The 230,213-nt window shown below is 49.3% G+C and overlaps 3 protein-coding genes and 1 non-coding gene across 10 annotated transcripts; 3 read left to right on the plus strand and 1 right to left on the minus strand.

The window, feature by feature from the left end:
• Nucleotides 1–77,181: 77,181 nt before the first annotated feature.
• Nucleotides 77,182–160,195, minus strand: PTPRU (protein tyrosine phosphatase receptor type U). 5 transcript variants are annotated; one of them, XM_061184599.1, is made up of 30 exons: nucleotides 160,037–160,195; nucleotides 144,361–144,492; nucleotides 141,101–141,372; nucleotides 140,490–140,571; nucleotides 140,270–140,385; nucleotides 139,683–139,857; nucleotides 138,790–139,083; nucleotides 125,865–126,173; nucleotides 121,771–121,880; nucleotides 121,222–121,423; nucleotides 120,766–120,868; nucleotides 117,997–118,270; nucleotides 117,203–117,239; nucleotides 116,280–116,418; nucleotides 108,944–109,101; nucleotides 98,363–98,553; nucleotides 97,585–97,660; nucleotides 97,022–97,098; nucleotides 91,466–91,502; nucleotides 90,753–90,850; nucleotides 90,555–90,671; nucleotides 89,602–89,756; nucleotides 88,004–88,139; nucleotides 87,339–87,488; nucleotides 85,573–85,746; nucleotides 82,838–82,978; nucleotides 80,561–80,686; nucleotides 80,270–80,427; nucleotides 78,640–78,775; nucleotides 77,182–78,395 (listed from the first exon to the last, which is right to left on the minus strand). In XM_061184599.1, the coding sequence occupies exons 1-30, from the start codon at nucleotides 160,107–160,109 to the stop codon at nucleotides 78,333–78,335; spliced, it is 4,311 nt and encodes a 1,436-aa protein (XP_061040582.1). In that variant the 5' UTR covers nucleotides 160,110–160,195; the 3' UTR covers nucleotides 77,182–78,332. The 5 variants fall into 5 exon arrangements, with proteins under 5 accessions (XP_061040582.1, XP_061040581.1, XP_061040580.1 ...); XM_061184598.1 differs by lacking the exon at nucleotides 160,037–160,195 and adding exons at nucleotides 148,295–148,373; nucleotides 158,636–158,776 and having other exon boundaries at nucleotides 90,555–90,850; XM_061184597.1 differs by lacking the exon at nucleotides 160,037–160,195 and adding exons at nucleotides 148,295–148,373; nucleotides 158,630–158,776 and having other exon boundaries at nucleotides 90,555–90,850.
• Nucleotides 160,196–166,020: 5,825 nt separating this feature from the next.
• MECR (mitochondrial trans-2-enoyl-CoA reductase) lies at nucleotides 166,021–195,112 on the plus strand. 2 transcript variants are annotated; one of them, XM_061184602.1, is made up of 11 exons: nucleotides 166,159–166,235; nucleotides 175,154–175,240; nucleotides 178,698–178,795; nucleotides 179,260–179,391; nucleotides 185,671–185,814; nucleotides 188,465–188,567; nucleotides 189,610–189,712; nucleotides 190,692–190,765; nucleotides 192,854–192,914; nucleotides 193,079–193,151; nucleotides 194,560–195,112. In XM_061184602.1, the coding sequence occupies exons 3-11, from the start codon at nucleotides 178,750–178,752 to the stop codon at nucleotides 194,715–194,717; spliced, it is 894 nt and encodes a 297-aa protein (XP_061040585.1). In that variant the 5' UTR covers nucleotides 166,159–166,235; nucleotides 175,154–175,240; nucleotides 178,698–178,749; the 3' UTR covers nucleotides 194,718–195,112. The 2 variants fall into 2 exon arrangements, with proteins under 2 accessions (XP_061040584.1, XP_061040585.1); XM_061184601.1 differs by lacking the exon at nucleotides 175,154–175,240 and having other exon boundaries at nucleotides 166,021–166,235.
• LOC133089213 (U6 spliceosomal RNA) lies at nucleotides 167,783–167,886 on the plus strand. Its single transcript, XR_009700598.1, has one exon. It is a non-coding gene; the product is annotated as a U6 spliceosomal RNA (small nuclear RNA).
• Nucleotides 195,113–201,570: 6,458 nt separating the features above from the next.
• Nucleotides 201,571–227,387, plus strand: SRSF4 (serine and arginine rich splicing factor 4). Of its 2 annotated transcripts, XM_061184604.1 has the most exons (9): nucleotides 201,726–201,808; nucleotides 212,230–212,413; nucleotides 213,084–213,258; nucleotides 217,526–217,668; nucleotides 217,992–218,140; nucleotides 218,561–218,673; nucleotides 221,562–221,776; nucleotides 225,572–225,661; nucleotides 225,922–227,387. In XM_061184604.1, exons 5-9 carry the CDS (start codon nucleotides 218,050–218,052, stop codon nucleotides 226,739–226,741), a joined length of 1,329 nt encoding a protein of 442 aa, XP_061040587.1. In that variant the 5' UTR covers nucleotides 201,726–201,808; nucleotides 212,230–212,413; nucleotides 213,084–213,258; nucleotides 217,526–217,668; nucleotides 217,992–218,049; the 3' UTR covers nucleotides 226,742–227,387. The 2 variants fall into 2 exon arrangements, with proteins under 2 accessions (XP_061040588.1, XP_061040587.1); XM_061184605.1 differs by lacking the exons at nucleotides 212,230–212,413; nucleotides 213,084–213,258; nucleotides 217,992–218,140 and having other exon boundaries at nucleotides 201,571–201,808; nucleotides 225,922–227,386.
• The last annotated feature ends 2,826 nt before the right edge of the window (nucleotides 227,388–230,213 follow it).

Here is a 230,213-nt window from a genome sequence, read left to right on the forward strand (position 1 = left end):
TGGTCTGGGCTTGAGGGTCAGCCAAGGACAGTGGGTGCATCACCTACCTTCAGACTCCCAGACTAGCCTTTGGGAAACCCTTGTCTACCCACCCCATCACACACCCACGGGGAAACTGAGGCCCAGAAAGGGTGAGAAGTACACTAGGTTGTTATACTCACTTTCCCCTTTCCTGCCTCTCAAGAGTGGACAGGCCCTGGACGGGAGGCCAGGAGACCTAGACACTCTTCCTGCCATCTGTCCCCTGTCACCTGTGCCACTGGGTGGGTTCACTCAGGAGACTCTGGAGGGAAGACTCGCAAGAGGATGGGGAGTGCTTCTGGACTTTCTTTTTTTTTTTTTTTTCATTACCTACTCAATCCATTTGGTGTATTTCAAAAGGTGCAATACTTTTCTTCATTTATCAGTGAAAGAAGTTAGAGATTAACTTCCAAAAAAAAATCAGCAAATGGCAAACAAATTTCCTTGAGAGTCACAGTCACATTATGCTGCCCAATGGCAGCAGGGTAAATCATTATGCTGCCTCAATTTCCCCATCTGTAAATTGAGCCCAAGAGGCAATGTCTTCCTTCCTTTGAGCCTGCACAAAGCTGAACACTCCAACTTCTGATCACCCTGGACAATAATACATCCCTTGAACTGAACGGAAGTAACCTCCCGTTTCTCCTTTGCTGGAGGGGAGGGGAACTCAGAGCTACTGAGCAGCTCCTACACACCAGGCTCATTCATGTATGTTCTCTTACCTAGTGCTCACCACAGTCCTGGGAAGATTTTCCATTTTACAGATAGAGAAACTGAGGCTCAGAGATACGACACAACTTACCCAGTTACCCAAATCCAGTGGGTGGTAAAATGGGGATTTGAACCCAGCTCTGTGTAAGGCCAAGCCCACTGTCCTCTCTGCCCCCATAGCCTCTGACCTCCTGTCCCCACCTCCATCCCTGCCCTGGGGAGACAGGCTGCCTCCTTTCCTACGTGCCGCCCTAACAAAAGTGGAGGAGTTTAGCTTCTCCCTCTCAGGCTCCCCCTGGCTGAGTCAGCCCCTCACTGTGGTGAGCATTCCCTTCCTCCGATTGGGCCCCCAAGGCTTGCAGCGTCTTTACAAGTGAAACTTAGAAATCTGCTTGCTTTAACTCCACCTCTTCGTCTGAACAACACTGTCCAGGAGCGCCATGTAGGAGACACCAGGGCAGGTCAGGGGTTTCTGGGCCAGCTCTCAGGCCGGGCTCCTGCCAGCTCAGGATGCTTCACTCTGCCCTGCCAGCCAGCATCCCCCTAATGTGATGAGTGGCCCTGATTTAGAGATGGAGGGAGAGGGAGCCCCAGCTTGAGAGTTTAGACCCTGGCTCCAGCAGGACATTTGCTGAGATAGCATAGGCTGCATGCTAAAAGCACGACCCCGATCACTAGGGAAACACGGCAGATCTGTCTTGATCTTCCCGCCTCTGACAGTCACTCCCCTGGCCTCTGCTCTAGCTTGTGGCTGCTGCCCCCAGACTGGAAAGTTCTGGAACCAGGAGAGAGGGGGGCTTGGGCTTGAGGTGTTGTGTGATGCAGTGGTTACATGCTTGGGCTTGGAGCCAGCTGGACCTGCATTCAAGTCACAGCTGTGCCTCCCACTAGCTGGGTACTCTCAGATGAAGTATTTATTTTATGCAGTATTTATTTTATATGATACAGTAAACTTTACTTTCTGGCATCCAGTTCTATGAATTTTAGCACATGGGTAAATTTGTGTGACTTCCCCCACAGTCAAGATACAAAACAATCCCATAACCCCAATAACATCCTTCACACTAATGCCTCATAGTCACACCCTCTCCCCAACCCAAAATTCTAGCAACTACTGATCTGTTCTCCATCACTATTGGTTTGTCTGTTCAAGAATGTCATATACAGGAAAGCATACACTAATGTTTTGAAACTGGCTTTTTCACTCAGCATAATGCCTTTGAGATTCATCCAAGTTGTTACATATATAAATAGTGCATTCCTTTTTATTGCTGAGTAGTATGCCATTGTGTGGATGGACCAATACTTGTTTATCCAGTCAAACAAACATTTGAATTGAAGGACATTTGATTGTTCTTCTTTTTGATGATTATGAACAGAGCTGCTGGAAGCATTCATGTACAAGAGTGGAATTGCTGGACCCTATGATAAGTACATAATTAATGTTTAAGAAACTACCAAAGTGTTTTCCACTACACTATTTTGCATTCCCATTGACAAATGTGTGAGAGTTTTTCATACATCCTTCCCAGTTGTTCCACATCCTTGTCAACACTTGTTATTGTCAGTATTTTTATTTTAGCCATTCTAATATGTATGTAATTGTATGTCTTTGTGGCTTTAATTCTCATTTCCTCAATAGTTAATGGTATAGAACAGCTTCCCACCTGTACATTCTCTTTGAGGTCTATTCAAGTCTTTTGTCCATTTTCTAGTTGTGTATTCTTACTGCTGAGTTTTGTGAGCTTTTTACATATTCTAGATACAAATCTTTTGTTGGCTATGTGATTTCAGATATTTTCTTCTAGTCTGTGGCCTGTCTTTTCATTCTCTTAAGAGTGCTTTTTGCATAGCAATTTTTTTCATTTTGATGAACTATCATTTATCAACTTTTTATTTTGTGGATCATGTTTTGGTGCTGCATGTAAAAACAATTTGCCTAAATCCAAGGCATGAATATTTTCTCCTATGTTTTCTTTTAAGAGTTTCATTGTTCTTTTTACATTTGGATCTATGATCCGTCTTGAGTTGATTTTGTATAAAGTGTGACATTTAGATGGAGGTTTACTTTTTGCATATGAATGTCCGCTCATTCCAGCATCATCTGTTGAAAAGACTCAGCAAAGTCTTTAACCTCTCTGAGCCTCAGTCTTCTCCTCTGCAGGATGGGGTTGGTAACAATAGCACTTGCTTCACAGGGTTCTTATGTCATAATCATCCCCTGTTCCCTCCTGATTAGTAAAGAAACCAGGTTCTGGACATGTTAGGATTTTTATGTTTTCCACCAACTGTTTACTTCACAGTAAGTCTGTGATGAATAAAAGATGATGTTTATTTACAAGTTCCTGGTATGCAGTAGGTGTGCAGTATATAGGAAATGGCTGCAGCCAGACAGCCTGGGTTCAAATCCCAGCTCTGCTACTCCCTGGCTGTGTGGCCTTCAGGAAGTTATTTAATCTCTCTGGGCCTCAGTTTGCTCACCTGTAGAATAGGGATGAGGATAGTAGCACCTATAAAGTGTCTGGGACAGGACCTGGCACACAGTGCAGATGACATGCTGACCCTCCCGCCTGTGGCCAGTCCCTTGGATGCCAAACTCATTTCCTGACACCTTGAGTAATGTAGGTAAACACATATGAAAAAAAGTGAAAGGAAAAAGGATTTGAAGCTGTATGTGCAGGATGACACCAGTTAAACACACACAGACAGGTATGGGCACATATATGGGGATGGGCACGTACCCGCATGCACACACCCTGGCAGCAGCCAGCTGCCTGGGCATTGCTCAGGAGAATAACCAGCTGTGGCTAGATAAATGTCTCCCTGCTGCTACTCATCCAAGTGGGACTGCCTGGGCAAGACGCAGCTAAACAGAAATCAGTGCACCTATATATACAATGGAATATTACTCAGCCATAAAAAGAAACAAAATGGAGTTATTTGTAGTGAGGTGGATGGACCTAGAGTCTGTCATACAGAGTGAAGTAAGTCAGAAAGAGAAAAACAAATACAGTATGGTAACACATATACATGGAATCTAAAAAAAAAAAAAAATGGTCTGAGGAACCTAGGGGCAGGACAGGAATAAAGATGCAGACATAGAGAATGGACTTGAGGACACGTGGAGGGGGAAGGGTAAGCTGGGACGAAGTGAGAGAGTGGCATGGACATATATACACTACCAAATGTAAAATAGCTAGCAGGAAGCAGCTGCATAGCACAGGGAGATCAGCTCGGTGCTTTGTGACCACCTAGGGGGTGGGATAGGGAGGGTGGGAGGGAGAAGCAAGAGGGAGGGGATATGGGAACATATGTATATGTATAACTGATTCACTTTGTTATACAGCAGAAACTCACACACCATTGTAAAGCAATTATACTCCAATAAAGATGTAAAAAAGAAAGAAAGAAATCAGTGCACCTGCCCCTGTGACTCACACCCCGGGGGGTGGGAGGGAGGATGGCAGAGGAGAGGGCGTGTGTGAAGCGTCCGCTGCATATTGATGCTTGCGGCAGACCCGCCCAAGTGCAGCCCCACAGGCCTCTCTGGTCTCTGGTTTAACCGCTTGGTGGCCGTTAACTTCTTTGCGGTTCCCCAGTGCATTTTTTTTTAACTGAATTAAGGATTTTTTTTTAACATCTTTATTGGAGTGTAATTACTTTACAATGGTGTGTTAGTTTCTACTTTATAACAAAGTGAATCAGTTATACATATACATATGTTCCCATATCTCTTCCCTCTTGCATCTCCCTCCCTCCCACCCTCCCTATCCCACCCCTCTAGGTGGTCACAAAGCACCGAGCTGATCTCCCTGTGCTATGTGGCTGCTTCCCACTAGCTATCTATTTTACGTTTGGTAGTGTATATATGTCCATGCCACTCTCTCACTTTGTCACAGCTTACCCTTCCCCCTCCCCATATCCTCAAGTCCATTCTCTAGTAGGTCTGTGTCTTTATTCCCTTCTTGCCACTAGGTTCTTCATGACCTTTTTTTTTTTTCCCTTAGATTCCATATATATGTGTTAGCATACTGTATTTGTTTTTTTCTTTCTGACTTACTTCACTCTGTATGACAGACTCTAACTCCATCCACCTCACTACAAATAACTCCATTTCGTTTCTTTTTATGGCTGAGTAATATTCCATTGTATATATGTGCCACATCTTCTTTATCCATTCATCCGATGATGGACATTTAGGTTGCTTCCATGTCCTGGCTATTGTAAATAGAGCTGCAATGAACATTTTGGTACATGACTCTTTTTGAATTATGGTTTTCTCAGGGTATATGCCCAGTAGTGGGATTGCTGGGTCATATGGTAGTTCTATTTTTAGTTTTTTAAGGAAGCTCCATACTGTTCTCCATAGTGGCTGTATCAATTTACATTCCCACCAACAGTGAAAGAGTGTTCCCTTTTCTCCACACCCTCTCCAGCATTTATTGTTTCTAGATTTTTTGATGATGGCCATTCTGACCGGTGTGAGATGATATCTCATTGTAGTTTTGATTTGCATTTCTCTAATGATTAATGATGTTGAGCATTCTTTCATGTGTTTGTTGGCAATCTGTATATCTTCTTTGGAGAAATGTCTATTTAGGTCTTCTGCCCATTTTTGGATTGGGTTGTTTGTTTTTTTGTTATTGAGCTGCATGAGCTGCTTGTTAATTTTGGAGATTAATCCTTTGTCAGTTGCTTCATTTGCAAATATTTTCTCCCATTCTGATGGTTGTCTTTTGGTCTTGTTTATGGTTTCCTTTGCTGTGCAAAAGCTTTTAAGATTCATTAGGTCCCATTTGTTTATTTTTGTTTTTATTTCCATTTCTCTAGGAGCTGGGGCAAAAAGGATCTTGCTGTGATTTATGTCATAGAGTGTTCTGCCTATAAACTCAAAATGGATTAAAGACCTAAATGTAAGGCCAGACACTATCAAACTCTTAGAGGAAAACATAGGCAGAACACCCCAGTGCATCTTGAGGTGACCTCATTACTTTCAAGTCAGACCATCCAAACGAAGCCTCCATATTTGGTGAAAAACTTCAGAGCCATTTTCATCCACAGGGATAACAGACAGACAGAAATTTAATTTGATTTATAGTCATATACATAAAAGGAAACTTGAAACATGCCATAGTATGAACAGTGGTCACCTCTGAGGAGTGGGATTATGGGTACCTGCTACTTTCTTCCTTACATCTTTTTGGTGTTTTCCTCAAGAGACGTGTGTTACTGTCAGAATCATCTCAAAGCAAACATTAGTTAAGAGCCTGTCCTGCACTTGGTGTTTTCCTCCACCGACCCAGACCCAGACCTGGGGGAGTCACGTGCTCCTGCCCACGAGGTAATCAGAAACAGGTGTGGTGGACAATCGATCATTCCGGGGAGGTCAGGGCTGGGTCTGTATAAAGATTGGTACCCAGGTCAGAACTTTCCAGAAAGGCAGGTGTTACCTGCATCTTTGCAGACTTGCTGCCGGCCTCTTTCCTGCCCAGAGGGCGCTGGGTGGGCCCTGGGGGCAGCTGCAGCCAAGGCCGTGATGGCTGTGACTGGCCACCGTCGGGTGACCACCACAGGCCTGGCCCTACAACAAGTCTGTGAAGTGGACATTGCTGGCCCCATTTGGCAGATGAGAAAGTTAAGGATCAGAGAGGTGAAGTGACAGGGCTGAGGTTACACAGCTAGGATCTGGTAGAGTCAGGATGCCAATGCAGTGGCCACCAAGGCCTGATTTAAGGCTTAGAACACCTGGATAATCTCCATCATCCCCCCACAAGCTTCCTCAAATAAAAGTATTGCCTAGGGTAAATGCAGCTTTAAGGCAAGAGCTCTGCCCAACCCCCCAGAGCCCCACTCCATGTCAGAATCCTGGAGCAGGGGTGCCATCTCAGGGGTGCCCTGTTCCAAAGCCCAGGTGCTCCCTCCTCTCCAGAAGGTTTCTCAGACTCAACCTTCACAGGCAGAGCCCCAGAACCTGGCCATCCAGGGCTCACTCCTGCTTAGGTGAGGCTGGGGAGAGCGGAGGGGGCAGCTGGCTGGTCGGTAAGCCTACAGTGTGTCTCCAGCCATGGCCTCTCTGAGCTGTTCCCTCTTTGTGCTTCCAAAGACCATCTTGGGGGAAAGAAGGCAGCCCACCTCAGTCACCTCTCTTGTTTCCATCCTGGAGAGCAGAGCTGGGGTCCTGGCACTTGCAGTGAACTCTATCTCCACCCCTTCTCCACGGCCTGTGATCAGGGAACATGGGAGCACAGACCACCAGGCTCCCGGTCTTCGGGGCTGGGGTCAGGCTGAGGTGAGGTGTGGAGCAGAAGAGATGGGTTTTCGCCTTCACTTCACTATGGGACACAGGTTGAAAATGAGACCGAGTGCAGCTCACTCAGGTGCTGGGCCACCGTGATAAATCACAGGTGCTGTTTCTGTTCAGCTGTGGCTTCTGCCCTGCCTGCACCTGGACGGGTCTTCAGCTCCCCACCCTGCTCTGACTTGGGAGAAAAAAGAGATAAGATCCCATCTTGACTCAATCGAAGCCTCTGCAAAAACTCTAGAGTGAGAGTCGCCTGTGGGTTTTGGCTATCCCTGGAGATTTTAGAAACTAGAGCACATAAAATGCATAATAATTTCTGTGTATGGAGGGACGGGGGATTTATCTTACCTGCGCTCTTGTACCTGCTGTCTCATTAAACCTCATCATAACCAGGGTGGAGAAGGGATTATTATCTCACTATCTCCCTTTTAAGGATGAGGAACGGAGGCTCAGAAGGGACAGAACCGTGTCAGGTCACATCAACAGCAGCAGAGCCGGCATTAGACCAGGGTCAGAGTGACTCTAGTGCCTGCCTTGTTACCAAAGGCCATCTGCAGTCACTGTCACCTTCATGCTCTCACGTGTTGCGAGAGGTGGGCAGTGTGGGGACCAGGATCCCCACTATACAGACAGGAAAACTGAGATAAGACAGCATGGGTGACCTGTCCAGGGTCCTGCAGTTTGTTTGCTGCTGGGCTTATTCCAGGGCCCAGAACTGCAGCTCTTCAGCTGAAGATGCTTGCAATGAAGATGGAATCGACTGTATTTCACTCTTCGTCCCTGGCTCTCAGTCTTTAGATTGCTGAAGAACCACCCAGGGGTGGGTGTGTCTGTTAAAATGCACGATCCCAGGCCTGACCCAAAGACTCTAACTTAGTAGAGATGGGGATGGAGCCAGGGAATCTGTATTTTATACACAGCATACCCCCTCACCCAGGTGCTTCTAGCAGGTCAAGTGCATGCAGACCACCCTTGGAGAAACACTGGTGTAGGGTGTTCCAGGCTCCATACTTAGTTCTATATGGACATTTTATAGCCTAGTGTTTAAGATCTAAGATTCTAGATTCATCCAATTTGGACTCAAAGACCAGCTCTTCCACTCACCAGCTTGAACCCAGGGAAAGTTATCTAACTGCTCTATGTCCAGTGTCCCCACCTGAAAGTGGGGATAATAATAGTACCTCCCTCATAAGGTCCTTGCAAAGAATGTTGAGCACTTAGAACAGTGCCTGGAAGAGCGAAGCTTGATGATGGTAATCCTCAAAAGGCCCTGCAGTGTAGATATCCTAGGCCCACTCTACAGATGAGGAGATGTGGGCACAGAGATGACGTAAGTTGTATAAGGACACACAGCCAGTGAGTGACAGAGCTGGGACTCAAGGAACACAGTGCTCCTAAATGCTATGTGACCCTGCCCTGGTAGCACAAATTCCCTGGCCCTGCCCTTTGCACCCGCACCCACAGGGCACTCATACACAAGAGGGAGTCAGGAGAGGCCCCCCGGTGCTAGGCAGAGATTTGCTACAAAGAGCTAGTGATCTGCACTGTGATTCTTTAATTGGTGCTGCCCAGAGGCTCCAAATTGCATCCCTTTTTGCCACAGATACTTTAAATATTATTGGATCTGTTGTATCATAAGGCCAAAGGGATAGAGCAACATGCACTGTAGCCTAGAATTACTGCAGAGACTTCTCTTCCTAGGTTCCCACTCAAAAGTGGCAGCTTTATAGATGATCTTGCTGTTAGATGGAAGTAAATCCGTGTGATGCTTTGTGGAATGTCAAGACAACCAAGACTACATTATGAACCACAGTAGACTTGCCATACCCCTTAGGCAATATTCTGACAGTATACTGTTGGCCCAGCCAGGTCAAAGAAAACTGCTTCTGGTGGACCTTGCAAAACTGGTATAGAGAAAAAGCCATCAGCAAAGCCAATAGTTGTAATTGCCAGGGGCCATGTCGATTTGCTCTAGCAAAAATAATACATCTGGGAAAACAGCTGCAATTGGAAAAACTACCTGACTATGTTTACAATAATCCACAGTCATTTTCCAAGATCCATCTAACTTCTGAACAAGTTGATCAGATTAGTTAACACACCTATTTAGAAGCACCCCTGTTTCTTTCAAGTTTTTTTAACCTCTTGTGCGTAGAGTTTTGGGGGGTTTTTTGTTTGTTTGTTTGCTTGTTTATTTTTTATTTTTTATACAATTTTGAAAAGTTACTTTCCGTTTAGTTATTACAAAATATTGGCTATATTCCCCGTGTTGCACAATACATCCTTGAGCCTATCTTGCACCCAATAGTTTGTACCTCCCACTCCCCAACCCCTATATTGCCCCTCCCCCCACTGGTAACCACTAGTTTGTTCTCTTTATCTGTGAGCCTGCTTCTTTCTTTGTTATGTTCACTAGTTTGTTGTATTTTTTGATTCCACATATAAGTGATATGATACAGTATTTGTCTTTCTCTGTCTGACTTATTTCACTTAGCATAATGCCCTCCAAGTCCATCCATGTTGCTGCAAATGGCAAAACTTCATTCTCTTTTGAAGCTGAATAGTATTCCATTGTATATATAATATATACTGTACCTTCTTTATCCAGTCATCTGTTGATAGATACTTAGGTTGTTTACATATCTTGGCAATTGTAAATAATGCTTCTATGAACATTGGGGTTCATGTGTCTTTCTGAATTAGTGTTTTGTTTTTGATGGTGGCATTAATCTGCAATCTGCACCACCACTGCCTCCTACAAGAAACATTATCACTTTGGGTTTACTACCTTTTTAGGGAGGGAAAGTTCCAGAACTTCTTCTTAACCCTTCCTGGGCCAGAGAACCAAAGTGGGAATTCTACCAGTTGCTATGTATGTCTATTCCAATTATACTTTCGGAAACTAGGGAAATAACAGACTTTCCCCACTGTGAGACGAGCTTGAAATAAGACCCCATCTATCACCTGGTGGTTGTAAATCCCCACTTTGACTAGTGGAGCACAGTGGCATGTTGGGTCCCCAGGATTTAGCATCAATTCATACCCAGTATCCGAAATTCCTAAAAGGTCTGAGTCTTTCCTTTTCTCCAGTAGACAGTCACTCTAGTACAGGGATTGGCAAGCCATGTCCCGGGTGCCACGTCTGGCCCATGGCCTATCTTTGTATGGCCCATGAGCTAAAAATAGTTTTACATTTGTAAAGGGTTGTTTAAAAAAATAGCATCTTTGCTGGTCCATATCCTGAGACCTGTTCCAGTACCGATTCTATATCAGTCAGGACCTAAACAGAAAATAGGATCACAGAATTTTATCAGGAAAATTTAATGTAAAGAATGATTGGCTAGTAATGGGATGAACTGCTAAGAAGTGAAGAGAACTCTAACAGAAATAGCTGATCTACGGAGTTGAGGCAGGGTACTCAAGGAGTAAACTAATTTGAAAGAACCACTCCTGCTGCCCCCCAGTGCTGTGATTCAGACCTCATTGGAGAGGGTGTGGCTGGAGCCACTGAAGTTTGGTGAAGAGTTTGCTGAGGCCCCACAGGCTGAGGTTGGCAGAAAACAGCCCACAGCAGGACCAAACCAAGTCGCCAGGCATCTGCTCCCTGTGGTGCCACGGAACCTCGCTGGGAAACCCACCCCCTCTGCAACATGGAGAAAACGATGGTGCCGACACCGTTGTTGTGAGGATTCAGCAATTCAAAACATGTGAAAGGCTTAGAACGAATGGTGTTTCTCTAAGTGTGGGTAAGCCTCCGTAAATGTTTGCTATCACTATTTTTGTCATCACCTTTATTACCACTCTCCCCAGGGGGAGGAAACTTAGCCTGCTGAAGGCCATGGCAGGACACAGCAACACTGGACTCCAAGCCCCAGCCCAGCTGGTGTCAAAGACCATGTTCTTTTCACTTGCACCAAGCAAGAAGCTCCTGGTCCAGTCTCAGTATTATATAGATAAACGGGGAATCTGAGGTCCAGAGAGTGGAAGGCACATGCCTGGAGTCACACAGCGAGAGGGGCCCGAATCAGGCCCAGGCCCCCCTCTCAGCCGTCTCTGGGTGGAATCCTGGAGACAACAGTAATCCCAGTCACCTGTGCGAATGTGACCCCACTCTGCTAACTTTCCCCTCCCCCTCCTTGTCTAATATTGATTTAACCTGTGGTTTTATGGTTAATCATCTCGTAGTAAATCTCTGCTTTAACCTCCCACTGGGCCACCCAGGCTGTCTTTTTATTAGGAAATAAATAGTACAGGCACTTTGTGCCACACCGTGGCCAATACGGGGAGCTTGCTGGTGGGAGGTGAGGCTGTGGAGCCTGGAGGAGCCTTGAGGCCCTTTAGACAAAGATAGGTGTGAGAATAATTCCAAGACGATGGGTGTGTGGGCATGGTTTATGCAAAACACAAAAGCTGAGATAAAATTGGCTTCTGCTCCAAAGCTCTAGGTAAGATTTTAAATGAAAGGATCAGCTGAGGGATAAGTCTCCGCACTGCTGCTTCCATGCTGTGTCTTCTGAGGCCAGCCTGACCCTCTCTGGGCCTCCGGGAACCTGAGGAGGGGGTTTGGGAACTGTCACTCAGGGGTTATCCACCCACTCAGCGTGGTGAGAGTGAGCGGACAAGGGCCAGCTCAGAAGGAAGCTCCCCCCACAGACCTCTGAGGAGCCCTGGGGTCAGCCCTGCCCCACCCAGCTTCCTGTCTCTCTGACTCTCTGAACAGAAAGAGCCCTAGACAGGAAGTCAGAAGCCTGAGGCCTGGCAACCAAAAAAAGGCAGGAGGCTGCAAATAAGAAAAGAGCTTAGTACTTCCCTGGTGGTGCAGTGGTTAAGAATCTGTCTGCCAAGGCAGGCGACACAGGTTGGAGCCCTGGTCTGGGAAGATCCCACATGCCGCGGGGCAACTAAGCCCGTGTGCCACAACTACTGAGCCTGTGCTCTAGAGCCTGCGAGCCACAGCTACTGAAGCCCGTGCGCCACAACTACTGAAGCCCACGTGCCTAGAGCCCGCGCTCCACAACAAAAGAAGCCACCGCAATGAGAAGCCCGCACACCGCAACGAAGAGTAGCCCCTGCTCGTTGTAACTAGAGAAAACCTGCGTGCAGCAACTGAGACCCAATGCAGCCAATAATTAATTAATTAATTAATTTTAAAAAATATATATTACCCATCTAAAAAAAAGAAAAGAAAAGAAAAGAGTTTATTTAGGGTCTTAAGAACTGCAATTTGGGAGACAGAGATTGAGTTAAAACCGAAAGAATGTTCTGGGGAAGAGAAAGAGTCAAGGGCTTATTAAGGAAAATGCCGCAAGGCTGTACTCTGACACAAGAAAAGAAATATTTGTCCTTAAGTGAGGGCTGTCACGAGTTGTTTTAGGGTAAGGGTCCCCTAATTTTCTTGAGTTTCTGGCAGATGTTCTGGATGCCTTCAGTAGGAGGATAAGTGGTCAAAAGGTCAAATTCCCTCCAGACTGAGCTGTGCATGGGTCACACTTCCTCAATGGTCTCCTGCCTTCATTTTAGAGAATTGTCTTAGCAATACTAACTCCATTTTTATTTTTCTTTCACAGGCCTCAACCCAGCCTGTATGACGATTTGCTGCGTAACCTTGGACAAGGGTCTTCCTCTTTGGAGCCTGAGATAACTGTGATTTATAAGAAATATATATTTAGTCCTCATGCACTGTTTCTGGCACAGAGCTCCTACAACTCTTGGAATTTCCTAAGCTTTGAGAGCAATAAAGGTGCCTTTTGTTGTATGAAGGAGGTGACTTTTGGAAAGCACCTAGGTTAACCTCAGAATGGGGACTGGTTGCCAGGGGAAACAACCAGGCGATTGGAGGGTTAGAATTTTCAGTCCCTCCCCTCCCCCAGCCCCCACCAACCTCTAGGGAGGGGAAAGGGGCTAGACTTTCACTTCAATCACCAATGGCCAATGATGTAATCCACCATTCCTATGTAATGAAGTCTCTTCCCACGCACCTTGCCCTATGTACCTCTTCTATCTGGCCATTCCTGAGTTACATCTGTTTACAATAAATGGGTAATCTAGTGAATAAAATGTTTCTCTGGGTCCTGTGAGCCGCTCTAACAAATTAATTAAATCTGAGGAGGGGGTCTTGGCTCCCATCTATAGGCGGTTGGTCAGAAGCACAGGTGACAACCTGGACTTGCAATTGGCATCTGAAGTGAGGTGGGCAGGGAGTCGTAGGCACGAACCCTTACACCTGTGGGATCTGACGCTATTTCCAGGGAGATAGTGTCGGAACTGAGTTAATTGCTTGGTGGTGTGGAAAAAAGCACTCACATCGGATGTCTCGTCTGTAAAATGAGGGACATGCTGGACCCCAGTGTTCTTTCCAGTGACCCAGGTTGTGGGAGCCGCTGCAGGCTGGTCCACTCGATGGGAGGAAGGGGTGTGGACTGGACGGGGCCCCTCTGCCCAGCTACCTGCCGCCTCTTCTCTGTGCCCCTCCGCCTCCCTCCCTCATCCCTGGGGGCCCCATCTGGCACCATCCTCATCCCTGCTCCCCAGATGCAATGGAAACATTTCAGCACGGCTCAGTAGGATGCAGAGAACTGAGTCTGTCCCTCCAGATGGTGATGTCCTCGCCTGCTCCAAGCCCTAAACTTAGACGTGTTAGAGATGAAAACCAGAAGCTCTAGCTGCTCCTTCCTGTGGCTGTCATCCCACAACCTGTGCTGCAGAAAGCAGTGCCATAGAAGAATTGGAAGCAGGGTCTGGAAGAGCTCTCTGCACTCCCACGGCAGCATTACACACAACAGCCAAAGCGCAGCCCGACTGGCCATTGGCCGGAGAATGCAGGAGCAAAATGTGGTCTATCCCTACAGTGGAATATCATTCAGCCTGAAAAAGGAAGGAAAACCTGACACCTGCTGCAACACGGATGAACCTGGAGGACATTATGCTAAGAAAGATAAGCCAGTCACAGAAAGACAAACACTGTATGACTCCACTTAGATAAGATACTTCAAGTAGTCAAATCATAGAGACGCAAAGTAGAACGGGGTCACCAGCGGCTGCAGGGAGGGAGGAATGGGGAGATGTCGTTTAATGGGGATGGAGTTTCAGTTTTACAAGATCGAGTTGTGGGGATGGATGGTGGTAAGGGGTGCACAATATTAAGAATGCATTTAATACCGCTGAACTATACACTTAAAATGATTAATATGGTAAATTTTACATTATGTGTATTTTACAACAATAAAAAAATTCAAAGATAAAAAAACAGTGCCAAATAATAATAACAGCAACTGTTGATTAGTGGGCATTTACCACCTAAGTACTGGGCACTGCTTTAAGTAATTCACAAGCAGGAATTTATATACTGCTCCCAACAGCCTGTGAAAAAGAAACCATTACCCCCATTTTACAGATGAGGAAACTGAGGCAGAAAGAAGCTAGGTAACTTGTCCAAGGTCATAGGGCTAGTAATGGCCAAGCCAGAACTGGACCAGACACTCTGGCTCTTGAATCCTCATGGTGACACATGTGATAGCCTTTATTAGCCCTGATCTGGGTTTTTTTGTGCATTTGCCCGGTGAGACCCTAGAAGGAGGCTCAGGGGAAGCTGGGGGGAATCAGCTGTGGATTGCACAGGAGGACGAGGACTGTCCCCCATCAGCCACTTCCCCACAGTCCCCAGAGCTACCCAGAGCATCCCTATTGAGAGTGAACCACACTCAGCCCGGCCTCTGGAGCCCCCAGTCCTGCGGCGTGTGGAGCAGCCAGCACCTGGCACTGGGGAGTCTGATGACTGCTGGCTCATCCATGGGTGGGGAAGCAGGTTCTGCATCAAGCGCTGCTCTACCAGGAGCAGCTTGAAGACTCCATAAGCCCTGAGAAGGAAAGTCACTGAGAGATTCAGAGATTTCCTGCTCTTAGTAAAGGGAGTGGCCAGGGCTTTCTGGGTAAGAGAAAGTTCCAGAGTTTGATCACCTTCCAGGAGGCTGGAGGCAGCTCTGGCTGAGCCCAGGGAAGTCAGATGTCAATGCTTCATCTTGCCTCTTGTCCTCAGGAAGGTTATCAGCCCCGGAGCTGGTCACCACTGCCTTCAGGAAGTAACCACAGCAGGGACTGGTTTCCTTCCATGTGCTGGCCAGTACCTCCCTGCCTCCCACCCAGACCTTCCCAACGCACTTTGCAGATTATCACTGTCTTAAAAAATCAAAAAGACAGAGTTTATTTCAGAGCTGTCACGGGACAGAAGGGAAAGAGGAGGGCCTGGGGTCAGGCAAGTCTAGGTCACTTTCTAGTGGAATGAACCTGTGGCCTCAAACAATTCACATCCTACCTCTGAGCCTTCGTTTCTTTGGCTGCAAATGGGAACAAGGACCCGACCTCACTGGCCACGCGAGGATGAAACGCAATCACAGCCAGTGAGGGTTGATACACTCTTCCATCACCTCTTTGCTCTTGACGGAATGTCTTTTCGTGACCCAGGAAGGGAGGAGGTACCGGCCAGCGAAAAGGAACAAGAAAACATTTAAAAGTAAAACATTCAGCATTCCTAATCTTTGAAAACCAAACCTTTCCGCCAGGTTCAGGCGGGGACCCTCCTGCTGGGTCCTGGCTCTCTGCCCCCTTCTCCCCACACTCAGGGGTTCCTGCTTTGCTTCTGTGCCTGGACCGGAGCCAGACAGACACTGGAGCACTACCAGCCACTGAGCCGCTGCCCAGAGAAGGGCCAGGCGCCCAGGCAGCGGGAAGGAGCCGGGAGAGAGGCCAGAAGCCAGCGGGGAAGATGGTGTGTGTGGGAGTGTGTGTGTGCCCGTGTGTGTGCATGAGACAGAGACAGAAAGATGAAAGAGAGAGTGAGAGAGAAGACAGCACACACAGACAGAGACAAAATGAGAAAGAGAGACAAAGAAGGAAAATTAACTGTGAATCCCTGTCTTTGCCTGGCGCCCTCCCTCCTCCCTGACCCCTTTTCTGCCCCATCTTCACTCCACCACCACCCCAACCGCCCCCCAGCTCTGGTAACTCAGCCCCCCTTCTGTAAGTAGGGGTGATCACAGCACCGCCCCTGGGGTCCCGTGAACCATCGCACAATAAGTGTTCAGTAAACGTGGCTCTTACGATGCCCCTCGTTCAGGGAAAGATTTATTGGGTAGAATCTGGGCTGTGCTTCCCGAGGGAAGCATCCAGAGGAATCAGGACCTTTCTGATGCAGCCATCACCTCATCCAGAGAACCAGGACTGCTTTCAGTTGTTTATTTCTTATAAACGTTTTGATGTTTCATTCATGAAATATGGTTTTCCTGAGGCCTCTTGGAATACAGAGACTGGAGTGAAGAATTTAATGAGAACTCAGGCCTGTGCTCTCTGAACAGCACTAAGGACACCACTCCCAGGAAGCTGTGTCTGCTCTCAGAGCACAAGTCCTCATCCTAATTTTGCAGATTTAGTGGGGGGAAGGGTGGGGGACAACCTTCAGCTACAGGACGGAGCGGGGGTCACGGACCCATTGCACAGGGAGGCAAAGTGGAGTCACCTCAGCATACATAAACACACACCGTAGCTGGAATGGGGATGATAGTTCAGACTTTTCAAAGCACATAGGAGGTGCACAATGAAGATTGACAGAATGAATGAAGGACATCCCATTCACAGGTTTGACTTGGGTCCCAGAATGCCCCTGAGGATGGGGGAGGGCAACTGCCATTATCTCATCTTTCTTGACAAAGAAGCAGAGGGTCAGAAAGGTCAAGCTACCTGCCCGAGGGCACACAGCAGCAGCTGGTCCTCTTGGCTCCTGGGGAGGACTGAATCCAACTCTCCTTTGACAGACAGGGGAGCTCAGGCTGAAAGAGTGACAGTGGTGAGTGCAAGGGCAGCAGCAAGGGTAGTGCCAGGGCTGGTCAGGACTCACACCCAGGGTTTCTCTGACCCAGCACAGGCTGGGTCCCTGGATCCAGGCCTTCTCCTTCTCTTAGGCCCCTCTGCACTCCCACCTCCCTGTTCCCCTCCCACTCAGAGGCTGTGACGGCCCTCGGCCCCGCCCCTCCCCGACCTCAACCTTGGGAGCCAAATGTCTGGCGCTCACCAGGCCACTGGAGCTATGCACCCCCTTCAGCTCTCTACAGCCTCCAGGGAGATGTTCCCCTGTGTCCTCCCCACCAGAAGGTCAGGGGAACGGGGATCTCCCCACAGATGTTCTGCATCATCCCAGGAAGTGGGCTGTGGTTGCCAAGTCCAGTACTGAAATACCTCTCAGGGCACTGCCACCAGGCCTCATGACCAGGCCTCGCTTACACACCTCCTGTGACGGGATACTCACTCCCCTAAGTCACCCACCACAGGGAGGCAGCCCTGACTGTTAGAAAGCCTTTCCCTAGACTAACCTGAAAGCTGTCCCTGTGGCCTTACTCTTCCATCCCAGGCACAACTGCTGGGCCACCCAGCCTGAATCCCCTTTTCCCATGGCAGCGCTCTAAATATTTGAAGGAATGATCATGGCAGTTCCTTCATTCATGAAATATTTACTGGAAGATAGCCATGGTGGCTTTTTTCATCCACCCATTCATTCATTCATCCTACCCTGGGCTGGCTTCCGAGGATGCAGCTGTGACACAGCCGCGGTCTCTGTCCCCAGCATGGTGGGCAAGGCAGGGGAATGGACCAGCAGCGACACAAGATGTCTAAGTGCTGTGATGGGGGTGGCGAGGCAAATGGCTGTGGAGCCCAGAGAACGGGCCTTTGGGAAGGGAGGCGGAGGTGAAGGGAGCAAGTTTCAAGCGGAGGGAGCAGGAAGTTCCGAAGTGGAGAGAGACTCCACAGCACCCTGGGGACTGAAAAACAGAAGGGAGAAGGCCGGGGGGGCGAGGGAGGGGCGGGGTGATGAGGGGGATGGGTGGGCACAGCCCCGAAGCCGTGCTACCCACAGCACCCTGCACCCCTCCACCCTACCTCAGTTACCCCCATGTCCTGGATGGTCCAAGAGGCCAGAGTCCACCTCACCTTGGTGTTCAGGTACATGTGAAACTCAAGAACACAGGAGCAAAGTAGAGAAAAGGCCACGAGGGTCTCCCTAGTCTGGGCCCAGGGTAGGGACCCAGGCCAAGCAAGAGGACAGAGTGACCCACTTTGCTACCCCAGAATAAGTGCCAGGCCCTGGCCAGGCTCCCCACGTGCGGCGTGGGATCTGGACCTCACTACAGTCCAGCAGGACGGACTCACTAATCCACCTGCCGAGGAGTTCGGTGAGGCACGTTCATTCACATCCCACAATCCCGTGGGGAGGGGCTTACTGGCCCTGCATGGGGGCTCCGTGACTTCTCCAGGCTCACACAGGTCTCTGGCCCCAGTGCTCAGCCTGTGCCCAGCCCCCTCTGGGGCGGTAAACAGGAGGCCAAGATGGGAGTGACAAGACAGCCCTGTCCAGGTAAAGGTCCTGTGGTCAGACAGGAGCCAGCCTTGGCTCTGCCCTGGTCTCAGGCTCAGGCCCAGGCCCTGGTCAGGCCTGCCCAAGGCTTGATCTCTGGGGTCTGGGGTCACTGGGGTTAAGGTCTCTGCCCAGGGTCAGACCCAGGTTAGAGTTCTGTCCCAGGGACTCAGTGGCTGATCCTCTACTGCCTGTGGTCTCCAGGGTGCTGGGAGTTTGGGGGGGCGGGGGGTGGTGCTTGCTGTGGGATGGTTGCTCCCTGGAGGCCTAGAGAGGTAGACGGGCTCTGGAGTCAGATGCACCAGTTCACATCTTGGCTCTGACCCTGAGCAGCCATGTCCTGGGCAAGCCACGTAACCTCTTGAGCCTCAATGTCCTCATCTGTAAAATGGGGAGATAACGGTACCCCTCATAGGCTGGTTGTGAGGGGTCAGTTAGCCACGGGACGGGCATTCAGCAGAGTCAGAGCCCCATCAATGTCAGATGTGATTCCCTGGCAGCCCTGAGGATGTCATCGACAGAGAAAGCCCTGGGGTGACAAATCTGGGAGCGAAGCTCTGACATTCACTCCCCTCCACACTCTGTGATCCTCCCCAAGGCTTTGACCCTTTATATGTAAAAGGAAGATGGTGACGCCCATTTCATAGGGCTGTGGTGGGGATGAAATGGCAGTGTGAGAGCCCTCTCCCCCACCCCAATGCCTGGCACCAAGGAGGGCCCAGGGAATGAGGTTGCCCCCCCTGCCCATGGAACTTGCCCCAGGCATTGCTGCTTGAGGGGCCTGGAGCTAGGCCAGTTTGGAAGGTATCTGGTGGGTTGGCTGGCTGGTAATCCTATAAGCTGACACCCGGCTCACTACCTGTGCCAGGTAGAGAGCAAAGTGCTTCGCACAGCTATTATCCCCCTGAACCCTCCCAATACAACTGCTGATGCCCCCATTTTACAGATGAGCAGGTCAGAAGTGAGCAGTGACTTGCCCAAGGCCCCAGAGGTGGCAAATTGTGGAGCCCAGTTAGAACCCAGCCAGCCTCCCCGAAGAGCCTGCTCTCTCAGCCACCCACCCTCCCCGCCAGCAGTAGCAGAGATGAACAACCAGAAGGTGACAGTCCTGTCTGTGATGATGGTGCCTGAGGGGACAGAACCCTCTGCTTCCCCTGCAGGGGACCCCATGACGCAGCAGGAGGGGGCTCGCCATCTGGCCCCGCACACGGATTCACTTTCTAGGGCAGATCTGCCCGGGACACCATCTCCCACTGTTTTATTTTATCTATTGAGCTGAGCAGGCCTGGAGGACAGAAGGTGGGCACAGCACTGCTAGCATCCCTACGAGACGGGGATGGAGGAGGGACGGAGGAGGGATGCTGCTCCGCAGTCAGCACTGGATGTTGAGGACGCCCACCTGGTGTCAACTGAAGAAAACGTACAACGTGAGAGCTGTTAGTTTCAGTTTTATTCAGGGATCTTACTGGGGACTACAGCCTGGGAGACGGCCTCTCAGAGAGCTCTGAGGAACCACCCCGAAGAGGCGGGGGGAGAGGCCAGTATATATGTGATTTTAGCTAAGGAGTATGTGCAATCCAGCACACATCTCGGTAGAAGGTCACTGCTAGTCACGAGGAACAGATATCTCAGTTAAGGATTTTAGTGCTTTTCTCAGTATGGGAAGATGCAGGAATCTGGGTTCATAAAAAATTCTTCTGGAAATATATCTATCTAAGGGCCTGTTTTGCCTATTTTTCCAAAGCACAGAGTACCTCATCCTGTTCTTTGTCTTGAATTCCTTTCAGGGTGTCCTGTAGGTCAGCGACTGCAGTGGCTAATGACTTGATCCTTGTAGAACTGGGTGGTGGGTAATTTTGTTTTACACCAGGCCCCCTCCTTTGGTGACTTCCCCAACCCCTTGGCAACTCAGTGACCTTGTTCCTTCTCCCCCTCATACTCTGCACCCAGGAACAGATCCACTCTCAGTGTGAATGTAGACAGAGGGGAGATGACCATTATTAGGGCTTACAGAGGGTTCTCCCACTTCATGGAAAGGGGTTTGTGGTGACAAAGAGACAAGCTTTGGGGTGTATTGGTCTCAAGTCACTTAACCATTTGGGATCAGTTTTCTTGTCTATAAAATGGGATTATATGTATTGATAATTCTTGAAGCTAATTGAGGGATTCATGGGGATTTATTACACTACTCCTTCCACCTTGTGTATGTTTGAAATTTTCCATAATAAAAAAGTTTTTTAAAAATGGGATGATAAATCACACCTTTGTAGGAGGAAGTAGGATAATACCACATGTAGAGAGCTCAGTGCTGGGCAAGCCTACAGCAAATGCTCAGTGAGTACCAGCTGTTACTGTTATTATTAAAACAAAAACCATCCAGTCCAAGCCCCTGTAACTGTATGGAGAGAGAAACTGAGGCCCCGAGAAAGCAAGAGATGGGTTCCAGATTCCAAAGTTGTGAACAGGGGGGGCCAGAAGGAAGGACCAGGTCCTCAAGGCCTGCATCCCTCACCCTGATAGGTCTCAGCCCTGCTGGGGATCTTCTGGGTGTCCTCAGAGAAGCCAGCAAATCTCCGGTTTCAAAGGGTAATTTTCAAAGAGAGGAAACACTCCCTGTCTCTGATATTAAACATAGAACCATGTCAGTGCCCTAAAGGGGCCCCTGGATTGGGAAGGGGCTTTTGGGGAGGGAGCTCAGACACCCATTGAGCACCTACTGCATGCCAGACATGGTGCCAGGCACTTAAGGCAGACAAGGCCGTGCTCAGATCCCAGCTCTGCTGCTGATTTGCTATGGCCTTGAGCAATTCCTTTACCACTCTGAGCCTCAGTTTTCTCATCTGTGATATGGGAAAATAAGAGCCACTTTCTGGGAGGGTGAGAGGAATAAATGTAATAATTTACATGGGGTGCCTGGCACACAGTGGGAGCTCACACACTCTAGTTCTCTTCCCCTCAGCACTGACTAGACTGGTGACCTGGTTGACCCCTGCCCCCCTGGCTCCATCCCCTCCTCTGCTGGAAACAGCCTCAGAGCTTTACACTCCTCCCCTGCACAGCAGCCCAGGGTCCAGAACACCACATTTTTTCTGTCTGCTCCTTACAGATCAACAAAGGCTCATCCTGAGGGCCAGGCTGGGGGCACAGTGGGTGCAGAGGCAGGAAGGGGGAGGGGGGGTTGCTCTTTGAGAAACAGTCAGAGGAGGGGCCAGTAAGCATGACGGGGAACAAAGAAAATCTACCCTTCACTGATTCAAGACTGGATGATGGTGGTAAGGAGGATGATGGTGATGATGGTGAGGATGATGATGGTGAGGATGCTGATGGCGGTGGTGAGGATGCTGATGGTGATGGTAGTGGTGATGGTGGTTGTGGTGAGGGTGATGGTGAGGATGATGGTAGTGGTGGTGGTGGTGGTGAGGTGATGATGGTGATTCTTATGGTGCAGATAATAGTGAGGATGACTATATCAGGCAGTTACATGGCACCACTATGTGCCAGGCAGTGTTTTAAGTATTTTACATATATTAATGCATTTACTCTTTCCAACAACTCTAAAAAGTTGATATCAATATTATCCCCATTTTGTAGGTGAGAAAACTGAGGCATAGAGAGGTTAAGTAACTTGCCCAAGGTCATGTAGTTGGTAAGTGACAGTATTGGGATTCAAACCAATCTGGCTTCAGAGTCTACATTTTTAACCACAGTGCTATGATAATAATGACAGTAAAACAATGGACACAAATAAAAAGAGCAGCCAAACATTATTAAATGTTGATGACGTGCCAGGAGCTGTTCCGAGCACTTTATATTATCTCATTTAATTTTCACTATATTCCTTTGAAGAAGGTAATATTTCCCCTCATTTTACAGATGAGAAACTGAGACTCAGAGAGGCAGAGTAATTGGTCCAATGGCTCTGTGATGAAGCTGGGATTTGAACTTGGCTCTGTCAGACTCCAGAGCCTGTTCTCTTCACAGCTTTAGATGGTAGAGGATGCAGTCTGGAGTCTTTCTCTGGAGTCTGGAGACTCAGGATCAGGCTTGGCTCGGTTCCTCATTCACTGTGTGACCTTCGGCAAGCTGCTCACCCTCTCTGGTCCCTTCTAGTCCTCAGAGTGCATTCCACCCCATCCAATGTGGCTCCTCCACTTCACAGTTGCATTCAGGATCCTCTCCCCTTCCCCGCCCCCATATCTCATACGTCCCTTGAACCCAGCCATCCAAAGCCAACTCCCCAGACACTTACCCCCAGCCGAACCCAAGGAAACTGCCCATCTGAGGTCATTGCTCACAGATCCTCAGGTCTTGTGAAGCGTCCGGCCCCCCTTCCAATAACTGGAGTAGAAACCATGTTATCATCTCCAGGTCTGCCTTTTTCTCTCTTGTCCTCCCCACTTCCACCCTCTATATACACAACAATTGAGCCAATTTTCCCCTAATAAGGCGGAAAACAGAAGCATAGGTTCTGGAAAGTCGCAGACCCAGTCTTGGGAATCTCAGCTGTGACACTTTCTGTGTGACCTTGGACAAGTTTTTCACCTCTCTGAGCCTCAGTACTATGCTGGCAAATTGCGGTTAACAATAACTCCTACTTCATGGAGTGGCTGTAAGGATCAAACATGATAATGTAGTATCAAGTGCCTGGGTGGTAGAAATTCTCAATTAATGGCAGCTGTTAGCATTTTTAATTCTCTGCCCCTCCTCCACATTCACACATTCACCCTGGTTCGGGCTCCATCTCTCCTCTGTCCTTGCCTAATGAGATGGCCTCCTCCCCAGGTCCCCTGCCTGAGGTGTCCCCCCACCCCGCCTCTCCTCGTCCATCTTGCTCACTGCTGCTGACCTTCCTCTCCCTCAATACCTTCAGGGGCCCCCACTGCGGGGTCGTAACCTGGCGCTCAAGGCTCTGCCTCTTGGTCCCATCGGCCACCACCTGTGTTGCAGCCTCGGCTCCCACCACTTCCCTTCTGGTGACCAGTGCACCAGGCCAACCAAGCTCGTCCTCAGGATCCCTGACCGAGGTGCCCCACTGCCAGCCCTTTGCTCGGACCATTCCCTGGGCTGAGCCCACCCTTGTGCTTATCTCCACATCCCTCCCAAACATCAGGACCCAGCTTGAATCTGCTCTGATTTCTTACTTTACTCCTGAACCCTGAGTAAGAATTCTCCCTCTGTGTCCCCTCCCAACTTCCAGAACAGTTCCCTGGTCTTTCCTCATTTACAGTACATATCACCAGTCTGTTTAAATGTTCAACTTATACACACACTATATTCGCTGCACTATGTCCCCTCCCCTCCAGTGTGGGCTGGCTTGTCCCCTGTTTGACCAATTGCATTTGGCGGAGGTGATGTTATGCCAGCCCTGAGCCTAGCCTTTAAGGGGTCTGGCAGCTTCTGCCATGGTCTCTTGGAGGCCTGAGCCTCCGTGTAAGAACTTCATCTCTCAGGATGCTGTCACCCTGTGAGGAAGCCCAAGGCGTATGGAGAGGGTCCGGAGGAGGAGACATCCCAGAGAGAGAAGAGCCCAGAGCACCGGGAGGCCAAGCTTGAAGTGAAGGACTTAAGCGGGCATCTCGGGAGGGATCCTCTGGAGCCAGCCCCTAGCTGAGCCCTTCCCCAATTTCTGACCCACAAAATGGTGAGCAAAATAAAATGGTTGTTTTAAGCCGCCAAGTGTTGTGGTAGATTGATGTGCAGCAATAAATAGCTAGAGCAGAATTGCCTTCCCCAGCCGAGCAGAGCTCAGTTCCTTCTCATCCTGCATGTTCTCAGCTCCAACATCACCTCCTCAAGGAAGCCCACCTTGACCTCCACATGGGGTCAGACGCAGGGCTCTGTGTGCTCATCACCCCCTGTGCTCCTCCATCACGGTGTGCAGTCGCCCATGTGTCCTGCGGGTGTTGAATCTCTCCATCTCCCCTCCAGACCGAGCCCCCCTGCTGTATCACCAGCCCCACATATCAGGGCTCGGGAAACACCTGGGAAGCGAGTGAGCACGTCTCTCTGAGAGGTGGTGCCGTCTGTCCCAGCCCCACGTGCAGGGCAGGGGCAGGATGGCGACCCCAGCCCTGCTTCCCTGCACCAGGCCCGATTCCTTCCTTTTTTTTTTTTTTTTAAAATAAATATTTATTTAGTTATTTTATTTTTGGCTGCGTCAGGTCTTAGTTGGCACACGGGATCTTTTGTTACGGCGCGCGGGCTTCTCTAGTTGTGGTGCGCGGGCTTAGTTGCCCTGCGGCATGTGGGACCTTAGTTTCCCAGCCAGGGATCGAACCCACGTCCCCTGCATTGGAAGGTGGCTTCTCAACCACTGGACCACCAAGGAAGTCCCTCCGATTCCCTCCTGATGACAGGTTGGATTCAAAGGGCTTGGTCACTGTGCCAGCCCTGAGGCCTAGTCCCGGGCTCTCCACCTCCGTGTGGCCCCTGGGGGTGGCCTTCCCTGGGGAGGGGACTGGGAGTACTGGGGGGTGGGGGAGAGAGATGCCTGAGCCAGGCCAGGAGGACACCAGCATCAACCTCCTGCTGCCCTCCCCCGACAGCACCTGCTACCTGTGCCCCGCAGCCTGTCTCGGCACCACCTCCAGGAAGCCTCCACGGCTCCTTCATAACCACCAGCGGCTCCTCCATCCAGCATGCACCTGTGGGCCTTAGGCCACGCCCGGGCGGCCTTTGAGTCCTGACTTCTCCTCTATTTGTTGTGCCCCTCAGGCTATGTACTGGCCTCCATTTGTACAACAGCCCCATTTTACTAATGAGGGAACCGAGGATCAGAGAGGCTGAGCGACTTGCCCAAGGTCACACAGGAAGTGGAAGAGGCAGGACTAGAGCTCTGATTCTCTGGCCCTGAGTCCAGTGCGTTTTCCACCGCATCCGGACAAGGTGACTCAGGAGCCCCCTGGGATTTGCAACATGTTCCTTCCCTGAGGATCAGCCGAGAGCTGCCTGCTGCCGAAAACTGATTTCTCCTTCCTCAGAACTTGAGGCCCTCGGGTCCCCGTGTTAATATTAGCAGCAAATATGAGGTGGAAGGAGTGAGCAAGTCAGACAGAGAGAGAGAAATTAAGGGGCTCATTGAGAAACAGAGACAGAAATATCGAGCAGCCTTTATGAAACGCAGACACCAGGTTCACAAACACATAAACACACACACATTCACACATAATCACACACACAAGGTGAGAGATGGGATGTGTGGAAATGAGAAATATAAAGAAAATATAAAGAGAAAATATAAAGAGAAATATAAAGAGAAAGGAGAAGGAGGGAAAGAAAGAGGAAAAAGCAGACTCAGACAAGGAAGGAAAAACAAAGAATAAGAAACAGCCACAGGAAGATCAAGATAGAAATATACAGAAACGGGTTGAAAGGTACAAAAGCCCACAACACATTTACAAAGACACAGTTACAGACACCCTCACATGAAGAGAGAATGTGAAACTCAGAAAGAAACAGAGGCTGGGCGAGAGAGAGACTTAGAGATGCACAGCCAGGAAGAGATGGACAGTCAGACAGCCAGCCATATGGAGAGACAGAGGCGAGTTACAATAGACACAGGCAGAGGGAAAGAGGACCAGGTCAGGGAGATAGAAAAGGCCATAGTGAGTGAGAAAGAAGAGAGAATGAGAAGAGGATAATAAACAGAGAGAGAGAGTGATGGGGAGAGGTCATGAGAGAAGCTGGAGGGGAGGGGGCTGGAGGGAGGCAGGAGCCAGCAGCGCCCAGAGCATCAGATGCTCGGAGCTCACGCCTCTCCTCCACTGCCCGCAGCCCTCTTTCCTCCACCACCTCCTGACTCAGCTCACAGGAGCCTGAACTGTCAGCGGAGTGGAGACAGTCACCCTCCCAGATCCAGCCTCCCAGACACGCTCAGCCTCCACCCAGGTGTTGTGGGCGCATCAGCATTGAGCAGGGCTTTCTCCTCCTGTTCTCACCTTTTTTTTTTTTTTTGACTGCGCCACACGGCATGTGAAATCTTAGTTCCCCGATCAGGGATCAAACCAGTGCCCCTGCAATGGAAGCTCAGAGTCTTAACCACTTGACCGCCAAGGAAGTCCCTCCTGTCTTCACCTTGAACCAGACTCCCTGATAGAAGGACAGAGACCTGCCCAGCATTTGCACCCCAAGCCCTGGCCTCAGAGCTGCTTGGTTCTACCTGCTGGTTTCTGAGTCACAAGGACTAGGGGTGGGTACAACCCGCATCCCCTCAGCAAACCTCTGCGGGCACCCACCATGCGCAAGACACAGCCCCTGCCCCAGGGACCCCCACGTGGGAGGCAGGCAGCCCTCCTCACTGCTGCGTGACTATGGTGCCACCTGACCTCTCAAAGCCTCAACGTCCACCTCTGTGAAATGGGGATAATGGGGCTTCCCTCTCAGGTTGATGAAAAACTCAGAAGTGGATGCTGATGAAGCGCCTGACACATAATCTGGCATAGAGCAGGTGTTCACTAAGCACTAATTTTCTCTCATTAAGAAAGTCTGAAAAATACAGCAATAAAGGCAGAAAGTGAAACATAGCCAATAAGAGTGAGGGGGTCCTGGGAAGGGAGAGGCAGGTCATTCTAATTGGGTCAGGGGAGACGTTGGTGGCATTTGAACCAGACCTTGGAGTATTTAAAAGTGAGAGACAGAGATGGAGGGGGTGGTGAGCATTCACCTTCTCAGGAGGGTAGATGCTGATAAACTTCACTGTCCTGGCCACTTGGATAAGTTTGGACCTACATAGGTGGGGTAGGAGCAGAGAGCTGGATGGCTCTGCATGAGTAAGAGAGAAGAGCTTGGAGCTCCCAAAGGCCATCAATTAAGGGGGATGGGGAAAAGGACCAGTGAAAGGAGGGGAATGCCACCATTGTCACAAGTCAGGTCACAGAGTATGAAATTGTCAGGGACTTGAGCCAATTATTCCTAGAGCTGAAGAAGACAAAGGGACCCCAAGAAGCTAGCTTAGATTTTATGACTATATATAAATGCATATTTTCCTAGAGAAAAGATCCATAGTTTTTGTCAGGTCCTCAAAGGGGTCTGTGTTAGTCAGGACAGGCCAGAATTATGCTTAGTAACAAACAGCCCCAAAGCTCCCTGACTAGGAGTTTATCTCTTTGTCTGTCATGAACTACACTGTGGGGCAGGTGACTCTCCAGGGTCCCACATGGGTTGACTCAGCGATCCAGGCTGCTCCGAGCTTATACCTCAACTATCTCAACATGCTGCCTCCATGATCTCCAACAAAGAAGAAAGAGCTGGCACACCTTCCAGGGGCCTCTTCCTGCTGCAGCCCACATGACACACATCACTTCCACTCACTATTCCTTAGTCACATGGTGCACCTCACTGCAAGGGAAGCTGGGAAGACTTCCATGTGCCCAGGAAGGGGAGGAGAGCTCGATATTGATGAGCACCAGTTATGTCAGGGACCCCCCCCCCCGCAAAAGTTAGGAGCATTAACGTTAGAGCAGTGAGTCCCAAACTCTGATTTATAGACCACCTGACTCAGATAGTATCCTGAAAGCTTTGGGGAAATGCAGATCCCAGGTTATGATCTTAGAGAGTTATGTGCTAAGGTCCAGGAATCTGTATTTTTAACAAGTTCACAGGCAAATGTACAGAACCAGTTTGGCAACCCCTGGAGCGGAAGGTCCTTTGATCACAGCTAGGAGTTGCCTCAGAGGTCATCCCAGGTTACAATCTTAAACTGCCTCCAACTGGCTTGCTCTCCACTCTCTATATCTTCATGCTGCTGGGGTGAAATTACAAAGCCCTCTGTCAAGGTTGATGCCTGCCATCACTCAGAATTCCAGAACCCAGGCCTGTGCTTCTCCTGACAACACTAAGATAGGGCCCATTTTGCTGATGTGATACTCCATCCCCAGTAGATATGGTTCTCTGATATTTTCCAGGGCAAGTGGGCCTTTAAGACACAGGGTGCTCAAAAGTGCTCAAACACCTGCATTATGGTCAGTTCTCTCTTGGCCTCTGTTGTTTAATTCCTCCCAGAGAACAAAATTGGAAAGACAGCGCTAATTTAATTTGTCAGAATGCATAAAGATAAGATAGTAACCGAGGGTGATAAAGGGTGATAAAGTGCTGGGAGCACATAATTCACATCCACAAAACCTGGGCTCCTCCCATCCCGACAGCCTTCCCCACATTGGAGCTGATTAAGCTAAAATGATGGCAGTTAATTATCTTCCTCTGTTGCTAAGGAAGGCCGGCTTCCCCCAGCCAGGCCGTGGGCGTGAGAGGGTTTATAAAAGGGCAAATGAGATCAAGGGGAGGAAGGAAGGAGCAGAGGCTTGTGGACCCCTCTGGGGTCAGCATTATGTGGGCGAGGAGGGCACTTGGAGAACGTGTTCATTAGTTAGCGGTTCACCAATCAGCCCCCAGGGCTTGGAGTCCGGTGCTCCTGGAAGCTGTTTACGGGGCTACCTGAAAGCGGGTTCATCACTGAACCCAACGACCTGCTGGATCCAGAACACGGGCAGCGACATCCATTGTGTTCACAGAGGGCATCACTAGTGCTCACGGGACATTCACCTCCCTGTGCACAAGGAGGCTTTCCATCGGTGCACACAGGGATGTTGCCCATCAGCGAAGCAACAAGTGTTTTCCTGGTACACGTTGGGGTGTGCATTGGTGTAAGGGCATGTGGGGATTCCAGGGGGCTGGTTCAGCACTGCCCACATGGTGTGATGTAGAAGCACCAATATTCAGACAGCCCTGGGGATAATTCCCTGCGCAACTGCTGACTAGTTGCATGACCTTGGCAAAGATTTTTCTCTAAGCCTCAGTGTCTTCATCTGAGGAATGGGGACAGTCGTAGCACCCACTTTATAGAGTTCCAGGGAGGACCAAGAGATGGTGCCTGGAAAAAACCCAGCTCAGCCTCCAGCCCACAGGAAGGGCTCCATGATCACGAGTTACCATCAGTGTCATTACTGTGAGGATCACACGGCTCCTTTCCGGGTGAACATGCGGCACATGTTTATCTGTGAACATGGGGGGAGGGGGCCTGATGTGCTGATTCATGGACCTCGTGAGCAGAGACATTTATGGCCACAGGGAGAGACCTTTCTGTCACCTCCAAGGTGCCATGCCACCTTCTTCTGTGGCTCAGACAGTGAGGACTTGGTGCCCGGCTGGAAGAGAGGGAAAGCAGGTGGAAAGCCATCCCTCCAGGGCCCGAGAGCTTGGACTTTATGCAAAGCCTGAGACCTACTTTGCTGGAACTGGAAACAATTTGCGGCAACACAAAAGGAGACATTAGAGAGAGAGGCAGGCGCCGCAAAGAAAGGGAAGAACTGATTGTGGGAGAGCAATTTAACTGCAGCCACAGCCTGGAATGAAGCGTCTGCATGCAGGTGCCCTGGCCCTGATGGGGGGAGGGGAGGAGCAAACCCCACACCGTTGCAGAGGTTCCGTGGCTAAGCTTTAGTCGCCTTTTGTGTGGAGCCTAAAATGAAGACAGCTGATCTTGGGGCCTGGGATGGGGAGACCCTTGGACCTGGGTCAGATAAGGCTGGAATTTTGGGGGGTGTGAGGGAGAGGGCAGAGTCACAGTGAAAGATGAAAGGGATTTGGAGCTGAGAAGGCTGTACCAGGCACGGGTTCAAGGAGTGACCCTGGCTGTGAGGTGGGGTTTCAGGGAGGGGGAGCAGGTGGGACTGAGCGGAGCTGGGAGGCTCAGAGTGAAAGGCTCAGATAAGACTGTGAACAGGGGGACGGCAGGTGGTGGTGCCAGGTGTGTGGGGAGCCCAAGGGCTTAGAGGAACAGCAGCCTGGCTCTTAGACCCGCACCCGAGCCCCAGCTCACGACTGGGCTCTGCGACCCCTTGGGAGATTGGGCGGCCCTGGATTGAGGAAATGTAACAAACCCCACTCTTGTGGGGTGTCAACCAAGAAGACGCAGAAGGCTACAAATAAGAAAAAGCTTATCTGGGGGTCTTAGGAACCTCAATTCGGGAGACACACATTCAGGTAAAACCTGAAGTGTTCCCGGGGAAGAGAAAGAGTCAGGGGCTTACAAAGGCAGTGCCACAAGGTTAAGTTGTCTGGAAAGAATTATGATCGACCCTGACACAAGAAAGGAAATACTTGTCCTCAAGGGATCGGCTGTCATGAGTTATTTTAGGGTAAGTGTCCGATAAGTATCTTGAGTTTCTGGAACCTTGGGCGGATGTTCTGGGTGCCTTCGATAAGACAATAAGTGGTCAAAAGGTCAGATTCCATCCGAACTGGGAAGTCCATAAGTCTCACTCCCTCCATGGCCTCCCGGCTCTATTTAGAGAGCTCTCTTAGCAATGCCAGCTCCATTTTGATTTTCCTTTCACAGAGAGTTGGGGATAGAAAAGCTTGTGGACATAACCCAACTCCATAACTAGACAGAAGGGATTCCCAGGTCTAGGGGTGGGGAGTGATTGTTCAAAGTCTCTGCAGCCGTTTGGATCCTTTTCAGCAAATATTCACGGCCTTCTGCCCTACTGATGCAGAGCTTGACCCTGTGACCTGTTTGGGCCAAGAGAGTGTCAGTGGATGTGACAGGTGGCAATTCTGAGCCAAGTCCTTAAGGAGCATCCCGTGTTTCTGCTCAGCCTCTTGTGCTTGTGCCATTTTCGATGAGCAGAACATGCCTTCAGGAGCCACTGATCCACAGGGGTTTGTCCCGGGGCCCAGCAGGAAGGGCACGTGACAATCACCGGACTGGAGATATACGACACAGTAGCCAATATTCTATTCATGAATCACTCGGTTTATTGCACACGTCAGCACGCAACATGGGTTAATCAAAGTAGGGATAAAAGGGGTAACAAACCACTTCCAAGAGGAGTCCGGGATGGAGGTATTTCAGCACGAGCAGTGGTCTCCAGTCCAGCAATGGGTCTCGCCACAAGTGTGAGTGGGAAGCCTCCTTCTGCGCCGACAGGGCCTCTGGCAGCATCTCTCAGCAGCGTGGAGACAGGTCCTCCCACGAAGAGCCTTCAAGTCACTCGTCTTAGTGGTCTCTTTTTAAGGAGGGATGGTCACCCCAGGAGAGGTCTTGATTCTATCAGCTTCTCCTTCTGTTTGAGTGATGTACGTGATCCATCAAACTTCTTTTTTTTTTATTATTATTATTATTTTTTTTATTTATGGCTGTGTTGGGTCTTCGTTTCTGTGCGAGGGCTTTCTCTAGTTGTGGCAAGCGGGGGCCACTCTTCATCGCGGTGCACGGGCCTTTCACTATTGCGGCCTTTCTTGTTGGGGAGCACAGGCTCCAGACACGCAGGCTCAGTAGTTGTGGCTCACGGGCCCAGTTGCTCCACAGCATGTGGGATCTTCCCAGACCAGGGCTCAAACCCGTGTCCCCTGCATTGGCAGGCAGATTCTCAACCACTGCGCCACCAGGGAAGCCCCTCAAACTTCTTATCTAAAGCAATACTCTTAGTTCATTACTCGAAGACACTCGCAGTCCCACAGTGAGCATTTCCAAACATCCAATATGGAGTTCACGTTGGCCACTGTGACTCCATTTTGAACTACTTATCGTAGCTTAAGTCCTATAAGTTTCACGCAAGATGAGTAGGAGTCAAAACAACAGAGGACGAGAGGCTCGTGGAGCAAGCCAAAACCCAGCCCGAGGTCTGCGGCCAAGTGCATCCAACTCAGAACCCGGGACAGGCTGCCCAGCCAGCCCACAGACCCACGAACAAGAAGAGCAAGTGCCACTGCTGGAAGCTACACCCTTCAGGGGGTGTTTCACACAGCATTATGATGACAACGTCTGTGTGATATTGTGATTTATAATGAGAAATATATGTTTGGGCTTCATCCCCATTCCTGGCACAGAGCTCCTAAAATCTTTGGAATTTCGTAAGTGATGAGAGTAATAAGGATGTCTTTATTATGCTAATGAGGCAACTTTTGGACCCCACCTAAGTATGGGGGCCGGTTGCCAGGAGAACCAACCATGTAATTAGAGGGTGAGAGTCCCATCCAACCTCCCTGGAGGGGAGAAGGGCTGGAAATTGAATCAATCATCAGTGGTCAATGATCTAATCAATCATGCCTACATAATGAGGTCTCCATAAAAACCCAAAAGGACAGGGTTCAGAGAGTTTCCAGGTTGGTGAACACGTGGAGGTGCAGGGAGGGTGGTGTGCCTGGAGAGGGCACGGAAGCTCTGTGCCCCTTCCTACCTACCTTATCCTATGCATCTCGTCCGTCTGGCTGTTCCTGAGTTATATCCCTTTACAATAAACGAGTAATCTAGTGAGTAAACTGGTTTCTGAGTTCTGTGAACTGCTTTAGCAAATTAATCAAACCCAAGGAGGATGCTGTGGAAACCTCTGATTTATAGCCAGTAGGTCAGAAGCACAGGAGACAGCCTAGACTTTCCACTGAAGTCTGAAGTGTGTGGGGAGTGGCCGGCAACGGGGACCCAGCCTTGTGGGACTGAGCCTTTACTCTGTAGGATCTGAGACTATCTCTAGGTAGATAGTGTCAGAACTGAGTTGAATTGTAGGACACTGAGCTGGTGCTGGGAAATTGCTTGATGTGGGAAAAACTACACCCACGTAGGAATCGGGAGCAGAAATACAGGCTGACAGAGCGCCACACAGCAAGTCAGGGGCTGAGCTGGACCAAATCCCACAGAGAATAAAGGACTCTTTCTCTACCACCTCCGTCCCCACCAGGTCATTACGCCTCTGACAACATGCTAGCTAAGGTCTCACTCTTAAGAGGCTGTGTTTGGATGCTCCCCCTGGGAATGCCGTTTCCCGGGAGACCCCTGTGAAAGGCTCAGGCTGCCTGGAAGGGATGTGCCAGCCGCTCTCCCTCTCCCCACAGCAGGGTCCCTCTCAGACCAGGCAGCGACACTGCAGCGACGTGGCGGGGTCAGCAGGCGGCTGTGAGGCAGAGCAAGCCCGGGAGGAGGGCTGGGCAGCAGCAGAGGAGGTGGTACCCGGTGCTGGGGGCGTCACAGGAGGGAGGAGGTGCAGGGCGCCGGGTGGGCGCTGCACCCGGGGGACCACTCTCCCGCCGGGATGAGCTCCTGGGTGCAGGATGAGCAGACTGCAGACAGGAACGGCGCCCTGCTCCACACGCGCTTCTCTGTGACCCTGGGCCAGTGGCCTCGCTGCTCTGAGCAGGGCAATGGGGATAATAACACCCCCCCAGGACTGCGGCTCGGAGTAATAGACCCTGAAATATGCAACAGGCCCAGCCCAGAGCCTGGCAGGTGGACGGTCCCTGCCAGAGCGGGCTCCCTCTCCGCCCAAACCTAGCCAGGACGCCCCAGCCAGGGACATGGCTCCATAGTCACGCTTCTGGGACTTGTGTCCTGCTCCCCTGCCTCCTGGCTGTGAGACCCTGGGCAAGCCCCGCCCCTTCCCTGAGTCTCAGTTTCCTCATCTGCAAAATGGAGATAATGATAGCATCTCCCTGCAAGTCGAGCTGAGGACTCAGTGAGACAATTCTCGTAAAGTGCTGGCACAGGGTCTGCACAGAAGGCACCCTCCATCAAAGGCAGCCGGCGTCACCCCGAACTGGGGGTTCTGCAGGGGCCTCTTAGTGAAGCCCTGGACCCAGAGGAGGGTTGTTCCCAAAGTTATCATTCACTCCCGGTGTCCTTTCCAGAATCCCACGTGGGAGGTTTGTGGCTGTCCCTCTCCTGCCCCTGACACCTCCTCTCTCCCTCCCCATCCAGCTTTGACAGAGTGGGTCTGGCTCTATGTGGAGAAGGATTCCCGGTTAACATGAAAATTTCACGGAAAACAACAGTATCTTCTGCCCGATCAATGACAAGAGCAAAAACATACCAGCATCCTTGCATTTTGCCTTTATGAACAAACAAGCTGTCCCCATGTGTGAGGGACTCAGTAAAAACTATTCAGGGACACATGGCTCCTCCTTTTAAGCCACAGTATGTTAAAAGCAGTTTCCTCTCCACTACATGTTACCTTTTCTCCTTTTTCTTTTCTTTTATATGCGGGCAACCCTTGTTCATTACTATGGACTTAATTAACTCCTGTCCAAAATTCGTATGTTGATGCCCTGACCCCCAGTGTGCTGGTATTAGGAGATGGGGCCTTTGGGAGGTGATTAGGGTCAGATGAGGTCATGAAGGTGGGGCGCCCAGGATGGGATTAGTGTCCCTTTAAGAAGAGACCTCAGATTGCTTGCTCACACTCTCTCTTTCCCCACATCCTGTGAGGACACAGCAGGAAGGCAGGTTTCTACAAGTCCCCTCACCAGAACCCAACCGCGCTGGCACCCCCATCTCAGACCTCCAGCCTCCAGAACTGTGAGAAATAAGTTACTGCTGTTTAAGCCCCCTTTTGTTATAGCAGCTGAGCTAAGACGTTCATTCTTATGAATGATCTGTTAAGGGAGATGAATCTAGGAAATTCATGTACTGTTGGAAAGATATAGCTCTTTAAAAAAGAATTCATTTATGGTGTAAAATACAGCTGAGTGAGAGTGTGTAAACCCAGGCAAGGTCGATGGGCCATTACGGTGCAGGTTGAATAGCTTTGCTATAGAGCTATCTGTAATTACCTGCTCCTAACTGGTGCTCAGGGCTTCTGTTTCCGTTCATGACCTGCAGGGAAATAGTAGAGGTCTGGCGGGGTCTGTCACCGCCTTAAAGCCCCAGCTGCACCCTCAAACCTGTACAGCTCCATAGAGCCCAGGTCCTTTCTCTGGTTGACTCCATCCTTGGGGCTCCAGGCCCAAATGGTCCTGTCTCTGGACCTTTGTCCGTGGCCTTGGCATGGAGTCTATGAGTCTCCCTCTCCCTAATGACTTGGTCCAGCCTCTTGGTTCCTTCCCACTGTCGAACCAGGCAGACAGTCTGGCAGGTGAAGCAGGGCTGGATTTCATACCATCTTCAGACCTGGGGCAAGACAGGCCCCTACCCTGGACCCCAGACATTAAAGGACCCTGCTCTGTCCCTCCTCTAGCCATGCCTCTCCTCACAGGATGACGCACATGTGTAGCCAGAAGGATGTGCTCATTGGAGACTAGCCCCTGATTTAGACAACAGTTTGGATACCTAGGACCCCAGAAATCCCCATCCAAGTGGCCTGAAGCCCACTTCCTGACCCAGGTGGGCCTCTTCCCTGGGCCTGTGCTGCTGAGGGTGGACGCGTTGGGTTGGGGGGTGAGCACCCCAGGCCTGAAGGGTGCCAAGGGGCAGCTGTTCGTGGGGGTCGTGAAAGGAGTTTGAACACGTGCGCTGGGGCATCCACGCCTTTGTGCTGTGGGGCGGACCTAGGGAGAGGAAGAGAAGGGGATGGGCCCGGGGGGGCCAAGGCGGGTTCTCCCTGCACCTCCACATCTGGGCTGGAACCCCAAGAACTTCAAGTCAAACCTGGTCTCCCAGGTTGTTATCAAGTTGTCTTTGTCAAGGTAGCAAATAGAATATATACTACTTCCACTTCACTGGTTTGATTTATCATTTTAAATATTTAGGAACGAGGGCCTCCATTAGGTGTGGTCTCCGTCCCCCAAATATCAGGGGCAACCTGGAGCACCTACAGCGCACAAACAATATGCTGGGCCCTGGGGTCCGCGGGGAAGAAGCCCACCTCCAGCAGGTAATGCCGGCCACCTCGCCCTTGAGTGCAGGAGTCTGATCTGACTGAGGGGCAGGCGGAGTCCTCACCGGGCCGCGTGCTCCCGCTGTGGGCCCTGCGTGCGGCTCAGCCGTCCATGGGGATGGTTTTATCGCGCTGTGTGAGGGGTCACGCTCTGCTTCAGGGCGCCTTCAATGCTGTTCCAGAGAATAGCAGGGCCCTGTAACAGGAGGAGAGGCTGGACAAGGTGGCAGAGGCCCCGTAGCTGGGCTTATGGCCCCATCCTCTCCCCGCTCTGTCTAATTACTCCTCACAACCAGCCCGCAAGGGGGTACGATCACCTTCCCATCTGCAGGTGAAGTCACCTGCCCCCGGTGGTGTGCTCAGCGTCAGCACCCCCATCCTCTGACTGTCAGACCAGGGCCCCTTCAGGGGTCAGCTGGGTGTCAAGAGCGAGTGCCCAGAGCAGGGCCAGGGCTGGAGTGGGCGGAAGCTGGGAGCAGCTGAGAGAGGCCCCAGTCACTCCTGTTTCACCCCCAGGACCCTTAGTGCCCAGCCCAGTCGTGGCACAGAGAGAGCATCCCCTGAGACACGTGGCTGGTGAAGGGACGACAGCTGTGGGACCCGGGCGGGAAGGCTCCCCCAGACGCTCTCAGCCGGGTCTCTCCTGTTTCCCCAGCCTCCTTCTATGTCTGGCTTCCCCACTCTGTTCCCTCTGCCCTCCAGCATTTAGGGCCTCCTCTCAGTTTCCCAGAAGACACCAGCTCCCGCCCACCACAGGGCCTTTACAGGTGCCCTTCTCTCTGCCTAGATCACCCTCCTGGTCCCGGTGGCTCTTCCTCCCCTTCCCTGAGCAGCTCAAGTCCATATTATCACGTCTCTTTCAGAGCATCAAAGCCCTCTGCTGCCTGGCAGTTGCCCCGGGTGTGATGAATTAACGATGTGGGCAGTGATCCATTCAGCGCAACTCTCCTCCACTGGCTGCAAACTCCACGAGAGCGGCCACTGGGTCCTGGTCACCTGTCTCTCCAGCATCATAGTTCATGCACAAGAAATACGGAATGGATGTTTGAATGGACGAACAAATGGAGGGAATGAGATCTGAGCTGAGCCTGTGACTGCAGCCTGGAACCTCCCCCAGCCCCACCCATCAACCTCTCCCATCCCCAGACTCAACCTGAGGTCCTCCTCTGGGTTCCCGTCCCAAGTTCACGCCTCTGGAGTCCTTATCATTCTAGGTGGCCTGTGTAGATGGTCTGTGTCTCCGCCTGCCTCCCCATCCAGACCGGAGACTGTGAAGGTGGGATTCCCTCTAGGTCCCCAGTGTCCACCCCAGGGCAGGACCAGGGCGGGACAGTGAGCTTGTGTTGAATGAATAAAGGAGGGGCTTTTTTTTTTTTTTTTTTTAAATGGGAATTATTTATTTATTTATTTTTGGCTGTGTTGGGTCTTCGTTTCTGTGCTAGGGCTTTCTCCAGTTGCGGCAAGTGGGGGCCACTCTTCATCGCGGTGCACGGGCCTCTCACTATCGCGGCCTCTCTTGTTGCGGAACACAGGCTCCAGACGCGCAGGCTCAGTAATTGTGGCTCACGGGCCTAGTTGCTCCGCGACATGTGGGATCTTCCCAGACCAGGGTTCGAACCCGTGTCCCCTGCACTGGCAGGCAGATTCTCAACCACTGCGCCACCAGGGAAGCCCAAGGAGGGGCTTTTGAGAGAAGGGAGGCACCTGGCTCTACTCAGAGGCAATGGCTCTGGCCCTTTGCTCTGCAGGCTGAGCTGTGGTGCCTATTCTCCCCAACACACACACACACACACACACACACACACACACACACACACACGTCTATGGCACAGATTTGGCTGCAGCCTTCAGAGGTCCTGGGGGAAGATACAGGAAACAAGGTGGCACCTGGGAGCGAGGGGCTGGGAGTAGGGCTGTCAGGGTAAGAGCATCAGTGGACAGGGTCCTCCTCTCTCCTCTGAGAAGAAGCAGGCAGTGGCATACCTGAGACTGCTATCTGGTGGTCTGGCTTCTATCGTGGCTGTGGAGTTGGTAGTATCTTAGAGGCACTGGTGGAGTGATGGCTTCTAACTCATCCCCACCCCCTTGAGGTCTGACATCTTAAAATTCATGGAACCACAGCACCTCGGGGAGGCAGGGACTCTCCTAGGCACTTACTGATAACCTGCCATGGCAGGAATAGGATTTATTATCGTGTGCATACTTATTTGCAACCATTTACACACATACACACAAACACACACACATGAGAATTTTATCTTTACCCACCCAGCTTCCCCTCTTCCCTGCCCTCTAAACGAGAATGTTATCTTTGCAAGATGGTTTCCGATGTGTATGTGAGCCCGCTTACAAAGCAGAGCCAGGAGGATTGACAACAGGGAGAAAACCAAAGGTGAAACCAAGACTGAGGTGATGGTTCTACATGATGCAAGCGGGGAAGGGGAGGAAAGAGGACAGAACAGATCTGCAAGCTGCGGGCTGGAGAGATCTGCAAGCTTCAGCTTGTGAGAGGCTCTGCAATTCCCCGAAAGTGAGGAATGGGGCCTTGAGAAATTGTTGTGGGAGCACAAACCGCCTCCCCTGAGTCTTCTTCAGGAAATGGGAGTAAAATAGGAATTCCTTTTTAAATGACTGTTGGTCACTGGACTGTTTCTTTGGGTACAACACTTTGGGTACAACAATTGAGACTGGGTCCCACGGAACTCCAGTTACGATCAGGTCACGGCGTCATGAAGGATGCAGATGTTTCTCAAGGGCAGAGGTGGGGCTCTGGGTGTCATCCCCGGGGCCCAGGACCTGGCCTGTGCAGGGGAGACACTTCATAAATAAATGCTGAACCAAAGAAGAGTCTTTACTTGTAGGAGTTCATTTTATCATCAGAGAGATTGCAGAACAAAAGTAATGAACAAAATACTATCTTTTTTTTTTTTAAGGTTTTCACATTTTTTTAAAATTTTTATTGGAGTATAGTTGCTTTACAACGTTGTGTGTGTTTCTACTGTACAACAAAGTGAATCAGCTATACGTATACATATATCCCCTCTTTTTTGGATTTCCTTCCCATATAGGTCACCACAGAGCACTGAGTAGAGTTCCCTGTTCTATATAGTAGGTTCTCAGCAGTTATCTATTTTATACATAGTATCAGTAGTGTATATACATCAATCCCAATCTCCCAATTCATCCCACTCTGCCCTTTCCCCCTTGGTATCCATACATTTGTTCTCTACGTCTGTGTCTCTATTTCTGCTTTGTAAGTAAGATCATCTGTACCAATTTTTTCAGATTCCACACATATGCATTAATATACAATATTTGTTTTTCTCTTTCTGACTTACTTCACTCTGTATGACAGTCTCTAGGTCCATCCACGTCTCTACAAATGACCCAATTTCGTTCCATTTTGTGGCTGAGTAATATTCCATTGTATATATGCACCACATCTTCTTTATCCATTCCTCTGTTGCTGGACATTTAGGTTGTTTCCATGTCCTGGCTATTGTAAATAGTGCTGCAATGAACATTGTGGTGCATGGAGAGATATACCATGTTCTTGGATTGGAAGAATTAATATTGTGAAAATGACTATACTACCCAAAGCAATCTACAGATTCAATGCAATCCCTATCAAATTACCAATGACATTTTTCACAGAACTAGAACAAAAAATTTTACAATTTGTATGGAAACACAAAAGATCTCGAATAGCAAAAGAAATCTTGAGGAAAAAAAAAAAGAAAAAACGGAGCTGGAGGAATCAGGCTCCCAGACTTCAGACTATACTACAAAGCTACAGTAATCAAGACAGTATGGCGCTGGCACAAAAACAGAAATATAGATCAACGGAACAGGATAGAAAGCCCAGAGATAAACCCACCCACCTATGGTCACCTAGTCTATGACAAAGGAAGCCAGAATATACAATGGAGCAAAGACAGCCTCTTCAATAAGTGGTGCTGGGAAAACTGGACAGCTACATGTCAAAGAATGAAATTAGAACACTCCCTAACACCATACACAAAAACAAACTCAAAATGGATTAAAGACCTAAATGTAAAGCCAGACACTATAAAACTCTTAGAGGGAAAACATAGGCAGAACACTCTTTGACATAAATTGCAGCAAGATCTTTTTTGACCCACCTCCTAGAGTAATGAGAATAAAAACAAAAATAAACAAATGGGAACTAATGAAACTTAAACTTTCCTTGCACAGCAAAGGAAACCATAAACAAGACGAAAAGACAACCCTTAGAATGGGAGAAAATATTTGCAAATGAAGCAACTGACAAAGGATTAATCTCCAGAATATACAAACCGCTCATGCAGCTCAATATCAAAAAAACGAACAACCCAATCAAAAAATGGGTGGAAGACCTAAATAGACATTTCTCCAAAGAAGACATACAGATGGCCAACAAAAACATGAAAAAATGCTCAACATCACTAATTATTAGAGAAATACAAATCAAAACTACAATGAGATATCACCTCACACTGGTCAGATTGGCCATCATCAAAAAATCTACAAACAACAAATGCTGGAGAGGGTGTGGAGAAAAGGGAACCCTCTTGCACTGTTGGTGGGAATGTAAATTGATACAGCCACTATGGAAAACAGTATGGAACTAAAAATAGAATTACCATATGACCCAGCAATCCCACTCCTGGACATTTATCCAGAGAAAACCATAATTCAAAAAGACTATCTTAAGGAAAGTGACCAAGTTAGCATTTATCGGGTGCCTCACCAAGAGTCAGGCAACAGTCTGGTCAGTGGGCGTCACCTCCCCCATCCCACAGAGGAGGAAATAGACTCAGAGAGGGGAAGAGACTCACCCAAGGTCACACAGCTGGGCAGTGAGGAGCTGGGTGCAAACCCCACCTGCCTGGCTCCCCCTCCATGCTCTTTCCACTCACCCCCCTGAGCAGAGGAGAGGGAGGCAATGTGTGGCTATGGGGGACCTGGGCAGGAGTCGGGGCGGGGCGGGGGGGAGGTCACATGTGAGCTGGAGTTTGAAGGAGGCTAAGCATTCTGACGGACAGAGGGGATAGGACACTGGTGTACGCGAGGGAGGGACATTCCAGGTGGAAGAAGCAGCATGAGGAACAACCAGGAAGTGGGGAAGCCCAGAGCATCTTTGGAGCATAGAGAAAAGTGGGGTTTGGTAGGATCAGCAAAGGGAGATATAACAGGAAGGGCAGGGTGGTCCTTGGCCAGAAAGTCCCTCCAAGGTCACAGCTTTGCACAAATCTTCCAGCCCCCTGGAGTCAACTGTGTGAACTCAGTTTGGATGTGAATGCTTAGGCCTGTTTTTTCAGCCCTTCTGACTGGGGTTATTTCCCTGCCCTATCAATAGCCATCTGCCAGCCCTCCCTTGGGGCCCTGACCTCTCCCATAGGCCCAGCTCTGCGCATCCAGGTTCAGCAGGCCCTGCAGACTCCATCTGCCCGCGCTGAGCCCATCACCCAGCCTCCTCAGGCTCCGCCTTATGGACGGCTCTGAGCCGCGTCACGGCTGGGGTCAGTGATGAGAGTGGCTATTTGAGGTACCCACCCTTCCTGCCTATTGTCCAGATTAAAGCCACATCTTCCTAAAGCACCGGCAGAACAAGTCACTCCCCTGCTACAGTCCACCAATGGCTTGTCATCCCAACGTCCATGGCCTTTAAAGCCACACATGCTCCCCCGCCTCCCAACGTTGCCACTTCAACCCTGTTATTCTCACCGTGGGAGGAAATCGTTTTTCGGGCTGTGCAGCTGTTGGTTTAGCACTCACTCCTAAGCCACCCACCAGCCATCGGGCATGGGCCAAGGCTGAAACACTGCTTCCACCTGACCACTCCCCTGGGCTTTCCATCATCTACTCTCCCCCAGACACATCCCCAATGTCCCTGTGTTTGTCTGTGGCCTGGGCTCTCTCCTAGGAGTCAGGCCTTGTGCATTCCTTTAGAGCATCTGCCGGGCCTAGCCATCTCTCTCTCTCTGGGAACCCAGCCCAGGGCCCTCCGTCTCTGTCTGCCAATTGGGGAGAGTGTCACCGTCAGCTCAGGGGCCACACTCAGCGTCTCTGGGAGGGGGAGGGTTTCTGGCTGGCCGGTAGCCACCACCTGCCGGACGCCTGGGTCTCTACCATGAGCGTGGGGAGCCATGGGGGAAGCATTGCTGCTGCCAGAGAAGCCCTTCTGAAATGCAGATTCCCCGTGAAAGGAAGCACATCACACTCTCAGCGTTCCCCGGCCTCCCTCCCAATCACCTGGATGCTGAGCCCTGGAGTCAGGACTTGTCACTGGGGTCAGGTGCTCATGTCACCGACAGCACAGGCTCCGGATTCAGCCGGGCCTGAGCTCGAGTCCTGTCTCTACCTCTTGCGCCCTGGGTGACCTGGAACATGTCCCTTGATGGCTCTGGACCTCAGCCTCCCATCTGTTCTTGGGGCAAAAGATGCGAAGGAAAAGATGGGGTGAAAAATGGCCACCTTGGAGGGTGGAGGAGAGGATTGGATGAGATGAGTCTTGTAAGTGCTTGGCCCCGTGCCTGTGTGTAGGAGATCTCGGCACGTATCAGCTGTCGTCGCTGTCACTGTCATAGAAGCAGCAGGGCAGGGTGGTGACAGGCTCGGTGCCAGGAGTCAGCCTGGCTGGGTGTGAATCTGGGCTCTACCCCTCCCCGGTGTGTGACTGGGAAAGCTTCTTAACTGTGCTGGGCCTCAGTTTCTGCATCTGTAAGATGGGGAGGATGGTGGTGCCTTCCTCGCAGGGTTGTTGTGAGGATTCAGTGAGCTCCTGTGGGTAAAGCACTTGCTCACAGTGCCTCCATGTGAGCCCTTCCCACCGTGTTCACAGTGGCTGTTTCTGGGTCTGTCAGCTTCACCCCACCCCAAGCTCACCAAGGGCAGGGCCAGTGTCTCCATTCGGGTGACCAGCTCATCCCGTTTTACCTGGGACTGTCCCAATTTCAGCACTGAAAGTCCTGCATCCCAGGAAGCCCTCAGGACCCAGTAAACCAGGACAGCTGGTCACCCTAGTCTCCATTTGTGCATCCCCTGACCCCCAGCTTTGTCCATCTGATTCCAGCTCACCTGTCACCTCCTCAGAGAGGCTGGGCCTGACCTAAGACATATGTCCCCCACCTGGTCCTTCTGTCACTTGTCACATTAATGTCTCCATGTTTTTCCCATCCTCCCCCCAACCTCCGGAAGGGAAGTTCTCTGGAACCAGGGGTCCTGCTCCCCCTCCTCCACAGGATCCCCAGCACCCAGTTAAGGTCTGGCATGTAACTGGTACTCAATACATAAATAAATGTCATTCATTTATTAAGTACCTGCTATATGCCAGGCCCTGTCCTAGGCACTGGGGACACTCCTCTGAGCAGGACAGATTCAACGCCCTGGGAAGGGGGCACGGGCAGTGGGCAGAGCAGGGCAGACAGTCCAGAGTGGGTGCATCAGGGGCCCTCCCAGAGAAAGTGGTGTCAGCTGGGGTCAGGAGGACGAGCAGGGGTACGCAGGCCACAGGAGGGGAAGAGGCTCCTGGCAGAGCCACTGGCGGAGCAAAGGCTGGGAGGACAGAGGAGGTAAAAGGATCCAGCAGTCAGTGTCCCTGAAAATTCCAGAAATAGAGCCGCCCAAAGGCTGTGCACGGCCAGAGCCATTTCACCCAGGAGGGAGCCAGGCCTGGAGAGGTTAACGGGCCTGCCCGGGTCAGCCGGGGGTCAGTGATAGGATGGCTGGGCTGGGAGCCCACTGCCCCGGACCCCTGGCCGGCCTCCTCGGCCTCGGGTCTTTCTCTGCCTCCCGGTCCACCCAGCCGCTGTCAGGCTGATCTTTTTTCCTCTTCTCCAGCAATTCCCCTTTCACCTTCCACCTTGGTGGCTGAGACAATTTCTCAATGTCCAGCCAAAGGGGTAATACTTATTGGATTTGATTTAAGTAATAAAACACTTGCTGGCCGAGCCATTTGGATGGGAGAGCTGGGAACAGCGGGGCCCGGCTGCAGACACACGCATCAGTCTTGCTGCTTTCCCAACATGAGACCCCAGAGGTGCTGACTGGGGGCTTGGGGCCAGCGGCCCTGGGGGTGGACCCTCTATTTCCAGGCTGCGCGAGCCTGGGGATGTCTCTTCACCCCTGGGAGCCTCAGCTTGCTTCCGTGTAAAGTAGGGCACCACCATGTACCCTGCAGGTGTTGTCATGAGGACTGGAGATGCTGAGAAGTCTGAGGATGGTGTGCGAATTGTCATCTTCCCAGAGCCCCTGGGGTTCCAAGGCCTGACAGGCAGGGGCACTGTGACCGCAGCTGTCTTGGTCCTGCCCCCTTCACAGATAGGGCACTCACCACCTCCCGAGCCAAACAGCACACCTCAGGGTGGCTCTGTGTGGAAAGAAACGGATCAACACACCCGTCCATGTTCTCCAGGCCCCAGGACAGGTCCTGCCCATCCTCTGAGCCCCTGCCCTGCACATCGGGCACTGGGCGGAGACCCAGGTTCGAAGTCCTGGCCCTGCATCCCCGTCCCACCCCCCAGAGCTGCTTCCCCCTCAGGTCTCACCCTCCTCGTTGTACAATGGGGTCATTGCCCCTGCATCTCGGGCTTGTTGGGGGACTCAGACATAAAGGATGCCCGCTGTGCTGCCCCGTGTTCTGTGATTGCCGTCATCCTTGTTAGCTTTTTCCCCCACCTTCTCCTCTGCAGGTTCTCTCGGAGCCGGGAGCTCATCCTTAGGGAGCAGGTCCCTGTTCTTATGATCTTCCCGTCTGGACTCTGAGGCCCCTCAACAGGGTTTAATCCCCGTTTCCAGCCTGAGGTTCACTCTTGTCTATTTGTTTTTCAATCTAGAGCAACACTACCGTAGAGATCGTCTGGTCCAATTCCATCGTTGTCAGGTGGGGAAACAGAGTCCCAGCAGGTCACTCGGAGACTCTGAGCTGAGATTAGAGCCGGGGAAACCCAGTGTCGAGCCGAGGGCTGTCCACCTCTCCAGGCGACCCCCTTTTGATGCGCCCTCCTCTGAGACCCACCACTGGGGACTCCACACGCAGCCTCTCCCAGATCAGGAGAGGGCAGGTCCACTCTGCAGCCTCCGGGTTTCCCCATCTGTGAATCAGTCACAATAATCCCTGCCTCTCAGAGGTGCTGGGCGGAGAGCCTTGCTTGGAATTGTCCCAGTCAAGGAACACTGCCTGGCTAGATACGGAAAATTCAGGAATGGGTTGAGGGTCAGGCATGGTGTCTTCGAGGGAGCTAATGAATAAATCACAAGTCATTCAGAGGTGTCTGAAGCTCATCCACCTTCACTGGACTGACCTTCCTCTGTCATGCTCTCCATCCCTCCAGCAGAGTGCAGGTGAGGAATAAATAAACAGCAGCTTCCCCACTACCCTGACACACATATCAGCTTCCGTGCAGACATCACTCACTGGGCTGGCAGGGCCAGAAGCGGGAACCCCAGCCAGCCTCCCCTCTGGGACCAACCACAATCCTAATACCAACACCTACTGCTTATTGAGCACCTACTATGTTCCATGCATCATCTTGTTTCTGTCTCACAAGAAGAAGTGAGTTAAGCACTATAATTAGCCTCAACTTACAGAATTGTAAGAGGGTCAGACAGTGGCACAGAGGAGAAAAGACAGGCTCTGAGTCAAACTGGCATGAGTTTGCATTCCAGCTCTAGCCCTTGACCGTTGTGAGGCCTTGAGCAAGTTATTTTAGCCTCAGTTTCCCCGTCTCTAAAACGGGGAGTAACAATCTCGCTGGGCTCTTTTGAGGATCCCATGAACAAGTGGGTCAGGGTCTGGCATGTAGTAATTATTCAGCACATGGTGGCCTTGTTTATTCATATTATCGTTGTTGCATTACTCCTATGTTATTTCTTTCCCCTGTGCCACCCTGGCTGCCTGTGCTGGGAGAACTGGGGAGCTGAAACCAACCAGAAAAAGAGCATGAACTTCAAGTGGCTACAGAGAGTTAAGACTTCCCTGCTGGGGGTCAACACACACAAACACACGCGCGCACGCGTGCACACCTGCGCTTTTCCTCCAGCAGGAAGAGGTAGGTGAGGACTCCTTCCTGGTGGCAGCTCCTGGGCACTCTGCAGTTCCCGATGGTTGCAGGCTCCTGGTGTGTTGCCCTGTCTGGGCGGGGTCCCTATTTGCTGGCACTAAGCAGAAGGTAGATGAAGCCTGGGCAGGCAGGAGGCTTGAGTGAGGCTCTTCCTCTTGAGATCCTGATTCCACTCCTGCTTTAAGAATCTATTCTCGACCTGCAGAATTGTCTCAGCACCCAGCACAGAGCCTGGCACAAAGGGGACATTCAGAAAATACTTATTAAATAAGTAAACAAATTCCAAGATTCTATAGTTCTAGGTACCTGAGACTCTGATTCTAATATTCTGTGCTTCTGTGGTTCAAGAATCTTAAACTGTTAGTACTTTTAACCAAGGATCCCAGGCTCAAATGCCAAGAAGAGGCAGGCAGAGAATGTGTGTGAGTGAAACGGGCCAGATATGAGTACCAACACACACACTGTGTGAGGGGCAGGCTGGGAGGGTCTGGGGAACCCAGTCCCATCATAGCTATGACCAGTATGAGCCCAGTGTGGCCAGATCTTCCGATTTTTCAGGGCAAGGCAGACAGCTGGATTTTTTTGTCTTTTCTCTTTCTACCTTTTTGTTGTTGTTGTTGAATAGCCTCATTTTTTTTAACTGCCATGTTTTTTAAAATAATAATAGGAGAAACTGTGTGTGGGGTTTATGGGAACTCTCTGGACCATCTTTGCAACTTTTCTGCAAATCTAAATCTATTCTAAAAGAAAATATTTTATTAAAGAGAACAAAAACACCATGAGGGCCAAAAGAAATAGATCTGTGAGCTGAATCAGCCCCCCAGGCAACTGTTTGCAAACTCTGTGCTCAATAGCAGTGAAACTAGGCACTAAGCTTGAAGTCAAGGCCCAGGGTCTGAACAGCTTACACACTTCCACCTCCTGGCCAGGCCAGGGAGGCAAGGCCCACACCTAGAGACAGAGGCTGGAGACGTGAGGGGAGAGGCAGAGAGGAGCAGGTGAGGGGCAGCGTGGGGCTGGAGCAGGGGATTCTGGGTAGATACATTAAGTTGAGAGGCCTAGAGGATGTGGAGAAAAGGGGACCCTGTGCACTGTTACTGGGAATGTCAACTGGTACAGCCATTATAGAAAACAGTATGGAGCTTCCTCAGAAAATTGAAAATAGAGCTACCGTATGATCCAGCAATCCTACTTCTGGGCATGGATCCAGGTCCAAATCCTGACTCTGTTCCCTACTAGCTGAGTGACCTCAGGAGAGTCACTTCCCCTCTTTAGGCCTCAGCTTCCTGATCTGTAACATGGAGATAATGATTGCTTGGCCTCAGCTCATGGCCCCAGAAGCTACCTGGTCCACCATGTCAGGGCAGAAGGCACAGTTCTTCAGGACCAGTGCAGCAGGGCTCCCACAGGCAGGCCTGGCCGGCGCCCCAGCCTGGCACGGCCGAGCCTCTGCGTCCAGCCCTGCTGACAGCTGGCCACTCTCACTGGTGACACGGCCCATCGTTCCTGGCATCTCAGCTCTGAGGCGCCTCTCCTTCTCTGTTCTGGGCCTTGCTTCCCTTTCAGAGTCGGGTTCTGCTCCTTGATTGCAGCTTGTTTTAGGCAGAACCTTTTGTTGCAAGGGGCAGAGCACGAAGAGTTAAAGCAAAAGGTATAGGACTTGTTGGCCCACAGAACTGGAACATACAGTGCGTGGAACTGGTTTCACAGGGGCAACTGGAGGCAAAAGCTCTACCTGCTTCCTCCCTTCTCTTCGCTCTGCTTCCCTCTGTGTCGACGTCCTTCTCAGACAGGCCTTCTCCCCACTGAGGGGAAGATGGCCACCAGCGATTCCAGGCTTAGATGGTCCTTACAGCTTGTGACCCCAGAGGAAGAGGGCTCATCTCCCTCCCAGTGTCCATATCAGAGGATCCTGTTAATAAGAGAGAAAGGAAGGTCTGGACAAACCCCTCAGAGCTCCTCGCAATGAGCTGATGCACCCTTCACTTCACAGGACCTGGGGAGAATGAGGGTCTGTCTCCCTGATAGGACTGCAGCCCCCATGCCCCAGCCCAAGAAGGTGAACTGTGAGGTCCATGGGGTCAGCAGAGGCAGGGGTGGGCTGGATCAAAGGGCTCAGAAGACAGCGGAAAGTCTGGAAAGGCAGAATCTGCTCCCAGGCTCTCTGATCAGAAACAGGAAGCAAAGGCATGAGTGGAGGGAATGGAGGACTCGACCTCCCACCACAGTCCTCAGGGCCCTGGAAGAGGTGATGTCCCCGGCCTTCTCCTGGGCTCTGGGCCTGGCCAAGCTGCCTCCTGCATCTGGGGGTGAATGAGTAAACAACAGGAAGGCGGATGCCTTAGAATAACCCAGGATTTGGGGAAGAAAATATCAGCAAGCAAATCACAAGAGGAACCAATCAGCAGGGACCTCCAGTCAGCTGGACCAATGAACTCACCCAGTCAGATGAATTCATTTGTTCGGCCAATCACGTGTTGAGTTCTGCCATGAGCTACTATTAAGACACAGTGGGGCTGGCATTGGTGCTGCCTCCAGATTCCCAATGACCTTGGGCCTCTAGGAGTCTCCCCACCTCCCCCACCAGGGGGCACGTCCTTCCCAACACGCAAAGGACAAAATGGCCTTGCATTGGATGGGAGCCTTTCAAGGCATGCAGGGAGCCAGGGACCAAGCCTGACATGTGAGTGGTGCATTGAGACACTCGTGTCTCCAGGCCCCTGATGATGCCAAAATGTTATGATTTCCCTGGAAGAAATGATGAGTGGAACTGAGTGGAATTAAATATCGACCTGACTGGAGAGGCTGCTGCTGAGTGTGTAGCCATGGTGACAGCATCCCTGCTGACTCCCCACTCACCAAAGGGGACACGGGCAGCTGGGAGAGAAGGAGCCTGTCGGACCCTCCTGGGGACATCCCTGAATTTCTGTCTCATTCAGGTTACTGAGGACCCAACTTTGTTCATTCGTTCCCTCACTCATTCCATATATTTCCCCAGCATCTATTTTGTTCTGAACACCACGACGTCTTCCCTGTCCTCAGAGATCCTATCGTCTAGCTGAGGAAGGAGATGTAAAGAGATAAACAAATGAATATAATCAGAAACTGGGATGCTTATTGTGAAGTGAGAGAATAAAACAACATGAGGGAGAAGAAGATGGTGGCTTAATCTAGGGGGTCCAGGGAGGGCCTCCCTGAGGGAATATTTGAACTGAGACCAGAAGGGTCAGGAGTCAGACAAAAAGGGAAGAGGAAGAGCTTTCCTGGTGGCAGGAACTGCCAAGTGAAGGCCCTGAGGCAGGAAGGAGCTTGGGGCTTCCCAGGAACAGAGGCCGCTAGTGTGGTTAGAATGAGGCTGGAAACAGACAAGGACCAGGTCAGGAGGGGCTACGTGTTCTAGTAGTGGCTTATCCCAGGGCAGTAGGGGCCGTGGGAGAGCTTTAAGCTGGATTGTGATGCCACCAGGCCGGTGTTTTTACAGCTCTTTTGTCTGCTCTGTGGAGCGTGGACTAGGGGAGGAGAGGGAAGGGAGAAGAGCGTTCCCGGAAGAGGGAGCAGCTCGCAGGCAGGTCAGGCCTGAAGGAGCAGGACGTGTTCCAGGAACTGCCGGGAGCGGGTGGGAGCATGGAGGGAGGGGGACGTGCTCGAGATGAGGGTGGGGTTGTGTGGGGCCCTGCCACAGAGAGCTTCACAGGTGCCTGTTCAGAGTATGGCTTTTAAACGGGGGGAAGTGACATGATTCAATTTTTTTAAGTTTCCCTTAAGCTCAGCCTTACTATGTCCAACAGCCACTGCTGACCAAGGTTTTAGGAGGCTCAGCTCCTATTGGCTGGGAAGGGGGCGTGGCGGGAATCCTCAGACAGAGAGGGGCGTTAGGGCCCTGGCTCTGTCCTTCTCAGCTGTGTGACCTTGGGTGAGCTCCTGAACCTCTCTGAGCCTCATCTCCCTCCTCAGGAAGCAGGGTTGAGACCCCTCACTCCACAGGGCTTCCCTGAGGGCCTGACGAGCTCCTGTGTGTGGCTCAGTCCTCGGTGCTGTCACCCGTGGCGTCATGAATCCACCTCCCCCCTGGGGAAGGGGCATCACAATATCCCTGGGAGGCAGAAGGGCCAGGGGTGTCTCTTCCATTTTCCAGATGAGAAAAACGAGGTCCAGGGATGGGAAATGACTTGCCCAAGGGTGGCGAGCGGCAGGCAGCGCCCAGGAGACAGAGGCTGAGGGTGGTGGGCAGTTAGAGTCGGCGCTCTCTGGAGGCCCATGGGCGTGGGTTCAAATCCCATCTCCTAGTCACCAGCTCAGTGCCTTGATCAGGTAGCCCAACCCCTCTGGGTCTCAGTCACGTCATTCCCAGCCTGTCAGAGGCTCAGAGTGACTGAGGTCACACCATGTGTGGAGCCCGGCACAGGGAAGACCCTGCTTAAACTGACAAAAAGGAAGAGCATCAGGGCGAGATGGAGACACTGCCTGGGAGAATCACTCTCCCCTCCTAGGGAGCAGCTGCCCCAAATCCCCCCACTTCTCTTCTCCCACTTGGCTCTTGGCAGGATCCACTGTCATTTCTACACAGAAGTGCCAGTAACAATAATTATACTAATCCCAGTTCGCAGACCCTTCCTCCCAGCGGTGCTTTGCCAGCACCGGTTGCACTCCACCCACCTCCCCAGAAAGAAGGGCACTAAAAGCAGTCTTAGGGCAGGACATCCAACACCAACATGCCATGTGACTCTGAGCAGGGCCTTTCTCATCCTGAGCCTCAGTTTCCCCATCTGCACAAAGCAGGTATGGAAATAGATACTTATAGAGGTAAGAAGTGTCAGTCACACTGGGCCACTAACTTCTGAGGCTGTTCAGAGGATGTGTGTGTGTGTTGGCCCCTCTGACCTTATCCCTCTCCCCTCTCCCCAGATCACAAAGCAACAGCCTCCATGACCTCCTGCCATTCCTCAAAGAGGCTGTGCCTTTTCCAGCCTCAGGGCCTTTGCACTTGCTGTTTCTTCCGCTTCTGCTTCCCTCAGGTGTCACCAGGTTTGTCCCTTCATTTCGTTCAGGTCTCAACTCAGACATCCCTTAGAGTATCACCCACCCCAGCCTATCACTCCTTGACCCCCTGAATTTGTCCCCCACAAACTTCATGTGTTCAAACCCTAACCCCCAGTACCATAGAATGTGACTGTACTTAGAGATAGCACCTCTAAAGAGGTGATTCAGTTAAAATGAAGCCATTAGGAGGGGCCCTAATCCGATCTGACTGGTGTCCTTATAAGAAGAGATTAGGACACACAGAGAGACACCAGGGATGTGTGTACACAGAGGAAGACACAGCAAGAAGGTGGCTGTCTGCAAGCCAAGGAGAGAGGCCTCAAAGAAACTAAATCTGCCAACACCCTGATTTTGGACTTCTAGCCTCTATAACTGTGAGAAAACAGATTTCTGTTGCTTGAGCCACCCAGTCTGTGGTATTTTGTTAAGGCAGCCCAAGCAAACTAATACAGCCCTCAACCCTATTTTATTTTTCTGTGTAGCACTCATCAGGTCTGACATTATTTATATATACATATTTCTTTATTGTTTGTCCCCTCCTCACCCCATACAATAGGAACTCCACGAGGTCAGACACTTGGCTGGTTCTGATTCCGGGAATCGTAGGCACATAGTAGGTCCTCAGTAAATGAAGAAGTTGGAGCCGGACACCCCTGAGTTCAAGTTCTAGCCCCGTCATTCCCTTACACTGTAACCTTGGACTGGATCCTTGACCTCTCTGGATCCTTGACCTCTCCTCCTTTACAGAGGAGCCCAAAGTGTCTCCTCTGTAAAATGGACCTAATAATCACGCCAGACTCAGAAGGGGTGTGATACTATGGAGGATTAATGCAGGCAAATTGCCTAGTGCAGTGCCTGGTGCGTAATATATGCTCCAGAAATAAGAGATAAGTTGTTGCTGTTCTCTTAACAGTAGTAAGTCCGTTCATTCATTCATTCATTCTATAAACACATACTGACACTTTTTCTGCTGCCAGATGCTGGGGACATGGAAAATCAGGCTTGGCTTCTGACTTAGAGGTGCTCCCAGGTTAGTGGGGGAGACAGACCAGGGGATCGGTAATGAGGGTCCATGAGCAGAGACAGAAATAGGCTCCTCAGGGAAGGTTCACAGAGAAGAGGGTGTTGGGATTGGGTCTTGAGGAGTGAGTAAGAGCTCGCCAGGCCAATAGGGAGGGGAAGGGCATCCAGGCAGAGGAAAGGGCAAGTGCAAAAGCAGGGGCAGGTCCTAGCCTGGTGTGTACCTGGCTAATGTCTGTGCCTCTGCGTGGCTGGTGCAGGACCAAGGAGTTTGGAACGTGATCCAAGGACACCATGGAGCCTGGGAAGGATTTATAGCAGGAGGGAACCAGTCAATTTTGTGCTGTGGAGGGTCACTCCAGGGCAGAGTAGAGGGCTGGAGTGGAGGTACTTGAGGGCAGAGAGGCTGTCAGTGCATAGAGCTGGAGCATGGCGGGGGGGAGGGGGGAGTGGGCAGTCAGCCAGAAGACCAGAGAGGAGCCCAGTGGTGAAGATGGGCCCCAGGTCAGCTCTGGAGAAGCATCCAGGCCAAGGGGCTTGATGTGGAAGTGCCTGAGCTACAGGATGGGTCTCCCGGCTAGGCAGAGCTGGACTGACAGGTAGGGCTCCATGGCTGTGGGGTCAGAAAGCTGAGGTGGGTCAATCAAGGTGTCATCTTCATAGTTCACAGGGAGTCAGGAAGGAACATTCTGTCAACCAGAACCAGAGCAGGAAACTTGACAGGACTAGAGAAGTTTCCTTCCACAAGAAAGCCAAAGGGAAATACATTTGTTTCCATGACACACGTGTTTTCAGGAGACCATGTGATTGTTTTTGCACTGGAAAACCATGAATGGAAAATTCCACCTGCTGAGACAGACACTTCCTCCTCCAGGCACTAAACAATGGAGGAAGCTTCTGTCCTGAGTTTACTGGTGCCTGAAACCCTACCATTTGAGCTTCATTCCTAAGGCTTGAGGCTTTGTCCTTTGTTAAAACGCAAACAACTTCACAGAAGTCGTGTCTTCAACACAGACTTATTTTCATTAATTCAACAAATATTTATTGACTTCTTGCTCTAAACCAGGCAGTACCTAGAGGCTGGGAACAAAGAGATTAGTTAAGACTTGTCCAGGTCCATACCTTTGTTTTTAAATGATTGAAGAAGACAATGTAGGTGATACAAACAAACTTTAACACTTCATGAAGCAGGAAGTCTTCGTTCCCAAGGGTCCAGAGAACTGCAAAATTGGGCAGAAGGCAGGAGGCATTTATAAGATAAAGAATAAGGAACAAGGAAGAGAAAACCAGAAAATGAATATAAACAAGGACGAGAAAAGGAGAAAATAAATAAGGAACAAGGAAAAAGCATAAAGCCCAAAGCTGGCTTGGCCTTTGAGGATTGGCTTACTAGGTATACTGTGCTTCTGGTCAAGTGGAGCATTTACAGGGACACAAAAGTTATCTGGGTTTCGTCATGCTGATGTGGCACCTTGGGCAGGAGCGGCTCCATCTTGAGCCTAGAGATTTATCTCAACACCTTCAAGGAACTGGTAAGCTCTGTGCGTAGGGGGTGGGCCGGGGACAATAGAAAACTTGATCATAATCATAATGGTGCAGCAAATGGTGGTGGGAGCACCCAGCAGAGGTGACTCATTTCGTAGTTGCAAAAGGTGAAGCTTGAGCTGCAATCTAAATGGTGAAGGGGGGTGGAGTGGGGATGGAGAATCCCAGCTGGGGGCACAGCCAGGGAGATGGATGGAGTCATGAGCCACGATGGTGGGAGATGGGGGACTCCATGCCTCTCAGCAGCCTTGGACATGAGGCAGGACATTGGAGATGGGGCTGGAGCGGCAAGGAAGACTTCTCATTGATTGGATGTTATTACCCATCTCAGGTGGTGGCATCTGTCACAACCTTTGCTGCCCCCCACCCCCAGCTTCCATCTCACCTCTTTCCAACAAGCCCACCTCACTCTCCTTGAGGGAGCTGCCTCTTCCCACTCACCGTCATGTGGTATGACTGACTCGCCCTCAGCTCCCGAGGTGGGGCCTGATTGGCTTAAGCCATCAGCCTACCCCATCCTGCTGGTACGTGATTGGTTCAGGGCAGGGCACATGACCCAGCTCAGGCCAATGAGAGGCGAGATGTTTGCTGGAGTTTCTGGGGAAAGGATCGCCCTCTCTCCTCTGGCGGAACTCCGAGAAGGGACCCGCGCTTTTCTTCTGGCTCCAGGGAGTGAGGGGCACGAGGGGCCAGGGGTGAAGGCAACACTGGAGGAGAGAATGTCAGAGAGGTGGAGCCTGGCTGGACCTACCTTTGCTCGTTCGCTGAGCCAGCAAATTCCCACATTTGTTTAACCCGTTTATTGTTACCTTCAAGTGAAAAGTTCCTAACTGGAGCAGGGCATTTCTGGAGGACAGAATTGGATAGAGCTGGAAAAGAAGCAGGCAGGGGTGCTCCGACCAGGGGTGGGGTGGGAGTGGTCTAATCCCCTTTCTTTTTTATTCCATCTCCATGTACAGTACTTATGAGTCAAGATCTTTCCCCAGAAAATATTCCCCGACCCCTATCACTGCCCTGGCTCCTGGTTGGAAAGCCCAAGTGTCAGGAGTCCTAGGTTCTATCCTAACCCAGCCAGTTGCCTGACTGTGGGGCTCGGGGTGAATCATACCCCCTCTCTGGTCCTCCATTTGTGATTCGCCCACCAGCCCCCAGACTGAGCTCTAGGGCAATGTCCAAGCAGCCCCAGAGCCCAGGGCAGGCCTGGCACAGAGCAGATGTCAATTGGGTTGTTGACCAATCATTGTGGGAGCTGTACCTTCCTGCTCTAACCTCCTATGTCAGGGACCAGCTGCTGTTCCTCTGTTCACCCAGAATGCCTCCTGGAGACCCCAGCCCCATGTTAGAGCAGCAGAAAGAGATTTCACTGGAAGAGATTTAGCATGCAACCTACATGGTTCAGCTCACACAGAACCTCTAGTGCTGTTAAAGGCTCACTGAACCACAATTGGAGGGAAAAAAATTCACCAAAAGCTCAACCCTTTACTTTCCAGTTGCAGCTGACCTGGGCAGTCAAGCTCTAAGACTCTCTCCTCAGTCTGCTCATTGCAGGCAATGATGAAGAGCCCATGCCTGGCGACAAGATTCAAAGAGTGAAATAAATCAATGGGGGTCAGCCTAGGTTTATTCCTTTAAAACAGCAGAGCCACAGCTCTGCCCTGCTGGGTGGCATGGATTGCATCTCAGATTGCAGGACATGTGTCTGTATTCACAGGCAGAATCAGAGAAGGAAGGAGTGGAGGGACCCACCTTCTTCCATGAGAAAGGATACAACCCCAAGAGCACTGAAGGGTGAGTCAGGGGTTCAATGGGATCCTATATATGTGTGACATGTGTGTGTGTGGTATGTAGCTCTTGTGTGAGATGTGAGGGTGCAGCATCAGTGAAACTGGTAGAGGAAAAGGAGGAAGTAGCAGATGATGATGTGAATTCCAAGGTAAGTATCTTGAACTTCATCCTGTGAGCACTGTACCCCACCACACACACACACACACACACACACACACACACGTACATACACACGCCAGAGGAATTTTTAAGGTGTGCCCAGCAGTACAAGAAGACATTACATAGGCATAGGACATCCTCCCTCTGTTTCAGTTTTACTCTAATACACAGAAATATCCACTGCTTTGTATTTTATATTAAAACAATCATGGGTATAATATAGAAAGCAAAATGTGCATATTTTTGAAATATTAAATTGGAGAGTTCAAAGAACCTGTGAGCTTGTGGTTTGGAGTCTAGATGAAGCACTGTCTACATTCAGACCTTTTGGTAATCTGGGTGTTCCCATATCATGACGCCATTAGCAAGAAACCCCCAGTTTCTCCTCCGGGGTCGGGGGGCGGGGGGAGGGTGGGGCGCGGCGGCGGGTGGTGGGGGGCCCTCTGTCCGTGGTGCTGAAGCAGGATTAAATCATTCCAACAGGTGAGTTCAGACCTTAAAGCTTCTGGTCTATTTCTATCTCTTGGAAAGGGATGAAGGGGGAAGGCTCAGAGAAGACTTTCAAGAAGTTGAGCAACCCTGAAGGCTAGGGAGTGAATATTCCTTACTACTGACCCTTCAGTTCAGGGGACAGAATCCTCAGAGCAAGGTAGAGATGGAGGTTAATGAGGAAAGCTGGAGGAACAAGATTAGGGCAATTGTGTGTGGCATTCACAGACTTCAGCGAAAATATTTTCTTGAGTTTGGAGACATTTTTTCACTTCCTAAGAACGATCCAGTGTTCTTGAAGAAGGAAAACTCCCCAATGACCTTCTCTTTGTATGTGTGTGTGTGTACACATGGGTGTGTATCTGACTGACTGCATGTAATAGAGTCTCTGTGTGATGATACATCTCTCATATTAAACAATTGGCATCTCATAATTCAGTTACTCAAGAGGGAGAATCTAGGACAAATCTTTAGCTTGCATTTTATCCCAGTTCAAAAATGTGTGCATTCCATGATCATTTTGAAATGTATAGAAATATCGAATCACTATGCTTATAACAGGAACTAATATAGTGTTGTAGGTCAATTATACTTCAGAAACAAACAAACAAACTCATAGCAAAAGAGATCAGATTTGTGTTACCAGAGGCAGGGGGTGGGGTGAGGGGAAACTGGATGAAGGCAGTCAAAAGGTACAAACTTCCAGTTATAAGATGAATAAGTACTAGGGATGTAATGTACAACATGATAAATATAATTAACACTGCTGTATGTTATATACAAAAGTTACTAAGAGTAAATCCTAAGTTCTCATCACAAGGAAACATTTATTTCTATATCTTTAATTCTATTTATTTAATATGAGATGATCAATGTTCACTAAACTTATTGTGATAATCATTTCATGATGTATATAAGTCAAGTCATTATGCTGTACACCTTAAACTTATACAGTGCTGTATGTCAATTGTATCTCAATAAAATTGGAAGAAAAAAATTTAATAAAAAATAAAAATTAATTAATTTTTAAATGTGTGCCTCCTAAGTTTTTTCAACTCCACCCATAGCTTTGTGGTCATAGCAACCATGTAGATCTGCTAAGAAGAGAAAGCTCTGGCATCCCTGAGGGAAGAGTTCTCCTCTTGGTGGGTGCTGAAGGGAAAGCCTAAAAGGATTTCATAATCCCAGGGAGCTGGAAAGCCCACAGCTCAGTGCATCCATCCTTCTGGCAGACAGGGTCCCTGGTTATACTTCATGACCAGCCCATCAGGACTGTAGGGAAGGTCCCCTCACCCCAGCCCCTCAGTCCTCAACTGCTCTGTCCCCCAATCTTGCTGGGCCTGCGAGGCCTGGGAAACTCCAGCGTGAAGATGATGTGGTGCTGGCCAACTTTGATGGGTGGTCAGCGCCTCGGCTTCAGACACCTGGGTTGGAGTCTGGGCTCCACTCACCCATGGTGGGATTTGGGGAGTGTTGTTTCATTTCATGTCGTTGCTGATCCCGGTGAGTGCCCCATCACCCCCTCTACCATCTCTCTAACATCATAGCTATTGTTTATACATGTGACAGTCATTTGATCATGGTTGACATTGGCATTTCTTCCTGATGGATGTAATGACTTTAAATTTGCCTTCTTGTTATTTTAATCAGTTTAGCCACCATTAGCACATGTATTGTTGTCCTCACTAATATAATTGCTGTTAGCCAAATAAGAATAATTCCTGCTATAGTCAACACAATAAAAATGTGTTAACTATATTTCTTTGCATGTGTTATCTGGGTTTCTGTGCTTCTTCAGGCTTCTGTCAACTTGGACAAACCCACCTGCTCCTCTACTTGAACAAGCCCTCTTGTTTTCCTGTAGCCACAGTCACTGGGATGGATCCTACATCCCCTCCTGCAGAACACACTAATTGGTAGATTTACAGCTACTTACTCTGTTTATGTGGCCACTCTAGTTACTGTGTATTGAGAACTTACTCTGGGCCAGGCACGGTGCTAAGCACTTTGCCAAGATTATCCCTAAGACAGAGGCACCATTCTTATCCCCATTTTACTGATGTGGAAACAGGTTTACAATGGTTGAATGATTAGCCCAAAGGCCCCCATATGATGAGTAGATGAGCTGGCCTTTGATCTCGGGTCTTTCTGATTCTAGAGCCCACACTTCCTGCTTGCATTTTGCACCATTGAACAGAGATAGTCATCCCCCTCCAGATGTTCCTTCTCCTCCTCTTTGCCCTCCTCTTCCCCTCACCCCCTTTTCTTCCTCCCCACCCCCTTGTAAATCACCACTTTCTCCCTTTCCCTTCTTTCCGCTCTTGCCCACAGCCCAGCACTGCCAAGATCCCTTTGGGCAGGCACCCTGAGATTTGACATTCCATGTCACTTGCTGGGATGGCAAGAGGGAAATAGCTTCAGAGACAACCTCACCTTATGGGGAGAAGATCCAGATTTAAACTTACCCTGAAACCCCTTCGCTGCTCCAGGGCCTCTTGGCTAGGAGATGATACATTGGTTTCCCTTCACTCCTTCTAGCAGCTCAGACGTGAAACTAGCTCTACCCTCAGCATCACCTTGCTGCAGATGTGTGCATGATGATAACACTGTCCCTGAGGTTACTTTCACACAATTGTGTCAAGGAACTTCTTCTGGACATCGCGTGATTCTCACATCATCCTAGGAAGTAGAGCATTATACCCCTTAAATGGGGAAACTGAGGCTCGAAGTGATTTTTGGAAGCTGAAGAATTCTAGAGGTCATTAATCTTCTGTTTCACAGAAAAAGAAACCGAAACCCAGAGAGCGGTCTCCAGCAAGAGAGAGGCAGAACAAGCATCTGATCCCAGGGTCTCTAATTTTCAGGCCAGTGTCTGTAACAAAATGGCAGGCACAACCTGTGAGTCAGTCCAGGGTGTTGGTTGTTTCTTTGTTTTGGTTTGGTTTTAGTTTCAGCATGACTCCCATTTTGCCTGGTCTTCTGAGAAGTTGGGGACTGTTGGGGGCAGATCTGTTTGGATTTAGACTTGAGTCCCAGGTTTGCCACTGACTCACTGCGCGTGACCTTGGGCAGCCTTTCCTTTGCCTCTGCACACCTCGGTTTTCTTATGTGTACAGCGATCTTTCACAGGAACAGGTGGCTGAGTTTGAGTTCCCCAGCATTCTGGATATACTCAGAGTGTCCCATTCCCCCAAGGGTTTCGAAACTGGGCGTGGTCTCCGTGGCCTCTCGGCTTGGGAGCAGCTGCGTCGCTTCCCCAGCAATGACTTCATCTCCTCCTGCTGGAGACTCGGCTCCACGTGCTAGGGCTGAATAAGCTGATGTGTAGAAATGATCATTTCCTGAAGCGCGCACGTCAGAAGCAACAAGTGGTCGTTCTGAGTGCTTCTAAACGAGCCCCGGAGTCCAGATGGGACAAATCCCTCACTCCAAAGCAACATCTGCTGGCTGGTGGCATTGAATCATGTCACACTATAATAGCATCTCCCCGGGCTCCTGTAGCCTTTACTTAACTGAAGTTGGAATCTCCCACCGAGAGACCCACTTCCCTGTCTGGGAACTTTTCCTGGCAGGAGGCGTCCTGGGAGCCAACTGCGACGGTGTTATAGAGGACAGAACAGGTATCGACGGCAGAGGGAGGTGCCTCAGGACCTGGCAGGGGGGTCAGGAATAGGCCCCCCGATAGGAGAGGAGGAGGCAGGGGTTCAGAGGGCCACACCGATGGGATAATTCAGTTCACAGGGTCTGTCAGCCAGCGTAGGTGCCCTGGAGATTCATGTCATCATTTACCCATTTACTTTCTCACTCCCTCACTCAGTAAACACTTCTTGGCCAGTGATGGGCCGGGTAATGTGCCAGGTGAAGGGGACACAGGGGTGATGAAGAGCTTGCCTTTACCCTCGAGGGGCTCACAGTCTGGAACAAGAGACAGAGGCTGTGCCTCAAGAAGTGCAAGAAGAGACACCAGGAGCAGGGGGAGGGAGCACGGAACTCCCTCAGGGGCGGGTGGGGTGGGCATGGGTCTTAGGGTGGGGCCCCCAAAGCGGACCCTGAGACAAGGGCTCTGGTGCGGGTAGTTCATCTGGGGGGTGAGCCCAGGGAGCACGCGGGAGGACATGGAGAGACTGAGCAGGGCAGGGAGGAGAGCCAGCGAAGCCTGGGTTCATGAGTGGGTTACAGCGGTGGGCACCGGGGCTCAGTTCTGCTGGGGACCCTCTGAGGAAAGAATAAAATAAATGCAGGCACTTGAGGTGGGAAGATGTCAGCACGCCCAGAACTTTCTGTAGCTGCAGGAGAACTCAGAAAGTCGAGGGGGGGTGAGGTGGGGGATCAACAGCATCTGCTATGGCGTCTTAGAGAAGCTGACATTTGAGCTGGGTTTGAAGCGTGACTAGGAGTTTTGCAGCTGGAGCAGGCGTGGGGAGCAGCTAATCCAGGCAGCGTGAAGAGTATATGGATGGGAGGGGAAGAAATAAAAGTGGCTCCAAGGGCCAGAGGAGTTCAAGAAAATAACTTATTTTAAAATTAATTATGGGGGAGATTTGAGCAGCCTTTATGCAGGGAAGCCTTAGGTAGTGGAGTTGGGGGAGTTGACAAATGAGAGAGAGAGACAGAGACAGACAGACAGAGACAGGGAGAGAATACTCAGTAGGGACAACCTTTGGCAAAGGTAGAAAGGAATGGATCCAGAGGACAGAAGAGATGTCTTCCACCAGAAGAGAAAATTTTCTGTTCCTGAGCTGGCTGAGAATAGGTTTAGCCGTAGGAAAGAAGGGAGTACTCAGGAAAGTCAGTTACCTGTTGGGAGTGAAGGAGTTGATGACTGGGATGGGAGAGTGCTTGTGAAGGCAGAGGACTTGAATAGTCCTTGAAGGTAGGTAGGGGAGTGGAGCAAATTACAGGAAGGCCAGAAGGATGGACGATGCTGGAGCCAGCTTACGTTGGCACTGACTCCCTGGCAGTGTATTCATTGAGTACAGTTTTCTTGATGGCTTCCTGGCAGCTCAGAACAGGAGTTGAGAAAGCAGATGGTTGCATTGGAAAATGGCTGGGGTTTGGCAGGGCAGGGTGGCAAGAGGAGAATGCCAGCCCCCTGCAGGCACAGGATTCGTGAGGGCAGGCCTTACTGGCTTCCCATCTCCTTTGCTATCCTTGCCCCAGGAAGAAGAATGGGTGATAGTGAGGCCCTGGACTGTCATTCAAGTTCTGCTGCCCACTTTCTGTGTGACCCTAGGCAAGTCATTTCCCCTCTCTGGACCTCCATTTCTATATGTTAACTCAGGACTTCTCAGCCTCAGCACCATTGGCATTTGGGGCCAGATAATTCCTTATTGTGGAGAGCTGTCCTGTGCATTATAGGATGTTTAGCAGCATCCCGGGCCTCTGTCCACTAGATGCCAGTAGCACAAACACACACCCTTGTTACAACCAAATGTCTTCTAAGAAGCAAAACTGCCCCAATTGAGAACCACTGTACTAATTGGAATAAGAAGAGGAAGACCTATCCAGCCCAACCATGTGAAAATGGTTCTCATGAGGAACACATAAAATAATGGGAACTGAGGCTGGGAGAAAATCTTCGACAGCTGATTAGAGAAGTATGAGTAGTTATTTGTCACAACTTCTGCTCCATTTCCCACCTGTAAAATACATGGTTCAGAGGCTGAGCTGGGTCTAAAATCCAGGCACCCTGTTTCCAAGCTCCAGGCTCTTTCCATACTACCAGTTTTGTGAAATTCCACCTTTTTGCAAGGCACCCTTGGAGGATGTCACATCCTTGTCTTTGCACCGTGACAAGAGGGACCTGAAATAGGCAGAGGTGAGGAGAAAGGCAAAGATGATAAGAACAAAAGAGAGCCCAAATCTTCCAAGGGTTGACATGGAGATAGCAAAGGAAACCAGGGTGGAGAGTATTTGAGTCAGGGTCTGTTCAGGAGGCAGAGAGCACATCAGTGATCTGAACATGGAAAATTTACTGTAAACAAGTGTTAATTAGGAAAAGGGGGTTAAGGACTAAAAGGAGTAAAAAGGATACTAAAGAAGAGAGGAATGGCAAACGTAGGGAAATTTTACTACCCCTAGGAATGACAGAGGACGTGGCTGGAGCTGGTCCCTCCAGTGCCCTCTATTGACAGATATTAACATTGCACCAGCTGGCCGAGAAGAAATGTTCACAGGGTCCAGCTCCAGTATCACAAAGCAGGGCAAAGAAGGGTAGACTTGGAGCTGAGAGAAAATAAAGTGACAACAGCCACAGTCCTTACCTTGGGCTAATCAGCTTCCACATACACTTTCCATGCACGTTGGAACTTCATTCACAACACAGCAACTCTGTTTCCACCTAACAGGGCACAGCCATCTTTTGTACAAATAAAGAAGTTCTCACACTTGCCTCAAAATAAGGAGATACATAGTTGCAACGTCATTATATCCATTGCTGGCTGTATGAATGACTCCTCAAATTCAGTACAGTCACACTGAATATTCTGTTTCCTAAAGACTAAATTCTAAAGTTAACTTCCAAGAACTTATATAGATATAATAATGGGAAGAAGGAGAGAGGAGAAGAAAATGGTTAACATACAGATATAAGTTTATAAACATAACAAGCAAAGCTACTACAGTCCTCATTTCTGTAATTGGTCAAAGCCATGATTTATATTTATTGCTTCCTTCTTCCACTACCTGTTTCACATTTCCCCCATCCTCAACCAGAACCTCAGCTAGTTGGGATTTTTTACCAGGAAGAGTGAACCAAAACTTCATTCCTGAATGGTATGAATCCTCAATTATTCTGCTTTTTTGGGGTTGCTGAAGCTTTTCAGTAATATTTACAACTGGACATGGAAGTATTAAGAGGTGCCCCAGAGAATACCCTGAGTTCCATACATAGTCCTCTGTACTCTCATTGTGTAGCAGCAACCCAATTTCCCCTTATTAATCAGGATCAATCCTTCTATGCAGTAGAGTAACGCTTCTTTTGGCTTCAGTGTTTGTTCAGTGACGTAAGGATCTCAAATGGCTACATGGCAGTCTCATCCTTCTTTCTGCTCACTGGAACCACTGTTGAATCCTCTGGTATGCCCCCTCCGGAACAGAGATCTCCAAGCCAGTAGAGCTCAAATTTGCTACGACAAGAAGCAACAATTCTGCAAGTGGGTGATTAAGAATGATAGTGAGAAGTACTAGTTGTCATGTATTGCTTCTGGGCTCCAAATCCACCCTTCAAGACCTGCCTGTGGTACTAGAACATTTTTCCTTACAAGCATGATGTTAATCTTTGTCAATAGGTGGCACCGGCAGGACACAGGACACTCTACCTGATGCCAGTCTACTCTGCTGCTTCTTGCTCCTGCAGCACCTGGTCGCGTGCAGGACACTCAGCGGAGGACGCCCCTCATGGCATCAGTGGCAACCCCACAGCTGGCTTCCGAAAGGCAAGGCTGATGGGAGCCCCAGCTCACTTCCAAGAATATTCCCAGTCTTCCCTATACCCTAACCCTAACCCCAACCCCAACTCTGTGAGAAACTTCTTAGCAGCCAGTTCCCTAGCTGGCTTCTCAGTATGTTCAACAGCAAACCCCACAGACAATTTCTGAATGGCATCAGCACCTCAGCAGGCCATTCTCTGACCACTAAACTTGGCCCACCATTAGACTACCTCTGGCCTGGACAACCCAGTGACATCTTCTGCCATCCAGTAGGCTGCAGCCATGCTCTGTCCAATGGTCTGAATTCCACCCATGGGGAGGATCCTCCCTCCCTCCCAAGTTTTATTCCTTGCATACTCTCCTTCCATCTTAGTGGTATTCTTTAGAGTTCTTTTTGTTCCCCTTTAGTTCACTTAATGTAGTTTCTGTCTCCTTGTTGGACCTTGGCTGACACAGAACACTCCCATTTCCACACCTTGATTAATGGACCCATGTATTCTAATGATGAGGGAGGCAGCCTCATACAATTGTGTCTGATTCAAAGCATATACTGCATCATTTCAGGATTTGTCTACCAACTGGTGCCGTACCTGAGCCTTCAGGATGCCATTCCACCTTTCAATTAGGCCATCCACTTCCGGGTGATGAGTTATATTGTAAAACTAATGAATCCCATGGGGATGAGCCTACTGCTGCACTTCCTTTGTTATGAAATGAATTCCTTGAGAAGAGACATTCTGGGTAGAATACCATGATGGTGGCATTCTGTAAGTACGAACATGGTGGTGTGGATAAAGGCATTACAGGCAGAGACAGCAAATTTATATCCAGAAAAAAAATTCTATTCTAGTAAGGAAGTATCTCTGCCCCATACGTGATGGAAGAGATACAATGAAATCAACCTGCCACCAGGTAAGCGGCTGGTCTCTCCAGGGAATGGCGCCATATCATGGGTGCATGTTGGTCTTTTCTGTTGAAAGACTGAGCACCCAGCAGTGGCAGTATCCAAAGCTGTCCTTGGTAAGGGGAAATTCATGTTTTTGAGCCCATGCATATCCTCCATCCCTGCCACTATGGACACTTTATTCACAGTACCATTGGACAAGAACAGGGACCACTGGATAAACAAGGTAACTGATACCACAAAGCATGACATGTTGTTCATCTGATAATTGAAAGCCTCCAGGGCAGCAGATTCCCATTAGCAAGCATTCACATGGGACCCAAATCTTCACAGTCTATGCCCATCCTGAAGAGTCCATCTTCATACCTCTTCCCCAGAATTCCTTGTCACCAATCTTCCAATCCCATTCTTTCCAAGTCCCTTACCATCCAGCCAAACCATACCATTAACAACTGCTCATGGGGACTTCCCTGGTGGTCCAGTGGTTAAGAATCCGTCTTGCAATGCAAGGGATGCCGGTTCGATCCCTGCTCAGGGTATCAGGACCCCACATGCCATGGGGCAACTAAGCCCCCGTGCCACAGCTAGAGAGAAGCCCACGCACTGCAACTAAGAGCCTGCGTGCCGCAACGAAATATCCCGCGTGCCGCAACTAAGACCCAACGCAACCAAAAAATAAATAAATAAATTTTTTTTTAAAAAACTGCTCATAAATCAGTGTAGATTCGTACTTCATATCCAATTCCAAAATGGACAACCAAATACACTGCTTTAAGTTCTACCCACTGAAAAGATTTTCCTTCACCGCTGTCCTTCAGGGTCACCCCCTGATGATGTTATAATGCTGCAGTCTTCTACTCTGGGGTGGTACTCACATATCATGTAGCAGCAGCATCTGTAAACCAGGCTTGAGTTTGTATTCCTCAGCTAACTGGCCATAAGGAACTCCCCACAAAGCCATTGGCGTGATATGAGGAAGAAGAGGCAATGAAGCGGGAGTCTGAATCATTGAATCATACAACTTACTCATATCTTCCAGACTTGCCCAAGCGTGGTCTCTTTTATACCGCTTCCATCTGATTGTAGATTGCTGCTACACAAAGTTAAATTTATGGCTAGCTGTGTTAGAGGAATCCTAAATGGGGGTCTCAGGCAGCATGGTCACCTGCTGTAGTCTCTTACCACAGACCAGTAGAAAGCTAGAAGCTGTTTCTCAGAAGAAGAAGTGTTATCTGCATAAGAGGGAAAGATTTACTCTAGAATCCTGGAAGTCGGCACTGTGATCCTCCTTTGGGGCCTTGCCTGAGACTATACGGCATTCCTATTTGCTATAAAATCTTTGTTTGTTTTTTAATTTTTTATTAATTAATTAATTTATTTATTTTTTGACTGTGTTGGGTCTTCGATTCTGTGTGAGGGCTTTCTCCAGTTGCGGCAAGCGGGGGCCACTCTTCATTGCGGTGCACGGGCCTCTCACTATCGCGGCCTCTCGTTGCGGAGCACAGGCTCCAGACGCGCAGGCTCAGCAGTTGTGGCTCACGGGCCCAGTTGCTCCGCGGCATGTGGGATCCTCCCAGACCAGGGCTCGAACCCGTGTCCCTTGCATCGGCAGGCAGACTCTCAACCACTGCGCCACCAGGGAAGCCCTATAAAATCTTTGATAATCATCAGATCTAATGGATTATAAGAGCCAAGTGGTAGAAGGACGTGTACTAAAGCCTTAACTTGCTCTTTTTCTTTGGTGCCCACTCAAAACTGTCAGTTTTGCAGGGATTTTGTCAATGGGTCAAAGAAACACACACAGATGTGATATATGCTTCCTCCAAAATCCAAAAAAGCCTACCAAGTGCCGTGCCTCTTCTTTTGAGGTAAGTAGTATAAAGTGCAGCAGCTTGACTTTCACCTCAGAGAGGATATCTCAATGTGTTCCATACTATTGAAGCCTCAGAAACTTTACTGAAATGTTGTGGTATTTATTTCCCACCCTTTCATTCACGTATGTCGTTCTTGCTACCTCCTGTTCATCAAAAGCAATAAGCTTGTCATCAGTGTAGTGCACCAGTGTGATGCTTTGTGGAACGTCAAGATGATCACATTATCTGTGGACTATATAATGGCAGAAAGCAAGAGAACTGACTTGGCTCTGAAGCAAGACTGTGAAGGTGTATTTTTGGCCTTTCCAGGTAAAGAAAAACTGGTTTGGTGGTGCTCACAAGTTGGTTTGGAGAAAAAGGCAGTATCTAGGTCAATGGCTACATACTAAGTACTATAGTGAGTTGCTCCCGTAAACATACTGTATCTGGGACAGCAGCTGCAGTTGGAGTCACCACCCGATGAAATAGATGAATAATCTAGTCATTCTCCAAAACTCATCAAATGTCTGCATTTGATTTTATAGCAAATAGGAATGCCGTATAGGCCAAACAGGAAAGTTAAATAGGAATGGGATGGGAATCACCACCTCCGTGTATTTCAGCCTTCACCAGTCTCTGAACTTTCCCCAGGGATAGAGAATTGCTTCCAATTTACTATCATGGTAAAAGGGAAGTTCCAGGAACTTCCAGTGAGCCCTTCCTTCCACAAGTGCCCTCCCTTCATGAGTCAGAGACCCAAAGTGGGGATTCTTCCAGTTGCCAAGCATGTCTACTTCAATTATACAATTCAGGAAATGGGGAAGTGACCCACCGGACACACCTGAGCTGAGTATCTATCACCTGACTACCTAAGTTTTCACTTTGAACGGTAGCCTCAGTGGCATTTTGCATTCCCAGGAATTATCATAAATTCAGATCAGTGTTTAGTAATCTCCAAAGATCTGAGTACCTTCCTTTCCCAAGTGTAGTCATCCAGTAAACGGCCAAAGCTCCCTCTAGTGAAGGCTTGGAGGAAGATTTATGGTACATACTCATAGCACTGCTGCAGGAATCTTCTTCAAGGGGCCTGGCCTCCTCTTCAATAAAGGGGCTCTAACCTGTCTCAAAACGAAGAGAGGCCACCACTCACCAATGTGGTGAGTCAGCTCAGGTTTTGGCTGGTTGGTTGGTTGATTTTTTTTCTGTTATGTAAATCAAGCAATACTCTAGTAGGCTGTCCACCTAGTTCCTTCCTCGGGATGCACTGATCCATTAGTCACTACCAAAGATCTCTGTTGGCCAAGGCATTCTGATTACTGGTACATCCCTGCTGCCATTTATGGTAAATGCACTCGCCTTGTCTTTGGCTATTAAGTACTGCCACTTAGCCTCTACCGCTCCAGGATCCTACCATCCCCATGAAATCAGGGAGCCTGTCTGAATGACAGCATTATAATATCTGGTCTGCAAAGGTGAACATCCACAGAGTATCTTAAGGATGTAGGTTCTCAACTCACTAATATGTTTTTCAAAGCCTTGTTTGTGAAAGTGTCTTCTTGGAATTTTATGGAACATAGTTTAGGGGTGACTGTGCAGGTCACACATGATAAATCCAGTCCAAAATCCTCTATCCTTAAGCCTTTGGATCAGAGGAAAACATAGGCAGAACACCCTTTGACATAAATCGCAGCAATATCTTTTTCAATCAGTAATGGAAATAAAAACAAAAATAAACAAATGGGACCTAATTAAACTCAAAAGCTTTTAGACAGCAAAGGAAACCAAAAACAAAACGAAAAGACAACCCACAGAATGGCAGAAAATATTCACAAACGATGCAAGCAACAAGGGATTAGTCTCCAAAATTTACAAACAGCTCATGTGGCTCAATATTCAAAAAATAAACAACCCAATCAAAAAGTGAGTGGAAAACCTAAATAGACATGTCTCCAAAGAAGACATACAGATGGGCAAGAGGCACATGAAAGGATGCTCAACATCACTAATTATTAGAGAAATGCAAATCAAAACTACAGTGAGATATCACCTCACACCAGCCAGAATGGCCATCATCAAAAAATCCACAAACAATAAATACTGGAGAGGGTGTGGAGAAAAGGGAACCCTCCTACACTGTTGGTGAGAATGTAAATTGGTACAGCCACTATGGATAACAGTATGGAGCTTCCTTAAAAGACTAAAAATAGAGCTACCATATGATCTAGCAATCCCACTCCTGGGTATATATCCAGAGAAAAACATGGTTCAAAAGGATACTTGCACCCCAGTGTTCATTGCAGCACTGTTTACAATAGCCAAGACATGGAAGCAACCTAAATGGCCATCGCCTGATGAATGGATAAAGAAGATGTGGCACATATATACAATGGAATATTACTCAGCCATAAAAAAGAACAAAATAATGCCATTTGCAGTGACATGGATGGACCTAGAGATTGCCGTACTGAGTGAAGTAAGTCAGACAGAGAAAGACCAATATCATATGATATCGCTTATATGCAGAATCTTTTTTAAGAAATGATACAAATGAACTTATTTACAAAACAAAAACAGACTCACAGACTTAGAGAATAAACTTATGGTTACCAGGGGGAAAGGCAGGGCGTGGATAGATTGGGAGTTTGAGATTGACATATACACACTGCTATATTTAAAACAGATAACCAACAAGGACCTACTGTAAAAATAAAAAATAAAAATAAAATAAATAAAATAGATTATCCTTCAAAAAAAGACGACTTTGGAATCCTTCTTCCACATTATTCCATGGAAACTCTAGCATCTCCACTCATTGAATGTAAGTCATTTTCAAGTCCAAGTTTCAGTCAACCAACTAAAATGTTAGAGCCACCTTCAGCTGCACAAGCTGACACTTTAAATCCCAACTCTACATCCATGAATTCAGAATGATTTAGTATTCTCTTCCACCCTTAGAATCAAGTCCATATATATTCCCCAGGATTATGTCAAAGCTTGCCATTCTTCTACTGTATAAACTATCTCCTCCTGGATCACAGTAAATACCTGACCCCTTGGAGCATGTTGAGATTTGACCTTCATTACGGATCTAATGGCAACAAAGGATGCTTGTGTTATGTCTTGAGGAGAATGGTCATCTCTTTTCAAGGTATATGCCCCATATCACAGGGTTTTCAAACAAAGGAAAACTAGTCTCTTTAGATACAAGAGGGAGAGTTCTTTCTTTCTTTCTTTCTTTCTTATTTATTTATTTTTGGCTGCGTTGGGTCTTCGTTGCTGCGCGCAGGCTTCCTCTAGTTGCGGAGAGCGGGAGCTACTCTTCGTTGCAGTGCGCAGGCTTCTCATTGCAGTGGCTTCTCTTGTTGCAGAGTACGGGCTCTAGGTGCGTGGGCTTCAGTAGTTGTGGCTCGCAGGCTCTAGAGTGCAGGTTCAGTAGCTGTGGTGCATGGGCTTAGTTGCTCCGCGGCATGTGGGATCTTCCCAGACCAGGGCTCGAACCCGTGTCCCCTGCATTGGCAGGCGGATTCTTAACCACTGCACCACCAGGAAAGCCAGGGAGAGTTCTTTCCATTGGTAAAGTGAGCCTCAGAGTGGCTCTCCATTTCATCTGAGTCCAACCAGATGTCTCTACCAGACGTTTCAGGATCCCATTCTTTCCTAACTTATGCCCAAACTCTCATGTGAGAAACTTGGAAATGCTGTAAATTTAACTGACGTTTAAATTCTGTGACCCACACCATTAAATTTTATATTTTCTTTTCAGCAATATCAGCCCTGTGGCTACATGAAATAAGTTTCTTTTAAAGATGCCATGGAAGCTCTGTGGTTCTCAAATCATGGTTTGAGCTGAGAATTAAATGACCTGAACTTATCATTTTCTTTCGAGTAAGTGCTCCAGTACATTCAAGAATCCATGTCACTGGAAGCAACCTAAGTGTCCACTGACAGATGAATGGATAAAGAAGATGTGGCACATACATACAATGGAATGTTACTCAGCCATAAAAAGAAACGAAATTGAGTTATTTGTAGTGAGGTGGATGGACCTAGAGTCTGTCATACAGAGTGAAGTAAGTCAGAAAGAGAAAAACAAATACCGTATGCTAACATATATATATGGAATCTAAAAAAAAAAAAAAAAAAAAAATGGTTCTGAAGAACCTAGGGGCAGGACGGGAATAAAGATGCAGACGTGGAGAATGGACTTGAGGACACGGGGAGGGGGAAGGGTAAGCTGGGACAAAGTGAGAGAGTAGCACTGACATATATACACTACCAAATGTAAAATAGATAGCTAGTGAGAAGCAGACACATAGCACAGGGAGATCAGCTCCGTGCTTTGTGACCACCTAGAGAGGTGGGATAGGGAGGGTGGGAGGGAGACGCAAGAGGGAGGGGATATGGGGATATATGTATATGTATAGCTGATTCACTTTGTTATGCAGCAGAAACTAACACACCATTGTAAAGCAATTATATTCCAATAAAGATGTTAAAAAAAAAAATCCATGTCACACCACAGTCTTTGCAGTCATAATTACTGACACGATGGTCAAGTGCACTAGTCACTTGGGCTCCCCAGACACTTGCTTCAATTAGTATTGCATCAAAATCCATCACAGGTGATAGCATGATTACGATGCCACTATGCTGTTGATTAGTAGCATCCCATGTCCCATTGGCAGGGAGCACAGCACTGTGCTCAAGCCCAAGGGCACAACGAAACCAATCAAAATCCCACCTTTGAAGGTCTGTTCCTGGGTCCACCCCTGCTCCCAATTCTATATCGATTAGAATCCAGTCAAGAGACAGAGTTAAGAACTCATAAACTGAGCATGGATATTTTTAATATAAAGAATGGTTAACTAGCAAAGGTAGTTAGTTACTAACAGGGGGTGAAAGAGGATTCTAAGGAACCTGGAAGCAGCAAGAAAGAAACACCCAGGAGAAAAAGTGGTCTGCAAAAAAAAACAGCTAATATGTCTAGGCTGAGGGAGAGCGAATAATGATGGAACTAAAAGACTGAGGAGAAAGTCTTCCCCCAAGACTGAGATTAAGACCTCTTCAGGGAGGGTGTGAGGACCACAATGAACATGCAGCCTCCAGTGGCTAAGAAACATGCCAGGGAATATGGGCTAGCACTTGTCTGCAGAAAAGGCCCTCTGGAGAGTGAAGCTTGAGGATACATCCAGAGCTGGTCCACAAGGGCCACTGAGGTCATGGCTCCTGTACTGAGAAAAAAAAAAAAAAAAGATGTGTGGAGGATCAGAAGCTGGAATGGCAGTGCACTCCTGCTATCACCTACAGTGTCCCTCTAGTGCCCCCTATTGACAAAGCCTAACATTGCTCCAGCTGGCAAAAGATAAGTGTTTACAGGGTCCAGCTCCAGTATCTCAAAGCAGGGCAAAGAAGGGTGTATTTGAAGCTCAGAGACAAAAAAATAGATAACTGGTATTGTGGGAGAGACAGACATGGAAGGGAGCACGAGTCTGTCAGGGAAGGAGGCTAGAGGGGCAAGGGTTTCTCTGCCTTTAGCAGAGGGAGGGGCAGGCAGGGGCTGTAGCCCTGGGGAGTGAACTCTGCCCCCCAGTGCTCTTCAGAAAGAGAATGCAGTCCCATAATAAACACAGCTCAAGAAAGCCACATTGTTCAGCTTTCAAATGAACAGAAAATAAAATTCCTGGACAGGTTCCCTCTCCCCACCCCTGGGAGTAAGTAGGAAGTGAGTTGAGATGCATTTCATTTCTTTTGAAGAGGCTTTCTCAGCTCCTTGGCTCCTGCTGACTCAGGCCAGCCCCACCATCTGCAGATTCAACAGACATTCAAATGTTCATCCAACAGCATTATCAGCAGGCCTACTAGGTGACAAGCACTGAGTCTGGGAGGCTGTTTGACTGTGGGCCTCAGCTAAGCCTGTCTACAGCGGTCTGTGGCTGAGCCTGGCTTGAGCAAGTGTTGAGAGGGAAGATTGATCCATGGACAAGAGAAATTGCAAGTAGTTAATGTGGTTCAGGTTCAGATTCTCCAGAATTCTGTGAGGATTACAAGAGCAAGGACTTTGGAGTCAAGTGAAATGGGTTCTAATTCTGACTTTGTTCTTTAGTGGCTGTGTGACCTTAAGCAATTCGCCTCACCTCTCTGAGCCTGTTTCCTCATATATCAAATGGTTTTGGCTGTATCTACCTCAGGGTTGCTGGGAAGATTAGAGATAATGTCTGTATTAAATGTAATCCAAGGACCTGCTAGGGTAGGTGCCCAGACCCATCAGACCAAAGCCCAAACCACACCCAAGGTTTCACCAGACTCAGAGAGCAGATGCTCAGGCCAGTGGCCTGGCACCACCACCAAACAATGCCAGCCCCATTGTCACTAATATTGAACCATCGGTGCCCTACCTGATTCCACCTCTTCACTGGACAGATCAGAGCCCCAGAGAGGGCAGGTGATTACCCAAGGCAACACAGCATGGTGGTGGCCAAGCCAGCACTGGAACAAGGCCTCAAATGGCATCAAGCCATTTGACCATCTGGAAGACTAAAAATAATGTGTTTCAGAGTATGGGTTCTGGAGCAAGGCAGGCCTGAGTTCGTGTCCTCCCTCTGCAACTTTCATTTATTCAGCAAATATTCATTGAGCGTCTGACACATGGCAGGCACCTGTGCTCAGTGTTGGGGACCACAGGGGGACCGGATTCACATGGCCCCCACCCTCTCACAGTCTGGAGGGCGAGACAGTGAACAAATAACCAATGAATAAATAAGCTCATCACCCACTGTGGGAGAGCAAGGAGGGACATACAAGGGGTGAGGCCCTGAGACAGACAGGACAATGGGGCAGGGGGTCCCCTCAGGGCAGTCAGGGAGGGCCTCTCTAGGGGGCATCTGAGCTGGGACCTGGACACCAAGAAGGACCAGCCACACAGAGACTGCTGCAGGGCGTCCAGGCTGAGAGCTCAGGGCAGTGAGAAGTGATGCCCGAGTGAGCAAAGGAGCAGGTGGGACACGCAGGGAGAGGGCAGAGCCCCGTCAGGCAGGGCCTCGGAGGTCACGGCCAGGAACTCAGCTTCGCCACCAAGCAGTGGGAGGTCACTGAGGGTCTGAGCGGCTGGTGATGGGACCTGGCATATTTTTTCAAGCGATCACTCTGGCTGCTGCTATTTGTCAGTCACTCAATGGCTCTGTGACCTTGGACAGGTCTCTTAAGCTCGTGGAGCCCCGATCTCCTCACCTATAAAGTGGGGGTGACAACGGTACCTGCCTCACCAGCCTCCTAGGAGGATGACAGGGCAATCCACAAGGAGCACTTGGCAATGCGCCCTGTGCCTTCTAAGTGTTGAATAGAGCTTCTTTTGCTTTTTTTTTTTTTAATAGATCTTTATTGGCGTATAATTGCTTCACAATACTGTGTTAATTTCTGTTGTACAACAAAGTGAATTAGCCATATGCATACATATACCCCCATATCCCCTCCCTCTTGAGCCTCCCTCCCACCCTCCCTATCCCACCCCTCTAGGTCATCACAAAGCACGGAGCTCATCTCCCTGTGCTATGCGGCTGCTTCCCACTAGCGAACTATTCTACATTTGGTAGTGTATAAATGTCGATGCTACTCTCACTTCACCACAGCTTCCCCCTCCCCCCAATCATGTCCTCAAGTCCATTCTCTATGTCTACGTCTTTATTCTTGCCCTGCCACTACGTTCATTAGTACCATTTTTTTTTTGATTCCATATATATGTGTTAGCATATGGTATTTGTTTTTCCCTTTCTGACTTACTTCACTCTGTATGACAGACTCTAGGTCCATCCACCTCACTACAAATAACTCAGTTTCGTTTCTTTTTATGGCTGAGTAATATTCCATTGTATATATGTGCCACATCTTCTTTATCCATTCATCTGTCGACGGACATTTAGGTTGTTCATTGCAGCACTATTTACAATAGCCAGGACGTGGAGCTTTGCTTTTTCACATCACCAAGTCCAGGGCTCTCGTCCTTCACCAGCAGGACGTCGCTTGGCCTGAACTTGTTGAAACCATAGGTCCCTCCAATTCCATCAACACCACCCAGCCTCCCACTGCCCTGGGAGCACCACAGCCTCTGGTTCTTTCTTCTCCCATTTCTTGGATGAGACCCCCGAGGCTCACTGAAAGTCAGGACCGGTCTCAGTGCCCCTGAGAGTAGGAGGCCCGTGGATCAAGAGCCTTGGACGCCATCATCCCTGCTCATGTCACCACATCACAAGGTAGGTTCTGCCCACATAAAGACACCGTTATTTCTGCCCTGGGGGTGTCTATTAAGCCCCTGTCCAGCAGAGGTCGCTGGGAGCCCAGTGACAGGGAGCAGCCAGGCCCCGCTCTCAATTAGGGCTTTGCAAATGGCCTTAGCGTCTGTCAAAGTCACGGCTCCATCTCCTGGGTGCCCGGGATATATAACATGTCCCAATCAGCGCCCGGCGGAGAGGCTGTGAGAAGTAATAATTGCCTTGGCAGATTTATTATGACATGAAGAAAAAAATTTAGCTCCTGGCAGTCAATAGGCAGCTGGCCCCTCTGTACTTGTAGAAATCCTATTTACTGGAGTGGGGCGGGCGGGGGCTTCTACCCCACATCTGCTCTGCCCGTGGCCCTGGGCAGAGCCAGGCTGGACCATTCGTCTTCTTGTGCTCCAGGCAGCCTTGTCTGAGAGGCCACTGCCTCTGACACATTTCACAGCATTTGAAAATCAGCGCCCAGGCCACAGATCACCCATTTGGTGTTGCATCAAGGGATCGTCTGGCTTTCAACGCCACCCAGACGGGCCCAGAGCAGAGCAGTTAAAGGCCCGGGCTTTGGAGTCAGCCCGGCGTGTGTTCAAGTTCAAGTCCGGGCTCTGCCGTGCAATGGCTGTGACTTTAGGTGAGGAAATGCCTCCCTCAGCCTCCGTCTCCTCACCTCTAAAATGAAGGGGTAGAGGCCCCTACTTTGAAGAGCTGTCATGTGGATTAAGTAAGAGAAAAGCCTGCAGGTGCTCAGCGACAGGCAATGGTGATCACGTTTACTATCCAGAGACTTCAGTATTATGGTAAGAGATGGCATTTACTGAGGGACAATGATGTCACCAGGGACGCTGCTAGTTGTTTTTAAACAATTTTATCTCCAGACTTCACAACCAATCCTGCAAGTAGGTAATGCTATGTCCATTCTCTAGATTAAGAAACTGAACCTGGGGTGGTTCGGGGACTTGAGCAAGGTCACCAGCTGGGGGGATGTGGGAGCTTGGCTTGTTGATTCTGGAGCTCGTGCTTCTCCTAACACACAGCCCACCCTCCCAGCTCCTCTGAAAGGTCAAGTAAGGCCAGACAGACAGGCAGAACCACACCTCCCTCCCTCCCTCCCTCACGCCAACATTTCCTGAGCATCAGCTCCAAGTCCAGCGCTTTGCTGAGAAGTGGATACACTCAGATGGACACAGAAACACTTCCTGCCCTTAAGGAACTCAGCACCTGATGGAGGGAGAAGCAGGGCTGCTGACCCACTGCACAGAACACATATGTATCAGTTAGCTTTTGCTGCATAACAAACAATCCCCAAACTTACTGGCTTAAAAGAAAGAACAGTTATCTCTTCCAGTTCTGGGAGTTGGTTGGGCAGTTTCTGCTACATTTAATCATATAAGTACACTCACCTGACAGGTCAGCCAGGCTGGAGGGCCCACGATGGCCTCATTCACCACATGTTGGTTCTTCTCCACATGCCCTCAAATCTCCCAGTAGGCAAGACAGGTTTCATTGCATGGCAGAGTGCCAAGAGGGCAAAATCAAAAGCTGCAATGCCCCTTGAGGTCTAGAAGCCAGAGCTCACTTGATGTCAATTCTGCCACATTCTGTTGGTCAAAGCAAGTTATACTCTATTGCTTGGCCAGTATCTATGACATACATTTGTGGCCCATCAGGTAAGGCTTAGTGGTCCGTTCAGAATGAGTGTGAGGGGGTCAGTTTGTGCCTTAGCTAAATGGGATCACAACTGTCTAAAAATTGTTTGATTCAGATTAAAGGATGTTGAATTGCGAGGTCGTTAGAATGGGTCACATCCTTTAACCAATGGAGAAACTGAGGCAGAGTCAGCCAGCGTGTGAACAGAATCAGTACATCACAGAGCCAGTCTTCATATGAAGAAACTGAGACCCAGAAACAGGAAGTGTCTTCACCAAGTCCTACAGCAAGTTTGTGACAGAGCCAGGAGTGACTCAGGTCCCTGCCAGCCAGTGCACTCCTCCTCCCACTCCACCCCCTGAGGAAGCCAGAGACTGGGAATGGGCTGGACTCAGGCAGCTGGACAATCATCCCCACGAGATATGTGTCTGCTCTGTCCTACCTCTGTTGTGTTTTAAATGGAGCTCTTTCTGCACACCTGGCACCAATAGGCACTTAACCACTACCTCATCTCATCATGGTAGAATTGTCCCCATTTTACAGATGAGAAACCAAGGCCAGGAGAGGCAGCTGATTTGCCCAGGGTCTCACAGATGGTGGGGACCATCTGCCTGACACTGAAGCCTGAACTTCCCATGCTGGACGTGAAGGAACTCAACCTAGATCCAGGCCCCCAAGGGTTGAGAGGCAGCTCTGTGGCCCTCGGAGGTCTCAGGATAAAGCCCCCTGTCTGAGTAAGTGCTTTAGAGGCTTGGGTGGAGACAGCAACAGCCAAGGTCCCTTGGAACCAGCTCTGCAAGTGGAAGGCCCCTGAACGATGCTCTGGTCCACGCCCCTCCCCACATTTTATGGATGGTAAATTCGAAGCCAGACCAGGGCCCTCCCGCTGCACTGGGAGGCTGGGGGCAGGTGAGCAGGCCCCAGTCAGGCCGGCCAGACACACATAAGGCTGCTCTGTGGCATTCAGAGAGTACGTTTATTTACAAAGCGCTTTACAAACATCAGCTTATGCCTCCCCACAGCCCCCTGTGAGGTAGGTCAGTAGTCATATCTACAGTTTACAGATGGGGAAATTGAGGCACGGAATGGGGGTGTGGCTTGCCCCATTTTAAAGAGACCTTCCCATACCCCCATCAAAAAATAAAATAAACAAAACAAGCATAGATCCTCCATCCCAAAATATACCTTCTTTCTCCAAACTCTAGGCGTGCTGAGCACCCCTGATTTAATAGCGTCCCAGTGGCCAGCCTCACCAGAAGCCACAGGGACCTCAACCCCAGGGGCTGTCATTCAGCCTTGCAGATTGTCACTGACCCAGGCTGAGCAGGACCCAGCCAGTGAGGCCTGAAAGTTATAGGCAGTGGGGGCTGAGGTGACTTCATTCTGCAGACATTGGGTCAAGCAGGGAAGGGACCCCACACGGGACAGGGTAGGGATGGGCAGATCCTGGTTCGGGGAAGCTCAGAGCACATTCAGGGAAGCAGAAATGGAGGGGGGGGGTGGGGATCATGAGTAAAATATCCCCGGGGCTGCAGGGAGGCAGTGGGTGGAGGAGGGAGCTGAAGTTCCCCCTGGGAGGACGAGTCTGAAGTGCCCACTGGCAAATCAGGGCAGAGTCCAGTCTCCCCAGGACCCTCAGGGGCTGGGCCAGATGGGATGCTAGATGCCAAGCCCCAGTGCACTCTCTACCCATGTCCAGCCAAGCTGGGTGGAAACCCTGGCCTGGCACTTGCTCTACAGGGCCCCACTCATCTCTGCCAAGGGCTGGGATGCAATCCAGGGGCTTGGGCCTGGGTCTCCCAGAGCCAGCAGTTCTGAGCCCGTCACTCTGCCGGGCAGCACCAGGCCTCTCAGCAGGCCTGCAGGACCCCGCGGAGGTGGGCTGGGCTGCAGTCTTGCTAAGCTCCTCCTTGGCCTGCAGCCTGCCCATGGAGGTGCTGACAGGCCCTGCCCGCAGTGGAAGGGGGCACCAGGATGGCCCAGCGCCCACTCTGGTGATTTCCCTGTGAGGGCTGCAGCTGAGCAGAGCTGGGGGCGCGGGTCTTCCTCGTCAGTCCGGGATGGTGGGCCTGGCCCTGAGTGCGCAGTGGGTGCCCCAGGCCAGGGGCCCCTGCTATCTTGACTCCAGTCCCTCCAGGTACTCCAGGGCCACGTCATAGCAGAAGTGGTACTGATCCTGGGAGAGGGAGAGAAGGAATCACCAGCCTGGTCCCTCTCTAGTACTGGGGCGAAGGGGCAAGCATGAGCCCTGCCCCATCGATGGGGAGAAGGGGAGAAATGGGGGTAACATTTTGGCACCAGAGGACTAGAACCCAAGGCCCACCTGTGGGGGCCAGATAAGGGAGGGGGTGCTGAGGGGCCTGGCCGGGCGTGGACCGGGAAGTTGGAAGTGGCTGGGCAAGGGGTACATGGCGCCTCACCAGGGTCTCCACCATATTGGGTTTGTAGTTTCTAAGCATTTTGGCAGCAAAGAAAACGTCTACCAGGTTGTGGCAGCGGATCATCTCCAGGACCGTGGCGCAGGCGCAGAAGGTGCCGCTGCGGCCGCCCCCATTGCTAAAGGAGAGACACGAAAGATTTGGGGTTGGGCTTGGTGGGTAGGGCGAACTCAAGGGTGAAGGGCAGGGCAGGGCCAGGGAATCCAGAAGGGAGGGGCGGGGCAGGGAACCCAGATGGGAGGAGTCAGGGAGGCCAGAAGGGAGGAGTCAGGGAGCCCAGAAGGGAGGGGCGGGGCAGGGAACCCAGATGGGAGGAGTCAGGGAGGCCAGAAGGGAGGAGTCAGGGAGCCCAGAAGGGAGGGGCGGGGCAGGGAACCCAGATGGGAGGAGTCAGGGAGCCCAGAAGGGAGGGGCGGGGCAGGGAACCCAGATGGGAGGAGTCAGGGAGGCCAGAAGGGAGGAGTCAGGGAGCCCAGAAGGGAGGGGCGGGGCAGGGAACCCAGATGGGAGGAGTCAGGGAGCCCAGAAGGGAGGGGTGGGGCAGGGAACCCAGATGGGAGGAGTCAGGGAGCCCAGAAGGGAGGAGTCAGGGAGCCCAGAAGGGAGGGGTGGGGCAGGGAACCCAGATGGGAGGCGTCAGGGAGCCCAGAGGCGAGCAGCAGGAAGAGAAGGTTAAAGGGGAGGAGTCAGAGGATAAAAGACTAGCATCCAAAATGGAAGGTATCTGGGAAGACAGAGCTTCCAAGAGAAACAGAGCAGATTCGAGAGAAAGGAGGCCAGACACACTCCAGGAGAAAGACACTGAGACAAAGCCAGCGACAGAAGAGGGCTGCAGAGCAGCAAGCGAAAAACCAGAGAGCAGAATGGAAAACAAACACTGGGAAAACCAGCCACCCCTAGTAACACAGATACACTCCCAGTCAAACCCATGGCCTCTAACATGGAGACCCTCCCATTCCCCCAGTCCCCAGCCCTCTCCCTCCACTGTTCCCTGTGACCTGGGGTGTGGGGTTCCTCTTGGAAGATGGGGGACGGACTAGGCCCTCTGTCCTCTTCTCAAGGGGTCTCTCCCACTAGAACCAAAAGCCCTCGAGGGCCAGGCTCCCTGCCCCTGCCCCCCATATGCCCAGCCTGATACAGGGAAGGGTAAGTGCTGAAAGCATGAAAAAGTGGGAGGCAAAGAAGTGACTGCACCCAGACGTGAGTGAATAAATGAATCTGTGAATGAGGCATGCGAAGGAATGAATGAAAAAAGCTACATGCATGCAGGCATGAACAAAGACCAGAATTCCGTTGGTTTGAAAAGTATATTACCGTATCATGGGCTAAACTAACTATTCTGACAAGACTCTCTCTAATTAAATTGGCAAAGTCAAACATCACACAGAGGGTACTGGGCGGGTGTTCAGGATTGAGTCCACACCCTGGAAAGTGACTGGGCTCCTCCGTGGAAGGCAGGGCCAGCCTCGCCTGGCTGGGCAGAGTCCAGGCCGCGCTGTCTGGGAGCTCAGGGTTTGGGTGGCAGCCCCGAGGCCCTCTCTCACACTGGCCTCTGCCCCGGTCCCGTGGGGCCCTGACCCCGCCCCGCAGCCGAGGGAGGGCCGGCACTCACAGGCAGTGCACGACGGTGCGCCCGTCCCCGCTCTCTGCCTGCCACTTGTCCACCTCGGCCAACAGGTGCAGGAAGGCCTTCTTGGAGTCCGGCGTGTCCCGGTACGCAGACCAGCGCAGGAACTGGAAGTGTCGCACCAGCAGGTGCCCCTCCTGCAGCTGGGGGTGCAGGCGATCAGCCAGGGGACATGAGTGCCAAGGGTTGCACGGCCCCCTGGGGACCTCAAGAGGGTCATTCAAAGCCACTCAGCCCCCACCCAGGTTCTCAGCCTGGAGCTCCCAGATCACTCACCCGAGAGATGTTCTGCACCCGGAAAACGCGGGTCACCAAGTCCTCATCCGCTGTGCCTGACATGAACTCCACCTCCATGAGGCCGTACTGCTGCCGGCCTGGCTCGGGCCAGTACTGCAGACATGGCTGGGAGCGCGGGCAGAGGGAGCGGAGCGGAGCTGAGCAGAGCCGGCTGGGCAGCTGCCGCTCACACCCACCCCCAGACTTCCACGCTTGCCCAGGGCCCACCCTTCACTCCAGACTCACCTTCAGTTCCCCCCACGTCCCCCCGCTCACCCATCAGACCGCAGTGCACGCCCGCCCCAGTGCATTGGTACTGACACACTCAGGTCAGCCGAGGCAAACCCTTTACAGTGGTACACGGACACTCACTGCCGTGCCACTAGACAGCTCCACCCAACACACTCACCAGCACACACACCTACACGAAGTTGCCTCCTTCCAGGGACAGGCCTCAGATCACCCCCACCCACACCAGCACCCCTGCCCCACGGCCCTCTCTCTTGCTGCCTCGGCCCTCCAGCATCAGCTCACAGACGTGAGGTGTCCCTGTGCTGCAACACAGCTCAGCACCCCGACTCCTGCCCCAAGATCCCTCCGTGCAGTCAGGGTCCTAAATGTACCCCCTCCAGGCCACAGACTCAAGACAGTGGAGGGACACAGGAAAAGCAGCCCACACACACATACATACACGGGTCCTCTGGGCAGCTGGTCCGAGGCCCCAGCTTCTAGCAGCCTTCTAGCAAGGCTCTTCCTTTCTCTGGGCCCCAGTTTCTCCACCTGTGAAATGGTCCCTAGGCTCCTCCCAGACAACACCATGCTCCATCTGCCTCCCTCTCTGACCACGAAGAGAGAACACTACCTTCCTCTTTTGCCTGGAGGCCTGGCAACTCCTTGCATTCAGGCCTTTACACATGCTGCTCCCTCTCCATGGATCACTCATCTCCCACGTCTTCACCTAGTTAACTCTACCCTTCCTACACATCTCAGCTCAGATATTACCTCCTCCAGGAAGCCCTCCCTGATCCATCATCCCCCCAGGCTCCTGTGTGTCCCTGTGCCAGCTCCATGATAGCCCTCTCCCTCTGCTGTCATGATCAGTTTTTGTACCTGCTTACCCCTGGACCGTGAGATCTGGGAGGGGCCGTGTGTTCTTCTGTCTCCCCACCAGGCTGACAGGGAGTGGCCCGTGAGGAAAGGTGGTTGAATGAATATGCAAATGGGTGACCAGTGAAAGACATCTGTGTGAGACTCCCTATGGGTCCCTCGCCTCCATCTTAGCAAGGGCAGGTCCTTGCCACATGGGATTCCCTGCCCAGGTGCTGGAGCCCATTACCCTGCAGTTCTAGGTCATTTATACCAAGCGCCTGACTTGCAAAGAACCCAGTTAACAATCTTCCCCAGGCAGCCATTAAGAGGCTGTCATGCCCATTTTACAGCAAATCTTCCTGGGCCTCCTGGGATGGGGACCTGGGGAGAGCAGGGGCCCAGAGATCTAGAGAAGATGGTCATGCAGGGTGGAAGGCTGGGCGTCTGTACCTCCCAGGAGTTCCAGCTTTGGGAGCCCTGAAAGGAAATGAGGGTAGCTGCCCCTATGCTGAAATCACTGACCAGTGTCTGGACCAACCTCAGAAGCGACTGTCACCCTCATCATCATCCCTGCCATGTACTGAGCACCTGCTATGTGCCAGGCATGACACAGTGCTAAGCATACCTCTCACATGGTCCTGACAATAACCCCTGAGAGAACAGGTGCTGTGATAGTCTCCATTTCACAGAGAAGGAAGCTGAGGCTCAGAGAGGTAGATTAACTTACCCTAGATCAAACAGTCAGAAGGTAAGGAGGCTGGAATTTTACTCTGCCTCAAAGGCCCCCATGATGAGCAGTTCGTTGAGTGACTGAAAAAGCAGAGGCTCTGGGAGGAGGCAGCCCAGGGTAGGGGGCACAGCTCTGCCACTGCCCAGCTATGTGACCTTGGAGAAGTCACTTCACCTCTCTGGGTCTTAATTTTCTCACCTGAAGCCCATAAGTACAAAGCAGAGTCCCTGGCATACATCAGATGCTCCATAAAGAACAGCTCTTTTTCTCTAGTCTGAGCCTCGTTTTACAGACAAGGAAACTGAGGCTCTGGGAGGAAGTAGGACACATCTAAGGTCCCTACTCAGCAAGTAGGTGGCAGAGCTGGGTCCCAACCACTGACTTTTGAGATGTGTCCTTGAACACACTGAGGTCCTAGGCTGCAGGTAGCCAGCCTGCCCGGCCAGCGGGGCCCTCACCCAGGCGGAGTTGGACTGGTGCAGTTGGTTGAGCATGACGATGGAGGTGCACCCGTAGTCGTAGACCAGCCGCCAGAAGTCGGGCGTGGTGCTCTGCAACGGATGCAGGGTCACAATGAAGGCTGCGCTCCGCGTGTAGCTCTGCAGGGAAACCAGGACTCAGTGCCCCGACATTGCCAAGCCTCTGCAACAGACTGTCCTCCTGCCCTGCCCACCACAGCTCTGCCCCCAAAGGACCAGGCTGCCTCCAGGGGCCCAATTTGGAGGCTGGCCAGCACACTGAGGCCTGAGTTGACGGGGTGAGCCCCCAGGCCTCTAATGCCCAAGCCCATGGCCCCCAGGAGCTAAACAGCAAAAGGTTCCCAATGGGTGGCAATGGGAGCTTGGGCATGGTAGGCAGAGGCTGGCCAAGCTTGCTCCCTGCCTCAGGGCCTTTGCACCTGCTATTCCTATTGCCAGGAACAAATTTCCCAAGTGTATACATGGCTCTCTCCCTCACTTCTTTCTGGTCTTTGCTTAACTTCACCTCTTCAAAGTGGCCCTCCTTACGAACTCATTAAAAATTGCCACACACATACCCCAAGACCCACATTAAATACTTCTTCTGCCTGGTTGTTTTTTGTAGAAATTACCAGCGACTGACATTCCATTGCATATTTGTTTGTTGACTGTCTCAACCCATTCCCCAAATACAAGGTTCAGGAAGGCAGAGATTTCAGGGTGTGGCCTGTGTCCAGAACTTTGTAGGGGTTCAATAAATATTTTTGAATAAATAAATAGCTAGGTCCCTTCCAACTCCATGGATAAAAGGTCTGAGACCCCAACCCAGGACCCCAGACCAGTGACCGGTACTGACTCTGTTCCCTGCTCCCAACCTTGCCCCTCCAGGTGGGCTGGCACCAGCCTTCCCCCCTTTCAGTGCTCCAGCCCCAAGTCTCCTCCTGGTGCCCTGCCTTGACCCACCTGTGCCATGTCCCCCTCCCTCTCCTGATGTGCTTCTCTCCCGACCCCCTCCCCAGGACTCACTGAAGGCTCCCTGATTGCCAGCTCCTGAAGGCCAGGCCCAGCCAGACTCCAAAACTCAGGCCTGGGCACCCAGTGGAGCTCCCTGCAGACTTAACCACCCACAACAGACCCCAGCTGGCCCCGAGATTAGCTCACTACAACCCAAGCATCAGGGCCTCCTGGCTCCTGGGACCCATGGTTCATGAGCCAATAGGCTTTGCATGGCTGGGATCAAGTGTGTGAGATATCATGGCCCCAGGGAAGCTTCGCCACTTTACTCGCCCATTCCCATCCAAGGCCAGGGAGCCAATGTGACCCTCTCCAGCTCAGAGACTCTCAGGACCTCAGAGAGCCTCCTTTCCATCCCCCCATGTGCAGATGGGCACACTGAGGCCAGAGAGCTAGCTGAGAGGGAGGCCACAGATTCCTACGTCCCCACCCAAAGCTCGCCAGCACCCTCTGACACCTCCCCAGGGCCCCGGCCCCCTCTCCCTTCACTCCCTTCAGCGGCTGCGGCCGCTCCCCCACTTGCCTTCAGCTCGCTCCAGGAAGCCCCTGGGAAGCAAGTGTGGGAGCTTTCCCTCCTTAGAGAAACCCCACTGTCCCCTGCACCTGTGTGCCAAGGGGCCCTGGCCAGGAACTGGGCCAAGAAAGGCCCATCTCCCTCGTCCCTGCTGTAGGGGAACCTCCCTCCCCACAGCTCTCATTTCCACGTGGAGGGACGTCCAGTGGTGGCACACCTGGCCTCGGCCCACCTTCATGCACTCCTCCCATGGGCGAGTTTGGGATGAGGACCGAGCGCGCTGAGCTCGGCGCCTCCCCTCCTTTCCCCAGGCCAGCCCGTCCTCAGAAGGTGTGCATTCAATTGCCGCTGCTCCCTGCCGCAGTAAAGGCCCAGCCCTGATGCAGGGGGCATGCGTGGGGCTGTGGCCGGACAGCTGTGTCCGGGAGGACGGGTCTGCCTGCCTGAGGGGTGGAGGAGCAGCCAGTCCACTGAGCCACATCGCTGAAGTCACACTCTCCAGTGTCACTGGTTTTCTTAAAACGGTAACATTTTACCTCCACCTGTCTGGCCCCTACACTTCTCTCTCAACTGGGTCCAGTTTGGGAAGGAGTGAGGGGACACTCACAGACTCATCCCCCTCAGGTAGCAGCACCTGGGAGTTATTCACTGGACCCTAAAGCCCCTGCTCTGCTTGCAATGCCCAATAAAGGCGGTGGAGCCCCCTGAGCCGGGAGCAAGGGAAGGGGCTTCTAAACAGCTCCTGAGACCTCAGACCATGGCCAGGCTGGGCCCAGGGAACAAGTCACTACTCCAGGCCAGGTCCTGGGCAGGCTCTAGCTCGACCACCCCAAGACAAGCTCCCCTGGCTCCAGATATCAAATCTCAAGTCCCAACCCCAAACCCTCCCAGCCTCCCCAGTCAAAGCCCTCGAATCACTCATCCTACCCCAGGCTCTGCCGGGCCTGACCCTGGAGACAGCCCTGTCTGAACTCCACCAGCCAGACTTCTATTCAGGCCAAGGGTAATACCTGAGGGGGAGCACTGGCTTAAGTGCCCTGAATGGAAGATCCTTGGGGGAAGGAGGACCACACAATGGGCCTGGTCCCAAGAAAGGCAGAGGGTCCCCCTAATCAGAGCCCTCAGCTCTGTCCCCCTGGCTCCTGGACCTTCCCAGATGCTGCTGGGTGGGAGAGTCCCAGAGCCCACCCCACCCCCGTGCCCTCACGTCCGTCAGGGCTGCATTGATGTAGTTGTTGGGGTCCCCGTCGGTGGAGATGAGGAAGGGCAGGCAGCGGTCAGGCGGCAGGACATCCATGCTGCGGTTCTTGTCCCGGTTCCGGGGCAGCAGGGCGATGCTGCACTCCTCCACATCCAGCGGCGGCGTGACCGAGTTCAGCGTCTACAAGGAGTGGGGAGAGGAAAGGCAGGTGACTCCTGTGTTTGTGGGGCCTCCTCCCAGCCCCATGAAGGAGATGGGGCTGGGTTATTAGGCCCATTTAATGGATGGAGAAACTGAGGTCCAGAGGGAAGGGAGAGAGGGAGGGATCCAGGCTCCCTGTCTCCAGGATGCACAGGGCCTGGACAGAGCTCTGGAGACTGGAGTCTGCCTCCTCACCACCTGTGTAACTTTAGACAAGCTACTGTATCTCTCAGCCTTGTTTTCCCTCAACTGTAAAATGGGATAATAATATGCCTACCTCAAGGGGCTGTTGGGAGGATAAGTGAGATAATATTAAGCCTGGCACATGCACAGCCTTCAACACACAGATGGCACCATGAGGATCATTACCAGGTGCTTGCCAGGAGCTAAGCCCTGAAACCCCACATCTTCCACAAAGCAGACTCCAGGGACCTGACACAGGTGGTCACCTTCCTCCATCATGGCCCTGTCAAGGGACACCTGGCACAATAGCAAGCCAGGGACTCTGGGTCACCTCCCCTACCCTCCTGCCTTCATGCCTCATGCATGCATCCTGATTCGCGGGGTCTCCATTTCTTCTCTTGTTCTTGGGGCTCCCTATCAGGGAACCCAGTCTCTCATGGTCCTCAGGGCTCAACATCCTTCTCCAGGAATCACAGAGAACATTTCCTGTGACATCACTCTATGCTGGTCCTAGAGCGCCAGGCACCCAGCATGTACCACCGAACCCTCATGGGAACCTTGGAGTAGAAAGGACATCTGGGGTCTCTCTGTACCCAGTGACCATGCTCAAACTTCTCTGGAGAACCAGCCTTCTCCCATCGCAGTCATGTGACATGGTGAGACTGGCCCTGCCCACAGAGCCAGGCCTAGGCCGATCAGTGTGCTCCATCTCTCTGGTCCCAGTGATCAGCTCAGAAATGGGCACATGAGAGTTTGGTTGGGACTTTTATTGGGGCTGTTGGGAGCACGAAGTGCCCTCTTCCAGAGTCTTCTGACAGCAAAGATAACGTAAGCCTGGCACTGTGAGGGGCCAGAGTGTGGGTCTGAGAATGAAGCCAAAAACAGAAGAAAGCAGAACCAAAACTGGACAGAGACTAAATCTTGGCATCATCATTTGAACCCCTGGATCCAGCCATAACTAAAGCTGCACCATCCTCAGACTTTTCAGTTACAAGAGCCACTGAGCTGGATTTTTATCACTTGCAACCAAAAGAATCCTAATGACTACAAAGACTGCAAGGACAATATTAACTATTTCTTTTCTGGGTAAGAAAACTGTGGTTTAGAGAGGTAAAGTGATTTGTTCAAGGTTATTCACAGCTCTTAACTAGGTAAGCCAGGATTTGAACCCAGGTTTATCTGACTTCAAAGCCTGGGCTCTTAACTTCTTGGATGCACCACTTCCTCCACTGTCTCTAAGTCCTTCCTAGTAACCCAGCTCTGTGCATCCTGCTTGGCCCTCGGTGACTCCTACAGCACTGAGGACCTCCCAATACTACACACACACACACACACACACACTCACATACTCACAAACCACACCTATACACATACACTCAATGCCCCACCTGGAACTCCTCCCGCAGCTGGGAGGAATTACTCTGAGGGTCAATGCGGATCATCTCCTTGTAGGCGGCCTTGAATTCGCTGACAGGGATGGTGGTCTCCCCACACAGGCAGGCCTCCAGGATTGCATCATGGATAAAGATGTACTGTTCCTGGAGCAGGAGACGAGAATATGAGGAACCAGGAGGGGAGCAGAAGTTAGAGATTTTAGGGTTGAGGGGGGAGGCAAGCTCATGTTTGAGGCCGGGTTGCTCTGAGGTGGAGTCCAAGCACCTGTTACTACAGGTTGGACGCACTGTACCTGAAACAACCTTCAGGGATGTTTGCTCACTTATCTCATATTTCATCCCCATAACAACCCTACGAGAAGCTCTGAAGGTGAGGGGACAGCCCAGGGTCACACGTCTAGTGAGGAGACAAACCCAGTAAGCATTATGTCTTGACTGTAGAACCTATGACCTTGGCCCAGTGCTGTTTGACCTCACCCAACTGAACACAGTGGAGCTGAGTTTGGGAAGACCCTAAGAGGCTGGCCGGCCAAGTTCAGGGATGGGAAAGAACAAGGGGACATCCTAGGGCACCCTTCTGACACACTCCACCAGCTTCGAGCTCCTGCACGAGGGACACTCCTGCTGGAGGGGAAGTGGGGAGAGGGCTACATCCCCACCTCAGTCTGGATCATGTTGACACGCCGGGAGCAGAGGGTCTTCACGCAGTTGTAAATGTCCACGACGCCCTCACACTCCGCCATGTCCAGCATCACATCCAGAACGATGTAGCAACCTGTGCGGCCAGTGCCCGCGCTGGGGAGAGAGCGGCCCAGGCCAGGTCAGGGCCTTGGGGAGGAAGCCTGGGACCACGCAGAAGAAGAGAAGAGGGTGCCTGGGGCCCCTGGCCATATCTACACCACACAGGGGATGGGGGATACAGGAGGAGCCAGGGACAAGGCTGCTTGGAAGAGTTCCGGTGAAATGTGATTGAGGACAGAGTGGGGGCTGGGCCTTGGGGAAGGAGAGGAAAGAAAGGGTAGGGAGAATGCAGATGTGAAACCAGCCCAACTTAGCAGCTGTGACTGGGGGAGAGGAACAAAGGTGCTGCTCAGAGAACATTAATCCAAGAATGTTCTGGTCTCCTGGATGTCCCAAAATCTCCTGCACATCTTTCAAAGCCCTACGCACTCAAACCCACTCACATACTCAGTGGATCCTCCAGCAGATGTCATGCTTTTGAGCTCCCAGAGCAATTTGGGTGCACTTTTATCAAAACCTTCCTTCCTGCTCCGTGGTCATTGTTTATGTGGCTGTCTCCCTCACCAACTGGGAGCTCCTTGAGAGCTGGGCTGGGTCGGACCCAACTCTGGGATCCTCACATTCAGCACCAGGTTGAGCAGAGTTGAGAGGAGGGGGGAGGACAAAGATGACACCAAGATCTCAAGCTTGAAAATGGCAGTAGCAAAGTGTCGGCCAAGACACACAGCCACCGGGTCTCCTGTACACCGCTGCTGGCGGCTTGAATTAGTGCAACGACTTTGGAAAACTGTTTGTAGTACCTAGTAAGGCTGAACATTCACACAGAGCAATTCCACTCCTACGTACATACCTCCCTGGAAGGTGTGTGTGTGTCAGCCAAAAGACATGTAATAGAATGTCCTTAGTAGCACTATTCATAATAGCTCAAAGCAGGAAATGCCTATCCATAGCAGAGTGGATAAACACATTGTGGTTTATTCACCCAGTGGAATAGGATACAATATGGATGAACCTTATAAACATAAGGTTAAGGGAAAGTCAGATTCCAAAGTGAACCTGATGTATGAGTCCATTTATACAAAGTTCAAAAGCATCTACAGTTTAGATGAATGAATGAATTTTGCAACCGGCCTCAAAATGAATCTACAGTTTAGAAGTCAGGATAGTGATTGCTCTGGAAGGGAGGAGGGGGGTACAGACCAGAAGGGGGCTCCAGGGGCACACTTGCTCAAAGGAAGCAAATGGAACTCAGTCCTGCCTGGTGCCTCGCCAACCCCTCACCCCTTCCATGTCTCCAGCGCCTCCTCGGTATCTGAGAAAAGGGCCACCCCAGGTCTTGGGGAGCACTCGAGGGTGCCAACCCCAGAGCCAAAGCTCAAAGGGCAAAGGGCCCCTGGTGGTCATTCTCCCCTGTCCTCTGTCTCTGAGCAGGACGGACCCAAGCCCAGTCTCGTTTAGGGACCTCCAACAGCCCCATTCCCCGCCCCTCTTCTCCTCGGGCTTCCCGGCACCCCACCTGCAGTGGATGACAATGGGCCCAGCATCAGGGGGCGTGGAGGCCTTCACGCGCCGGATGAAGGCCAGCAGCCCCGTGGCGTGGTAGGGGACGCCGTGCTCCGGCCACGCCGTGAAGTGGAACTGGCGGACCTCGTGGCGGGCAGAGTAGCCTCTCTGGGGAGACAAGAGTAGTAACAATCCCTGCTGGCGTCAATCAGACGCTTGCTGTGTGCCAGGCACCGGGGTGAGCATCTCACCGCAAGAACTCAGTTCACCCCAATGAGACTCACGAGGTGGGTATTAATGACTCATTGTACAGGCAAGAAAACTAAGGCTCGAAAGAGGAGAAACCACTTGCCCGAGGTCAGACGAGACAGATATTATGCAGGAGTTGGGCTGGGATCTTCCTGATACCCAACCTGCGTTATTAGTCACCCACCTCAACCGCCTGGGTTACACAGCAGCCCTAGGAGATCATTTTGACTCTCCGGGTCTTAGTTCGAAGGGGGAAAACTATCTTTCTTCTGAGGATTTTACAGACGATCAAATGGGACCATGATTAGGAAGATCTGGTCATCCCTGACCCTGTGGCCTTTCATGAGTGACGTAACCACTCTGAGCCTCACTTTCCTTATCTGTAAAATGGGGCTAAGGGCAAAGGCCTAATCCCACAGAGCTTTCCAGGGCTGAAACAATATGTGCAACGGGCTTAGCACAGCGCCCAGCACAGAACAGGACCGGCACCTGGGCTGCGATCCTCATCATCCTCATCGTCTCGACTTCCTCTTGGAGTCGCCAGCAAAGACGGTTACCTTTCCACCCGTCCATGGTGCTCCCAGCAGTTACCGAGTAGCTGCCTTGCTGGGCAGGCAGCGGTGCCCTTCCCACCCTCCACTCCTGGGCTGGGGGAGGTGGGCTCTGCCCCACCTTTCAGGCAGCCTGGAAAGGGCCCCGTGACGACAGGAGACTCACCCGCTCCAGGGCAAAGCTGCGCACGACATACTCCGCTAGGATCTCCGTCTTCACCAGCGTGATCTTGATGTCCCCGTACATGTCCGAGTCCTCTGGCCAGTACCGCGAGCATTTCACCTGGAGTCCCCGCGGGACAGGCTCAGCAGGCTCTTCACTGCCCCCTGGCCCACCACACCCGTCCCCCACGGCCCCACTTACCCTGCCCACCTCCACCAGCTTGGTGATCATGACAATGCTGGAACAGTGCTCCTGCCACACCATGCGCCAGAAGTCGTAGACCATCTCGGGCTTCGGCCCTGGGGGCACAGAGGGTGCTTGTCCCTGAGGCCAGGTCTCCACCCAGGCCCAGCACACGGCTGCCCCGCACCACCACCCCAGGCCAGGAGACTCCTGAGCCCCAAATGGAGGCTTCGTGCTCACCCCACACACACCCCACCAACTGCCAACTCATGCCTGTTGGGCCCTGGGGGTGGGCATTATCAGGGAGGGCCTGCCTGGAGACCCCCCTCATCCCGAGCGCAACCCAAGAAGCAGAGCTAGAGAGCCACGGCACAAGTCTCCAGGCGGGATGGACAGATGGACAGCTGGGCGGGAAGACGCAGCCAGAGGGACCCAGGCGGCCCCCAGACCAAGAAGCACAATCCACACCCGTGAGGACCGAGTCTGGCTGGCCCTTTTGCATGCAGACAGACAGCTGGACCAGGAGCTACAAGTGGATGGTGCACATCAGGGAAACAAAAACACAAAGAGGGGGCGGAGACGGATGGCCAGATTCCAGACACCCAGTCAGAGAGTGGGGCTCAGACAGACAGAGAGACAGATGGGAGGCAGGCAGATAAGCAGGGAAGGCAGGAAGGCAGGCAGAGGGCACTCAGCACACTGAGGGGCACATGGGCGGAGGTGCCAGGTACCTTGAGTGGCTATGAAGTGGTTTGACCTGTGGTAACCCTGGAACAGGAGAAGAGGGTGTGTTAAGACCCCAGGGAGCAGCCCCTCACTTGCTCAGGCCCCCTCTGCCCTCCTCTCCCAGAAGCTGCACACCCCCCCCAGGGAACTGCCCCACCCTCCTGACCAGGGTGACCCTGTCCTCCCAGTCCTCAAGTAAGGAAGGAAGTACAGCTTAGACACCAGTGTCTTAGGTTTAAACCCATGTTTGCTATGTGACCCTAGGGAGGACACAACTCCTTTATGGGCCTAGAGGGTCTCCCCATTCATAAATTGGGGATAAATATCCGCAATCTGCTTACAACCCGGCTGCTGTTTGAAGACAAATAAATTGCAGGGTGACCCTGCCCTGTTCCTAAAGCCCCAGAGACCCTAAGCAACCCCAGATCCTAGGCTGGGTCTTGTCAGCTATCCCAGCCCCCCTCAGGGCAACCAGAATGGGCAATGCCCCTCCCGACTACCCCAGTCACCCAGAGCTTGAGTGGCCAGATGAAGGCTTCAGGTTAGGAGCAAATGAGCACAGGAGTTGCTCATGGCCCTTAGATAAAATGTGTTTTAAAATCTTTGAAATCAATAATAAAAACAATAACAAATAATTAAAATAATTATTTATTAAAATAATAATACATTTTTGAGGCCCTATTATGGTCACATACTGTGCTAAGCACTTTACCTACATTATCTCCCACAAAAGAGAGGCCAAGAGCTACTTCGTCCTCCATTCCCAGAGCCCTCAGGCTGAGAAGTGGAACCAGCCAGACTCCATTCCCACCCTGGGGCCTTAGCCACCCATGAGGTCCTGCCCACACGAGACACCCAGGGAATCAATGCAGGCAACACGGGATAGGTAAGAAGTACTGCAGGGCCGGTGCAAAAGAAACAAACAAGCTCAGCCACTTGCCTCAAGTTCACACCCTCAATACAGCTCCCAGCAAATCCCCTGGCCCCATGGGCTTCCCAGGCCCAAGGGGCCCTGGAGTCAGACTGCCAGAGTTCAAATCCCTGCTCTGAATAGCTCTTGCTAAGTATGTGCCCTTGGGCAAATCCCTTTACTTCTCTATGCCTGTATTTTCACATCTATAAAATGGGAATATTTATAGCATTTACTTCCTTGGACTGTTGTGAGGAGTAAATAAAGTTACATAAGCCAAGGGCTTGGCACCATGGCAAGCACTAAGCCAGTACTTAATCAGTAACAGCCATTCCTATTACTACTACTTTAAAGGTCAACGAGTACCCCTGAAGATCTAAATGGTGCGAATGTCAAGAATTCCTGGAGATCTAAATGGTGTGAATGTCAAGAATTCCTGGGCAGACAGTGGTTTACAACAGGGGTTAAGAATCTGAGTCTTGGGTCAAGTTGACCTGGGTCTCTGTTGCAACTCTACCAAGGAGCAGCTGTGTGATTCCAGGCACTAAGCGGGCTCTTCTCAGCCTTTACTGTGCACGCGAATCTCCTGGAGATCTTGTTAAAAGGCAGATTCAGATTCAGAAGGTCTGGGGCAGGGCCCAGGATTGTGCATTTCCAACCAGATCCCAGGTGGTGCCAAGGCTGGGCTTCAAAACACACTCTGAGTAGCCAGGCTCTCTAAGCCTCTGTTCTCCTCCAGAATATGAGGATAATAGCAAGACATGCACATGTTGTATACCTACACGTTCCCATGAAAATGACCAAAACATAGTCAACGTTACCGATAACAAAAAGCCTCCCAGAGTCATTCAGCCCTCACTACTAGAACCTCTCTGGGTCTAGCCTAATTCCCTTCTGCCATCTCCCCAGCCACTGCCTCTGCTTCAAGACCTCAGGGGAGCTGCTGGGCATCTGGGGTCAGAGGGGCGCCCAGCAGAGGTGCTGCCAGGGCTGCCCTCCACCCCCAGCCTTAGTCAAGCTGGGGACAGTCTACTCCACCTAAAACCGGTTTGCCTGAGAATCTCACGCGAGAGAGCCAGGGTCTCTTCTGATTCATCCATCTCTGTCCCGCCAGTGCCCAGCACACTGCCAGCACCCAATTGCTAGTCAGTATACAGCAAACAGCTGAACAAGGTTTTAGACAGATGGCCTTCAATATCTGCATATTAACTTTTTAATTGCATACATGTATTACACAATTATATCACACAGAGGACAGTGAAATGGAAAGTTTTAAATGATCAGATATTAAAGGAAGATAAGGAGACACCTTGAGCACACCCACTTTAGAGACCAGGATTAGAGAGCAGAGGTCCTCACACTCCGGGCCATCAGCATGTCCTAGGGGCCTGCTCCCACCCCTCCCTGGCGCCTCTGAGTGGCAGACACCCACCCTTCCCTGGTGTCTCTGAGTGGGTGGAGCTGGGAGACTGACGACTTGCACGGTGGGCAAGACCCCAGGGCATCCCGATGCCCCCGAAGGGAGAGATCCAGGGTCTCGTGTAAGGGTGGAGGGCTCAGGCTGGGTTTGAGCTAATCCAGAGCCATGGGGCCATGAGTAAGCCACTCAACATTTCTAAGCCTCAATTTTCTCGTCTGCCAAATGCAGGTCCCAACCTTGCAGAGTGTGATAAGGATGGCATGATGTGCCTGAGGTGCCTGGCACAGAGCAGGTGCTCAGCCAATGACACTCTTGTTAATGGACATTTGAAGATGAATTAAGTCAAGTCTCCTCGGGGCATTTCGTAAGAGTCTGACAATAACTAAATGAGTAGTGTGTTTTGTGGAGACTGAGACGTAAAGTATTGATACAACGACCTATATTCACCACCTCCTAAGGGCGGCGCTAGGGCTGAGTACATCCACTGCCTTCTGTGGGCCTAATATTCCACTTAAGTTTAGCAACTTTACAAATGAACTGTTTAAACAAACTCAAAACAAGGCAGAGGGGGTCTAGAAGCACATCTGGGACAACTGTCATCTCCAGCAGATGCGACAGCCGGGACCTTACACTTTATATATTAGGTATCTCCATGCTGTCTGAAAGTCTAATGATGAATCGTATTTTTGCAATCATAAAAAAAGCAAGAAATATATTTGTAAAAGAAAAAAGGAGATAAAACAAAGTACCCAAAAAAGAAAACAATCCCATCGGGCATCAACTATTACAAAAATAATATGTATTAAAAGACAAATCAGAGGATTGCTAGATGAATTGGGGTTTTTTTAATTCTTAAAAGGCCCAAACACAGCACAATTTTTGAAAATAAAATACCCATACTGCTCCCCCGAAATAAAACATTCAAATTAGGGCTACATTGAGGGCAAAGTAGCGAGGGTTGAGTTTCAAGCAAACTGATCACAAAGGGATTTGAACACCAGGGAAACTAGTATTAAGGGGACTGCCCGGGGCCATCCTTGTTTCCTGGAAGGCCCTGACCCCCAAGCAGCACGCGGCACCCAGGGCAGCTCCTCCCATCCCACCCCTCCCAGGCCTGCAAAAGGTGTGGCTAGTGAGGATTCATCAGGCATGGGGAGCCCAGGACAAGGGTGACAGAGGTGACAGCCAGTGAAGAACAGAGCCTGGGGAGGCACCTGGAGGCACCCCAACACTGCCGGCCCGTCTCAGGGCAGAGGAGATGGAGGGAATGGTTTAAACAGGGATCGTGTCGAATCTTCAGCCCTGGGCGGCCCCTGGCCAGGCTGCTGAAGTGGACGGTTGGTGTTGGGCGCACGAGTGGAGGGGAAGGAGGACAGAGACAGAGAGAGAGACAGCCAGAGACTGTGAGAGAGTCTGAGACATAGCCGGTCAGACAGACAGGACGAGGAGGAGGAGGAGACGGGGAGAGAGATACTTACTTCACGGTTTATCCGAATCTTAATGATTCCAGTGAGGGAACAGTACAAAGCAAAAGAGACAGATATTAGGCCAGAGGCAGATGGAGGTGGACGGAGCACAGGAGTGGCCAGAATGGGTGATGCCAGCAGGGGCGGCAGAGCAGAGATGGGAGGGCTGGGCAAGAGAGGGGGAGGGGCACGTCCCTGCCGGGGCCCAAGGAGAAGCCGTTGAGGACCTTGAGGAGACCGAGGCGAGGCCCCTGTCACCAAAACTGCCCAAGTCTGAGAGGCGAGGCCAGGCCCGGCCCCGTAGCCCAGCCAGGGGAGAGGATGGGAGGTGGGGGAAAAGGCAAGGAATTCTGGGAAATACGGGGTAGCGCATCTGGCCACCAGGAGGGAATGAAGACAAAGGAAAGGAAAGGTGACCTCCAGAGTCCCTGACTACCCGCCTCCCAGATACATGCCTCCTCCACCTCCAGCCGGTCATGCTGCTCCTACCTGGGCCACCCTTCCCTTCCCTCTCCAGCCACCCAAGGCCAGCACAAGCCCTCTGCTTCCATGCAGCCGGCCACAGCTAACCCTGGTCCTACTACCACCTTGCTGTGTGACGCTGAGGAAGTCATTCCTCTTTTCTGGCCTGTGCTTTTCCATCCAGTCTGAATTTATTTTACTTGTACGCTTATGTGTCTCCCCAGCTAGAATCTATATGTTCACGGAAAGCAGGGACTGTGTCTGCTTGCTCACTGCTGTATCCCTGGTGCCCAGCACAATGCCTGGCACACAGTAGGTGCTCAAAACATAGCTAACAAATGGATAAATGACTCTCTACCCAACTTGGCTCGCTGCAGGTCAGGGAGTCTGATCAGGGTCCGACTCCTGGGCCTGTCCTGTCTCACCCTCATCCACACTTGGGGAGGAGACTCATCACCTCTCCTTCACACTCAAGCTCAGGCCCCCTGGCTGCCTGCCCTATCTCTGGCCCCTCCTTCCGGTCCAGCCCGACCAGTTGCTGCTGTGGCTGGCAGGACAGTCTCATGGTTAGCAGCAAAGGCTTTGGAGACCCTGACAGGCTGAGATTTGAATCCCTTCTTTACCACTCCCTAGCTGTGTGACCTGGGAAAAGTAGCTTCACCTCTCTGAGCCCCAGTTTCCTCACCTGTTAAGTGAGGCCACACAATGCTAACTACTGCATAGGGTGGTTGTAGGGATTATATAAAATTAATTATTTGGTATAAAGTGCTTAGCACAGTGCTTGGCACACAGTACATGGTCAATAAACCTGAGTTATTATTCTTAAAGTACCACTCTGATCATGGGTAAACACTTTTAATGACTCCCTGGTGCCCCTAGGGAAAAGCCCAAATTCCTTAGCTTGTCATTCGTGGCCTTCAGCCCAGCCCCTGTCTGCCTTCAGCCTCGCTGTGTATCACCAGAATCCCACCCCCAGCCTCTTGGCCCCTCACCGAGAGGGGATCCTTCCTCATATCTAGGCCTAGCTGTCTGCCCTCTTCCCTCCATTCTGCCTCACTGACACCCCCCCCACCATCCCCCGTCTCTCAGGCCAACTCTGGCCTGCAGGAAGCCCTCCTGACAGCTGCCGCCCACCCTCTCCTCCCCTCGGCTGAGCTCCCCGGCACTGACTGCAGGAGGTGGGGGCACTCAGAAGCCAGCCACATGAACCCCCATTTATTCCCTGACAGGTCCCGCCCTGCCTGGACAGTCAGCCTGGAGCGGGCAGGGCCGGTCAGCAGAGATGACGGGGCGAGGCACTCACGTCTATGTAGTTGGCATTAATGTAGTCGGCATCAGGGTCTCCCAGCATCGGGTGCAGTTTCACTCGGTGCCGATCGTCTGGAAACACAGAGCAGGTGGCCATGGGGTGGGCAGGGGCTGAACTGGGGAGCCCAGAGCTGAGGCAGTGGGGGAAGCTTCCTGGAGGCCAGAGGTGGGGCACAGGCAGGTCAGCCAGGGAACCTAGAGGCTCAGGACCAACGAGTAGGCCCTTGGTACTGCTGGAGGCAGGGCAGGCCAGTGGTTAGAGTCTGGGCTGCAACGTCAAGAAGGCCTGAGGTCCTGTGCTGCTCACACAAGTATTAGCTGTGTGACCTTGGGCAAGGGGCTTAACCTCCCAAGCCTCAGTTTCCTTATCTGTAAAGTGGGGGTTCTACTACATCCACTTCACAGGGTTACTGAGAGGACTAAGTGAGATAACAGGTGTGATGCCCAGCACACAGCTTGGCATGAGACAGGCCCTCAATAAATGGCTCATGCTGTTCTCCTGCTTCCTGTTCCATCCCACCCACTGCCCCAGACCCCAGGCCCTCCCCCGGGACTCACAGGCAGGCATGGGCTCCTGCCGGCCGCCCTTGACCTTGTCTTTCTTCTTTGTAGCATCCCAGCCTTCAAAAAAGCTCTGCCAAAAGGGAAAGTGGTAGTTAGTGACGGAGGGAAGCCCCTCTCTCATAAGAGCCCTATCCCCTCAAGACAATGGGAGTGGGACCACGATAAGGGCCAGGTTCAGGGTTAAACTTGGGGCCTGAAATAAAGTCACTGTAAATTCCTTTGTAAGTGAGGGACTAAGTTCAATACCAAGCTGTGTAGGGGGAAGTGAGAAAAGAGGGGAAAAGAGGGTTAGAGTTCAGAGACATTTTAGAATGAGGGTCAGGTTTAGGGCAAATCCAGGTTTGAGCTGGGAAGAAGGTAAAGGTGAGGGTCAAATTAAGTCCAGATGGAGGTAGGATGGGATTCAAGTCAGAGTCCAAACGGAGCTTAGGATGAGAGTCAGGGTCAAAGTCAGACTGGGATTTAGGTTGGAGGTCAGGGTCAGTGTTGGTGGTCAGGTTCATATCAGGAATAGAATAAGGATCCCAGCAGGGTCCAGATGGAGACTGAGATAAGATTCAAGATCAGTTTTCAAGTCAGGGTTAGGATGAGAGTTAGAAACCGGGTCAGTCTGAGGTTAGGATCAAGGTTAAGGTCAAAAAATTAGGTTGAATTTAGGGACTGTCAGAGCATGGGTCCATCCAGGGCTGGGCTGAGGGCTGCCAGGGTCCACAGGGAGGAGCAACCAGGCAAGGCCTTGGCAAGGGGTCCTGGCTGGACTGGGGCCATGCACCTCATACTCCTGCTTGAAGCCGTAGCCCTCGGCCGTCTTCATCTGGTTGATGTGCTGCAAGAGGTCGGCCACACGCACCGCGGGATGCAGCTGCCCCGTGTGGTACGGGGAGCCCTTCCGGCCACACAGACGCCGCGGTGAGCCCCCCAGGAGGCTGCTGGCCTCAGTGACCCCACCACTGCGCTGGTCTCCTGTAGTCAGAGAAAGGGAACGGGGTTTCTGATACACACGGGCCCCAGCCTGGGGAACCCCAGATGGACTCAGGGGGCCGAGGGAGGGAAGGGAGCACGGCCAGTGTGGAGGACGCCTGGGTTGTTTGCTGGAGCCAAGCAGCTGGCTGGGCCCACCCTGTGTGACCCTGGGTGGCCCCTTCCCTGCTGCATCTCAGTTTTCCCATCTGTAAAATAAGGGGATTGGTTCATATGAACTCAGAGGGCCCTTCTGGTTCAGCCCTGCCAGCTGTGATCCCGTGGTCCCCTCACCCTCCTGGGCTCCCCTGCAGGGCCCACCCCTCTGTGACTTCACCGGCTGCCTGCAGGGGGAAGTGCTCAGCAGAGCCCATGACATCCCTCCTTCCTTCCCCTCTTCCAGGGAACAATCTGGAACATTGACAACTCCCAGCAATTACCCCCATTCAAAGACAAGCAAGTCCCGAAACTAGCTGCTGCTGCCACCCCTTCTGCAGATTAACAGGAAGCACCTGAATAGAGGCGTTTCTCCTGCGTAAGCATTTCCATTGTCAGCCTGTGCGTAGGCTCAGCCCGTGGGGAAGAGGTGGAGAGGTTCACAGTGCCCCACGCGCCCCAGGAAACTATCCCCTCCCTCCAGAGCACCCACTCCCCGGCTCTCCTGGTCAGCATCCCCAAGGACCTCCCACCCTGGTCCTTAGATCAGGTCCTGGGATTGAGAAAACAGTCCTGCTCAGCCACACCCACCTTCCAACACTCACTCCCACATACTCATTCCCTTCTCCTGGCCTGGGTGAGGTGCAGGGGCTTATTCTCCGCATATCTCACCGCTGTTCTCTGCCCAGCGGGGCCTAGATGCCAGCCCCCTCCCTGCCCTGTGCCTTCACACATGCTTTTCCTCTGCTTCAAACACTCCCCCCTTTATGCCTGGTGAACTCATATTCATCCTTCAGGTCTCAGCTAAAATGACCCTCCGTGGGGAGCCTTCTCTGGCTGGTGCCTGGCCTCTACTTCCTAGTCATGACTAATAGACAGAATGAATGCAGCACCGGGACGGACACCACAACCCCCCTCCTCTGTGCAGCTCCACTTCCCCAAACTCCAATCTCTTCCTCTTCAAATCAGGGAGACTGCAGACCCTGCTTGGGTTCCCCTTCCTGTGCTGAGGTTTGAAAACTGCCTCCAAGTAGAAAGGTGATGCCAGGCAAGGCTCACCTCATTTGTTTCTCTTCTCTCCAAATCACAGTCATGAGGTGCCTGGCGCCCGATGTCTGAAAACAACCGTTTGACGTATTTTATCCAGACTTCTAGTTGCTTACAGCTGGAGGGCAAGTCATGTGCCAGTTACACATTCGTGGTCCAATGCCCCAAACCCTTAGTTTTTCAGATAGGGAAACGGAGATCCAAAGAGGAGAGATTTGCCTAATGTAGTGGTTGTCAAGTGTGTTCCAGAAAATGCTGGTTGTGCCAGATGACTCAACCGTATTCCATTAAAAAGAAGAGAAGGAGGATGAGGAGGGGTTCTACGTTTTAAAGGAGTCTGTAAAATTGTTTTAAACAAAAATAAGTAGGTTTTTTTTCCCTGTTAAGCCTCTCAGGGCTTCCAACAAGTTAGTGTGTATTTTAAATTTATTTATTTTTATTATTTATTTATTTTTGGCTGGGTTGGGTCTTCGTTTCTGTGCGAGGGCTTTCTCTAGTTGCGGCAAGCGGGGGCCGCTCTTCATCGCGGTGCGCGGGCCTCTCACTATCGCGGCCTCTCTTGTTGCGGAGCACAGGCTCCAGACGCGCAGGCTCAGTAATTGTGGCTCACGGGCCCAGTTGCTCCGCGGCATGTGGGATCTTCCCAGACCAGGGCTCGAACCCGTGTCCCTGCATTGGCAGGCAGATTCTCAACCACTGCGCCACCAGGGAAGCCCAGTGTGTATTTTAAATCTCCAAGAGATGGAGGAAAATAGCAATGTTTCACCTCCCTCTTTCACCACAGAAAGCTTGTTTCATGAAACATCCTCAGGGGAACACAGTGTAATATGGTGATTAAGAGACATGCTCTGGAGTCAGACAGGCCTCAGATCAAATCCCAACTCTGCATGTGACCCTGGGGATGTTAATTACTCTCCAGAAATTTCCCTTTTCATATGACAAATGAAGATTAAAACTGTTACTCTCCAAGATGATGATGTAAATATTCAATAAGATAATGTGTATAAAGCACCCAGCCCAGTGCCTGGCACATGAGCACCTGCAGATGGAGCTGTTGACATGATTAGGAGTTTCAAGGAAAGGGAGGAACCTCTGGAGTCCCAGAAAGCCAGGGCAGCTGTTTGACAAGAGGTGGCCTTCCTGTCTTGGTCCTTCTCCACTGTAGGATCTTGGTCCAGGACCTGACAATTCTAAAGACCATCTACCACAAACACACAAGACAAGCACAAAGGTTTCAAGAAAAAAAGATTTCTGCTGGCTCAAAGAACTCAGAGATGAAGGGGTCCTAAGTGTTCTTTGTGGAAACCATGCCAACAGCTCCATAGAGAGCTCTCCGGGTGGAGAATCCAATAGCTCATCCCAGAGATCTTGAAGGGTTGGAAGCCCTGATACAGCCTCACAAGTAGGCATGGAATCATCTTGCAATGGGTGAAGACAAGCAAAAAATCCCACTTGCTTGGGGTCCAGACAGGAAGCCAGAGCCAAAGCTGGGCTGCTGCCAGCTGAGCCCGAGAGCAACACAAGATGTTCTACAAATAAGACCACCAGAAGACAAAGGATGATGAACAATTATGCTGCCAAGAAGACCCTCCATTTCCTGGGGCCCAGAGAAGACAGGTCCTTACTCTTCTCACCCATGAATTACCATGGGATTTCACTCACACTCACACACATACACACACACACACACACACACACACACACACACACACTCCCCCCGCCTCCACCTCTCCCATACACACACATACCCCAAGAACCAGCTTACCCACAGCTGGAAGCCCCTGAAAGGGAGGAAGAGAGGAAGGAAGGTAAGAGCCAGCCATCAGCTTCAAGGTCACCACTCAGGGGCTCTCCCAGGCTCTCCCCAGCTCCACTATGATTGTCGGACAATTTTTGGGAGTAACCACTGGACAGCTGATGTTTTGCGGGGAGGGCTGAGGCCCAGAGGAAAGAACACTGGGTGTGGAGTCGGAGAAGCCTGAATTTGAATTCTGACTCAAGCCACTTGACCTCTCTGGACCTCAGTTTCCTCATTTGAAAATGGAGATCCTCAGACTTTCCTCAAAGATGGGCACTTTCCCCGATTCCCATCCACCCTCAGATGAAGACAGGCCACCGATTATACAATCTAGCAGCATATTATATTTTTCCTTCACTATTTGCAATTAGCAAATAACTTTAAAGAAACACAGTCTGTAATAATAGCTAACAATATCTAATATATTGAGTGCTTTCATATGCCTAGCATGATTCTTAAGTCATTCAATCCTTAGAATATCCCTATGACGTAGGTGCTATTGTTATCCCCCCTATTAAACACGGAAACTGAGGCCCAGAAGGGTTAAGTTACCTGCTCCTTAAGTGGAAGCATCAGGATTCAAACACAGGCCCATCTGACTCTGGGATCCTGTTGTCTTTCTCTGTTTTCCTCTCCTGATAAAGGGGCATTTGTGGTGTCAAATAAGGGGCACTTATTTGACGAACCATTTGGCCGGAACCCACTGGTTCCCACACAGGTCAAGAGCTCCGGATGGACAAGGGCCCAGAGGGTTTGAGGGTTTTCATAGGCAAGATCAGAGTCAACGGGGGCACATTCCAACATCTTGAGAACATCCCAGCTCAACATTTACTCAGCATGGGAAGTCCCTATTTAAAACTTCCAAATTGAGGATACATCAAAATCAACATGGCTTTCTGTTCTAAACCACAAAACTCTGGCCTCCACTGTTTGGAAAGAAAAGAAGGAAGTGGCGGCTAGACCAGCATGGGGCATAAAGAAAGAGAGAGAAGCCTTGAGACTGAGCTCCAGTCTCCTGAATACACCTTGAGCTTCCCAGCCGTCACACCTTCCCCGTGTCCTGCATCCTGCCTTCAGTGCCCCCGCCCTCCTCACCATCAAATCTTATCCATCTCAGCAGAAACCCTGACCTCCCCTGCCCAAAGGTGTATCTTCTCAAGACTATGGCAGCACTAATTGTCCCCACTACCCTCTGGCAATTAGCCTGGTGTGGACTTCCCTGGGTCAATCTCATCTCCCCAACTAGTCAGTGAGTTCCTTGGGAGCAGAACCCGTGTCTCCTGCCTCACTGCATCTCTCCATAAGACTCAGCAGCAAGGCATGTGCCCACACCACCTTCACCTCCCACTCTCCCCAGCACCCACTTGAGTTTTCAGCCCAAGCAAACCTCTCCATGTCGTCCTCTGTGCCCACCTCCATGCATTTACACATGCTGTTCTTCATGCACATTTGCCTTTTCCTTCCCATCTCTGCCGGTCCAAATCCTACCCGGTCCTCTAGGCCCAGCACGATACAGCAGAAACAGCAATTTGCAATTCAGAAAGACCTGAATTTAAATCCTGACTCTGCCACCTTCTGCTTGATCTGGACAAGTGATTCTCCTCTCTGGGTCTCTGTTTCCTCATTTGTAAGATGAAGGGTTGATAACAGCTACTACTGTGTGTGTAAATTTAATGAGGGAGGTCACAAAGAGAACGTGATGCATAAATGCATGTCAATGAATTTGAAAACATAAATGAAATGGACACATTCCTAGACAAATATAACTTACTAAAAGTGTCTTGAAAAAAACAGAAAGCTTGAATAGTCCTTTACTCCTTTAAATAGATTGAATTAAAAGTTTAAAATGTTTCCATAAAGAAAAAAAAAAAGATTGTTTCACAGGTGAATTCCACCAAACTTTTAAGGAACCAATTACTCCAATCTCCCATGATACGGAAAAAAGAGAAGAGACCTCAATGCATTTTATAAGACAAACAGAATCTTGATACCAGAAACCAGAAAAAGACAGTATAAAAAAAGAAAAATTATAGGCCAATCCCACTCGGGAACACAACTTTAGAATCTTGAACAATATTATAATTATACTGAATCCAATAATTCATTAAAAAAAATTATGCATGATGACCAAGTTGAATTTACCCCAGGAATTGAAGGTTATTTTAACATTAGAAAATCTAAAAATGTCACTCACCTCACTAACAAACTAAAGGAAAAAAATATGGCATCATAGTAAATCCAGAAAAAAAGCATTTGCTAAGTTTAATGCCCATTTAAAATAAAATCTCTTAGCAAACTAAAAACTGAAAGGAATTTTGTTAATCTGATAAGACATTTCTTCCAAAAACCTATGGCAAACTTCATTCTCAGTGTTTTAATGTTAGAAGCATTTCTTTTAAAACCAGGAAAACAAGACAATGATTTCTGCTATAACCACTTCCATTTGAGGTTCCAGCCAGTGCCATGCAGAAAGATAAGGAAAAAAAGGATAAGAAATGAGAAATAAGAAACAGAACTGTCAATATTCACAGATCCTTTGTACTCAGGAAATCTGAATGATTCTACAGACAAATTAGAATTAATCAGAAAGTTTAGACCCTGAATAGCCAAAGCAATCTTGAGAAAGAAGAACAAAGCTGGAGGTATCAAGCACCCTGACTTCAAACTATACTACAAAGTTACAGTAATCAAAACAGTATGGCACAAAAGCAGACCTACAGATCAATGGAACAGAATAGAGTCCAGAAATAAACCTACATACATATGGTCTATTAATCTATGACAAAGAGGCAAGAATATACAATGGGGAAAAGACAGTCTCTTCAACAAATGGTACTGGGAAAACTGGACAACTACAAGTAAAATAATGAAACTAGACCATTTTCTCATACCATATTTAAAAATAAACTCAAAATGCCTTAAAGACTTAGGCATTTTTCCAAAGAAGACATGCAGATGGCCAACAGGCACATGAAAAGATGTTCAACATCACTAATCATCAGGGAAATGCAAATGAAAACCACAGTGAGGTATCATCTCACACCCATCAGAATGGCCATCCTCAAAAAGGCAAGAAATAACAAATGTTGGTGAGGATGTGGAGAAAAGGGAGCCTCCTGCACTGTTGGTAGGAATGTAAATTGGTGTAGTCACTATAGAAAACAGTGCAGAGGTTCTGCAAAAACTTTAAAATAGAACTACCATATGACCCAACAATTCCACTTCTGAATATTTACCCAAAGAAAATGAAAACACTAGTTCAAAAAGAGATATGCACCTCAGTGTTCTTTGCAGCACTATTTATAATAGCCAAGATATGGAAGCAACCTAAGTGTCCAATGACAGATGAATAGATAAAGAAGATGTGGTATATATATATATATATATATATATATATATATACACAATGGAATATTACTCAGCCATAAAAAAGAATGAAATCTTGCCATTTGTGACAACATGGATGGACCTGGAGGGTATTATGCTTAGTGAAATAAATCAGAGAGAGAAAGACAAATATTGTATGTTTTCACTTATGTGTAGAATCTAAAAAGCCAAACAAATAGACAAATATAACAAAACAGAAACAGACTCACAGATATGGAGAACAAATTAGTGGTTGCCCGAGGGGAGAGGGGTGGGAGGATGGGCAAAACAGATGAAGAGGATTAAGAGGTACAAACTACCAGTGATAAAATAAAGTAGTCACAGGGATATAATATACAGCACAGGGAATATAGTCAATAATATTGTAATAACTTTGTATGGTGTATAATCTATAAAAATATCAAATAACTACATTATATACCTGAAACTAAGCCAACTATACTTCAATAAAAAAAAGAAAGTTTATCAAGGTGTATGGATATAAGATCAACATCTATACATATAAAAATCAACTGCATTTCTCTATATGACCAATACTTAGAAATATGATCTTCTAAAAATGTATCAATACCATTTATGCTAGGAAAACTGGACATCCATATGCAAAAGAATGAAGCTGGACCCTTATCTAACACCATACACAAAAATTAACTCAAAAAAAGACTAAAGACCTAAATGTAGGACCCAAAACTATAAAACTCTTAGAAGAAAACATAGGGCAAAAGTTTCATGACATCAGATTTGGCAAGGATTTCTGGGCTATGACACCAAAGGCATAAGCAACAAAAGAAAAAAAAAGACAAAATGGACTACATCAAAATGTAAACATTTGTTCATCAAAAGACACTATCTGCAGAGTAAAAAGGCAACCCACACTATGAGATAAAATATTTGTAAATCGTTCATCTGATAAGGATTAATATCCAGAATATATACAGAACTCCTAAAACTCAACAACAAAAGGACAAACAACCCAATTCAAAAATTCTCCAGATAAAATACACAAATGGCCAATAAACACATGAAAAGATGCCCAACATCACATCATTCAGCATTAGGGAAATGCAAATCAGAACTATGAGATACCATCTCGCATCCATTACGATGGCTGCTATAAAAAAAACTGTCTTGAACAGAAAACAAGTGTTGGCAAGGATGTGGGGAAAACTGGAACCCTTGTGCACTATTGGTGGGAATGTAAAATGGTGCATCCACTGTGGAAAACAGTATGGCAGTTCCTCGAAAAATTAAAAATAGAACCACTATATGATCCAGCAATTCCATTTCTGGGTATATACCCAAAAGTATTGAAAGCAGGGCCCCAAAGAGATATTTGTATACACCCATGTTCATAGTAGCATTATTCACAAGAGCTAAAACATGGAAGCAACCCAAGTGTCCATCAACAGACAAATGGATAAGAAAAGTATGTGTATACATACAATGAAATATTATTCAGCCTTAAAAAGAAAGGCAATTCTGGGAATCCCCTGGTGGTCCAGTGGTTAGGACTCTGTGCTTCCACTGCAGGGGGTACAGATTCGATCCCTGGTTGGGGGACTAAAGATCCCACATGCTGTGCGGCGTGGCCAAAAAAATTTTTTAATAAATAAATAAAATATTTTTTAAAAAGCAATTTTAAAAAACACTTAAGAAAACAAAGGCAATTCTGAAAGATGCTACAACATGGATGAACCTTGAGTACATTATGCTAATTGAAATAAGCCAGTCCCTAACGACAAGTACCGTATGATTCCACTTAATATGAGATAGAGTAATCAAAGTCATAGAGACAGAAAGTAGAATGGCGGTTGCCAGGGGCTGAGAAGGTAGGGAAAGGGGCGTTTAATGGATACAGAGTTTCAGTTTTACAAAATGAAGATTGATCCAAAGATTCAAAGCAAATTCATCCAACAAAGTTTTCCAAGGAACTTGAAAAGATGATTCTAAAATCTGTGAGAAAGAGAATGAGCGCAAATATAGCCAAGACATCCTTGATGAAGAACTAAGTTGGGAGGGCTTGATGTGTCAAAAATCAAGACCTAGATAGCTAGTTTGCTCTTGGTACAGGAATCACCAAACGGGCCGATGAAAGAGAATAGGGAGCCAAAACACAATCCATATATGTATGGGAATGTGATATATGATAAGGGTGGCACTGCAAATCAGTGGTGAAAATATAAACTATAATACCTGATGCTGGGACAGTTGGTTTTCCCTACAGAAAAAATAAAATCCTTAATTCATATCACATACAAAAATCAACTACAGATGGATAAAGATTTAAATGCAAAATGCAAAATATTAAAAGTTTTAGAAAAAAGTAAAAAATATCTTACGACCTTGCATAAGGAAGAATTCTTTAAGCAAGCACAAAAAATAGAAATCAAAAAGGAAAAGATTGATGAACTTGACTGAATTGAAATAAAAATCTGTTCATCCAAAGATACTATAAATAACCTGCAAAGATGAGCCACAAATTGGGAGAAGATATTTGCAATTCATAAGGGACAAATGAGTCTCATCCCAAATATATAAAGAACTCCTAAAAACCACTAAGAGAGCAACAGAAAACCGAACAGAAAATTAGGTAAAAGACATGAACAGGCATTTTATGGAAGAAGAAACCTGAATGGCCAATGATGATTTGCAAATATATTCAACCTCACTAGTAATCAGAGAAATGTAAATTAAGACTATAGAGAATTACCATCTTATACAAACTAGTTTGACAAAAGTGAAGAAGCCTGGCAAATTTTTATCTTGATGTGAAGCAATGGAAACTTACACCCTGTTGCTAGGAGTGAACACAGGCAAAGACACTTTGGAAAACAATTCGACACTGTCTTATAAAGCAGAACAAGCACATACTTTATAATCCAGCAGTTCTACTTCCAGAATCTGCTGTGCAGGTGCATCTGGAGACTCATTTAAGAATGTTCACAGCAGCCTCGTTTGTAATAACAAGAAAACTAGGAACAAATCAAATGCCCATGGATGTCAGAATGAAGAAATAAATTGTGATATATTCATACAGTGGAAAGCTATACATCAGAGAAAATAAATGAACTACAGCAAAACATCCACCTGGGTAAATATTGGAAACATGGTGCTGTGTTGAAAAATAGAGAGCAATTTCATTTCTATCAAGCTCGAAAATGAGCAAAATTATATAATGCACTGTTTGGGGACACATGCACATATGGTAAAATTACTCCCAAAAAGGCAAGAAAGTTATAAACATAAATTTCAGGGGAATATTTACATGTAAGAGGGAGGTAGGGGATATGGGAGGGGCACCCAGATGACATTCAAATTCACCAGCGGGGTTCACCGGTGTTTGGTGTATTATTATGACTTTATGATTTTCATAAATGTATTTTTTATACAAATCAGCACTAAGTAGAATAAAAAGATGTGTGATGAAGCAATTTATGACAAGCTCCTAGCATATACAGCTGACTCACTATACTCTCCCTGTAGGCCAGGTACAGCACTAAATGATGTACACACATTCTCTTATTTAGTCTTCCAGCAGCCCTACCAGCAGAGATGATCTTTATCCTCATTTTATACATGAGGAAGCAGACATCCAGAGGGATTAAGCCACTTGGCCCAGGTCATGCACCTAAGGGGATCTGAGATGCACACTGAGGTCTGACTCCCAAGCATTTCCTCTCACACAGCAGGAAAAAGACTGCTCTGATCCCACAGCAGCGCTCCCTCCTCTGAGTTCCCAGAACACTTCCCACAATTAACCTGTGAACTCGCACTCCTCTTAGATGAATCTGTGTCTAAGTCCTCAATTTTCCTAAAGCTCCTCCAGTACAAAGATAATACCTGTGCCTTCTCTGTATTCCCAGGGCTGGTGCTGGTACCCAGCAGGATGCTTAGTACTGTTGGTTCGGAGTGTTACAGAATCATCTGATGTGGGGCTCTGGGCTGTTGGCTCCGAAGTCTGGGGGAGGAGTGCCTGGGGGCCACGAGGAAGGGCCGGGCACTCACCCCGGGGGCTGTAGCCATGGCCGTCCATGAAGGAGAGGCCCAGCCGCTCATCTTCCTGCAAGGTGCTCTGGTCCGTGAAGCTCCGATCCACGGCACTCATCATGTGGGTCTTCTCCTGGCGGTAGTTGACCGTGGCCTTGGTCATGTTCACTGGCTTCCTGCAGAGGAGGGTTGATGGGAGACATGGGTGCTCAGCTGGGCAGGACAGCAGCCAGAGGTGGATGGGGAGACCTGGCAGTCAGGGGGCCTTGAGGCCAGGAGCCAGTCTAGAAGCATCTGTGGATGCTGAGGGGGCTCTGCCTCCATCCTTTGCCCACCAGACCCAGTGAGCTGCTGCCTCCCCCAAGAGGGACTGGGCAGGGTCCCTGTCCTGGGGACCTTTGCTGACAGCAAGGGAGGGAACAGCAGTGGCCTCAGGCTGGGATCTGCCTCCTAACTCTCACTGGCCCCGAGGGCTCAGGAAAGGGGAGGAAAGTCACTCTGGGTGACTATTTTGGTGTCACAGCAGACAGTCACTGCACCCCAAACAAGGGAGATGCCTGCCCCAGCTCCAGCCCCAGCAAGCCCCATAGGTAACCTTCCTTCCTCCGTCCTCACCACACAGCTGCCCTGGGAACTCTTCCTCCTGCAATGGGGTTGGACTACACTCCTTCATGGCAGAGTCTGGCTAGTACTCGGTCAGTCTCATAAGTTTTCACTGGGCACAGAATGACGCCAACCGTGACTTCTTCTTACCCCCCAGAACCCCCAGGATGGTTCCGCCACAGGCCACACTAGACTTGTAAAGAAATCCACGCAGGGTCCCTATTACCGTCACTGCCCACCACTCCATCCAGCCACCGGAAGCAGCAGAGAGAGAAGGCGAGAGGCCCTGGTCCCTCCCGAGAGGGCAGAGCTTCTGGAGAGCCCCTGGGCAGGGGCCACACACAGCACAGGCCTGCAGCCCAGCTTTACAGATGAGGATGGCAGTTTGTGACCCCAGGGAACTCGGAGGAAAGTGGGAGGGAGAACGGGGTGGGGAGGCAAGGGCCACAGCTCCAAGACCAAGGGGCTGAGCAACGGGCAAAGGGAAAGGACTTGGGACCTGCACTGAGACTGGAGAAGAGCCAGGGCCCAATCACAGGGAAGGCTCGAGACGAGACAGCCGTTCACCTCTAGGCCCTACAGCATGCAGGGTGTGGGGCAGACCTGAGAGAGGACTTCCAGGTCATGCGGGCTCAGGGACACTGGTCATCCCTGGAGATGAAGAGGCCAGTGCAGGGATCCCCCAGACAAACAGGCAAACTCCACTCAGTCCCTCCTGGCTCAAGAGCCGCCTGGGGCCCAAGGGGGACAGGATGACCTCTGGATGCCCCTCCTGCCAGGACCTCGACGTCCTTCCCGTGCTAAGATGGCTCTGTGTCCACGCTGGGGACCAGTGCTGCCGTGCACTGCGGTGGGCGCGGCCTTCCCAGTCTGGACAAGAGATGGCTCAGCAGGCCCAGGCCTCCTGCTCCCAGCCCCACCCGCAGGCTCTGGGCGTCACCCTTACTGTGGCCCAGGGCAGAGCCAAAGACCCCTTTGGGGGCAGGTGAGAAGAAGCCTCTGTGGCTGTGACCTTGACCATCAACCTAAGAGAGAAGGTGGAGGAGGAAGGGAGGTGAGGAGGGAGAAGGGGCAAGAGGACTGACAGAGGAGGAGGAGAGTAAAGGGACAATGACAGGAGAGAGAGCGAGAGGGAAGGAGACAGAGGGAGGGAGGGACAGGTCAGACACCAGCAACCACAGGGAAGACAGAGGACAGCCCATCAAGCTGGCTGAACAGTGGTGTCCAAGGAGGACCCATCGCGAGCGGATACTGGCCTAGAAGGTCTGCAGCGGTGTACCCCAGGGCTCTGTTCCCACCCAGGCCTCCTGGTCCACTTGGAAGAAGAACCTGAAACACCAACCAACCAGATCCACAGACACAGCCAGGAGGGACACCTCGCACTGAGGCCTCCAGCCGATCTCAGGGTGAGATCAAGCAGATGCCACGTAACATGGACACTTGGAAAAGTTCTGCATTTAGGTTCAAAATTAGCTGCAAAGTAGAGAGGGAGGGCGAGCTGCCTTGTCAGCAGCTCCTGGAAAAGCCGAGCTGGAGGCTCCACGTGAGTTGACGGGGGTGTGGTTGCTGGAAAAGCCAGTGTGACGGTGGGTGACGTCGATGCAAGAAGAGGGTCCAGGGAGGAGGTGAGAGACCACCGTCCTCTGGGCTGGCCCAGGGCCACCTGAGCCTGCTGTGTAAGGAGGGGACAAGCACAGGTAAGGGGAATGTTCTGGAAGGCTTGCAGGGTCAGCGATCACAGAGGCAGGAAACAGAGCAGCATGGACAGACCGTGGAGTCAGACGGGGCCTGGGTTGTAACCCCAGCTCTGCCCGTCCTATGGCCTCTGATGAGTCCCTTAAACTTCTTGAGCCTCAGTTTCCTCATCAGTAAAATGGGGTGATCACAGTGCCTCTTCTCAGGGTTGTTGTGCGGATTCTGTGTGAAGAACTGAGCCCAGGGAAGGTGCCCAGGAAATGGTGGGTCTGAGGAGCTGGGGTCACCAGCTGGAGAAGGGCTGGTGGCACCCTGGGAGCCGTGTGCACCGTGCAGAGAGCTGCCATGTGTCTGCCCCACACACACGCGCACAGAGCTGTGGATCCAGAGCGGGACCCGGGTGAGGACCTTCCTGCATGTGGACTGCGGTCTGACGTCAGGAGGTCCCACCCAGCAGGAGTGGCTCAAGACACAAGGGGCTGCCTCGGGGGCGAGAGGACACAGAGGCTCAGGGAGGTCGAGTGACTTGCCTGGGGTGGCTCAGCAGAGCCAGGTCTGAACCTGAGACTGACCACAAAGCCAGCGCTCCTGACCTCCACACAGGAGGATGACAGGGAGAGGAGAGACAGAGCAGAGGAAGGAAGCTCGGAGACAGGGTGGCCGTGGAGGAGGGGCTGACGCCAGGCCAGGTCGGCGTGGGGGCAGGGGCTCCCCAGGAGGGGCGGGGCTCTGAGGCAGGTGCGCTACTTACGGGTAGTAGGAGTAGGCATAGTGGTCTCTCCTGGCAGCGTGCAAAGAGAACAGCACAGGTGGGCCACGGTCCTTCCCCAGGCTGGGCCCAGGGCAGCACCCCCAGCAGGGAGGGGCCTGGTGCTTTCCGTGCTGGGGACGGGGCTGGCCGGGGACCGACAGGTCAGAAGGGCCTTCCTTGACCCAAGGGCTGGCCGGGTTCAGTCTCTGAGGACCAGGACCCAAGGTCCCTTCTAGAACCTTCCCCAAGCCCACTGCTGGAGTGAGAAGGAGGTGGGGAAAGGGCCTGGAGGGAAGCAGAGCTTTCACACACAGTCATACACACATGCATTCACAAAGAGAAATGCACTGCATGCTCACATATGCAGACACACTCATATGGATACACACGCTCATACACAGAAACACAATGACACACTCATGCACTTACAAACACAGATATTTACACACATGCAGACACTCGTACACATGTATTCATACACACACTGACACACACAGGTACATACACAAACACACATTCACAAACACACGCTCACACACAGACACCTGCGCTCACACACACGGACACCCCTACTCACACACTCAAGGTAACTGCCGCACTCTCCCCTGCAGACAGTCCCCACTGCAGTCCCCGTGCTGCCCACCCCTGCAGGCCCCTCTGCCCTTGACGGGACAGCCCTCTGCACGCACTTGTGCCTGGGAGGGAACGAGTGGCCGGGGCAGGGGACACTGCGGCCCCATCACCCACCCAGACTGCCCCTGGGTGCGGGGTCCATTAAAGGAGCCGGGTCACCCCCTCACGGGCACCCAGAGCACAGGGGGCTCAAGAGCCCTGACCTGACCGCCAGGCAGCAGCAGCGAAGAGGTGGGGCAGGTCTGATTCCCAGCTCCCAGGTGGGGAAGCCGGGTCCCGGAGAGTCACGGTCTGCCTGGGGCTCTTGGGGGTCAGCGAGAGTCCAGAGAAGGCCCAGGACCCTGCCCCCAGAGCCAGCTCCCTCCTGCGGCCCCGTCCAGGTCCACTCCAGGGTCCTCCACTCACCCGCCCCACGTCACCCATCAGTGGGGAGGGAAGGGAAGGAGAGGGGAGGGGAAGACTGAGGCCCAGCCAGGGCAGGAGATTGGCTCGAGGTCGCACAGCATGTCACCCACCCCAGGGACAGAGCAGGGGTCCAGGGCCCTGAGCTGTTCACAGAGGCCCTGAGGGGAGGGGGGAGGGGCTGAAGGAGTGGCGTTCTTCTGGTCTCAGCTGAAATATCATGACTTTAAAAGAGCTTTTCCTAAGGAGTCCCCCACAGTCACCAACTACATTATGTCCCCCTTTACCCTCTCTCTGCCCCCCACCCCAACACCCTGGTCTTTTCACAATTTGTATTACGCATTTGTGCTTTTTCTAGTTTAATGCCAAGCCCCCCACTTATAACCACAAAGCACAAGAGGACAGCATCTTGGTCGCTTTTGCCCACCACTGGATCCCCAGGGCCCAGGACACTGCCCAGCACATTATATTCCCTAGATATTTTATTGAATTGAGTAATCAATAAATGAGGAAAAATAAATAAAAGAACTCCACCTTTATGAGCTTCCATTTCCTCCTCTAAACAAGTGAGGTTAATAATAATCCCCCCAAGGCAAGCACGCGCTCAGCCCTTCCCTGCCCCCTCCTCCTGCTGGGTTGGGGGGGGCGTTCAGGAGGACCCAAGTCCCCTGGGCCAGACCCTGGGGATACACAGCCAATGAGACAGAACTTCCTCCACCCCCATGCAGCTCTCAGTCCAGCAGGGAAGAGAAATACTGAGCAAAGCGCTGCGAGCATGTGAATGAAGTGCTGGGGTTGGGGGGGCCGGGGCGGGGAGGGCTGCAAAGGGAAGTGGGGAGGGTCTCTGGAAGCGGAACCAAGGGATCCAACCGGCCAGGGGCACCCCGGAGTTCCCCAGGGCAGGTGCATCCAGCCTCACTGTCCGCAGGGCAGGGCAGGATGGAGAAGCCGACACCTGCCCCCAGCGCCTCCCATAACCACCCCACGGCAGGCGCCTCCTCCCTCCAACCAGGTGCACGGGGTCTAACTGGGAGCTGCCCTCCCTCCGCAACCTCCTAATCTGTCCATTACATCTGTACCCCAGGTTGATCTGAACACCCCCATCCCTGCCAGAGCTGCTCTGTCCCATGGCACCCCACAGTGCAGACTAGGGGAGCCTTCAGGAGCACAGTGGACCCTGAAGGCCGGGCAGGATTCGGGGGATGCAGCGAGGTGCTACAGAATGGGACCGAATGGCTTTTAGAGGACCTAAGGAGGGGCGGGGGGGGTGGGGGGGATGGATCCTAGAGGATTCCAGTAGCAGCTGCATAAAGTGGAGGGTTTCCTAGTGAGGCTCTGGCAGCATCTCTGACCCATCCTCTCCTGGGCCTCGCGCTCTCTTTGCAGGGGTGGGTAACATCCCCTACTTTGCCAATCTTCCCTTGAGGGTAAATTTCTAGAGCCTCAAATATCACCTGCAACCCCCAAGATCTGACCCCTCCCTTACAGCCCTCTCTATCTGCACCACTACCCAGCCCCCAGGGTCTTGCCACTTACAGGAACCTATTGTGTGCCAGTTGTGGTGAGGCCCTTCACGTGCCCAGCCGTGAGGAGGATGGGCTTTGCAGTCAGGCCTGGGTTGTCAGGACCTGCCACTTAGCCAAGTGACATGGGCAAGTCGCTTAATGATAGTTTCCTGACCTGTGAAAAGGGACTTAGACCTGCTTCGTGGGTCAGGATCCAAGAAGGAAAAATTCTCTGATGTATTCCGAGTCCCAGAACAGTGCTTCGTACACAGTAGGTGCTCAATAACTCCTGTTCTAATGGCTGATATGTATAGAACTCCTGGCACAGAGTAATATTCATTAAATGACAGTTTAAAATATGTTGTCTCAGGAATCTGTACAGGGACTACGGGAAGGGAAAAATCAGAGCCCAGCACTCTGGACTGGACATCCCCACGCCACCCCACCGGTGGCCTGCCCCACCCCCAGACTCTCTAGGAGAGTTTTTCTCCTATCGGTGCCTGGCCTCAGGCAAGGGGGCCCTGGCCAGTTCTCCCTCATCTCCCTGGATCCCGCTTATCTGCTCCTGGCATCCCAGAGACCCAGAGCCAACACACCCATGTGTGCCCAGCCTGGCAGCAGCAAGGGCTACAGAAGCCAGAACCCAGGCGGGGAGAGGGTGGAGCGGGCTCTGCCTCTGGCTCCCTGGGTGACCTCGGGCAGGTCAATGACCCCTCTGGGCCTCAGCATCTCCATCCCTCAGTTAAGGGGCTTGGACCACAGTGTCCTGGGGCTGCCTGGTGGGGAATGCGGTGGGGTGGGGAGGGAGAGCAAAGGGGTCTCAGAAGTCCCCACTCGGCTCCAACCCGAGGCTCAGCCTTCAGCTGCTTCATATACTGAGCTCCCAGGAGAGGTTTATTTGGTGTTTTGAAGATGGGTTCTGCTGCTTTTGAAAGACTGGAAAACCACTAGACTAGACGTCCTTGAGCTACATGGCAGCTCTCAGTTTCTGGGCTCTGAGCCTCTATAATTCTAAATTCTGAGATTCTCAGAATCTCAAATCCTGGATTTCTAAAACTCCAAAATTGTAAATTCTGGATTCTAAGATATGCTGGGATTCACTCTGCCCACTGCAAAAATGCACTGGGAAAATGCATCCCTCACAAACACAAGGACTGGACCTTTGAGGCCCAGGAGATGGCACGGGCAGGAAGGAGGTCTCCTCTGAGTCACGGGCCCAGGAGGACTCCTCAGGGATCAACAGTAACAGAGTCCAGGGCAAGCTGAGCCCAAGAGAAGGTGGGGCCTGGGAAGAGCAGAGGGTCCTTGCTTTGAAGTGGAGTGAGCCCTGCCCCCACCTCAGGATCAACACCACAACCCCGTGGTTAGGGCAGACAAGAGAGCAGAAGACCTTCGGGGGGCTGAGGATTCGAAGTCAGGTTACCTCCACACCATCCCCATCAGAACAGCCCAGCAGGCACAGGAGGGCGGTGCCCACGCCCAGCACGGCTCCTTGGCAGCCGGCAGTGAGTGCCCTTGCCTGGACAGTGGCACCTGGCACCAACCAGAACTGGGCTCCAGCCAAGCCACTCTAGGGCAGCTCCATTTGCAGAGTCTCGGGCTTCCCCCGACCCGGCTTGGGTCCATCCACAGGCCTGATGCCCAGGCTGGCCGCCCTCCACACACCCGCCAGGCGACTGCCTGACCAGCCCCCAGCCTCCTCTCTGCTCACCAGGCCTCTGACGGAGAGAAGCCTCGGGTGGGCCAGGGCACCGGCCTCACTCACCCCTTTCGGATGATAATAATAATGGCCCCCAGGAGGAGGATGAGGACGGCAAGTCCCCCTGCACAGATGCCCAGGATGAGCCCCATCTCCTCCGACCTCTGGGACACCTCCAGGGGCTGTTTGCTTTCCTTGCAGGCAGCTGGGAAGAACAAAGCAGAACAAAGGATCAGAGGGGAGATCAGGACCACCTTAAGCCCCAAGGAATAAACCCGGCTGCACAAACAGGTGCACAAAGACATCTGCCCCTCATCCTCAGCACGTGTCCCGCCTTTCAATCAAACCCATCTCATCATCCCTCACACCTTCCGCATTCCCGTGTCAGAGGCTTTACGTGCCCTGTGCCCCTATCAGGGATAGCTCCCTTCACCTCTCTGCTTCCTCAAATCCTCCCCATCCTTCAGTGGGTGGGAGATGGAGGATGTGTGGGGCCTTCAGACCCCACCCTTTTGCCCTCCTGGGAGGCAATGGGGGGAGAGAATCATGTACCCAGGGCATGGTTAGGGCATCTCAGGATGGGGAACCAACCACATTCCCCATCTGGGAGCAGGGACAATCCCTACACCACAGGGTCCATGCTGTCCCCACTTCTCCCCACCACAGGAAAGGGGGCAGATACAGACCTCAGTGTCCAGTACCCACCACCCCCGTGGCCCGACCATAATGGCTCACCCTCCTCCAGGCCCCTGCCAAGGCCCCTTCTGTGACCATGGCAGGATGAGGGTTTGTCCCCACTGCCCAGTCTGGAAGAAGGAGCCCTTGATGTGGGGCACATAGGGAGCAAGAAAGGGAAATGTTTCCTGACCCCCAAGCCTGCCGGACCACCCTCCTTTGCTCCCACAGGCCTGGGGACCCAGGGTCCACCTCCCCAGAGCCCAGCAAGTAAGAAACCCGCTACTGAAGGACTGAACCCAGGGGGGACTTACCTTTCCTGGCAATGCGGATGCAATTCAGCCGGGTCTCCTGGAGGCACAGATGGGGGTCTCAGCACCGCTGAAGCCAAGACCTGACCCTCCCCAGAGGGAATCTTAGACAGCGTGTCTTGGGCCTGGTCAGGGCTTTTCTGGTGTGGTCTGTTACTAAAGACACCCCACCTGGCAAGAGGGCCTGGGGGGAACCAGGGAGGGAGGGGCCAAGAGGGAAGGAGCCTGCAATAGGGTAATGCCTTAGGAAAGGGGGGATGAGATAGGTGGAAACAGAGAAAGAAACAGCACGGGAAGAGGGCTGGTTGGGGAGGCGCTCAGAAATGCGGGTAGGGCCTAGATCCAGGGGTCTGCTTAGGAGGGGGGCAGCCTGGGAAGGAGCGATCCGAGGAGGGAGGAGCCTGGAGAAGGGCGGGGCTTCAGGGAGGAGGCGGGTCCCAGGCCTCCTCAAGGTCTGGTGAAAGTGGGAACCTGAGATGGGCCCCCTCTGGAGAGAGAGGAGCCTGAGATAGAAGACCAGGGCCTCAGGAGGTGGCAGGGACCAGGCTGGGAGCTTGGATAGAAAAGAGTCTGGGGAAAAATGGTTCAGGAAAGGGGTCCTGCTGGAGAGAAGGTGGCTGGGGTTAGGAGGGCGGGGCTCAGGTGAGTGGGCGGGGCTGGGAGTGGGAGGAGCTATCGGAGGGCAAGGCTCATCAGCGGGGGTAGGGGCTGGTGGGGGTGGGTCTCTGGCCTCTGTAGCAACCTGCTCCAAGGTGTCGCCAATCCTGCCCCCGCCGCCACCCCGGCCGGCCCCTCACCCCCTTCAGGTGGCTTGTTGCCTGGAAGTAGATGAGGTAGGCCTTCCTGGGCTCAAGCGGTGGGTTCCAGAAGCCACGATAGGTATGGTTGTCACCCACGGTGAAGGGCATGGCCTCAGGCAGACTGCTGGCCGCCAGTTCGGCCCCGAAGTAGTGCACCAGGCCTCGGGCCAGCGCCACATCGAAGGTCAGCGGCACTGGGAAGCAGTCCTGGCCGCCTGGCTCCCGCCGGAGTCTCCGCGGCCGCTCCTCCTCCACAATAACCTGGTACACACTGGACATGGGGAGGGGAAAGCGCAGTGGTCACGGTTGCCAGAGAACAGGGAGAGCCATCTGGTGGCTAAGGGCGTGGGCTTTGGGGTCAGGCCCAGGAGAGGGCTCATCTCAGCTCTGCCTCTTACTAGCTGGGCAAGTCACTTAAGCTCCCTGAGCCTCAGTTTCCTCCTCTGTAAAACGGGAGTGATTACAGGACTGTTACATAAGGTAGAGGTGAGGAAGGAGGCAAGTTTAGCAAGCAGCCAGTGCCTGTCAGCTGTTATTACTGTAACTAAGGCTGAAAGGATGTGAGCCCTGCTTAAGGGAACCAAGCCCTAAAGCCCCACCCTGACTCCTCAATGAGTCCTCCAGGGCCTGGGAACCCCAAGCCTCAGGCTCCAACCAGGTTCCTGACAGGTCCCTCTAGGCCACAGTAAATTTGAGTAAGACATGATGCATTCACTCATCCAGAAAGTGTTTACTAAGCTCAGACATGGGCCCTGTGCTGGGCACTTGGGGGATGTAGGCTTCCTGGAACTGCCCTCCAGTAGGGGAGCCGGTCACTTAGCAGGCAAATGAGGTCACACTAACCCTACATCTCAAGTACCCTCCCAACCCAGAGGCAGCCTCGAGACTGCCACTCTGAGCCTGCCATCTCCCAGTCCTGATGGCTGATTTGTGTTCCCCGGTCTGTATTCCCTCTGATTTGTGTCTCCTGATCCCAACTTGTGTGTTTCTATTTATTTTCATCACTTTACTGAATGGCCTTGCTGTGAACTCCTCCAAATCCTCTGTGGAACAAAGCCAAGAGTAAATAAATGAATGCTGACAAATTTAAATATTTCCAGTCCCAGCCTCGGTCACGTCTTGGCATGGGATACCCCATACTGACAGCCTGCACTCTGGCAAAGTAGAAATGCCTTTTCCTTGCTCTCCAGCTGTTTCTTTTGAGCTTCCAAGTTGGGAGGGAATCACCCCAGCACCCTGGGATTTGGGCCAGACAGGTTCATTCCATCACTAACCAGCCCAGGCCCTTCTCAACCCTCCATTTCCCAGGCTGATGTGAGGCCTCTCCTGGCCCGAAGTCCCACCAGGAGATGATAATAATCATTAGCAATGAACAAAGCACATCTTGATCTGGGATGATCCCCATGATGCACCTAAGGGAGGCTCAGAGGGGTGAAGGGACATGCCCAAGGTTGCACAGCCATCAGGCCTCTCCCCCTCACATGGTCCACCCCTCGCCCAGACCCAGCCTTGCCATCATCATCCCTGAGAGACGCTGACCAGGCCTACTCACAGGATCCCCCAAGGGAAAAGGAAAGGAGAAGGTGATGCTGGTTTCCCAACTCCTCCCAGATTCAGAGGCAAGAGGGCCCTGAGGCTCCCGCAAAACGCCAAATGCCCCTGAGATGCCCAGACTTTTTCCTGGGGTCTGGGAATCAGCCCAGGGCAGGCTTTGCAGTGGCAAATACAGGGGAGCCAAAGTAGGAGAAAAGAGTGGAAGGGGGGAGGAGTGAGGAAATGAGGGGGTGTCAAGGGCACCTGGGAAACCCACTGCCTTCTTGGGGGGCTTAAGAGGACCCTCCCATGTCCAGATGCAGGCTGTCACCCTCTCCCAGTGCATGAAACTTTATGGTAGGAGGGGGTGGACCAGAGGGGCAGGGAGGCTCTGTGACTTCAAGGAAAGGTACAGGCTTTGCAGACAAACCTGGCTTCCAAATCCCAGCGCTATCGTTTACCAGCTCTGTGGCCATGGGGGCTCGTTATTCAGGCTCTCTGAGCCTGTTTCCTGATGTGTAAAACAAGGGTACTAATACCCACTCCACAGGCTGCCACGAGGATAACATGACTCATGCAGGTAAAGTCCCTAACACGATGGCTGACAGGAAGTATGTGCACACATTCCACAAACACGCTCACTCTCTTTCACATACACGCTCACACATCACACACATGTCACGTGTCTTCACCACACGTGCACACACACACACACACACACATCTTGTCTCCAGCACCTTCTCCCCAACAGAAACAGCCACTATGGCATCAGCTTTCTCTGCAAAGAAGTGGGGAGGCCAAGCTCTTGGCCACTCCAGAGAGATGGCCCCATCTGGCTGGCTGCACTAGCCTTCCAGAAAGCCCATCTCTGTGTCTCCCTGGATGGGATCCTCCAGGGAAAATGCTAGGAAAAATAAGGCCCCCAGAGTTCACTTCTCCAAGGTGTCAGAAGGAGGCCCTCTGGAGAGGCCTGAGCAGTCCCCTCTCCAGGCTGGATGTTGTCCAGAGATCTCATGACAGTCACCACCAGGCACCCTGTGGCCTCAGAGGGGAGTGACTGCAGGCGTCCTGCCTGCCCAGGATCACAGAATGTCCTCCTCCTGACACCCTGAACCCTTAGTGCGAGACTGAGGAAGGACAAGGGTGAGCTGGCCTGGGTGGGGACTCTGGGTCAGAGGAAGGGCCTCTTCCCTATGGTCCTGACCTCCCGCCCCTCTGTGCAGGCGTCCCCACCTGATGGGCGCCCCGCGGCCCTGCGCCGGCCTCAGCAGCACGGTGATGGTGTTCTCAGACTCGCCCAGCGGCGACGGCATGTCGGCATAATCAAAGCTGGGAGCTGGGGAAGGGGACAGGACATAAGCACAGAGCCTGGCCACTGGACCAGGAAGGTCAGGCGTCCAGCCTCCTTGACCCCTGTCCTCTGATCTCTTCCCCTTCAGCCTTCGCCTCCTTGTTCCCTCTGACCTGAGCTTCCCTGACCCCTGACCTCAGCCCTTGGATTCCACCAATCATCGTCTCTAGACTCCTCTGATTTAATCCTCCCTGACCCCTGACCTCAACCTCTAAATGGTACATTTATCTCAGCAGGAGCCCTCCATCACCACCCTCAGAAGCCTCACCCCCTACCCATGGAACCCTGAGACTCTGTGCCTCCTCCAAAGGGGCCAGGGCGGGTCAGGCGGGGCTCACCTGAGATGTTGGTGGTGATCTCGGTGAGCGCCGCCTGGCCGAAGCCTTTGCCCGTGCAGGCCCGCACGGAGAACAGGTAGGTGGTGCCCGGGTGCAGGTTGGAGAAGACATGGTACGTCTCATTGCGGAGCTTGGAGATGGTACGCCGTGGGCCCGGCACATTCACCGCCGGGTCTGACGACTCGATGCTCTGGTAGCTGATCTGGGGGCAGGATGGGCAGGTAGGCGGGCACAGGGATGGGGAAGGGCATCACTGGTCCCATAGCCTCCCACCCATCATGGTTCAGGTGAGCTAGGGATAAGGTTGGGCAAAGGGGAGAAGCTTGGTGGGGGGACCATGGATGCCCCTTAGTCCAGGCCTCTGGGCACCTTCGCCTCTCTCTTCTGCCTTCAGGGCCCCTGTCCCCATAACACATGGGGCACAGACCCCAGCCATAGTGGAAGGAATCCCGATGATCACCTCTGTTCCTCCGCCCCATACACTTCCCTCTCCAACCTGTGGGCCCACCTTCCACCAGGGGCCCCAGTTGTAATAGGGTCCAAACCCACCTCATACTGAGTGATGAGGCCATTGGGTTCCTGGGGCTCCTCCCACTTGAGGAAGATCATGTCCTCCAGCGGAGTGAAGGTCAGGGACTCAGCCGCAATCCCGCCAGGCACTGCAAGGGAAAGGCGACATGGGGCAGGGAAAAGCAAGCTTTGGAACCAGATACCTGAGTTCCAATTCCAGCTTTGCTATTTCCTAGCTGGAATGCTTGGACCAGTCAGCCTCTCTGAGCCTCAGCTTCCTCATCTGTGAAATGGGGATGATAATAACACCTCCCTCACCAGAATTAAATGATGTGATGTACATAAAGCCCCAAGGCAAATAAATATCAGCACTCTCATATGGTTCAGCCTACGCCTGAGTACTCGAAACGGGCAGCTGGCACTTTCATCACTGTGCAGGATGCATTTGGCAGAGAAGAATGAATGCTCCTATTTTGTTCCAGTTGAGTGGTTTTCAGAAAATATAGACATTTGCCAGAAAAATGAAAACAACCGCATTAGAGTGGCAGGATTATGGGTGGGGCTGTTTTCTTGTCTAAAAATTACTAATTACACGAACAATATGTTCAATGTAGAAAATCAAAATAGGCATAAGAAAATTAATGGCACCTACAATTCCATCACCCAGAGATAAATACTGTCAACATTTCAGCAGAAGCCCTTTCAGGTATGGTTTTGTTTTTGTTTTGTTTTGGTTTAAGGTATCATCTTAACAGCAGGCTCAAGGAATTTCTTCTAGGAAGAGAACGGCCTTTGTTTGGGAAAACACCTTGATAAACCGTTGTGGGGAAGCTGAACTCCTAAGACAGGGGAAAGCAGAAACCCAGATAACAATCAGGGACAGCTCAAGTGCCTTGTGTTAAAATGAACAGTTAACAAGGCGACACCACTATCCACCCACCAAAATGATAAAAGGAAAAAGACAATTCCAAGTGTTGGTGAGGATGCAGAGCAACCGGAATTTTCACACACTGCTAGTGGGAGCATAAATTGATACAACCACTTGGGAAAACTGGATATATCTACTTATTATGAACACATATCCTATAACCTAGCTGTTCTACTCCTAGGCATAAACCCATCAGAAATGTGTATATCTACCAAAAAAAAAAAAAAAAAAAAGAATCTACAAGAATTTTATTTGCAGCACAATTTAAAATAGTTGAAAACAACCCAAATGCCCAACAATAGTAAATAAGAAAAATAAATGTGGTATATTCACATAATGGACTATTCAGCATTGAGAATGAATTCTGTAGAACTGTACACACAACATGGCTGAATCTGTCAAGCATAAAGCTGAGAGAAAGAAGCCAGTCATAAAAAGAGTACACACTGTATGATCCCATTGATGTAATGTTCAAAACCAAGCAGAAATTAATCTGTGGCAATACAGGTCAGGATAATGCTTATCTTTGGAAGGTTGTGAGGGGGAGGGTGCAAAAAGGGGGGCTTCTGGGCTGCTGGTAATGCTTTTTCTTGGTCTGGGTGTGGGTTATCCTGATGTGTGCCATCTTTGAGAATGCTTTGAGCTGACCACTTAAGATAAGCACACTTCCCGTAAGTATGATACTAATACTTCAGTGGAAAGTAAAAAATATTAAATAATGAGCAGTTATCAGAGGGAGGGGGGAGAAGAGGGACAGAGAAAGAAGAAAGAAAACCAAGTAACCCAAGTGAGGCCTGGCCAGGGGTGGGGGAGGGGGTGTGAAGCAGCCACAACAACGTACCTAGCAGGGGGAGAGGGGAAAGGTCAACAGATTTTAAGAATGGAGCAGTCTGATATTCAGTTTGAGGTTACTTGAGAAGGGTATCAGTATATGCTACCCAAAATATGCCACTTGGTGTAAGGATCATTTTGAGCTGAATTGAGAAGGCAATGTAGGAGCATACATGAGAAAAAATTCTCTGCCCTCCCCCTATTTGCCTAAAAGTAGTACATAAATTTGTAAAGGTGTCCCCTTCCCCTCTCTACCAGGAAGGACAGAAGTTAAGCACTGAGAAAACTAGACCCTTATCAGCCTGGAGGAATCTACCTAACAAACTTTACAGACTACCATTAGTTTCCCCAAATATTTGACTTCCCCTAATTTGCTGCCCCTAGAAGCTCAAAGTCCTTTTCCTTTGTCTTGTCACTTCTCTAAAAATTCATTGTTCTTTTGTTAGGACATTATATAAGTCCAAGTTCTCACCACCCCTTTGAGTTACTCATCACTGAGTACTCCCCTGTTACGGGTGATGCATGTGTTCATAAACTACTATTTCCTAGAACGGAAAATAATCCGAAAAAATATGTATATGTATATATATATCTTATATCTGAATCACTTTGCTGTACACCTGAAACTAACACAATATTGTAAATCAATTATACCTCAATTTAAAACTTTTTAATAAAATAAATAAATAAAAATTAAAAACTCCTGTTTGTTTTTCTCGTTAATCTGTCTTTTCTCCATCTGATTTACAAGGCCCCAACCAATGAACCTAAGATGAGTAGAAGAAAAAAGTTAAGTTTTTCCTTTCCTACATTTGCAATGATTCAGGGTAAACCCCTCTAGTCCTCACTCCCATCCCCAGCAAATCCTCAGCGCATCAGTGCAGGGCATAGAGCATACACGTTGCCTCAGGTGAGTGGGGTTTTCTGGAAATCACGGAAAGAGTTGAATTTTATATCTGGGATGCTGCTGTGCAGAACAGAAAACTGCATATGTGAGGAAGCAAAAAACAAAACAAAACAAAAAACTATTAACCAAGGAGCTTGGGGTTACCTGGGATTTTACAGCAATCTGGAGAACGCTTTTGCTGGCATTAGAGTGTAGCTGTTAAGAAAAACAACTCTCAAACAGATGGCCAGGTTTGAAACCCAGCTCTGCTACCCATCTACTAGCTATGTGCCCTCATCTGTAAAATGGGAACGGTAATAGTAAATAACCAAATAGGGTTGTCATGAGGATCATATGCATTAATATATGAAAAGCATTCAGAATAGTGCTTGACATGTAGTAAGTGCTTAATAAATATTAGCTTGACATAAGTAGAACAGTGCACCCAACAAGGACAGAATGCCTATTTTTTTCAAGTAGATATGGAACATTTATCAAAATTTAACCATATGTCAGGCCATAAAGCAAGGATCAAATTTCAAAAGACCAAAACTAGAGTATATACTCTGACCATAGTGGAAGTAAGCTAAAAATCAATAACAAAAAGATAATTAGAAAAATCCCAATTGCTTAGAAATCAAGCAATGTAATTCTAAGTAACTCTTGGGTCAAAGAAGAAATCATAACAGAAATTAGAAAATATTTTAAACTGAATGATACTGAAGATAGGATACATCAGAACCTGTAGGATACAGCTAAAGCAGGGCTTAGAGGGAAATTTATAGCTTTAAATGTATATATTAGAAATAAAGAAATGCTCAAAATCAATGATCTAATAATAAGTTTCTATCTCAAAAAGCTAAAAGAAAAGCCGATCAAATCCAAAGAAAGTATTTTTTTTAGAAAAGAAATAAAGAATAGAAAATATTCAATAAAGAAAATAAACTAGGCCAAAAGTTGGCTCTTTGGAAAGATTAATAAATTTATACACCCTTACCATGAGAAACATGAGAATAAGAGAGAAGACACAAATTACCAATATCAGGAATGAAAAAGGGAATAGCACTATAGATCCTACCGATGTTCAATAAATAAGATAGTATTATAACCGACTTTATGGCAAGAAATTTGACAATTTAGGTGAAATGATCAAATTCCTTAAAAACGCAGTATACCAAAACTGATACAAGAGTAGAAAACCTGAATATTCCAATATCTGTTTTGAAAATTAAAACTACTATTAAAAAACCCTGCCACAAAGAAAACTCCAGGCCCAAATGACTTCACTGCTAAACGTTCCCAAACAATTAAGGAAGAAATATACCAACTTAACCCAAAGTCTTCAGGGGAATAGATATCAGTATCATTACTTTACTGTTATACAGTCGGTTTAATCCTAAGCAAATAATTTCCTACAGCAATTTCAGTCTCAGACATGCAGCGTCTGTGGGAGGCACTGAGGACACTGGGAATAAGGGGGCCTCTTACCATCCTCGTCCGTCTGGAACGTGACCTCCTTGCCCTCCTTGCGCCCCTCGGGGTTAGTGAGGACGAGCCGCACGTGGACATTCCGGTAGGGCAGTAGGTTCTTGATGGTGTAGCGGCTGACACCCTGCTCTATCTTCACACATTCCCGGATGGTCTGGTTGTGGCTGCTGCCCAGGGTGTAGTGATAGCACAGGGACACAGTGTAGGTGTGGCAACGTGTCACGTTGTAGCCCAGTGGTTCCCACTGCAGGGTCAGCTGGCGGGCCTGGATCTCAGCAAAAGCCAGGCCTTTGGGGGCCCTCATGGGCTCTGGGCAACCCAGGAGGCAGAGAGAAAAGGTAGAAGAAATGGGAAAAGAAGAGTAGATGGGAGAGAAAACATCATTCAGCTGACTGATATCAACCTTCCTTTGCCCCCAAGAGTCCAAGAGACCCCCTAGAAGAGCAAACAGTGAGTAAAAGTGTGTTTGGAGTCAGGCGGGGCCACATCTGAATCCTGGCTCTGCCACTTGCAGCTGGCAACCACTGGCTAAGCTGCTTCACCTCTCTGAGCTTTAGTTTTCTCAACTGCAAAATGGGATAATAGGCCTTACCTCATAGGATGGCTGTGAGGTTTAAGGTAATACATGCAAAGCATGTGCAATAATGGCTAATACACAACAGGCCCTCGAAAATTTTAGCTATAATTTTTTTAATAATACAGTTCACCTCCTATTTCAAGATCGTGCTGGAGGACATCAAGACAGTCTGAATCAACCAACTGCTGTATTTTCCTTAATTTATTAATTCCAAACTTGTTCTAAAACAGCTTATAGTAATATATACGATACAATAGTATAGAGAAGTCAGGATGATGGGGGAAATGAGAGGCAACTAGTTAAATAATGCCAGAGAATGTTAGGAAAATAGAAATGCATGTCATAAGGTTCTATGTGGAGCTAAAGATAAGATTCAAATTAGGTGGTGAGTTTCCTGGCTGCCAAAGCAAAAAGGGAAATACAATCTGTTAGATGATGATAATGATGATGATGATGATAATGGCTGTTAACATTTATTAGAGGCTTTGTATGTGCTAGGCATTGTTCAGAGGCTTTAAAATGTTTTATCTCATTTAATCCTCTCTGTAATCCAATAGACAGGTGCGATTATTAGCCCTGTTACACACATGTAGAAATGGAGGCACACAGGAGAGATAAGTAACTTGCCTACAGTCGCACAGACAGTAAGCGGTAAAGCTGGGATCCAAACCTGGACAGGCTGGCTTCAGAATCCATATTCTTAACCACCACTACCCTGTCTCCCCATGAGGAATTCTCTGTCCAAAAAATAAAAATAAATCACACCAATGCCTCTGGAGAGGCAGCTACCCCAACACAAGGGAGGTGTATATTACTGTGCTTTACAGCCTCTTGATGATTCCATAAAACCAGAAAGTTATCCTCATTTTATAAGTAAAGAAATCAAGGCTTCTGAAGCAAAGCCAGGATGGAGCCCGGGGGGGCTCAGACCCCAGTCCTGCATCTGCATTGACCAGCTGTGTGATCCTAAGCAAATCTCTGGGCCTCAGTTTCCTCATCTATAAAATGATGGAAGAAGCCAAGATTACTAATGATCCTCTTCTCTCTTGCCCCCTGACTGTGCAGGTTCTGTGATACCAGCAAAGTTTCCCCAGTTAGAGGACCTCAGGACACACCTTAATGAACAGGAAAGAAAGCACTATTGCTTGGCCTCTTAAGATCATTAAGTATGACCCTATTATCTTTTTTTTTTTAATTTTTCTTTTATTTATTTATTTTGGCTGCGTTTGGTCTCCGTTGCTGTGCACGGGCTTTCTCTAGTTGCAGCAACTCTTTTTTTTTTTTTTTTTTTAATGTCTCAGAATCACTCATTTGCTTTAATGAACACTGCTCACACAGTGGTCTCAAAGAAACAATGCGAATACTACCATCAATATGTTACTAAAACTGTTTTAAAGTATCTCTTGCATATACTCTCCCCTTTTGCCATCATATAGATATATTTGTACTGCATCTACACTGAGAGAACATTTGTCCATTACATACATCACCCTTCCTTGTTTAGTGCCCTTCGGTCTTAGGTTTACAAGTAATGTTATGTTTCACACCCTTTGCAGTCATAAACACATGTCTTTCTAGACATTTGTTAATCTGAAATGGAATCCTCAAGACCTCATGGAAACCATCTTCCCTTAGCTCTCACATGTTGATAACAGTCTATATCCTTTATATGTGAAAGTCAATTTTGCTGGATATAAAATCCTTGGCTCCCATTTTCTTTGCTAGAATATCTTTAAACATGTCACTCCATTTTCTTCTTGCATAAAGCATTGCTCTCAAAAGTCTGATGAGAGGGATTTCCCTGGTGGTCCAGTGGTCAAGAATCCGCCTTCCAATACAGGGGACACGGGTTCGATCCCTGGTTGGGGAACTAAGATCCCACAGCTGAGGGGCAAGCCCGCGCGCCTCATCTACTGAGCTCCCGTGCCTCAATGAGAGAGCCCACCTACCACAAAATACAGAGCCCACGTGCTCTGGAGCCTGTGCAACACAACTAGAGAGACAAAGCTCGCACGTCACAACTAGAGAGAAGCCCACATGCCTCAACACGTGCTGCAGCTAAAATCCAATGCAACCAAAAAACAAAACCAAAAAAACCCTGTATATTAATTTAGATATAATTGACATTATAAGATTCAGTCATTTCATCCATAAACATGACATATCTGTTAATTAATCCAAGTCTTATTTTAACCTCCTAGTAAAGTTTTAGAGTTTTCTTGAAACAGACCACACCCTCCTCCTTAAGGTTATTCTCTTTGGGGGAGAAAGATGGCTGCTTTTTTTCTTTTTAATATTTATTTATTTATTTATTTAGGCTGCGCTGAGTCTTAGTTGCGGCACACAGAATCCTTAGTTGTGGCATGCGGAATCTTAGTTGTGGTATGCATATGGGACCTAGTTCCCCAACCAGGGATCGAACCCAGGCCCCCTGCATTGGGAGTGTGGAGTCCTACCCACTGGACCACCAGGGAAGTACCAAAGATGGCTGCTTTTGTAGATAGAAGCTCTGTTTCTTATCTTTTCCTAATTGGCTGCTTTCACCATATTGGAATGCTATTGGTATTGTGTATTTGTGTTCATTTGTTGTGTCCTACCTTTCCTAGACACACTGAATGAGATAAAAATGGGGATGTGAGAGAGAGAGATGGAGCTGGAGGTGGAAGGGGAGCCAGATGGAGGTGAGACTTGGGAGGTGAGAAAGACAGGGCTTCAGCCTGGGTTGAACTATAACCAGGTCGGAAGATGGAGGGACCAGTTTGGGGGCAAAGGCATTATCCCTCCTCTGTACAAATGCAGCAACTCTTGGTTGAGGTGCGCAGGCTTCTCATTGTAGTGGCTTCTCTAGTTGTGGAGCATGGGCTCTAGGCGCGCGGGCTCCGTAGTTGTGGTGCACGGGCTTAGTTGCTCCACGGCACGTGGGATCTTCCCGGACCAAGGCTCGAACCCGTGTCCCCTGCATTGGCAGGCGGATTCTTAACCACTGCACCACCAGGGAAGCCCCAACCCTATTATCATTTTTATACGATTAATTTGCTCAGGATGCTGTTTACAAAGACGATGCAAAGAGAAACATCAGGCTGCTCTTTACTTGGGAATGCCTGGGTAGGTGGCACAGCTTTAGACACTGGTCCCAAGGACAGCACAATGCAAGTTTGTTTCCGCCCAGGAGCTTTCCTTCCTTCCCTGGACCACAGGCAAGAGGCAGTCTCCAGTCATACATCAGACCACCAAAGAGAGATTTCAGCACATGCTAAGAGCAAGGCCCACCTCTTGACTTCTTACAGAGAGCCTGGCTCTCTTCTCCCCACAAACAAGGCAGACCCGATCCCCACCCGACAAAAACGTTAAAGGGCTGGCTCCCTGCTCACTGCAACCTGAGGGTTGCTGGCTGCAAGCCCACTTACCACACTTGTGTTTTCTCTCCCGTTCCTGGCCCACAGAGATTTTCCTAATGGTTTTCTATATAGTTTTGTTTTAACCCATCGTTCTTATGTGTTTGGAGAGGAGTGGGAGGATTCTGTGTGTGCTCACTCCGCCATCTTGTTCAGAGATCCTTGCTTTATTTCCTGACTTTCTGGCTCTGGTCCTGGCTGCCCGATGTGTCCTGTCCCAAGGTGTCTATGTCTATGTCTATGTCTATGTCTATGTCTACTAAAGCCAAGTACCATGGCTTTATTTGCGCTAGTGAGAGTGGATCTCGTTTCCCTGCGGCTCTGCTCACACCATCCCACCCCCGGGAACACCTGCTCCACATTCTTTGCCATCCTTCCAGGTTTGGCCAAAGTGCACTGCTTCCTTCACCATCCGGCAGCATTTAGAGAAGGACATGAAACGTTAAATATAAACCAGTAACACAGGCTGGGTCGGAACTATGACCAACAAGACTGTAAGTGTCCCATCCAAAAAAGGGGCAGCTGCCACTCAGTTCCAGGTGATATCGCCATGCAGGACTACAGGCTCAGGGTTGCCAGATCCTCCCATTTCTTAAGAGAAGCCAGAAATTCCAATTTGTGTGTGTGAAATCTCCAGATTTTTAAATACTGGCAACCTACTCAGGTTTCTTAAAACCACTTTGCAGGGCACAAAATGGTAACCTCTAACTTGGAGGATGAAACTTTCACCCTAGTGCTTGGGTATCTCATTCTCCAACAGCTGTGTTAGCCCCCATCCACCTCGCTAGAAGAAGGGGTCTTTGAAAAGAAAGCTCACTTTTCTTTCTCTCCCGACCCTGAACAAATCTGGGCAGATCCAGCGGCTCAAATAGTTTGTTGACTAAAGGCTGATATGTTGATTGAGGGGTGTGAATTCATGAGTCTCTCTGTGTTTCCAAAAACCATCTGGCACCCAGATACACTCTCTTCAGCTGCCAGCACACACTGGCAAAACAGAACTTGGGGACCTCAAAGCCCCATCTCTCTAAATTCCATATGGCTGTAGGCTACTCAGAGATCAAAGGTCAAAACGCACATTAAAACAAGAAGGTTAACAGTTAACATCTGTTAAATTAGGCCAAAATGTGTTGATTTTAATGATGTTAAGGAGGATTCAATAACCCTGAAACATTAACTGTTTCTTGAGGAAGGGGCTTTGGAGTGGGGTCGGGTGCTCCAGAGTTCAAATCCTATCATCTCCACCTCTCATTAGTTCTGTGACTTCAGGCAAGTGATTTAACCCCCTTTTGAACATCAAGTTCCTTGACTAAAAAATGGAGATATAATAACACCTACTTTGAAGAGCAAGTGTGAGAGTTACATGAGATGGTCTAACTTATAGTAGTTAATTAATTAATATGTACACTCTAAGGGTGAGATACACCCTTATATACAGCAGCACCCTTTATAGTAACAGTATAAATTAGTGCAACCATTTTTAAAGCAATATATGTCAAAGTCCTTTCTTAAACCACCCCTGACTACTCGTCTGAAAGAAATAACTCAAGGAGGAAATAAAGCACGATAAGCACTAAATTTTTCAATACAGTATTATTCACAATAATAGGAATCTAGAGACAAATAGCCCAGCCATATGGAGACACTCAGTGGACTCCTACAGCCAATAAACATAATTATAAACAACATAACACATGTAACAACACCAAGAAAAGGAAGCAGAATACAGAATGCTTTCTACATCCCAAAGACAAGGGTGTGAAATGTGTACTGTATGCATGTGGGCAGAGATTTGAAGAAGGCAGGAAAACTAAAACAGCTGTTGGGCTAGGATGGTGAGATTTAGAGTGATTTCTTTTAAATGCCTTCTACTGACGTTATATTATTGTTTTTACATTAAATAATATTGTGGGAGTGGAGTTTCATGGGGACCAGGGAGATGACAACACAGCTGGCCAATAGCAAAACAACTATGGGCCAAGGCACCTAAGCAAGGAGGGGTGGTGATGCCAACGAAGAGAAGGCAGGGTGAGTTGTCCGGCTCCTGTCTGCCTGGTCCCTGCCCCAGGTCCCGTCCCGGCCAGCCTATGTAAAGTGTTTAGCAGTGCTGGCACAAAGTGGGCACTCAGCCCACAATGGCAGCTGCTGCTGCCGTTCCTGATGGTGTGGTCGTGACGGTGGTGGTGGTTTCAAACACTAGACTGGAAGGCAGGACATTCAAACTTTAGTTCTGACTCTGCTACAGACTCACTGCGTAGATTTGGGCAAGTGACTAAATCGCTAAATCTCAGTTTTCTCATCTGTGAAATGGGAACGAACAACAGCTGTCACCATAAAACATGGGTTCTTAACCCACTGTATGATCTCAGGCAAGTGCCTTCCTCTCTCTGGGTTTCATCTGTACACTAAGGAGAGTAGAAGAGAGATTCTCTGTGGATCCCCGGCTCTGATTTCTGTTATTCCAAGTACTTGACCAGAACTGGCTTTGAAGAGTTAAAAAACACCATAGCAACAATAATTGTCATTTACTGAGTGCTTACTGTGTGTTAGGCACTATACTTCACAGGTATTTAATGCATTTGCATGCCATTACCTGCATTTAACCCAAAACACTGGAAGGTCCCACGGTTCAGGCTTCACTGCTTTTCTCTTTTCCACCTACACTTATTCCCTAAAATCTAAGGACTAAATCAGGGGTTCTCAACCTCAGCATTATTGACGTTTCGGACTAGATAATTCTTTGTTGAAGAGGCTGTTTATACACTGTAGGATGTTTATCAGCTTCTCTGGCTTCCTCTACCCCTTAGACGCCATTAGCACCCCACCCCCAGTTGTTACAACCAATATGTCTCCAGACCCTGCAGATGTCTCCTGGGAGACAAAATCACCCCCCAGTTGAGAACCACCAGCATAAGAGATCTCATCCAGTCTCATGGATGTAAATAGCATCTACACCATGTCTATACTGATGACTTTCAAATTTATATCTGCAGCCCGAACCTCTTCCCTGAACTCCATACTCGTAAATCCATCCACCTGATAGATATCTCCACTTGAACGTCTAATAGGCATCTCAAAGTGAACATTTCCAACACAGAACTCCTTATCTACGGCACCCCATCTACTACACCTGCTCCTCCCGCAGTCTGCTCCCTCGCAGTAAATGATAACTCCATCCTTCCAGCTGCTCAAGCAAAACACCTTGGAGCCAGCCTTGACTTCTATTTCCTTCTCTCACTGCACATCCAATCCATGAACAAATGCAGTTAGCTCTACCTTCAAAACAAACCCAGAAAATAAACCACTTTTCACCACCACCACCACTACTTCCTCCCAGCTCCCAGCCTCCACCATGTCCCAGCTGAATTGTTGCATAGCCTCCTCACTGGTCTCTCCTCTGGTCCCCTTGCCCTCCTGGAATCTATTCTCCACAAAAGGACCAAAGTGATCCTTTTAAACATGGTAAGTGATGTCATTCCTGCTCTCCAAACCCACAATGGCTCCCCAGCCCACCCAGCATAAAATGGCTCTGAGTCCCATATCCCCAGCATGACTTTGACCTTCTCTCCTGCCAGCTCCCCCTCAGTCACTAGACCACAGTTCTACTGGTCTCCTTGCTGCTCTTCATACATGCCAAGCACGCTATACAGACTTCCTTGCTATTACGTCTGCCTGGAATGCCCCTTCCCCCAGCAATTCCTCCAGCTTCCTGCGTGGCACTGTCCCTCACCTCCTTCAGGCCTCTGCTCAAATGTCACCTTCTCAGCAAAACGGTCCCTGAGCCTTTTTGAAATGACAATTCTCCTGCCCCCACACTCCATCCCCCTTCCTGCTTTAACCTTCACAGCCCTGGTCATCTGACCATCCATATATTTCACTTGTTTACTGTCTCCTCCGCCAGAATGTGAGTTCCATGCAGAGCTCCGGCATGAGGAACTCACTCACTAGTGGCTTTTGTCTGTCTTGATCGCAGTCTTATATCCTTAACAACTAAACAGTACGTGACACATAATAGGCACTCAATAAACATGTGTTGAATGAATCTTCACACCTACCCAGTATGGTAAGGATTATTATCATTCCCATGTTATAAAACAAGGGGACTAAAGCTTGGGGAGGTTAAGTAACCTAACTCAGATCCCTCAGCTAGAAAGTAACTTCCACTGGAATACTCTTACCCAACACCCAAGGGTCTCTCTAAATATGGCATTAAACTATATTTTAGATGGTTCCCGGATCAGCTTTTTAAAACACTTCAGAATACTGATTGGCAAAAAATAAATAAACCTCGACCTAAACATGTAGCTTATCCAAAAATTAACTCAAAATGGATCACAGACTTGCATGTAAAACTATAACACTTTTTTTTTTTTAAAGGAGAAAATTTGGGGGCTCTAGGGCTAGGCAAGGAGTTCTTAAACTTGACACCAAAAGCACAATTCATAAAAGAAAATTTTGATAAATTGGCCCTCATCAAAATTAAAAATGGTTGCTCCGTGAAAGCTCAGGTGAAGAGGATAAAAAGACAAGCTAAAAGCCAGGAGAAAATATTTACAAACTACATACCCAAAAAAGGACTAGTATCTAGAATGTGTAAAGAACTCTCAAAGCTCAACAATATACAGTGAATAATCCAATTAGAAAATGGGCAAGGACAGGGACTTCCCTGGTGGCACAGTGGTTAAGAATCTGCCTGCCGTATATACAATGGAATATTACTTAGCCATAAAAAGAAACGAAATTGAGTTATTTGTAGTGAGGTGGATGGACCTCTGTCTGTCATACAGAGTGAACTAAGTCAGAAAGAGAAAACAAATACCATATGCTAACACATATATATGGAAACTAAAAATTAAAAAATGGTACTGATGGACCTAGTTGTAGGGCAGGAATAAAGATGTAGACATAGAGAATGGACTTGAGGACACGGGGTGGGAGGGGGAAGCTGGGGCGAAGTGAGAGTAGCATCGACATATATACACTACCGAATGTAAAATAGTTAGCTAGTGGGAAGTAGCTGCGTAGCAAAGGGAGATCAGCTCGGTGCTTTGCAATGACCTAGAGGGTGGGATAGGGAGGATGGGAGGGAGGCTGAAGAGGGAGGGGATATGGGGACATATGTATACATATGGCTGATTCACTCTGGTGTACAACAGAAACTAACACAGTATTGTGAAGCAATTATACTCCAATAAAGATCTATTAAAAAAAAAAAAAGGAATCCACTTGCCAAGGCAGGGGACATGGTTTCAAGCCCTGATCCGGGAAGATCCCACATGCCGCGGAGTAACTAAGCCTGTGCGTCACAACTACTGAGCCTGTGCTCTAGAGCCCACGAGCCACAACTACTGAGCCCGAGTGCCACAACTACTGAAGCCCGCACGCCTAGAGCCCGTGCTCCACAACAAGAGAAGCCACCGCAATGAGAAGCCTGCGCACCGCAATGAAGAGTAGCCCCCGCTCGCCACAACTAGAGAAAAGCCCGTGTGCAGCAATGAAGACCCAATGCAGCCAAAAATTAATTAATTAATTTTTTTTTTTTAATGGGCAAGGACATGAATAATTCACCAAAGAGGATATACAGATGGCAAACAGCACATGAAAAGATGTTTAACGTCACAAGGCATTACAGAAATGCAAATTAAGACCAGGATAGGCTATTACTACACACCTCTCAGAATGGCTAAAATTTTTTAAAAAAATAATAATAATGACAGCACCAAATGCTGGCAAGGATGTAGAAAACTGGATCACTCATATATTGCTGGTGAGAATGTAAAACAATACAGCCTCTCTGACAGTTTCCAATAAAACTAAATATGCAATTACCATATGATCCATCAATTGTACCCTCAGGCATTTATCCCAGAAAAATATGAAAAATTATGTTCATGAAAAACTTGTAAATGAATGTTCATAGCAGCTCTACTTGTAATAACCAAAAACTGGGACCAGTTCAAGTGTCCTTCAACAGATAAATGGTTAAACAAACTCTGGTATATCCAAACCATGGAATACTACTCAGCATTAAAAAGGAATGAACTATTGATTTACACAACAACTTGGATGAATCTCCAGGAAATTACAATGAGCAAAAAAGCAAATCTCAGTGCCAAGACAATTCAATGGGAAAAGAATAGTCTTTTCAATAAATGGTGCTGGAACAAGTGGACATCTGCAAGCAAAAGAATGAGATTGGACTCCTACCTCACACCATACACAAAAATTCACTCAAAATGGATCAAGGACCTAAATGTAAGAGCTAAAACTATAAAACTCTTAGAAAAAAATAAGGGTAAATCTTCGTGACTTTGGATTAGTCAATGTTTTTTTAGATATGACACTGAAAGCACAAACAAAAGAAAAAAATAGATAACTTGTACTTCATCAAAATTAAAAACTTTTGTGCTTCAAAGGACACCATCAAGAAAACTAAAAGACAAACCACAGAATGGAAGAAAACACTTGCAAATATAACTGATAAGCGTCTAGTATCCAGAACATATAAAGAACTTTTACAACTCAATAATAAAAAAACTGAACTTAAAAATGAGTAAAGGATCTGAATAGACATTTCTATAGAGAAGACATATAAATGGCCAATAAGAACATGAAAAAAGTTCAATATCATTAACCATCAGGGAAATGCAACACCACAATGAGACACCACTTCATACCCACTAGGACGGTTATAATCAGAAGACAGATAATGACAAGTGTTAGTGAGAATGTAGAGAAACTGGAACCCCCATACACTGCTGATGAGAATGTAAAGTGGAGTGGTTGCTTTGGAAAACAGTCCAGCAGTTCCCTAAATGGTTAAACATAGTTACCATACCATGTATATATATATATATATATATATATATATATACATATATATGTATATATATATATATATATATATATATATATATATATGTATATATATATATACATATATATATATACACCCAGGAGAAATGAAAACATATGTCCATACCAAAACCTGCACTTTAATATTCATAAGAATACTGTTCATAATAATCAACAAGTATAAACAACGCAAATGCCTACCAACCGATGAATGGATAAGTAAATTATGGTATGTCTACAAAACAGAATATTATTCAACAATAAAAAGTACTGGGACTTCCCTGGAGGCACAGTGGTTAAGAATACCCCTGCCAATGCAGGGGACGCGGGTTCGAGCCCTGGTCCGGGAAGATCCCACATGCCGCGAAGCAACTAAGCCTGTGCATCACAACTATTGAGCCTGCGCTCTAGAGCCCGCGAGCCACAGCTACTGAAGCTCGCGCGCCTAGAGCCCATGCTCTGCAACAAAAGAAGCCACCACAATGAGAAGCCTGTGCACCACAAGAAGAGTAGCCCCCGCTTGCCGCAACTAGAGAAAGCCCGTGCACAGCAACAAAGACCCAACGCAGCCAAAAATAAAATAAATAAATTTATTTTTTAAAAAATACTAATGCATGCCACAACATGGATAAACCTTGAAAAATTGTGCTAAGTGAAAGAAGCCAGTCACTAAAGACTACATATTGTATGATTCCATTTATATGAAATGTCCACGAAGAGGCCAATCTATAGAGACAAAAAGTAAATTACTGGCTGCCTTGAGCTGAAGGAATTAGGGGGAAATGAGGGGAGGGGTGGACTGCAAAAGAATACAAGGTTTCCTTTGGGGGAGATGAAAAATGTTCTAAAATTGATTGTGGTGATGGTTGCACAACTCTGTGAATATACTAAAAACCATTGAACTGTACACTCTAATGAGTGAATTGTATGAGGTGTGAATTATATCTCATAAAGCTGTTACCAAATAAAAAAGCCGATTCAAAAGGTTATACACTGTATGATTTCATTATCTATATAACATTTCTAAAGTGACAAAATTTTAGAAATGAAGGACAAATTAGTGGTTACCAGGGGTTGGGGGTGGAGGAAGGGACAGAAATGATACAAAAGAGCAAGGAAGGATCCTTAAGCTGATTGAACTGTTCACTATCTTGACTGTGGTGGTAAATACACAAAGCAACCAACACATATGAGAAACTGTATAGAACTAAATATACACAGATACACACAAATCAGGACAAATGAAACTGGGGAAGTCTGAATAAGATCTGTGGATTTTATCAATGTCAGTATCTTGAGTGTGATTTACACTACAGTTTTGCAAAATGCAGGAAACAGGGTAAAGTGTATAAGGAAATCTCTCTTATATTTTTTCTTACAACCGCATATGAATCTTCTATATCTCAATAAAAATTTAACAACAACAAAAACACTGAAATCACAGAGTAAGAAAATTGTTCTGTTGTCAATTTCTCTTCTGATTAAACAATAAAGTCTCCCCTAGTGCAGGTGTGCCATTGTGCGTAACAGCTGCATTACCCTTTGAAACAAGCAAAAGCAGACTTCAGGCTCAATTGCCCAGACAAGAGAATCCAGCTAGAACTTAAAAACACTTTTATTTTACGGTGTTTAGTTGTTTGTTTTATCTAGATGATATAATGTAGAATTAAGAACACAGATTCTGAAGACAGCCGGTCAAGTGTTCCAATCCCTTACTGCTCTGCTGCTTACTAGCTGTGTGACTTTGAGCCAGTCACTTAACATCTCTGTTAATAATAATCTGTACAGAGGTTACAGATTTTACACCTCATCTGTAAAACGGGTATGACAAGAGTACCTAGATCATGGTGTTGTTCTGAGTTTTAAATCAATAAATGACACACACACAATATATGTATAAATGTCCATCACAAAGTGAAATGTTAGCTATCATTATTTTCTTTACCATAACTAGGATTGAGGGAAGGTCACGATGTTTTAGAAAGTTTTAGAAGCACAGATCGAGGCCATACTACCGCTCGGAATGTACCCTTCGTCCTTCGGTTGCCCTGAGTCCATACCCGGGTATCTGGAGGAGGGAGTGGAGCCAGGAGGCACCCACCTGCGCACTTGGTGCGGCTGACGAGGGGCGGCCCGGGGCGGCCGGTGCCGCCGTCACCGGGGCGCGTGAGCAGAACGCTGATCTCGTACTCTGTGTCGGGGTCGAGGTGCCACAGCTTGTAGGTCTGCAGGCTGACCGCGTGCACCTCCGCCCACGGGCCGCGCGCCATGCGGTACTCAATCTCCTTACGCACGATCGGCCCGTCGCCAATGATGGAGTTGGTGTTGAGCTGGATGATGAGGTAGGTGGGACCAGCGCGCAGCAGCTGCGGGGGCGCAATGGGGGTAGGGGGCTCTGCAAGGAGATGGGAGAGAGACGGAGCCCACGGATGCCGCTATGAATCCCTGGCCCTCAGCTCCTCACCCCACCACACCCAAAAGCCCAAGAGCCCTCCTGTCCCCCCAGGCCCCTCACGCAGCCCCCAAGCCCTAGACTAAACTGCCTCTCCCCACTAAATCCCCAGGCCCTAAGAAGCTCCCCACTCCAAAAGCTGATCCCGTCCCCACCCCTCAGCCTACACCCTCTCCCTCACTCCCTTCTGAATCCCCAAGTCCTCGCCTCCAAGGACTGACCGCTTGCCCGCTCCGGTCAACCCTAGGGCCCAATAGCCAGATCCCGCCTCGCCGGGCTCACACCTTGACCCAGTCCCCACGCGGGCACACCTCTCAGTCACATCCCCTCACCTCCAGTCGGACCTGATCGCGGGTGAGATTGTGCCCTCCGCAAGCCCCGCCCCGCGGTCAGACCACGCCCCCGGTCAAACCCTTCCTTCCCTACCCGTCCATGGGCCACGCCCCTTGACAAGACTCCGCCCCCTGGTAGAACCTGCGCCCCCACCCTCCGCTCGCCCCGCCCCTCGGAAGCCCGCCCTCTGCAAGCGTCCCCGAGCTCACCTTTGACGATCAGCTCTGCGAAGTTGGAGACGCCCACGCCACGCGGGGCCTGGGACACGCAGCGGTACAGGTCCTGCTCCGCGCGGCGCACGGCGGCCAGCGGGAAGGTGGCCAGGAAGCGCCGGTGGCTGATGTGCCTCACGCCGGCCGCGGGCACCAGTGCCCCGCTTTGTCGCTGAGCGGGGAGAGGGGCCAATGGGTCATGGGCGCCGGGGAAGAAAGGTCCAGATCTCGCTGTGACCCGGGCGAGGGGAGTGGTAACTGTCCCGGCCCCATTTAGCCATCCCTACTACACAGGGACATTTGGGGTTCCTGGAACCAGCTCTGCCACAGGAAGGTGTGGGTCTGATTAAGGGAATGTGGTCGCTCTGCCTTTGATGGAAGGTGTGGTTGGAAGATCCTGGAGCCGCTCTCTGTCCTCGGGGGATGGGACACCCAAGAGGGCAGAGCAGAGCCTAGGGAGAGCCAGGACGCATGTGTATGGGTGCTGGAGAATAACGGAAGGACTCAGAATTCCGCAAAGGAGCCAGAACTTTTCATAAGAAGTTGGCCAAGGTACCCCCGCACTCCCACCCCACTCGCCTCACCTGCAGAAGGAAGCGCTCGGCCTCCGCTGCTCTGCCAGCAGCCATGCACTGGAACGAGGCGTTCTGGCCCGCGTTGACCTCCACGTCGCCCAGGCGGGAGAAGTGCGGGGCCTTTGCTGCCGGAACAGAGCCTTGGCGTGAGCTGGGCTCGCGCCCCCTGTCAGCAGGAGCCGCAGCCGCCCGTACCCCTCACCCTGCACCCCAGTGGGCTGGGACTCACCGCAGGGGTAGCTGAGAAGCAGGATGTCATCTAGGCCCATGTAGCCCCTGCGGTCTGAGGAGATGAGGGCCTCAAACAGCACCTGGGGGAGGTGGGAGGGTCCCTGTCATGCTGACATCCCTCCAGCCCTGCCTGGGGAGATGCCCACAAGAGCCCCCTTTCAGCTGTGCTCCAGCCCCATCCTCCTCAACAAGCAGCCCAGCTCACAGTTACCCTCCATACCAAGCCAGCTTGTTGTGGGAGGGGGTGTCAGCACCCAGAGCTAACAAGGTCAAGGCCAGAGGTTCCATCCCAATCCTGGACAGTTACCTTCAAGCCACAAAACTTCCCAGCCAGACAGGGTTTCCAAGTCAGCACTATTCCAACTCACCTCGACCCCAACCATAAACTATTCCTAATAACAATGACCTCTGACACTGAACCAGACTGAACCATCACTGAAGAACCCAATGCTGACCACAGACTGGCCACTGACCTTGACCACAGACTGACTCCTGATGCTGAACACAAACTAATTCCAACCTTGGCCACTTGCTTACTCTGATCTCATGCTGACACCCCTCTACCCACACCCCCAAGCACAGACTGACCGCAGACTGAACCCAGCCCACCTGATATTCATTGGGCCAGAAGGTGCTGACAGCCAGCTCAGCCTGGTGCCACTGGCGGCCGTGGGATCCAGTCATATTCCAGACGGCACTGCCCAGGGGACCCCCATTGACACGCACATAGATGCCCAAAGTGCCCGGGCTGTGCCCATCCCGGCTGTACAGGAAGTAGCTGAACTGCACACAGTGGGTGTCGTTCTCACTCAGACTCTGGAAGATGACATGGGCCCGCTGGCCTGGAGCATGCTGGGAAGCATTGACCATCAAATAGGAGCCTGGAAAGAGAGGAGGAAGAGGCAGGAGCTGAGAACTCAGGGGAGGACCAGGGTCAGGTGGGCACAGAGGAGGAGGCAGAAACAAAGGACTCCAGGCATTTGGACCCATCTGGAGTCAGGGGCCTGAGTTCTGGTCCCAGCTCTGACTCACTGGGTAAGTCCCTTCATCTCCCTGCGTCTGTTTCCCAAAGTAAAGACTTGGAGCAGCAAAAAAAACACACAAATCTGGCTGTGCCAAAACCCCTTTCTGGCTCCTCACCTCACCCTTTATGACCTCAGTCCAAGCTTGTGCTGATCCACAGCTTTCCCCACATTCTGAGCTGTCCTGCGAGGCAAGGACTAGGACATTCATCTCAGGAGTCAAGAGTCCAGCACATGACAGGCCCTCAAAGTCCACCTCTTCAGAAGCCCTCCCTCTCCATCCCTCTATGGGTGTCTCTCCTGGCCCTTGAATCATTAATAAAGTATGTATCGCTCTCCCCACCAGCCTGTGATGCCTCAGGGCTCCGCTGTGTCCCCAGCACGGGTCTGCAAGCTGAATGAACTTACAGAACAGAGATGGAATGAAAGGGCTCTAACTTCCCTTCCAGCCCCCACCCCCTCAATCTAAACTCCTGGGATACAATTCTCTTGATTTCGAACCTGGAGAAAGGCAGCCCTGCCCCTTCCCCAGAGATCCAAGCTGTATGCTGGGAGCGGGGGAGAGGGGTGGAGGGGGAAAGGGGGCTGGACTCCTCAGGACCTGGCTGGGGGATTATGGCTTCCCTTCTGTGGGGAGAAGGCCCCAGCAGCTGCTAACGGGGTGCCTGCAGCCACCCAGGGCCGCCTCCCCCCAGTCCTGGCTGCCTGCCCACACAAGCCCATTCAGATCCCAAACCACGAGGCTCCCTGCTCCAGGAGGGCTCTCCAGGGACTCCGCTGGAGGGAACCGCATTCATCTCTGGGAGCCAGAAGCCTGTGAAGAAGGCAGCTCCTGCATCAGTCCTGGTGGGGTAGTAAACAAAACTCCAGGTCCCCATTCCCACCCAGGAAGGGGCGCATCCCAGCGCCCGCACAGTCCCTCTCGGCCCACTCCTCCATCCTCTCTCCTCTCCCTGGGAGCAGCTGTGTGTGTGCTCAAACTGACACTTTGTTCTTGCCTCTCCCTCCTACTCCCTCTGCCTCTCTCTCTTCTTCTTCCCTAGTCTTTTCTCACTCTGCATCCCTCCTCTTCTCTTTCATTTACTCCCTTCATCCCTGTCACCCCTCCTTCTCCTCTCTCCTGCTCTCTGACTCTGAGTGTGAATCTCCCTCCTTCCTCCTCTCTCCACCTCCAACTCTCTTGCCCAGAATGTGAGCACCAACACAGCAGAGAGACTGTCCATCTGGCTCACCACTGCAACCCCAGGATCCAGCCCAAGGCCCACACTACATACAAAATTTCTCTCCCCCTTTTGTCACTGGGTATGTCTCTGCTCGCGTGGGGGACAGAGAGAAGCAGAGCCCACACAGGGTGGTCAGGACTGTAAGAGGTGAATTCAAATCAGCTACTTGTACCCGAATGCTAACCTGTACCAGGCCAAGGTATGGAATCGGCCCGCTCAGCATCCCTGCCACAGTGGGCCCCTTGACAGATCACTGTCACACAGGCCAGACTTTGATACCTGCCAGGACAGAGGTCAAACAAGGAGCTGAGAGCCCTGTGAAGGCGGAGAGGAATGCCCCAGGGAGGGCACAGCGTGAGCAAATGCACAGAAGAGGGGAGGCAGGGGGTCCTCCGGGAGTCGAGGCGAGGGGCAGGAGCCCAGGCTGCGGAGGCTGCCTGTGCCGGGTCGTGGAGGGCCTCTCTCCTGCTGGCTTCAAGTCCTGGTCCCACAGTGAGAACCTTTGCTGCCCCTCCCACACACTCTTGACAGCAGATGCGATCTCGGCCATGCTGTGAGCTGAGCAGCAAAGGCCCTGGGCCACTACTGTGACAGGGCAAAGGGGAGGGGCCATAGGCTGTCCCATTCTGGGTTCCCTCAGCAAGCCCTTTTGGTCCTCGCACTATGCTATGTCCTCCGACTCAGCCTTCATCAGTAATAAAGGTGATAATTTGGCCTCCACCTGTCTTATCCTTTTCTTAATCCCCAGTTGCTTCTGTACCCAGTGAAGAGGGGTGCTAGTAGTTGGAACCCCTCAAATATCTCCAACAATAGCATCTAAGCATTAATTGAATCCTTACATGCCACCCCCCATGTTATGTACTTTATAGGCATTATCTAATAATCCTATGAAATGAATTATTGTGCTCTCCATTTTATAGTTAAGGAAATGGAAGCTCAGAGAAGTTAGGTGAGCTGCCCAAAGTCACACAGATGGTAAAGTGATGAAGCAAAGATCTGAAGCCCAGCCTTCATGACTCTGGAACCAGTGCACTAGAGGCCATCATCAGAGTAGAAGGCCAGGACTAGAATCTACATAATTAGTCTCCTCTCAGTCCACTGTTCACGACGCCAAATATTCCCCATCCTGAAACAGGGGCAGGGCAGGGCAGAAGTCGGGAAAGATCCAGGAAGAAAGGGGCAGAGGCAGAAAGGTTTTACACACATCCAGCCCCCAAGGTTACTGCTCTGTCAGCATCTTCAAGTCCTGGGAGACCAGGATTCAGAGGCTCACAGGGAGAAGAGAGCCTCCCTGAAGGTGGAGGATTTAGGAAGACCTGGCAGGAGTAAGGTGGATCCTGAACTAAGCTGCCATAGGAGTAACGGGAGGTGGGCTTTATCTTACAGTTTGTAAGGGTCTTTGATTACTTGAACCTGCACCCATTTAAAGGTAAAACTACCTGATGTACACAATTGGTCAGGGTCCAGAGAGCTCCATATTCACAGTGTCATTTGTGTCATTACAGATGCCAGAGCCGATGGAGGCCCAGAAAGATTAGGTAAATGTACCCAAGGTAACACAGCAGGTGGGTAGCATGCCCCTGGAAGGAGATGAAGGGGGAATGGTGATTGAGAGTAGGCTCACCATGGGGCAGGTCCACAGGAGCCTGGGTGCCAGGGTGGATCCTCACTTGCTCCCACTGGAAGTCATCGTACTGGGCCTGGCTGTACTCACAGGGCACTGCTGGGTCACTCGCCTCCTCGAAGGTGCAGCCGGCTGTGAGGGAAGGGCCTGCTTAGCCCAGGCTAGAGCAGGGCTGCTGGCCAGAAGGGCTCCTGGGGCTACCCTCTAGGTGCCCCCCACTGTCCCTTCCTACCCAGGCCCACCCTCATCCCCTCCGTCTCCTCAAGCCCTCCCCCCACTGCTCCCTCCCTCTAACCAAACACTCCCTCCCCCACCCTCTCCTTCTTTTCATTGTCTCCTCCCAATGCCAAGACCTCCCCACATTGCCCACCCCCCCACTACTCCCCAGGACCCCCCACTGCTCAACCACCAATCAAAGACCCTCCTCAACAAAAACCAGTTATCATTACTATCCATTAAAGCCTCTCAACAACTCATGAGATCAAAGCTAGAATTATCCCCACTTTACAGATGAGGAAACTGAGGCCCAAAGAAGCTGTGACCTCCTTAAGGTCACACAGCAGGTTAATGACAGAGGTGGGGTTTGGACCAAGATCCCCTGACTGCTGGTCAGTGTTCCATCACCTGCCCCTCCATCTTTGCAGAAAGGACAGACAGTGGGCCCCAGGACTGGCAGGGTCATGAATGCCCTAAGTCAGCCCTGATGGTATCTCCTTAAAAATAAGAACAATGTCCACTGATGACATCAGGCTTACGACAAGCCCTGCACGGTGCTAAATGCTTTAAGCGTGGAGTCCCATTTAGGCCTCGCCTTCTAAGGAGGTACCACTACTGTATTATTCCTACTTGACAGATAGGCTTAAGTGATGCACATTACCCAAAGTCACCAAACTGAGGTCTCTGCCTGCAGGAATGTGGCAGGCAAAACAGTCATGTGTGGACTGAGGACACATGACTAGAGGAAGCAAATTCCCATGATTTGGAACCAATATGCATAGTTTAAATAAGACGGGGATTGAAATGGATGTGAGTCCTTTGGTCGGTAATGAGGTCCATATATCTTAGCTGGCTCATCAAAGCCCTGAGTTGGACGTAATACACTTGAGAACACCACTGGTTCAGAAAGTAACTGCAAACAGGTCCCTGCACTCACTCCTGAACCTTAGTGTTTGGAGCCCCATCAGGGGTAAATGAAGGCATCTGAGACCCGGGAAAATGCACGGACAAGTGGCGAGGAAGCAGGCACAAATCGGGCCAGGCCCTGTCCTGGGTGCCTATCAGCCGCTGGTACTTCTCCCCACTTGACAGATGAGGTGACTGAGGCTCCGAGGGGTGAAGGGATTCATCCACAGTATACAGTGGTAGATAATTATGCAAGTGGGCTTTGGCATCAGACAGACTTGGGATTGAACCTTGACTCTGCAATTTGCCAGCCCTGTGATGGTGATCCTTTCTCATCCTCAGTTTCCCCACCCACAAGTGGAGTTGTTGAGGTTTCAGTGCGGGGGTCCACTTAGCACAATGCCTAGCACATGCAAGCACTCAGGAGATAGCAGCTCTGCACCTGTTCCACCTGAGCCACCTGAGTAACAGAAGCAGAATTTGAATCCATGGCGGTCAGAGGCCGAAGTCCACATTTCTCACCAGAAAAGCCTTCACTATGAGAAGGAGCAAGTTTTAGCTGCTTCCCAGCCTCAAGAAGAGGAGGGACAAGAAACAGAGAGTAACTGGAGAGTGAGTGCCACGTGCCAGGCACAACGGTGGGCATCTGCACGCACTGCTGGTGACCTCACTTTCAGGAGGCTCTGCTGTTTCATCTGCAGCAGGGACTTCTCCAGGTTTTCGCGGATCATGTGAAGCAGCATCTCGAAATGCACAGCCAGGCACAAGGGGCTTGCCACTACTGGTGGGGGGGGTCTCCCTTTCCTCTTTATGGACCCCATCAGAGTGTAAAACAGTAAAAGGTGGGCATAAGGCTGGCACCAGGTGGATGGGATGAAATAACAGCAGCCTCTCTCCAGAGCTGGGGCAGGACGTTGGCTGAGCTCTTTGCCTCATTGTGTGAAAAGCCCTGGTCAGCATGTGCCCTATGGCCTGTGGAGGTGGATTTTAACCCCATCTGTGCTGGGGAGGCCTCAGCTCTCCCCCTAGAAAATGATCCATAGCACAGCAGGGAGAGAGAACATAGCTAGTAGGGATGATCAGGGAGGGCTTCCTGGAGGAGGGGGCAGCTGACTTCATTCAGCCTGAGCTGAGTCTGTGCCTGAGGGTCTTAGCCAAGGCCTCCCTGAGCCAGACAAATTACCAGAAAGGGAACCACAGGATCTAGAGTCTTGCTGGGGCTCAGGTCCTTCCTGTTCCTTCTCAAGTAACAAGGCAGCTGCCCCAGATGTCTCACCAATGGCCCTGCGGCGAGCCTGGGAATGCCAGCTCCTTGGCTTCCTCCCGTCCATTCTGAACCAGGCCATGTGAGCTGCCAGGACTCCAGCCTGACTGACCTGGTCAGAGGGACCCCCAGACTGTCTGACCTTGGCCAGAGTAACCCTGAGACTGCCTGACCCAGGTCAGTGACCCCCCAGACAGATAGACCTGAGCCAGAGTGGCCCCATCATCCTCCAGATGACCATGAGACCATCTGACTTCGGCCAGAATGACCACCAGACTGACTGACTGACCCCAGACCAGCTGACCATGTCCAGAGTGACCCCTGACTTCCATCAAAATGGAAGTCCTGCACCTGTCCCCAGCCAGGGTGATCTCCCCGGCTGACCATTCCCATCCAGAGTACCCTCTTCCAGAGGCAGAATGACTCCCTCTCCCTGATCCATGCCCATCCCCAGCCCTGTGTTTCTGGGCCAGGCCCATTCCAGCCACAGTCCTCAGGGGGTAACATCTCTGAGGCCAGGTTCTCCAAGGTGAGCCCCACCCCCACCTGCTCCCCAGCTCACCCTGGGATGGGAACAATCAGCCCTCCTGGATCCTGGGAAAAGCCCCATCACCTCCAGTCTGGATGGCTCAGGAGCTAGGAGTCCCAACGCCAAGTCCCCGCTTCTACTAGAGACTCAACTCCTGCTAGGGGCCGCCAGCCCAGGGGAAAACAAAAATAGACCAGACTTTGTGTTGAGAGCAAGAACGGTCAGGGAATACCTCTCGACTCCATCAACACAGACGTGGGCACAGACATGCACACACACATCAACGCCATCACAAGAGGGCTGCCACTTACCACCATGACCCCCTGTGCCACTGATTCCTCATAATAACTCACAAGGTCAGTACTATTATTATTCCTATTTTACAGATGGACACCGAGGCACAGAGAGATGAGGTGGCTTGCTCAAGGCCACATCTTAAGTCCCAGAAGCTGGGATTTACACCACCTATCTTTATTCAAGGAGACTAGGCACAAACAAAGCAAGGCCCTGGTATTCTGCTGGCCACATGTGCAAATTCGGTTCCATTCACTGACAGTACAAAGCAGGCCCCAGGTTGGCACTAGTAGAGGCACAAGAATGGTCAAGACTCTGCTCTGCCCTCAAGGACCTCCTAGTCTGAGTGGAGGTAAGGGAATGAGACAAAGCAGAGAACGGTCAAGGCCACAAGGGGAGTCCAGGGGAGGAGGGTGGGAACAGGGGAAAGGCTTCCTGGAGGTGGGTGCATCTGAGCAGAGGGATGGAAGGATGGGTACCATTCTGGCCAGTAGAGATGGAGAGAGGGGCATCTGAGGTAAAGGGCCCAGCAGGAGCGAAGGAAGGTAGTGAGTAAACACAGATGGTCCAGGGCACAGAGAGGAGCCCAGACTGGCCAAACAATGGTAGATAAGACAGGAGGGAAGGAGGCTGAGGCCAGATCACGGACAGCCAAGTGCCAGGGTGAGAAGTCCAGCCTCATTTTAAGGGGGGAAACCACACTAGGTATTTGAGCAGAGAAGCACCTGGATTCAGATGAGACAAGTGACACATCCTATAAGCCATGAGGAGGGCAGGTGTCTTCTCTAGACGGCAGGATCTGATCTGTAGGATCAGAAGTGGGACAAGCCATCAAGGGGTCTGGAGTCAGATATCAGGAACTGGTGAGGAAGGGGCCTCAAGTCCCCATCCTGGATGCAAATGGCACGCGCTCCAATCACACCGACAGAGATGCACAACACACACAGACACACACACACTCAATGTTCACATACACACACTCTCTCCCCCTAGCCTCATCTAAGCCTTGGGGACACAGATTCAGCTGGGCTGGGGACAGGGAGAAAACCAGACCCCTCCGTGGGTACGCCATCTCTGCCAGGGCCTCCCTGAGAGGGTGGGCTGAATCAACCCAGGACCCCCAGAAGCTCCCCCAGACTCAGCTCAAACTGGCCCAGCTACATTCCTCAGCTAATCTCCACAATCTGGCAGGCGGTTGCCTGAGCAACCGTCAGCCACAATTTGGGAAGGCAGGATGATGGTTTATCCACATCCGGCTGGGCTCCGGATGGGGTGAGGTAAGGGGCAAAGCAACCTCTGCAGGAGGAGCCAGAGTGCAGGAGGGGGGTCTCCCTGGAGTGAGGGTCTCCACCCCTCCATATGCTTGTACTTCCATATGCAGACCTGTGTGTGCGTGTGTGTGTGTGTGTGTGTGCGCACGCGCGTACACGTGTACATGGCTGTGAGACTGATAGCCTGGTACTGACTTGTGAGTACTCGACTGGGAGGCAGAAGGCCTGGATCTAATTCCTGCTGAGCCTCTAACTTCCTGTGTGACCCTGAGCAGGTGGCTTGTCCTCTCGGAAGCCCTGCTTCCTCACCTATGAAATGAGAATGGCGACCTCGGTGACCTCTAAGGTTGTTCCACCTCTAGAATTCTGATTCCATTCGTGTAAGCATGCATGTGGGCAAGAATAACTTGAAGGCAGAGAGAGATACTGTGGGGGAGAGGTGAGGGTGAGTGTGGCTCTCAAAGTGTAGGTCCCTCAGGCACTGTGCTGTGAAGTTGTGGGTGTGTGGCTATACGTTTATCTGCAGAGATATATGGGCACATTCAGCAGTAAGCATGTGCCTAAGGGGGAGGTGAGTGTACACGGCAGGTAGAGGGGAGTCGTGCGTGCATGTGTGTGTGTGTGCGCGTGGGCACCACAAGCGTGGAAGCACCAGACTTCCTCGCCACCAGACAGGAAATGGTGTTCTGTGCCAAGTGTGGCTGCCAGCCACCATCAGTGTTTTCCGAAGACCCTAGGTAAACAGAGGCTGTTTGCAATGAGATTTTTGTTCCCTTTGGTTTGTCAATAGAACATTCAGTTCCCAAGGGATGGCCCCAGGAGAAACAAAACTCCTCCCAACAGGTTTCAAATTTAGGGGCCGGCATCATACCCAACCCCTGGCATAGCCCCAAACCTTGCCTGGGGAACCCAAATACAACCCCAAGGATAACACTGGTCTGTTTCACCGTCTGAAGCCACACCCCCTTTCTAGGTAGCCCAACCCAACCCTGGAACCAACACAGGCTCACCCTTGGACATTCCTGCCCAACCCAGCCCCATCCCATGTTCTCCACCGCAACAACAGCTCCGTCTCAGGCCTGTCTAACCCCTACCTCCTCCCTTCTTGAGATCAGAGACTGTCTCTTATGCCTCTGAGCCCCATCCCCAAGCCCTGTGTATAGTAGAATGCCAACCGTGGCTGGACTTACTGACCTCATGATCCCAGCTAGTCTGATCCAGGCTCAAGGACCATGACTCCAGCCCAGAGACCTGCCCCAGCCCACTTCACTGCTCTCCTGGCCCAGATCAACACAACCAGACCTTGGCTAGGGCTCCCCGGAGCTGCCCTCCAGAGCCCTGAATAATTGATGCGCAATTAACAAGGGCAGGGCTGTCAGCAATATGCCCACCTTTTAATCACCCAGTATTCAGCAGAGCTGCAACCAAGAAGAACACCCAGGGCCAGTCCACAGGGAGAGAAAGCTGAGCTGATATCCCCTACAGGAGCCAATACAGAACCCAGCAATGCCAACATCCTTCCATCTCTACTGAGAGTAGAAGGAAGCCAACTACAGCAGGGGAAACTTCGGCCAGGCTCACTCCCCATCTCCCGGATCAATATGCCCGGCAAATCCCAAAGTTAACAGCAGGGCTGCCATGTTGGTAGTGTAAGGGGAAGGCACAGGGTGGGGCCAGACTCCATACAGAGGCAAAGGGCTGAATGGAGGGTTGTTCTTTGCAGAGGTACAGCGGGCAAAGGGTACACAGACCCCTGTAGTGTAGACACCGTGTGTCATATAAAAGCACAGTGCAGCGTAGAGAGGCAGAGGGCTGTGCACGAACACGTACAGTGCAAAGATCTGGACTTTCTAACGGTCCCGTGGCAAGAGAGGGCTACGTGGCTGTGGTGTGGCGTGTTGCGGGTGCAATGCAGCAGCTCCACTGTACAGAGGCGGAACGCAGTTATACAACGCAGGGAAGCAGAGAAGTGTACACAAACACCCACACAACACCTGGCACAGCACGGCAGCACTGGTCGGTGCCATGATGCAGTGGAGAGGTGCCCCATCCATCGTGGCCATAACCCAGAGCTGCACAGAGGCACGGTGCAGCAGTGAGCGCCTAGTGGTACATTGGGCTGGCGCTCAGCACCAAGGGATAGGTGTATGCAGGAACACCAAGGGGGTATGTCCAAGCCTCCCTAGGCTTGGCACATAGTTGGTGTTCCATGAATTCTCACTGAAAGGATGTCTAGTGGAGGCGTGCAGAACATGCAGAGATAGAGGGAAGAGGAAGACGTGGTGCAGTGCAGAAGGAACTGCTGGGTGCTCGATACAGTCCCAAGGAGTACAGTAAGTGTAGACGAGAGCAGGGGTAGAAAGTGGCACCAAAATGGAATGTAGTAAAGACACCATGTGGAACAGGGAATTCAGTGCCAGAGCTCTGCATCTTGAAATCCAGTAGAACGCACACAACCCAACAGTGAACAGGTACAGTGCAGGGTAGAGGCCCAGGACAGTGACCGTGTGCAGTGCACAGACGCAACACCGGCTACTTGCAAAGGTAATGCGTGCAAAAACCCACGCCAGTCCCGAGCCCAGCAAAATGGCCTCAAGCTGCAGTGTAGCTCCTGACTCCTCGGGCAGTGAGCAGTGGGGGCCAGAGGAACACTGCAGTGAGGCCACTTGAAGCAAAGATGTTGCTCAACTGGGGCTGCCAACAGAAACCTGGGGAAGGACACCAGCTGACACCTCAGTGGCTATACAGGGTGAGATAACCTAGAGCGCGGCGTTACAGCGGCAGTGGTACAGTATGACGGGCTGGGCCAGGAGATGCGCATCTCCAGTGCAGTGCAGTGAAGCAGTGGGACAGAAGTGCTGTGCCGGGCAAAGGGGCACTGTGTTTGTACAGCGCGACGGTGGACTGCAGACAGGCTGTGCCCGGCCATACCTGATGCAGTGCAGATGCCCACTACAACAATGCAGTGCAGTACAGAGAGGCCATGTGATGCAGATGCAGTGTCGTGGTAGCACGCCATCTGTTGGCACAGTGCAGTGGTGCGTTGCCAGGGACCATGCACAATCCCAGGAGGGTCCACAAGCCCAACACAACATCATCATCCAATAGAGTCACACAGCACAGAAGAGAGCCGCAAAGACACAAATGGCAGCACAACTGCAGAACAGAGGTACAGCACGACGGGACAATGCGGGTGGAGCATACAGACACACAGGAGAGTCCACACAGCCAATGTAATGCGGAATCTCACACAGCGCAGTCATGCAGCATAGGGCTGAGATGCAGTGCAGTGCAAGGATGCAATGCAGTGGCCCAGTCCTGAGGTGATGGGTCCAGGACTCCCCAGAGAGCACACACCCAGAGCAGTCCGGGGCTTTGATGCAGACCAGTTCTTAGTGTGAGGTGAAGAGGTGGCACACTTCTCCCTATGATGCACTGGAGAGCAGGGGAGCCGGAACCCCCAGAAACCCTTGTGCCTACAGCTCTGCCTGGCTGGGCTGGCTACCCCATGGGTTGGGGGTGAGGCCTCATCTGCCCTGGGGGCTTCCCCCCACCTCACCTCCCACTCCCAGCATCTTCCACCCCAGTGACTCTCCAAGGGCACAGGATGAAGCCACTGCCACCCGTGGGGCAGACAGCCAGAACTGAGCACATTGTCCAGGTATTTCTATCTGAGCAGGGCCCCAGCACGCAGGCAGGAGAACAATGAATTCAGATTCTGCTGAAAAGCTTTTGGACAATTAAAGCACATCCCCTGGCCCCCAGCCCAGGGCCAGGCAGTGTGGGGCAGGACGAGAGAGAGACGCAGAGGGAGACCTATTGGATTAGGCCCTGGCACAGGGTGGGCGGGAAGTGGAATGAACGGAGGGGAGGGGGTGAGAGGCGAGCCAGACCCGATGACCTGGATGGTCACTCCAGCACTCCCAGCCACCATCACCCCTCCCAGGCCTGGATTTCATCAGAAGCCAAGAACAAACTTTTCTGAGCACACAGGATGCTGCACCCATACACACACCCTTAATAATACTTTAGCACATACAGTGCTTACCACATGCCAGAACCTGTTCTAAACGATACACGTATGTATATAAAATATATCCTCACAGCAACCCCGTGCAGTGGGTTCGTTCCATTATTATCCCCATCTCACAGATGAGAACACTAAAGGCCCAGAGAGGTCAAGTAACTTGCCCAAGGGTTACATGGCTAGCAGTGGTAGAGTGAGGATTCGAACCCAGATGGTGTGGCTCCCAAGTCCGTGCTCTTCACCACCACACTCGAGGTACAAACACACAGGCACACATGCACAACCACAAGGCAGTACACATACACAAATGCAAACACATACATACACACATAGACACATCCTGAGCAATGTATTTCCCACTCTCTCAGCTGAGACCCAGCTGTCCTGTCCAGATAGGTTTCTGATACCTCCCAGTTGTCACCTCTTATCCCCCCTCAGCTGTCCCATATCCCCCTTCTATCCATCCCTCACCTGTCTCCCAACCCTCAGTTGTTCCCCCAACACCACCTGTCCCCTCATTCCCAGCTGTTCCCACCCCCCAGATATATCTTTATTGCAAGTAATCTCCCATCCCCCCTGTTGTCCCCCTCCCCCAAGTTGTCACTCCACCCCAGCTGTGATCTTGCTCATCAAATATCTCCAACACCCCTTCCCAACTTCCCTATCCCAATCCCTTCATCTTCTCCACCTATACTCAGCTCCCAAACCTCAGGGACCCCTCTAAGCCCCCCTTTTCCTCATCCCTTCAGATTCACCACCAGGTCCTGGGGTCTGCACCCTGGGAATCTGCTCAAGACCTCCTGAGTCATCCAGTAACAGTTGTCTTCTGAGTTGTCAACCCCAGGGGTCCTCCCCAGCCATTCTTCAGGCAATGGCAGCCCCACCCAGGGCCAGCCAAGGGGGATACCGGCCCCCAACCATGACTGCCCTCTGGAGCCCCAGCTCCACCCCCACTCCCTCTGAGCCTTCCTTGTGTACCCAGGGGTCCACATCAGTGCAAACACTGAGTAGGCACATGCCATGTACAAGGCCCTGGGGACGGGAGATGACAATGACCCAGCCCAGCCCTTCCTCCCAGCCTAGTGGGGAAGGAGACGGAAAACACTGCAGCCCACTGACACATGTGCATGGTGGGAGAAACCTGGGGAAGTGACATCAGAGCTGGACGTCTGGGAAGGCTGTCCTGGGGAAGTGACATCAGAGCTGGACTTCTGAAGGCTGAGCGAGTAGCCAGGCCTCCAGGAAGCAAGACGGGTGGGAGTGGTGTTCTCGGCAGAAGGCACAGCACATGCAAAGGCAGAGAGGCGTGAAAGGGCCTGGCAGGTTCTGCGATCAACATGGGCCTGGTGAGCCTGGATCATAAGGTGGACGTGGGGAGTGGGGTCAGGGGAGGAGAGGCATAAACATGAAGCTGTCATGGAAAGCAGAGGCTGGGTCATACAGGGCCTTATCTGTCATGTTAGGTTTTGGTCCCTGGGTGCTGGAGAGTCTTCAGCTTAGAACAAGGGAGTGGCACGATCCTATGCCTGCCTGAGAGGTCATTCAGATCCCGGGGTGGTAGAAGCACTGGCAAGTTGATGGCAGAATGGAGACCAAGGAGGGGGCTGCTGCAATCGTCCAGGCAAGAAATGATGGGGCTGGAGAGGAGGGGACATGGATTCAGCAAAACCTTCTTCAGTGGCCACTGAGCGACAGGCCATCCACTCCTTGAGGTGTCCGGGCCTCACTAAAGATGCTGTAGGCCTTGCACCTCTAGACCAGCACTGTCTATAGAATTTTTTGCTGTGATGGAAATGCTCTCTACCTTCACAGACTGACCAATTCAATAGCTACTAGCAACAGGCGACTCTTGAGGACTTGAAATCTGGCTGGTGAGACTGAGGGACCGAATGTTTATTTTAATGAACTGTAGCTAAGTGGCCACATGTAAGTGGCCACCATACTGAAGACAGCAGGTGGAGAACATTTCCATCATTTTAGAAAGTCCTATTGGATAACACAGCTCTAGAATGACAAACCATAGAGAAGGAGAACCACTGGGGTCTCCTCCAGAGGGTGCTGGCATTGGAGGCTGTAGGGAGATGAGGAGGCAAGCCCCAGGGAAGGCGGTGTCACAGGCTGAGCTGGCACAGCCCCAGTCCCTGGTCCATAGCTGGGCACGGTCACCGGGACACTCCCCACCCAAACATGCATATCCCTTTCCAGGAGATGCAGACACCTAAATATACAGACACACAGACCACAGGGCACCCCACAGCCAAACTCACAAACACCTGGGTACTCCAATGCATGCGCACCCCACTGCTGGATACATAGATACCCCACACCCGGACACTTAGGTACCCACACCCAGACACCCAGGCACCTGGGCAGCCTGGGCAGCCCCACAGCTGGACACAACACGGCTACACTCCCACACACCCATTAGCCTGAGGACTCCCAGACACCTGGATACACCCACCTCTGGATCCAGAGACACTGGGATATCCTTATGCTGACACACCTAGTTCCTCCCACATCCTGGTACTGGGACACCCACACCCAGAACCTGAGACACCACCCACCCAAATAGCTCCACCCCCAAACTCCAGGAATCTGACACTTGGATACCCAGACACCCCAGCATCAGGCTCCCCAGGTTCAGACCAGCTTGTCGCCTCCTTACTCCAAATTCAGATCCTGCCACACAGGGTAACCAGATGGCTAGACTCCCTGAGAAGCCACACATCTGTCCTGTGCCCCAGGCTACAATCATACAATCACAACCACACACACAAACACACACACCCCCACTCTGACTGCCCAGATGTCAGAATCACACCTGCACACACCTCAGCCTCCTCCCCGAACCCCACCTGCAGGGGTCAACACAGGGGGCAGCTCTCCTCCCTTCCTGGGCTCACAGGCAGCCAGGACAGAAGCTGAGACAGAGGACAGAGTCTGCCCTCCTGCCGCAGGGCCCTCCCCCTCCTCCCCAGACGCTCAGACTGACAGTTGGGACTCGATGCCTCTTACCAACTGCCGAACCTCCAGCACAAAGAGCTGAGACCAGGGGCCAGACAGGCCCTGCCAGCTGCTGGGGGGCAAGGGCAGTGGGGGTGGGGCTCGGGGAGGGGGCCACGGAGGACGGTGGCTGGGGGGAGGGGCTGGCAGGCAGAGAGTTGACCTCTCCAACTCACAGCTCCCAGACAACACTCTCTGCATGGCCTTTTCACACACAACACCATCCCCCAGCAGAATTTTCCAGATTCCTGGAGGGAAACCTATTTCTGTAATCTCTACTTTCAGTGGAGTCAGTGCGCCCCCATCTGGCATCTCCAGCTCAGAACCTGACCCACTGGACATCACTCATCCTTTCATGCTGGGTGTATTTACTCAGCAGGAGTGGGCCAAGCCTTGTACCTGGCACTAAAGATTCAGAAGGGAACTAAATACCCAGTCCCTGTCCCCACAGAGCTCATGGTCTGTAAGGAAGAAAGGACAAATAAACTGTAATTACAATAATTACAGTGTTATGGAAAAACCTAATCAACCCCCACCCTCCCTTTTTAGGCTAGAAGGGGGAGTAACCAAGGAAGGCTTCAGAGAGGAGGTGATGTCTAAGCTAAAATCCGAAGGAGGAGCAGGAGCTCACCCAGTGAAGAGGTGGAGTTAGAGAGTTCTGGGGAGAAAATATAGCTTGTGCAAAGGCCCAGAGAGGAGATGGCAGGAGTGGACATTTAGTGGGTATTAGTAAGTGGGTTAGACTGGCCACAGCATAGGATGCAAGGCAAGTAGTACAAAGCTGATGGGACTGGACAGGCAGGCAGGGGTTAGAGCAGGCATGAGGACATAGGGGGAGGCACTTAACCCAGGAGGTAATGGGGAGCCTTCAAAGGGTTTCAAACCAAGGTTTCAAACATGTGTTTTAGGAAGATCCCTGACACTATGGAGGGAGGGGTGGAGGAAGAGGCTGGAGCCTTCCTGCCTGTGAAAGATGGATGAGGATGGAGAGAAGGGGACAGATGAGAGAGATCCTGAGATGGCATAAAGGTAGGATGCATCAGGATGCAGGGAGAGCAGCTTGGAGGAGGGAGGGGGTTAAAAGAGGAAGGAGGGCACAAGGTACCCCAGCAACTCTAGCTAACCCAGCCCTGCGTGAAAAGCCACCACCCACCCCATTCTAGCTTAGTTGATGAAGGCATGGAAGGATGGCGGCATGCCTGGAGCAAGCAGGGTGTCCACCCTGGATTTCCCCTGACACCAGAGCTAGGAGGGAGGCCGTCCAGGAGCTCAGCACCCCCCCCACTCTGGCCACTCGCACATCTTCCTGCTGAGTCCCTCCCCCACCCCCAGGGAGAAGGGCCAGCTGCCCAGACAAGCCTTTATTGCCCAACCTGAAACCACTGGGCAGCCTCTCCCTCATTCCTGCTGTCCACAACTCCAGCAACCAAAAGGACAAAATGAGCTAGAACACAGCAGAATAAATTACTGCCAGATTTGCATGGCTCAGAGACATCACCACCCACCCTTTGGGGGGAGGGAGACTCAGGAGGCCTTCAGGGAGCTGGGCTGACTCTAACCAACTTGAGGACAAGGGGACATCACACCCCTTCTCCTAAGGGCTTCTGAATTAAGCTCAACAGTAATAGCTACAGGTGCCAGGAACTGTAGAAGTGAAGTGACTTGCCCAAGGTCACAGGGACAGAATGTGGCAGACACAGATTTGAACCCAGGTTCCCCTGGTTTCAAATCACAGTCTCTGGCTCTGTAGCAGTCCTCAAAACCATCTTTTGTTCCCTGGCACTCACAAACAGAGCTTTAGTTTACAATCTACCAAGTACCATACACCTTCATTATGAAGCCCATAGGGCAGATGAGGAAATGGCGGCCCCAAGAATGTAAGTAACCCACTCAAGATCTCACTCCCAAACCTCAGTCCTTGACAGTCTCCCCTACTGGCAGGAGCTGGGGCACCTGAAGGTTCTTGGAATCAAGATGATGGTGGCAGGGATGGGGGAGCATGTACCCTTGGTTTGATCTCAGGGTGGGGGAGGGGGACAAAGTTGCTGCAGGACAGGGGGAGGGGTTGGGGGAGGATAAGGAGGGAGGTCGCCTTAGGCGTCCTCTCGGGCACCGAGCGGTCAAAGCTAAAGCTGTGAGCGATGGCCTGGGGCCGGGGGGCCCGGCCGAGCTCAGAACCAGTGGCCGGAGCGGCTGCAGGTGCCCAGGGAGCTCCGCCCGAGGGGCCGGAGGGAGCAGCGGGGCAGCAAACGCGATCGGGAGAGGCCAGTTCACGGAGACCGGCGGCCTGAAGGAGTCTCTGGGGCCGACGTGCTTCTGCCTGTGTCTTGGCTCGGGTACCCGTCTGGGGCGTCTCCCCGTTACTCAGCGCCCCGGGTACCAGGCTGAAGCCGCCCAACTGGAGGGGGTAGGGGTGCTGAGGCCGCCACCGGTAAGGGACCGGCCACCGCCGACCCAGGGGAGGCATCGGGCGCAACTCCGCAGGAGAGGGCCGCAGTCTGGGATCCCAGGCCTCAGGGTAGGATGGGGGGTTGGGAAGGGGGTAGACAGACACACCAACACACACAGACCACACACGGTCCACAGCACACACGGGTACACAGCTTTAGATACACACATTCAGAAACGCTATCACATGTACAACTACACACACACACACACACAACACACCCCAAAAGACTCCAGACTCCAAAACACACCCAGAGACAGCGCGGTCATACAGCACACAGAAGCACGGAGACACACGCTCACACACGTACACTCACTCACGGCCGTCCCGGCCGGCGGGGAGGCCGCACAAAGTTGCGGAGTCGACTGAGGGGGTGTCCCGGGAGACCCCTGCGTTCGCGGCGCCCCCAGCGCGCAACGGGAGGGGGCGCCGTCCGGCCGCCCAGAGCCAGGCCCGGCCCGCCCGGACTCGCCCCCGCCCCGCTGCCCTGGAGAAGCCACGGCCCGGCCCCCGCAGGAGCGCCCGGCCGCCCGGCCTTCCCCTCCCGCCGGCCTCGGCGCGCCCCGCGGGCCCCCGCGTCCGCCCCCAACCCCCGCGCCCGACCCTCCCCGACCCCGGCCCGGGCGCCCCGCAGCCCCGGCGCCGCCTCGGATCTGCCGCCAGCCAGCGCCGCGCCGAACTTGCGAAACAACAAACAGCCCGAAATGTCGGAGTCAGCGGCCGCCGGGCCCCCATCCCTCCCTGGCGAGCCTCAGGCCCGGCCCGACCCGGGAGGGGAGGGGAAGAGAAGGGAGGGGGCGCCGCCACGACAACTTGTTCCGGGCCCGCGCGCCCCACACGCACACCCGAGGAACACACACACACACACACACACCCTGCCACCGCCCCCTCGGGCGGCCCCGGGCCCCGGGCACACACTCAGCCACGGCCCAGGCGCGCACCACACTCGCAACGTTCCCGGACACGCAGCCAGCACGCCCGAACACACTCACATCCGTTCCAGACACGCTCCTACACACGCATTCCCGGCACACTTGGCATTCACTCGGACCCGCGCAGCCCCCCGGCGGCGCACACCACCAACCCCAGACACTCCCACACGTACACATTGCGCACACAGCGCACGGACACACACGTTCCGGACCCGTTCCCACGCCTTCACACACGTACACGGATCTCACAAGCACACACACCGCACACGCGTTCCCTGCTCCACACGCGGGCAGAATCCACAGAGCACTCTTCGCCACACGCAGAACACAAACACACGAGCCATTCTCGGACACACAACAAACAACACTCCGGGCTAGGGCACACAAAATGCCCACAAATGCAACACATTAGCAGACACAACTCCTGCCACACAACCAAACTCAAATGTACAAACAACAGGCACACAATCCTACTTGGCCCCACACACACTACACAGTGGCAGAGACACAAGAGCGCACACCCCATGCCTCGATGCACACAACATTCACCCCAACATACTCGTGGACACACAACACACACAGCACCTCTTCTTGCACATAACTCAGGACACACACCATTCGCAGGCACACAGCAACCTGAGCACACGATCGCACATCCAACACTCAGACACACAGGGAGCAGGCTCGCAACGTCCGGTCACCCAACACTCCCACTTTCTTTCGAGCTACGCCACGGGCGCCGGGGGCTCCGCGGGGCAAGCTGGGTCCGACCGACTCGCGCTTACCTGCCGGAGTCTCGGTCTCGGGCGCGCAGAGCTGGAAGGTGAGCGCCAGGACGAGAGCCTGGGCGCGGGCCATGGTGCGCCGCAGCCTGCCCCGGGGGCCCGGCGCGGGGGGCGCAGCCGCCGGAGCCCGAGCCGGGCCCGAGGCGAGCCAGAGCCGGAGCGAAGCGGCGCGGCGCGGAGCGGGACTGGCGCCGAGTCCAGAGCGGGAGCCCAAGCAAGCGGGGCGCTGACGTCAGGCTCGGCCGCGCGTTCCTCGGTCTCGAGGCGCCCCCTGCTGGCAGCCGCGCGAGCCGCTGCCGGGTTCGGTCGCCCGCGGCCCTGACGCGCCCCTCCCCCACTCCCGGACCCCCCTGGAGATCCCGGGCTGGGCCCGGACGCCCACCAGCCTCTGCACCCACCGGGCACCGACATTCTTAGGTGAGCAGGTCCACTCCTCTGCTCACTGCCCGCGCCTAGCTCCCACACAGCTCTCCAGGACAGAGACCAGGGACACCCGGCCTCTCAGTCCCATCCAACGCTTGAATCCCCTCTACCTAGATCCCGTCAAATGCGCATCCATACATACCTCCAAGGACAGGGAGCTCATCACCTACCAAAAGCGGGTGGTGGGGTCTTTGGGAAAGCTAGCTTTTAACGTCGTTCATAGTATTCCTTTACCATCCTTTTAAAGTCCATGGGATCCGTAGTGATGTCCCCCCTTTCATTTCTGATAATAGTAATTTGTGTCCTCTCTCTTCTTTTCTTGGTCTGGCTAGAGGCTTATCGATGTATTGATCTTTTCAAAGAACCAGCTTCTGGTTTGGCTGATTTTTCTCTATTGATTTCCCATTTTCCATTTCACTGATTTCAGCTCTAATCTTTGTTATTTTCCTGCTTCCTTGGCATTCAATTTGCTCTTGTTTTTCTAGTTTCCTAAGGCAGAAGTTTAGACGATCAATTGCAGATCTTTCTTCTTTTCTCATATATGCATTCAGTGCTATAAATTTCCCTCTGTGCACTGCTTTCCCCACATCCCCCAAATTTTGATAAGTTGTGTTTTCATTTTCATTCAGTTTTCATTTAGTTTGAAATTTTAAAATTTCTCTTGAGATTTCTCCTTTGACCCATGTGTTATTTAGAAGTGTGTTAATAATCTCCAAGTATTTGGGGATTTTTCAACTCTCTTTCTGTTATTGAATTCTAGTTAATTCCACTATGGTCTGAGAGCAATCACTGTATGATTCTTTTCTTTTAAATTTGTTAAGGTGTGTTTTATGGCCCAGTAGGTGGTCTATCTTGGTGAAAACTCCATGTGATCTTGGGAAGAATGTGTATTCTGCTGTTGTTGGATGAAGTAGTCTTTAGATGATCTCTATATTTAGTTGATTGATGGTGTTGTGGAGTTCAACTATGTCCTTTCTGATTTTCTGCCTGCTGGATATGTTCATTTCTTTTTTTTATTTATTTATTTACTTATTTATTTTTGGCTGCGTTGGGTCTTCGTTGCTGTGCATGGGCTTTCTCTAGTTGCGGCGAGCAGGGGCTACTCTTCGTTGCAGTGCACGGGCTTCTCCTTGCGGTGGCTTCTCTTGTTGCGGAGCATGGGCTCTAGGCGTGCAGGCTTCAGTAGTTGTGGCATGTAGGCTTCGGTAGTTGTGGCGTGCGGGCTTCAATAGTTGTGGCTCATGGGCTCTAGAGCACAGGCTCAGTAGTTGTGGCGCATGGGCTTAGCTGCTCCACAGCACGTGGGATCCTCCCAGACCAGGGCTCAAACCTGTGTCCCCTGCATCAGCAGGTGGATTCTCAACCACTGCACCACCAGGGAAGTCCTATGTTCATTTCTGACAGAGAGATGTTGAAGTCTCCAACTGTAATAGTGGATTCAGCTATTTCTCCTTGCAATGCTGGCTTTTAAAAAGTTCTTCCTCTTTATGCCGTGAAGTCTGCCCCCCTCACTCACTCTCACTGATTCTAGTCTATCCCCTGGATACACAGCTTAAGTCCATTTGGGCATCTGCCCAGTATAAGCTCTTGTACAATGACCACAAACTAGTTGTCCATTAGTATATAAGACCAGGCACCTTCTATGTGCTTCACCCACATAGACTCATTTAATCCCCACCACTATTATTCTCATTACGCAGTTGAGAAAATTAAGGTACAGAGAAAGAAAGTGGCTTTTCCAAGGTTATGCATAGTATGCAGCAGCACCAAGATGTGAATCAAGGCCATCCGGCTTGAATTGAATAGAAGCTGAGACCTGTCTTCCATCTGGAACAAATCAACGAACACTGGATACTGATTCATCTGTTCAACACTTACTCTAAGCCAAAGTGGAGACATAAAACATACAAAAATCCCTACCCTCACGGACCTTATATTCCAATGGAAAGACAAGAACAATAAACAACCAAAAAAAGCAAATTCTCTGGTATGTGAGACAGTAATATACTAGAGAAATGGGGGAGAGAAACAGTAAGGGGGAAGGGAATTATTGTAGTTTTAAACAGAGCACCTACTATATGACATATTCATTATGTATCTGCACCTCTAGAACATGAGCCCCCTAAGGGCAAGGACTCTGTCTTATATCCCACTGCTTGGTATCTGGCATGTAGTCAGCACTCAATAAATATTGAATGGATGATTGGATAAATGCATGAATGTAGACATGGTTCTTGCCTTCATGAAGCCTACATTTTAGGGGGAGAGACCAATAGCAAACATGCAGAGAAGAGACAGAAAGGATCATCCAGAAAAGGAAACTCAAGGAGAAACATCTGATGAAAAAAAGAAACAACCAAGGATGCTGCTGTTTCCAGAGGACTCTTGCAGGAGCCTCATGGCAGGAGTTTACCATTGGTCCTATTTGGGGGGATGTGGAAACTGAGGCTCAGAAAGCATAAGGCATTTCCCCAAGGTCACACAGCTAGTAAATGGTGGGCCCAGAGCTCAGACCTAGATCAGACTGATTCCACAGCCCTCTGCTCTTTGTGCAGGGGAAGACTATGGGCAGAGACTGTGATGGAGGGAGAAAAAGAACACAAGTAACAGATGGACAGATGAAAAGAGAACATTCTGCTCCACTTGAAAAAGACCACAAGCTTCTATAATCCTTGAGAGAAGAAGGAAGGGAAACAGAAAGTCTTGGCCTGGAGTCACTGGCTCAAATCTAGGGAAAAGGAGATGGTACCACAGACAGGGCCAGGCCATGAGGAAATTCAATCACTTTCAACTCATGGAATATTCATGACACCTACCCTGTGCCAGGCCCCATACTGGGTGCTGGTGTCATGGAGATGCGCTAAACATGGCCCCACTCTTGCCTGGAGGGGGAAATGGCACATAAATAAATAAGAGACTATGTCCTAAAGGTCATAACACCAGTCCAAAGAAAACACAAAGGCAGCAGAGGTTAACTCAGCCTAGGGGGTGGAAAACAACATCAAAGAAGGGATATCTGAACCTGGAGTTTCCTAGACAGGCAAGGCAGGGAAGAGCATTTCAGGCAGAAGGAGCAGACTGAATAAAGGCACAGACATGAAAGTACTGGGAAAGGTGGGTGTCAGGTATGGTTGCATCATAGTCTCTACATGGTCCAATAGCAGGAGATAAAGACAGTGTGGAAGTTGGGGTACAAAGGGTCTTAAATGCAAGGCCAGGACAATTGGACCTGAACCCTTCAATCAGTGGTTCTCAAACTGTGCCCCTGAGGAAACCCTGGTGTTCCTCAAGCCAAGCTGAGGCGTCCTACTGTTGAATTAAAACCACAGCCATATTTTTCTAATTTGCAAGAAGGTAGATTAATTACAACGAGTAGAAAGTTTTTGTTGTCATTTTAAGGTGTTTTTCCCTCCACATATTTTTCTGTAGAATTTAGAACGTGTTAGTAGTGTGAGAGAATGTTAGAATTAGCATAGAATCATAATTTTATTTACAAGTTTAATATATCAACAGTTCACAGTGTTCTACAAAGAACTGTAGTTTATGGTTCTCCTTGAGTATTGAGGAATCATGGAAGGACTTTAAGCAAGGGAAAGACAAAATCTGGTCTTTCTGTTAGGAAAAAAAAAAAAGTCATTCTGGAGGCCTGAGAAAGAAGGAAGTGGGGAGGGAAAAAGAAGGGAGAGAATCTCAGGAAGAAGGTTGTTGACACAGTTCGACCTGATGTCCTGGGCCAAAAGTGAGGCCTATCAGGATGGACAGGGGACTAAGTCCAGCCCCCAAAGAGGAAGACCTGCTGGGTAATTCTCCACACTTCCTGGCTAAGATGCCCAGGAAATGCAGAGGAAACGATTTAGTATAGAAGATAATGTCAACAGCTCAATGCCACCTAGGGAGTCTTCCAACAGAAGTAGAACTGTGGGTCACTGTGAAAATAGAAGATAGGCAAGACTGGGTATTTGTGTGTGTGTGTGTGTGTGTGTGTGTGTGTGTGTGTATTGCGGGACCAAGTCTTTCTCCCACCATGGCACACCAACTTTCTCTAATAATAAGTACAAACACTTTTTAAGCATGTACTATGAGCCAGTCTAGATGTTTTACATATGATGTTTCTCATTTAATCTTTACAATAACCCCCAGGAACATTTATCAAATACTTTCATGTGCCAAACATTGTGCTAAATGCTTCAAGTGAATAATATCTCACAACAGCCTTGAATCAGATACTATTATTTCCTTCCTTTTACAGGTAAGGAAGTGGAGACACAGAGAGGCCAGGTGACTTGTCCAAGATCAAATGGACTTGTCCAAGTCCAGTGGCAGAGCCAGGACTCAAAGCCAAGTTTGCTAGAATGCAACACGTGCACTCTTCATCATGACATTTTCTTTTCTTCCTCAGAGGAAAGGCTCTAAGTTGGCAAGTTTGGGGTCAATAAAATCCAATGAAAGGAATTCTTCCTTATCCTTTGAAGTCCTGGTTCAGTGTTTCTCAAGTTTGTTCCCCAGGCCACCTCCATCAGAATATTCTTGAGAGCTTCTAAGAAATGTAGATTCCTGGACCCTTCCCCAAGATTCTAACCCAGTAGGTCTGAGATGAGACCTCAGGTGAGTTTCATGCATATTGAAGATTTTGAGTCACAGGACCGGCTCCAACAGCACTCCCTGCAAAGGCGCCCACCCCCACCCCAATCCCAAAACACCTCTCTCCTTCAGACTCCAGCAGTGCCCTCTGTCATGTCCTAATATTCAACTAGGGTGTTAGTTACGCTCATGTCTTCCTTCCACTAATAATATGATCTAGCATCTTTCCTGGGCTACACCTTGTTACCCATTGTCCCATTCAATCCTACTGCACCCTGAGCATTCTGAGAGGGGGCTCTCCTTCTTATGATTCCTCCATTGTAATCTGAGCACACTTGGCATTTTACAATGTGCTATCCGGTCCACGACAACATTATTCTGTTGTTCTATCCAATCCTTACAACAATCTTGAAGGAAGTATATTAGCTCCGATGAGAAAGCTGACTCACAGTTTCAGTCACTTGCCCAAGATGGCCAAGCTAAGAAGTGGAGGGTCTAGGATGTGAACCTAAATCTTCTAACTCCAAACCCAGTACTCTTGCCTCTATATCAGCTTACATCTACTCTACTTGGTGTAGGGAAGTAAGCTTTGCCACCCTATGCTTGCAGAAGACAGCGGGGATTAAATGAAATAATGCCTTAAAGGGCCTGGCAGAGTGAACACTCAAACGGTGGGGAGGAGGAGAAACTGAGGCCAGAGAAGGTGAAATGTCTTCCCCGCCCCAAGTCAAACACCAAATCGCAGACCATAGACACAGCCTTATGCCAGTCTCAGATGCTCCTAGTTAGGAGTTCAACTCTGGCAGGCTCAGAATCTCCGAGACTCCCTTCAGTCCCTCCACCGACCAGGCCTCGCTCCCCAGTCAGTCTCACCAAGCGCCACCGCGCCGACCGCGGAGGAAGGGGACGGCCTTCTAAAAGGAGCAAAGGGCGTGGTCACGCGACGGGGCGGGGCGCAGGCGCGAGGTCGCTGGAAGATGACGTATCTCACAGCGTCCGGCTCTGAGTTAACCGGAGGGAGCATGTGGGTCTGCGGGGCGCTCGGGGCGCGAACCCCGGCTCAGCTACGGCGGCGGCTGTTCCCCGCGTCCCGCCGCCGCCGGCCTGCTGCCGCCGCCTTCTCCGCATCTGCCGAGCCCTCCCGGGTCCGGGCGCTGGTCTATGAGCACCACGGGGACCCAGCCAAGGTCGTCGAGTAAGACACCGCGCCGAAATGGGGCAAGGGAGCTCGGGTTCCTGGAGGGTTTTAAGATGGGCTGTGGAAAATGGGGACTGGAAAGGGAGGGACAAGTCCCGAGGAGGAAGGCAGCGAATAATAGGACCGAAACTGTAGCCAGGGCGTGTGTGGTAGCTCAGAAAGTCGGTGCTTGGAAGTTGGAAACCCGAGAGGCACAGTTATAATTGTAGTAATGGCTGACGTTCATTGATCCTGTACTGTGTGTCGGGCAATCCCTGTGTAAATGGATGCTCTCATTTAATCGTCACAACAACCTTTTGGAGGAGGTACTTGATTTAGCCCCGTTTTGCAGATGAGAAAATGGAAACATGGGAAGTAAAATCACTTGTCCAAGGTCACACAAGCCAGTAAGTGGCAGAGTCGGAATTTTTGAACCCAGATCTGTCTGACTGGCCTACGTGAGTTCCTACGCTCTCTTATATTATGGAAAGAATTTTCAGAATACTTTTTCGTCCATTTGGATTTTCACATCTCAGAAAGTAGGTCAGAGATCGTTGTTTCCATTTTACAGAGGGCAGGGGACTTGTCCAAAGTGATATAGCTAATGAAGATTGGAACAGAGACAGGGATCCGTGGCTTCTGAGTCCTGTCCCGTGTGATTTCCTCTCCACTGCGCTGTGTATGTGCCTTTAGTTAAAAAGAGATCCTGTTTTGGAGCCATACAGACCTAAGGTCAAATACAGGCTCAGCCTCTTAGTAGCTGTTTGATCTTGGACAAGTCACTCGGCCCTTGTTACTTTTATGATTATGTCCTAAAATTCTGTTGGATCTTAACCCATGATTTTCATATGTGGCTCATAAAAACAGTATGTGAATTTTCAACGATTATAAATCTGCACATAAGTGATTATAGTCATTCAGAAGCTAGTAGGGTCACTAGTGGCGCTAGGGCAAAAGCATGGGTCTGGAATCAGAAGGCCTGGGGTCAAATCCTTGCCTCCCTGTCCTAGCTGTGTGTGTTTGGCAAGTTACTGAGATTCTCTAAGCCTCGGTTTCATCACATTTAAAAATGGAGACAATGTAGTCATAGCTCATAGTGCTAATCAGCTGCAATAAAAGGAATACTCTTCACCAAAAAGCACCTACATACTCTCTTGCAATCCCTTATTTCCAACTCTTTGATTCCCAGCAAATGGTTTGATTGTTTTCCAAAGGTCAGGCCGACAAGGAATTATTTTCATGATTAAAATACAGGCTAGAGGGCTTCCCTGGTGGCGCAGTGGTTAAGAATCCGCCTGCCAATGCAGGGGACACGGGTTTGAGCCCTGGTCCGGGAAGATCCCACATGCCACGGAGCAACTAAGCCCGTGCGCCACAACTACTGAGCCTGTGCTCTAGAGCCCGTGCACCACAACTACTGAGCCCACGTGCCACAACTACTGAAGCCCGTGCTCTGCAACAAGAGAAGCCATCACAATGAGGAGCCCGCACACAGCAAAGAAGACCCAACACAGCCAAAAATAAATAAATAAATAAATTTATTTTAAAAAAAAATACAGGCTAGAGTGCTGGCTTCAGCAGCACATATACTAAAATTGGAACGATACAGAGATTAGCATGGTCCCTGTGCAAGGATGACGTGCAAATTTGTGAAGTATTCCATATTTTTACTTAAAAAAAAAAAATACAAGCAAGATGTTTTGACAGCCGAAGGGGTTAAGCCTCAGATAATTTCATGGTCATGCACTCAGCCTAGCCACATCCACCATTAGAGCAATTGAAAAGAATGTTGAGAAGACACATCAGTCAATAAACCCCAATTTGTATGTTGATCATAGGTAATAAATCACCATGTTGGGAAGACATCTCCCTGAGGATTGCTGTAATGAGTTGGTAGAGCTCTGATGAACACTCTTTTTCCAGGAGTGCACCCCAAACAGGAACGATGTAGTGCCTCTCTCACCGGCTTGTAATTTATGTGTCTGGTGCAGGACCTGCCACAAAATAGGAGCTGCAAAAACGTTAGTTGAATCTAAATCTAATTTCTGTAATAAGTGCACCTTTTATTGAGTTCTGTGGTGATGAGGAAGGCGTCTCCAATGTGCAGGGACCCTGAGAAAAGGCATGGGAAGGTTAGGCAGCTGAGTGCAGCTGCCTCCTGATTGATTCCCTCCCCTTGGAGAGTCAGGGAAGCTAAACAGACCGGTCTGGTTGCAGATGCCACTTAGGAAAAAAAGACAGCTTGTCTCCTTGTGTGGAACCCTGATAATTTCCAGGAAGTTCAAGACATGATACTTCCACGAAGCATTGTATTCAAGCTTGGCCTCACATCTCAGTCACCTGTGGCACTTATGGAAACTATGTATTCCCAGGTGCTACTCCCTAGGTACTTAGCGGGTCTAGAACAGCCCTAAACATCTGAGTTTTTAAAGCTCTCCAAGTGACTCTGATGCCTAGGCCAGGGTTGAAAACCATTGCCCTGTGGATACGGATTGTCAGGCACGCAGTAATTCTCTCTGCCCCTGAAGGGCAGCTTTCCCTCCTGACCCAGATTCAGGTGACCTGACTTGTTCGTGTATGGACTGAGGCCAGAGGCTGGGATTCTCTTCTTTGTAGTCATGTCTTAGGTGGTTTAGGGTAACCACGCTGTCACAGAAAGAATCAGGTGTCCTTTAAACATCCTGGTGACTGGATGTGTCAGGTTACACCAGGTGGGGTCATGGTGTCTGAGCAGAGTCCGAGCAGAGTATTCCCCGACCTGCTGTGGTTTGCGATACTTGCACTGTGGGCGGAGCTCTGGGAACAGCAGGGAGGGAAGGAGGAAGAGTCTGCTCAGATCTGAGAGGTTGCAGAACTCCTCAGAATGAGGCCTCCAGGGGCCTCCTGTTCTTGTGTCAACATTCTGATTGTCCCTCTCTTCATTCTTCTTGGCCCCAAACATTCCAGCTGTTCTCTACTAAGGCCTTTTCCTTTGGTCTCTTAGAGTTTCTTTCTTTTATGCCCAAACTGAATCCCCTAAATAAGCACTTGGGCCTTTTTCATGTAAAGAATTGAACTGCTGACCTAAATGAAGCAAGACTGCAGGAGAAAATTACAAAGATGGGAGGATTACAGACATTCCAGAAATTTCAGAGGTCCCCATGACCATCACCCCTCGTGCAGAGTTCTGGATTCTCTATCACATAATTCCCAGAAACTCCAATGTCCTCTTTCCTTTTGTTCCTGGAAGTCCCATTTTAGAACTTGCTGTTCTCTGGATCTTGTGGTAAAAACAGCTCTCATTTATTGTGTACCTACCATGCGGCAGGCATTGGGCTAAGTTCTCCACGTATATTACGGATTTTAAAAATCACAGTAGGGGCTTCCCTGGTGGCGCAGTGGTTAAGAATCCGCCTGCCAATGCAGAGGACATGGGTTCAAGCCCTGATCCGGGAAGATCCCACATGCCACAGAGCAACTAAGTCCGTGCGCCACAACTGCTGAGCCCGTGAGCCACAACTACTGAAGCCCGTGCCCCTAGAGCCTGTGCTCCGCAACAAGAGAAGCCCACGCACCACAACGAAGAGTAGCCCCCGCTCACTGCAAGTAGAGAAAGCCCGCACGCAGCAACAAAGACCCAAAGCAGCCAAAAATGAATAAATAGAATAAATAAATTTATTTTTTTAAATTAAATTTTAAAAATAAATAAATAAAAATCACAGTAATCCAGTTTGCTCATTGCTATCACCATTTTACAGATAAGAGAACTGAGGCTCAAGACACTTGGAAGTCACTCGCCCAAGATCATACAACTAGGATGTCCCTTCTTTACTAAAGGTCCATGATATAGACATAGGCCTGAAGAAACAATGACAGTCATCTCAAATGTTTTTTGAGCATGAGATGGAGTATAAAACTGGGAAGAAGGTAGGTCAGAAGAGAAGGTGAAATTCTAGGTCATTCAGGTGACCCCAAGTCTCTGCTCTTCATAGGAAGCGCAGCCCCCTCCCCACCCCCAGGGAAGATGGTAGGAATGCTGTCCTCTGTCTTGTCCCCTTTTCAGGATCCTGACGCTTTCATAAAACAGCATCCTAGTCATCATGGCTTTCTCACCTGCCTGCTGCTAGCACAGAATGAAATGAAGCTGTGAAACCTTTGGACAAATACCCATTCTGTCTTAGCCAGATGGAATTTGGGGGAGCAGGTGGTGGGGACCCAGGCTGTATATAGGTGGTGAGTTCTCACTGTAGGGCACTGTTTACTCTCAGGGGATTTCTTTTTACAGTTGATGTCAGTGTTTAAAACCAAAACTCTGTGCAAGTGACTTGGTTTTTAAACCAGAATTACAGTACTTTGAAAAAAAAATTTAACATTCTGGTTTGGCACCCTAAGAACTGGGATTTGTTTGCTTGTTTGTCTCCTGGAGCTATTTTCTGTGGTCATGAATGAAAGAGGAGAGGACAGAACTCATTGTGCACCTACCATGTGAGCCAGCATTTATTCTTCGAGGGCCTACTAAGCACTAGGTACTGAAGGTGCAGAGATTGATAATCTGTGGCCTTTGCCCTCAAGGAGCTCACACTCTAGTCCAGGAGATGGTCCAGGGGGTAAGTGCTATGATATCTATATTTAGAGTCTGTGGACACCCAGAAGACGAGCACCCGACCCTACCCGCTCGGGGTGGTCAGAATGCTTTCTCTGAAGACATGAGGTCTAAGTTGAGTCCCCCAGAAGATCAGGTGATCCATATACAAGGAGGGAAAGTAGAAGAACCTGCATGGGCAGAAGCCCAGAGGGAAGAGAAAATGTGGTATGTCTGACTAAGGAATATTTGTTGGGCGCCCTCATATGTGATCTTTGAGGGAGGAATCTGCGGAAACAGGCTCAGAAGGGACGAGCCTGAGGTCACAGGATTCGGACTCAAGCTGGATTTCACATCCTGTGACACCGTTACATTACCTTCCCTCTGGACTTCACATGACACGGCCGGGTTTGGGGCCCAGCCCTTCTACCCTTTTTTCCTCATTCTTGCCTCTGAGGGTGAAACTTGGCGGCACACCTCTGAGGGATTGCACCGTAGACGGGGGTTTCCCAACGTGCAGAGTGTCTGGGAGGAAGTTCTTACCATCCGGCCCTCTCCCAGCAGCTCCTGCAAGCACGCTGGCGTGATTCCAGGTCTTTCCCACCCTGGATGGCATGGGAAGGGTCTTCATTTTAGAGAAGGAAAAGCAAAGATAACATGAGGCTAATCTGTGGCTCAAGGGGTGTCATTGGGGACCACCTGCAAGAGCACCGGCCTGGCTTCTAGTCCTACCCACGCCACTCATTGTTAGAATGAGAACATCACTCCAGTCTCCATTCTTTTCAGTTTTTTTTTTTGTTGTTGTTGTTTTGTTTTGTTTTGGGGGGGTGTTTTTAATTGAAGTATAGTTGATTTACAATGTTGTGTTAGTTTCTGGTGTACAGCAAAGTGATTCAGTTATATATACATATTCTTTTTCATATTCTTTTTCATTATAGTTTATTACAGGATACTGAATATAGTTCCCTGTGCTATTCCATTCTTTTCATTTATTTTTTGATAAAAGAAAGGGGTTGACAAAGGTCAGCGGCGGTAAACATGGGAATGCGTGCCATCCCCCCGCCCTGTCTTCTGTGCCAGTGACAAATCTTCACAGCTCCCTTTTCTGTGTACCTCAAAACGTACACACCTCTCTGCCTCATTCTCCCCAAACAACACTTTTTCCTGCCAAGACAAGATGAGGCCTCAGCATCCTTCTCAACATTATCCTGCAGCCGTGGAAATGGTTCTGAGGCTTGAGTCCTCTGATCCAACAATTGTCTAGCTCCGACAAGTCTGTGAAGCTGAAGCAGGCGTTGGACTGCCTGCTCGCCAGTGTTTGCTCCAGGGAGCAACGATGTGACTTGAAGTAAGGGGTCCTGGGCACAAGATTTCACCAAGAGCCCCCTTTGCCATTGGTTAGTTACACAATCAGAGGCCCACCAGGCAGGGGCTGCATGGTCATCATCCTACCCGTCAAAGAGAAAAGCAGCTGCAGGCAGGGCCTCTGCCCCCTGCTGTGGCCCAGTCTTGCTCTCTGAGGCAGCAAGGAGAGTTAGGCCTCAGCAGACTAAGCAACAGACTCTCCGCAGCTCCCTTTAAGCAAGTTTCCTGATGTTAGGAGATGTAGAATATTATGGAGCTTGCAACCTTTCTGGTAATCTTAGTTGAGGAAAGTAGGAGATTGAGAGGGTAGGGAGAGGGTTTCTTTGCCAACCCTGGGTAGAAACTTCCAGAAGTTGCCATCTGTCTCTGATTCCCTTGCATTCAAAGCGATTGTGCTACAGAACAAAAAGTCCTGAATGGTGGGAAGGCAAGATGACTTGGAGGCAGAGAACCCGGAAGAGGCGCAGGGAGGCAAGCGGGAGTGTCCGCACACCACGAAGAAACACAGAACCCGTGAGCTTTGCCCAGGAAAGGCAGAGAGCCCAGGACTCCATGAGAACCCCACCAGCTGTGGCCACCAGCATCCCCTGCTGGGGGGCGAGCTGGAGAACTTCATTCCTCCACAGTTGCCCAGTTGTGCCCTGCTTATTAATGATTAATCAAATGCCAGAACAGTGTACCTAGCACGCCCAGCACTTCACTAACTCACGGAAGGCGGCTTGTTTGTGACCATGGGGACTGCAGACAGACCTGGGAGAACCACGTAAGGCATCAGTTACCTTCCTCCAGTGCCCTGTGTTGGAACGCACATTCTTGGCTCTCTGTAATGAGCAGAGGAGAGAGTCTCTGTGGCCCATGACAACTCTTCCTGCGCAAAATGACAAGTGACCACTTTGAGGTGATTGAGTGGAAGATGCAAGATAAGTACAAATGGTTGCTAATTAAATGCGGAAGGCAGGAAAGATATCTTAGCAGAGCTGGCTGATGCCCGCCTTACACAGCCAGTATAACTGAGCCAGGCCCCAGAGTACTGGCCTCTTTTTCCCCCCTCTCAAAAGGCTCTTTCTTCTGCCTGCTTTTGTCTCCCTTGTCGTTCATATGGCATCACAGGTGTACAGCCTTTGCCTCAAAGGAGCCATTGTGACCTTATCCAGTGTGGGATCTGTCGAATGAAGGCAGAGGCATCCCTCCGAGTCGCGTGGCGCCACTACTCACAGGGGAAGGGACTGAACAGTCTTGGGAAAGTGACTTGAGATCCAGCCAGGCTGTGTTTGGGTGCCTCCTTTGCACTCCATAACACAGCCACCAGTTCCTTTGGTGAGTTTAAAGCAAAAAAAAAAAAAACAAGGAAGAAATTGCTATCATTACACCCGAGGTCCAACTCCTGGAATTCAGACTCGGCCCGGTTTTCCTTCCTGTCTCGGCAGAATGGTATCCTTGACGACGCAGTTCGAACTGTCTGCAGGAACAGCAGTGTCTGGTATTGATGGCATTCCGTGTGGGTCAGGCTGGGGCTGGTCTCCCTGGTGAGACGCAGCTGGACCAACACACCTCCCGCTGGGCAAGCAGCCTGTGTCAGGCCTGTCCCCGCCCTCACCCACCTCTGTCTGCAGCTTCAACTTTCCTTCTCCTGCCCCACTCCCCTTCCCTCCCACTTCTGTGAAAGTCAACTGGTGCAGAGCAGCTAGGCTCCCAGAAGACAAAGAAGAGAACTGGGAGCAGGTTGCAGCCCAGTGCAGCACTTTTCAAACTGCTGTTTGGGGTACTCGGTGTGCTGTGAGGGTAGTGTTCTCAGCTGAGTTAACTCTGGAAACTCTGGATTACACGAAGCCACGTGGGTTTCTTTACTGGAGGACTTCTCAGAGCCTTTATCACTCTAATGTGCAGTTTGAATCTTATAAAGGGAGTTTAGTAGGCAGCGTTTCCCAAAAGTATTGGACCCCAGGGAATACCTATTAATATCTCCCAGGACAGAGGTTCCACACACACAGTGTAGGGGATGCCGGCTTAGTGTTCGACAGTCTGAGCTTTGGAGTCAAGCTTAAGATCAAGTCTTGCCACTTACTAACAGTTTAACCTTGGGCACGTTACATAACTTCTCTGAGCTTCAGTTGCCATCTGAAAATTGGGGTGATAGCACCCTCCAGACATTTTGAGGACTCAACAGCGTCTTGCATATGAACGCTAAGCACAGTGTCTGGAGCTTGGTAAGCTGTTAACAGTAGTTATCATTTAATTGTCCAGCCAGATCACCCAGAATAAGTTTATCTACCATCCTAGACTCCACCTACGTGCAGCTGAGTCAGCTCTGTGTGTCCAGCGCAGAGCACCCTCTGCTCCATTCCGTACTGCAGGCCACCTGCTTCGGGCTTCAGATGTAACACCTTCCTCCCCGCTCCAAGCCGCTCTTCCTTCCTCCTATCTCAACATCCAGTTGCCCAAGCCTGCAACTTGGGCTATCAGCCATGATGATGGCCCTCCAGCCATCAAAGACTCCCCGGCCACCCCCATGGAGTCAGTCACCAAGTGATATCAATGCCACTTTTTATTTAAGAGATTCCAGGTTATCAGATCCTTCTCTCCATTCCCACAACTCCAATCTAGACTGCACCTGTGCCTAGCCTACCATCAGGTCGGATTCTTTACCATTCCCTCTGGCAGGAAATCCTTCCTTTCTCTCAGTCCACCCCATAAACTCCTGTTTATCCTTCAAGCTCCAGCTAAGATAATCACGCCTTCCGAAGTCCCTTTGGTAACCCTTTGCTCTCCCTCCGGCTGGTCACACACTCAGTCGGCTTTAGCACTACAAGCGCCCTCCCAGTGTTTCCACATGTGAGTCCCCACACCATCAATCTCCTGGGCAGGAGATACTATTTTTTTCATCTTTAAAGCCCTTGGCACAGTCCCTGGCACTTAGTAGGACTATTGATAAATATTTGTTTAATTAAATTTACTTGAATTTTCCAAAAAGTTGCCATCTTCCTTTGAGTGATTCATTGATTTTTTTCAGAGGTATAGCCAGCTGTTTCAAAGGTTTCCTTGGATATCCCCACCTCTGACAACAGCTGCCATTTCTTCAGCATCTCCTGTGTATCAGGTACTCTAGCAAGTGCTTTATGTCCATTAACTCACCTAATCCATGAGCTGACTTCTAGTGTTCTCCCATTCCACAGATGAGTACTGTGAGGTTCGGCTAGCTGGTCAATGACCGAGGTGGGATTCACACCCAGGACTGCCTGTTTCACTCCAAATCCATGCTCTACCCTTCATCTATGAACTGAGATCTACCTGTATTCTTATCCTGACCACGGTTATCTAGATTTTTAAGAATTACAAACGTACTGCAAATTTGATCTGCACTCTCCTGTGAGGAAAAGAGGCATGGGTTTTTGCTTCGATTGAACTCCCTTAAGGATAATCTCCGTTTTTGTTTGCACCCATCGTTCAGGGGCATTTTCCTAAACAGCCCAGGACCAGGGAGAGCAAGTACCAGCCTCAGTAGCTAAGTCCGTGGGGTGTGAGCCCCTCCCCTGACTCCCTGACCGTCGCTTTTGCACCACATTTTCTCACTAAAGAGGAAAATGGTATAATTTCTTTAAGAAGCATTCTCCAGCACTGTTGTGGTCCCAGATGCTGTGCTGAACACTGAGTTAAGACTAAAAGTTCTCTGCCCTCCGTGAGCTTACAGCCTAGTAGGGAGACAACACACATTCTGACTTTAAAACTCAGTGATAAGTAAAAAGTACCCTGAACTGAGTCTGAAAGACCTGGATTCAAATCCGAATTCATATCTGCACTCCAAAATCCAGAAAGCTCTGAAAACTAGCAGTTTTGTTTTTTCATAACTCATTTGGAGGCAAAACCTAATCTGGAGTGAAGTTTTTATATGGTCACTGTTCAACCCACTTAGTGTGAATATTCCTACTTTTTGCTTCAGGAACAGTGTGTCTGATGGGAGTGCTGCCCATCCACCAGGGAGAGGTGCAGATAACACACGGGCCTGAACTCTGGAGGACATCCGGCCCCAGGAGTTGGAAAAGGAATGTGAACTTAACGCTTTGTGATCAGTTGAAGAAAATGTATGAAAAGACTTCATAAACTAGATGGTCTTAAAGGGCATAGTCACCCCATCTGTGTAATGGGAGCACTGAGGGTGGAGCAAGTGATTTTTTTCAGGGCCAAGAAGAGGGTCAAAAGATGCTTTAGGGGAAGTAAAATTTCAGCCAGGTCCTAAAGGGTGAGTTCAATTTCTCACTTTGCAGAGAAGCTATGGAAAAGGAATTCTGGGCTGAGGGAAGAGCGTGTAGAAAATGTGCAGGAAAAAATGTCTTCAAGTAGCTTGAGCATGTGGACTCTGTCAGCTTACAGAAGAACTCTGATTATCTGTCAAACTGCGAGAGAGAAGCGGTGCAGATAATATAAAGGGGCAGCTCGTCCACAATCCATTTGCTCTGGGCAGGATTTTTCTCTGGAGTGCAGACTTACATATGTGTTCACAGAGAAACAGTGCCGTCTGGGCTGACGCCTCCCTGCTTATCCTGGTGGGGAGGCTGTGGAGCCCTCCCCCTGCCCCCCGGCTCCCCAAGCAGGCCCAGCAAGGGTCAAGGCTGCCCACTACTCCAGGCTTTCTGTTGCAGCCCTCTGCGTGGTGTGGGGTCAGCCCTTCACCAGCCGGCTTCTCTAGCATCAGACTGCCAGGTTCAAACAGTATCAGCCACTTAACGACTTTTGGTGGCCTGAAACAAGTTATTTATTGCGCCTTTGTTCCTCGTCTGTAAAATCAGAATAATATGAAAGCTCACACGGAAAGCACTCAGCTGCATGCCTGACTGGTACATACTCAAACAGTAGTTATTATTATTACGAGGACTCTCCCTCCTCCAGCTATGTATAAATACATACATTCCTTAATACTTAACCTAAAAGGGAAAAAAAAGCCCTTTCTGTATTCTCTCTGCCCTGGTCATCAACTCCTTCCTAGTTAACCATTTTCTGTAGAGAGTGTTTTTACTTTGATTTTTTGCAGCTGTTTCTCAATCATGGTAAAGCATGGCCTCCCTTACTTTGGTCATAATCCAGTACAGGGATTCCTGGGTTGGGTCCCCAGGGGTCCTCGTAGGCAGTCAGAGGGATTCCCATGCTAATTTCAGGTACTGGTTTAGAGCAAGGTAAGTAAGAGAGCCAACTCTGAAAGTGGATAAGCCCCGCCCTGACCAATTCTCTTACTCTGCATAAGTTTCATCATCTCCAGGAGCCTTCATTTCCTGCTTGATAGAATGGGAATATTCATACTTTCATCACAGGGGTGTTACATCTTAGATTATGTGTTTAAAGCCCTTAGCACAGGACCTGGTGTATAATAAACACCTCACAAATGCCTGCCACAATTATTACTACTAGTACAAGCCATTTCTTAGAAATCACACTTTTACCCCAAGTGGTGCCTCAGGTATAATTAAAAGATCAGATTTCAGCAGGAAGTGGGTGGAATTACATCAGCTTAGTGCAGTGACACTGTTGCCTAATGCTAAGAACCTCTGGTTGGCTTTTATATGTGCCTTTGGTAAGCAAAAATAAGGAGAATTATTAACAAGTACATTTGGGCAGAGAAAAGCACTGCAAACATGAAGTCTTAGAGGTGTGGAGAGAGACAGAAAAAGAATCTGATAAATAAAGTCATGAGGATCCATTGGTCTAATACACTGATCAGTCCTTTCTGGTTGGAAGGTCTCCTTTTATTAAAAAAAAAAAAAAGTGGCACATGGGCATTGCCACTGGGCAGGTTTTACCCATTAACCAACATTCCAATGGATAAAGACGTTAGTCCCCTGATGTCTACAGCGCACGCACTGTGAGCAAAGGGAGTTACCACACAGGCTTGAAATGGGAAGAGCTCTTGGAAGTGATCAAGTGCAAGTGGGGGTGATGGTGGCATCACCCCCATTTTACAAATGGAGAAATGAAGGCCTAGAGCAGGGAAGAAACCTGCCTGCGGTGACGCAGCCATCCTGTGATGGAGTTTCATACCTGAGGCCCGCAGCTCTCCATCCAGCATCCTTTCTGACAGACCAGATCCTCATCCGGAAGGGACATCCTTCCAGGGGGTGAACCACAGTCACCCAGGGAGTTTTTCCCAACTCCATGGGCCATCTCTATTTCCCTCACCACTTGGGGTGCCCCTGATCTGGAGATTCTGATTCAGTAGGTCAGCCCTGGGGCCTGAGAATCCATAATATTAGTATACCAGGTGATTCTTAGCATCTCTAACCACTACTAACCCATGCCCGCAGGAGTTCTAGCTATTTTCTGCCCTAGAGTAGGTGGCGGAGTGGAAAGGTCACTAGGGACTTTCCACTTGCAGTTAATGAGCATTACCCTGTGTCCTGTACTAATTCCTTATAGCTCCTCTCTCTTTCTTAACAACCCTAATTCCTGGGCACACAATGGCAGCTTGAAAATGTTGCTGCCTGACCTACTTTGGGGAGATGATTTGAGCAAAAGACTCCCTGGCTAGCCTGGCTGACATGAACATCTCTCTCTGGCTTTGTGCTTAGACTGAAGAACCTGGAGCTGGCTGCTGTGGGCGGATCAGACGTCCATGTGAAGATGCTGGCGGCCCCTGTCAATCCATCTGACATTAATATGATCCAAGGTAACCTTGGTTTCTGTGGCTTATGTTAATTGGCTTTTTTGCTTAGCCGCCACCTCGTTTTCATTCCTCCCCAGGTGTGGGTGTGAAATTCCTGTGATTAGCAGCAGCTGTTCTCCAGATGAGCTGTCTACAGACTGTGTGAGCCCTCTCTGGCCTCCCCTCCCTCGAATGTGAGGCTTTTTGAGTTAGGAAGATTGCAGCGGGGAGCAAACCAACCCTTGTGAAGTGTGCGATATGCTGGGCTCATTTCCTACATTATCTTATCTAATCTTCATAATAACCATGAATCTGAGGTGTATTATCCCCCTTTACAGATGAAGAAGCTCGGGCTCAGAGAGGTTGGTTAGTTACACAGCTGGTCAGAGGCAGAGGCCAGAACAGGCTGAGGTCTGTCTGACTCCAAAGTCCGTGCTCTTTCACTGCCCAATCTTCATTGGATGATGCTTTGTGCTCTTCTCCCTTAGGCAATTATGGCCTCCTTCCCAAGCTGCCTGCTGTTGGAGGGAATGAAGGTGTTGGACAGGTCGTAGCAGTGGGCAGCAGTGTGACCAGGGTGAAGCCAGGAGACTGGGTGATTCCAGCGAATGCTGGTTTGGGTGAGTTTCTCCAGGTGTCTGCAGCTTTTTGTTGTTTCAGATCCTATTTCACCCGCGTGGTACACGTTTGTTTATTGTCTCTGTAAGTAAGCAGCGCAGGGTTTATTATTAAGTCCATATACCCACCTCCAGTGGGGATGGAAGCTGGACCAGGAGAGCAGCAGTTCTGTTTCTTTTGCTCAGGAGGTGATACACCTGCTCTCATCACTGTGGGCGCATGTTGATCGGAGCTATGAGTCTCCGAATCCCTACATCCCTAGGGAATGTAGGGTGCACTGGGGAATCAAATAAGACAGCCCCTTCCCTCCAGGAGGTTAAAATCTAATTGAAGAAATCTCCAAACCAACAACCTCCATAAAGGGAGTGCTGCAAGTTCACAGGAAGCAGAGGGCACTTCTGGCGACTCTGTGTGAGATAGACACAGTCTTAAGGAAAGATCAGGGCTTCATGGAGGAGGCTTCATTGGAAGGGACCTTTGATGGATGAATTTTGGTAGGTGGAGATGCGCCCCAAATTGTGGCATTTAGAGGAAACAACATGAGCAAAGACACAAAGGTGAGTTTGGGGAAATGGAGGAGAACCCAGTGTAGCCACAGCAGAGGATGAGCATGCGGGGGAGGACTGCAAAAGTGAAGGGGAGGTTACAGAGCAGGTGGGGCCGCCTGGGGAAGGCCCTGCGAAAGCCATGCTGAGAGTTAGGGTTTTCTGTGACATGTGGTAAAGAGTCTTTGGTGAGATTTGTGTTTTAGTACTTGGTCGTTTTTGAGGCACAAACATTATACAAATGGATCCTGACAGGAGCCACAAGAGGGAAACAGGGCTGACATCCATCCCATTGGACATACGAGGAACTGAAACCTAAGAAGAAGCCCTTGTCCAAATGCAAACAGCTAACTAAAAGGAGAGCCCCTTGGACTCTTGTCTCCTCCGTTTTTCCCGCTACACTCCAATGGGAGGACCCTTTGGGTTATAACTTGCAGAGAGTCAACTCAAACTTGTTTTACCAGAAAAGAAGTTAATTGGTTTGTGGAACTGGGAAGTGCAAGAGATGGAAGGCTTCAGGCACAGCTGGATCCAGAAACACCAATGCTATGAGAGCTCTTTCTCTTATTCTCATTAGCTCTCCAATGGGATCTCCCCACACAGTGATATAGGAATAGCAACAAATATTGACCACTCCCTTTGTACCAGGCACTGTTGTAAGCACTTTACCTATATTTACTCAGTCATTCCCACAACATGAGGTAGATACTGTTATCATTCCCATTATGCAGATGAGACTACAGTAAATGTAAAGGATTAAGCAATTTGCCCAAGGTCACCCAGCCAATAAGTGGTGGAGGTAAGATGCAGACCCACTCTGATATATACCTTTCATAGATGGCCACCAGCAGCCTGAGGTTTACATCATCCTGAGAGCAAACAAAGAAGCATGTCCTCCAGAATGTGTCCAATACAACCATATCTGTCCCCCAGAAGGGCTCTGACCAGCCCTGTCTGGATCCTTGCCCATCCATGAACCTATCACTAGTGGGTGGGCTTAGGCCACTCCAATTGCCCTGGTTGAGTCTCTTGCCAACCTCTGTGGTATAGAGAGTGAGGCCTTGTGGTCGACAGCCCCAGAGGTTAGGAAGGAGCAGTTCTAGAAAGAAAAATGTACCAAGCAAGAGAAAACAGTACCAGGAGTCTACTAGAAGTTCTTTCCTTCTCTGAGATCAGGGAAGTGCCAAGAATGGCCCCACCCTCTCTGAAAGTCCCCTGGCAGTGAAAGAGCATAGCCAGGTGAGCAAATTGAGATCTGTAAGGATTCACTGGATACTGACTGGTGCTTCGGGCCAGCCCCCGTACAGAGTGAAGGGCACACAATGTGGGTCAGGCACAGTCTCTGCCCTCAGAGTGCTCTTGGCTGGGAGTGGGAAAAGAGCACTTAATACAGTGCAGTGTAATGAGTGGTGTAATCACAGGATGAACACAAAGGCAAGAGTTCCCTATCTCGGGAAGCATTAGGAAAGGCTTCTCAGAGAAGTGATGCTTGAACTGGGTCTGGAAGACAGTAGAAGTACAGCCAGGGGAGGAAGGGCTTCCCAGGCAGGGAATGCGGCATGGGCAAAGGTGTGGTGATGGGAGAAGGCACGGCAACATCGGCACTGCAGGTAGCTCAGTATGGCTGGGTCATGGGTGGATAGGGAGAAGTGAGATGAGGCTGGAGGGGTCGGCTGGGGCCCGGTCGTGGAGGGCTCGCATCCACCGTCATTGGGGGCCTGATGAAGAGTGAACACGAGGAATGATTTGATCAGATTTGTGCAGTGCAGAGAATGCTCTGGAAGGGCAGAGGGTGGAGGCAGGAAGCCAGTGAGGAGGTGGCTGAGCAATCCACGCTTCAGACGATGAGGGCCTGAGCAAGTAGTGCTGTAGGGCTGGAGAGACGGGGTGGACCTAGAAGCTTGGTGAGATTGGAGAGAATAAAGGACACGTGCCAGGTGTGTACGTAATTGCACGTGGGGGGGGGGGTGATAGCCAGAGCAGGGATTTCTCCCCGGAGGAAAGGTGATTCTTTTAAACCAGGTGCCAGTCGGAGAGGATGGGGATGAGGATTTTATCATTGTCAGGATGCTAATTAACTCAGTTTATTCAGTAAACATTTTGTGAGCATCTGAGGGTGCCAGGCTCTAACATACAGCAGCGAACAGACATGGTCTTTCTTCTAGTGAAGACTGCCGTTTAGTAGAGTAGCAGTCATTAAAGAGATAAGTCCTCAACTGGCCAGATCTTGGGCATTTTTCATGCACTGAGCTACTCAGCTGTTGCTGCGCCTGTAGCCAGCTTTTTCCCACATGCACCCAGTCCCAAGGGAGACAGAGCGAGCTAATGTGCGAACTGGCTTTCTCATTGGAAACACTCAAAGCCCCCTGAGGCAGCATGGGGCATAGCAAGCACTGGCCTGGGAATGAGATACAGGCTCTCCTTCCACCACCACCACCCCACCACCCCACCACCCCATGACCTTGTTTAAATCACAACTACTTTGAGCCTCAGTTTCCTCATCTCTAAAATGGAGCTAATAGTCGTTGCCTTATCTGTCTCAACTGAGGGAATACATACAATGATCTTTGCAAACACTACATTTGCGGCAGACTTTTTTCTTAAAGGGCGAATTAGTAAATATTTTAGGCTTTGCAGGCCATTCCACTTCTACTCAACCCTGCCAATGTAAATAGCCATAAATAATACATAAAAAGTGGGCTATGTTCCAATGAAGCTTTATTTACAAAAACAGGTGGTGAGCCAAGTTTGGCCCATGGGCCATAGGTTAGGGACCCCTGTGTTAGATGACAGAGATGGTTATGGGTCAGGTGCATGTGAGTGCAGAATGGGAGTCCTCAGAACTCAGGCCTGGGAATTCGGATCAGAAAAGGAGACCAAGGGATGTTCCACACCTACTGTGTACCAGGCACAATGACAGTCTGTACAATGTCATCACTTAATCTTTACACTCTAGCGGGAGTGTTATTCTCCGCATTTCATAGATCAGAAAAACTGCAACTCAAAAAGGGTGAAGTGATCATTCAAAGTCAACACAACTAGTGAGTGGCAGAGCCAGGGCTTTTAAGCAGGTCTCTACAACTCCAAAGTCTAAGGGTTTCTACTTTAAAGCCCTGGAGGCTGACGTGGGTGCTGCCCCCATCCCATCCCACCCAGGTTCTCTTAAGAAGACGATTAGGGACTGCCAAGCCCCAGAAATCCGTGTCAAGGGTTGGATTTCCAATGTCCTGCCACTAAGGGGAAGTAGAAAACACCTTTGATTTCACACACAGAAAGCCATTCACTAAGCGTCTGGCACAGAGTAGAGTACAATAAACGTTGACTAAGATGAATGAGGGTGATAGTTATGAAGATGACGCTGAAGATCTGAAAACCAGGCTGCATGAAGCCCAGAGACAGACAAGGCACCTCCTGGACTCCAAAGCAGTCCTTCAGTTTTTCAACCTCTTATTTTCTCAGCCAGAAATCTACTCTAGGATTGACACAGCCTTTAATAAAGAATGTTCCTGCCTCCTATCGCCAATTCCTGGCCCCTAAAGCCCACCTTGGTTCTCCCCTCCTGCAACACAATTAGCGGTCTAGGCTGGCCCCTGCTCCCCACACTGGACCACGTAGAGCCAGGGCACTGTCAGAATCCCAGCCACTGGGTCATGAGTCACACTCGAGAGCTTTGGAAGGGTAGGCCGAGGGCCCCTGAGACATCACAGCCACCAGACACCAAGCTAACAAGGCTCCAAGTCGTTTCCCTGAGGTGACTTAGCAAGTGCGCGGCGAGCTAGGGCTTGAATCTGCATCTGTCTGACTCTCTGCTTTACACAGGATCCCGCCTGCACAGGTGAGGACCTGTCACCCAATGCTCATCAAATCCTGTTGATTCTATCTTCAAAACATAACTCGAATCCATCTACTTTTCCTCATCCCCACTGCCAAAGTCTAAGGAACCATCACCTCGCATCTGGGCCCCTCCGGAAGCCCCCTGATCGGCCTCCCTGTTCCCATTCTGCCCGCCCCCCCGGCCCCCACCCCCCGCCACAGTCTTTTCCACATAGCAACAAAGTGATCTTAAAGCATAAATCCAATCACCTCAGACTTCTCTAAAATTAGAAGCTTCCTGGATGCTTCCTGGGACTTCCCTGCCAGTCCAGTGGTTAAGACTCTGCGCTTCCACTGCAGGGAGCACGGGTTCGAGCCCTGGTTGGGAAATTAAGATCCCGCATGCTGTGCAGTGCAGCCAAAAAATAAATAAATAAATAAAAAAGAAAAACTTAAAGCTTCCTAGTCACTAAAATAAAATCCGTTCTTTATGCCATGACCCTGAGCCCTTATGTTTTTCAGACTGCAGGCTGTGACCCATTAGCAAAATCAATCCAGTGGGTTACAAACAGAATTTTTCTTTTGTTAAAGTTGGTCAGAATAGAATAGAAAATAACAGTACATCACATAGAGTAGGGTAAGTATTGTTCCGTGAAACTTCGGCTTCTGTTATGAATCTGTGTATGTGTACACGTATTTATGTATGTACATGTACTGAGTTAGACTGTAACACACGGTTACTGTGAGTCAAGATCATGAAAGCCTGTATGATGTCCCTCCAGCCTGTGCCACGTCAGCCATGTCTCCAGCCACTCTACCCACCATTCTCTCCCCTCCAGTGTGCATTCTTCCTGCTCCATTCCTATATCTGTCCTGCCTCAGAGTCTCTGCACATGCTTCTTCCTCCACTGGAATGTTCTTTGTGGATTCTGAGAGGCTGCATCTCTATCCTTCAACTCTTAGCCTGTCGCCTCCTCAGAGAAGCTGTCCCTGACTCCCATCTAAAGTAATTCTCTCCTCTCTCTCCCTCCCTCTGTCTCTCTCTCTCTCTCTCTCTCTCTCTCTGTATAACTTAGAATTCTTGTACTTGCTTGTTCGTGTCTCACCTCTTCTGCTCCACTGGAGTGAGCGCGCTGTGAACGTAAGGACTGTGTCGTTGTTGGAGGGGCCTGGCTCACAGCCGGTGCCGGATGAGTATCTGCAGATGGAAGGGGGCAGCCCGGGGAGCTGGGCGACGGGGCAAGTCACAGCCTCAGTTCCTGCCCTGTTGAGTGAGGACTTTAAATGGGACATTTTATTATTCTTTTGTCTAGAACTGGAATGTGGGCTGGGGGTTAATGAGCACTTTTTTCCAGTTTACAGGATTGTTTCACTTCCCATATCTCGTTTGATCTGTGCAACTGTTCTTGGGGGAGGCCAGTCAAGGCTCTTCTTGCCAGTGTCATCTACATATTAGAATAACCAAATCTCAGTGACTTAGTGCTGTGCTCAGACTAGCAGACCAGCAAAGCCAGGTCCCACACCTCGGCCTTTGACTTTGGCTTTCATGCTTTTTTCCATAATACCACCCGAGTCACCCTGCCTTAGGTGAGAATGAGGGCCGAGTGGGAAAATGGGGCTTTCTCAGCTTCTCTTGCGCTGGTAATGATGTTGCTGTCTCCCCCTCAGAGTCCAGTAGTTTGAGATCTTCAGCCACCTGCTGTGTGACGCTAGCTAAATCTACTGGTAACTGATGTGGGAATAACACAGTCTCCCTAACGTAATTATCATGAGGACTCAGGCATTTGAAAAGGCTTTGGGATTTTCCTTTTTCTCCAAGTATTACTGAAGTCTGCTGTCCTCGATGCCCGTCCACTGAGGAGGGGGAGTGGGGTTGGGCATGGAGGGGGTCCTTCCTTACTCCCCTGGCCTCCCCCTTCTTAGGAACCTGGCGGACCGAGGCTGTGTTCAGCGAGGAAGCGCTCATCTCGGTTCCGAGTGACATCCCTCTTCAGAGCGCCGCCACCCTGGGTGTCAATCCCTGTACGGCCTACCGGATGCTGATGGACTTTGAGCGGCTGCGGCCAGGTAGGAACCACAGTGGGTGGGCAGGCCGGGCACTCCTGACTGGGGTGTGACCCATGTCCCGACCCTGAGGCCTGGGAACTTACCTGCGAGGAAGATGGCCCCAACCTGGGTGGTGTTGTTGCTTTACATGGAAAGATGTTAGCTTGGATCCTGGAAAACATGCTGAAACCTCATGAGGAGCACACCCTAGAAAACCGCTGAAGGGTCACATTCCCTAGAGCTTGGGATGGAATTCTGTCATTCAGCAAAATCGTATGGAGCTGTGCTGAGCTCTGGGGCTACAAAGCCAGACAACATAGACACAGTCCCTGTGTTTTCAATAAAATGCTGAACTTAGTGTTAGTCTTTCCACTCAGCACTGCCAGAGCACTTTCCAGCCCACATACGTGCCTTTCCATGCATTGCCCCGTCAAATGCACTGGACGTCAGAGCGGTGCAACGAGGTCCACAGCACGGGTCTGAACCCCAGCTTCGCCTCACTAACTGGGAACTGACCTCTCAAATCATCAGACTTTTCATCCGTAAAATGGAGAGTAAGGGGTTCTGAGGGCTCACTGAAACATGCCGTGTGACACTTAGCACAGGGCCTGGCATACAGCACAGTAAAGGTGCACTGCTGTTGTCATTCTCCCTTTTTATAAATGAGGAAACTGAGGTCCAGAGAGGTAAATTATTTGCATGAGATCACTCAGCAAGGAAGTGACAAAGCCAGGTGTTTTATTCCAGGTTCCCATGAAAGCAGAGCCTAAGAAAAGAACTGGGGGCCAACAGTTCGCTGGGGAGGTGACCCCAAGAAGCAGGAGTGAGGGACTGGGGACAGGGACAGGGAAGGAGGAAGAGCCAGCGAAAGCTGATCCTGCCGTGGGCAACCGGGGCCCAGTCCTGCTGGGGACTCCCCACAGACCCTCACAGAACCCTCCTCAGAATTAACCTGCAAGTGACAGGAGGCTGGGCCAGTTACCCACCAACTCCCGTCCCCCGTGGTTGGAGGGTTACCCCACACACCACGCATATCCGGGAGCTGGCAGGGGCCCTAGAGATCACCCAGTCCAGCTCTGTCATGCCGACGAGGAAACTGAGGTGAAGAGATGCCAGAGTGTGATCACCTTCGGTGGCAGCTCTGCGTAAGCCTGGCTGAAAACCAGTCCCAGCTTCCTGCAGAGACAAATGCCGGTTCTCCCAGCTGTGGCAGAGCAGCCCCAGGTCTCTTTAAGTGCAGAAAGCCAGCGGGTGTGATCAGGGACCTTTGCTCAAGTCCCAGTGCAGCAGATGTTTTGGTCGCCTGCATCCTCTCCCCTCAGACCCCCTCTGATTTGGGCTGCAGCTGTGGTCGTCACATCAGGCTGTTCTGACACCACCCACCTCAAGTGCCCATGGTGTATCTCTCCACTTTCCTGCCCCAGGGCTGGTGTGAAACGTGTGATCTTGACCCATAGTAAGAATTACACTTTAAATTGTCATCCAGTACGTAGACGTATATGAATATATATGTAATGAAAACCAAAGTTTCATGGAATAATATTTACCCTCACTATGTGTGATGCACTCCACTATTTATTCTATTTTCCTTGATTTTAACTTTAAAAAAAAAAAAAAAAGCGTGCAACCCACTAGGTTGGTTTCATAACCCACTGATGGGTGACGATCTGTAGGCTGACCCTAGCTAAGGAGGATGGGCCTTCTTCCAGAAAGTCCTCTGTCTCTAGCACGAGATCCCTGCTGCCTCTCAAAACCCAGATAGCATTTCAGGGGAACAGAGCCCCTTCCCGGACACAACAGCACTGGGCTCTAATGAGGAGCACCCCAGTGGGTGCTTCTAGGGCTCCTGTTTTATGGGGGAGAAACTGAGGTTCAAAGAGGTCAGGACTCATCCCACCCCGTTCACTTTCCGTTACAGTCAGTGGAGAAGCTGGGACTCACACCCCAGTATGTCTCGTTCCAGAGCCCATGCTTTTCCCAGCATGGCCCGTGGCCTCCCCCGTTGGCTAAGTCCAAAGTTAGGCTTCGGCTTTGACCACAGACTATCTGGAGGTCCCTGTCTCAGGGGCTGCCAGTTTCTCCAGTGCAGCTCTAATCCCATTTTGAGGCAGTGCATCTTCCCCTCAAGAAGCCGCAGCCTGTTGATAGAAATGGACTGAGATAACAACCAAGTATAAGTCAGGGCTGACCGTGACCATTAACAGAGACGGCTGCAGAGTGCTGTGGGAGTGCACGGGGGAAGAATCTGGGAAGGCTTCATGTAGGAAGCCACACTGGAGCTGTCCTTCGAAGGATATATAGGATTTGAAAACGAAGGGAGATGGAAAGAGGAAAACATTGCCAGCCAAAGAAATAACCTAAGCAGAGACTTGAGGACATAAAAATTGGGAGGATGATGAAGGATGCAAAATCATTTACACAGCAGGGTCTAAGTTGCATCCAGTGTGAACTCTTGAGTTGCTGAATCCTGGCAGGCTTCATGGGTGTTGTAGAGGTTTGGGGGGCACGGGAGAAGAGTGAACAACAGTCCAAGGACTGAGAAGGCTCAGCAGCCAGGTCCTGGGTCCCTTCAGAGTCTGAGGACTCCACCTCTGGCCCTATAATAGGATCCTAGGCTGGAAGCCCTTGACTTATTACAGGTCTCAACTTGAGTTTCTTCCTGGCTCCACAGGGGATTCTGTCATCCAGAATGCATCCAACAGTGGAGTGGGGCAAGCAGTCATCCAGATCGCTGCAGCCCTGGGACTGAGGACCATCAACGTGGTCCGAGACAGGTGCGTGGGAAGGCCTGATCCCAGCACACCACTTGGGCCTTTCCGCCTGCCACCCGCGGGTGCCCATGTTTCCACCAGGTGGCGCCCTTGCGTAAGCGGTCTTCCTTTCCTGCGGGCAGGAGCTGGCTTATAGCTGAGTCAGCCACCAGCACTGAAGTCCAGTGGCTTTTGGCTATAGGATGAATGAATCTGAAATGTAAAGGGAGGGCAGGAAGGAGAAGGCCCTTAGTGAACAGCTAAGAGTTTCTGAGACTCTTGACTTGTGATAAACCTCATGTTTTTAAAACCACAGTTCACATTTGGGAATGTTTTAAGCTGTGTTATTCTTTCTGTGAACTGACTAACCCAGAGCCCTTGTTTCCCTTGCATTTGTGTGATACTTTGAAGTGCACTAAATACAGATGTAAAGGAGATGGGGCAGGTTTGTCATCAGAGAGAGGAAGCCACTTGCTCAGGAAGACACAGCAAACCAATGACAAACTTAGTTTCCCAATTTGTTCTCTCTCCGTCATATCATCCAACTTCCTTAAGCCTCACCATCCACGTACGTGGTTGTGTCTCTTCAGGGAAGCCCAGCCTTGGCAGGAGAACTGATACTCGCTTCAGTTCCCCATCCCCTCAGTTGTGCTAACAAAAAAAATTGTTCTGTTTGCCTTGGTAAAGAGGCTCAGAGCCACTCCTGGACCGGAATGTGTTTGCACAACACTCTGAAGAGCCCCTTGAAAAGAGGGGAAAAGGAAGCAGAGTTTGTCGTTTCAGTAGAAGAAATCAGGAAGTGAAATGACTCCTCCCTGAGCCCAGATGGTTTCTAGCGTCCTTGAGCTGACAGGAGCAGTAGAAACCTCCCAGTGCTCTCTCACACCAGTGAGGAAACTGAGGCCAAGAGATGCTGGCATGTGATGAGACTGGTGGCCAGGCCCAGCTTAGCTTCCCACAAAGAGAAACTCGGGTTCTCACAGCTGTGGCAGAGGGGTCCTGGGAGCCTTCCGTGGAGAAAGTGAGCAGATATGACCAAGGACCTTGGATTGTGTTTGGTTTCCAGACCTGACATCCAGAAGCTGACCGACAGACTGAAGAATCTGGGGGCCCATCATGTTGTCACAGAAGAGGAACTAAGAAAACATGAGATGAAAAACTTCTTTAAGGTACCAGTGATGAGGGACATTGCACCTCCATTCCAGGCCCAACTCCCTGAAGAAAGAAATTCACTTGAATTAGAAAAGCTGGCACTGGCCCCATTCGTCTCCAAAATCCTCCCTTTGTCTCTTTTCATGGAGGGATAAAGCCCATTCCCTCAGCCAGGGGAAAGCATGCATTAAGTGCCTGGGGCTGTGAGGGGGCAGGAGAGACAGACAAGGTTTAGGAAACCCTGTATGGTTGGTAGTTTTGAATGTTAGTGGTGGACTACATCAGCCCACACAGCCGAAGTGAATCTCAGAGCTGGGAGAGAGCTGAGGAAACTGAGGCACAGGAGGGAAGAGAAAGAAAAGAAGTCACATTTCCAAAGCATCTGCCTTATATTTTATCTGATAATCCCCACAAAAGCTCTACAAAGTAGGTGCTATCTATTTTATAGGTGAGAAAACGAAGACTTGGAAAAAAAGAAAGGACTTTACTGAGACCACACAGTCATAAGTGGTGGAGTCGGGCTGGTCCCAGGCCTCTCTGAACTCAAAGCCCCTTAACCCTGCCCAGCACACCTAGTAAGTGACCGAACCACATCTCAGCCTCTTGTCACTGAACCCTGGAGGGACCGGACACACACTTGCTTGAGAACTCGTGCCTCTTGAGAACATTTCTGAAGCAGTAGGTCAGCACATCTAATATAAACTGAGTTGTAAGTGCTGAGAAGAGGGGGAAATGAAGTCCGTCAAAACAGAACATAGGTGCCCTTTGTCTTTTCTTTCCCAGAGGAGGTGAGTTTTGAACAAAATCCTAAAACAGATAACAGCATTAAGCTGGTAAAGAAAAGGCCCTTCCCAGACAGAGTTGGAAGGCATGACTGTCCCACTTTCTTCGCTCCTTCCTGACACAGCCCTTGGGCCAGGGAGGTGCTGTTTATAGCAAGCTTCAAACCCCACCACAGAGGGGTAGCTCGCTCACTGCAGGTCCCTTCTTTTCCAGGACGTGCCCCAGCCTCAGCTTGCTCTCAACTGTGTTGGCGGGAAAAGCTCCACGGAGCTGCTGCGGCACTTGGCGTAAGTCCCTCGGCCCCGCGGGTCCAGTGCACAAAGGCGCCCTCCCGGGATTTAGCCAGGAGGACCACCGAGTGACCAAGTCCCAGTGGCCAGTGCAGGCCAAGGCCAGGTCAGCACGACGCTGAGTAGGAAGATGGGACCCACGTCACGTCCTAGTTACCTGGGCCCGCCCTTTCTCAGCCTCCTCCTTTACAGATGACCATCCGGCTCTGTTCTCCTAGGGACCCCAGAAGTAGACTGCTGGGCGCTCTGTGATAGGGGAACGGGTAAGGATTCATAACCTAGGGGCATCTGAAAAAGTCACTTAGTCCTAGCTTATTAGCTTTTAAATTTTTTATTAGCTTTTAAAAATAGATTCTAATTTTAAAGGTAACATCATGCTGTTACAAAACATCTTGAAAGCATGTAAAAGTACAAAGGAAAAATTAAGCACAAAGCTTACCTATCATCCCACCACAGAGGGGGATGACATGTTGACAGTGCATGTCCTTTCCTTCTTTTTTCCTTTAATATAAACTTCTCAAATTGAAGGGCCCTGAAAGGACACTTCCCAACTAGAGCACCAACATTTGTTAACTCATATTTGCTAGCACTCACTAGCCACAGGGTACCTAGATGGCTGAGACACTGAGGGAACCCTCTAGAACTCAGGCTGGATGGGAATTTGGGTCATGTGATCAGAGAGCTGTAGTCACAATCACAGAGTGTTTAGCATGCACCAGACTGTGCAGAGAGCATGACGTACCCCTTCCACAATCGCCTAGGTGAGGGGTACTGCTCCCATCCCCGTCCAGACGAGGCCCAGAGAGGGTAGTCAGCTTGCCCGAGTTGCTGTGGCTCCGAGCATACGTCTTCAGCCCTACTCTGGGCAGCCTCCGAGGCCAACTGCCATCCCCATGTGGCTCGTGCTTACTAGCTGTGGACCTATGAAAAGTTAAGCAATATGTGAAAAACGATCCAGGTCTCAGTCTCTTCATCAGTGAAATGGGGGGATATAAACCCTCTCTGCCTCAGAAGGTGAGTCCAAGGGGCTCTGAGGTCTGTACACAGCGCTATACAAATGAGAGGTGGGCCCCAGTTTTCTCCTCTGTGAAATAGGAGTCATAAAAGTCCTCCCTTGGGGTTACTGTGAGGATTCACTGGCCAGCACATGTGAAGTGCTCTGACCTGTGCCTGGCACATAGTAAACACCCAGTATACGGTAGCCATTCTGATTAGATCAAGTGTGGTGCAGGTCCACAGAGGGAGGGCTCGCCCCCCCACCATGCAGGAGCTACTTTCCAGAGCAGGTGGCAGTTGAAGGGAACTAAAGACCAGACTGGCCCCCGGCCTCAGGCACAGAGAGTTACCTGCCTCTCTCAGAAGCTTCTTCCATCCTGGAGTTCACAGAACCTCCCTTGTGTTGTCCCAAAATGTATCTCGGGTCATCCTTGATCAACAAACTCCTAAAAGAGCCAGGGGAGTGGGGAGGGGAGCACAGGTTAAGTCAGGCATTTGAAGTCCTAGCTTACGTTTTAAAAATTATATGAGCCCCTCTCCTGTTTGACCGCTGGGGCGGGTGTGGGTATCAGACAGCAGGTCCTGACAATCGCCATTGTCCTCTGCACCGTCCACACCGTTCCTTAGCTGCGTCGTCTCACTGGAGCGTGTACAGGAGAGGCAGTGTGGCCCGCTGTGGACATGTTGCCCAGCGCCATACACCGACAGTGGAGTAGAGCCCGGCCCGATCTACTTCCGGCTCCACTCACGACTCGGGTTGTGAGCTTTGCTCAGCGGAGTATTTTTCTCTGCGGCTCTTCCGCAAAGCCTGACTAGGAGCTTAACTCTGGGCTCCCAACCCTGGCTAGACATAGAGGTCGTCTGCAGGGGGTGTTTGCTTGCTTGTTTGTTTTCTGTCGTTTTTAATATAGAGCTTTGCTTCCCAATTCATTAGGTCTGGGTCGGGCCTAGGAATCTGTATTTTTGAACCCTTCCCAGGGATTCTGAGAACGAGGTTTAGGAACCAGGGTTGGAATAGATGCATTGTAACTGGTTCAAGAAGGGCTCTGTCTCTACCTGCGACCACTCTCTTCTCTCTGGACCCTTCAGGCCTGGAGGAACCATGGTGACCTATGGGGGGATGGCCAAGCAGCCTGTCATCGCCTCTGTGGTAAGCTGGTGGGGCGGGGCGGGGGAGTGCCGGGAGACAGGGGCCTGGACACCAGCATTGTCTAAACTCAGGCAGCGCCCCCCGGCCCTGGGGGAATCCATACCTTAAGCAGTGCCTAGAGTTCTTGCCCTCAGAGCCCCAGTATGTCCTTCCTGTGTCCACAGAGCCTGCTCATTTTTAAGGATCTCAAACTTCGGGGCTTTTGGTTATCCCAGTGGAAGAAGGACCACAGTCCAGGTAAGTGGATGATGGCCCCATTACCAAGGGTCACATGAGAGGGCAGTGCCCACTGCAGAAGTGACCAGCCACTTTGATTGGACCCCCAGGCCCACAACAGGATAAAGGAAAACAGTCTCTAAATACAGCTACAGTCAGCAAATAGTTATTGGACTAAAGTGGGCTAGTCCTTGGGGCACCCCCTGCCACCCTCCTGAGGAGCTGACAGTGGGAAAGCCTGCCATGGAAGACAGCCAAGTAAAGAGAACAGACCATGGAACCGGCCTGCCCAGGCCCAAATCCTGCTTCCACCGTTACTGGCCATGGGCTCTGCCGAGCGAGCTGTGGGACATTGGGCAAGTTACTTAACCTCTGCCTCAGTTTAAATGTCATAATTGTATAAACTACTGTCAGCTCTGTCTGACACAGGAGGAAGCAGAGGCTCAGAGTAGCTAGGTAGCTGGCCCCGAGTCGTCCCCACCTGAGGGGTGTGCAGCCAGGGCGTGAACAGCCTCTCTGCCTCCAGAACCTGAGCCAGCGCACTGCTCTTCCTCTCCTGGAGGACTGGCTCCCCAGATGGTGACCACCACCGCCCCCAGGCTGAGCTGAGGAAGGGCGTGGAGTTATCCCAGCGGCGGGGAGGGAAGTGGTCGTCTGAAGGGGGTGTTCCAAGCAGAGGAAATAGCATGTGTAAAAGCCCATCGTGGAGAGTGGGAAGCTGGACAGATAGGTTGTGGCCAGATTACGAAAGGCCTTATAATCCTCTTTAAGGAGCTCAGACTCAATCTTAAAGGGAAATGGGAAGCACTGAAGTGTTTTAAGCAGGGGATACGATTCAATTTGAATGTTGAATGAATTGATGTCTATGAAAAAGTACTTCTCAGCCAAGGCCTTCACTTCTCATCTTCCTCTACCATAGTGGGTCTTTAGTGGGAGGCAAGCCCGGGAGGGGACGTTGGTGGCTTCTGCTGGTGCGGTTCTGAGGGAGCCTGGGCTCTCAGGGAAGGCTCTTTTCCCTGAGCAGAGCTCCGCTGTTGCACATCTGTTGGCGTGCCAGGCACCACCCACCCCCTCCCCGTGCCTCTTCCGGCTTCTGCCCCTCTGAGTGATTCCGCCCTCCCACCATTCAGGACCCCCCGTTACACCCAGTCAGGTTCTGTGGGCCGAGCCATCACAGCCACCACTCCGCCTCCCCGTCAGCTCCTGGGGCTGCTCCCCATGCTCCTGTCCCCACCCTGGCCCTCACCGTCCTGAGCACAGGCGGGCACCAGGCCGCCTCCACAGCGGCCACCGTGTCCCTGGCCGAGCCCAGGGCTCTCGAGGCTTCCCTGGAGCCCAGCACCAGCTCCTGCCAGCAGGGGAAGCCCGCGTGTCCCCTCACCGAGCCCTGCGGTTGCTCCCCCGTCTGACACCCTCCAACCTCCCACAGACCAGTTCAAGGAGCTGATCCTCACGCTGTGCGATCTCATCCACCGAGGCCAGCTCACGGCCCCTGCCTGCTCCGAGGCCCCACTGCAGGACTACCAGCGTGCCTTAGAAGCGTCCATGCAGCCTTTCGTGTCTTCCAAGCAGATCCTCACCATGTGATGTGATAATCCCAGAGGAGCCGGAGCCACGTGGGAGGGGAGGCGGACCAGCAGGACTGGTTCCGGGCCCCCCAGTTGGGCCCCCCGCCTCCGCAGGCCGCTCCTCTCCCCACTGTCACTTCTGAGTCGGAGAACTGGGAGGCCAGCCAAGGCTATCCCTGGGGCCAGCCTCCGGGTATCTAATAAAGTCCGAACTTCCTAAAAAAACAAACAAACAAAAACCAATAGGAGTCACCCCTAATAAGAAGGACCATCCCTTGCCAGCTCCCAGCACTAGAAGCCCCCCCTGCCCACCCTCCACCTGTCCTGCAGCCATCACTTCCTGACCGCCCTGAAAGCAAAGCCTTGGCGGGGCTGGCAGGTACAAAAGCCAATAAAACAGATCTCTGCCCTCAAGCCCTCCAAGCCCACAGAGGAGAATCTTCTAAAAAGGAAGGTTTGACTCATTCTCAGGTGGCCTTCGGCTCAATCTGGGACAGGGGGAGGATCAGCTCCACAGAGGAGTGAATGCCAGGCTGAGAAAGCAAGGAAATGGGGTCTCAGGTACCTGGACCAGCCTCATGGAACGTCCATTCTAACTGGGGAGATAGATGTTACACCAGTGGTTCTCAACCTGAGCTCATTTGATCCCCAGGGGACACTGTGGTTATCATAATTGAGCGGGTGCTACTAGTGCCTAGTGAGTAGAGGTCAGTGATGCTGCTACAGCATCCTGCAGTGCACAGCACAGCCTCCCTCAGCAAGGGCTTATCCAGCCCAAATGTCCACAGTGCCGCCGTTGAGAAACCCCGCATCAAACCACTGGTCCCACGACAGTTACCATAGTGATGAGTGTGCAAAAGAAGACACGCGTGAGGTGCTGTGAGCGCCTAACCAAGGTCCTGTCCTAGGCCTCCCTGAGGTGAAGCTGGAAAGTGGGCCCTGAAAAATGAGTAGCTTTATTCAGACAAAGAGAAGAGTTTGACACTATGTGAGTTTTTGGTGTTTGCTTCATGATCCACTCACTCAAAGCAAAGAACTAGAGGCTTTGGGGTGTCTCCCTCATCACCTGGCCCTCTGTCCCTGAGCTCTAGAGCCTCACTGCGGGGGAACTTACTAAGAGCCTAGCATGTGCCTGAGGCCAGGGCTGCCCGTGAGTGACGTGGGGCTGGCCCGCAAGTAGCTAAGCCTAGTGCACAGCATACTCATGAGGTTGCTGATACGGAGGTGTTGGAGGGCCGTGGGGACACAGCAGCTCTGCCTGAGGGTTTAAGGATGGCCTCCCAGAGGAAGTATGGTCACAGCCAATCTTAAGGCCCAGCAGGAGAAGGTGTACCAAGCAAAGCCAACAGCACTCGTGAGAGTCTGGCGGCCCTGGAGAGCCTAGCAGTCGGGGAACTGCCCACAGGCAAGTATAGCTGCTGCCTAGGACGTGGGGGGAGTATGAAGACTGAGATGGGAGCAGTGGGCAGCAGTCAGAGCAGGAAGGCTCAGGACTTGCCCCCAAGACGTGGGGGAGGCACTGAGGGATTTTAGGCAGTGGAGAGATGTGGAAAACTGGCTCTGAAGGCTAGTTGCATGCCAGCACATACCTGGGCCCCGGCATCATCCTCTTGCCTTCAGGAGCATCTTGTGTGTCCTCTGGAGAAAAGGACTCGGCTTCAGCCTGGGGCTGGGAAAGGTCTACAGGTGCCCTCTGGGTAAGATTTGCTACCTTGTACACCTGGGCTCAGAATCAGCCCCAACTCACCCAAGTCTCTCCCGTTCTGTATCCTCAAGGTTAGTGGGATGGATGATTTGTGCAGTTGGTCAATGTGGGAAAGTGCAAAAAGTCTGAGAGGGAGCGGGAGGCTGCCCAAAGCCTACAGGAGTCAAAGTTAGGATTAGTTTCTGCAGGGGGACTCCACAGGGTTGGGCTTAGGGGATGTGATGAGCCTGCAGCCATGGAGAAGGATCGGGCCCCTGGTAGAGACTCAGAGTGGGCAGACAGGTGGGAGGAAGGTTCTTAACACCACATCACGGTTAGAGACCTCGTGGGTGTGCAGAGTGTCCCGGGAATAGTACCTCTGGGGGTCTGGAGCTGATTTTTTTTTTTTTTTTTTTTTTTTTTTTTTTTTTTTTGGCTGCTCCGTGTGGCATGAGGGATCTTAGTTCCCCGACCAGGGATCGAAGTCATGGCCCCTGCATTGGGGGCACGGAGTCTTAACCACTGGACCGCCAGGCAAGTCCTTGGAGCTGACGCTGGGCTTTAAAGGATGATAATATTTTCTCAGGCAGGGGAGGGAGACAAGCATTACAGACTAAGGGACCAGACTAAGTTATAGAGGCAGAACATTTATGTCAGAATCTTCTCGTTTTTCCCAAATACCATTCTATTGCTAAGAATTAAAACTGATGACTCTTAGGCGGGCACATGGTGGGCTGGAATAAACACTGTTTCCCTGCCTCCCTTGCAGCTGACAAGATCTGGCCCATGTGATGTAAGCAGAGGTGCTAGGTGTCCATTTCTTAGGAACCTCTTTAAAATACAGCTGGCATCCATCCTGTACCCTTTCCTTCCCCTTTCACCGTCCTCCTGGCTGGGATACAAACATGGAATTGGCACAGCCATCTTTGACCATGTTGAGAATGGGACAGCAACAAGATCAAAGGAGCCTGGGTCCCTGAGACCCAGAAACGCTGACTGCCCACCTGAGGACTTGAGAAATAAGCTTCTGTGTTATTTAAGCCCCTAGTGTTTGAGCTTTCTCTGAACCTAATCATAAATGATACATATTCTATGATTTAATTTATATTGAAATCCTGTCAATCCACCTGAAGCTGAAAATTTCACAAAATCACAATCTGAATTGTGGCAGTGTGTGATTCCCAGCTAAGGAATTTGGACTTCACCCTACTGGCAGTAGGGAACAAAAGATTTCTGAGCCAGAAGATCAGAACTGTGCTTCAGAAAAATCCCTCTGGCAGCAATTTGGGGGGACAATTTGGAGAAGGGAGGCGCTAAAGAAAGAGATAATCAGAAATTCCCAGATAAGTAAAGTCTCCCTAAATTTTGAAGACCAACATAGGGATTACCAACATTTAATGAGGCCAGCAGAGGAAAGGAGCCTGAGGCAAAACAACGTCAAAAGGGAACCTGACTTAAGATGGATCATCGCTTCCCTACTTAACAAGTACAGGAGATTGTTTTTAATTTTCAGGCTGAATAATCTCTCTGTGGAGTTGGGACAGCTCTTCTGGCCCACTAAGTAAACAATATACTTTTTAAATGGCTGAAGGAGGAACTCTGGCTCCAGGAGACCAAAGGAGGACAAACAGGCATGACCTCCTAAACCAAAGCTTGGGTGCACCTGAAGCCCTGAGGCTTCATGACTGGCTCTCCCTGTTGTCTTCTGGAATCATCCACCCTTCAACTGCCTACAGTCACTGTCGTAATATTGATGACTGTCTGGTGTCTTGGGACACCAATTAACCCTGCTTTCCTCAGGGAAAAAAACCGATGCCCAGAAGAAAGAGGTTCTTGCATTAACCTGTGTGTGCCAGGCATCTCTGCCCTGGTACCTGGAAGCTGTCAGCAGCTCCCGCCAGCCCCATGCTTATTGGCAGGTACCATGCCGTGGGTAGGACACTGGGCCCAGCTTGGGCAGCTGGAGGAAATGGTGGAAGAAGAGAGACTCAGTCCTGGCACAGCATCTGCCTGCATCTGAAGGCAGGAAGATCGTGGGAAGACAGAGGGCCCACCTGCAGGTGAGTTAGCACCCTCTGAGAGGGAAGAAAGCTTGCCCTATGTCCCTGACCCTTTACAGTGTACGGGCACTTCCACACGTACCTGCATTTGATTTTTACAACTTCCCTGTGTCATTGAGGTTTTAATATCACCACTTTTCAGAAGAGGAAGATGCTGAGAGAGGAAGTGAGCTGCTCAAGGTCACATACCAGGAAGCAAGCTGGCACCAGAAGCCAGGTCCCCGGACCCTGTCTGGTCAGCATGCCAGTCAACCCCAGTTCCTCTGGCCCCACAGTTGGCCTTGAGCGCCCTCTTTTCTCAGGACTCCTTGATTTTGTTCAGTAATAATTGACATGTCACTCAATTTCCCTGAGTCTATGTCTCACGGGGAAGCATGAAAAAAAGGAGAAGCAGGAGGCCACTGAAGTAATCCAGGTGAGAACTCATTCACTTATTCATTCGGTAAATAGTTTGAACACCCGATATGTGAAATGCACTGTCAGAAGTGCCAGGGATACAGCAGGAGCCAAAAATCGTGGCCCATGATACCAGGAAGCTTACGTTCTAGTGGAGGAGAAAGACAGTGAAGAAGTGAATAAATGAGGTAATTACAGAGTGTAGCAAGTGCTGTGAAAGAAAAAATAAAGTGATATCATAGTGATGGGGGGTACTTGAGAGAAGGTGGGCAAGGAAGGTCTGAGTCCTGAATAAAAAGTCAGCCATGTTGCAGGCAGGGGGAGCAGCATGTTAAAGCCCTGATGTGTGAACAATATGACGAGGCCTGAACTGGCTTAGCTAAGTGGGAGTGAAGTGAATGGATTCGTGAATATTTAGAAGGAAGAATCAACAAGACAGAGTGAACGAGGTGCGTGAAGGTGGAACTTTGGCAGCTTCCTGGAAGGAGGTGCCACTCCCTGAGTTAGCAAGCTCCAGAAGAGGAGAGGTTTTGGAGACAGGTATTTCGGTGGGCAGGGTTCTTTCCCATCTGTGCAATAGGTTGAGCAGATTATTTAACAACCAAGTTTAGCACTGGTTCTTCAGAATACAGGTACTATGATCCTCACACTTTACAAAATACCAAATGGATCAGGACTGCAGCATAAAAATCAGTTGTAAAAGTAACAGAATAAACCATGGGAGGTTTTGTTTGTTTGGCTGCACCCGGTCTTAGTTGCAGCACAGGGGATCTTTTTTTAGTTGCAGCATGCGGGATCTTCCTTGCATCGTGGATTTATCTATCTATCTGTGCCACATCTTAGCTGCGGCATGCGGAATCTTTAGTTGTGGCATGCAAACTCTTAGTTGCGGCATGCATGTGGGATCTAGTTCCCTGACGAGGGATCGAACCTGGGCCCCCTGCATTGGGAGCGCAGAGTCTTAGCCACTGGACCACCGGGAAGTCCCCAGGGGAGGTTTTTAAAAAAAAAAAAAATTTTAAACCTCAGAGTGAGGAAGGCCTTTCAAACTACAACACATAATCCAGAATCAAAGAAAAATAAAGGATAAATTCGATCCCATAAACATACAATGTTTTTGCATGGCAGAAAAGCACTCTAGGCAAAGTCAAAAGTCAACAAACTGGGAAAAAATATTTGCAACTCATTTGACAAAGAGCTGATTTTCCTAATACATAGATAGCTCCTATGAATAAGAAAAATGGGCAAAAAATATAAACAGAGAAAGGAAAATATGTGCCTTAAACATACGAGGCTGACTCCACTCAACATAACTGCAAATTAAATTATCCCAAGATACTATTTTTCAGCTATCAGATTGACAACGATCATAAAGTTTCATAACGTGTTGATGAGGAGATGGAGAAACAGGTGCTCGTGGAAAATTGAGCAATATGTATCAGAACTATGTTTGCCCACACCCTTTGACCCAACTATTCTACTTCTAGGAATAGATCCTACATATATGTTATATACAAAGTTACTCACTGAAGCTGCTAAAACAAAAGGTTTCAATCTATCTCAACGTCCTTTCCTAGGGCACTGATTAAATAAATTACTGTGTATAAAATGGCATATTATGAGCCATAAAATAGTCCTGAGGAAGCTCCTTTTGTACTCTAATGGAATGATTTTCAAATTATACTGAGTGCAGAACTGTATGTATAGTACACCACCATTTGCTTTACATGTGTAAAACCTCTGAAAGGACATTTAAGAAACATTATATTGTCTGCCTCTAGGCCGCCAGAGGACAGAGATGGGAAGACGTTTCACTGTATATCATTTAAACCAGTTAATGAATTATCCGTTCAACATATAATTTTTAAAGTAAAAACAGCAAAGAAACAAAACTCCTTTGTGGTTCCAGGTAAACTGGGTTAGTGAGAAGGGAACCAATATTTATTGAGCTCCTACCACGTTCCAGTTACTGTTCCAAACCCTTCCACATATACTTTTAGTTACCCTTGTAGTCCATTGAGATGGGATAGATTATTCTAATTTTACAAGTTAGAAAAGAGATTTAAAAGAAAATAGGTTGAGTTGGTCCAGTTAATTTAGCCAGTGTCAAGCCTAATCTAGCTCCAAAGTTCCAGCCTTCTCCACTTTCCACACCGCTTCCACTGAAGCAAGTCATCCTATTCTTAAAGTAATATTGGCATTACTTTATTGGGCACTTACGATGTGCTGGGGACAGTACGCGTATAATTCTCAAAACAACGCTGGAAGGCTGGAATTGCTATCCCCCTTTTACAGAGAAGACAAACGAGGCTCAAAAGGGAGGCGCGTAACGACCCCAAGGTCAGATACTTAGACGGTTAGAAGCCAGGTTTAATTCCAAATCTACTCTAAAGTCGAAACCACTCCCGGATCAAAGGACAAAAGCAGAAACATTCGAAGAGCTATGGGGGAGGTGCGGACACTTCCGGGGAGAAGGGGGAAGCCAACGGGCTACGGAGGGCGGCGCAGGCGCTGGCGCCAAGCTCGCGAGAGAACGTACCCGGGGCCTAAAGGCCCCCGCATCGCCCGCGCCGCCTGTCGATCACCTGGCCCCGCCCCGCGCCGGCGCGCCCCCGGGCACGCCCCGGCCGGGCGGGAAGCGAACGCGCGCTCCCTCCCGTTACCCTCCTCCTGCGGGAAGGGCGGGGGAGGCTAGAGGCGCGTGCTCGCGAGCTGCGTGCTCGCGTACGTCGCCGGGTTCGGCTGCGTCCGTCCCGCCGCCCGCCCGTTGCCGCCGCCGCCGTCGCCGCGCTTTCGCTTCGCCGGCCGCCGCCTAGGGGGGCTGGGGCCGGGCCAAGCCGCCACCGCCGAAGCTGTTGCCGGGATGCCACGGGTGTACATCGGCCGCCTGAGCTACCAGGCCCGGGAGCGCGATGTGGAGCGCTTCTTTAAGGGCTACGGGAAGATCCTGGAGGTGGATCTGAAGAACGGGTGAGGAGGACGGAAGAGGGGCCTGCCGGGTGGGGACGGGGCCCCGGCGGTGGCGGGGAGGCCGCGGGGACGGGAGTGGGACGCCTACCCCGCGCGGGGCTGCCGGCCTGCTCCGGCTCCGCCATAGTCGCGGCGCCTCGGGGGCGCGGGTAGGCCCCGGTTCCCACTGCGCCTGCGCGGGTGGGGGTGGTGGAGGGATAATGGGAGCGGTGGTGAGGCTCTGAGTGGGACGGGGAGAAGGAAAACCCGAGTGGGATTGCGGCTCCGGGAGGGAGGGCACAGCTCCAGGGCTCCGGGGAGGCCTGGGTTTTTCCTTCCCAGGCGCTGGAGCCGGAGCCGGAGCCTGGTTCATCTTCAGTAGAGACCGACCTTTCCCGCTCTGAGGGCTGCTGGAAACAAACAGATTTCCTCCTCTCTTTTCACCTCTTCCCCAGTCTAATGGATCAGATGGTCACAACGCATCTCTCCCGGGGACGGGAGCTCTGAAGGGACGCCCTTTTTAGACTTGTCATGTGCTACACTTTTTTGGGCGGGAGACTCTAGTTTGAGTAGTCTAGGGACGGTTTCGAAAGTATCGGCTTGCGGTGCTGAAAGCCTTCACCGTTCCCTCTACAAGGGTAAATTAAAGTCTTAGCCTGCTATCTTTAAGACTGCGTACAGAGTTTCCATGCTGGGGTTTCCGTTCTCCAACTTGCCAAAAAATTGTTTTGTCGTTGTAGAATTTGTTAGAGAATAGTGGCCACCGTGACTAGTCAACTAGTTGATGTAGACGGAGACCTACAGTTAGGAAATTGCTAACTTACTACCCACCCGGGTATGGTCTGTTACTTGTATTCCTAATCTACTTTGGTAGAGCAGGGCCCGCAGGGGCTACAAGTTTCAGGGAAAGCATGAGGAGTCAGCCCTGGAAAAGATATTCAACAGGGAAAACTGTGAGAACCGGGAAATGTTAGGTAGGACTTCAAAGACATATATATAAAAAAATAAAAGGAGTGGGGAAACATTTTAGGGTACTAAACCTTGGCTGTTAGAAGAACTCTTGGCTTTTTTTTTTTTTTTTTTAAGATCTACTTTGCAACAGGTCTGATATGGCTAGAGTTTACTCCCCAATGTAATACTAGCAACTAACACTTTAGAAGTTATGAAAGATACCTAAGTTGAACATTTGAGAAAAATTGGAAGCTACAATGTACTCAAACTGTTGGCTGGGTTTAAAATTTTAACAAGTCATTTCAAATTGATTGTTAGGAAGGATCACCTTCTTACTAAGGAAAATGTCCTCCATCAAGTGTTTATTATGAATGCTGATTTCTTTTAGAGTAGAAGGTTTAGGAAGTTACTCATTTTGTACAATAGAGCTTTCAGTTCTTAAACGTACTAGATAAAGTGGGTGGGGGGTTGTTCTTGTGATACATATCATGTGTCTGAACAATCAAGTTCAAACTCCCAGTTTTCTTCAGAGCCCAATTAAGTTGACAGAGTAAATTTTGTGGGGAAAGCATGGGTTTTGAAAGCAAACAGGCCTGGGTCAAATCGTAGCTTCACCACTTACTACCTATGGACAAGTTACTTCTCTGATTCTGAGTTTCCTCATCCACCAGGAAAAGGAAGATTAGAGATAATAGTTGTAAAGCATTTGGCTCATAGCTGTAAATGGTAGCTATAATCAAAGGGATTTGATCTTGATCATAAGGAGACACCTTAGCTTAAGTGTTTAGTAACACAAAGCGTATTTGGTGAGGTCTGTTCTCTAAGGTTACTCAAGTGATAGTGAGCAGGAAATGATGTTAATAGGAAAGCTAATTAATGGAACAAATATGTTGATAACTGACAAGATGCCTCTACTGTGCTAAATGAAGGGAGGAGGCAGAAAACCAGTTCTGCCCTTGAGTGAATTAGGTGCTTGTGGTTATAACATACACTTTGAGTTAAGCAATGCTTGCTCTCAATTTAAACTCAAGAAGTGAAACTTGGAATGGTTTGTCTGAAATAGGCTTTGAAGTGTGGATTGACTGGGGCTTGAAGTGTCTGGGAGTAGTGTATGTCATAACTGGTGATGGTAGAATAAGGAAGAATTTTGAGATATAAACAGTCTAGCTTGGATTGAGGCTCATGAATGATCTAGAAGTTTAACAACATAAATCAGAAACAACAACTGTAAGATTTTACACTAAACATTCAAAATCATGGATGGGAGTTCAAATGCTCTGGAGGGAATAATTGAGCAACCTGAGAAATGGTGATCTAAGAGGAAGGATCAGTCGATCCTTCCAGGACCCTAAATACGTGGGTCTCTTGGGGAACTATTCATTTTTACAGTTGTGCTGCTAAACCATGATATGCATGAAATCTGTGATTGAAAGTCAAGGGAGGGCTTCCCTGGTGGCGCAGTGGTTGAGAATCTGCCTGCCAATGCAGGGGACACGGGTTCGAGCCCTGGTCTGGGAAGATCCCACATGCCGCGGAGTAACTAGGCCCGTGAGCCACAACTACTGAGCCTGTGCGTCTGAAGCCTGTGCTCCGCAGCAAGAGAAGGCCGTGACAATGAGAGGCCCGCGCACCGCGATGAAGAGTGGCCCCCGCTTGCCGCAACTAGAGAAAGCCCTCGCACAGAAACGAAGACCCAACACAGCCAAAAATAAATAAATAAATAAATAAATAAAAGAAAAAAACCCTCACACCGACAGTTGGTCATTCTAGACCAATAAAATCATTTAAAAAAAAAAAAAAGAAAGAAAGAAAATCAAGGGAATGAAGAATGGGAAGTCATTTTAGGGATTTGAAGGCAGGTGTGACAGTCACCAAACAGGTGCACCTCCTGGTAGCATTCAGGAATCATTGCAGAGGAAAATGACTTCTGAACAAAGGACCAATGGTATATAGATGTATTTCAAGCAACTGACTGGATTAGATGGCAGTAGCACAGAGGAGTTTGAAAGGATGGCATAATTTAGCAACATGTGTAAGCTTATAGTCCTGGAAACGTACGAAGGATAGTAGAGCCCCTTGAGAAGCCTTTTTAACATATCTGGATTGTGATTATTAGTAACTGAAACTCAAAAGATTTTGGATGGTTAGGGCTTTGAAGAATTGCTGAAGAGTTCAAATTTGTAGAAGTGAAATTTATCAGTAGACAGTAGCTATGTTGAGCTGAAGGGTTATAGGTAAAGTTCTGAATTAATTAAGTAGGCGTAAAGCAGTGGTATAATAGAAAGTTGACCAAATGAGGCAGCAGATGAGCTCTCCAAAGGAGATTTAGTATCCAGGAGGACATTTTATGGACCCTCTTGGGATTAGGAGAAGGGAGGTGTATGCAGTAATGTATTGCCTGCTTTTATTGTACCAGGTAACCCTAATCTAGATTGCCTTAGTCTTAGAGAACTCTGGAAAGATGGTTTAGTTTGGGGCCACGAACATGACGTAAATCTCCCACGACAACATAGGCCACTCCAGATCCCCTCTGGTCTCCTTCATTTGTATGTGCCACACTAACGCCAGCAAGAGCCACGGTGGGCCAGGGGTCAAGGAAGCAACAATATTAGCAGCTGTTTATAGCCTTCCAACTCTGTGGTAACTTTTGCTGTCTTTGATTATTTGTGAATTCTGTGAGCTTTCTTTTTTATTAGTAAATCACTTTTTTCATGTAAAAATGTAGATTTTTTTTTTTTAAGTACAGTACTTTCTTTTGCCACAAAATATTGTGGTTTTGGTCTCAGATCTTTATATTTTAATTTTCCCATATTTTAGTTAATGAATGAAACATATCACATCCTAAGATTATTTTATTTGCCTAGTAGCTGGACAGGTAAACCCCCAAACCATTGAGGGTTTGGGGGGGGGGTTGGTTTTGGTTTTTTGTTTTAGTTGGTCAAATGTGTGAATTAACGCTCTCCAGGGAAACTTGGCTATAAATTTCAGAACCTTTGTTTCATATTACAGACAGTGAAATTGTGAACAGCCAGAATTTTCAGGGGTGTCCTGGTCTGTGTAGTTGGATTTTCATGATATCTAAGTATTACCAAGAAGTTTTTTGTTTTCATCCTCTGTTTAAAATTCCTTCAAGTAGAAGATACCCCTTAGTTAATTTTTTAAATATGTTACGGCTTTCAGTGAGTCAGGTTGTTGTTCTGTTTGTCCCTGAGCACTGTAGGGCACTGTTAGGCCTGAGATACTGGGATGAATCTCTGCCAACCCCAGAACCTACACAGGGATTTTCTCTTGACTGAATCCTTGATGAGAGCTTGTTTTTCTTCTTGTCTTTTAAAGAGGCAATAAGGAAAATATAATTGATGTTCCAGGTTATTGGTTTCTGGTTAATTGAACTGGTAGTTTAGTATTAAAAGCCCATTCTTGGGAATTCCGTGGCAGTCCAGTGGTTAGGACTCTGTGCTTTCACTGCTGAGGACCCAGATTCAATCCCTGGTCAGGGAACTAAGATCCTGCAAGCTGCATGGTATGGCCAAAAAAAAAAGAAAAAAGCCCATAGTTAATCTGTATAGCATTTCAAAATAGTATGTATTTATTTCTGATTATAAAAATTTTACATATTTATTGTACATTTTTTTAAATATAGAGGACAAAAATTAAAGATGACAGTATCTGCACTTTGAGACTTTGTCTTTTTTCCGCACGCAGGTGCATGCACTTCTTAAGCCTCCCCGCCTCCCTTTTTCACATTGGATTTGTACTGTACGTTCTGTTTTGTAACCAGCTTCTACCTAACAGCCTGATCCTTTTGTCATTAAGTGTTCTCCCACAACCTAATTCTTAAGGGCTACGTAGTATTCCCACATATAAATACTATTTAATGTACATAAGCAAAACCATGTTGCAAGACATTGCGGTTGTCTTTGGTTTTCCACTATTTTACACATATATAACGCTGTGGCAAATATCCTTTATGTAAATCTTAGGGCAGATTCCTGAAAATGGACTTTGGAGTCAGAATGTATACAGTTGTCCCTCAGTATATTCACAGGATTGGTTCCAGGACCCACTGCAGATACCCAAATCTACGGATGTCCAAGTCCCATAGTCGTCCCTCCACACCCACAGGTTCAGCCAACCCAGGATATGGAGAACTGAGTGTACACATTTTTAACTTTTGCTACCTTTTGGTTTCCATGGTATTTATATATATTTTCGCCTGCTGTATTTAAGAGTTCCTATTTTTCTGAACTCTCAACTACTCTTGATCATAATTTTTTAATATGACTTTTTTTATGACTTTTTAATTAGAATGTCTAAAAATATATATTAGGAAGTTATCTTGCAGCCTTTAAGCCTTATCTTTTTAGCCTACCAAGCATAACAGGTTCAAGAACTCTTTTTAGAAAATAACTTTTTGACTGATTAGAAAATAAGTACAGGTGCATTGTAGATAATTTAGACAATACCAAAAGCAGAAAGTAGAAAAGAGGTATCATTAAGAATCCTTTTAACATAGACAAGGTCTTATGTGCAATTTTATGTCCCACTTTTTCTGCTTAATTTTTCTCATATTTTTTCTGTTACGTTAAAATCTTTCTCATAAACATCATTTAGGGCTGCATAAAATCCATTGTATGGCTATATCATGATTTACCCAACCATTCCTCCTAGGCTGTCTCTCAATTCTTGCTGTCCTGTATAACCTTGTGATGGATATCATGTGCAAAAAACTTTGTTTGCATTTTAATCATTCCTTAGGATGGATTCTATGAAGTAAAATTCATGTGTCACAGTAGGAGTGAGCATTTTGAAAGCTCTTGATGCGTATAGCCAAATAACTGCCCTGCAAAGCCGTGCCAGTTACACTTGTAGCAGCAGTGCATGAGCACGCCGATCATGGCAGCCTCGTCAGCACTGAGCCGATGGTACTGTTCAGCGTCTTTGCTAATTTAACAGGTGAAATGATTTCAGGTGTTTTAACCAAGAACTTTTTCTTAAACAAATAAGAAATCATGAGAAACAGGGCTATGGATTAAGCAGCATTCTGTCATTGTTTTATTCATAGTATGGAATGTAACTGTTACAAATGTGACCAAGTTGTTTTTGTACTGAAGTCTCTTGCTGAGGTCAACATACCTCCCCCCAAAATGTATTAGGTATGTTACTTTTTTTCTTAAGCCATGGGTAATTTTTAAATTTCTGTCATTTTGAAAAGTCATTGCCAAGAAACCATACCATGCTGCGGTTTGACCAAACGTTACCACCTTAAACCGCCCTGGCTTGAGACTTCCACTCCTTGTTGCTGGTTTCCCAGTCAGTTTGTGATAAGAATAAACATCGTCTGTAATTACTTGGCCAAGTCACTTTAAATCCCTATTCCTCAGTTTTATAGCTTGCTCCTCCCTTCCTTGTTGATGTATCATGAATAAAAGGGCCACATGAAGTATTTTTCCCTTCTTAAAAGGTAGGCACAGGATGTAGACTAGATAAAATGTGGTTTGGGTTCCCGATATTTTTGGATACTTCCAAGTAACCTAAACAGCAAATTGTATTTTGAGATCCTCGGAAGGAAGGTGCTCCAAGCATCTGAGAGAATACTATTGGGGGTGGTATTTATAAGTTTGTAAGCTAACACTGAAATTTTAAAATAAGTGTTGTCTCTAGTTTGTACTGACAGGGAAACTGAGGCACGGGGGATTAAATGACAGGGCCAAGGTTACAAAATGAGTTATTGACAACTCTGGAAACTGAAGATCTTTCTTATTCACATACCAGATAGAGCATGGGTGGTGTCAGCCAAAGTTGCTCTCCGTGTTGTTTCCTTCCAGACGATTCATTCCTATCCTTTGGGGCTTGCCTTCAAGGGTGAGAAGGTAGTTCAGGTTCCACAGCCTGAAGTCCTCAGTCTCTCTGCAGAGGCTTCCAACAAGCTGCCAAGTTACTGCCAAAAGTGAGACAAGTGCTATTTTTTTATGACGTTGGCCCCGGACAGAGACTGCTACTGATTCTCCTCAGGCTACTCTTTGCAGAGCTGAAGGGTGGTATCAGCTTTGTGATGGCTGACCAGGGTCGGATCTGTGCAAGTAAATGCAGTGAACAGTCTCTGTCCTGTTGTCATAGCTAGGGCTGTCTGGTCTTGGAGTATCCTGAAGGTGAGGGATGGATTGTGCCCTGGATTTGCACGCCTGTATTTTGAGGAAATGCCCAACATGACCTTTTCTATGTGTTGAGATGAAAGTCTAGAGGTCCTGGAACTGCACATGATGCCTGAAGAGCCACTTAAAGGGCCCTCCGCCAGGGCCCCCAACCATGTCTTGTGCCTGGATGCCAGATGGGGGCCTCCGTGAACACAGACCTCCAAGGCCTAGAGAGGGGGAAACTGGAGGAGGGAGGTTTGAATTCAGCCGTCAGGAGTGAAAGAGGTGAGCAGGAGGCTTGGGCAAGGGGGTCAGGAACCACAGACCAGATGAACTGACTTTGAGAAAAGTTATTTCATGTGGATGAAATGAAGCTATTGATCCATTAATGTTTAAGGAATTTGAAACATCCATTAAAATATTAAGTGAATTAAATGACTGATTTTCAAGGGAAGGGCATCCCCAAGAAATAGTATGGGGAGTGGCATCTTTAACCAAAAAAAAAGAAACAGGGACCGTGGGGTGGTTATGAGGGACATGGAAACAGCCAGGATGGTCCCAAGAGGCATAATTTCTAAGAGGCTTTAACACCTGTCACCCTGCCTATAGTGTGGTTTTAGAGGTAAGTACAAACTGGTTTTGTTTGTAGCTTTGGTATGGAATCAGGTAGTGTTGTCTGCTGAGTGTACACCTTTATTTCATTAACTACAAGTAACAGTGATTCTGTCTTACGTTCTAGGAGTTTTATTCTAAATTAGCAATATGACTTTCATCTCTTGAGTTTTTTAAAATTGTTTTTAATTTGTGATTGAGTCTTCATGAGCTTTAGTGTGTCATCAGGGAATAGTTGATCTCTTTTCTTGTGAGACCTTTTAATTTCATTTACCCTTAGTGTGGATAAGTGTCAGAAAATTGAAATGTACACAGGTATGACTATGTTTGCTCCCCTTTAAGGAAAGCAGCCCTGTTGACTTTAAAAGGTCACAGTGAAACACTTCATTATGACAGCGGGGTTATGGTTGTGATAGTTTGATCCACAAACTATTTGCAAGTATGTTGCTTCCTGTGGGTAGTCCGATTTTATAGGGTAGAAATATGGAATCAGCCTAGTAAAAGTGAATTTGCTTAGTTCATTTTTGAAAGGCTTTTGGATAGTTGAAACAAAATGGCAAATAGGCCCATAGACCAGTTACAAAGTAAGACTAGATTTGAAATTGGTTACAGATTCCTCTCTTGCTCCTGCTTTCTGAAGGAATTTTGTATTATCACTTAGTTTTTAGAATAATGATTGTTTCTGTTCTCTTTTCCTCACTCCAGTATGTGAATATTCCTTCAGAGATGGGCTGGTATTTTCTTAATGATTTGTTATCTTTCTCTATTTTCCTAGACTGGTGTTAAAATTTTGATAACTGACATATAGGTTTGGTTCCACTATTAGCTTAGAGGATGTTCACAACTTATTAGCACACATCAGATGCAGAAATGGTATTTCTTGCCATTTAATATTTCTCATAAGATGCTAATATTCATGCGGGCATTTGTCTTCCACAGCATATAATTTGATGTAACTGATTTTCTGTGCTAGAGCTTGTGTTTCTCAAACTGTTTGCTCTATGGACCACTTCTTTCCACTGGTGTGGAGATAGTAGAACGTGGTGATGAAGTGTTGATTTTAGGTTAGGACCTAGGGTTGAAGAATCCCAGGTGTTGGGTAGCCTTTACTTAACTGCTATAAGTGTTCATTTCTTCATCTATGAGATTATCAGTAAATCTCAGAGTTGTGAACATTATTATAAAGGATTTTGAAAAGGGAAAGAGTCCTGGTGGGCTAGAGTAGTCATGTTAATAGTGGTTTGGAGTTGAATCAGATCATAGATGGCTGTCATCTGCAAAGTACTTTTCTGGTTACTACCATAATCTTTGTATAATTGGAAGTCTGTAAACTTTATAGCATTCTTTGATTTCTCATCCATTTTTTTCCCACACCATTCATGCTTATATTTTTTGGTCCCGGTCACCATTCCTTACAAAACTAATTAAATGCATTCTTAAATACATAATACTGTCAATATCCATTCACATCTACCACCTCTAAGCCCAACCTTCCATCATCTCTATGCTGGTCTAATTTTTGCTGAGCCTTAAAACCAAAGACAGATTCCAGGGGTTAATATGGGGCCACCAGAATGGGGATTGCACAGAATAATCTTATTTTTCCTCTATTCTTCTAGTCTGTTATGTTCTGAACCCACACATGTTTTCGGAAGGACCAGATGGCTGACACTGGCTAATGGGAACCAAAAGACGAGTGAAAGTAACCTGGTTGTCACATACTCCAAGCTTAGGGGTGCTTCACCTGCCCCAAGATCAATTTCTTTTTTCCTCTGGAGAATTGACCCAGCTGTATCAAAAAAACGTTAATACAGCCTGGCTTATCTAAGGTTAGATTATCAAGTCAAGCAGCAGCACTTGTTGAATTTGAAAGGATTGTGCTCAGGACTGTGGGAGAAAAGAAACAGCTGCCTTTACAAAGGCACTGTGACCTTGTGGTTAAGAGCTTGGGTTTTGGAGTCAGATGGACCTGGGTTCTAATCCAGCTATACCGCTTAGGAGCTCCTTGACTACAAGCCAGTTGCTTAGCCTCTCCCAGTCTCATTTTTCTCATTGTAAAATGGGAGTAATAGTAGTAGTAGTAGTGCATTCTTTGCATATGATATGAGGAATGAATGAAATATTATAGATGAATTATTTACTGTGTGCCAGGCACTGTTCTAAATATTAACCTTTGTTAATATTAAAGAGCTCATAATCAAATGAGAGGATAAGCACAAAGGAAAAAGAACAAGGCTTGAAAGGTCACCAAAACATTATCATGTAAAACATAAAATTGAATAGAAGTGCTAATGCTAAAGACAGTGCTAAAATGCTTAGAGTCCGGCAAGTTTCTGAGACTTCATGAAAGAGAATTCTCAAGTCTATGGAAGATGGTTGCTGTGATTCACCTTGCGTAATCAAGGCATTCCAGGTTTAGAGAATGGCATCAACAAAGATCTTTAGGAGTCAATATAGACCTCTGAGCAAAAGAATGATAAAGCAGCTGACTTTCCCCACTACATTTAAAGAGACAAGTTGACTAAGTAAAAATAGCCATATTCTTGAACGAAGGAAGGTGATCAAACAGGAAGAGACCGCCCTGGGGGCCCAGCAGAATGAGCACACTGTAGAACTAGGCAGTGCACTAAGTGGGCAACCGGAGAAGAACAGCCAAAGGCAGTGACAGTGTTGTTAGGAGTGAATCAGGTGGTCAGGGGACCGAGAAGAGAGGAATCATGAGGTAGGTTTTCTTCTTTGAAGGTGGGGAAAGATCAAGTGCAGACTGAGCTGTGGCCAACGTTTGCAGACCAGGAATCCACACTAGCTCTAAGCAGAGAGCTCTTGGTGTGCGGGAACTGCCAGTTTGCCGACGTGAAAAGAGCCCCAGACTGGGTACTGGTGAGCCCTGAAGTCGCACCCCAGCTCTGCCACTCAGTGAGCACGGGTAAGTCATCCACCTTCCACGGGTGGCCGTGATGGCCCTCCCTCCTCTGAGGCTAAAGAGAGGGAGGCCGGAATGCCCAGAGCAGCCTCCTTCCTGTCTCAGGATAAAAAGGATCTCAGGAACCCACTTTGTGTGGTAGGAGCTCCTAGTGGTGGGTTATAAACAACCCTCAGTTACTGGGATAGTCAAATTGCAACCATAATCAGTGACTCAGAGCAGTGAATGTGACATTGGTTAATTCTACTTTGAGGGCCTGACCACTGCTTCCCTGGAATTTTGCAGACCTTTGGAATTGGGGGCACTTACATGGTTGTCACTCAAAAGCTTTCTCTGAGTTGGCCTCACCTGAGCACTAGAGAGTTGGTTGCAGAAGTGTCTTTCTGCAGTTTTCCAAGCAGTTTATGCAGAGAGCAAGAATTTTCGTTTTTTATTACTATCCTGTTAGTGTGCCCTAACTTTTTTCACCTCATAACACAAGCTGGCTGAAGCATAGGATCAACACTGAGTGCTTTGAAAGAAAGCTGTTTGATTCCTGTTCACTGAATGCCGTTTCTTTCAGGGTAGATTTAAGGGCTCTGCCCTTAAAGTACATTGCTGTTGACCCTAGTTTCAGGGTTCAAGCCACCCCATGGGTTAACTTCAACAGATGAAAATTTTTCCTTGGCTACAGCAACATCCCTAATCCTGACCAGCCATGGAGAGGTTCGGTTCTTGCAAGGAAAATGAGTGAATGTGGGAATGGCTCACCACATTGGGAAAACAAAACTCACATCCTGCTGATGGTTGGCTGAGGACTGTCATGTCCACATACAAAGAAAAGCATGTGGCACAGTTTTAGGACAAAGGTGAGCAGAGATCCACCGTGGAAAGGGGCAAATTTTTCTTATAGAGAGAACATCCAAGGCGTGCCCCGGCGGTAAGCAGTACTGGCGGGTGACAGCAGGCACACGCATGGAGGCTTGCTTTCCCTCGCTCCTCGCCCCCACCCCCCGTCAGTCAGCTGGTGGTGCGCACCCCCTTAGTCACGCCCTGTTCAGTGAAGATGTTTGGAAGACGGAGATGGCCCTAAGCCATTTCTGGAGGGGTGAGATAGACTCCCCAGCCTCTTCAGTAGGACATACAGCGTGGTATTTGGGACCATTGGTGTAGGTCATTAGATCAGGGGAAGACTATTCAGCAACAACACAACCTCAGGTGGTAATTTTTCTTGGGTGAAAAAGTGTGATTAACATTTTGAAAATTGAAGTCTTGGAGCACTTTAGTTTTAAAAACATGTCATTCCAGTTCTAGCATTTCAGAGTTCTGACTGATAGTCTGAGCAGTACATCAGCTGTTGAATGAGGAAGACCAGCACATTGGCAGTGGTATAAGAATGGACTAAAGTTTAGAGCAGCCCACGTAATTCAACGTGGCTTTTGTTTGTGGTATCCAGAATACCTATCTATAGTTGGTAAGAATCATGGTGCCCACTTTTCTTACAAAATGGCAGGAATTCCTCGGCCATCATTTTTTGACTAAATTTGTTGGGATTAAATGTGATCTAGAGGAAAAGAGTGGGAAAAGGCAATAGCAGAGAAACATTGAAGAAAGGAGTTTTTCTTTTAATTGAAAAAATTTACATTTAATAGTTAGGCCATGCTTTTTGTTCTTTCACATAGGTGTAGAGAGAAAGGTCGAAAGATACAACATCTGGGAGTCAAGCCAGAGGAGGCATATTGGTGGGGGTTTGATTTGGTTTGGTTTCTATCAGTCCCTACCTTAGAGGGATTTATTAATTTGTAGTAGATTCATTCTCCTGAATTCCTTCATCTTCTTCATTCTCATACTAGAATTACTGAAAGATGGTTGTTTTTAATAGAGAAGAGGAGGGGTGTCTGCAGCTAGAATTGAGAAATTTATCTGCTGGGTTATGTTTGTAAGGCTTATCTACCGGTCACACCAGAGATATGTCTACATAAATACACACATGCCAACACATAGTGTGTGCACACATGAATGCGTGTATTTTATATCCCTCCTTTGACAAATGATTCAAAAGGAGAGTACTTTTTGGGAGGGGAGATTACTTTCACGTTTTTTGCTACAAAGCACAAAGGGATGTTAAGATCGATTTAGAAAGATTCTCCCGTGTTACCAGGAAGAGCTTTGCTTTCTTAAAGGCACTAGAATTTAATTCAGAGACAGTTAAACTATTTAAATAAAACTAAAATTTTATCCCATTGTTAAGCCAGAGGAGGACTAATTTTCATTTTAACTGTCATACTTTTGATGTTAGGAGAAACCTCAGAGATGTGTAGTATAGCTCCCTCATTTCACAGATAAACTAGAACCCAGAGAAATAAAGTGATTTAAATGTGCTTTTCAGAGTTGGTTTATTGCAGAACCAGGACTAGAACCCAGGCCAGTTCCCGCTGCTCCAGTCTTAGGTAGAGTTCTGGAGTCATGCCACAGGCTTTGAATGTCAGCTTTGCTGTTTTATTATGCACATTGTTTAATGCGATGTGCCTCAGTTTCCTCATCTGTAAAACAGATAACAGTACCTGGTTCTTGGGTATTGTGATTATTAAATAAGATAACATTGTTTAGTACATAGAGATTACTTAATAAATATTAAGTACCATTTTATTGTTGCTATCTAGTCTTCCTGCCTTATTTGGGGAACCCATTCACTCCACTTACTTACCAATTACTCCAATTACTTACCGAGTGAAGTAATTCTTTCAGTAAAACTGATCTAAATAAACAGTGATGTGGTAGAAGCAACCACACACTGATCTGGTCTTTACTTTGGTCTCAGAACAGGAATCCTATCAGGTATGGTTTATGGTGCAGGAGTATGGTTTAGTCTTCCAGGCCCACCCAGCATGTCAGTGACAGAAGTGACAGTCAGGTTCCTGATTTAATCCTTGGACTGGACTTTGACATTAAAATGTTCCAAATAGATTTTGTGGCTTTTCACAGAGTAGTAGCCAAGATTTTTCTGTGAAATAAATTTGATCTTAAGTCAGCTGTTTTAATAAGTTACTAGGATATCCCCAAAATGTGGCTAAGTAACTTGCTTATTGAAGAAAATGGGGTCTTCTGTGACTTCTTTATTTAATCCTTGGGAGTCAGCGTTGTCCTTATGACATCACATCAGATGAGTTAGGGGCATTGAATGGTGCCGAGCCAGTGTGAACTCTTAGAAGGGCGTGGAGGCCATTTTATCATGCCCGTGTTGGATGTTTTCTCTCATCCCTCTATACTTGGCATCTGGGCAAGTGGGCAAAGCAGACCTGTGACCAATCTTGACAACTAAATTAAGGAAGGTACTCTTGGGGGCAGGAGGTATTTTATGATCTATTTAGGAATAAACCAAAGCAAAAAGTAGTCAGATTTGATTTTTTTATTAGCTCTTTTTTATTTATTTTGTCTCTAAAAATGATAGTATAGCTTTCCTGATGACTCACTCTATTTAGGAAAGAAAAAAGTAGCTGCAATATATTTTATCTATTAAAGATTTTTAATGATCATAAAGCACTTTTTAACATAGCAAGTTATTGATTTGGAGAGGCTTTACTTTGTCAAATATGACAATCATGGTCAAAATCATTCTTACTACACTGCTCGGCAATTCCAGCTTATGGAAGTGTGAAACCATGTTTTAAAGATTCCATAACCCATAAGTTGAGCCAGGTGTCTTCTGAATTGTGTTATTGCAGAACATTTCCCATTAAACACTGGGTGTTTCTGTGTTACTTTTCTTTAATGGAGTTGAGATTCAGTGCCTCTTGAAGTTTGAATGCCACTCAGAGACATTTCAGCATAAAGAACCCTCCAAAGTTTTTAGCTGTACATTGTCACCTTGAGAGACTCTTGTTTGATAGAAACTCTTTCATCTTTAGTAAAGGAAGAATTCCTCAATTCTGAGTTCTCTCACTTAGCATGTTGCTGAGTACAGCATTACATGCTGAAGAAACTGGGATAATTTTGGTCAGGCTGGATGAACTTCTGGCAAGTCTTGTAACCTGTCTTTAGTTTCAGTAGGTGTAAACCCGGAGGGAAACTGTAGTCAGTATCTGCCTATATACATAGCTCTGTTAGAGTTTAAAGATGTTGCTTGTAACTTGTATGATTAAGATGGTTTTGGTTTTTAGGTATAGGCAGTGCTCACAAAGCTAGACTTTTCACAGCCACATCAGAGCAAACTAAAAGTTTCTTGATAACAGTTGATAGGGCATTTGTTTAACCTTGCTTATAAATATCTTACAAATTTTGCCTTTCAGTTTTATAAGTTGTACTCTTCAGCAGGCATTAATAGGATTGGGGTAGGGGGTTGTTTTCTTTTGGATATATGTTAAACCACCAAACCTGTTTGCTGGGAAATTCCTAGCACTACTGTGTAAAAGAAGTTTGCACAGTTGTATATAGATTTTAGAGAATTCCAGTCTACCTGAAACCTCATGGAAATGAATTTGGAATATCATGAGGAAGAGAATAGCTCCAGATTTTTTTCACTGGTAGTGTCTAGAATAGTTAATTCACTTGTGACTTATTTGTTTAGGTAGAGAAATGGGAACTTTAAAAAATTTTTTTCTTTCACTGAGGTGAGTCAAGGTACTGTGATTTTTTTTTTTTTTTTTTTAAACCTGGTTTGTTATTCCATACATGATTTAACAGTTAAGACACAGTGCCTAAATGTAGGTCTAATTGTTCTCTAAGATACCACTTTGGGGCTAAAGCTAAAAAAAGAAAATGAGTTTTTATGTGACTTGAAAGAGCAAATATTCAATCTTGTAGAATTATGTATTTTAATACCTTATACCAAGCATCCCTGTGGAGGTCTTTGCAGTTGCCACCAGCTACTTGGGGAACAGAAGAAGTGGTCTCTGTATATTTAGCCAGCCTCCTATTAGAAAGACAGGAGTCAACCTTCAGAAGTCTCCCTGCCCTCTTGCAGTGCCCGTGGGCACAAAGCTGAGTGGTTTCTGCTAAAGGGAAGAGAAAGCTGATCCATAGTTTGCAAAACCCACCTAACCTTTGCTAAGCATGAACCTCATTGCTTTCTCTTTAATGTTAGTGAAGCTGGGTGTCAGAATGGTGCCAACCAGGATTTTGTTTGCTTTCTTCTAGATATGGGTTTGTGGAGTTTGATGATCTGCGAGATGCAGATGATGCTGTTTATGAACTGAACGGCAAAGACCTTTGTGGTGAGCGAGTAATTGTTGAGCATGCCCGCGGCCCGCGACGAGATGGCAGTTACGGTTCTGGACGCAGTAAGCATTTAAAGGGCATTTGTATCAGTGACATGCCTGTTATTAAATGTTAATTTTTAAAGTAATTAATTAATTAATGTTACATTGAAATGTATTGATATTTAAGCCATTTGTTTTATAAATTTATGTATCTTTTTAAATGTAAAATTGCAAATAAACATCTTTAATAATGTTTAATTGTAATTAAATTAATGACATAAATTTCTTGTTTTAATACTTTATAAATATGTTTAATGATGTGTGTTTGTGTTGTTGTTTTTTTTTCTCTGTAATGCAATTGTTTAACATAGATTTAACAAAGACCTCAATGTTTTAATTAAAAGAATCCTTTGAGGCTAAGATGACTGCCTGTTCCATTTGCTGACCTTGGGTTACCTTTCCATGCGTGGCTCTTTGAACCATTGTGGCCCTTGGCTGACCAAAAACAGGAAGCCATGTGACGACCGCAACCTTTCCCCATTAGACCTGGGTGGTGAGGATCCCAAGGGTTAGACACAGATGAGATTAAACTGAAATAGGTGCCTGAAAATCTTTTTTTCGTATAAAATGTTCACAAAAACTTTAATCACTGTGAGTAACGCCAGTAACTGATTTAGTAATTTGGTTAGTTATTTCTAAATTGTTAAATTGTTGATAGTTTTTAATTTATGCATGTTAATATTAAATATAAATATTAGTGAATATACATACTTACAACTTTGTAAATTAAATTAAATTTTCATGTTAGCTGATTGCTTTTTTTTAAATCTAGATTAGAATTAAGGGTGGGGATAGAGTTATAATATATACTATTTGGGGTGGGGGTAGACGGTATATTTAAGGGGAATATGTGCTGTATCATTTTTTCTTTTTCCTCCACTGAAGTAATCTCATCTATTTGAACCTTCCAAAGGTGGATATGGTTATAGAAGAAGTGGCCGAGATAAATATGGCCCTCCTACCCGCACAGAATACAGACTTATTGTGGAGAATTTGTCAAGTCGGTGCAGCTGGCAAGACCTAAAGGTTTGGGCCCTGTTAACCTTCTGGGTTACAGCTGGGCAGGAGTTAAGGTTGAGTTAAGACGTTATTTTCTGCAGGCCCAGGCACACAGAGAAAGCTTTCCCAAAGCATTTGGAGATTTTCCAATTAAAGTTTCCATAGGAACACAAAAGACACTGGAATCTCACTGCTACTGTATGTTATGGGGCCAGCATGCTAAGAACAACCTATGTTATGTGAAATTTTCCTCTGTAGAGAATGTTACAGAGAGATAACAATATAGTTTCTCCCTAATAAAAGAAAAAATTGCAGCCAGCAGTTTCCTGCAGTATTAGTTGTAATAGGCAAGTTTGTGTCAGCTTCCAGTGTAGAGCCTCATTGGTGAAAATGACTATCTGACCCATGTTCTTTTCTAAGATTTATTTGTTTTTCATTGAATATTTGTCCTGAAAGAGTTTTATTGTCAAAAAGTACAGTCCAGTGGTGTACTGGCCATGCAGTGTACTGATCACAGCTCGTTTTTTGAAAATGGTGTTGGTTTTTAATCTCAAAAGGGAAAAAACCTTATTGAGCGTGCCTTAACCCGGATGGTCTTAGGAGGGCAAATGTAAAGGTTGCTCAGAGTTTCCTATCTCACTTCTCATTTTTAGTCCATCATTAAACAAGTCATCTCTAGCAAAATGAGTGAGTATGTTTAGGTTCAGCAAAAAGTAGTAACTTGTCAAAGCACTTTTACATCTTTTTTTTTCTTTTTTTAATGTGCTCTCAACAGTCTTTAGCAAACAAAGATAAGATCCAGAAAACGTTAATTCGCACAGTTGGTCTTAGCAGAAGAGCTGAGACTAAAACATATGCTGGTATTTTTTCTAGTACACTGTGTTGGTTGTCAGTATTACAGCAGGCCCTTACTGAGTGTCTGCCAACAAGACTGTCCTCTCTGAAGGAATGACTCCAGTATTCTGAGAGTTAAGGATTGAACATTATGGGTAGAAACTAGAAAGGCTTTCAAACTTGGGGTTAAAATGGAGCCTAGCCAACGTCCTCAGTTGGTTTTATACTTCTGTGTCTTTGGCAGTTTCCCTCTCAGGAAAGGAGAGTAGTCGAGCCGATTTCCTAGGAAGTCAAGGGAGCCTTCAGAGCAGGACTTTGGAGCCCACCTGCCTGGATGGAATCCCAGCTCTGCCACTTATCAGTTATTTTACTTCAGCAACTTACTTTCCTCTTGCACTTCATATTCCTCAACTATAAAATGGGAGAAATACTCATTTCTACTCAGAGTTATTGTGAGAAATGAATGCGTTTTTATATAAAAAGCCTAGAATGGTTCCAGGCACAAATGCTAGCTATTAATCACGGAAATGCAAAAATAAAACTAATGTAAGGTGGTATATTGTTAGTTTTTAAAAATGTGTAAATTCATAATAGCCAGTGGTGGCGTTGAGTTGAAATTTATAGAGTAGTGGCATTGAGAATTGGTCATTTTACCCACGGTGTGGGTGGTGCTAAGAATTTAGGTCCTTAAGTCTGGCTGCTTATGTTCAGACCCCAGCTCCTTCACTTACTACCTGAACGACCTTGAGCAGTTTGCTTAATATCTCTTGTATTTCACTTTCCTGTAAAATAGGGATAATGATTGTGTCTACCTCATGTGGCTGTAAATAGGACTAAATTAATTAAATCCTACCTATCATCCAATGAACATTCAATACGTTAGCAGCTATTATTATTAATTTGAAAGTATGGCAATATCTCAACTTGCCCAGGACAGTCCCAGGTGTGGCATAACTTAATAGCATCTTCCTTTACTCTTAGATGTATCCCAGTTTGGATGATAAATTATATGGGCTCCCTGCCTTTTTCCCAGAGCCCCCACTCCTGCAAATAATTCAGCTGAAGTAAAGAAATTTTTGCATGAAGACGGTCATTGCTAGATTATGAATAATGGCCAAGGACTGTATATAAAACCCAGAAGTCCCAGAAGTCCCAGCAATTGGGAAATCCTCAGAAAAAGTATTGGACACACTAATTATGAAGAATGTAATGTATGTTAAGACATGTAAACATTTTATGATGCAGTGAGTAGAGGAATAGTATCAAATGGCATATAGTCAGTGTTTGTAACTTTGCAAAATAGGGAGAGGAAAGCAATAACAAAAATGAACTGCTATTGAATATTCATGTATTCATTCCACAAATATTTATTATTGAGTATATATTATATATAAACAAACATGGGGAAATTGGCTACAAGACCCCAGATTTCATTTTCTTTTTAAACACTAATCACATGTTCTCTTATTTATATATCACTTCAGTATTTATCTGTCATGTTAGTTGTATTCTCTCTTTGGGTTATATTAAGTCCTCAGAGAGAATGAGGAAAGAGGCTTATAATAGTGAAGGGACATGGGTGGTCATTCCACTTTGAAGCCAGAGCTGGACAATATTGTTCTATTGTCTTTTTGTCTTTCGTAATCCATTTTTGAATTTGTTTACCTTTTACCTTAGATATTTATCCACAGCTATACATGTTTTCAATAAGGATTTATGATGAAATGCAAAAGACCTGAGTTAAGTGTAGTAACTTGAGCTTCTAAAGCTTCTGTAAACAATGAACTTGCCACTATAAAATTTGGGAAATGATAGTTAACTAAAAAATTTTATATTCAAACAAAACTAAAGAAACAGTTAAATTATTTATTTATTATCTCTACTACCCACCTAATGCCTAACACTTCAGAGAATCTCAGTAAATGGTCGGTGTGTAGCTGGAAATACTTAAGAGTCGACTTCATTCTGAGGAAAGCTAGCATTTCTTCCTAAAGGAAAGGGAAAACTTTCATTATGATGATTGTGTTAGATATTTTCACAAAATGTGTCTTAACCTATTGGGGGGTTTTGTTTTTCTTTAGGATTATATGCGTCAGGCGGGAGAAGTGACCTATGCAGATGCTCACAAGGGACGCAAAAATGAAGGGGTGATTGAATTTGTGTCTTACTCTGATATGAAAAGAGCTTTGGAAAAGTTAGATGGAACTGAAGTCAATGGCAGAAAAATCAGATTAGTTGAAGACAAGCCCGGTTCTAGACGACGCCGGTCCTACTCCAGGAGTCGGAGTCACTCAAGGTACTACTAATGTGTTGGCGCTTGCTGTAAATTCATTAATGAGCACATAGATAATCCATTTTCATTTTTCTGTTGAAGTCTCAGTACCATGGTTCTGTCTTGTCCAGTTATTCAGAACTTTGAACTGAACATTTATTTGCAAAACTCTTGAACTCTTTTGTCATGAGTACAAATAGAAGTAAAGTCCTTTCTCTGATGCAGGTATCAGTGACCTTCTCTCACATTTCTTCTTGGGTCCCCTAAATCATACCATTACTGGGGGTGAACATGACCACTCACCCCTTGTTACTCTCCCAGATACTCCAGCTACTCAGGAGTGGAGACTTTGTCTTATTTGGCAGCTGTTTTGCAGATGGGCCAGGCATTTGTGAACAAGACACACATGGTCCGTGCCCTCATGAAACTCAATCTAGTGGAGAAGACGGGCATTGAGCAAATAATTACCATTGTGATAAGTATGTCAAAGGGAAAGTACACAGCCCAACTCGTCCAGAGAGCTGGCAGAGGCTTCCCTAAGGACATGTCATAGAAGCTGAGACCTAAAGGATGCGTTGGACATGGTGGGCAGAGAGGGGGGATAGTGCCTTTTTAGCAGAGAGAGCAGCATATTTTGAAGGCCCTGTTGTGGGGAAGGGGGAAGCAGAGGAGCGTGGCTTGAGATGAGGTAGAGAAGAGCGAGATCCTGCTGAGCCACAGGCCAGGTTAAGGGTTTAAGAGTAGCAGGAAGTCATTAGTCTAAGCTTTTCAGGTTTTGTTGTGTTGTTTTTTAACTCTTTATTGAAAGCAATACATAAAGCATTAGAGAAAATATGAACCTTGAGTCCCCTTATACTTATCACCCATCCAGCTTCAGTATCTTTCATTTTGCCAGTCTTGTTTCATCACCCCCTCCTACTTCATTGTTTGAAGGCAAATCTAGACATCCTGTCATTCTGCCTATGAAGTGGGTATCTCTAACCTTTTATTTATTTATTTTATAAATTTATTTATTTATTTATTTTATAAATTGATTGGTTGATTTTTGGCTGCATTGGGTCTTCGTTGCTGCACCTGGGCTTTCTTTAGTTGTGTCATACGGGGGTTACTCTTCATTGCGGTGCACGGGCTTCTCATTTCGGTGGCTTCTCCTGTTGCGGAGCACAGGCTCTAGGCGCATGGGCTTCAGTAGTTGAAGCATGCGGGCTCAGTAGTTGTGGCTCATGGGCTCTAGAGCACAGGCTCAGTAGTTGTGGTACACAGGCTTAGTTGCTCCGCGGCATGTGGGATCTTCCCGGACCAGGGCTCGAACCTGTGTTCCCTGCATTGGCAGGTGGATTCTTAATCACTGCGCCACCAGGGAAGCCCTAACCTTTTAAATAAAATCATGAGGCCATACCACAGCAACACATCTGTATTCAACTTGCCCCAGTTGCCTCAAATATGTATGTATTTTTGTAGTTGGTTTGTTCATATTAGAATCCCAACTAGGTGTACACATTGCAATCAGATGACATGTGTCTTAATTCTCCTTTTAATCATGGCTGCATCCTCCTTCAACCTCTTTTTATTTTCCATCCATTTAGTTGTGGAAGAAACGGTTTTCTGTTTTGAAGATTTTTCCGTAGTTGAGATTTTGCAGATTGTGCTCTTCTGGTGATGTTTAGCACATCCCTTTATCCTGTCCCTCATATTTCCTATAAAGTCATACTTAGGTCTTGCAGGCATTTAGAGTAAGGCCAGTATTTTAGCAGGTGCTTTGTACTTCCTGTTGCAGTGCTTGTGTGGTGTCTGGATGTCCCACTTTGAATGATGATAACATGCATCCGTGTGAGCCGTCCATTATACAGTTCTGCGCCAGCATTCCACCTAACAGTGGAATTATTAACATCTGCTGATAATCATTACCTCGAGCCATTCAGCTGTGGTTGTAACATGATGACTTTCTAGTTTTCTGTTCTTTGTGCATTTAAAGGCTGTAGTTCTATGAAGGATGATTTCCCTCTTCCACCCTTTTGCTACCACCCTAAAATAAATTTTTTTATAAGAAATGGAAAGTAAAAGTTGATACCTTTATTTACCAATTTTCAGTATATTGAATGTGCCCAACCTCACCCAAAGGTGAGGTTGCTTGTTTAGTATTATTTTGAATGAATTCTTGGATCTTTGCATATTTAATGTTTGATCCATTGCAGTCAATTTGTTTTTGCTCAGATTGTTCTGTCTTTGGTCATTGGGAGCCCTTCAGGTTGGCTTCTGTGTCTTTTGGTTTTGTTTGATTTTTGTGTGACTGTGCTTTACTAAATATTTCCCCAAATTTTTTATTGCAGCATTTTCAAACATAAAATGTTGAAAGAATAGTTCATAAACACTCGTATGCTCTCCTTATAGCTTCAACAGTTACTAAAATTCTGCCTTTCTCTCTGTATATTTATAGACACGCCCTATACATTTATTTTGCTGTAGCATTTGAAGGGAGGTTGTGGAGAGTGACACTTCACCCCCAAATACTTCAGCGTGTATCTCCAAGAATGAGGATAAGCACACTTCTGTCTTCCAACCTAAGAACATTAACAGTGATCCCATAAAGTCATCTAGTGTCCAGGCCGTATTCAGATTTCCCCAGTTGTTCATGGCTGTCCTTAGAGCTGTGTTTTCTCCTAGCCAGGATCCATCCAGTCATGTATTGCAAGGGGTTATTGGGTCTCTTCAGTCTGAAGCAGTCCCCCTACCTCATCCCCCCACCCCACCCCACGACAATTACTTTTCTTAGCTTTTTTTTTTTTTTTTTTTAATGCTGTCCCACATTCTGAATTTATGTTTCCTCTTTGTATTGTTGTACTTTATCCCCTGAGCTTCCATAAACTGGAAGTTAGGTCTAGAGAGGTGTGATTGAGATACAGATTAAACATTTTGAGCAAGAGTTCTTTCATAGATGATAGTACCCAGGAATCTTTGAAAGTCTCTTTCCATCATGATGAGAGGTTCCGTCTTTGCCTTTCCTGCCCTGCACCTGGAATTGGTCATTTTCCCCAAGGAGCCCTGGTTGCTTTTGGTAGGAAACGACAGAGTCCACAGTCTCGGCTTATTAGAGACTCTTTAATCTTGGAGGGTACAGTTGACCCTTGAACAAGCAGGGTTGGGGCGCCAGCCCTTCACATCCGCAGTGCCCACACCTGTGGATTCAGCCAACCGCAGATCGTGAGGTACTGTAGTGCGTATCTATTGAAAAAACCCCGTGTGTAAGTGGACCCGGGCAGTTCAGACCCATGTTGTTCAAGAGCCAGCTGTATTTTTAAAACAGCTCTCTGGTCTCAGTTGAATAAATAAGTGAAGGGCAAAAGTGTATGCAGGAAGGCTGGTTAGGGGGCTGCTGCGGTACCAGGGAGAGTGGTGGTGGCTCGCTGGGGGGCAGCCGAGGTGGATGAACTGGAGAAGATCGAGAGGAGAATCAGCAGTGCAGAAGAGGGTGAGGCAGAGAGGGGCGTCGAGGGTGGCTGTGGTTCCTCGTGTGAGGAACTGGAGAATAACAGCGGCATCAGTGGGAATAAGAAAGGAACCCAGCAAAAAGAGCACGTCTTGGGGGCAGTGGATTCAGGAATGGAGGCACTACGAGTTTCAGGCAGGCCATCCAGGCGGAGTGTTTGCGGGTGACTGGATCTCTGGGCCCAGAGCACGGGAGAGAGTTCTCTTCAGCTTTGTGCCTGGACACAGCCAGGGCCATGCATATTTTTTGATAGAAAGGATGTCTGAATTGACTCTTTTCAGCCAGCATTTTGTCAGCAAGTATTAAAAAAAAAAAAAAACTTTCTCCCCTAGATCTCGCTCTCGAAGCAGACATTCTCGTAAGAGCAGAAGCCGAAGCGGCAGCAGCAAAAGCAGTCATTCTAAGAGTAGATCCCGATCCAGGTAGGTCTTTCTGGTATTCATGCAGGGCCCACGTGCACCGTTTCCCACTTTGGTGTTAATGGTGTTCCCAGTCTTCCCTCACCCCAGGATTCCCAGCTCTGGACTGGAGTCTCGGGGGTTCAGAAAGCAGTCCTTGGCCAGCACAAGCCGGGCTTTGTATTGTGCGGCACAGCTCCACACATAGCTTTAGTCTGTTCTTCTCATGAGCAGCCTGAAAGTACGAAGTCACATGCAGCTTCGCCGTCCCCATGTCTCCCCAGGTCAGGGTCCCGTTCCCGGAGCAAGAGCCGCAGCCGCAGCCAGAGCCGCAGCCGCAGCAAGAAGGACAAGAGCCGGAGCCCCAGCAAGGACCAGAGCCGGAGCCGCAGCCGCAGCGCCGACAAGCGCCGCAGCAAGAGCAAGGACCAGGCCGAGGAGAAGGTCCAGAACAGCGACAGCACCGGCAAGTCCAAGAGCCGCAGCCCCAGCAGGCAGAAAAGCAAGAGCAAAAGTAGAAGCCGCAGCCAGGAGAGGGGCGCGCAGGAGAAGCGGGGCAGCGTGAGCCGAAGCAGAAGCAAGGAGAAGAGCCTGCGCAAGAGCCGCAGCCGGAGCCGCAGCAAAGGAGGCAGCCGCAGCCGGAGCCGCAGCAAGAGCAAGGACAAGAGGAAGGGGAGGAAGAGAAGCAGGGAGGAGAGCCGCAGCCGCAGCCGCAGCCGCAGCCGCAGCCGCAGCAAGAGCGAGAGGAGCAGAAAACGGGGCGGCAAGCGAGACAGCAAGTCGGGCAGCAGCAAGAAGAAGAAGAAGGAAGACACCGACCGCTCCCAGTCCAGATCGCGATCCCGCTCAGGCTCGAAGGAGCGGGAACACGCCAAGTCCGAGTCCGGCCAGAGGGAAGGCCGAGGGGAGAGTGAGGATGCTGGCGCCAATCAGGAGACCCGGTCCAGGTCGAGGTCCAATTCCAAATCAAAACCAAACCTCCCATCAGAATCACGCTCCAGATCAAAGTCCGCCTCAAAAACCCGATCCCGGTCCAAGTCTAGATCCAGGTCTGCGTCCAGATCACCCTCCCGGTCTAGATCTAGGTCCCACTCGAGGTCCTAACTGGCTACGACCACAGCTGGAACTACCCAAGAAGTCTTTTGTACATGTTTGGTAGCCGTAGCACAAGTGATTGAAGTAGAACATATGTCACTGCTGTACATTTTTAACTCCCCTAATGGTGTGTCTACAGTTGTTAAGTCTAAGCGCTTCCTCTCCGTAAAGCCTCCTGGCGTCAGGCCTTCCTGCTCGACCGAAAGCAGTCTTCTCTTTGAAAACCCCCTTTACTCATGGCCCACAGTAGAATATCCAAAATGCCTTGGCTTTGAGGCCTGGCCTTTCCTACAGGGAGCTCAGTACCTGGATGGCTTTAAGGCTGGAATGATGACATAGGTAGGTATGGTGAGTTCAACCATTTTGCCCTTGAATTGATGCCCTTTGATGTATGCCATTTAGTGAAAGTGCTAAGTCTTAAGTTTCCTACCACTTTGGTTTCATATTTTTGGACTTAACAAAGTTGTGAATAGCACAGTCGAGGAAAATTGATACCTGCAGTAACCCATAGGAAATAAACTGTAGAGTTCCATATTCTGGTATTGTGATTATATTGTTTTATATTAAAAAAGAAAAGAAAAGAATTTTTTTTAATTTTATTTTTCCCCGTCTTGCAAAGTATAGTGACCCCTGTTTCCATTAAATTTGAATAAAGACTATTTTTGCTTGACAAAATTTCATGGTGCTTGAATTGACGTTGCATTTCCTGATCCATCTTGATATCTTTTTCTTAGCATAAAAAGTTCATGGTATAATGGCTGTTTTGTTCCTTGAGATCACCCATGGGTAGGGAGCCAACACTTTTCCTGAAGGATTTTTCTCACCCAACAGAATAAAGTCAAGTTTCTTAGGGGTTTATAAATCCTTCCTATCAAGACTCCTATGGCCAAGCTGATAAGTGAATCAATTTGGCAACTCAGAGCATCACCAGATGAGCTCTTCATGAACAGAGTTCTTTCTTCTGTGCTGATTGTTGAATGTCTTGCCATGATGAATCTGAAGTGTAGAATACCTCATTGCCTTAGAATTTGGATTAATCAAAACCAGGAAGAAAAACCATTCAGGATTACCCTTGTCCCACTCACTCTCTGTGTTACTTGTCTGACCTATCTCTATAGGAGGTTCCAGAGATAGATAGAGTGGTTCTGATCTGGTCTCCACTGTTGAGGGACTGTAGAGAGGCATCGATCAGAGCAGGAGGGAAGCTGGAGGGCCTGTGTGACAGGCTGTGACAAGCTTGGGAGGAGAGAGAGCCCCTCTCCACACTGCTACCTGTGGACGTACTGGGGGCTGTTCCTAGATTTAAAATGCTGTCCTGTTGCCTTCTATGGACCATACCCTGTACAACATGCTGGGAAGACACAATCAGTGTCTTGCCCTCCTGGAGTTTGTGATCTGGTTGCAAATGATAAACACCACTGGGGTAAAGTGGGCATTCAGAGAAGGGAGTTGGAACTTCATCTGGGTTTAGAGACATCTCGGAGGAGACAACACTTAGGCTGACCCTTTGGAGATGTTGGGGTGGGAGGCCTTCCTGTTGAAAGAAACATCTGCGGAGCAAAGCCACAGAGCTGGGAAAGCACCGGGCATGGGCGCTCAAGGAACATGGACTTGGATAATGGGGAAGGAGAAGCAAGGTTGGCCAAGTGGATCACGTTAGAGGATGCTAAATACGAGGAGGAGGAATTTGGCCCTTGAGTTACGTAGAAGATATTTGAATAGAGGATCGGGTTGTAGAGCTGCGCTGTGGAAGGTGGATCTGACGGTAAGTGATGTGAGAGATCGGAGGCAGGGAGACCAGCAGTAAGTGCAGATGCTCTGGGGCCTGACCAGAGGCAGTAACAGGAGGGAACAAGAGAGGTGAGCAGGTGACCTGGGGAAAGGGCCTGTCAGAGGTGATCAAGATGGTGAAGCCTTTCTGAGGAATGGGGAAGATGAGGGTGAGGGGGTTCAGTTTGGGAAACTTGGAATTTAAGGAACAGACGGAAGCCAAACCAAGGAACCTCACTTCACCTCCCTAGAGCTTTCCCTGCATTCTTGTGTCATGGTGCCAAGGTGATAACTCCAACCAGTAGAATGCCCACTGCCTCAGATCTTTTAGGTTGGTCTCCAGTAGGTGACAAGAATTCAACATTCCCTAATTTTATCCCTGTAAGGATGGGAACGTTTCTTGGTTTTGTTTTTGTTTTTTTCAAGTTTAAAATTTTTTAAGCCTTTCTCTTTTTTTTTTTAAGCCTTTTTTTTTTTTTTTTTTAAATCTTGGCTGTGCCACGTGGCTTGCAGGGATCTCAGTTCCCCAACCAGGGATTGAACCTGGGCCATGTGAGTGAAAATGCCAAATCCTAACCACTAGGCCACCAGGGAACTCCCTTAAGCCTAGTTTTTAAAAATTCACCTTAATTTCACACTTTATTTTCCCAAATTCTCTTCCAAGCATTGTTCCTATTCATTCATATTTTAGACAGTTATGTTGTGTTTACATAATTTAATAAACTTTGTCAATATCACAAGCATTGGAAAGTTCTCATTAAATGTTTAAGGCACATTAATTCTAACCAATGAAATTATTAGCACATGTGATCCCTAAGTATAATGGTATAGAAGTTCCATGTGTACATAGAATGCATTTGCAGTCACTTTTTCCCCAGCAATTTTAAAATTCATTTATATTTACTTAAATTCTGAGTGAAAAGAGATGATAAAACAAAAACAAGAGCAATGAAAACTCATCTGTTGAGTTCCAAACATGCACCAGGGATTAGAACTTTCAGAATCATTTTGCATCTTGTTCTCAGCACCATGCTGGGATCAGTATTGTTAGGCTCAGTCACAGATGAAAGACTCCAGCGTGATGTCCACCCACCCCCACCAGCGTTAGGTTAACATGAGTGCCTTCTGTGAGCCAAGCAATGTTCTAAGGCACTGAGAATAGAATGTGAACAAGACAGGGAAGGCCCCCCTTCTCATGAAACATACACTGCTTTTAAGACTGGGATCATAGGGCTTGGCCCATGATGGTCTCAGTACTGTATTCTGTGGGCCGGTGTTCACTGTCTTTGGCAAATCACTGCAAACAGACTCTCCTGCCACCCCTTAGAAAAAGTTTTCTAAATGCAGCTTGTTCTTGACTGCATTGTTTCCCCATGACAACAAAATGAGCCGAGGGTAGCAGTAACATTTGAGACTAAAGTTGGGTAATGCCTGTCTCTCCCCTCCCACCCACGCGTGGTCCAGCAGAAGAAAGACCTTGGGAAGCTGAAAGAGGAAGACCCTAAGTTTGATTCACCTACCAGCATCTATGAGCTAGGTGCTTTTAAAGTGGAACTATGTAATAATGTACATAAAAGCTGAAGACAAAAGTTCAGGGAGGAGAAGGGGTTTGCCCAAGGTAGCACAGCTAGTGCTAAAATGCATCTCCAGATTTCTCTTTCTTTTTGTAAATTTTTATCATTTGTGATACAGTTACAAGAAGACATTTGCT

This window comes from Eubalaena glacialis, chromosome 3 (assembly GCF_028564815.1).
Source record: "Eubalaena glacialis isolate mEubGla1 chromosome 3, mEubGla1.1.hap2.+ XY, whole genome shotgun sequence".
Lineage (NCBI taxonomy): Eukaryota > Metazoa > Chordata > Mammalia > Artiodactyla > Balaenidae > Eubalaena > Eubalaena glacialis.

What these genes read in the sequence shown, in the direction of transcription:
- SRSF4 (XM_061184605.1), top strand. Translation starts at nt 201,702, where the DNA reads ATGCCACGGGTGTACATCGGCCGCCTGAGCTACCAGGCCCGGGAGCGC. An exon ending in GAGGTGGATCTGAAGAACGG is followed by an intron (nt 201,809 to 217,525) that starts GTGAGGAGGACG and finishes GCTTTCTTCTAG; the next exon opens with ATATGGGTTTGTGGAGTTTG. An exon ending in CAGTTACGGTTCTGGACGCA is followed by an intron (nt 217,669 to 218,560) that starts GTAAGCATTTAA and finishes AACCTTCCAAAG; the next exon opens with GTGGATATGGTTATAGAAGA.
- MECR (XM_061184601.1), top strand. Translation starts at nt 166,063, where the DNA reads ATGTGGGTCTGCGGGGCGCTCGGGGCGCGAACCCCGGCTCAGCTACGG. An exon ending in GACCCAGCCAAGGTCGTCGA is followed by an intron (nt 166,236 to 178,697) that starts GTAAGACACCGC and finishes CTTTGTGCTTAG; the next exon opens with ACTGAAGAACCTGGAGCTGG. An exon ending in GAGCTGCTGCGGCACTTGGC is followed by an intron (nt 190,766 to 192,853) that starts GTAAGTCCCTCG and finishes TGGACCCTTCAG; the next exon opens with GCCTGGAGGAACCATGGTGA.
- PTPRU (XM_061184596.1), bottom strand. Translation starts at nt 160,109, where the DNA reads ATGGCCCGCGCCCAGGCTCTCGTCCTGGCGCTCACCTTCCAGCTCTGC. An exon ending in CAACAAGCCACCTGAAGGGG is followed by an intron (nt 117,240 to 117,996) that starts GTGAGGGGCCGG and finishes CTGTGCCTCCAG; the next exon opens with GAGACCCGGCTGAATTGCAT. An exon ending in TTAATGCCAACTACATAGAC is followed by an intron (nt 91,503 to 97,021) that starts GTGAGTGCCTCG and finishes CTCCTGTTCCAG; the next exon opens with GGTTACCACAGGTCAAACCA.